Raw genomic sequence first — 288,358 nt, 5'->3', positions numbered from 1 at the left:
TAAAATTCCATTTATCTGAAAAACTTGCAGCAATAACTTCCCAATCAGCTGCAAATGATGCTGTACAAAAAAAAGTTTTCTTATATTAAAGGCTTTTGTATAAGATGTAGTTCTTTATACTGCTTTATATTATTTGTTTTACTAAATATGGTTTCATTGTGTGTCTGATTAGCGCCAATTCACTGTCCTCTATAAATGGTTCTATATTTATTAATTATACTATCTTATTTTTATATTATTTTAATGACGTACAGCACTCAAATATGGAACGACAGGATTTTAGTATACATTTAACTAAACGGAATTGGGGGGGGGGGGGGTGAGCATAAGGAGAGACAAGAATTATTAACTTTAACTAAACAGTTGCTTACGTGAGAACCTGACCAATGGGATGGTATATCCATATCATCCAGTTAGTAGTTGAGGGAGATGCAGACTTAACAAGATAACTATCCAATTCTGATGTCCCTCTTTTGTTGTCCCAATCCCATCCGCACTCCTGTCTGTCACAACATTTCCTCTTCCATCAACTCTGAACCTTCTCCCTGACCCTTCTCCTCCACCACCCCCAGTCCTGTTCAAATATGTGTTGAAGAGAGTGAAAGTGGGGACGGGTGGTGTCAGTGAATTTCTCATTTCCACAGGTGGAGTTCCTTTTTTTTATTTCCTGTAACTGTAAATTAAGGTGTGCAAAATAAATATGTTATTTCTTCCAATTTTCTATCGAAGTTTTTCAGAAAATTTGCTTGAATATCATTTTATTCTATTGTTTTGCTTACCTTACTATCAACCTTATTTTCTAAAAATAATGACATTATCTTACTTGGGGACTTTAATGTCAACTTCGCAATGGAATGCAACAACAAAGTAGAGCTCCAGAATTTGCTGAGTTCCTACAATCTTACATCAGTGGTTGACTTTCCTACTAGGATCACACCTGACTGTCAATCTCTGATAGACAATATATTTTTAGATGTAAATTTATACCAGAACTTCACTGTCACTGCAATAGTAAATGGCATATCAGACCATGATGGACAGCTCCTCACTCTACATGACTACAGACCTGTCAAGAAAGCAGTCCCATCCTGGAAGGCAATCAGACTTATGAACAATGAGACCCTGGAATTTTTTAACCATAAGCTGCAGCATGAAGACTGGAATTCAGTTCGCAGAGTAGATGATGTTGATACAAAGTTCAACATATTCATAAATGAATTCCTATCCCACTTTGAAGAAGCTTTTCCTAAAAAGTTTGTTAGGAACAATATTTCCTCGTCCTTAAAGAAGCCATGGATCACAAAGGGTATTCGAGTGTCATGTAAATATAAGAGAGAACTTTATGTTGCAACCAGAGGGTCAAGGGACAGAGAATTAATCAGCCATTATAACATGTATTGTAAAATCCTAAAGAAAGTTATTCAGACATCAAAAGCACTGTATTATGTAAAAGAAATTGATAACTCCAATAACAAAATGAAGACTGTCTGGCAAATAGTTAACAAGGAGACAGGGAACAATAAAAAAAGAGCTGTAGAAAACTTCATAATCAAACATGAAGGGAATCTTGTGCAAAATCCTGAGATCATAGCTGAAATCTTTAATAAACACTTCCTGTCAGTGTCTGAGCAAATAGGCTGCAAGGGTTCTGTGAATGATGCCCTGACCTTTTTGCGAAATGCTTTCCCTAACAAAATCATCCAAATGCATATTAGACCTGTTACAGTATCAGAAATTGAAAGAACAATTGCCTCCATGAAAACCAAGAACTCCTGTGGAGTAGACAATATTTCTAGCAAATTGTTAAAGCAGTGTTGTACTTCTGTAAGCAATATACTGTGTCATATTTTCAATGCCTCTTTGCAGCAAGGAATTGTTCCTGATAGACTAAAGTATGCTATCGTGAAGCCTCTCTTTAAGAAAGGGGAGAAAACTGATGTTAAAAATTTCAGACCAATATCTCTCCTGACTGTGTTTTCAAAGGTACTAGAAAAGCTCATGTATTCTAGAATTTTAGAACACCTACATAAATTCAATATTCTCAGCAAACATCAGTTTGGTTTCCGGAAAGGTCTGTCAACTGAACAAGCAATATATGCTTTTATAGATAAGGTTTTGGAATCTCTAAATGAGAAAATGGTGACAACAGGGTTATTTTGTGATTTATGTAAAGCCTTTGACACTGTGAACCACCAAATACTGTTACTGAAGGCAGACCATCTAGGAATAAGTGGTGTAGCAAATAACTGGCTTCAGTCATACCTGACAGAGAGGAAACAGAAAGTAGTCTTAGATAAGTCAGACAATTTGTGTGGTGGAATGATTTCATCGGAATGGAGACACATAAATTGTGGAGTTCCACAGGGCTCTATTCTTGGTCCTTTACTGTTCCTGTTATTTATAAATGATTTACCTTATTCTTCAATGATTCAGTGCAATTTTACCACCTTTGCAGATGATACTAACATAATGGTTAATGGTCTTAAATGTGAAAATGTTCAAGAGTCTGTTAATACTATTCTTATAGATTTAATGAAATGGTTCACTGCAAATGGTCTTTCACTTAACCTGAGTAAGACTAATTATATTCAGTTCACCCCAACTGCCAAAACTGAGGAAGAAATGACTGTTAAATATGCCACACAGGTCATAGAAAGAGTGGAAGTAACAAAGTTTCTAGGCGTGAAGATTGACTGTAGAGTAAACTGGTCCCATCACATTTTAGATCTTTACAAGAGACTCAGCTCTTCAGTTTTTGCAATGCGAATCATCTCTGTCAGTGCAAACTTAAGCATTAAAAAAGCTGCATACTATGGTTACTTCCATTCTTTGATGGCATATGAAATTATTTTCTGGGGAAATCAACCTCTTGCAAAGAAAATATTCATTGCTCAGAAGCGTGTTGTAAGAGTGATGTCTGGTGTAGATCCTAGATGCAGCTGCAGAAGCCTATTCCGGAATCTGGGAATTCTTACAACTACTTCTCAATATATATACTCACTTATGTGTTTCATAAGTAAAAACACTGATTTATACAAATGTAACAGTGAATACCATCAGTATAACACAAGGAGGAAACATGATTTCCACACTGAAGGTAAAAATTTGAAGATTGTGCAGAAGGGTGTACAGTCCTCTGGTATAAAGATATTTAATGCTCTTCCTCCAGAAATCAAATGTGAAATTGCCAACAAAACTACATTTAAAGAGCTTCTGAGGCAATTTCTTTTAGCCATGTCATTTTACAGTTTGGAAGAGTTTATGAAACACAGTGAGAAACGGCCTTAAAATAAGATGTATTATCATATAAATTGAACATTAAGCTGAACATTCTTGTCACATATGTAACTCTTTTAGTGTTAACTGCTTATATTTAACAGTCTGGGTTATATGACCTTTTCAGGTTTAATTTACTTTGTTTTATACCTGTAATCTGTAGGTCTAAGGATTCTCATTCCATTATATTGTGTTATGGATCATTGTAGTGGTTAAGTAACTTTATATTCTTTACCTGTAAACATAGTGTACAAGTACTTGTCATTGACAATGTAAAAATTGGCACACACTACATCCATGTGAAATTGTCACAGTTGGATCCATGGTGTAAGAAATAAATAAATAAATAAATAAATTGATGTAGTTCCTCAAACATCTGTAAATCACTTTGTAGTTTTCAAGAATTAATTTCGATAATAGTTGTGGAGATACAATAGCACTAAAATTCAGATCCTCATAATTTCTGCCAGTGGCTAGAAATCGTAATGTGTCTAAAAGCCATTCCTCATAGCTTACAGCACCTCTCATGAAAATATTCTCTTTTGCTAAGCACGGTTTCGTTATATTCAGCGGCTCCAAAAAGCATGCTGCATCGATTCTAAGACTGCGAAATCATTCTTTCCCATCTCTTTCAGTAAAAAGAGCATCGGTGAATTTCGTCCTTTGCATAAGCCACTTCTTTGCCCACAGCTTTTTTTCGTGTTGTAACCTCCTAAACAGTCAAGGAAATTTCCAGTTTTTGCTTCTGCGTAAGAACAGGCGGTATTTCATTGAACCTAAGCTCAGTGATGTTCCTGTGAACAGTCACCACCTCGCAAACGATGGTAAGAACAGGGAGGTGCTGCAATCGCCAAGTGAAGTCAGTGAACTCCATACTATAGAGATCACTAGAGGTGGGCCAAACGGTTATTCTGGAGTAACCGTTATCACAGTTCCAGTTATTCTTTGATAACCGTTTTTGTTAACGGTTACTAATAACTGCCAAGTTATTTTTCGCTAGTGAATACCGAATACTCCGAGGGGCTACAGTTAAATAACGACGGAGTTGGAATCCATCAGTTTTGTTATCAGTATAACTGCGAGTAGTGTGAAATGGCAGGAATGTCATATGAATCGTGTCATAACCTTAGATTATTAACTCAGGGTACATTTTACGTTTTTAAGTATGAAGTAATATGTAAACTGAGTACTGTAGGTTAAATTCGAAGCTTAATTTCTTGTGCTGCTCACATAATAGAATAAAGTGTACAGCCTTGTAATACAACAAAAAATTTACGCAATGTGACAGATTCGTTTACTCCTGTGCTATAAAAGATAGTCCTATTGGGGAAAGTGTGAGTATGCTAATCCAAGTTTTATGTGAGATTTGGAAACTGCTCGATTTCTCCAGCTACAGCATGTTTGTAACATATGAAGACATGCAGATCGAAAAGGTTGGCAGTGTTACATTTCTGGGACTACAACTAGATAATAAATTCAGTTGGGAAGGGCATACCACATTTTTTCACTCTATTATTTAATATGGGAGCATATTCTGTGGTAACTCATCAAACGTAGCACAAGTTTTTCGCTTGTAAAAGCGTGTAATAAAAATCGTTTGTGGTATAAATTCAAGAACATCATGTAGGAACCTGTTCAAGGAACTTTGTATTCTAACCACTGCTTCCTAGTATATTTATTCCTTAATGAAATTTGTTACAAGTATTTCCAACCAATAGCTCAATACATAATATCAGTACTAGAAATAGGAACAGCAATCTACATAAAGACCTAAAATCACTTACCATGGTCCAAAAGGGGTCCAATATTCAGGAACATGCATTTTCAATAAACTGCCAGCAAGTCAGCAACCATTAATAAAACTTGGTTTCAGATAACAAGCTAGTAAAAAAAAAAAAAAAAAAAACACACCATGATCCCAAAACACAAAATGAAGAACAAAAAGAAACAAGTATAGCATTCTGCTACACCAACAAAAATCTGCAGAAATCGGACACTTCCCTTGAATACTATAGTCAAGCATAGGTGACCATACCAAAACACAAATACCCACAACTAAAAGCACGAAAATTGGAATCGGACATTTCCCTTGACCTACATAGGTAAACCTCAGATGACGATACCAAAACGTCAACACGTACAACTATGAAAATGGGAATCGCTCATCTCCGGTAACCTATATAGGTCCACCACAGCTACTGATGCCAAAAAACCAACACCTACAACTGCGAAAAATAAAACCACAATCCCAAAGTCCACAAATCAATCATCCCTACATAAATTAAATCACATTCAATACTCCATAAATACACAAAACATCACAGCTAGAAAAAAAAATTAATTGTTTTGACAGCACTTGGTTGCAACAGTCAAGATCGGGTATTCTGTGTGTGATAAATTTATTAAAAGTGCGTAACTGTGTTTTATTCTGACAGTGTATCAATTCTGTAAATATTAGCAGTTACTGTAATATATTCACATATTTTGACAATCTCCTGGCAAATGATGAGGATAATAATTATTATATTCAACTGTATTAAGTTGTACTTCCTGACATGTTATTTGTCATTCGCGATGGCCAGCGGAATTTCCGAAGAAGTACGTAAATATTTGTTCGCTCCAGTAACTATCGTCTCTGAAATATCACCGGGGTCTAAGACTGGAGTCACTGTGTCAGGAACACAGACACACAGTTATTCCGTTACCAACTTCCAGGTTACCTGTAATGGTAGCCGGATAACTGCCAGAGAGCGAGAACTGTGAGCCAGTAACGATAACTGCCAGAGGAAAATACCGATCTCTGACAGTTATTTCCATAGTCGCTCGAATTCCTTATGGTACCTCTCTTTATACTACCCGTCTAAGTTAAACTGACATATGAGGCGGTGGCTTAAGGGAACGACCGTACTTGTTAATGCCTGTACTGCAGCTCCAATCAGCCACCGCTCGGATATTAACCTTATTTAATTGTTTGTGCTAAAAGTAACGAAGACGCACGATATAGTACACAGTTCTTATCAACAGATGGCGCGCAGTCTCACAGTTATTGCCATAGCCTATAGAACGCCTTCCAAATGGTCTAACCTCTCCTTAGTTCCTAGCCAGATCTCCGATGAGTTGACGGGAAAGCGTAGTACGATCTTCAGTCAACAGATGGCGCTAGGCACTATTGACAGACAGTTATTGAAATAACTGCCTGTATCAGAGGAACGGTTATCGCAGTAACCGTTACTTCTCAGTAATCGGTTATTTCTATCAGTTACGTTATTTTTTGCCACGTCTAAGGAGATCACTCAGTGAAGTTCACTGGGGCATGTGTGGACTGCACATAAATTGGTCGTTCGTTCGTTTGGTTGGTACGTGTGTAGGACACTTTAGACTCGATCTTCGTGAAATATTCGATACATAGTGTATTTTTGACATATACGTCGTTTCTCTTACAGCTGATGTATAATTCAACTATACCTGCACCAGCGAAACATTGCACCTGACAGTTAGCGCTATGTCAAATTAGGTTGGCTATCCTGCAATAGCGATGTTGCAACAGCAGCCTCTATACATATAGCAGGCGATACGGATTTCCGTTCCATATCGTAAATGTAAGCTATTCACCAATAACAGTGCATATAAAAACTCGTTTTTGAGTTGTGATGTTTAAAGTATCAAGTGAGAGTCATCTTTCGTCCTCCTTCCAAAATTTCATCGCTGGTGGGATCCGTTAAAGGCGACCTGGGCCTGCGTAAACCAGGTGTTTACAAAATTCCGTGTGAATGCGCCAAATCATATATAGGGCAAACGACACGAACTGTGCAGGAACGCATTGTGGAACACCAACGGCATACTCGCCTTCTCCAACCCACCAAGTCCGCAATCGCCGAACATTGTATTTCCACAGACCATTCCATGAATTACGACAACACAAAAATTTTGGTCCATACATCAAACTTTTGGAGCTCGATTATCAATGAATCTGTGGAAATAAGATTGTCTGACAACGAGACTCTCATCAATCGAGATAGCGGTTATCAGCTAAACTCTGCTTGGAATCCTGTTATAGAGAAACTTCGTAGTCGACGTAGTTATCTGCATAAAGATGGAAATCGACCTGATACCGATGAATTAGAGTCTTCAAACCCAGCTGACATAATCTGCCTCTCTGAACATCATGTGACCACTGGTATAGAACTTTTAAGTGTTACAGGGTTTAGGTTAGCATCTCACTTTTGTAGATCAGAAATGGAGAAAGGAGGAGTTGCCACATTCATCAGGAACTGTCATAAATTTAAGAACATAGACATACATAAATTTTGCCTAGAACAGCATATGGAAGCATGCGCAACAGAATTAGATTTTCACAAAAAATCTTTCATAATATTAAGTGTATATCGAGCACCTGCAGGTAACTTTAATCTGTTTGTAAACCACCTTGAAGCTGTACTGGCCCATTTAACAACCAAAAACAAAGAAATAGTGGTTGCTGGTGATTTCAATGTAGATTTCCTTAAAGACTCTCCCAATAAGAACCTATTTGAGTTAGTAACACTATCATTCAACTTAATTCCCACAGTAAAGTTCCCCCCTAGGATAACCACTTGCTCACAAACAGCCATTGATAATATCTTTATAGAAAAGTCAAATGAACAAAATTATATTACAAAACCAATAGTCAATGGCCTCTCAGACCATGACATGCAGTTCCTTCTGTTAAATGTTAATACTGAACAGGATATAAAATCTGTTAAATCTGAGCTCAAGAGGGTAATCAGTAAGCCAAAAATTGATTATTTTAGGACACTCCTCAGAGACATTCACTGGACTGATGTTTACAGTGCTCATGGCATGAATGAAAAATATAACATTTTTGCTAATAAAGTGCTTACCTTATTTGAACACTGCTTTCCCCCAAAACTTACCAAGGTTAGAGCAATGTCTACAAAGAAGCCATGGATTACTCGAGGAATAGGGGTATCTTGTAAAACAAAAAGAAAACTGTATCTGTCAATCCGAAACATTTCCAATGTTGATGCTATAGCACATTATAAGAAATACTGCAAAATATTAAAGACTGTAATACAGATGTCAAAGCAAATATATTACAAGGAAAAGATAGTCATATCAGATAACAAAATAAAGACAATATGGGATATAGTGAAGGAGGAGACCGGTAGAACCAGACATGAAGAGGAACAAATAGCATTAAGAGTAAATGATGCATTGGTGACAGATGTGTATAGTGTTGCAGAACTTTTTAACAAACATTTTATAACTGTTACTGAAAAGATGGGGTTGTCAGGTTCGGTAGATGCTGCTATGGATTACCTTAGACCAGACATTTCAAGTAACTTCCATAATATGAATTTGACCCTCACTACCCCAACAGAAATAACGTCCATCATAAAATCTTTAAAATCAAAAACATCTAGTGGGTATGATGAAATATCAACAAAGTTAATTAAAGAATGTGATTCTGAGCTAAGTAACATATTAAGCTATCTGTGTAACCAGTCGTTTATCAGTGGAATATTTCCCGAATGGCTGAAATATGCTGAAGTTAAGCCACTGTTTAAGAAGGGAGATAAAGAAATAGCATCAAATTTCCGTCCAATTTCACTGTTGCCAGCATTCTCAAAAATTTTCGAAAAAGTAATGTACAGTCGTCTTTATAACCATCTTATCTCAAATAACATACTGTCAAAGTCACAGTTTGGATTTCTAAAAGGTTCTGATATTGAGAAGGCTATCTACACTTACAGTGAAAATGTACTTAATTCATTAGACAAAAAATTGCAGGCAACTGGTATATTTTGTGATCTGTCAAAGGCATTTGACTGTGTAAATCACAATATCCTTTTAAGTAAACTAGAATATTATAGTGTAACAGGAAATGCTGCAAAATGGTTCAAATCTTATATCTCTGGCAGGAAACAAAGGGTGTTATTAGGAAAGAGACATGTATCAAGCTATCAGGCATCATCCAACTGGGAACTAATTACATGTGGGGTCCCACAAGGTTCCATTTTGGGGCCCTTACTTTTTCTTGTGTATATCAATGACCTTTCATCAGTAACATTACCAGATGCCAAGTTTGTTTTGTTTGCTGATGATACAAACATTGCAATAAATAGCAAATCAAGTGAAGTCTTAGAAAGATCAGCCAATAAAATATTTGTGGACATTAATCACTGGTTCCTAGCCAATTCTTTGTCACTAAACTTTGAAAAAACACACTACATGCAGTTCAGAACTTGTAAGGGGTGTCCCAAGAGTATATGTCTAACATATGATGACAAGAAGATAGAAGAAGTGGACGGTGTTAAATTCTTGGGATTACAGCTTGATAATAAATTCAACTGGGAGGAGCACACCACAGAACTGCTGAAGCGTCTTAACAAATCTCTGTTTGCAATGCGAATTTTGTCAGACATAGGGGATATAAAAATGAAAAAGCTGGCATACTATGCTTACTTTCATTCCATAATGTCATATGGGATTATTTTCTGGGGTAATTCATCAAGCCAAGCTAAAGTTTTCCGGGCACAAAAACGTGCAGTAAGAATTATATGTGGTGTGAACTCAAGAACATCCTGCAGAAGCCTGTTTAGGGAACTAGGGATACTAACTACAGCTTCCCAATATATTTATTCCTTAATGAAATTTGTCATTAAAAATATATCACTTTTTCAAACCAACAGCTCAATTCATGGAATCAATACTAGAAATAAGAATAATTTTCACAAGGATTTAAAGTCACTTAGTCTTGTACAAAAAGGTGTGCATTATTCAGGAACACACATTTTCAATAACTTGCCAGCAGCCATAAAAAGCTTAACAACCAATGAAATTCAGTTTAAGAGAAGCCTAAAGGATTTATTGGTGGCCAACTCCTTCTACTCCATTGATGAATTTCTTAGGAAAACCAACTGATTTGTATATAAGTACAACATAACTTCTGCACAATTTCAGTGCAGTAATGTGTTCACTGAAAATTTGTGTGTGTGTGTGTGTGTGTGTGTGTGTGTGTGTGTGTGTGTGTGTGTGTGTGTGTGTGTGTGTGTGTGTGTGTGTGTGTGTGTGTGTGTGTGTGTGTGTGTGTGTGTGTTTGTGTAAGTATAATCTAACTTCTGCACCATTTCAGTGCAGTAATGTGTTCATTGTAAATAAGTATTACAGTAGTTGTATTACATGTTTCTTACCTTATAAATAAATAAAAAACTTTTTTATTTTAAATTCAGTGCAATAGTATTTGTAAAATGACTCTTAGTGTTCATTAAAAAATGACGATCATTCCACTTGGGACCTGTGGAATGGTACATTAGCTTATTTGTTTTAGTTGTAAATATTTGTCATGTATTGTTGTTTTTCTGACATGTTCCACATCCTGGAGGACCTCCTCACTACGGATCAATTGGAATGAAAGTAAATCTAATCTCTAATCTAAACGCCAGGCTTTCACAGTGGAGGGCGCGAGGCGCAGCGCACGCAGCCGTTATGAACGCGCACGCTGAGCAGCGCATGCGCAATGTCACCTCAGAAGGCTTTAAATAGCGGAGCTCAGCGCGTACTCGCCAGTACTAGAGATGGGCAAACTGAAACACGTAACTGTTTCGAAACAAATGAAACAGTACAATGTAATGTTTCGATACGCTGTTTCGAAACAGTGAAACAGTTTGTGTTTTGTAATTTAATAAACCTACACATTTTATCATCTTGAATGTCTACTGTATAAGTATGTCCATAGAAACACGAATGAGGTGCGAGAGCGCTAATCATATCGCAGAAAGTATGAAACTATCACTTAGGCGTCTTGGCAGTTTCGTATTTCATGCAACAAATGCGCTGCTTTCGTGTCGTGTAAGTTTCATACTTTTCAGTTGGCTGAGGACAGCCATAGCTGAAGACAGGAGAACCACCACGAACGGAACTGGAGGTGGGAGCAAACTGCAGAAACAACGGATATGCTACTGGGATTCCCACATTCCGTCAGTATAGGTAATATACCCATCCTGCTAATTTCCATGCACACAAAAGGAATCATTGTGGATAATAGGCACAGTGACTATAGCCTTACAAATAATGCCAAATAATTGGAATAAATAACAAAATATAACACAAAAAAATTTTGTCTTTCAAGGTGTTTCGAACCGTTACTATAAATTCACCATGCTTCCTAGCCCTTCCCGTTCACCATTACACTATCAGTGATATGTCAAACAGATTGCTTGCAATTATACCTACATCAAATTTGTATAAGTGTCCAATAACTGTCACTCTACGCCTTTTTTTTTATTCACAATGTTGTAGGCTTACTTGCGTTTCTTAATATGATTACTGTGCATGAACAGAGAAGCGTATATTATAAAAAAAGTGTAATTTAACTGAATGATTTTCACATATTTATTATTTTGAATGTGAATCGTATGCGTTGTTTTATTGTTTGGTTAGTGTTTATAAAGCAGACGTTACGCCATTTCGGGATAGGACAGTGAGCTAGAAACGAAGCTTTATTTTCGGATATCTTAAGCTTCATGCTATTGCTTGTCAAAAAGATTTCGACACTCTTGAAAGTGTTTCACGAAGTGGTATATTGTGTTTCAGTACCTGTGCCGAGCCCGAATCTCTTCCGACACAGAGCGGAATGAAACATCACTGTTTCGATACAATTAGTCCGTTCCAAGCACAGGTGGACTGCAACAGCCTTATTTTGAAACAACGATACAGTTTCTGTGTCTGGCTCGAGATCGAATCTGGTCCGGTTATCCGAGACGGGGGCGGAATGAAACACCACTGTTTCGAAACAGTGAACCACAGCCGTTCCGAAACACTGAAACAGTTCCACGTATCGATACACTGTATCGAAACATAGAAACAGTGGCCAAGTCTAGCCAGTACTACTACTAGTGATGGGCTAAACTGCGATTTTCCGATATCAGTGATTTCTGTGAATGCTACTTTTCAGTATCTGTTATTCTTAACTGTGATTTGTCGCAGTTAAGAGTCGCAGTTAAGGAACCTAAGTCGCGTACCCCTCCGCCACTGCTACTTCTGCTACTTCCGCGATTTCTGCGACTTCTGCTACTTCTGCGACTTCTGCGATTTCTGTGACTTCTGCTACTTCTGCGATTTCTGTGACTTCTGCGATTTCTGTGACTCCTGCGATTGCTGCGACGTACCACCGTATGAAAAAGTTACATCTGTCCACACAGAAAATTGCATCTCAACAAACCTGTCATTGGTAAGTATGTTTTACGTTTATTCTTCCGTTGGCTTTAATTTTGTATTAAAGAAACAACTGTGAAAATATTAATAGTGTAATTAATATGTAAGTAGCCGCACAGTACCGTAATAGTTCGTGTTTAGAAAATGAATTCTAACATATTGTTATGTTCATAGGTACCTGAACTACATTTCAGTCACTCAGTAAAGTGATAATTCAAAATATCATTGTCAACAGATCTGAAGAAATTGCCAGTCTTTAGACCGTTTTCGTCAGACGACAGGTTAGTTTCTAAGCGTTTTGATGGACTTAATTACTTCAGTGAGATCGTTCTTGCGAATGTGATATAGCAAATATTAGCAAATGTGATATAGCAAATATTAGCAATCTACTCTGTCAATTATATTGCTAGTAATTAGTGACAGCAAAAATTGTTTAATAATCCTTGTGTTTTTGCAGACGCAGTTCTGACTGATTACTGGTTGCTGTACATATCTATCCACATCAAGGCTGTTGAGAGAGACTCGTGAAGATTCAAGACAGCTCTTAGAGGATTTGCAGTTTAAAAGTGAAATAATTATGAAATAAGTGTATGACTGATTAAAGTGTTTTATTTTGAAGTTGTTGTGCGATTTTAAAGGAATAATAAATGTTAAATACATTGAGTGAATAATAAAAATCTCATTTTCCACATGTTAAGCCGTCCTATACCCGTAATTTTCCGCCACTTATTTATTGGTAAACACTTGTTGGAGAGTGACATGCCCCCCCCCCCCTTTCTCCACAATCTTGGTGTGACACTGACCTGTAACATATCCCGAAGTCTACAATATGCATTTTGAGGCTGTTGATATGAAAGTGGGAAGTACAGATCTTCCAGTTAAATCAGGAATAGCTCAAGTGCATTACTTGAAAGTGACACAGGAAAAGCTTACTTATGTAGGTGGTAGTAGTGTCGGCAAAAAGTTCTTGTGTGTGAAGTTGCCATGTAGAACACCAGGTGTAAAACTTTTCTCCCGAGTCTTGAACTGTGAGGCATTCATATGACTGTTTTCATTTCTCTACACTTATACAGATGTCTGAGTTCTGCTGTGTTAACATTTCAAAGTCCTGTAGGCATGTGGAGTATTAACCAAAACTGTCATATTGGAAGCAGAATCAAACACATTTGTTACTCGATATTTTCAGGAGAAAAAGGCAATGTCGCTTCTTATTAATATAATACATTCAGAGTCACAGCAGTATTTGACCAAACATAACTGATGCTGAATGTGCATGTCGTCATATAATATGAAGGGCTTATTTCAATAGTGGTACAAGTCCATTACCTACACTTTTCTGTCTATAATGCTTCTGAAATTAGTGATCCAAACAAACATAAATAAAGGCTCATCTCTAGCAAGAAGCCATATGGTGAATATTTCTGGTATCTCAACTGCAGATTTTTCAGCACTCATTTAACTTTACGACTCTATATCTCAAAATTAACAAAAATGGACTTGTACCACTATTGAAACAAGCCCTTCACATGCACACACAGCACATCGATTTCGTGAGGCACAAGGCTCTCATAACGTACATACGTCGGTCAACAGATGACACTAGGAGAAGTATGTTAACTGCGCTTTTTAGTTGCTACTTGCGACTCTTAGTTGCGATTTGTCACAGAAATCGCAGTTTGACTCGGTAGCGAATAGCGTAGTATGAACTTTGCTCAACAGATGGCAGTGCTAACTGCGCTTTTTAGTTGCTACTTGCGACTCTTAATTGCGACTTATCACGGAAATCGCAGTTAGACTCCATAGCGTACCGCAGAGATGGACGTAGTACGAACTTTGACCCACAGATGGCACTGTTAACCGCGCTTTCTAGTTGCTACTTGCGACTCTTAGTTGCGACTTGTCACGGAAATCGCAGTTAGACTCCATAGCGTATCGCAGAGATGGACGTAGTACGAACTTTGACCCACAGATGGCACTGTTAACCGCGCTTTTTAGTTGCTACTTGCGACTCTTAGTTGCGACTTGTCACGGAAATCGCAGTTAGACTCCATAGCGTACCGCAGAGATGGACGTAGTACGAACTTTGACCCACAGATGGCACTGTTAACCGCGCTTTCTAGTTGCTACTTGCGACTCTTAGTTGCGACTTGTCACTGAAATCGCAGAAAGCAGTGCTAAATTCGACCAATAGATGGCTCACGTCTTTCAATGTGAAATGCTACTTGCGACTGCTAACTGTGACTGAAATCGCAGTTAGATTCTGTAAAGTTGCTACTGTGATATCTGTGACTTCTCAGTCACTGTGATTTCTAACAGATACGCGATTTCCTGCCCACCACTAACTACTACAGTGGCATTCACTTGAAGATGGCCAGAAGACTCTGCGCCGAAATATTGTGGCAGAACGTTACTGATATCCGGCAGTTCTCCCGTGTTTTTATGGAACAATCGTTTTTGAGTTGTTAGCACAATGACGACAAATAAATAACTGCATAGTACTACAGATATAAGTAAAAGAAAGCACACGTTTTCGACAACAGAGTAAAGAAATACAGGAAATAAGTATTTGATGATGGCTGATATATTGAAAACAACACGGTACACAACAAAAAATATCGGATACAGTAACTTCTTGCTTTAGGTTTTATTATGACAGTGACGTAACACGACTTTTATTTTAGTGACGTAATAAATAAACGATGTTCGTAGTTATTCATTGGCCAATTTACGGCGACAACGGCGCAATTCCATCCAGTTCCCCAATGTCACTTGTCGGAATCAGCGTCAAAACAATCTTCATAGTCATCTCTAAGACAAAACCATAGCATTGTGCATTACAATGCACAATGCTCCTGAAGCACACAACAAATTGTGTGTGGTCCACGTCTTCTGGTAATCAACTGTCTTTTTCAACTGAAAAACTGATAGTGCATCAGGAACAAAACCACTTGTTCCTCTTCCTGTCGACTGGTGACCATTGTCGCTCGAGGGTGTTACCTGTCCGATATTTACTTACAGCTTCCGGAGCATTAACCCACGTTTTGTCTAGCCATGTTATGGAATGAATGTCCTCGCCTACAATTTTGTGCAAGACTATGCTTCGAGACATTACAATATGCACCTCTTCTCACTGCACTCTGTCTAGCGCTTTGTATCTGAAACCAAAACTTTTCAGAACAACTTTTAGTGACTTTTCCCATACGAGAAAAAGTTCACTCCCTTTCAACGACACTAGCAACGGTAGTATACTGTTTTCTCCTGTAGTAAGCATAAATATGATTGCCAGTTACATCAGCCTGGAAAGAACGTAAGTCAGTAACAGGGTAAGACTGCTTTTTCTTCTTTCCAGGAGTCGCTAAAAATACACTATCTGATCTGGACGCCTTGTAATCATTATGGCACACCTCTATATCTATCAACTTTAGCAGTGACACTCCCTTACTATTGTTCTTGCACCAAGTCCAAGTGTTTTTGATATGCGTTCCCCTGCTTTATTGGCTGTACATGAATTGGCTATTCTTTTTTCTGCTCGTAAAACTCACGAGTTGTCTGTATTAATTTCAGTGCCTGGCTGTTTAGCGGCACACTACGCCGCAAAGGACTGTCACTGCGTGAACGAACTCTTCTCTGTGGCATTTTCCATGTATCAGAACTTTCCTAAAGTACGGAAGAATCTAGTCACACAGTAGAAAGCATTGTTCTCGTACACACAAATGAAAGCCGGTAATGCGGGAGCTTTGAAGTGTCACTACCGGAAGAGAATACCGTGTTGGGATTAGTTCGTGCCGCACGTACAAGTGCAAAGTTTCGGCGGCCTCGATATTTGTTAGAGTTGAATCTAAATTCTTTCTGTATATTTTATATTTATTGTGCGTTGATTTCAGTTTTTATAACATACTGTATGAGGTGGAGCCCCTCCACGCCCACACCGGCATGATGGCCAACACAAAAGGTCTACTGCCATCTCTGCATAAGGGTTAGTATTCACTAAAGTGAGGTGTCGCAGGATGTGGGTACTGCGATGTTTGCGTACGTCTGGTTAGGATTAACCATTAATACGCGCTCATCTGGAGATAGATTGGTCGAAATCTGACGAAGGGTAGCGGTTTGAAGGGCAGAGGAAAAAAAGTGCCAAGGCAAGAGCCAAGGGGAAAAAATCTCTGCGAAAGTTAGGTCGGGCGGCAAGAGCAGTAGCGGTTGTCTTGCTGCCTGCGATAGGTTGTGTAAGGATAGGCTTTGTTAGTAGTGGGTATCATGCATGTCGATACCCTGACGTGCGTTTGTGCTGCTTGGCGGCTGGCGCTGGGTGCTGGTGCAGAGTCCTCGTTCAGCGTCAGCAACCTGCAACAGTTAGGTTTGTTATCGATCTTGTATCCGATAGGTCATATACCGGAGGCACAGTGTGAGGGAATGTTGGCAGATTGTTTGTGCGTCTGTGGGCGAGCTCGTCGGTGTTCCTGCTGTGGCCTGTTGGTCGGCACTAATAGCAGCTGGTAGCTGCCAGTCAGTGTTGCTGATATGCAGGGGCTTGCCGACGTTTGTCGCTGTTTGCGTATGTTAGTTAACCATAGGTGGCTATGCCCTAGCTAGCAGTGTCTTTGGCCGCTTGTGTTTCCACCTGTGGTTGTGATCGTAGTTTCCCAGAGTGAGGATGAAAGGATTGTTCGAGTGTCTCGAGTTCCTGTATAGTCGTGTGGCGTGTTTTTTGAATACTTCCTTGAGGGTATCAAGGCGGTAATCATGGTGAAGATCCACGGTGCGTGTGTAGCGTGGAGCATTGCTAATGATTCGTAGCACCTTGTTCTGTATGATCTGCAGGCGGCGCAGTCGTGTGGGAGCTGCATATTCCCAGACGGGAGCTGCGTATGTCATCAGAGGTCTAATCAGTGTCATGTATAAGGACCTCGACACCCTCCTATTCAGTGTGCTTTCCCTGTTGAGCATTGGGTAGAGCTGTTCGAGCCTCGCGTGCGCTCGGTTGGCAACATATTCGATGTGGTCCCCCCATGTAAGTTTCCGGTCCAGCCAGACATCAAGGTACCTGACTTTCTCTCGGAAACGTATTGGGCGTGTATGTAGTGTTATTGGTCTACAGTGTTGGTGTTTGCGCAGTAGTTTCGGTCTGCGTGTAAACAGAACTGCTTCGCACTTGTCGACGTTTACTTTAATACGCCATCGCTCCAACTAAGGCTCAGCTGTTCTGAGTGCTGTCTGTATTCGTGAATTGATGTTTGACGGTTTCCAGTCTTGCGCGAGGATGGCTGTGTCATCCGCGTAGACGGCTAACGTCGTGTTTTGTGTCACTGGGAAGTCATTAATGTACAGGTTAAACAAGATGGGCCCTAGGATGCTCCTTTGGGGTACTCCAGCTTGGATACCGTGTTGTGTTGATTGTTTATCCCGCACGTTAGTGTTGAAACATCTGTTCGTGAGATATGAGTGTATGAGACGTACGAGTCTGTCTGGGAAACCAGCTTCGCTTAGTTTGCGTATGAGTCCGTTGTGCCAGAGACGATCGAAAGCCTTTTCGATGTCTAGGAACACGGCCCCTGTGGCTTTGTTCATGTTGTAGCCGTGTGTTATATGTTCAACCACGCGGAGGAGTAGTTGTGTTGTCGAGTGGTGATTCCTAAAGCCGAATTGCTCTAGTCTTAGGGTGTCGTTGGCGATGCAATGCCTAGTGATACGTTTCAGTATTACCTTCTCAACAATCTTGCTGAGCGAACACAGCAGACTGATGGGTCGGTAATTTTGTGGGAGGGAGTGGTCTTTCCCCGCCTTCCAAAAGTCAGGGAAGTGTTGGTGTGTCAGGATGGCATTCGTTAAGTGTGTGAGGTATTCTATGGCTTTATCCGTGAACTCCTGGAGGACACGGTTTTGAATGCCATCAGGCCCAGGGGCTTTTCTAGCGTTGGTGTGCTTGATAGCCCATATGATTTCATTTGTGCTAGTACGTCTTATTTTGTTTCGCGAGGGCTGGGCTACAAGTCGTGTAACCTCCTGGTCCGTTTCAAGTGTGAATGCTGGGTCTGAAGGAACCGGATTCAGCATGAAGCATGCTGCAAGTGTTGTGGCCATAAGCTCTGCCTTTTCCGTCGCGGAGTAGGCCGGGCCGTCTGGTCCTTGTAACGTGGGAATGTAATGTTTCTCCCTGGTGAAGTGTCTGGCCAGCTGCCACACGCCAGGACGTGTGGTATCCAACCCAGCGAGTTTCTGTCCCTATTTCTCGTTTCTGAATGTTTGTATTTTATTCCGTATTATGCCCTGGAGTCTGTTGATGTGCAGTTTATAGAACGGGCGCCTGGTACGCTGCCAGTATCTCCTGAGACGGTTCCTCATTGAGATAAGGCCCAGGATTTCCTGGGGCAGGGCCGTCAAGTGTTGTCTTGGTGTTGTAAATGGAATGGCGTCAGTCATTGCGTCTTGGACAGCAGTTGTAAGAGCCTCCACAGCCTCATCGATTTGCTGTGTGTTGTTAATTTCGTGAGTGTCAGGAATGCGACTATCAAGCGTTTCCTTGAACAGTGTCCAATTCGCACGCTTGTAGTTAAGTATCCTGCGTGGTTCGATGTCCTGCAGTGTCTCTTCCATGTGCAGTATTACAGGCATGTGGTCCGAGTCCAGATCGTTTTCAACCGTTAGGTTGAGTGTGCATGTGATGCCCTTTATGAGGGCTATGTCTAACACATCTGGCCTATGTCGAGCCTGTGTAGGCACGAACGTGGGAACGTCCGGCCCAAGTATAATGTAGTTTCGGCCTAGTGCGTGTTCGTACAGTTTCTTGCCGTTGGAGGTTCGTATTCGTGAGTTCCAATCAGGGTGTTTTGCATTGAGGTCTCCAGCGGCTATTACCCGCGGTGCTATGTTGAGTACTGTGCTGATATCACGTGTTACTATGTTTTTAGGAGGGTTGTATAGTAATACCAGTGTGGTGTTGGCCCCGTTGAACTTGACCCTGATGGCCGTAGCCTCTAGTCTTTCAAGTGCTGGGAGCTCGATGTTCGTGTGTTTTATGTCTCTGTGTATGATGATTGCCATGCCGCCCCCCCTCCTGCCATCCGCTCGGTCGGTACGATAGACGCAATACCCTGGGAAGTTTAGTTGTTTGCAAGGCGTAAGCAGTGTTTCGTTCACAAGAGCGATTCGGATACCCTTTCGCTCCATGAACACGGCCATCTCGGCTTTTTTGCTTGCGATCCCATTGGCATTCCAAAAGAGGATCTGTGAGATTGTGTTTAAGTCTGCGTTTCGGGGCTGGTGTGGTGTATTATCCATGTAGTAGTGTATTGTATTCCATTAATGACTGCCTATAAATAGAGGATACACATTGTTTCAATAGCTTTTGATTAAACTTTTAGGAACAGTAAGAGCACGTTGTTGAAATCAAGTATGCAGAAATATGATGTATAATACCTGTGAAATAATTAGTGCTAAATTTGCAGTGGATCTATATTTAAATTATCAAAACGAAAACTAAATTCACAAACCTTACAATAATTCAGTAGTTATTTATGAGCAGTCACGAACAGTTACACGCTTTCAAACATTAAGATTGAAATTCAGTCACATAAAAATACTGCGAAAAGCCTGCAGTGAGGTGTGACATGACATTCGTATGAAAAGACATGCCCGCTTCCAAGCTTCCGTGACGACGAAAGATGTTAATGACGCTTAGTTATAAGTAAGTAAGTAAGTGTCTGGACATCTCACTGTGGGAAATATTGTTACGATGTGTGCAGATGGGAGACTGTTTTCAACCCAGCACGTCTACAAGGCAGGCTGGTGAGTGAGCGTATCCTTATGCTGCGTGGCGTCACTTGTTCCTTGGTGTCATAGTTTGAAGGTGTTTAGAAGCCAAGGATCAAAAGAAAAAGGAGGAAAAAAAAGGGTTATGGTCACGATGGACGCCGCGACAAATGACTGTCGAACTAGCTCATGGAGAGAATACTTCTTGTCTAGATGTTGTCCACGCGACATCAGTTTTGAGAAGATCTATGAACCTGGAATGTACAAGAGATTGTAAGATAAAGTGTCAATATAAAAGGTTTGAAGTTCAGTCGTTCGCATAGTTCAAGTAGCTTGGAAGACAATTAGGTTCTATTTCAGCATTCAGTCACCCACAAGGAGATGAATTCCAATTGTAACATGGTTACGTGGGACTGACTAGCAGGGCCACCTCAGCAAACATCAAGAAGGGCAACATTACTAAATAAATCTACAAACATCAAACACAAAAAGGGTTACAGGTCACACACAAGAGATATAACACTGATACCATTATGGCGGCTGTGACAGGACTAGGATTAACCGTGCTAGAGAAGGGGAAAACAATATGTTACACAAATTTCGTCAAAATAACTTGCAAAAATACACCGATGTGAAGGACTACCGATATCAACAACAAAGAATAAAGAAGAATAGATGTACGTGGTGTATAAGAAGAAAGGTGACATCAAATATTATCTGAAGAAGACTGACTGAAGAAAAGAAGTTCAAGATTTATACTTTGTTGACCATACCAACTTGGGCAATGACAGTAGATGATTACCATATTCAAGTCAAATTAGACACAGAAATACAAGAACATCTCATTAGACTAAGATGATTTCCTGCCGTTGGAAGCTACAATTGTCTCAGCAGTCCACAATGCCACTACAGCAGCCAACAAGCATCACGACAGCAACTCATCTCCACACACTGTCCACAGCGCAACTCTTCAATACGTCACATTGGCTCTGCATATGCTGTTTACCAGCATTGCAGCACAGCAGGCTGCTTCTATCATCAAGTGAGCTTTACCAGCACTGAGATACCAAATAAAAAGAATTATACACGCCAATGTAAAATTAGAGCTGCATGGGAATATAAATGTATAGTGACCATGAAGAGTCGAAATTTTAAGGAGCAACATCTTCATTTATATGAATAAGATGCTTCACATATTGCTGAGTATCTGATGCAGCATACCCGATAGAAGGTGTGTGGTGGAGAGTAAAAGGTAGGCAGATCCATGGAAGGGAGGGCTACGCCTACGTCAGGTGAATCCATAGAAAGAATAACCTCAACCATAATAGAGGAGGTTGATTTGTAAAGGGACACTAGCATCTTAAATTGAAAGATAATTAAGAAGTGTCTGCCTATAGAAGAGGATATAGAAGCAATTATTTGTTCCCATTCATGAAGGGCCCTCCGAACTAGTGCATTGCGAGGAGACTATGTCGAAGGAGGACAGCAGCATTTCCATGGATGCTTGACTTCATAAATGTCTGGGATTTGCAATTAGCAATCATGGATTGAATTGATGTATCAGCATGTAGATACCTGGGTGAATAAGAAGAGGATTGTAACTATATGATATGTAAGCATTTAATCAGTTAGAGTGAAGCAGCAATAGCTACCTGTTTTGCATAAAAGGCGACACAGTGTATGCTCATAAATATAAGTTGACAAGGCGAAAAGAAGCTTGTACAATATATCACAAGTAAATCCTCCAGTTAGCATGATGACATTATATATGATGTAGATATTATCTAAAGTGAAATGAAAGTAATCCACAAATCTTGTATGGGAGTAAATTAATGTCATAAGAACAGGTTTCATACGGAATTTTGACACCTACAATGGAACTGTACAGATGATTGAATAAACCAGCAGAAGACATAAAATTGCTAGTACATTAAGAATGTGATGACTTAACAAGAAAGATAGTCACTTGGCAGAGTGAAATATCATGCATATAAGCAGACGTAAAGATAAAGTAAACGGTAATATTAAGATATAATGGCTGAAGTGAAGAGCAGAGATCTTGTCGATTCTTGACAGGGAAGTTTGTGTATGCGGAAATGGTTACATTTGTGTACACAAAGAAGTGTTACCTGAGGTTGTGATAAATATGAAACTATGCACTCAAAGACAATACACATGATAATTACAAAAAGGGTGTTCTGTAGATCAGACTCTGATTAATAAAAACAGAAGTGAAAGTTCAAATGGCCCTGAGCCCTACAGGACTTAACATCAGAGGTCATCAGTCCCCTAGGACTTAGAACTACTTAAACCTAACTAACATAAGGACATCACATACATCCATGTTCGAGGCCAGATTTGAACCTGTGACAGTAAGATGCTCGGTTCCGAACTGAAGTGCCTAGAACCGCTCTGCCACCACAGCAGGCAGAAGTGAAAGTTATGGAGAGTGGGAGTGAAAGAGTAGATCTAGGCCCTCATCTACTTTCTTAGTTATGTAATAAAAGGCTGGTTAGGTCCCAAGTGATACTAAATGTTAATGATGATCTGATAATTAAATGCACCATGTTCCGAACTGTTGTAATTAGTCATTAAACCAATTTACATGACACATTTCATCTCAGCAGGAAGGTATGACATGTGATGTTACGTTTTTATTAAATGACATGCCCCCACTTCCAAGCTTCTGTGATGATGAAAGATGTTCATGACATTTAATAGTATCAGGACACCACTCTGTGGGAAATATTGTTACAATGTGTGCAGATGAGAGGATGTCTTGAATCTGTCACATCTATGAGGTGGGATGGTGAGTAAACATCTCCACCTGCTGTGGAGGGTGGCTTGATCCTTGGCATCATGGTTTGAAGGAGTTTAGAAGACAAAGAGAAAAAGAAAAGAAAGTTCGTGGCTACAGTGGACGCATGACAAATGACTGTAGGTATGGTTTATGTGGGGAACACTTCTTGTCTTGATATTATCCACGCAACATCAGTTTTTAAAAAGAACTGTCAACCCAATTTGTACCTGAGATTGTATACTGATTGATGACGTTTCACGAGGGTTAACTGAAAAGTAATGCCTCCACCTTTGTAACTCTTCAACAGTTGGTAGCATTGGTATGTGGCGGGCACTGGCTTGATTCATAGCCTCTTCTCTGCAGCTCCAGTTGGCGGGAAGCCTTAGCATTGAACGGTTGTTTTGTTACAGTGTAAAGTAAGGAACCCTGCGCAGTCAGTCAGTCAATGCGATTTAAGCAACATGCAGTCATTGAATTCTTGACAGCAGATGGTGTCACCCCAAAGGAGATTCATCAGAGAATGAAAGCAGTTTATGGTGATTGTGTTGATGTGAGTATTGTGAGCTGTTGGGTGAGTAAGTTTAAAGATGTTGAGGCGGGAACATCTGACCTGCTTGACAGACAAAGAGTTGGACATCCTGTGACAGCAACAACCGAGTTTCACAAGCAAAATGTTGATAGATTGATCCAGCACGATCATCGTATCACTCAGAGGGAAATTGCAAGCACAATCGGCACTTCACAAGAACGTGTGGGTGTCATCATTGCTTTGCTTGGCTATCGGAAAATCTGTGCACAATGGGTACCCCGGATGCTGACTCGTGAAAGTGCACAGACTTCAAATTTGCCAGGAACTCCCCTCACGTTACAAGAATGAAGGTGACGCCTTTCTCCATTCAGTCGTGACAGGAGACAAAATGTGGGTACAGCATTAAGACCCAGAGACAAAACGTCAGTCTATGGAATATCAACACAAAGACACACCCCAGAAAAAGAAATTCAAGACACAGCCCTCAGCTGGAAAATTCATGGCCACAGTGTTCTGGGACGGAGATGGTGTTATCAATGTTGATTTCCTTGATCATGGAACAATAAATTCAGAGTGTTATATCACAACACTGTGAACTCAGAAACGACAGCTAACAAGGGACCAAAAGGAAAAGGGACATGTTTCCCTGCAGCACGACAATGCCAAACCACACACTTCACATGCCACCACAGAAGAACTTAAGAGACTACACTCACCACCATAGGGCATCCTCCATACAATCCAGATTTAGCACCATACAATTGATAATGAAAGAGCATCAGCAGGGAAATCATTATGGTCCTGGTGAATACGTTGAGAGAACTGTGAGACTGTGGTTGCGAAAACAGTGTCAACTTCTTCTGTGACGGCTTCAGAAAACTTATTCATCAGAATGAGATTACTCTGCAGCGGAGTGTGCAAATCTCATTCTGGAAACATCCCCCAGGCTGTGGCTAAGCCATGTCTCCGCAATATCCTTTCTTTCAGGAGTGCTAGTTCTGCAAGGTTCGCAGGAGAGCTTCTGTAAAGTTTGGAAGGTAGGAGACGAGGTACTGGCAGAAGTAAAGCTGTGAGTACCGGGCGTGAGTCGTGCTTCGGTAGCTCAGTTGGTAGAGCACTTGCCCGCGAAAGGCAAAGGTCCCGAGTTCGAGTCTCAGTCGGGCACACAGTTTTAATCTGCCAGGAAGTTTCAACTTATTCATCATTGGTAGGAATGTATCCAATTGGTTGGTGATTATGTGGAAATGTGATTATTGTTAATTAAAGGTCACCTTCTAAGGATTATTTCTGTGTTTGATTTATTAAAATATTCCCATCCAAACCAAATTAACAAAGGTGGAGGCATTACTTTTCATTCAACCCCCATATAAGAGAAAGTGTCAATAAAGCGATGATGTTTTGTAAGACAAAGTGTCAATATTGAAAGTTTTATAGTTCTGTTGTCCATGTCCATGTCCATGTCCATGCCAATGTCCATGTCCATGTAGCTTGCAAGACAATTACTGATTTCTTTCAGTGCCTGCCTACACCCAAGCAGACGAGGTCTTGTGAAGAGTGCTGCAACATAAATAAAAGTAACCAACAGATATTTACTAAAAAGGGTTACACACTGCACGCAGGGAACAACATTGATACCATACTGAAATCTATCCATGTTCCATTCCAGTAGCACACTGTAAATCAATGCTTTAATAGTAACTCGACAATTTTTTAAGTGGATATTAAGGGGTGTTTCAGTCATTGTTTTGCATCATTAGTTATGTACAAAGTTCCCACAATCCAAATAGCTCCCCAACTAAGCTAAGTGCAATATGCTGTTTACGGTGTTTCTAAATTTGTCACTACGCAAATAAATTAAACCAATTTGTTGGCAGTTCTATTAATACAACTAAATGTGCTCAGGTTTGAAATTAATAGTCTGGAAAATGCGTTTAGTAGTGGGCATGTTTTATCGTGATAATGGCATTACAATAGACTGTAAATCTGTGCAGAATGGAAGAGACTTAATCAGCACAGGATTGCAATCGCATAAAGATCTCACTTTCTCTGAAGGGCTCTCCTTGGGTGCCAGGTTGGTAGCTCGTGCTGTGTTTTTCTAACAAGCATACAAATGTGACTGATCCTTAGTGTCGCAGATGGTTAAACATCTGCATGAAAGTAGCGTAGCACATCTGTTACATTTGTCAAGGAAGTGATGGCTTAGTGAAAAGATATATTTTCCTAGCAAAGAAAGCCTGAGCTATCCATAGGCACTGTGATCATGAACTTGTCTGGACAGAGCCTCTCTCTTGTCATACTAAGCTGGTGTTACATAAGTTCTATCAACAACCAGCATTTTATAGAAAAGTCTTTCCAGTGGGAAATAGTAGCCCGAGTAGTTGGTACATCCACCTTGTCCATCATTTACCTTCTGAGGAATGAGTCCTCAGCAAGAAATTATGCTCTCCCTTCTCTATGTAAAGCTGGTGCACTTCAGCTGCCTACTGTCTAAGATTCAGTACATTTTACATAAGGAATAGCTGAATCTATATATTGAGCTTCCTTTCCAGTATATCGAAACAATACATCTACAGAGAGACTACGCAAAAATAAGAAACATTGCATATAGTTAGCACCTGCCACCAATAGATAATACAGAAATGTTTCATGCTTGGTTCCATTAACTAAGAAATATGGTTTTGAAATACACAGTAATACAGGACATGGCATGATTCTTTCTCAGCCTCAGCACAGAGGCTATGGATGGTGCTTGTCCTGACTGCCCCACCCTGTCTTGATAAATTGCATTGAGTCTCTTCAGGACAGTGACTCAGCAAACCTGTACACTGATCACTACAAACAACTGAACGAAAGCTCGATAAAATTGGATTACACATTTTCTGTCTACTTCCTAAGTCTCGTAGGAAACACATTTTAAAACAGGAAATGACAGTGACTTTGCCTAATTATGTGAACAAAACAGTCTAGACATTTTTTTATGTTACTGTGATATCTAGTTTCAGCCTCATTACCCCATTTAGATCCTAACAAAATCACAGGAAGATCCTTTCTACCACCAGCATCAGGTCATGAGCGTCATTGTAACAATACTTACAAGTTGACACTTACTGTAGAAATGGCCGTCCAGCTTTCAGTTTCAATCTGGAGATGGCCTAATTCAACTGAAACTATAATATGAATGGTTAAATAGAACATACATAAAGTTTAACTTTATTTAGGCAAAAATCAAACAATGGAAAATCCAGGACGGAATGTAACAATACCAGAGAAGGAAAGTTGCTACTAACCATATAGCGGAGATGCTGAGTCGCAATAGGCACAACAAAAAGATTCACACAAATACAGCTTTCGGCCATTAAGGCCTTTGTCAGCAACACACACACACACACACACACACACACACACAACTTGCACACACGTCTGCATTTCAGAGAGCTGAAACTACACTGCGAGCAGCAGCACCAGTGCATGATGGGAGTGGTGATTTGGGGGGGGGGTAAGGAGGGGGAGGGGTAAGGAGGGCAGGGGGGTAAGGAGGAGGCTGGGGCAGGGAGGGGGAGGGATAGTATGGTGGGAGTAGCGGGCAGTGAAGTGTTGCAGTTTAGACGGAGGGCAGGAGAGAAGGTGCAGAGGGGGGTAAGTAGTGGAAAGGAGAGAAATAAAAAGAAATTAAAAGACTGCGTGTGGTGGTGAAATGACGGCTGTGTAGTGCTTGAATGGGAACCAGGAGGGAGGGGGGGCGGGGGCTGGATGGGTGAGGACAGCGACTAATGAAAGTTGAGGCCAGGAGGGTTAAGGGAACATAGGATGTATTGCAGGGAAAGTTCCCACCTGTGCAATTCAGAAAAGCTGGTGTTGACAGGAAGGATCCATATGGCACAGGCTGTGAAGCAGTCATTGAGATGAGGGATATCATGTTTGGCAGCGTGTTCAGCAACAGGGTGGTCCACTTGTTTTTGGCCACAGTTTGTCGGTGGCCATTCATGCGGACAGACAGCTTGTTGGTTGTCGTGCCTACATAGAATGCAGCACAGTGGTTGCAGCTTAGCTTGTAAATCACATGACTGGTTTCACAGGTAGCCCTGCCTTTGATGGGATAGGTGATGTTAGTGACTGGACTGGAGTAGGAGGTGGTAGGAGGATGTATGAGACAGGTCTTGCATCTAAGTCTATTACAGGGGTATGAGCCATGAGGTAAGGGATTGGGAGCAGGGGTTGTGTAAGGATGGACGAGTATATTGTGTAGGTTCAGTGGACGGCAGAATACCACGATAGGAGGGGTGGGAAGGATAGAGGGCAGGACATTTCTCATTAGAGGGCACGACGAGAGGTAATCGAAACCCTGGCAGAGAATGTAATTCAGTTACTCCAGTCCCGGATGGTACTGAGTTATGAGGGAAATGCTCCTTTGTGACCAGACTGTGGGACTTTGGGAGGTGGTGGGAGACTGGAAAGATAGGGCACAGGAGATTTGTTTTTGTACAAGGATGGGAGGATAATTACGATCAGTGAAGGCTTCAGTGAGACCCTCGGTATATTTTGAGAGGGACTGCTCGTCACTGCAGATGCGACAATCACAGATGGCTAGGCTGTACGGAAGGGACTTGGTATGAAATGGGTGGCAGCTGTCGAAGTGGAGGTATTACTGGTGGTTAGTAGGTTTGATATGGACGGAGGTACTGATGTAGCCATCTCTGAGGTGAAGGTCAACATCTAGGAAGGTGGCTTGTTCGGTTGAGTAGGACCAGGTGAAGCAAATGGGGGGGAAGTTGTTGAGGTTCTGGAGGAATGTGAATAAGGTGTCCTCACCTTCAACCCAGATAGCAAAGATGTTGTCAATGAATCTGAACCAGGTGAGGGGTTTAGAATACTGGGTTTTTAGGAAGGATTCCTCTAGATGACTCATGAATAGGTTAGCATAGGATGGTGCAATGCAGGTGCCCATAGCCATACTGCGGATTTGTTTGTAGGTAATGCCTTCAAAGGAGAAGTAATTGTGGGTGAGTAGCCGTTTCTTTGGGTCACTTTATGCAAATAAATGTCTTGTTCTATTCACTTCTGATGGTAACGGTAATACTTTGTAGAGGTTAAATGCATCATTCTCTACTGGCTGGACATTTAACACATAACTTAAGATGTTTCCAGTAATGAAAACGTCCAGGTCAACACTTCTGATTAATTGGTATCCTCTGTCTATCGTAAGGTCGACAGGGAACCGCTTATCTTTGATGTCATCTTTTATTAGTTCTATATACTTTACAATCTAAAATGGATTGATCAGCTGCGGCTCCACTATACCTTTCTGAGCTTTGACAGTTGCTGATATTAACATATTGTATTCCCATTCTAGCTCATTGAAAATGCTCTTCAGTTGTATCATCTGTTCGTTAACAGTGATCAAAATTATGGTTCTCTGTAACATTTATCAGTACTGTCTTCGACTGTACTATGTGCCAGCTTAATTGCTTCATTCCATGTGTGATAATTGCTTCATTTTTTTATGGGACTTATCATTTGATTCAAACTAGTCAAGGTTGCTTTAACTATTGTCATTTGGTCTTTCAAAAGTCAGAGCAGCTGTTTCTCTTCCATTCTGACATCTACCTTTGCCTCAAAGTACGTGGGTCATCTTCGTCTAGTGTTCTGAACAGAATCATACTGATGTCACCCTTGAAGTTTAAGATTCCTCGTTTCTTTATACGGGACTCATGCCATGCCAATTGCTCAATCAGACCCAGTGCTTTTTCTGTTTTTCCTATGTGCCAATTTAAATCAAGTTCCACATTGTTGCACTCGTATTCAACAGCACCAACATGTCTTTACAATATCTGATAGCTCGGCTCTGAGTACCTCAGATTTCTCTCTCTGTTCCATTACATTAAAATAACTCACAATTTTCCATGTTAAAGTGTAAATTTTCCCTCGACACTTATTGGCATAATAATGTACAAGTGATGGCTGGAACTACGTTACTTGCATGTATGGTTCTTGTCTGTTGTGTTCAACCACTTTGAGCAGTAAAGTAACACTGATGAAGCAGTATGATGCCAACACCTGGAATTAGAAAAATTCCTTCAGTCTGTTTGCATGAGCTGCAAGATATTTATTTAGTTTCAAACAGATTACAACATGAATACCCTTTGTTTATACCACCGTGTACAGACATTGCCACTGTGTATCTAACTTGGGTGATCTACTTCATCGTATGCTCTCATCAAACAACATAAACTTATTCCTACAATGGAATTCCTTTGGATTCTCGGTCCTATCATAGTAGATCTTAATTTTTATCATACAGTGTGCACTCTATGTTCTTGCATGTGCTATTTTAGAACTGCCAAACAAAAATCATACCTCACTCTAGCCGGATCTTTCTGTGGTATCCCAGGAACGTTACATGTTCTTCCAAAGAACAATTCATTGGCACATTATCTGTCACATGATATAGTGTTGTATTATACACTACTGGCCATTAAAATTGCTACACCATGAAGATGACGTACTACAGACACGAAATTTAACCGACAGGAAGAAGATTCAGCAATATGCTAATGATTAGCTTTTCAGAGCAGTCACACAAGGTTGGCCCCGGTGGTGACACCTACAACGTGCTGACATGAGGAAAGTTTCCAGCCGATTTCTCATACACAAGCAGCAGTTGACTGGCATTGCCTGGTGAAATATTGTTGTGATGCCTCGTGTAAGGAGGAGAAATGCGTACCATCACGTTTCCGACTTTGATAAAGGTCGGATTGTAGCCTATTGCTATTGCGGTTTATCGTACCGCGACATTGCTGCTCGCGTTGTACGAGATCCAATGACTGTTAGCAGAATACGGAATCGGTGGGTTCAGGAGGCTAATACGGAATACTGTGCTGGATCCCAACGGCCTCGTATCACTAGCAGTCGAGATAACAAGCACCTTATCCACAAGGCATAATGGATTGTGCAGCCACATCTCGATCCCTGAGGCAACAGATGGCGACATTTGCAAGACAACAACCATCTGCATGAACAGTTTGACGATGTTTGCAGCAGCATGGACTATCAGCTCAGAGACCACGGCTGCGGTTACCCTTGATGCTGCATCACAAACAGGAGCACCTGCGATGGTGCACTCAATGATGAACCTGGGTGCACAAATGGCAAAACGTCATCTTTTCGGATGAATTCAGGTTCTGTTTACAGCATCATGATGGTCACATCTGTGTTTCGCGACATCACAGTGAACGCACTGCAGTGGCGCAGTTCTTTCTGTCCCTTTACGACGGACCTGCACCTACCCGTGAACATTGTCTCAGCAGATCATCAGTAGGAAAAGCCGAGTGAAACCTACTGTACTTCGACGTGAACCAGGCTGCAATTTAAGTCACTAATCTACGTTTTGGGAGAGTTTTCACATAAATGAAAGGTTGGAAATTTTGTCCTCAATTAATATATTCTGAAACTTAGGTGAACAAGTGTCACTGCCAAGCCTGTGCTAGTCTTAACACAAGTCACTCATAATCCCTTTCACTCAAGTTAGCAAGTTTATGGTGTTGCATTTCCCGAAAACATAATAGCTACAAAAATACTGATTGTTTTTGATTGATAATGCTCGCCAAATATTAAGTCTGTCGGTACCAAATGCAATCACAGTTTTTAAGCCACTGACCTGCTCAACACGCCACGTGGAATGTGTGTCTTTTCTTGTCATAAAATTCATTTAAAAATTCCGAAATTTCTACACACACATTGGAATAATTATGCCGTCACTTTCCAACACTTTTGATGTACGAAACACTGCTAGATCGGGCAACTTATCGTTTCCATCGGAACTACTACTACACGTCTGAACTGTTTCATGATTAGGCTTCCACTCCTCTCTCAAATACTCGTAAACTCAACAGCCAATAACAAAACAACATTCTCCCGCATCAATCCGCAGTTTTCCTCAGTAACCAATCGCAAAATAGTAAACCAAACGACTGCACTTTTTACTGACATAATTATCTAATATGCTGACGTTTTGCTTATGCATAAAGTTATTTACTATTGTTATTTATACCTGAATTAGCTTTTCCTTTACCATAAACTTACTTTACAAATCTATTCTACAAAAATCCCCTTTGTCCACATTCATACTTCTTCGAAACGTTCCCACACTAATTCCCAATACATAACTTGTTAAACAATTATCTTCATGTTAACCTTAAACCACACTCGCGCATCATTCATGCTGCTAAAACACACAACATTTTACATACACAAAAAGACAACAACACTTTATGAAAATACTAGAACAGTTTATGAAAAACATTCTATTACTTACTGCACTCTAGTGGGCACAATCTAAACTAAAATCACAGTCCCCCTATCCAATATTGTCCTCTATAGGCTGATACATAAACTACATGCGTGCCCAGTCTCGTGTCACCATCTATCACTATCCAGCTCTGAGACACATCTCCCACTTAACCACCTCCAAGGCAGGATCAGTATACGGCGCTATGCCTCAGCACATTGGAAACGCGTATTCGTCATTGTCATACTGGCGTATCACCCGACGTGATGGTATGGGGTGCCATTGGTTACACGTCTCGGTCACCTCTTGTCCGCATTGACGGCACTTTGAACAGTGGACGTTACATTTCAGATGTGTTATGACCCGTGGCTCTACCCTTCATTCGATCCCTGCGAAACCCTACATTTCAGCAGGATAATGCACGACCACCTGTTGCAGGTCCTGTATGGGCCTTTCTGGATACAGAAAATGTTCGACTGCTGCCCTGGCCAGCACATTCTCCAGATCTCTCACCAATTGAAGACATCTGGTCAATGATGGTCGAGCAACTGGCTCGTCACAATATGCCAGTCTCTACTCTTGATGAACTGTGGTATCGTGTTGAAGCTGCATGGGCAGTGGTACCTGTACACACCATCCCAGCTGTGTGTGACGCAATGCCCAGGCGTATCAAGGCCGTTATTACGGCCAGAGGTGGTTGTTCTGGATACTGATTTCTCAGGATCTATGCACCCAAATTGTGTGAAAATGTAATCACATGTCAGTTCTAGTGTAATATATTTGTCCAACGAATACCCGTTTATCATCTGCATTTCTTCTTGGTGTAGCAATTTTAATGGCCAGTAGTGTATATAAAAACTGAATGGAACCCAACTGTACCAATTTGTCTGTGCCCTATTTACATAGTATCACAACATCTCATCTCCGTTAAAGTTCCATGTGACCTCTCTAACACACTGTTTGTTTGAGTGTAGTAACTTCTTGTCTGTACCTTCTTGATACGCAGTAGCTTACATACTCTCTTCATATTCTCACTCATGAAATTACTTCCCATGTCTGACAGTATTCCATACCTCAGTACAATGTTCTCAATTAACAGCACCGCAACTGTATCAGCATCTTGCCTTTCAATGAGTTCAGCTGCCATAAACTTCGTCAGTGCATCCTGTAACTTAAGGACGTGTGTGTTCCCTTTGTCCATCTGGTTTAATGGATCTACATATCAGTGTCACTCTTTCATAAACATCATTAGGCATCTTTGTGATCTCTAGAGCTCTCTCTGTGTGTTTCCCAGTGTGCGTATTCTTTTGAAAACTTCTGCTTTTTCCAATATATTATTCTATTTTTCTTCACACCTTTCCATACTCAGTACTACTATATTCACTCATAGTTTCTTCCTATACCCTGGTGTCCTCTAGTGGGAGAGTTGTGAAACTATTTTAATATTGTGGCTTTTTCAGTCGCTTTCATTTTTTCCATCTTTCCCGACTCAGCTGTCTCTTTTTTCTAGATATACTTTTCTATATACTTGATGCAGTTTTTCTGATTCCTTATACTGTTCTTGTCAGCCATGCAGGCTGCCTGCTCGGGCGCGCCAACAGCCCCGCTGTCGATGACTGATGGTTGATCCCTTACACATGCCACAGCTTCTGTTTCCGCCATGTCTCTACCTAAGTTGCTGTCACCTTCAGGTCGCACATCATCCATCATGATCTCGCCGCCGCCCCCCGCCCCCCCTCCTCCTCCTCTCCTCTCTCAACCCTTCTCCAGAGTGGGTTGGAGACTTGTACAGTATTACTACCCTTGTTAGGGGTTTATCTTCCAAACAAATACAGTATAAAATATTTAACTGCCCAACAAATGGCCACCATTGCCCTCTCAATCGTACTATACCCTCTTTCTGCCTTGTTCAGCGTCCTCAAGGTGTATGAGACAGGTAAGTCGCTTCTGATTTTTCTGCAACATAAAACTGCTCAAATACTTGACTGGCTAGTGCTCCTGGTAATTATGAAGGACTTTACAAAGTCTGGCTACTGTAGTACAGGTGGACTGATCAACTTCTCTTTCAAATGCTGAAAAGCATTATCTTGCTCGGCACCCCAGGTGTAAGGCACTTATTTCTTTAACAATTCAGGTAGTGGCTTTGTAATTTTGCTGAAGTTACTTATAAAATGTCAATAGTACCCCACAAGGCCTAAAGATGCCTTTAATTAGTTTGAGGTTTTGGGCTGTGGATACTGTTTATCACCTTGACCTAGGCTGGTAAAACGTGGCCCAAATAGCACGCACCCTTTCGCAAAAATCACTTGTCCACTTCTAGCTTTAAATTGTGGAGTCGAATATTACCATGTCATCCAAATTGATGAACAATTTGTCACCTTGTAGCCCTGTCAAGTGGAGTTCATTAACATCTGAAATGCAAATAGCAGCTGTTTTAAGACCCATGGGTATTTGTTTGCATCTGTAATGCCCATATGGTATACTGAAAGCCGTCCTTGTTTGATCCTGTGCATCTAATAAGACTTGACAATAATCCTTTGCTAAGTCGAGAAGAACTTTGTCTTTCCTAGACCATCAAGATTTTTGTCTATTCTTGGCAATGGATACACTGAATTTAGGGAGATCACATCAAGTCGCCTACAGTCCATGACTATTCGCCAATTTTGCTTACCACCGGCACCCATCTTCTTTTTAAATTAAAACCTAGGGAAAATTCCCACCTATTTTACTTGGTACTATAATGTCAGCCTCTAACAGCTTTTCAATTTATAGCTGAAGCACCTCCTTTTGAGCTTGCGATATTCATTAAGGTTGTGAACATATTTCCCTAGCTTCTGGTAGCAGTTTAATGTAGTGCACGATGCTAAGCGTATAAGATAATGTCTCCCAGCAAATGGAAAATGTCGCTGTATGTGGTGCATAACTCTATGATTGCTGCCTTCTATTCCGCATTCAGATGACTCGTGCAGATATTCTTCTTTAGTACAGTTATTCTTGATTCCAGCTGTGGCTTATTTTTACCAACAGAGTTCACGCTGAACAATTTCCATAACGATGTCTGCTCCAGAGCTGCTTCTGCTACAATCCGTGGACAGTCTACTAACCCACTCTCATCTGTGGTGTTCAGCACACTTGTTAGGCATTCTCCAGATTCTAGTTTTACTAACGCCTCAGGTAAATACAAGCCCTTGGTGATTTCCTGTTTCAGGATGATAGCCCCTCTCATTCCATTCACTTTCTATTTTTATTCAGCATACCAGTTCCTCCCAGGGTCCATTTGTTAACACTGAAACAATTTGTCTGTGCTTCTCTCCAGCATTACCAGTTGCCTGGCTCTGTTGTGTTCTGACAGTTAATGAATTTTTGTCACTATTTGCTCTCACCTTTCCACGTTTCTCGCTCTGTGCTTAAGCGTCTCTCACAAGAGCCTATTTTCTTTCAATGCATTATGCAGAGCTCACCCTGTTACTGTCTTCATTTCCTTACATGCCTTTCACTACGCATCTGAGGTTTCTCTGAAAGAGCTGTCTCTTTCTTGTACCTGCACAACCATAACAGTAAGTTTCCAACTTCTAATACCAATCTGCACCGGGCAGAGCTCACACACTTGCTCCATCTTCACTTCGATACGTTCCCTTTGGATCCAAAGGCTTCTGGTGGCATAATTGATTATGACTCCATGTGCTTTGAAACAATCTCAGCCCACCAAATGGAAGTTCCACATCTTCCCCAATTATGTGGAAAAGAAGCCTCACTTATATTCTGTTTCTCGTTCGTAATTCAGAGGTTACAGCTCCCCCCATCTTTGCAACCATATTAGTGATTCCCTGAATCCTAATACATTTGGCTGGATTATACTTTGTGGTGTTTCTCAAATTACTTCTCCCAAGTAGGATTGTCCGTGAACTGCTATCCACGAGAAATCTCAGGCAATTCCTAATGCCATCCTGAGACTCCACTTGTATAAACTCATTTTTACTTTTGCAGTTGACTGTTAATATTTTTCCAGGTAAGGTGTAAGGTTACTGCTTTATTACACTGTTACTTAGTTTTCCTGGCTTTCACTTCTGTGTGCATGGCAAATGCTTTCTGGGCAGTCCTTCGCAAAATGACTGACTGGTTTGCATTTAAAACACGTTACAGACTTCAGATGCACATATGGGCCTCTATGAGTTGGCAAGTTACATTATGAGCACCTCACTACTCATGATTGGTCAGTTTCCCTGCCTTTCCTTGACACAACTGGCCACACCTTTCTTTTTCTTTTATCTGCATGATACTCTCACACCATATGGCCTGGCTTCCCACACATGAAACATATGGTGGCTTTCTTCTCAGTCCGGGGCACCAGACCACCATCTCAGGTGATTATTTTTTCTCGGGCCGAGGCTAATGCACACTCCTCTGTCAGAGCTATCTCTATGGCCTCTGCTAACATTATCTGTTCCCCTTGTGCACACACTATTGTCTTTATCCTGTCATTGTAAATCCCTCGGATAAACTGCTTGGCTTGATTTCCAAATGAGAGCAAGGCTACCTTCTAGCTCCAATTCTCACGTGGTACCTCTGACTGCTTCTCTGGAATGGTGTCGTATGGTATCCAACCTCGAGTCCCTCTGAGCTATACTTCCCACATGTTCTTGCAGACTCGCAAACATCAGACATGCATGTTCTTTTACTAGCATAGTTTTCGACTAATATGGCATGAACATCTGCCTAAGTGGTGCTTAGATCTCTGACTAAAGTTTTGTTACATGCTGAGCCCACTACTTTAAACAGATTTAAAAAAAGGGTATCATGCTGTTCTGGGTCTATAAGTTCAAATGCAAGATCACAATTGTTAAGGAACTCATTTAGTGTGTTCTTAGTACCACCAAACAGTTGCAGTATTAATCTTAGCCCATCTGACAAACTAATGAACAGCCAAATTTGTGACTCAGACACACCAGAGCCTGCACTGGAAACATTCTCTCTGTCTCGTGACATACCTGCTGGTCTTTTAACTCACTGTTGGGATTCTCAATGCTGTTACTGCTTCTGTGTACCATCTGCTGTGAAGTGTTACTCTTGTGGTAGAGTCCTTTGTCACCGATGTCTGCCTTCCACTGCCCCATGACACCACCTGCGACCTGGGACATCCGTCTGTTCGTGGCTGCCCTCACGACGTGTGTTACCTGTGCAGCTGTCTGTTGTTGCTGATGCCGGTGCACCGCCTCTGTAACCCTGCATTGCTACTGGGGAGCCTCGTGCCATCTGCAGCCTGCACCACTATCTGCAACTGTCGCTGCCACTGCACCACCTCTGCACATCTTCTGACGACCCTATGCTGCCCACTGTGGCTACCGGCTGTCCTAGCACCAACATCCATATCCTCACATTGCCATTGGCCATCCCTGGCTACTCTTTGGGATGTCTTTCTTGCCTACGGAGCAGTTCGTCTGCAACTACTGAGGCTGCACTGTCCCTGGCCACCTTCCGGGGTGTCCTTGTCTCCAGGCACTGTCTGTTGCTGGGCTAGTCCTGGCCGCCTCTTCTCTCTTAAGGCACCTTCTTCTTCTTCTCCTCCTCCTCCTCTTTGAGCACCTTCTTCTCCTCCTCCTCAAAAGAGAGAGAGGAAACCTTTTTCTTTTCTGTCCTGGCTCCTGGTTCTGCTGGTGTCCTGTGTATGAGTTTCTCAATTAATGCAGAAGGGTTCTCAAAGCAATTCTGACATTTTACGTGATTTTGGGCTGAGGTTTGTTATTCCAAAGATAGGTGACCTATTCCTACAACTAGAGGTGTGGTAACTGCACACTAATCCACGACCAAACCCCCTTCTGACAAGAAAAAAGGTCTCTCTGTCACATCCAGGATGCAGTCTAGACACTCAGTGACAATGGAGACTAGAGAAGGTCCGCCCAGTCAGCGAACATGGAGATGGCTAGCTGGAAGTTTGAAAGAGTTATGGAACTGTCAGGAAATAATTGAAGAAAGACAAGACTTGAACAACTGCAATCTTTGATTGCTCATTTGAGCAAGAACTGGACAATGACCTGAATGAGAGTACACCACTCCTGATGGCAACATCCCACAGAGGGAGGTATGCAGCTAAGCATCAGTGTGAGTAGAGCCAGAGCAAATACTACAAGTCCAGGCTCAAGGCATGACTTACACAGACATCCCTCCTGAACTGATGTCTGTACTGAACTCTCCTTCAGACAACAATGCCTCTACCTTTATACTGTGCGGTAGGCCATACCACCCCTTCCACATTGGTGCTTCCAGCCTCCGCCTTGCACAGCTGTACCTCGTGGCTCTCCACATGAGCTCATGTGATACCTCTTGAGTCTAACATCTCTGGCACTGCCCTTCCTGTGACATCTGCTTTGTATTCCAACTACTTTCCAGGAAACTTATTAGTTCTGACTGCTGTTCTGTTGCCTTTCAGGCCTGAATTTCGCAAATATGTTACAGCATTTAAAAGACAAATAAAAACTTTAATATCCCTGTGATACAAGGCAAAAGGAACAGCTTTATATTCAGCCAGTACAGACATGAGATAATGAAACTTCCACTACAAACAGTGCTATCAAATTTACAATAGTATTGCACAAAAGGTAAAAATAATAACATCTTTCTCACATTTTGTAAACCCTAGGGGCATTCATCTGAATCACTGCTTCTCTTCAGCAGCAGAACTTTTAGAACATTTGAAATATGACACACACGAAACAATACAGTGCAGTTAACACAAGTAGTGGAAGCTCTTTTATGGTTAAAACAAAAAATTCATCTATTTGCTGAAACAATACCATTTTCGCACTTTATGTAGGCGTTTGTATGTGTGTGTGTGTGTGTGTGTGTGTGTGTGTGTGTGTGTGTGTGTGTGTTTTTACTGTATCCCACAAACTGGAAAGATTATTTGGATGCATGGATGAATGTAGTGTCAGGCAACCTACAATAAGCTAATTTCTTTCTGAACTCACACTGGAAGTGATGAAGTAGTAGTTTGTATAAACTTCATGTTACTCTCACAGCTCGTGAAGGCAGTATTATGGTAGCTACCTGGACATGTTTGATCCTGTTCGTGCTGTTGTCGGGTGTTCACTCACGTGCATTTGTTTTCGTAACACGATATTTTGACAGCAAATCTTGCTGTCATCTTCAGGTGATATCTGGTGAATGAGTGTCTTTGGTACATCCTACCTCCTTTATACTTTTATCGCCTCCCACCCCTTCCTCCACTGCCGGCCACACGTCGCAACGCATGGAGTGATGGTGGGGACAGGGGGAAGTCACCAGAATTCGGGCATGAATTCTGATTCCTCAGTACACCTGTGGTCTGTTTCAGGCACGGAAGTCACTTTCAGTTGACACTGGTTTTAGTTGGCTCAGTGGCGGGTCCCAAGCTTTGCTGAGAGTGACCCCAGTGTCTCTGTTGATCAGCCTGTCAGCACCTGCTATTTCAAATGCCTCCTTCTCAACGCAGAGCCCAAAATGACAATGTTTGTCTTATTACTTCTGTTTCTTCGTACTTCATCGAGCCCCTGTAGCCACGCAGCTTCCTGCAACCTCAGATTTTGTTGGTTGCTCGAGTTTGGTGTGTCTTCTGTGTTCCTTGCATCTTTCTTCGATTGCCCAAACAGTCCCCCCCCCCCCCCCCCTCCCCCCCAACCGATATTTGCCTTACGACATTTATATGGAATACAGTGAACACCTGGTTTATGGAGCCCCATGTCATCCTTTGCCATACGTAATAGGGCACGCATTTTAGGAGACGGACGGAAAATGCATGTTACATCCAGCCAGGATTCTGCCAGTTTTGTTCGATATTTTGCCAGTGTATGTTAGATGTGCCGTTGTCTTTGCCTCAATGTCATTTCCTGTCTGCTGGGTTTGTATTTTTGGCCTGAAAGCATGTCGGATTTGTCTCTTGTATCTGCACTTCTTAAAAATGTGCTTAAAGTTGTTAAGCTCCCTTGGTAGGCTTTCTTCATTTGATATTGTGGGGTTCCCGTGTACCAGTGTATGTAGCACACCATCACGCTGTGGATGATGATGGCAGCTGGCACTGTGAAGATCTGTATCAGTGTTTGTTGCTTTCCTGTATGCACTGTGTCCTGTAGTGCCGTTCATTCTGCATTTGACTAAGACATCCGAAAAGGGAAGTTCGCGATTCTCTTCCACGTCCATGGTGAATTAGGTACTGGGGTGCCGAGAGTTCAGATGTTGGAGGAACTCCTGAAGTCTTTCACTCCTATGTGGCCACACCGCAAACAAGTCATCAACATATGTGAACAAGCATGTAGGTTCAAGGCAGCTGTTTCCAAAGGCTTCCTTTCGAAGTTCTCCATAAATAAGTTTGCCATATCTGATGACAGATCACACCACATGGTAAAGCCATCCAGTTGTTTGTAATAGTCGCCAATGAAGATAAAGAATGTTGACATGAGGACAAATTATCAATGTCGAGTTGAATTTCTCCCTGACCAACCTAAGGGAACAAGCATGCGGCACTCTGGTGAAGAGGAATACCACATCAAAGCTCACAGTAACGTCGTGGATGTGGAGACATAGTTCTTGCCCCTAGTGAATGAAATGCATACATGTATGGACTTAATACAGCCATTAGAGGTTTGGCCAGCTGGTACTTTGGTGTGCCTATGTTGCTTACATAGGACCCAGGGGAACATCCCATTCATGAACCTTGGGTAAGCCATGAGCCATGACGGCAAGGTATGCTGTCAAAATATCTTGTTGCAAAAACGAATGCCCATGGCTGGACACCTGACTGAAGTACAAACAGTTGATTCACAAGGAAAGCATAAGATTACACGCAAGCTTCCTCTACATGGAGGAGATGCATCAGACACTGAAGAAGCAGGATAAATTTCACGAGAGGAAAGAGCGTCTACTCAGTTCTCTCACCTTCCTGATGAGGTTCCATGACCACAGCATACTATCAACATTCGTGAGGATTGCATATAAAAACCGCAGCCACCCATGGGTTACAAGAAGAGCTAGTCTGGCACTTGTGAGGGAAAGGATCTAGTTCATACATTGGCAACTGGATACAACATCAAAGGAATTTCTAACACTCCACTTAGAAATGGCTTGTTTACTGTCACCTGATTCTTAGGAGTGGGTCAATGTCGTTTCTTGGCCTCATGTGAACTGATCTCAACACAGTGCTACTACCAAACAAGTCTCCAAGTCTGAACATCTGGCAGCCAGGTAAACAACAGCCACAACAAGAAGAACAATGACTAACTGTAATCCACCTCACGGGTGAAAGAGACTGACAATGTGTCAAAATCAGTTCTGGAAAAGGTACTCAACTTTGCAACGACTGCTATACCTGTTACAGATTTCATCTGTCGTACAAAACAAGTGGTTCCCAGCGACAATGAGGAAAAGGTACATCAGTAAACATGCTGTGCACTCACTAGAGCCGTCCCACTAAAAACGAACATCATGAAAGTGGAAAGAGCTGCCATTCAAGAACTACGGAACAGTCCTGAAATAGTCATTCCACCGGAGGACGAAGGAAATGCCGCTGTACTACTACAACTACTACTACTACTGTCAGAGCACAATTGCAAAATGTATGAACTACTTCAGGATCCAGCAAAGAGAAAACTGAAGGGAGGCCAGCCCAACCGAGTGAAGAAAAAGACTATTGAACTTCTGCACCAGTCCCTGCTGAAGGGAATCATCAAGAAGCTTCAACCACAACCTGTTGCACCATCAAGGCTCTATGGTTTACCAAAGGTTGGCGAGCGAGATGTTCCTCAATGTCCTATTGTAAGTAACACGGCATACCTGGCCAAACATCTAACAGCAGTATTATGCACATACACTGATAAATGTCACAACCTTAGGATGAGCTATGACATGGTATCCCTCTTCATCAGGGCGGCACTTTCTGATTCCCTCAGGTTGATCAGGGAAAAATTCAACCCGACAATGGCCATTATCTTCAAATTTCTGCACTATGATACTAAGGGACTGCTCTTTCCTTTAAGAAAAGCCTGACAATTTGAAGTTCACTCTGCTATTGGAGATACACTTCTAGAAACAATATTAAAAAATGTTATAGGTAAGATTAGTAGGAAATGAAAAACAACCAAGTGCATTACATGTAAGAATGTGAGCAAAAGGCAGAGGCTCTCTTTACTTACCATTTTCAATCTTTCTACAGGTTACTTCCTTTGTCACATAGAAATCACCAACTACAAGTCTCATTACTGCTGTCTGGTACTAACAAAGTGCTTTTCTATTTAGAAAACCTGACAATTTGATGCTCATTCTGGTAGTGAGGAGTTCTAGAAGTAGGCATATATCACATATAGTAAGAAATGTTGAACAACCAAGGCCACCTGATGTGTTACTAAACTATTAAGCCTTTCTTTGCCTGACATAGCAATGTACTGAAGTAGCAAAACATTGGATGTCAGAATATGACATCTGTGCACTCTAAACAATGGAGTTTTCTTAGCAATCAGTGACAACAGAAACCAGCAATGTATATTAAAACTGGTATGTCTGTTTCAATATTTTTAAAATCATCATCAGTGACACACATCAAAATGAAGCACCACCAACATACACATTGCTGGATTCTCATCACCACCATTCATTTGTACAATTTTCAGTTTCTTATGTGGGTGCACAAGCTACCAGTATCTGGTGAGTCAGTTTGAAATTTACCTTGCAGGATATATGACAAGTTTAGTTCTCCACAGCAGTAATAATTTATCTTCACTAAGCCATATGTTGTAACCCTAAGTGCTGTATATTTCTCTAGGGGCAATTTACCATTCTGCAATTTTAAACTTCTACATTTGTCCAACCAAGTAATGAACTTATCCAGGAAATTGTACCACATATCCCTTACTTTGTTAGTCAGAAGTTTCTGAATTTTTTACTATGGTTTCAGATGCAGGCTAATGACAGGTAGCAATCAATTCATGCTAAGCAATAAAATAAGTTTCAGTTTTGTTTCTTACAATTTTCAGAAAACTGAAGAGAACTTACATTTGGTTTAACACTTGACAGAGCATAACATCATTCATTTAAAGGGTAAAAGCAGTTTACTTATCTGGAGGTTAGTGACAAGGAGCGAGCAATGTATTTTAAGCAATATTACAAAAATGTTATGGAATTGTGGCCATTAAGAAATAGATTTTTGATTCTTAGTACCTTGAAGACGCTGTACAGCACTTGCATTTGATTTTACTCAAAACACATTTCATCAATGAGTAAAACATTTTGTGTTGGGGACTTCAGGAGTTCAGTAGGAGGTAGCAATAAAATACAGATTAAAGATATTAAATTTTTTTTTAAAAAAAGGTTATTTCGAAATTGTGGCATAGTGTTAGAAGTTTACTCTTCTTAGAACTTTGGAGAGACTGCACAGAAGTTCCATCATTTTTCTTTTTACAAAATTATTTAGTACTATATTTATAGTGGTCCATATAATTTTCTTACACATTTCTGATACAGTGCGCTGAGGACAAGAACTTTCACACAACAGATCAGCAGCCATAATAATTTTCCAAATTAGTTCAGCTGCTACTGCTCTTTGATTCAGCAGCTTCAGGAATGATGATGTTGCCAACAACTTTTGTAGAGTCAAGTAACTGTACAAAACTACTGTGACAGGAAATTCACATGGGAATTTCAAGCTTCCTCTGTCCAACTGTCTAATTAAATTAAACTGTTTCTCAGTTGTCATTGACCTATCCAGTACCAAAAAATCTGTGCAGTCACTGCACTGAAGTTTCCTAATCAATGAGTGGCAACAGAAACCAGCAATATAAGTTAAAACTGGGAGTTCAGATTCAACATTTTTTAAATCATCCTCACTGATATTGTCATTAAAGGTATATTCACTATCATTCACACTGCTCTCAGTACTTTCATCACAACTATGCATATCTACAATTCTCAGCTTCTCTTGTGGGTGAACATTGAGTTCTAAAACAGTCACGAGTCTAAACTTCTTTTCAGTTTCTAACAACTGCCTAAGTGAGATATGATACTGACATCCTGATAACTGTCTATATAGACCAAACCTTTCTTCCAGAGAATCAGTCTGGAACTTACCTGGCAGAATATATGACGTTTAGTTCCTTGCAACAGTATTCAGTTACTTGCATTGAGCCATATGTTGTGAGTCGAAGTGCTGTGTGTGTTTCCATAGACAATTTACCATTCCCTGACCCTAAACTTCTCCATTTATCTAACCAAGTAAGAAAACTGTAACTTATGTCTCCTGCTTTATTGGTCAGAGGCTTTTGCATTTCTTCCTTATGGTGAAGTCCCTTCAGAGGTGCTTTAACATTGACAATCCCCCACCAAGTCCTAATAGGATTTATAAATTTAGCAGTACCTTCCCAGTTTTCTACATTATGAACTGGCCCCAACTCAACCATGCTACTTTCTATATAATCACTGAATATTTAAGTCACCAGTTTAACATTTTGCCTTTCTAAAGATGAAGGCCACAAGGCTTTCACAGACAACCCATAACCATATTTTAACAGTTTTTGGCTTTCTAAGTCACGTAAGTCTCTAACTGCAGCAAAAGATGCATACCTAACAATATCAGAGTTATCAAAATCTGGATAACAAAATGTTTGCCTGTGGTTCTTCAGATTTATCCAGTTGTTTCTTATGCACTTAAAAATATGGACAGTGTCAAGCAGAAAAAACATTGGTCTTTTACCATCTGTAGGAGATGGGTATACAAAACTGGCTTGTGGTGGATTTGCAAAGTATGTAACACATTTTCTGTTAATGGCATTACTATCTGTACCAAGTGAAACAACCTGAAAGCCAGCTGCTTCTATACCTACTACTAAAGTTCTTACTACATTAAACAAGCTCTCTGCATTCAGTTTTTTCACAGGCAATACATGTACAACAGTTTTGAAAGGAGAAAGAATACTCTGAATCATAAATACATGTGCACTGGTTGCTATTTCAGCAATATCCAAAGTCATTCCAGCAAGATCCAAAGTCATTCCAGTAATACACCCCCCCCCCCCCCTCTTTATAATCTACATATGGTCTGATGTGGATCTCATCTAGCATAAAGGTAACAAACAGTTCATGTGGTTCCAAACATGAAACTTCATCTTTCAAATGACTTAAAAAATTTGGATTACTTGGGTTCAGGTTTATATTACAACTAAGCTTCCTTAATGTGTTTGCATGTGGTAGAATGACAAATCCCAGATGATTGCAAAAACTTGTAAGCATGTGGAGAAATTGTAACAACACAGAACAAAGAATAAACATAATGCACATTGTGACCTCAAGAATGAAACAACCTTCCTCTTACCTTCTTTCAATGGTAATGCTTCAACAAGGGAGTGAATAACTGACATGTGTAAATCACTTTCCCTGCCACTAATATAGTCTGTACACAGCTTAATCACATTTTCTACTTCAGTTACACTGCTAACTTTCTCTGGAGGTGTGCTGGCAACAATCTCAACACCATTTACGTACAATTTAACACCGAGGTTTCTACAAACTGTTAAATACACAATATCATGTGGCGTTTTCTCAAAGTTAAGGTAGAGGAACAATATACAGTCTTCTTTCACAACTTTACTCCATTGTTGATTTAATGTAACATTCTCACTATAATCTTCTGTCATTTTCCCTTTGTGCAGAAGCTGTTTCTATACTTTCAGATATAGCTTTACTTAAAGCATCTGCTTCTAGCCGTTGTCTTCTGTGACTTGGGGGCTCTCGTTTAACATCTTGTCTTGAGCTTAAATAACTGGGACAGTTGACTTCATTTTCTTGCAGTCTTGGTTTTTCTAGAGGCAATGTCAAAGTTCTCCCTGTTTTCCAGTCAACTGCTGTGATTTGAAGAATCAGGTCACTCTGAAGTGTTCTTGACAAACCTGGAAAGGAAATGAAAAGAAAATTGTTCCATAATAATTTTGAAATTAATTAATTGTACTTAAGATATAAAGATTTCACATTAGTAAAAGTATGCCGCACATCTTTGACACAATGTGAGATAAGTACTTAACACTACCTTAAAATGTTTTGTTGTTGGATATGTTCAAAGATATAGTAGCAACAACAATTGAGAGATTCATACCTCATAAATTGGTAAGAGATGGAACTGGTCCCCCGTGGTACACAAAACAGGTCCGAACGCTGTTGCAGAGGAAACGGAGAAAGCACGCGAAGTTCAGAAGAACGCGAAATCCCGAAGATTGGCTAACATTTACAGACGCGCGAAATTTGGCACGGACTTCAATGCGAGATGCCTTTACTAGGTTCCACAACGAAACATTGTCTCGAAATTTGGTAGAAAATCTGAAGAAATTCTGGTCGTATGTAAAGTACACAAGCGGCAAGACGCAGTCAATACCATCGCTGCGCAGTGCCGATGGTACTGTTACCGACGACTGTGCCGCTAAAGCGGAGTTATTGAACGCAGTTTTCCAAAATTCCTTCACCAGGGAAGACAAATGGAATATTCCAGAATTTTAAACATGAACAGCTGCTAGCATGAGTTTCTTAGAAGTAGATACCTTAGGGGTTGCAAAGCAACTCAAATCGCTTGATACGGGCAAGTCTTCAGGTCCAGATTGTATACCGATTAGGTTCCTTTCAGATTATGCTGATACAATAGCTCCCTACTTAGCAATCATATACAACCGCTCGCTCACCGATAGATCTGTACCTGCAGATTGGAAAATTGCGCAGGTCGCACCAGTGTTTAAGAAGGGTAGTAGGAGTAATCCATCGAACTACAGACCTATATCATTGACGTCGGTTTGCAGTAGGGTTTTGGAGCATATACTGTATTCAAACATTATGAGTCACCTCGAAGGGAATGATCTATTGATACGTAATCAGCATGGTTTCAGAAAACATCGTTCTTTTGCAACGAAGCTAGCTCTTTATTCGCACGAAGTAATGGCCGCTATCGACAGGGGATCTCAAGTTGATCCCGTATTTCTAGATTTCCAGAAAGCTTTTGACACCATTCCTCACAAGCGACTTCTAATCAAGCTGCGGGCCTATGGGGTATCGTCTCAGTTGTGCGACTGGATTCGTGATTTCCTGTCAGGAAGGTCGCAGTTCGTAGTAATAGACGGCAAATCATCGAGTAAAACTGAAGTGATATCAGGTGTTCCCCAGGGAAGCGTCCTGGGACCTCTGCTGTTCCTGATCTATTTAAATGACCTGGGTGACAATCTGAGCAGTTCTCTTAGGTTGTTCGCAGATGATGCTGTAATTTACCGTCTAGTAAGGTCATCCGAAGACCAGTATCAGTTGCAAAGCGATTTAGAAAAGATCGCTGTATGGTGTGGCGGGTGGCAGTTGACGCTAAATAACAAAAAGTGTGAGCTGATCCACATGGGTTCCAAAAGAAATCCGTTGGAATTCGATTACTCGATAAATAGTACAATTCTCAAGGCTGTCAATTCAACTAAGTACCTAGGTGTAAAAATTACGAACAACTTCAGTTGGAAAGACCACATAGATAATATTGTGGGGAAGGCGAGCCAAAGGTTGCGTTTCATTGACAGGACACTTAGAAGATGCAACAAGTCCACTAAAGAGACAGCTTACACTACACTCGTTCGTCCTCTGTTAGAATATTGCTGCGCGGTGTGGGATCCTTACCAGTTGGGATTGACTGAGGACATCGAAAGGGTGCAAAAAGGGCAGCTCGTTTTGTATTATCACGTAATAGGGGAGAGAGTGTGGCAGATATGATACGTGAATTGGGATGGAAGTCATTAAAGCAAAGACTTTTTCGTCGCGGCGAGATCTATTTACGAAATTTCAGTCACCAACTTTCTCTTCCGAATGCGAAAATATTTTGTTGAGCCCAACCTACATAGGTAGGAATGATCATCAAAATAAAATAAGAGAAATCAGAGCTCGAACAGAAAGGTTTAGGTGCTTGTTTTTCCCGCGCGCTGTTCGGGAGTGGAATGGTAGAGATATAGTATGATTGTGGTTCGATGAACCCTCTGCCAAGCACTTAAATGTGAATTGCAGAGTAGTCAAGTAGATGTAGATGTAGATGTAGTAATGCAAAAATGCTACTCATCAAACAAAAAAACTTTGCATTTGTAACTGCTAGCCTAAACCAAATATACTGCTTACTTTGTTATCTACAGTTAATACATACTGAAGCATTCTAAATCGGAACAATAAAAATCGTTTAAACAATACTTTCAATGAAAGTAAACAGTTGAGTCTTTGTAGTTGTAATTTATTCTTATTAAATTAGCTTCGGTTTTTTGTTAATAATGTAACTTGTTACAACTTACCACTGAATGTTCAGAGGGAGTGAAGTTCTGCCGTCGAATAGAATGTGTCCACTTCTTCCTCAGTTCAGCGTCCTTTGGAAATTTGAACACAGATATCTTTTTCCCAGTCCGGTAGTTGCCAGTACAGCCCAGTACACAGCACTTATTCACTATAGTGTAACGGACAAGTACTTTGCGGTGGTGAAAGAGATGTATCAAAATAACAACAGTTTCAGCAACTCACAGCTCGACACTCGAAAGTAATCCACTCACAGCAATATACTATCGCCATATTGGTTCGCTTGTCGTGACATCGCAATCCCTGTTGGTTGGTCTTGTTTTCTCGGAGGCGTTGCCTGAATCATCTGAGGCTAGCCACTGTCTTACAGCTTTGATGACAGCATCTGAGTGTGGAAAATGTTGGTCATATAGTCCTTATTTCATGTGTCCAATGAGATGGAAGTCCGAAAGTTCTAAATCAGGAATGTAGTGGAACAAACCAGCGAAATCTGGCAATGAGTTCCATGGTCACACAACTGTTGTAGGGCATGGCGTTATCGTGCTGCCAGTGGAAGTTCATCTTCTTTGGCCTGACTGATCATGCTGAATACCCAAAATTTCCAATGTCACCTTGTAGCATTTTTAATTGATTATTGCTTTAGACTCAAAGGCATCCAAAAGAGCCCTGTCTATTCCTGAAGACTGCACACATCCCTTTGCCTGCACATGGAGTCTCAAACTACTGCTTTGTTACAGAATTCATGTTACCACTCCATGGACTGACCCTTGGATTCCGGAGCATAGTGGTGACGCCACATTTCATCTCCAGTGATGGTGGAGGTGCAGGTGGGGGTGGTGATCAGAAAATTGTGACATTCAGCCTTGTATTGGTCCAGACGGGTGCAACAGATTTCCATTTGATGATTTTTTTAGTCTTCTATCAGCATCCATGGAACTCATCTCTTACACAATTTGCGTAACAACTCATGTAACATATTACAGCCAACATTCAGCTATGTGAACAATTTGCTGTTCATAATCTGCCAACCATCATGAATGAGATAATGAAGATGCTGTTCATTAGGAGGGATGGCATATGAGCAAGATCGACCAGTAGGTGTCTTGTCGTGCACATCTGTTTCACCACTACTGAAACGCAGTACCTGCACCCCACACTACTCACTCCTACTGTATTGCCTCCACACACCTTTAGCAAGTGTTGATGGATTTAAGTTGGCACAGTTCGTCGAAGAATAAAAAATTAAATATAAGTTTGCTTATACTGTTTTCCAGTACCATATCTTTCATTAGATGTGGTGTATTTGTGTCCCTCACAAATGTCAAAATCGTTTTGTTGTGATATTCAGTCTAGTCTACTCTGTGCAAGCCTCTTCATCTGTTACCTACATCCCTTTCAACCAGCTTACAGTGGTCAAGTCTGGATCATTCTCTACCATTTTTAACAACCTCACTTTCCTCCTTTACCAATGCTCCAGTAACTTGATGCTTTAGGATTTGTCCTACCAACCAGTCCCTTCTTTTCATCAAGTTGTGCCAAGAATTCTGTTTTTCCCTAATTTGATTCAGTACCTCTTCAATAATTATTCGCTCAATCGACCTAATCTTGAGCATTCTGTAGCCCTCATTTTCAAATGTATCTATTCTCTTTTTGTCTCAACTGTTTACCAATCATGTCACAGTTCCGTACAAGGCTACACCCCCAGACAAATACCTTTAGGAAAGGAAGACGTTTATATTCAATGTCATCAAATTTCTCTTTTTTTTAGAAATAATTTTCTTGCTATTATCCATCTGAATTTTACAACCTCTGTACTTCAACCATCATCAGTTACTTTGCTGCTCAACAAAAAAACTCTTCTACTACTTTTTGCACCTCATTTCCTCATATAATTCCCTCACAATTGCCCAATTTAATTTTTACCACATTCAATTACTCTTGTTGATGTTCATCCTATAACTTTTCTTCAAGACATTATCCATTGTGTCCACCCATTCTTCCAAGTCTTTGGTGCCTTTGACCAAATTAAAATGTCATCGGTAAATCTAAAAGGTTTTATTTCTTCTCTTTAACTTCAATTTTCTTTCCCAATTTCTCCATGGCTTCTTTTAACAGTTGTTCAATGTACAGACTGAATGATATCAGGGATAGGTTATGATCCTATCTTCTCCTTTCTCAGCTGTTGCTTACCTTTCATGTTTTATGGCTCTTAACTTGTACGTGACCCATGATCACTTGCTCAACATTATTACTTGTTTACTAGCACAGGTCATGAGTGAGTTTTGATATCAAGGTTGAAGCACTGAGCATACAATGTCAGTGAAGTTAGCTTAGCAGCAGTTGTGGAGTATTCTTGTCCATTGGCAATAACTGTAATGCAAGCAGTCTACAATCTGTAAAATGAAAGCTACACCATACTCACCACTGACACTGCCACTTCTTTCTGGTGCTGGATAGTAAAAAACTTCCACAACGAAGCAGGTACAATAAATACCCTAAAGAATTTATTAAGTCCGATACACTGGACATTTAAGACATACAGAAAATGTCAGTTAATGTGGTTTATGTTGAAAACAGTGACCACAGGGCAATCTGCCGACTTTCAACCAGTCTGCCACCTGAGAGAAAGCTGTTTGGCGTAAAAATAAAGAATCAGATGCTGATCTGACACCCACTGAAGACGCCTTGCAACTAAGGTGAAACGCGTCTCAGTGCACAAGGTAAATAAAAACGCTTAATGTGCAGCATGCAAATTTTTGTTCTGAACTACTGTAATTTAAGACAGAAACTTCTTATTGGTACTTTACCTGAATATGTTTCAATTCAACATGTTAACTTATACACTTTTACTACCAAATTCAATTTTACATTGAAATTCAGATACGTGTGAAAAATTAGTTCTTTCTTCACTTACCAAAAACTTCAATGAAGAAATATGTCTCATCAGTTGTGTCGTAAACACTGTTCTTAATAGATTCTGTGATCAATATTCTTGGATACGAGATTATGACTTTGCCACAGTGGTCTGTATTTGCACTTGGGAGTTTTGCAGATATAGTAATAAGCATATGATGATGATCAAGAGTTTAATCCAAAGATACTAATTCTTTACACACCAGACAAAGAATTGTGCAACAAAGAGAACACTGAGTGTGTTTACATCTCAAATGTTGGTTGGACAAAGCTTACAGTTGCCCCTAAATTTGAAGCATCAAACTTCAAGTCAATTGGACGAATTAAATATACATTACATCTTGTGATAAACATTCTGTGTACTGTGTATGGATATTCTGCATAAGAAAAAGAGAATACTCTTTTATGCAAAGAAAAATTTAATAAAAAGAAACATAGAAAAGTTCAGTCCATTCTCGCAAAAAAAACAAATGATCTATCATCAGTGCAAATAATGGAAAAAAAAGATAAATTCTTACAAAATTATTTACAGCTGTTCAAACAAAATGCAGTCTCTGTAAGTATAAATAACGAAAAAAACTAATAAAAAAAGACATACAGATTATGGTAACTGATGTTATAAAAAGCTTTCCTAGTATTAAATAACTTCCATTTCTTCAGAATGATGTAGTACTTATTCAAGAATTTTACTGTGATTGTTCACAACACAAAAATTGTGAGAATAAAGACACTAAGAATTTGACATTGCTAAAAGACAATTCCAAAACATTCATATCACATTTCACCCTTTAGTGGAAGCTATAAGACTGTTCTTTGGCGTATAAGCAGTAGCATTCGGATCTAAATTAGAGACATTGCAAGTAACACACGAGCTCTGAGTCTCTATTACACACAGTTTTGATGTTCCAGGGCAACTAGGCTGCTCTGGACCAAATGAATCAGTGGGCATTATTGCTAAAACCTGTGCAATCTTGCATTTCAGCTGTTCGATTTCTTTTTCTTGAGCTCGAATGACATCTGAAAAAAAAATTTCGACGGTATTATATGAGGCTTCATTGTTAAGATACCAATTATGTAAGCCTAACCACAATAATTATACACATTTGATCGAATATCTATAACTACTGACAGAAGATTGATATTGATGAAAAGTGAGAAGAAAAAAGTTCGGAAGATAAAAACATGCTTCTGTTTCATAAATAGAGCCATAGTGCGACCTCCACCAAGTGATCAGATGAGAGGAAACGCAGATGCCAAACAAAAATGCAAAGAACTGTAAGTAATCACTTATTTGCATAAAAAATGAGACATGAACTATACATAATGAAATAGAACTCTATCATTCTAGATCCTACTGATGACGTCAAAGTGAAAAAGATGAAACACATTTGGGAGAAATAAAATACAGTGCAGCAAGAAAAGGCTTTTTCTTTTTTTATATATAAAACAAATATTTCTGTCCTTTTTGTGGTTTTAGGGCGCACAACTTCAACGGTCATTAGCGTCCAGACTACGTTAGGAATGCACCGCGAGTCACAAGTTTAAAACAGCAACGAAACTGAAAACACGATAAAAGACAGACTGACAGGCATAGGATTAAAAAAAACAGCATAATCAAATGTCCTTAGAGGGGGTTGTCAAGTTGATAAAATGAAGAACACGAGCAGCTGCTCGTGGGTCATCCGCTAAAATGGCATCTAGAGTACATGGCAGGCCAAGATCAAGACACAGTGTGTTAAAATCCGGACAGGACGTTAAAATGTGGCGAACCGTCAGCAATTACCCACATGGGCAGAACGGCGCCGGCGCAGCCGTCAGCAGATGGCGATGGCTGAACCGGCAGTGTCCAATTCGTAACCGGGCCAAAACTACCTCCTCTCGCCGAGAAGGGCGTGAGGAGGACGTCCAAGCGGCGGGAAGAGGTTTCAAGGCCCGAAGCTTGTTGTCTGTTAGTGCATCCCATTCAGCATGCCACAGCGATAAAATGCGCCGACAAATGACCCTGCTACAGTCTGACGAAGGGACACAACAAGAAGCTGTCCGAGGCTGGAGGACCGCAGCCCTGGCCGCGGCATCTGCAGCTTCGTTCCCAGGGATACCGACATGGCCAGGAACCCACATAAAGCTAACCGGAGAACCGTCATCCACCAGCTGCTGAAGAGAGCGTTGGATCCGGTGCACGAAAGGGTGAACCGGGTACGTATCACTGAGGCTCTGGATGGCGCTCAGGTAATTGGAGCAGATGACATAAGCAGAATGTCGGTGGCGGCAGATGTAAAGAAGAGCCTGGTAGAGGGCAAAGAGCTCAGCTGTGAAGACCGAACAATGGCCACGGAGCCGGTATTTGAAACTTTGTGCCCCGACAATAAAAGAACACCCGACCCCGTCATTGGTCTTAGAACCATCTGTATAAATGAAGGTCATATTAATGAACTTCGAACGAAGTTCGACAAAACGGGAGTGGTGGACCGAACCGGGGGGTAACCTCCTTTGGGAGCAAGCTGAGGTCAAGGTGAACACGAACCTGAGCCTGGAGCCAAGGTGGCGTGTGGCTCTCGCCCACTCGAAAGGTTGCAGGGAGTGAAAAATTAAGGTGTTGAAGGAGGCGACGAAAGCGAACTCCAGGGGGTAGCAGGGCAGAGACATACAACCCGTATTGATGATCGAGAGAGTCGTCAAAAAAAGAACGATAAGACGGGTGGTCGGGCATTGCCAGTAGCCGACAGGCATACCAACAAAGCAGTATATCGCGCCGATAGGTGAGTGGCAATTCACCAGCATCAGCATGAAGACTCAACGGGACTAGTATAAAACGCTCCGATCGCAAGTCGTAAACCCCGATGTTGTATGGAGTTGAGGCGGCGTAAGATGGATGGCCGTGCAGAGGAGTATACAAAGCTCCCATAATCCAGCTTGGAGCGGACGATTAACCGATATAGGCGAAGTAGGACGGTTCGATCCGCTCCCCACGACATACCACTGCGAACACGGAGGACATTTAGAGAACGGGTACAACGAGCAGCGAAATATGACACATGTGGAGACCAGCTAAGTTTCCTGTCAAATGTAAGACCTAAAAATTTTGTTGTCTCCACGAATGGGAGAGCAACGGGACCGAGTCGTAAGGATGGTGGGAGAAACTCTTTGTAGCGCCAGAAGTTAATACAGACCGTCTTCTCGGCAGAAAAACGGAAGCCATTGGCGACACTCCAGGAGTAAAGACGGTCAAGAGAACGCTGAAGACAGCGCTCCAGGAAACATGTACGCTGCGCGCTGCAGTAGATGGTAAAATCATCCACGAAAAGGGAGCCTGATACATCAGCTGGGAGGCAATCCATTATTGGATTGATCGCTATGGCGAAGAGAGCGACGCTCAAAACTGAGCCCTGTGGCACCCCATTCTCCTGGCGAAAGGTGTCTGACAGGACAAAACCCACACGTACCCTGAACTGTCGATCCATTAAAAAGGAACGAATAAAAAGAGGGAGGCGACCGCGAAGGCCTCATGTATGCATGGTGCGGAGAATGCCCGCCCTCCAACAGGTGTCATAAGCCTTCTCCAAATCAAAGAAGACAGCCGCAGTCGGGCGCTTCCGCAAGAAGTTATTCATAATGAAGGTCGACAAGGTAACCAGATGGTCAACAGCAGAGCGGTGCCTACGAAATCCACATTGTACATTGGAAAGTAGGCGCCGAGACTCGAGCAGCCAAACCAAACGAGAGTTAACCATTCGCTCCATCACTTTACAGACACAGCTGATAAGCGAGATGGGTCGATAACTGGAAGGCAAGTGCTTGTCCTTCCCCGGCTTAGGTATCGGGACAACAATAGACTCGCGCCAGCATGCGGGAACATGTCCCTCAATCCAGATGCGATTGGAAGTACGAAGAAGAAAACCTTTACCCGTAGGATAAAGGTTCTTCAGCATCTGAATATGAATAGAATCAGGCCCTGGAGCGGAGGACCGTGACCGGCCAAGTGCGTTTTCGAGTTCCCGCATGGTGAATGGGGCATTATAACTTTCACGATTCGAGGAGCGGAAGTTAGGTGGCCTAGCCTCCTCTGCCTGTTTGCGGGGGAGGAAGGCAGGGCGGTAATGAGCGGAGCTCGAAACCTCTGCGAAAAAGCGGCCGAAGGCATTGGAGACATCCTCAGGGGCCACAAGGACGTCATTCGCGACCATCAAGCCAGAAACTGGTGAGTGGACCTTAGTGCCAGATAGCCGGCGCAGGCTACCCCAGACAACAGAAGGAGTAAAACTGTTGAAGGTGCTTGTGAAAGCAGCCCAGCTGGCTTTCTTGCTTTCTTTAATAATACGACGACACTGTGCACGTAATCGTTTATAATTGATACAATTCGCCACTGTAGGGTGGCATTTAAAGGTGCGTAAAGCACGTCGACGAGCACGTAAAGCATCTCTACATGCTGCGGTCCACCAGGTGACCGGTACGCGACGTGGAGAAGAAGTAGGGTGAGGGATGGAATATTCAGCAGCAGTGAGAATGACTTCCGTGAGGTGTGCGACCTGACGATCGCAGCTTGTGAAGGTTTGACCCTGAAAGGTCGCCCTGGAAGAGAAGAGCCCCCAGTCTGCTTTGGAGATGGTCCAACTAGAGGAGCATGGAGAGGGGGTATGCTGCAGGAGATGGATAACACACGGGAAGTGGTCGCTCGAATATGTATCAGAAAGTGCATACCACTCAAACCGGCGTGCAAGTTGGGTAGTACATATAGAGAGGTCTAAATGGGAATAGGTGTGAGATGCGTCTGAAAGAAAAGTAGGGTCGCCAGTATTGAGGCAGACAAGATTGACCTGGTTGAAAAGGTCTGCTAACAGGGAGCCCCTCGGGCAGGATGTTGGAGAGCCCCAAAGGGGATGGTGGGCATTGAAGTCTCCAGTTAACAAAAATGGTGCAGGTAGCTGAGCAATAATTTGCATCATGTCTGCCCTGGTAACGGCAGACGACAATGGAGTGTAAACGGTACACATGGAAAATGTAAAAGTGGGGAGAGTAATTCGGATGGCAACTGCCTGCAGGCCGGTGTGCAACGTGATGGGATCGTAGTAAATATCATCCCGGACCAGCAACATAACCCCTCCATGAGCCGGGATACCTACCACAGAGGGTAGGTCAAAACGCACAGAGGTGTAGTGTGCCATGGCAATTTGATCGCATGGGCGTAGCATCGTTTCCTGGAGGGCTACGACGAGCGGATGGTGCAAGCGGAGCAGCAACTTCAAGTCCTCTCGGTTAGAGCGAATGCTGCGAATATTCCAGTGAATAAGTGCCATCGTAAGAAGAAAAGGAAGATGAAAGAAGGGGTCACCTCGAAGGCCGCTGAGGGCCTGGCTTCGAGCGAGCACTGCCGCCGCTATCAGTAGGCGGACAATCATCCATTGGTTCTATAGGTTCATGGGCCATCTTGGTAAGATGGCCGGGAGGGGGAGCTTCCTCCGCCGGTGAACGGCCAGATGTTCGGCTACCAGCGGTGCGGCCAGGCGAAACGGATGACGGCCTGGGGCGGCAACCGCTAGGTGGCGCAGGAGAAGAAATGCACCGTGGCGGAGAAGGAGAACTGTGCTTCCTATAAGCCTTCTTGGAAGGTCGTTTGGTGGAAGTACCGGTCGATGGCTGGGAGGTCGAGGTACGTAGGAAGTCTGCACAGGACGGTTCCTTCTTGAAGGCCCGTGCATCTGACTTCTGGGTCTTCGTCTTAGCAGAAGCTGATGAAGGGGCTGGTGTCTGGGGGGTGATGGGAGGAAGAGGAGACGTCGACCGCGCGATCTTAGCACTGGCCAAACGGACGACAGTGGTGCTGAAGGTCAGATCGCATGTCTGGGTTGCCACCTCCCTGGTAGTCCGAGGAGAGGCGAGGCCAGTACTGTATTTCCCCGCTGGGAGCAGCGCGGGCTTCCTACTAGCCAATAGCTTGCGAGCAGCCGAGGTGGACACTTTCTCTTTGACCCAAATTTCTTGGATACAGCATTCTTCCTTATAGACGGGACAGTCGCGGGAGGATGCTACATGGTCACCCTGACAGTTCACACAACGAGGAGACGGAGGTGGACAGTCACCCTCATGGGCATCCCTGCCACAAGTGACACATTTAGCCGCATTGGAACAAGACTGTCGAGTGTGACTGAAACGCTGAAACTGGTAGCAGCGCGTAGGTGTCGGGACATAGGGGCGAACAGAAATAACCTCGTAGCCCGCTTTGATGCGCGATGGCAGATTAACACTATCAAAGGTCAAGAAAAGTGTCCGGGTCGGTACAAGGTCATTGTTGACCTTTTTCATGACCCTATGGACAGCCGTCACACCCTGCTCAGCGAGGAAAGACTGAATCTCCTCGTCAGTCTATCCATCGAGGGATCTAGTATAGACCACACCACGAGACGAATTCAAAGTTCAGTGAGCCTCCACCCGGACAGGGAACGTGTACAGGAGTGTGGCTCGAAGCAGTTTCTGTGCCTGAAAGGCGCTCTCAGTTTCGAGTAACAAGGTACCATTACGCAACCTCGTACAAGACTTAACAGTACCGGCTATGGCATCTACGCCCTTCTGGATAACGAAAGGGTTGACAGAGGAAAAATCCTTTCCGTCCTCAGATCGAGAAATGACTAGGAACTGTGGGGTAGGCGGTAGTACTTTTGTCACTGGGGGCTGGTCATGTTTCCGTTTGTGGGCAGAAGTCGAGAGAGAAGAAGAGAAATCCATTGCGGAGGAATCCCCTGTGATTGCCAGCGTCTCCAATGGCGCGCTCCTTCCTTATGGGGACCCTCTCAGAGGGCACTCCCGCCTTAGGTGAATGTTTACACCTCAGGTCACACCTCCCGAGAAACAGACGGAGGGACCAATCGGCATGGTCAGAAGGTATCAGCTCAGGCAATCACCCCTCCCTGGGCCTGGTCTTTACCAGGGGGTATGTGCATGCCTTACTTGTCTACCCAGGGCGGGGAATTACGCGTTACCCCGTCACCGGCTACGCGTGCGAACGCGTGGGTCGGCCTTCAGGCGCGCACAGGGAGGAAGGAAGAAGAGGAAAATGAAGAGAGGGAGGACAGACTGACTCAAACGCTGAAGCGGAGACCAGAGAAGGCAAGGAGAAGAAGTCAAGGAGAAGGAGGCAAGGAGAAGGAGGCAAGGAGAAGGAGGCAAGGAGAAGGAGGCAAGGAGAAGGAGGCAAGGAGAAGGAGGCAAGGAGAAGGAGGCAAGGAGAAGGAGGCAAGGAGAAGGAGGCAAGGAGAAGGAGGCAAGGAGAAGGAGGCAAGGAGAAGGAGGCAAGGAGAAGGAGGCAAGGAGAAGGAGGCAAGGAGAAGGAGGCAAGGAGAAGGAGGCAAGGAGAAGGAGGCAAGGGAAAGAGTAAGGAAGACAGTGAGATGGAGAAGAACAAAGAAAGGAACCAACCAAAGAAGGAAGAAACGAGAAGTAAAAAACCAAAAAGACCACAAATATAGGTCGTGGGACAGTCCGTCTCCGGACCCAGGCGCTAACTACCCCCTTGAGGGGGATGGACTCCTTTTAGTCGCTTCTTATGACGGGCAGGAAGACCTCGGGCCTATTCTAACCCCCGGACCCGCAGGGGGGATTTCTGTCCTTGCTGCAGAGGATAGCCGTGCAAACATTTGTTAAGTATGCTTGTCAGAATAGCTTCCTCAGGCTGGAGCTCTGTTCTTCTACAGTTTGACAGTTCGTGATGCCTGCAAGAAATTTCACCCTAGAGCAATATGACTGGATTCTGCTGAAATGGCAAATTTGAAGGTATGTTTGTTCTGTTGATTGATAGTTATTCTTGCAACACCTGTTACTATCAGCTGGATGTATTTCCCGTTTGTAATCTTCAGCACAACTGCTTATCATGAAACATACATACAAGCAGTCTTCTTTAGGTGGCAATGGGGGGGGGGGGGGGGGGGATGCGTCGACTAGACCCTGGAATGGTTGGCCAAGAGAGAGTTCCTGTCATCTTGGTAACTGCCATTCGTGGAGGATTTTCATCTGTGGCATCCTCATCTCCATAGATATGGCGATACGGAACAGCTGTATGAGTTCAGGAGTGATCTTGTTCAGAGTACGGTGATGAGGTTTGCCGCACAGATCAATTAGAATGGTATGCAGTTGATTGGCATGAAATGATCTTTGATGATGGTTATGACCTGTGACATAGCAAACATTGAACATACATCATCTCTCTCTGCATGTCCAGGGCATGCACAAAACAGTGGAAACATATCTGTGTGAAGTCCTCTAACTGACTTTTCTGCCACAAGGCATTATACTTGGCAGAGGGGTTAGTTGTACCTGTGTTAGTCAGATACTGGTTTACCGTTTGATGACTGTGGCCAAAATCCAAGTCGCCCAAGTCCATCCTTCTTAGCACATTCGAGTGGTGGCAGAGATTGGTGATAAAGATCAACACACTTCTTCTTCAACATTCTCTATTACCTCCTGACACAGGTGCTCACAATTCATGGCTCCTATCTCTTGTTTACTTGGTCAGACAGTTCTGCCTTCCACAAACTGCTGCATTTCCTTTCTTATTACTTGATGTGTGAGATAGCTGATGTGGTCATGGTCCACCACAACTGCCCTTAAGGACCACTGTCAGTAATACTTCATTTGTCCGACTCTTTTCTGTTGAATTTCCTCAATGTGCTTGCCACCTGATGAATTCACTGATTGTTGTGACATCCTTTACCAGAAGGGCTTGGTACTTGTCTTCTACAACTCTTTTCATCTAATGTACAGGGACAAAACAACCTGTAAGTAAGAGTTGGGTTGGGTTGATTTCAGGGGAAGAGACCAAACTGCAAGGTCATCGGTCTCATCAGATTAGGGAAGGATGGGGAAGGAAGTCGGCCATGCCCTTTCAAAGGAACCAACCCAGCATTTGCCTGAAGCGATTCAGGGAAATCACGGAAAACCTAAATCAGGATGGCCAGACGCGGGATTGAACCGTCGTCCTCCTGAATGCGAGTCCATTGTGCTAACCACTGTGCCACCTCGCTCGGTTGTAAGAAAGACCTTGTCATTTCCCCATGATGATGTTCTTCCACTAAGCGGTTTTGTTGCTGTTCATCACCAATTTTTTTCTTCAGTCTGGCCAGCAATTTAAGGAGCTTCTCTTAATGTTCTCACATACTACTGGGCCATGTTGTCCAAATCAAAGTACATACTTACCAAACAAATCACATCATCCCACCTATTCTACCTGGAAACTCGGTTAAACCCTTACAGCATTTCGTTGGATCTGACCAGCCGTGGTGATATAAATGTTTTTAAGTACCCAGCATCTCCAATGAAAAATGTCAAACTGTAACTACAAATTGAAGCCAAAATCTGAAGTTGGGTTAGTAATGAAGTACGACACTTAGCACTAAAAGCATGTTTATTATGAACACCAACATATAGACAGTACAGAACTGAGCTCCTTGATGGAAAGGTTACTATTTATATAAACACTGAATAGTTCAGAGTATACTAACACTGAAATGATAAACACAAAATAAAACGTAATGACTGATTGTTCTAATTCCATGGAAAAAATGGTGGGTGCACACCCCAACAATTATTCCATCATCTAATTGTTCCAGCTATTCATTACATGCTTCAGGCCTTTTGTTCTACAGCCTTTCTATTAAAATTTTCAAATTTTTTACATCTTAAATTTCTGAAAAAGTCAAATGAAGTTTTCCTTTTGGTGCAATAAACTGTGACAAAAGTATTCTACCTTAAGAGATCACAGCCAATGAGTTACTCATATATGAGGAGGCTTAAAAGTGTAAGTTACACAAATGTACAACACAATCATCAAGTCTCCGTAAAAATGGTTGAAATGATCTACCAATCACCAAGTTCCTTGCTGACAGAAATCCGTTCCTAGCTCACATAGCCATTTGAGAATTGCTGTGTGAAAGGCCTCATCTTTGGGAAATCTGTTCCCCCTCAGCTTGATGAAGAGATAGAACTCTATTGTGAAAGATTTGTACTGTATGGTGAATCCTCTAAACCTCCTATCAAAAACTGTGAAGCAAAGCTTGAGCTGGGTGTGCCACGTGCGGTGTTTCACTGTTCTGTAGGAGGAGAATGTCTTTCCAAGCCTCTTGTTCTTTATGGATCTAAGCAGCAATTTCTGTACTGCACAATAAGAATGAGCATTAATGGCCAAGCTCTTTGCCGTAAACTCTGTGGACACAACTCTTTTACAATTGGGAGGGGGGGGGGGGAATTGCCATGACCACCTCTGCTGACAGCACAACTTTGCCTTCTTCCGCAGATGCAACAAGTTGTGGATCAAATTCTAAAAACACTCACTTTGTTGCAGGTGTGAAGTGATGGACCCGTGTGTAGTTGTCCATTATGTTGTGGCCTAGGAAATCATTGTCTTATATGGAGTAATGCTCAAGCAAGATCAGAGATTTCATAAACCTTGTGCCTTTGTGAGCAGGTGACAGTGATCACAGAATGCAGCATGAGCACTATTTACGATTCTGTAGACGAGCTCTGCCAATGGAATGAGTACTGCCAATGAGATGCAATCTGCAGCGCAATACCCATGATAACGTCACTCTGTGATTGCTGAGAATTAGTTCCTCCATCACCTGGACACTTATCTGTGGTCAATGTCATTCCTTCATAATCAGTATCACACTAATCTGTGAGGCCTTGGTCAAATTGTAGGAACCATTTCAGTACAGCTGGATGGAGCACTGCATTTGGTCCATACATCATTAGAATTTTGATGTGAATCTGTGTGCTGCTAACAAGACTCTTACTGTCCTATATACTACAACTCTAAAGTAATTTCCACTTTTTATGCTATTTCGCTTGCAAAATGTGATGCATGTGTTATCTGAACTGCAGTAGAACTGTGTCTACACGCAACTCTGTGTCTTCTGACAATGCTCTTGTTGAATTTTCTCAGCAAAGATTTCTAAACAATTCCCTATTGTTTAAAAGCAGAGCTAAGGAAGGAATAATCTAAGACTTCCTGTGCTCAATACATGACACAAGCATTGTTTCTAGTAGCAACAATTACTTCTACTGCTAATTACTTAATTTTTCATTTTTATTTATGTTTCACACTTAAATCACAAAAGAAGCCTGAAACTATGGCAGTATCAACTCTGCCTTCTTCTTATAGAAACGTACTGCATTTCTATAAATGGACAGTATATCTGACACTTATATTTCATTCCCTCAAAATAGTTACTCTCGGTGTAAACTATGTTTCTTCTCAAAGTACAAAAATATTTTCAGAACCCAGTCAAATGCTTTTAACAACCAGCAATATTATGTGGTATTCCCAAAGTAACACTTATCAAGAAAGCCTAATGGGATGAGAAGACACATATAGTAAAGTAGCAAAATGTTTTCACATTCTATATAAACCACCCTTTACTTACTTTCTCGAATCTCCAGCTGTCGTTTCGCTTCTCCTAATGCTGAGAAGAGATCTAACTTTATTCGAGTTTCTGCACTCAGGCTGTTTTCCAGATGTGCATTTTTATCTTGCATTGCAGAAAGGGCAGACATAAGTATTTCAGACTCATTGTGTGTCTCTTTGTACTGCCGCAATGTCTGCAACAAAAGAATAGTACACCAACATATTACTCACAAGGAATCAATAAGAGTGAAAATCAGTTTGTATACCACTTTCTCTGCTGTGCAATAAGACCCTTGCTGTTTGTGTTATATATGAGTGACCTGACAGATAATTATAACAGTAACATCAAACATTTTCGGATGATGCATTTATTTATAATCAAGTGCTATCTGAAAAAAGCTGTACACATATTTAGCCACATTTTGATGGAATTTCAAAGTGGTGCAACAATTAGCAACTTGTTTCAAATATTCAGGGATGTAAAATTGTGCAAATCACAATAGCACTATCAGCAGATACTGAACATATACACAGAAAGGAAGCACTTATGTCACAGGTTGTTTGATTTGTTGGTGAGTGTCATGAAAATGCTGAAAAACCTGAACCTGAAGAGAGGTGCCAAGCCTACTTATATAGTTTCAAGAAGACTTGCTGACAAACACTTCAACTTTAGTTCTACAGTAATCTCTTTACATGTACTTTTCAGGACAAGACGAACACAAATTATAATTGAAGTGACTAACAGTTTACAAAGAGAGTCAATCAATCACACTCAAAGTGAAGTTCTGATATGCTCATATCTACACACAATAGCATTATCAGCAGGTACTGAACACATAGGACAGGGTACCCAAAAGAAACCAAACTGTTTTTTTCACATTTTAAGCACAACCTCCAATACCCTCCAAATTACTGTCCACTTGCAATAATACACTTGTCTGATCTTTTATTCCATTTTCAAAAAATTGTTTAAATTCATTTTTTGTGATGCTTGGCAGAGCGTTCGTCTTGTTTTCTTCAAATTTCCTTTCATGCCTCTTTTTGTTCTAGAAAGAAGAAAATAAATAAATGAATAAAATGTCGCATGGGAAAAGGTCGAGTGAGTATAGGGGCTGGGGAACAGGAATCATACCATTTTAGAATTGTCATGCAGACAGCGGTGTGTGTCAGCAGAGGCATTATCATGATGGAAAAGCCTGTCATCCAACTGCCACAAACCAGGCCACTTCTGCTGCACACTGTTGCACAATCTTTTCAAAACTTCCAAGCAGAAAGCCTGTCTACTCCTGTAGAATATGCTCTGAATGGATGACTCCTCTCACATCAGAAACCGGGGGGGGGGGGGGGGGGGGGGGGGGGGGGGGGGGGGGGGGGCGTGTGTCAGTATTGTTTGATTTCATCTGATGAGCTTCCTTGGGGAGAGGCAAACTTGAAGTCTTCTACTGCCTTGATTTTTGCTTTGATTCAGGATCAAAAGCATAGCACAAAGTTTTGTCACCTGTGATAATTTTTTACAAAAAGCTTGGATCATTTCAGGGCTCTTCTTTCCAAGCACAGCATGCTTCCATGCAACCTTGTTTTTGTTCAGCAGTCAGCAGTTGTGGCACGAATTTGGCAGTCACCTTTTTTGTTTCCAAATCTTCTGCCACAAATTGCTGCATTTAACTCCAGGTCACTATCGACAGCTCCACAATTTCTTCAATGGCATGTTGTCGAACTTTGTTGGTGATTGCATGAATGTTTTCATTTTCATGCATTCAGGCCATGGAAGGGCAACCAGAATGAGGTCTGCTATCAACTGACATTCCACCATTTTTGAAATGAGAAAATTACTCAAAAACTTCAGCTTTCCCCATAGCATTGTATTGTATTCTGTTTTTAACATTTCAAGGGCTTCTATCCTCCCTTTTTCTGAGCAAAAAGCATAATTTCATCACTCCAAACTGTCCAATATTGCAAAAACAGCTATCACACTAAGTAGTTATCACTATAAGCGCTGCCTAAACTAATCCTGTCTTCCTTCAGCTATGGCACTTGGCTTCATAACTCTGGAATGTACACTTTAAGTGCTCCTAGTGGCAAAATGCAATACTACAAAAGCTCTGACCACCAAAAAATTAGTTTAGTTCTTTTGGGTGCCTCTCGTACACAGAAAAGAAGCTTTAATGGCCACAAGTTGTTTGATTTGTCAATGAGTGTAGTGTCACAGATATGCTGAAAACCAGAAATGGCAGCTGCTTGAAGATGGATGCAAAAGCCTACTCTCAAAGCTTCAAGACGACTTGCTGCCCAGCACTTCACCTTTAGTTCTATACTAATTTCATTACGCATACTTTTCAGGACATGGCAAACACAAATTACAATTGAAGTGACTAACAGTTTACAAAGAGAGACAATGAAGTGAAGTTCCGATAGGACTGTATCTACTACTTTCATGTATATTTTATTATTCGGCATTTCAGCCACAAGGTCAGTGTTGGTCTGCTCTTATAATAATCAAATTTCTGCGGAGGAGTTTCATTTCATGTTATTATTTATGACTTCTATCATACTTGTGTGATTAATTTCATGAGAACTGTGAGTTGTGAGATCTGCAGTAATCTTCAAAATTATTTTAACTCTGATATACAAACATATGTTTTCATTAAAATATTGAAAGTTTAACTACCTTCTCCCAACATGTGTGACTAATAATTGTTCTCTGGCTGTCGAATTTCAACAAAACAACTATCTTGCATTGTATAACTGAGCATTGTGAGTGTTAGTTTTTACACTCAACAATTTTTTCAAAATGTTCCCAGTGTTTCACTGAACATAGATGCTTAATGCAGTATTTTCTTTAATAATTAGCATTATATACTTTATCTTTTGTGATGAAGGCAAATCTTCAGACATCCGTAGAAGAACAATCTGACCCAGAAAAACAACTACGCAAAGCTGCCTGGTGTGTTCCAGTCAAAGTAATTGTCTGTCAAAAAGCTGGTCAGGGTTACAGAAATTTATTTTCAGTGACATGAATGACGCAACACTGTATGGTCTAGAGGTTAAGATATGTTCTCCCACACAACCAGACAGGGGAATATTCTGCAACAGTGTCAGAAATGTTTTTTGAATGTCACCTCACACACACACACACACACACACACACACACACACACACAGAAACAGAGAGAGAGAGAGAGAGAGTCAAGATTATTTTATTTTGATACCACCATCTCTGCTTGTCTTTTCCATTGTTTCGGCGGAAGTTGGATGCTCCATAACAATTTTGTTCCAAAAAATCAAACTAGAAGTCAGTACTTTTCTGTGATTGACCTGCTTCTTTATTACAGGATGGTTATAATTAAACTTTCACTACTTGAAAAAGCCCCCATGAACAGTGGAAGAAAAATAATGACTAAACTACTGAAAGCAACACGTTTCAATTTCCCCAAGAGAAGACATTATTTGTTGACTGTGTGTCATATTTATGTTCCAGGTTATGAATATTGCCCAGAGTGATGACCATCTGCATCCATAACAGCCTGGAACCACACTAAAGATTGCTCACTTGCAGCCTGAAACATTTCAGGTGGGATGCTGGCTACCTTCCTTGCTATGCTCACCCTCAACCTTCAACATTTGTTAGTGTCCTGTGGATTAACCCTGATCTTCAGGCAAAACCACAGCCAAAATTACACGGGCTCGAATCAGGTGATCTTAGTGGTCACACAATCTGGAGGTATCAGCCAATGATTCAGTTTTCTCCAAATGTATTAACGAGTGAGCAAGTGACCTCAGCAATGCTTCGATATTCATGAAGAGCAGCAGCACTATTACTGTTGTTTCGGTAAAACAGCTCCATGAGTAAAGCCTTGTTAACCTTGTCTAGACTTACGTTTACTGCAATTGTAATGCATATTGATTCTTGTGATTGAACCCTACATCAACATACCAGCACCAGCACCAGCACCAGCGCCTAACAGCAAATCGGACACTAACAACGCAAATCCTGCAGCGCACAGTGTGAACACGCACAGTGTGAACATCATTGCTATAACGTTGGGTGCAGTAAATAGTTTACCATATACACTGGCTCAAGTAATGAAAGTTTAATTATAACCACCATGTATGCCAAATATTTAAGCATATTATTGGACATCTACAGATAACTTCTCTTAAAAGCCAATTTCAGTAACTATAAAGTTAAATACACTCCACTGAAAAGGAAGAATAGCAGTAGAAATGCTAAACACCTAAGAAGAATAATGTCTCCCAGCTTTCATATACAACTAGAATCACTGACAGCGTGTGGTCTAAGCCACATTGTGCAAATCCTTCCGTTTACTCTCTGTATGGTCCCTGCTGATAACTACCACTTGTACAAAATTGCTGAGATACGCAGGTGATCTCTCTTGTAAACCATTCACTTTTACACAGTTACAAATAATTACCAACTGCATTCTGCATCACCAGTTTCATACAGTCATTTTATGTTAACCAGTTCATTGATCAACATACATTGTTTTACAGTGCTATGGTGCTCACAGCTGTGCTTTTCTGTGCTAGATTGGAGCACAATTAACAAGGATTCATGAACATATACACAAGAACAAAATTTATAACAACTTTGTAAAAGTTAAGCATACCAGTCACTCTAGCTGGGCATGCTTAAAATTTGTCAGACTGGAGAAAATTAATTCACAACAACCAGCAGCACAGATCAGTGTCTCAGTTAATCCAAGTTGGAGCAGCTGGAGATAGAGGTCATGTGCGCATGAACTGTGCTTGCTTGCATGAATGTGTATGTGTTTTCTTTTCTGAATACAGCTTTGGGCGAAAGCTCAAATGTGTAACAGTCTTTTTGTTGTGCCTGTCTGCAATTCAACGTGTCATGTTTACAGTGAGTAGCAATCTATCCTTCTCATAACTTTGATAATACAAGCTTGATTGCATTTGTGTAACCCATTTAAAAGTGCTTCAAGACAAGGATGACAGAGAGAACTGCAGTTTATACAAGAATTGTACCTGAACAATAATCTTTCAAAGTTGATTACAACAAAAAATGATGCTTTCAATTTGGATATGATCTTGCAGAAACCACAAAACAACTCTGATGACATGGTTTGTGGTATTAATCAGTGCGTACAATAGCGTAAGTTCTGCAGAGATGTCGCAAGTTCAGCAGAGATGTACAGGCTTCTGGAACAATTTGCAATTTCAAGCTCATGACTAAAATGGTTACAACATGTATAATTATATTTCTGATGATTTTGCTATATGCACTTTTTATAATACCCTGAAATGACTCCCGTACACTATTTTCTTCAGACATACCAAATGGATCCTCTCTCTTCCACACTCCTGAACAAAATCTCACTACGCTAATGTCACCATGTATCAAATCTCCAACTCTTGCCTTCAGTACTACAATGTCTCTAAGAATATGTCACACAATGATACCATCTTTAATTGTGACTGTTATACAGAGGATATTCATTTAAGGTGTTACATGTTATTACTAAACAGGCATTTATATTATCAATTTAAATTAAAGCTACAATGATTTTTTATTAGTTTTTCAGCCTTGAGTAACACAAATGGTATCATAAACAGTTCCAGTTTTTATAGTAAGCCATCATCAGATGATGTGATTAAACAGAAAGAAGGGGCAGTAAAAGACTAGGAAACTAAATTACAAAATAAAACTAATGTCTTTGCACAACTACTATCAGCAACGTAGAAGAATGCGCATGATGGGAATGTAGCAGGGAGTCTGGTGTGATATAAACAACAAAACTCACAATTTTATAATAATTTTTCATTAATATAATTACATCAACATTGTAACTGTAACTGGCTTGAAAAGCAACGTAATATATTTACTTCTCTCACTACTTCAATTCTTCTGAAATAAAATGGATTAAATTCTTTATCTGTGTGTACGTGGTATCAGTAGTTGCTACATCAATAATTTATTAATACTAGTACTCATGTGTAACTAGTTAAATGCTTTTTTGTCATTTTTGTTTTGCAGTTATAACATCACCTATTTCTCACTTACAATGTGGACATAATGTCTGCATGTGTTTCACTAGAATTCTCCTCTTTCAGACTGATGCTGTGCATGAAAATTATATGAAACAGTAATGCCATGAAAGCGAACAATGAAACGAAATGACAATGACAATGAAGTCCACTAGAACAGTAAAACTTTTCAATTAGTAACAGACCACAGGCAGGTGTGGGGCAGAAGAGAGTGGGGGAAAGACTGCTTGCCCACTCCCCACCTCATGCCTGACAGACATTCTTCTCAGCTGCCTACTGCAGAAGAAAATTACTACATTGTTAAAGTACAACTGAACAGGCCAACAGAGGCACTCAGAACATATCCATGCTTTGGTTGTAGAATTGAAGACTATATTACCTATGTAATATTATGTAACTGGTTAATTTTTTGCAAATGTATGATTACATGTCAAAAGCCTGAATAACACCTTTTGCAGTCCAGGTGTACAGAAAGAGTGTCAATGAGGTTTTGGAAGTAGTGACAGGGATGTGGAGCCATGCTGACTCCAGTGCCATGGCCAGCTACATTAGATTTCTCATTTGAGGATCTGATCCCAGATGTTCACAGGTTCTTGATTGGGTTTAAATCTGGGGAGTTTAGTGGCCTGGGGAATGCAGTGAACTTATTATGAAGCTCTTCGAACCATGCATGCACACTGCAAACTGTGTGAAATGCTGCATTGTCCTACTGGTAGATGTTATCGTGTTGAGGAAAAAACAAACTGCATGTCGGGGTGGACATGGTCCTCAAGGATAGATGCATATTTGTGTTGATCGACTGTGCCTTCCAGAATTACGAGATCACCCAGGGAATGTCATGAAAATATTTCCCAGAGTACAACGTTCCCTCCTCCAGCATGGAGCCATTTGACGATTGTTGCAGGGCTGTACACACACCAACAGCCATCTGATGGGGCATAAAACACGATTCATCTGAGAAGACCACCTCTTGCTACTCAGTGGATATTCAGTTTCAGTACAGGCGTGCAAATTCCAGCCTTTTTAGTCAATGAACGGCAGTCAGCACGATCCGGGAGCCTGCTGTGGAGGCCCATAAACACCAATGTTTGCTGAACGGTCATCGAGGAGACAGTTAATGGCTGCTTTTTAATTTGGGTGGTCATTTTCTCAACAGTTGCATGAGGATTTGCCTGTACACACAGCTGCCTCAGAGCCAATTTCGGATAGCACCATTTTGCCATGCATGGTATATTTTAATTACAGCAGCATGCAATGTTAACAGTTTACAAACTTCGCTATTTCAGAAATGCTTTCACCTTTGGCGCAAAAGCCAATGATCATACCCTTCTCCATGTCAAATGAATCTGCATTACGACAACAGCTGCACTATTTTATACATTCCCCCTGACATGCTTTATATACCCTCCGCAGCTATTGCTGCCACCTGCTGTCTGTGAGCGGTTACCGCACATTTACATCAGACATAAGCAGTGGTCACATTAATGTGACTGGAGTGTGCACAAGAAAAAATTATTCACAAATAAAATTGGAAACGAGATATACCCTTAACAAAAAATTACTGGCAGAAGTAAACAAACACAATTTAAAAAGCATTTATAAGATTGTCACTGTGTAGCAGTACGGCAGCATGCCTGGTCTGTGTAATGCTGTGAGGATCATTTTAAAATTAATGCCTCCAAATTTTGTGCATCGACTTTGAAGTGTCCGAACCGGATTATGTTGATGCAGTGTAATTTTTGAATATTTGCACTCTTTTCCTGTTGGTTAATTATGTGGTCCCAGGTTAAGTTGTCAATTCCATTTTTATGCTCAATATTTCAATGACCAATTCAATCTTCTTCAGGCACTGCTAGCAGGTGGTGTTATGTGTACTCACTATCTGAGCTCCAATGAGACTGTAAAGTGGTGTTAGTGTTATGCCAATAGTTACAACTGAGTTCAACTTCTCGTGCCCACAATGCTGTTTGATGTTCATTTCTTTTTCAGAGCCCACACTTCTATTCTCTGAAACACATATTCTCTCTCTCTTTTCCAGTTGTAGTAGATAAGCTGGCTAGCAATGTGTTAGCGAAAGGAGTGTTGGACCCTAAGACTTGGTTAAACTGAAACCTCCACAGAGGTTTGTTAGATTTTCCTGCATCTGTAGTTCGGTAGATTCCTTAGTTACACTGTCACAGAAACCTAATTACACTGTAAAAGAAACCAGGCATTTGCACCATGATACTCGTCTTCTCAAAATTCATTTCATGATTATATCCAAAAGGCAGTGCTTAGTGACAGCCGACTGTTTTAGTCCCCTGTGTCACTAACATTCCTTGCACGACTCCTCAACTGTTCTCACAGTTTGTACCACATGTCATGTCACATTCATATAGAATGCTGGACTTAAATCATCTTTAAGATTATAAAAAAGGCTAACAGCAGCAAAATACAACTGTTTCACTGCACTTTTTAGGAATTTTCTCATGTCAGCTTATTTCCTGTTTGATATAAAATATTAGAAAATCGCCAATGGTGTGGTGTGGGGTAGTCCATTACCACCTGTTGTGGCCATCTTATACCTGTCACTTTTCGAACTACACACATAGGGAAGCATAGGGAAATGATACAGCAGACATGAGTAATGTGAGGCAGTGGTTCATGTGTTTCAATGGAGGTGAAACGGATGTTCATAACAAGCTGAATGTTTGCTATTATGCCTCAGAGAAGTTCCACAACCTTCGCTATTGCGAAGAGTGTGTGAACACTAATCAATGGAAATTTTTCAGGACCTGCTGGACCAATATGAGGCTGAAGATGTCAACTTTCTGATCACATACATCACCACCACCACCACTGGAGATGAAATGTGTTATTACACTATGAGGTGGAATCCAAGTCCACGGAGTAGTGATGTAAACCTTGCAACAATGAAGTAGTTCATTGAGCTCTTCCTCCTCCTTTTTCTTTCTGAAGGAGGCTTCTGCCGCAAGCTCAATACGTAACAGTTTCTTTGTTGTGCCTGTCTGCAATTTTATGGGTCATCTTTATGGTGAGTAGCCATTTATCCTTTTCATAATATTGTTGAAGTAGTTCAAGACATAGCCATACAGGCCAATTTATGCGCAGTCTCATGGAATAAGCAGAATAAGGTTCTTTTGGATTTTTGGAGATTAAAGCAACTGGAAATTCCGAAAGCTACAAGACTAGAGGCGCACAGAAATCCTTCTCATGTGATGTGCACTTACGCGTGAGCAGGTAACTGTGATGGGCATGGATGCAGGGGCTGGCCTGCCATCTGTTTCCCTTATCCTCTACACTCTTCCCTACCATTTCTGCACTTTCTTCTTCTGTAACAAATCTGTTTCCTAGCCTGCGTTACCAAATAAGTGAGCAGTATTTAATGCGACAGCAGAAAAGATGTCATGGTTTTGAAAAGTATTACATAAGATCCATTTTCCGAATTTACAATGAGACTAATGCCTGGAACACAATTTCCACATGAAGACAAACACTAAAGGTTACAAAAATTTCCATCACTGATGTTTGCTTTTAATTGTGCCCTGACAAAACTCTACCATCTGGTGAGCAAGATGTATGGGACAGGCGAAATACCCTCAAACTTCAAGAAGACTATAAGAATTCTAATTCCAAAGGAAACAGGCGTTGACAGGGTGAAAATTACCGAGCTATCAGTTTAATAAGTCACGGCTACAAAATGCTAACACAAATTTTTTGCACATGAATGGAAAAACTGGTAGAAGCCTACCTCAGGGAAGATCAGTTTGGATTCCGTAGAAATGTTGGAACATGTGAGGCAATACTGACCCTACGACTTATCTTAGAAGGTAGGTTAAGGAAAGGCAAACATACGTTTCTAGCATTTGTAGACTTGAAGGAAGCTTTTGACAATGTTGACTGGAATACTCTCTTTAAAATTCTGAAGGTGGGAGGGGTAAATACAGGGAGCAAATAACTATTTACAATTTGACAGAAACCAGACAGCAGTTATACGAGTCAAGGGGCATGAAAGGGAAGCAGTAGTTGGGAAGGGAGTGAGACAGGGTTGTAGCCTATCCCCGATGTTATTCAATCTGTATATTGAGCAAGCAGTAAAGGAAACAAAAGAAAAATTTGGAGTAGGAATTAAAATCTATGGAGAAGAAATAAAAACTTTGAGGTTCGCCGATGACATTGCAATTCTGTCAGAGACAGCAAGTGACCTGGAACAGCAGTTGAACGGAATGGGCAGTGTCTTGAAAGGAGGATATAAGATGAACATCAACAAAAGCAAAACAAGGATAATGGAATGTAATCAAATTAAGTCGGGTGATGGTGAGGGAATTAGATTAGGAAATGAGACGCTTAAAGTAGTCAATGAGTTTTGCTATTTGGGGAGCAAAATAACTGATGATGGTCAAAGTAGAGTTGATATAAAACGTAGACTGGCAATGGCAAGAAAAGCGTTTCTGAAGAAGAGAAATTTGTTAACAATAAGTATAGATTTAAGTGTCAGGAAAACCTTTCTGATAGTTGTACGGAGTGTAGCCAGTACAGCAGTGAAACATGGACAGTAAATAGTTTAGACAAAAGGAGAATAGAAGCTTTCAAAATGTGGTGCTACAGAAGAATGCTGAAGATTGGATGGGTAGGTCATGTAACTAATGAGGATGTGCTGAATAGAATAGGGGAGAAGAGGAATCTTTGGCATAACTTGACTAGAAGAAGGGATCGGTTGGTAGAACACGTTCTGAGGCATCAAGGGATCATCAATTTAGTACTGAAGGGAAGTGCAAAGGGTAAAAATCGTAGAGGGAGACCAAAGCACGAATACACTAAATGCATTCAGAAGGGTGTAGGTGGCAGTAGTTACTCGGAGATGAAGCTTCAGCGGGATAGAGTAGCATGGAGAGCTGCATCAAACCGGTCTCTGGACTGCAGACAACAACAACAACAACAACAACAACAATAATGTAGTAAATGCTGTTCAATGATTATTCTATGCACCGCAGGTCCTTTCTTAGAAATCCAACACATCCCATTTGCTATTCTTTCATAGTAGGTGCTCCATCTGTTGTCACTGGCACCAAACATTCCCAGAGTAAACCAATGGAATCAACAACTTCTTCAGGGGTTTTTAAGATATCCACATCAGTGGGAGGTCTCTCTGAGATCTCATGTCAAAAATCATCAGCTGCTTGCAAATCAGCATAAACACCAAGAATCACTAACTGTGCAGTACCTGAAATGTCCACAGACTCGTAAAATGCAATGAAGCCCTTAACTTTAATATTCAATGCCAATAAAAGTACCAGTCATAGTAATTATTCAGCAGTGTAGAGTTCACTTAGAACGACTGATTGCTTGAAACTGATTTGCATTCAAGGGGCACAGAAGATTTGCAGCATCATTGATGTACTCTTTTATGAACTCTTTGTCAGCAAACAGTTTTCCTGTTCTTGTTATCTTAGATGGAATATTATAAATTGCAAGTACCATTGGGCTGTCATTGTTGTTGTCCTGACAGGTAAATAGTTCTGCATAAACTCCATCACTTACATGAGACAGATGCTGAAAGAAAACTGTAGACCTCTTGTGACAAAAGCAGCTTCCATCAGATTCATATGGAGTAATCTCACCAATGTTTTTAAGTTCAGCTATAATCATGCTTGTGAAATTGATTGTAATGGTTTTCTATACAAAACTTCATCTGAGCTATCAATATATTGCCAAACATTAACAGTGGAGAATGCAGGGGGAAATGCAACAATATTATGAAAAAGATAGTTGCTACTCACCATATAGCATAGAAGTTGAGTTGCAGATAGGCATAACAAAAAGACTGTCAGAAAATGAGCTTATGGCCAACAAGGCCTTCATCAGAGATAGAACGTGCACGCGCACTCCTGCACGCAACCAGTCTCTGACTGCTGAGGCCACACTACAAGCAGCAGCACATGATGGGAGATTCACGCAGGTGGTAAGGTGGAGGCTGAGGCATGGAAGGGTGAGGGGGAGATAGCACGGTAGGGGTGGGGGACGGAGGAGTTCAGATTGGGGGAGCATACAGGGATGAGATAGAGAGGGGGTAGGACAACTAGGCTGAATCACATTCTCCACCAGTGTTTTGATTGCCTATCGTTTGTGCCCTGAAATGAGGAATGTCCTACCTATTATCCTTCCTACTCCTCCTACAGCGGTATTCTGCTGCCCACTGAACCTACACACTGTCCTCATCGATCTCTACACAACTCTGGCTCCCAAACCCTCGCCTCATGGCTCATTTCCCTACAAGATGTAGATGTGACACCTGTCTCATGCACCCTCCCACCACCACCTACTCCAGTCTGGTCAAAAGCATCACCTATCCCATTAAAGGCAGAGCTACCTGTGAAACCAGCCAGCTGCTGCAACCACTATGCTGCACTCGATGTGGGCATGACGACCAAAAAGCTGTCTATATGCATGAACAGTCACCAACAAACTGTGGCCAAGGAACAGCTGGACCACACCATTGCTGAGCATACCACCCAACACAACATTCTTCAATACAAACTTCTGTTGACACCAAGACGCTGCTGGGTCACACAGCAGTTTAACAACCGTGGAACTCACTGCCTAATATGGCTGGGCTGTCCTACGACATCCGCCATACACTCCTCATTTAACACCTTCATACTTTCATCTATTTGGGAACATGAAATAAGGACTACGTGGTCAACTTATTTCAGACTCAAATACTGTCATCAGATGCGTAAGACAGTGGCTAGCCTCAGTTGGTTCAGGCATTTATGGGTGCAGCATGCAGGTGCCTGTTCATCATTTGCAAAACTGCATAATGAATGGTGGTGGCTTAAGACAGAAAATTATAGTATGTAGCTGAAATCTTGCTCTATTTAACTGTGTTATAGTGTTATCTGTATCTCTTGTAGTTTCCATTAAAATAAATGGGGAGCATTAGTTTTGGAGTGATCCTCACACAATATTGAGAGCTTCCTTAACCTCTTTTTATCTTAATTTTATTATTAATAAAATGGGATGCATGACATAGGTAACCAAGGAAAGAGTAATCTATGTACTGAGTATGGGTTTTACAGGTGCCTGGAACATTCAAAAGAAACATCTGGCTGTCAGTCTGTAAGACATAACTTTTCTACCATTATCGAATAGAAACAAAAGATATACTGCTGCAATTAAACTTAACCAAAGTTGTTTAGTTACAAAAGTAAAGAGTTACTTTTACAGTAATAAATCTAGTTCACTCAGAGACATTGAAAACACAGAATTTATCAGATGAAACGAAAAGATATGGACCTAACACTCTCACCTTGCTCAAAGAGTCAATATTGGCTTCTTGAGCAAGCAAGGAGAGTTAATACATTAAGACATAAAAAGCACACGCAGTGTCTGCCAGCGAGTTAAGAGGTGTCTTGTTAGCAAAACAGTATGAAAAAGTACAATAATAAGCTTTGCTGTATTTAATCAGTTACATTCTGTATTACCCAATGAACCTCAGGTAATATGAGTACCTCAAGAAACCATGATCTACACGGAGAAATAGCAATTTTATTCCTCTTTTTGTCAGGGACCTTAATCACCATCTCCATCAATAAACAACATTCTGGATAAAAAATTTTCTATGCAGCGGAATGTGTTCTCATATGAAACTTCCTGGCACATCAAAGCTACGTGCTAGACCGGGACTCGAAACCAGAACCTTTGCCTTTTGAGGGCAAATGCTCTACTGGGCTACCCAAACTCTTGAGTTGTGCTTGAGTAACTCAATTGCTGGACAACTTTCCCACTAAAGGCAAAGGTCCCTAATTCGAGCCCCAGTTTGGCATACAGTTTTAATCTGCCAGGCAGTTTCAATAAACAATATTAATTGTAGAGCAACGAATGCTATTGGACCCCGGTACCATTTATCTCAAACTGAGATAAATGAGACTCTGAGATAGCTTGATCATAAATATGGTAAATATTGTCTTCAAAATATTTCACAATTTTTTCAATGTAGTTTTGGTGATCAACAACAAACAGCTGGCTGAACAGCTTCAGTGTGTCTCGTGTCACTTAAAGCCATTAGATGAGTGATGTGTCTTCCATCATAACTCTCTACAGTCCCAAGTGTGTTACAAAATGTTCTTAATTTGAGATCAAGATAACTTAATCCTATGTGGTGTACATGCTGTTCCATTTTGTGTGAGAATTTTTTAAAAGTGCATTTATGTCTATCTTTCTTTTGTCCACTCAATTAAAAAAAAAGGGCACACTGAAAGGGTAAAAACAACAACAACCTTTTCACAACAATTCCATATTTACAAACCACATTCTTCTACACAGCATTCAAAGGCAACTTCACTTTATGAAAGAAACCATAATAAATCATTTCCAGTTTTTAACTACTCCCAGGCAAGATCTTTGGACAGTTTAAGGTTGTCACGTACTTAATTCAATATGAAATGTACCTGCATTTCCCTTTCCGCAGCAAGGAACCGCTCATCTTTCAGCTTCAGCTCCCGCCTCAATTGTTTCCCTTCAGCCTCGAGGTCTCTTCTCCTTGCACGACAGCTTTCTGTGCATTCATTTCTAGAACAAAGTTAAGACAACATTGAAATTTCAACAAAATTTTTTATGAAACACTGTTATGTTCACAGAGGAACAACTTTAAAAAACCACACTCTCTTAAATCTAACAATACAGCTAAAGCAATTATGTTGTGCACAATAACTTTTTCTTATTGTTATTTGTAGGTGGCTAAATACTAATGGCTGAAACCAAAGATGTTTTACTAAGATCTGTGTAAAAACTCCAAAATATGTAAATTTTTGACAGCAAAAGGTAATGGCTGTGACTGAAATAAAAATGTTGATTATTTATATTTAGCTGGCCATATTTCACAGTCCACAAACCAAATATAGAGAACAATTTCACAAATTATTTATATCATAAAACCAAAATAAACAGGGCACAAATGAGATTCTTACACTCCTTGAGCAACATAATATTGAGCGCCAGAGTGAGGAGTGAATACATAAGAAAACAGTAACATGTGGAAGGAATGATGGGTGAAATGGTGAGAGCATTCCCAAAGAGTGTTAAAATTAAAACATATTGGAAACCCTCAGAAACAGTGGATCAGCAGCCTATCCTATCCTTCCACTCCCAAAACACCAACAAAATAATGAATTCAATAAAATAATTATTTTTTGAAACTACTTTATGTATTATAACCAGAAATACTGAAATCACTAAAAAGCCAAAGAACAACTGCTAAATAATTTCTTTCACAGTAACAAATCTGATATCTTGTGTAATTAAGAAACACACAGAGATGCTGCCAAAGATGTCCAAAAATTACCAATTGATGACAGGGGCTGAAACATCACATACAGTTCCAGAATGTTGATCGTAGCTGGAAGATCATATATGCAATAAAGAAGTGTAATCTTTATAAAGTCACACCTGAAAGAATGCAGTGTCTACGGGGGGGGGGGGGGGGGGGGGGGGGGGGACACCTGACATTATCTCTGCAGAGTTCAGTAGCATTATAGTCACGCGCATTTATAAATCGCCACATGAAAAGATCGGCTCCACGCCTGTAAATCTATTGTGATGGACAACTTTAAATACCACATAACTGTATGCGGCAACACTGTTGATGAAATAAATGGGGAGAGACTGTTGACATGGTGTGAAACATAAAACACATCAATCATGCACAATAGAAAGCTCCCTCCTTTATGTAAGATAAGAAGGTAAAAGAGAGATTATGATTCAGATTTACTCTTTGCAAGTGAAAGCACAGGGAACTAGAGATATTAACTATTGCTTCCCAATGTATTTGAAATTTTTCATTAAAAATAATTCTCTTCTTAAAACAACAGAAAGCTCATATTCGAGTATCACCATTTATGAAAAAGACACATTGCTTATCACATTAAGGATGACATATGCAGACAGGCACAACGAAAATACAGTTACACATTAAGCTTTTGACCAAAGCCTTCTCCAAAAAAGGGAAAAACACACACACACACACACACACACACACACACACACACACACACACACACACACACACACACAACCGAAACTTGTTGAATGGGAACAAACATATGGAGAGGGGAGGGGGGGGATAGCAGGGTACAGGTGAGAGAAGAGGAACCGGTACCACCTGATGGAGCATGCAGGAACTAGCAGTAGCAGGACAAGGCTGCCTGGTGAAGTTTCGGGAGACTGTGGCAGATGGAAGGGGAGGGGGGTGAAAAAGGAGAGTGGAAAGAAGAGGACCAGAGAAAGGAAAGAAACCGGATATTGCACTGGCAGAGAGCAGTGGACAATTAGAATGAGAGGCAGTGAACTGAGAGGAGGTAATAGGACAGAGGGGACGGAAACAGTTGGGGGGAAAGTGTTGGGGCAGTGGGTTACTGTAGCTTGAGGCCGAGATGGTTTCAGAAGCAGAGAATGTGTTTTAAGGATAACTTCCATCTGTGAAGTTCATAAAAGCTAGTGGTGAGAGGAGGACCCAGATGATTTGAGTTGTGATGCACCCACTGAAATCAAGCATGTTATTTTCAGTTGCACTGTGCCTCTGTTGGTCCAAATCGCTCTTGGCAACAGTTTTTTGGCGGCCGTTCATCATGGTGGACAGCTGGTTGGTCATCATACCAATATAGAAAGCTGAGCAACGATTACAGCAGAGCTGGTATATGATATGGCTGTTTCTTCCATAGGTGGCCTGGCCTCTGAAGGGGTAGGATAAGCCTGAGACAGGAATGGAATAGTTGGAGCAGCATGGGTGCATTGGGCAGGTCTTGATGCACCCACTGAAATCAAGCATGTTTTTTTCAGTTGCACTGTGCCTCTGTTGGTCCAAATCGCTCTTGGCAACAGTTTTTTGGCGGCCGTTCATCATGGTGGACAGCTGGTTGGTCATCATACCAATATAGAAAGCTGAGCAACGATTACAGCAGAGCTGGTATATGATATGGCTGTTTCTTCCATAGGTGGCCTGGCCTCTGAAAGGGTAGGATAAGCCTGAGACAGGAATGGAATAGTTGGAGCAGCATGGGTGCATTGGGCAGGTCTTGAGCTTGGTCTTCCACAAAGATAAGATTCCTGTGGCAAGGTGCTGGAATAGGTAGTTGCATTGGAATGGACTAGGATGTTGCAGAGGAGGTTGAATAGGCAACGGAACACCACTTTAGGAGGGATGGGAAGGGTCCTAAGTAGAAGTCCCTCATTTCAAGGCATTATGATACACAATCAAAGCAATGACAAAGGATGTCGATTAGTTGTTATGAGTTCCACCAACTTTTGTTGCTTTTATCATACTAGAATAGCATTCCTGAGGCAGAGCTACAATTACAGCACTTTTTCAATTCCAATCTCCTGCTTCCACCCCATTAGGAGGTAATATGACATGAACCTGATGAAGTATACAAACGCGTTGCTAGAGGAACACAGTTTACTGTAAACTAATGCAAACTGACTGATACACAGCTGAAGGAATGACACCTATTTGAATGGAACTGTCTAAGGTAAAGGCATGTCATTGATTTCGTGGACACTCTTCTATGAGAACAATCAATCAAATACACAACAGAGGCATTCAGTATTTACATGCTACACTTGTTTTATGATCAGAATAGGGATATGATAGGATATTCAGAAAAAACTTACTGTTCTAACCATAAATCTACAATTGTGATGGGCAACTGAAAACTTTTGACCTACGAAAGGAACCATCTCAAACCCGAAGTCACTGAGAAACATGTTTCTCATCCAAGAAACAGAAAGACAAAAAGACATTTAAACCTCTCCTGAGAAGATAACAGGCTGGAACATTGTGAAACTCCTGATCTCTTAGAGATTACATTGGCCCACACCTCGTTGTTTAAGCAGCAATGTCTGGATACCAAGCTGAATGTGGCTGCCAGAAATTATGGTACCCACAAACTGAAAAAAAAGTTGTAGAGCACAAACAGAAACAGTGGTGACTTCTGCACTACCTTTGTGCCCTGTATGGTATGGATCTCTTCATACCAGAGCAGTAGCTACGGCTACCATCAGTCACATTGTTACACAGTGTATATGACACACTCCTCTGTGGAAGTTGTCTTGTCTCATTGTCTCACTGGGACTGCACTTGCTGACATTCGACAAAAAGTAGCAGCCTGAAAAGTGAAGACCAAAGCAACAGAATTGGACACTTATCTTCTATTTAATTACCAGCTAGCACTTCTACAATTGAAGCAGATGATATTGTTTCGTTTTTGGTTCATAACACCAAGGTATTAACTGCCTGCAGCTGAGGAGAATGTGTGTGGCAGGAATGTGGTTGTGAATGAGGTAAAGTGGTATAGACAGGAGAGTATGTGCTACCCAAAAAGAGAGAGAGAGAGGGGGGGAGAGGGGGGAGAGGAGGAGGAGGAGGAGGAGGAGGAGGAGAAGAAGAAGAAGAAGAAATTCAGTTATACAACTATGAGAGAACTGTTTCTGCATCGGAGTTGAAGAGGTTCAAGCAACATAAATTGTCTCAAATCTCTTTCTGTGTACACTGTATTTTTTTAATACATGTTTTGTTTTACACAGTTAGAATGTCATAATAATAGCATTTTGTCATCTGTTTCTTGCCTTTTAATGTGGATTTGATGTGTGCACTCAAATTTCACTTGAATTTTTTCCTTTGGCAATTACGGAGTGGTGAGGAGGAGAGGGGGTGGGAGGAGGAGGAGGAGGAGGAGGAGGAGGAGGAGGAGGGATGGGGAGGGAGGAGGGGCTGTGAACTGAACCTCTGAACAATGACAAACAACAAGGCTGAAAATCAAGTCTACTGGTAAGTCAAAAAAAGGCTGAAAATCAAATCTACTGGTAAGCCAATGTTGCTTGGATGGCTAGTAATGCAGTTCCGGGATGGGGCGGAAGGAAGTGAGGAAAAGGACTACAGTTCAAGGGTGGGGCAGAAGGAAGTGAGAAGAAAGGTCTGTTTCCCCACCTCAACCCTCACTGGCTTTCTTCTCAACTGCCTACTCTGGTATTGTACAAAAATAGCTCGAGACTAGTGTCTTATAAAATTGGCAGAATCAACTACAATTAAATTATAAAAATGACCTACTGACCTACACACACACACACACACACACACACACACACACACACACACACACACACACACACGTAACAGATAGTTGTGGCTAGCTGATCGCTGGATTAAAAAGGATGAGCCAGCCATTCTGTAACACAATGAAATTTCCAGCCTAAAAGCTTTGGCTTGAGTCCAGACACTAAACATAATTTTAGAATCTTTATTACACTCGCCTCATCATTTGCTAAAATAGAGGGCAGATTGCTACCTAAATTTCCTTTTGCCTCCCCATCACAATATAAAAAGCATTCTGTTAAACAGTGGCATATAGTGATGCGTATGCCACAGGCATCACAGACTGGGCATTCCTCTCGCCAGAGTAAAAAGCCATGTATTAAGGAACAGTGTTTTATTCAGAGACAGGTCAGGGTTACAACATCCCATTGGAGTAAACTGTACAGGGCACATCATGGCTGGATATTTGTCTATACCACTGATAGCTTCTTGTCACTCATGGCCAACCCACTCTTCCTCCCACAGCTGGTTGGCTTCTGTAACACAACAGTGGCATGACAGCCAGCAGGTGACTCCCAAAGGAGTCCCCTTGCTATTTTAAAACTGTGATACTTATTTAAAATTTCATAAAACAGTTCTGGGGTTCTTTACGAGTCAAGGTGAAAATTGCGCCAACCCATACAGCCTCACTTGCTGTCAATTATTAAAAAATCTTCCTCTGCAGGTGAGCAACAGTATGGTACATAGGTGTCCATAGCATGGATATTAGTTTATTGACCTGTCACACAATGAGCAGTCAGTGCCAGATGTCAAATGATGGTTTGACAGGGTACGGGACTGGTTCTAAAGGACCCAATGGCCAGCCTAATTCCTTCATGGCGTGTCACATCCAAATTTAAATAAACCTTGCAGACCTATATACTGTGCACCCATAATTAGCCAATTTCACACAAAGACCCTGTAAAGCTGTTCAGTCTGCTCGCCATAACAAATGGCTCATACATTTTAAAATATTTAGTGATTTCAGGGATCATGCTTTTAGGTTCCTGAAGTGTGGCAACCAGTTAAGCTTAAAATCAAACGTGAGGTCCCAAAAGCTCACTGTTTCCTTAAAACATTCCAGTCAGTGCCTATAGAAGTTATGGGTGCATTGTGATTTCCTTCACATTCAGCACTCATGGATCTGCGAGTGCAGCTTTCCTGATTGTTATTTCAAGACGCATCTGAACAGCGGTGGCTTGCAGTAAACTATTCACTCTTTTAGTACTTCGGAGTTGCGCTACATGGAGTTTCTGCTTCCAAAAAGTGCTACGCGACTTGAAAAACATATTACAAGCGTGATCTGTTCCTCCACATTTGTTGTTGCAGTGTGCTTCCATAGTCTTCTTGATTACAAAACTCTGTCATAAAATGGGGGACATTTTGACTGATTATGAAATATTGGGTCTGCTTGAAGAATCTGGTTCCAAGAGTGATGCTGGCAGTTTTGAAACCAATGACAATATTTCTGAAATGGACGGTAATCTGCTTTTCTCTTTCATCTTATAAGCAGGAACTACAGAAAGAAGTCGAAAAAGTTTACGACCTCTGGGGGACTAAAGCAGTCATGGTGGCCCGGGTGGAATGTATTATAATTATTAACAATAGGCTCTCCCTCATCCTCAATTTTTTTTTTTTTTTTTTTTTGGGGTGGGGGGTGGGGGGTGGAGTCGAAACTGTGTGTTAATGGTTAGAAAGGATACTCATACTCACAGACTTTTTGGTTGACAACAACAAATTAAAACCTTTCTTCTCTGCCAATTTCTCCAACTTTTTAATAGTCAGCTGCAACTGACGGGTTGTTGTTGATAGGCTGGAGGAGGAAAAAAAGACAGAGGAGTTGTCCATAAAGAATACTGTACAGGACTACTGCTAGTCAACATTGAGCTATTAACATTTACAGCAAAGACAGTCACACTAAAAACACAATCTTGAGGGACAACATTCTCTTGTTCAAAGTTGTTAGAGAGGACATCACTGAGTTGATATTTAAAGTAGCATAGGGAGAGGAATGATTGTATAAAGATGGGAAGATGTTGTCTAAAGCTTGATTTATGACATTGTTTGGGGATATTACGTGAGGTGCTACCCAAAAGTTCGCAGAATACATCAATAAATAAAATTACACTTCACCTGGGTCTTATTAATCACCATCAGCTTCAAAGAAATCACTTCGGGTTGTATACATCACTCCCAACAGTTTTTCCATGAAGTGAAAGCTCCTTGGAATGCATTTTTTATGAGTCTGTTTAGTACCATGATTCTGTTTGAATCTCAGCTGTGTGAAATCTTTGGCTTTTTAACTTGAGTTTCATACTGGGAGGGGGAGAGACTCATTCGGTGCCAGATTGGGTGAATATCACAGATGTGGAACAATTGTCATTTTGTTTTTTGTCAGAAACTCTTCGGTGACCAATGCAATGTGTGACCTTGAACTGTCATGATGGAGGAACCAATAGCCTGTGCACAACTTTCATAGTACAAAATCTGCTGACACATCCCACAAGACTGCCCCGTGACGTTTCCATATGTCCAGGATGGTCCGCCTACGATCTTCCAGCTCCATATTCTGAACAGCAGCAACATTTTCAGGAGTAATGCCAGTTGACGGCAGTAGTGAATGGGGATCATAAAATGAAGTTCTGTCATTTTGAAACCGTTTAAAACAGTCTTGAGTCAGACTGTGACCTAAGGTGTCTTTCTCAAATGCTTGCTTCAACCTTACGTGTTTATGTAATGGTTTTTCAAAGTCTGAAACAAAAATTTGTGCGCACATGTTATCAGACACCCACTATCATCAACTTCGCATGACATGCTCGTCCTATTAGCTAGACTTCACCAGCTACACATACATTCCAGGAACTTTTGGGTAGCACCACATAACTCCAAGTAGTATTGTAAGCCTTCCCATTGTCAGAAAATATACCTATTAAGTGGTTACTAAAACTGAAAAGACGGTTGTATAGCCACTTCCAAAAGGGCAAGGTTGTCAAAGGTGGAGCAATGTCTGCTGAACCCACAATGAAAGCAACCATGGAGCTACTTGGATTCTAAGATCCAGACAAGGCAGCAGTTTATCATTTGCTGCAACGTCTTCCTCACACAGCTGCCAAGGTGTAACACTATGATAACTGATATGGCATGTTCAGTCCTTCCAAGGTTATAAAACTGCAATCACACAGCTTCTCTCCGGGAGTCTGGAAAAGTGTCCTGATGCCCAAATGAAGTTAAAAAGTCTAGGAGGATCTCTTTTCTCTGGCCTCTGAAATGCCTTAATATGCTGTACTGGACTCTGTCATGACCAGTTGGTGTGTCATTAGCACATAAAATGTAGAATCCCACATCTACATGGAAATGGGGCAGATGTATTCTTCACCATTGGTAGAACTTAAGTCCTAACTGCCCATCTCTCAGCAACCACTCTGCAGCATCAAAATTCTGCATCCCACCTAGCAGTGGCAATAACACTGCAAAAATATTCCTGTCATTTTCTAGCAAATTGCTCTGGAGACATTCATTCCACATTAGAGGACCTACTGGGTATCTTTCACCTCTCCTGTAAATTCTCTTCATGGTCTTTCATACAACTGTACCTTTAATAAACAGTTTTTGTTCAGGAACAGTTGCCATGATTTCTTCTCGCTCTCTAATAATTCAGTGACATTTTGCCCTCATTAGCTGAAAGGCAATAGGCCTTACACAGAGTCACCCTACAGAACGATTGTGGAGCGGCAACCAGTCCACCAGGGGGCAAGCTGCAATTTTACTTGGCCTGAGGACTGTGGAGAGGATGCACAGTGGACACTGCAGGTAAAATCAGCTATCTATTCCTCGATATTATCATGGTGTTCAAACACAGCAGTTTCTAAACACCCATTGTTGTGGGTTTTTTTTTTTTTTCAGGCATCCCAATGGCATGTGAATCCAGATCAAAAAGGGATCATTTTGGTACAAGTCATCAACCACGTTTCACTGAGTATGTGTGCACAAAATGGAGATTATGCAGATAGACTGATAGCAGTGAACAACATTGTTGCAGTGCTGGAAAGTATGCTCTCACTGACCAACCTTGGTGCAAGTGGTTGCTAAGACCCAAAACATATTGTGAGTATTAAAATCTCCACATAGGAGGAAGTGTTGGAGGAGTTGGGTAACAAATTCAGTGAAGGCCTCTTAATCTAGAAGTAAGACAGGCCAAAGGAACATATTGTTTACACCACTTGTCCAACACATATGTGTGGTGACAATAGGAGGCTTTCAGTGATTCTAAAACTTACTCATGGAGCAGGTGGTTGCGGAGCCACCAATCATATTGCGTGAATTAATCTCCAGACAAGAGGAAGGATTGTGGGAGCTGTATAACGACTTCAGTGAGAGCCTCATTGCCTAGAACCTCATGTGGGGTTCAGGTAAATTGAGCAAACTGTCAATTGCACAGCAATTTGTAGGCTGGTGGTGAGGCGAAGAGGCAAGGAATGATATGCCCTGCTTACAAAAATAGTCTTTCTCCACAAAGATTGTCCTTACTCTAGAGGATGTAGCTACATAGCTCAGGGGAATCAGGTGGTTTAAAATGTCTCCCCCTGAGACGTGTAGACATTGGTCCTCCCTATGCTATAACAGTTTTAAAGGCCTCCTCCACCTCCAAGTATGAGATATATTATATAACATTTATCTCTTGAATTCTCTTCCCTTATTGGAATATTGGACCTTATTTGCTCCAAACTATGTGGTTTTGGCAGCATTTTATATACACATGTGGAGCAGTGTTTTTGAGTACCTGCTGTACGAGCAGCTGAACTGCACTTCCACAGCTGTCTTTGCAAACCACAGTGGTGTGACTGAGCATTAACATTCGAAGCAGCACATGAGATTAGATGTGAGTGGAAAGTCATAAAAAGAGATGTCATTTTCCTGAGCTCACCATGCACTCTTTTTGTCAATCAAATCTTTAATGACATCTTCGCATTCCCATTCCGTTGCAGTTCTCTGGCATCTACATCCATGATATTCCAACAGGTTACACTCCCTCACAACCCTAACTGTCAAGGGAGTGGTCTAATTTGACAGGTCAAAACCTATCCTGATTTTCTCTCTCTTTTTTTCCCCAGAGTGAAAACACTGAATGAAATTCACTGTCAAAATTTTAGCTTGCATTTTTTTAATGGTGAAATTACTACTCATTTTTGCCACATGAAGAACCTCTCGTAACAGTGGTTTGTACAGCCCTTCCTGCAAAACACCTGAATTAGTGAATAAGCAGAAGCAGCCACGACAAGAGAGTGTAAAACAAAAATCCAGGCTGCAGAAGTGCAAATTTTAAGCACGTGTACCAAACCAACCATTTCACATATAATTAATTTTTTGAATAACTTGGTTGCCATTAATTATTAAATTTGACCTTCAATCTTTCCGCTTCAGTGCTCAGAATAAATGTACTTCATCATCATTGCAGACTTCTTTACCTCTGCATCTTCTTCTGGCTCACAACTGAAATGTTTTCTTAGTTCTAGTGCTCTACTAGATTATCTAGAGTACTTCTCCAGAAACACTCATATAATGACTTTTGTTTACAATTAGGAAACACTTTGTAACACACTGTGCTGATATCTCTGTATAGCACGACTCTGTACTCTGTATGACATGACACAAACGACAGATCTCGCAAATCTTAAAAGACACTTTGCCTCTTCCCCCCCCCCCCCCCCCCCCCCCCCCCCCTCAAAGCATGATGCCAACTGTTATGGTATGCGTTGTTCTATGGCAGGGGGTTATCTTTAAACTGGGACAAGACAGCACACAATAAACTGCCCACAAGTACTACAAAGCGTTATACAGACGCTACTGCCGTCCTGCCTTGCAGAAACACTGTGTTCGTCTGCACCAGATTTCACCCACAAACTAGATGAAAATTCCAAAGAGTAGACTAGTCTAAACCTACTATTTAAACTAAGAATATTTTCATTGTGGCAATCCTCAATCGTCGGTACTTCAGTGATATGTTACACAGCACAGTGTTCGATGTCACGTTAAGATGATTTCCATCAATCAGGAAATTTTTAATTTAATTTATTGAAACGGAATATTTCTCACAAATACACCATTTTATTATTATATTATTATAATTATTTATTTATTGTGTGCCTATGGCAACTGAATGCTTCTGCTTTTTGGTGAATGGTCTCCTTTATTTTTAAAGTACTTGCATTCTACAGGAACTGGTAACTCAGTTCTTATGGTAATTTTTGAATGTTGCACGTTTTACCAACGTTGAAATAGTTATTGAGAGTATTTTGATTCCATCTTTCAACTATAAGAAGATGAGTGTTTTTGTCACTGAATATATTTTGTTTTATTGAAATAAAACCCTATCAGTCATGGTATTTCATGTCTGATTTCTCACTCATATCAGGAGATGCCATCTGCTTGCAATCTTTTGGGTTATTTCTCCATTTGGCACAGTTGACTGGCCTAATCCTACATTGCTGTGTATAACTATGCAGTTTTTTATGTTAAACACCAGCAGCACTATTACTATTTATATTTGTGCAAACAGGTATAAAATGTGGGATTAAGCCACACTCAACAGCACCAAAAGAAAAAAAACCACCCAAAACATGCAAACAGGCAATGTTTCCTGATGTAAGACACCAGGCGTGAAAAAAGACCAGTCATGACGTTTTATTCCAACAAAATGAAACATGTTTGTTGACAAAAATATGCATTTTCTTGTAGTTGTAACAACAATCTTTTATTCGACGTATCAAAATCTGGGAACATGGGATAGAATAATTTTCAGCATTGTATTTGAAGCATCTTCTTACCACTCACAGAAAGTACTTCATTGCTTTTGTTCGGCTTTTGGCCAGGACATAACACCATCTCTGTCTTTGATAACAGTAACTAAAAGACTGTTGATGTAATGCAGATTCTATCCAGAACAACAAATGTGATTCAACCTCTGAATAAATAACTTTTTTGACAATGGAAAGCATTTTTCAGGGAGTTGGACAATATAATGTCTTACAGCTCTTTGTCATTTCAGATTTATCATTTTTGCTTTATCAGTTTGCGCCGCCATGTTTTACAAATTTGGTCAAGTATGCTGGGTATGCTGCACAAAATGCAGAACAACAGCCAGGACAATTTCTTACTCCATCCCAATTCTGTCTAAATGAATGTAATAATTGTTGTGAAGTGCCTAAATGTATTGCTTTTCTCTAGTCTGATATGGCTGGTGTAAGTAAAATTGTTTTCTTCATTCAGTAGCTACTTTGCAATTTTATGAAGACTACAGGAAAGAAACAAGCAACAGTTTCATCAAATTCTCCATCTGTATGGCCGTATTGTCTTAGTTGCTGTACAACTATAGAGGGTATTTTAATTCTATCTTTACAACTACAACTACAAATTGTTCTATAGTATTACCTACTACAGGTATCTCCCTACACCTTGACCTGTAGTAAACTTCGTAATTTTACACATGCCCCTTCTGTATGAATCCTTGAGTCTGCTTAACCAGGTCACAGAAGTCTAGAAATCCGCAATGTCCGTCTCATGTTTGATTCTGAGGGGTCAATTGAGAGATCACCATAGGTGCACACACTCTCATTGGCAGTTCTGAACTTTTCTAGTAGTTTTTCTTTCGTACTTTTGTGAGTTTCATTTTGGCCCATATTTTTTACTTTGTGTTATTGTTTGTTCCATTTATAAAATTCACCTACAGATGTATGAAACGAAACTGGTTTTGCACACTGCGGTATATTTTCTAAGGGTTTTGGAAGCATTCTTGTTCCAGACACCTATTGGCACAACTGTCATCGTTGGAACCACAAACCACAGAATCACTGGAGTTATCTTATTATTTCTTCAAGTATTTCGATAGATTGTAACAAAATGTTGTCGACATTAAAATGAATATCAATCAAATGCACTAGTAAATAACAAATAAAGTAGCTCTTCCAGAGAAGTAGATGATTTTGATTCCATAATAAATTCTTTTTATTTCGTCTCTAACAATGTTATGAAAAGGATAGCTGCTACCCACCATATGCTGAGTTGCAGATAGGCAAGACAAAAAGACTGTGACAAAATAAGCTTTTAGGCAACAAGGCCTTTGTCAAAAGTAGATATGACAGACACAGGTGAGCGCCCCCCCTCCCCCCCCCCCCCCCCACACACACACACACACACACACAGTGTGTGTGTGTGTGTGTGTGTGTGTGTGTGTGTGAGAGAGAGAGAGAGAGAGAGAGAGAGAGAGAGAGAGAGAGAGAGATCTACTTTTGACAAAGGCCTTGTTGCCAGAAAGCTTATTTTGTGAGCGTGTTTTTGTTGTGCCTATCTGCGAAGCAGCATTTCCACTATATGGTGAGTAGTGACTATCCTTTTCGTAATATTATTACATTTCATTCTGGATTTTCCATTATTTGATTTTATTTCATCTCTGTAAGATTGAGAACATTAATTGGATTCCACATTAGTGTGAAACACTGTAACCTGCACAAAGACTGATGTTACCAGGAGGAATGTATGAAGAAGACTCAATGAATATTTTTTCAAAAATTGGGAAGTCCAGGATGGAATAACAGCAATATAAAACTGACAGATTGCTACTCACCACATAGAGAAGGCATTGAGTCACAGATAGGCACAATGAAAAAGAATACTAAAAATATTTTAAGCTTTCAAACAAAATCCTTCCTCAGAAGGATTCACACAACTCACATACCTGTGGCTACTGTCGACAGGCACTAAGGCTCGACTCCGGCTGCACCTGGCGTGAGCAGCAATCTACTGGTGTGGGTGGTGGGTGTGAGGAGGCAGCATGCAGCAGGGAGAGGGAGGGCAGCAGAGTAGGGGTAAGAGAAGATGATGATAATGCCTGTGGGAGTGTGCAGCGATGTAGTAGAGACAGGATAGGCCTGCTAGGTGCAACATTAGAGCTGCGTGGAGGCTGGGGAGGGGAAGGGTTAAAGGAGAGGCGAAAAGGGATGTAAGAGAAGTAGAGAAGAGGAAAGGACTTTTAGGTGCGTTGGCAGGATAGAATGTGTGTGTTTACTGTAGTGGGAACAGGGAAGGGGGTAGGCAAATGGAGGACAGGGACAAGTGAAGGTTGAGGCCAAAGGGGGTTAAAGGAAAGAAGGGTATGTAGTAGAGAGAGTTCTCACTTGCTAAATTCAGGAAACTGATTTCGGTGGTAAGAATCCAGATGACACAGGCTGTGTAACAGTCATTAAAAGTGAAACACATTGTGTTTCATTAAATGTTCAGCAACTAGGTGGTCAATGATCTTTTGGCAACAGTTTAATGGAGGCTAACAACACCCATGTAGAGTGATGCACAGTGGTTCCAGCTAAGTTTATAGATAATATGTCTTCAATCACACATTTTAAAGGGGTAGGAAATACCAGTGACAGGGTCGGAGTAGGTGATAAAATGGGAGGATGTATAGGGCAGGTCTTGCAACTAGGTCTATTGACAGATATAAGACATGAGGTAAGGTGTTGGCAGCAAGTACGAACTACTGACAAAATTTCTACATGCACAAAAGACCATCAAGAAACTATAGCCAAGGGACAGCTAGACTACCCAGTTACTGAACATGTCAGCTAACACAATGTGCTTCACTTTAATAACTGCTTCACAACCTGTGCCGTCTGGAATCCTCCCTCCAATACTAGCTTTACTGAACTGTACAGATGTGACATATCCTTTGCTCCTGCAAAGCCCTGCCCTCAAATTTTGCCATTAGTCTCCCACCTACCTATACCCTTCTCTTCTCCCACTCCAGCATTATACATTTTCTGTCCCACCAATGCATCTACAAGTCCTTTCAACTTTCTACCTCTCTCCTCTCCATCTCGCACCCCCCACGGCCTCCTGCTGACCCTGCCCACTCTGACAGGCAACACTAGCATCTTCTATCACCCTACCCTGCTATGCCTCCCCTTCCCCACCACATGCCACCTCCTTATCCCAACCTCCTATCCTAGCAGAGTGCTGTTAAGTCACAGACGGCCGAAGTCACCTGCCTTAGAGCCTGTAGACAGTAGTCGTGTGAGTGAGTTGTTGTGTGTATGTGAGAGGTCTACTTCTGAGGAAAGACTTTGTCCAAAAGCTTAAATATTTCTAGTACTCTTTTTTGATATGCCTGTCTGCAACTCAATGGAATATGAACAGCAATCTGTCATTTTCAAATTGTTGTGAATATTATTTCAATTTTATCTCCAATGTGAACACTTTCTGATACTGCAAAAGCTACTGCTAATGATTAAGAATATTAAATGAGTTGTACATTTCAGCAAGTAGTAATTGTGAATAACTGTCAGGAAATCCATCAACATAAACTGAAATTCACGATCATACTGTGTCGTGTTTAAAAAAGAGAGAGAGACCAAACAGAACTGTCTCTCTTCAGATTTCAGAGAGGTAAACAATAAAATATTTTCAGAAAAAATCTCTCAAAACTTTGTTGATACAGAGCTGTTACTACAGTGTGAATGATTTCATGTGCACTACAGTTCAAGATAAACAATTACTGCATCAAAAAGAGAGATAACTACATATTAAAGCACACAAGGCATAAATGATGTAAACAAAATTATAATTTAATGTAAAAATAGGTCCAGAAAATTATTGTACAAAATCATAATCTGCTAAATGCTTAGTAAAGAATGTCTACTTGGCAGCTTGTGTAACTATCGGTATTTTTAATGGAATGTTGTCTACTTCCGGGGCCCTGTTTCGACTAGGTCTTTACATGCTAGGTCAAATTCTTCACGCAGTACCGTATCTCCCGTATTTTCATCCAAGTCCTCTTCCATTTCCATAATACTGTCCTCAAGTACATCGCCCTTGTATAGACCCTCTATATACTCCTTCCACCTTTCTGCTTTCCCTTCTTTGCTCAGAACTGGGTTTCCATCTGAGCTCTTGATATTCATACAAGTGGTTCTCTTTTCTCCAAAGGTCTCTTTAATTTTCCTGTAGGCAGTATCTATCTTACCTCTAGTGAGATACGCCACTACATCCTTACATTTGTCCTCTAGCCATCCCTACTTAGCCATTTGGCAGTTCCTGTCGATCTCATTTTTGAGATGTTTGTATTCCTTTTTGCCTGCTTCATTTACTGCATCTTTATATTTTCTCCTTTCATCAATTAAGTTCAATATCTCTTATATTACCCAAGGATTTTTACTAGTCCTCATCTTTTTACATACTTGATCCTCTGCTGCCTTCACTATTACATCTCTCAAAGCTACCCAGTCTTCGTCTACTGTATTCCTTTCCCTTGTTCTTGTCAATTGTTCCCTAATGCTCTCTGAAACTCTCTACAACCTCTGGTTCTTTCAGTTTATCCAGGTCCCATCTTCTTAAATTCCCACTTTTTTGCAGTTTCTTCAGTTTTAATCTATAGTTCATAACGAGTAAATTGTTGTCAAGAGTCCACATCTAATCTTGGAAATATCTTATAATTTAAAACCTGATTTCTAAATCTTTGTCTTACCATTATAAAATCTATCTGAAACCCTCCAATTGTCTCCAGGTCTCTTCCACGTAACAACCTACTTTCATGATTCTTAAACCAAGTGTTTGCAATGATTAAGTTATGTTCCGTGCAAAATTCTTCCTGGCAGCTTCCTCTTTCATTCCTTACCCCTATTCCATATTCATCTACTACTTTTCCTTCTCTTCCTTTTCCTACTATTGAATTCCAATCCTCAAGACTATTAAATTTTCATCTCCCTTCACTATTTAAATAATTTATTTTACCTCATCTTACATTTATTCAATCTCTTCACATCTGCAGAGCTAGCTGGCATATAAACTTGTACTAGTGTGGTAGGCATGGGGCTTCACGTCTATTTTTGCTGCAATAATGTGTTCACTATGCTGTTCGCAGTAGCTTACCCGTGCTGCTATTTTTTTTTTTTTTATTCATTATTAAACCTACTCCTGCATTATCCATATTTTGATTTTGTATTTATAACCCTCACCAAAAGTCTTGTTCCTCGTGCCACCAAACTTCGCTAATTCCCACTATATTTAGTTTTAACCCAGTTGCCACTCCCATCATGCACTGGTGCTGCTGCTCGCAGTGTGGTTTCAGTTGCGTGACACTGCAGTCGTGTGTGTGTGTGTGTGTGTGTGTGTGTGTGTGTGTGTGTGTGTGTATTGTTGACGAAGGCCAATGGCCGAAAGCTTTAATTTTGAAGGTCTTTTTGTTGTACCTACCTTGAGACTCAGCATCTCTGCTATATGGTGAGAAGCAACTTTCCTTCTCATAATATTGTTACATTCCATCCTGGATTTTCCATTGTCTGATTCACTTCCCTTTTTAAATTTTCTAACTTACCTGCCCTATTAAGCGATCTTGATGGTCTACACTCTGATCTGTAGAATGCCAGCTTTCTTTCTCCTGATAACGACATCCTCCTGAGTAGTCCCCGGCCATAGATCTGAATGAGGGACTATTTTTCCTTCGGAATACTTCACCCAAGAGGACGTCATCATCATTTAACCATACAGTAAAACTGCATGCCCTCGTGAAAAATTACGACTGCAAGGCCGTCTTGGTTAATGTTACGGGGCCAGATCAGTGAATCATCCAGACTGTTGCTCCTGCAACTACTGAAGAGACTGCTGCCTGTCTCAGGAATCACACGTTTGTCTTGCATCTCAACAGATACCCCTCGTTTGTGGTTGCACCTATGGTACGGTTATCTGTATCGCTGAGGCACGCAAGCCTCCCCACCAACGGCAAGGTCCATGGTTCATGGGAGGAGTCTATGCTCAGACTCAGATGCTTTGTAACTTTACAAAGCACAATTTAGAAAATCATGATGCAGTGTGTTACTGGTTCGATGAAACACAAGGTGAATAGCTGTTTCAAGTATTGCTTTCTGTGTCATGGACACCATGTCCAAAACGATTAAGGAAAATCCTGTCCAAGTAATTTTGTATTCTGACAGATGCATATATCAGAACAGTAGCTTGATATTATCTAATTCTCTTTTAAGACTAGCAACTAATATAGGAGTATTTATTATGCAAATGTTTTTTGAGGAGATCATACTCAGATGGAATGTGACTCAGTTCACTGTTCCATTGAGTGCAACATTAGAGGACGTGAAGTTACTACCTAGTATGCCTCTACATCTCGAGAAACGAGAAAAAAGCCACAACCTTACAAAGCCCATTACCTAGATTACTCTTTTTTCATCAACTACACTGAGAAAGGTGGCTGTATGACTCAATTAGGCCTGAAAGAACTGTAAAAAATGAGCCTACAGCTAAAAACCTGAGGACTATACTGAACCGTCCAAACGGCGAGCAAGACGAATATGTGAGCCACAGCACCTAACACGCAAAATATAAAACTTGGAAAGTGTTCTGGGGAGCAATGGGCACTCCATAAGTTACCTTAGAAGTATAACAGGGCCAAGCACTCGCCAAAGTGACAAATCAGAAAAAGAAATGTCAGGTACAGCCTTTCTGCCGTACATTCCCAAAGTGATGGACAGAATCGGCCATATGTTGTACAAATGTGGCCTCAAAATTATTTACAAACCGACAAAGATCAAAGAGTGTCTCAGATAGTCAAAAGAGAAAAGGGACCCAACCATACCTCATACCATGCACATGTAGAAAAGTTTATGTTGGAATGACTGACGATCAATCAACACCAGAATCACAAAAAATAAGGGACACTGCAGGTTAGGGCAGTGGGGAAATCAGCCATGGCAGAGCACTTGCTATGTGAGGCCTATCACGTAGTAAAATTTGCTGACATGGAAGTTCTGGCTGTAGAGAAGAACTATCACACCCACTCATTCAGAGAAGCTATAGAAATACATGAACACGAGAATAGCTTCAACAGGAAAGAACAAAGCCTCAAGATAAATGGATCCTGGCTTCCCATGCTACAGCGAATGACCATTGCCTGTAGCAAGAGACCTGCAACAGAAGTGACCACGGAGAATCCCTTGGACATTGACATGTCAGGTATAGCCTGAGGCCACGAGCTCGGCTCCAGTCCATTGCCATGGACGGCGAAAGTTTGACAATGGCAGCCATTTGTGCTGGGGAAACATCAGGAAAATCAGACGAACATAGGCTGAAGAACCTGAGACACAAGCCAACAGGCAGTTCATCAACAAGTGGCCACAGAAGCCTTAACAGTTCTGCAATAGTTAAAATACTTCGAATGTCTATGGACTGACAATGAAGAAAAACCAGAAATAAACACCAATACCAGCAATTTTGTAGATCTGATAATAATGGACAAGCTACAAAATGTGATCACGCAAACAAAAAATAAAAAGCTGCCTCACACTGATAATATAAACATGGAGCCAATTAAATATGCATCTGATCAACTGAAGCATAGACTCTTATTTTTTTGAATGTTGATGGCTGAGTAGACTTGTACCAGACAAATAGAATGAAGCTTTGTATGCCCTATTTACAAGAAAGGCTATACATTACAATGCATAAATTATCGAGGAATAAGTCTACTAAATTCTTGTTGTCAATTGTATGCTAAAATTATAATCAACAGACTAGTACCAACAGCAGAACCACATACGTTAGAGGTGTAACTTGGTTTTAGAAATGGAAGATCACATTCTGATTGTCTTTTCACTATGGCACAAGTAACTGAGGAAAGAAGGAATTTACACTACCAGTTTACTAAGTCTTTACTGACTGTGAAAAGCTGTTTGATAAGTCAAAGTGGAAAATGCTATGTGAATCACTTAAGGAATTGGGCGTTCCAGCACATCTGATTACATCAATTCAATCATTATACAAAAATAATAAAATAGGATCTGTACTGTGAGTAATGGCACAGAATCGGCTGATATCAATCAAGGAGTCAGAAGAGGCTGCCAAAGTCCCCAACTATTTTTAATGTTTACATTGATTATATCATTCGTAAAGGGCTGATTTTATTAAATGACACATTAAGAGGAGATAATTTTAATTTTATGAAGACGCCACTTACTGATAATCAGATTTTAATAGGAGAATCAGAAGAAAAGGTGCAAATTTCAGTACATAAATTGAGTCAAATCGCCGCTAAATAAAGAATGAGAATATCAACAGAAAACACAAAAGTGATTGCATTTTAAGATCTGGAACCCATAAGAGCCAAATTTGTTAGAGATGGACAAATAATTGAATAAATTTTTAGGGTGCAATTTTAAATTTATCAATTTCTGAAATTGGTTAGATTCAGACATTACTGTGGACCTATACAATGAACAGTGAAACATAACATATGGAAAGAAACGTTAATTAAACTCTATGAGTAAGTGCACTTTTGCTGCTGTATGGTAGTGAATGCCAGAACTTAATATCTAACAATGGAAACTCCAGATAGGAGTATCAACAATGTTGGGAAAGACAGACTGCTTCTTCCAGTAAAGAAGGCACGTCAAGTTGCAGACAGGCACAATTAAAAAATACTTAATAAAGATCTCGGCTACAGCTTTCATCAATATAGAGACGTACGAACACGTGCACATGCGCTCGCGCCCACACACACACGCACACATTCCGGCCTGAGATGATGGGGTCGGCAGTCACGTTTGTAAGAGGTGTGCCTCCTTTTGTGTGTGTGTGTGTGTGTGTGTGTGTGTGTGTGTGTGTGTGTACTAATGAAGGCTGTGCCTGAAAGATTTTATGTGAGTGCCTGCCTGCAATTTGACACATTTTCTTTAGTAAGTAAGAATCTGTGAATCTTAATATTTGATCAATTATGAAGAATCAACTCATCAGAGATGAAGTTCCTCCACTTGACAGTACGATATTCATTGTTAGACCATAAAAGAAATACTAATATTAGACAAACACTAAATGTTGAACCTATTACAAACGTAACTGAAAAATACAAATCAAACTGAAAAGACCACGTCCAACATATGTCAAATGCTAGAATAACTAAAACAACTATTGATAATTAAATGGACATCCTAGCTGCAAACAGGCATTGATGTACTTCATTGGGGACATGTTGAAAATGTGTGCCCCGACCGGGACTCGAACCCGGGATCTCCTGCTTACATGGCAGACGCTCCATCCATCTGAGCCACCGAGGGCACAGAGGATAGTGCATGCTCCCCGTGATACCCACATTCCCAACATGTCCACACCACTACATTTGTAGTGCGCCTAATAGATGTTTGCCCATCATACTCATTACTCGTGGCAGATTAATCCACCAAGTCCCGTACGAGTTTGGGCATAGCGTGTGCGTTCGCACAAGAAGGTCAATGGCCAGGAAGCCATATTTTAACTATAAATGACGGTAAGCAGGAGATCCCAGGTTCGAGTCCTGGTTGGGGCACACATTTTCAACATGTCCCCAATGAAGTACACAACGCCTGTTTGCAGCTAGGGTGTCCATTTAATTATCATTTCATTTCTAGCAAAGCTGCATGGTCATCAACGGTAACTGTTCTTTCAGGAATATATATTACCATCATATATAGTTAAAACAACTACGGAATATAACCCAACCAGCAAGCGGAATGTTTGACGTCTCTTAAAGAGATGGCATGAACAATTCTGAGGCGGAATAGGCAAAAGGCCTAATCCTCGAAGACAGTGCTGCCATCAATAATGATGATGATGATGATCAAAAAGCTAGGATCAAAAGCAGTATATTATTGCAGAGAACTCTAAATAATAGTTGAGATTAAATAAATCTTACTAACTACACAAAGGCCCATAATATTAACTACAATAAAAATATTAACGGTATTATCCTCAAGTATATGACTACAGATGAGGACGTTAACTATATTCTGATATGTATCCCTGTATGGATACTTATCTTCAGCATGATACCTCGCACTGGAATACCATAAAACATAAAGTCATATTTTTAAAGAGGGTATTTCACCAAGGTCTCATATTCCCTTTGTCCGATAGTAATCTCATTTCCTTTGGCACTGATTAACACAAGATAATTTTATAATCTTAAAATTTATGTGTTAAGCATACAGTACAATAAAAGCTGTGACTCACTTGTTAGAAACTGCTGCCATAGCAACAGCCCGTGCTGCCACTGCCTCCTCAGCCTTCTTTGCTTTTCTTTCTGCTGTCAGCTGCGCTTCAAACGAGCCCCGTAATCGCCTTTCCTCTTGTAATCGACGTTCTAGTTGAGAAATTGTCTGCTTGTCAGACTGTCTAGCAGTGACTAAACCATGGAGCCTGCAAACTTTGTTCTATGAGTGTACATTTATTACATATTTAAAACTAGTGAAAATGTTATGAAAAAGTCTATCCACTAAAATGACAGGCTGCAGCAAGAGAAACTACCCATTTCTAAAAGCTACTTCTTCTGCTCTACCTTCTGTGCATTGCTGCCTCTTTTCCATGTCATATTATTCTGCATACGTTGAGGTTTAACAAAGCAAATGAGGAGTCAGTTAAAGGGCCCAATTCCCTTTGTTAAAATACAGTAAGTTGCGAATTTATCCTATACGTCCCATAGGATATTCGTTTTTATGAGAAAGAGCCTTTTAGTTCACTGAAACTGTGTTTTATTTTCAACAGCTACTGCCATAACAGTAATACCATTGTTTGCTGATTTCTGATACAGCTTTAATCACTTCCATTATTTTTTACCATGAGACCTGATATTACAGGGCTGCAAAAACAATTCTGGATAATGGCGCACAATTTTCTACTTGGTTGTTTCAGGAATTATGCTGAGGAATGGAGTACAGCAGCACCTTACAGTACCAATCAGACCTTACCAGTGAATGAAGAAAGCCCAATGGAGATCTTGCATGGCAAATAACCCTGCACCATCAGCATGTGGTAGAAGTGCAATATGCAAGATAGTATCAAGCAGCCAATTCATGTCAGTGTTAACACACATGTAAAGCAATTTGGGCTCAAATGTTTGAAAAATACATGGTTTGGAGCAAGTAAAAGTAACAAATAAGAAACAGGCCTCCTTCCTCTCTACAGTGGGTGTGACTACCAAGATACCATATCCACTGTTTAGTGAAAAATCAACTATTGGTGAGAATTCTCCTGAACAATTTTTGAAAGAATAAAACAGACCAACATCTACACTTTCCCAATGAATTAACTTTATGGAATTACATATTTCATCTTCAGATGTGTGTACACCCACATGTAAGAAGTGTTGAATAATTTCATTCACGCAAACTATTCATGGTTCATGGCGTGGGTTCCTGTTATGTCCTAGTTCATGAACCACGGGCAACGTATGAGTGGCCAAGTAAGTGGTCCTGACAGTCGGGATACCAGTTACTTTGGAATAAGGCTGGGCGTCTCGGACATATTCTGAGTCGTGGTCACCTTAGTGCTCAGACGGCAAAGACTACCAAATCCAACGGTTAGTCCCTCAACCGTTATGGGTAAAACTCAGTGGGATCCGGGGAAAGTAAGGCTAGCAACCTGCTTCCCTGGTACTGTAAATATGATGCTGGCAACAATCAGAGCAAAATGCCTCAGACCTCTGGAGGTGACGGAGTCCCACCTCTAACTGACAAACCAGGGACTCCTAAGACACGACTCGGCAAACGAATGGTAATGAGATGGGGAGCTATTAATATCAATGGGGGCTACACTGGGAAGAAGGCAGAGCTAGCAGAGGCTGCAAGTAAGATGGGGTTGGTCGTTTTAGCTGTTAGTGACATTCGAGTAAGGGGTGAGAAAGAAGAGGAAGTGGGAGAATACAAGGTCTACCTGTCAGGAGTCAAAGCAGGAATAGCACAATGGGGTGTAGGGCTTTACATCAGGAAAGAAATGGAACCCAGCATAGTTGCAATAAGGTATGTAAACGAATGACTGATGTGGATAGATTTGACAGTGTCGAGCAAGAAAATTAGGATCGTGTCAGTACATTCGCATTGTGAAGGGACAGATCATGATAAGATGGATAGTTTTTTGATGCACTCAGTGATGTAGTTGTTAGAGTAAAGGACAAGGACAGTGTTCTGCTCATGGGTGATTTTAATGCCAGGATTGGAAATCGAACAGAAGGGTATGAAACACTTATGGGTAAATTTGGAGAGGATATGGAGGCCAACAGGAACGGGAAACAACTCTTGGATTTCTGTGCAAGTATGGACTTAGTAATCACAAACTCCTTTTTTAAACGTAAGAACATTCACCGGTATACTTGGGAAGGGTGGGGAACCATATCTGTCATTGACTATATAATATCAGATCAGGAATTCAGGAAGGCTCTGAGGGACACACATGTATTTAGGGGATTCTTTGATGACACTGATCACTATTTAATCTGCAGTGAAATTGTTATTGTGAGGCCGAAAGTGCGGGAGGTCAGGTCCATATGTAGGAGGATAAGAGTGGAGAAACTTCAGGATAGGGAAATCAGGCACAAGTACATAACAGTGATCTCAGAAAGGTACCAGTTAGTTGGATGTAGTCAATTACAGTCATTGGAAAAAGAATGGACAAGGTACAGGGACACAGTACTAGAAGTGGCTAAAGAATGTCTTGAACAGTAGTGTGTAAAGGTAGGATGAAGCAAACAGCTTGGTGGAATGACAGTCAAGGCAGCCTGTAAAAGGAAAAAGAAGGCGTATCAAAAATGGCTACATACTAGAACTCAGGTAGACAGAGAAAGTTATGTTGAGGAAAGAAACAAAGCCAAACAGATAATTGCAGCATCCAAGAAGAAATCTTGGGAAGACTTTGGAAACAGGTTGGAGACTTTGGGTCAAGCTGTTGGAAAACCATTCTGGAGTGTAATAAGCAGTCTTCGAAAGGGAGGTAAGAAGGAAATGACAAGTATTTTGGACAGGTCAGGAAAACTGCTGGTGAATCCTGTTAATGCCTTGGGTAGATGGAGGGAATATTTTGAAAAGTTGCTCAATGTAGGTGAAAATACGATCAGTAATGTTTCAGATTTTGATGTTCAATGGGATAGGAATGATGATGGAAATAGGATCACATTTGAGGAAGTGGAGAAAATGGTCAATAGATGGCAGTGCAATAAAGCGGCTGGGGTGGATGAAATTAAGTCGGAACTCAGCAAATACAGTGGAATGTCAGGTCTTAAATGGCTACACAGGATAATTGAAATGGCGTGGGAGTCAGGACAGGTTCCATCAGACTGGACGAAAGCAGTAATCACACCAATCTTTAAACATGGAAACAGAAAAGATTGTAACAACTACAAAGGTATCTCTTTAATCAGCATTGTGGGTAAAATCTTCTCAGGTATTGTTGAAAGGAAAGTGCGAGTATTAGTTGAGAACAAACTGGATGAAAATCTGTGTGGGTTTAGGCCTCTTAGAGGTTGTCAGGGCCAGATCTTTAGCTTATGGCAAATAATGGAGGAGTGTTATAAGTGGAACAGGGAATTGTATCTATGCTTTGTAGATCTAGAAAAGGCATATGACCACGTTCCTAGGAGGAAGTTATTGTCTGTTCTACGAGATTATGGAATAGGAGGCAAACTTTTGCAAGCAATTAAAGGTATTTACATAGATAGTCAGGCAGCAGTTAGAGTTGACGGCAAATTGAGTTCATGGTTCAGAAAAGACAAGGCTGCAACTTGTCTCCACTGTTGTTCATATTATTTATGGATCATATGTTGATAACAATAGACTGGCTGGGTGAGATTAAGATATGTGAACACAAAAGAGGCAGTCTCGTATATGCGGATGACTTAGTTGTGATGGCAGATTCGATTGAAAGTTTGCAAAGTAATATTTCAGAGCTAGATCAGAAATGTAAGGACTATGGTATGAAGATTAGCATCTCCAAAACGAAAGTAATGTCAGTGGGAAAGAGATATAAATGGATTGAGTGCCAAATAGGAGGAACAAAGTTAGAACAGGTGGACAGTTTCAAGTACTTAGGATGCATATTCTCACAGGATGGCAACATAGTGAAAGAAATGGAAGCGAGGTGTAGCGCAGCTAATGCAGTGAGCGCTCAGCTACAATCTACTCTTTTCTGCAAGAAGGAAGTCAGTACCAAGACTAAGTTACCTGTGCACTGTTCAGTCTTTCGACCAATTTTGTTGTATGGGAGCGAAAGCTGGGTGGATTCAGGTTACCTTATCAATAAGGTTGAGGTTAAGGATATGAAAGTAGCTAGGATGATTGCAGGTACTGGTAGATGAGAACAATGGTAGGAGGGTGTCTACAATGAGGAAATCAAAGAAAAGCTGGGAATAAAAAACACTATAGACGTAGCAGTCAGGGCGAAAAGGGTTAGATGGTGGGGTCATGTTACACGTATGGGAGAAGCAAGGCCCCAAGAGACTCGTGGGTTCAGCAGTAGAGGGTAGGAGGAGTCAGGGTAGACCAAGGAGAAGGTACCTGGATTCAGTTAAGAATGATTTTGAAGTAGTAGGCTTAACATCAGAATAGGCATCAATGTTAGCACTGAATAGGGGATCATGGAGGAATTTTATAAGGGGGACTATGCTCCAGACTGAACACTGAAAGGCATAATCAGTCTTAAATGATGATGATGACGCAAACTATTTGTGGTTGCGGACCCTTCCTTCTCGTCAGTCATACAAATGGAGAGGCTGATATCCTGAAAACTAATTTATTCTAGTAGTCTACACTAAGGAATATATTTTCTATGTCAGCCAACATGAATCTTAAGATAATATGGCACAGGTACTGAGATAACTGCTGTAGTCATTAACGATGTGGTGTGTTACTGGGTGCTTCTACACCCCCGCACTTTATGGTTACTACAAAACAGCTGGTAGACAACATGGAAAGAACATCTACTGGTGACCTTAATCCAATTCCGAGTTTATCCTTCTTCCCACTGACAAGGGTTCAGTACTGTAATCATCAACAGCAATGACTATTTCTCTCTGTACATTTTTCAACACTTCTGCTTATGAATTTCTCACTACTATGACCCCATTCCAAAAAACCAAAGCAGCCTCCAGTAGTTTGTCAAAGCATTAAGTCCATACCAGAACCTGTCACTCTAACCCACTCTCACCTCACACCAGTAATGTCACCCACCACCTTGTATACCAATCTTTTACATGCTTCCAAAAGACCATAAATCCAGCTCCACTGATCTTCTTATAGGTCACCCCACAGTACCTGATTACAAAGCTCTCACAAAAGACTCTCTTTCCCAGTTTACTTTCTTCTCCACTGGGGAGATACCACGAAGAAGGACAAGAAGGAATGTAATGTGAAAGAAAGGGTAATGTGAAGACAAGATTTAGACGAGCCATTACAACCACAACCAAGTTTGCAGTAAACATAATGAACACACACTACATCATTTGTTCATCACTGGAAAATTGTAAAAACTAAGTTTCAAAATCTATTATACAAGGTAACACACTTACTTTGACTGAAGGTTATCATTATCCTGCTGAAGCTGAGAAAGCTCGTTTTTAACACTCTGCTCGCCAGATACAAGTGTGCTTATCTGGCTACGCAGTTCCTGTTCTACTTGTCTGCTCAGCTGCAGATCAACTTTGAACCTTCTTACATCAGCTTCTAACCTGTAAAATATGAAATAAATTTGTGCAGGTTGAATTATATATGTTCAGCAACTGTTCTATGTGACAAAATCTGAAACATGAAGTTGTACACTTAACAACACAGAAACTGGCTGTTGACAATCACAAACAGAGATCAAATCCTATACACCACTGACTTAAATGAAATCCAACATGTCAGCTTTTTCATTCATATTGTGAATATGCAAAATAGGATATACTATTTCAAAAGTTACACACAATTGATTCAATCTGTATCCTAAACCTATTCCAAAAAGATAGAAACTCTTTTCTTCAAATTTAATACACTGTTGTTATCTACTGTGTAACTAAACTGAAAACTTTCTGTTGGTGGTTACTTTTAATCATAATTTCTCACAACACAGAAATGAAGGAAATGACAAAAAGTGATATGAAATGTTTCTTCAGAGTAACTGTCATAAGAATGTTACTGTCTATGCAGTATTTCTACGTAACAGCTGTGTGAACAGAATGCAAAAAGTGGGAGCTAAGCCTGCATGGAGAAAACAAAAGAAACCATAGTTAGATGTTACAGACCATGCTTTTTTAAAAAGAAAAAGAAAAAAAAGCAGTAAGGAGCAACAAATAATTGTTGCAGACAGAAAGAGTTTTGGATTATAAGTGAAATATGTATTAAATATTTATTCTATGTCCAACAAGCAATGAAGACCTAAGAGGTAGTACCGTTGTTCCGAGTGACGATTTTGTACCATCGAAGAATTTCCCCAAGATTTGCAGGCTTTTCCTACTGGAAATCTTACTTTACTACTTTTAGTATTATACACGTGATGCATACATGCGACGGTATCGATCTCTGGCGTCAGCATGCCTTTATGCAAAGAAAAATTGTTCTGTGGTCAGAGATGCCAGGCATGGATAACAGTTTTAAGCATGTGCAAGTGCGAGAAGTGCTATGGTGTCATCTGCATGATGGGTCGCTGTTTAGATGGCGGATAGAGAGGAGTGCATCATTTCGGAACTAGTGCCTTGCAATTCTACTGATTTTGGGAGTGTCGGCATCCTGTTTTGAATCTGAACTGGGCCATTCACCTTCGCTCGAACAGTATTCCTCTGGGATACTTCACACTGGATGTTGTGCTGAAGAGCGAGTTGAGTTTATTGTTGACCGTAGTGTCACAAAATTGTACGCTCGTAATGTTCTGCAAATTTCTATGTATATGTGGGTAATCGGATGCATTTCTGTTGTAGACCTTCGGGGTTTTGTAAATCGTGTTGAATTGTGTGCGTAACATTCAAGAGGTTGATTTGTGTGTGCTCACATTAGTGCATGTTACATTTCAGTGAATTGTAATAAATTTTGTTAGTAGTTCTTCTGTAACTGCTCCAATGCTGATTTTCTCACGACTGGATTGGGTGAACTGGCGTTAAGTCATTCACATGTCAGCATCTCCATGGCCAGTTACAGTGCACTAACATTAAAGAGTTTCTGAACTTAGGCTTACTTGGTTTAGAAAGAATACCAAGGATGATTTTAAATTTAAGTTATTTGTTTTAATGTTTAAAGAAAAAGGAAACTTGGGAAATCCAGAACTTCTTTGATTACTCTAAATACCTGGGAGTGTACTATTTTTTAAAGGTTGTAATTCCTAGGGTTAAAGAGAAAGGAAATTTTGGGTAATTTAGAATTTCAGTAACTACCTTTAAATATTTTGAAAGATTTTGTGTTAAAAACTGCATGATATTAATGTTTCAATGATTATTGCTTTCAATGTTTTAAGAAAAAATATGAATTTTCTGTATACCTTACAGAGGACACATTGAGTACAGAAAAGCACGACGAAAAAAACTGTTACACACATAGCTTTCAGCCAAAGCCTCCTTCAGAGGAGAGAAAAAAAGCTAAGCAAGCACACACTCACACAAACAAGCACATCTTATGCATAAATGACCACTCTCTCTGGCTGCAGCAGCCAGAGGGACAGCCATGTATACATGACGTGTGCTTGCTTGTGTGTGTGTGTTTGTGTGTGTGTGTGTGTGTGTGTGTGTGTGTGTGTTTTTCTTTTGTGAAGAAGGCTTTGGCCAAAAGCTACGCGTGTAACAGTCTTTTCGTTCTGTTGTCTGCATCTCATGTGTCATCTTTAAAGCAGTTAGCATTTACCCTTTCTAATATTGTCATCAATTACTTATTTGTTGTTCAGAAAGTCATGTTCAATCATTCAGTACTTGGTAACACAGTTACACAAGTGATGTAATCCTCTCAACTACAAACTAAGTACACTAGATTAGAAACATCTATGCCCACAACCAGATTCCAAATGGTCCATTGTGGTGCTTTAAACAAAGCAGCCTGAAGACAATGGATTTTAAACTAGCACTGCCATTCACACCAGTAACTAACATATTCTGTATACAATATGATTTTTTTCCCCAACACTAAGAGAAGCTAAGGTAAAACTGATGATAAATTTACCAGTGAATAACTCTGCTCATTCTGCAGTAGAAGAAAATAAAAATCAATACTGACACTGACAGCAAACCAACCCTCCCCTTTTCTTTTTACAAATGCAGATGAAGTGCCATATGCAATTTGCAAAGAAAATACATGTTACACCTGAAATAATGGAGTAAGCACTTGGAAAAATGCAGCAACTATGGAAAACACTAGATACATCTGTCAAGACAACATAGTGGCTGCTCCTAATTCTGCTGTAGGATTTTGGTAGTCTGGTTGATAAAAGTAGTAACATCACAAAAAAGAGCAGAACATCCTACAACTTCAATTTTCTGAGTATACTGATGGAGATGTTAGTGGTTAAACCAATACACAAAACAACAGTTTATTTACAGTTTTATCAATAAGTCTGTAGGTTATAGGCTCTGGCCACCTTTAGAATTTTCATCATTATCACTGCACATCACCATTCCACACCGTGGTGTCCCATCGTGAGGAATCCTAATGTATATGAAAAACCTTTGCAGCAACATGCTTCAAACCATTGTTACTGTAAAGTAATATCAATAGACCTTGATAGCAATGACATGGCACATAATGTTTCAAACCAGACATTTTTCATAGTAGTGCTGTTGTTTATGGCAAATGATCCAAAGGTATTGAGACAATACCTGGATAGGCTTACTGAGGAACTTGTCGGATTGAAGACAATTCATGCAACATTCACTAGTTAAAAATGGGATGATTTGGGCAACCAACAGAAACAGTTTCATAGTCGCAACATTGAAATACTAAATGACTTTAAGTAAACAACTTTAAACAAATATTATACTGAGCATACTATGATCGAATACTCAGGTATTCATCAGGAATGTGGGTAATGTATAAAAGGCAATTCAGCAGGATACAAGCTTGTGAAATGAAACATCTAAGAAGCAGGTTAGGACTGTAGTAGTGAAAGAGAGACCTATGCAAGAGACCACAGTAAAGAAAGACAATACATACTAAAGAAGAACCAGTGCCTAAAAATTCAGTGCTGATCTACAAAATAATTGTGCACACATATGGATCTGAGTACATAAATTATCTTTTAAAAAAGAAACAAACATTTGCTGTGTGTGAATGCTAAATTCAAGTTGCGTGATATATTCTCAAGTGTGAGTTACACACAGTAGCATTGACAATTATGTAACGCGAAATGCAGCTGCAGCCCGGGAGGCCACAGATAATAACGGAGGTTCCTGAGGCTGACAAGTGCACCACACATGGCTGTAATCAAGTAATAAATGTAAACAATTCAATGTACTACTTCACCTTTACTTATATGACTATGACTCCCAGTTTATGAAGCAAACTCTTAGAGTGATTTGTAACAATATGACAGCATATTTCTTTTTGTCAACAAACAGTTAAACTCCCTTCAGATTATATCAGAAATCCCTAAGATTTATCCAACTTTTCCAGTAAGTTCAATTTCCCTGAGATTTCCTGATTTTACAGGTTTTCCAGATAATTCACCACCTTGTTGTTTGTATTCTTCAACTGTAAACAGTTGTCACCAGAAATTAGCTTGACATAACATGTGAATATTCTCTGTATTTGCTTGAAGGACCAAGTAAAACCATAAAATTAGGGTATATACACGATAAACATGACAAATACCATCCTACGACACCAATACTTCTCTGCCTTTTGGAAGGCGTCCGAGGTTGTTTTATCAGGAAGCCAGGGAAACACCACTCCATCCCACAGAATTACTGACCCATCAGTCTCTGAAGTTGCTCAATAAGACAGGTGAGAATGTGATTCTAAACCAACCGCATCAATTATGACACCCTGAGACTGGGGAAATTTGGCTTCAGTAATTGCCATTCTACAATGCAACAACTCCTCCGCATAGTATACAAGATAACAGACAGCCAAAATTCCGCAAAGCAACAATGGCTGTGTTCCCAGGCATTGAAAAAGCCTTTGATTGTCTCTGGCAAAATGGCCTCATCAGCAAACTCAGCAACGCTGGTTTCCCTGACAGACATTTAAGTTTCTTACATTCATATCTCACAAACAGAAGTTTCAACAACAACACTGAGGGCAAACGATCAACACAACATGGCAGTCAAGCCAGAGTACACGAAGGCAGCATCTTGGGGGCCCTGCTGTTTAAGCTCTACATTAATGATATTCCAGTAACACATAACATGATCTACATTGTGAACAAATTATTCTGTACACACATTCAATGTAATTCCATGAGAAAGTCAGACCTCTGGCTGATTGGATCTTACATTCACAGAAGAGGAACACATACAACACCAATGAAGCACATGCTTGGCTTAAACAACTGTGCCCTATGATTAACAGACAAAGCACATTGAATATGAGGGTGCTGAGATCCGTGTGTGTGACACTTACGAAACCACTGGTGACATAAACAGCTCTAGTCGGGAAGTATAGCTGTTCATACATTTTTCCTTAGGGAAAGTTAACCATCTTTGGTATGCCTAAATCAAGCACACAAACAAAGCAATTCTGGAGAACCCCTAAACTACATGCGAAATAGGTTATTTCAGGAAATTTTCGGATGTAGCATTAAGCATGTTCATACAGAAATATCAAATAATTTTCACATAAAATAAGGCTTAAAATTAGATAAGATATGGCGGTCGACTTTGTACCAACAATGTGACAATCAATTACCTTTGATAGAGAGTAATGATGTTAGTCAGAGATAGTTTTACTGTCGACAGCATGTGATGAGTGCTGGTGCCCTCTATACAAACAGGACCTCCACGGCCGAATAGCCAGTCGTTGACTCACCTTGGAACATGTTGCTCGCAGTTGGCAACGAAGTATCAGGAGGAAGAATTTCTAATGTTTGACTACGGCCTCTTAGCCTGGCACTTTTCATTAATGAAGCTGCTGGCTGTGAAAGCCTACACGTTATGGTCTATTAATCATTGGGAGTTAAATGTACAGTGAATAATGATACACCTTATAGAAATGGCAGCAAGGCACAGGAAAGAACACAAGATGCACTCAGTGTGTATGCCTGGGGGTCGTATTTAACATGCTGAAGAGTCTATTCCGGCAGCCACTGGCCAGTGAATGGCTGAATGACAGAAGGTTGAGAAGACCACCCTTGGGCATTGAGTTTCAACGAAGCTCACAATTTGCAGGTTTTTTGTATTCAAACTTTCATTGCTTCTTACATTGTTGTCTTAAAGAAAAACTACGTTTTGTTGAAGACTTACCTTGCATAATACTCGTCTTTACATGATACACTGCCTTCTGCATTTTCACGATTAACATCACGGTTAACTTTATTTTTTCTTTCACGCTGAGCATTTTCACGGGATTGATTACTGCTCCATCTACTTGAAGAATTAGTCTTCAAGGACTGAACAGATATTTTTGCACTTTTGTCTTTTTCAACCTCATTTACATCAAAATCATTCACCGACCTGGAAATAAATGAACACTTAAGTTACAACAATAGACCTATTTTCTAGAAAAAAGTGTTTTTTTGCCACTATCAATGTTCAAATTCATAAAATACACATTGCATACATAATCAGTTCTGAAAATATTAACTCATGCAACCAGTAATTCTATACCGTTATAATCAAAGGAAAGAAGTACTGTTGCCACACATTTCAGTTGTCAATGGTTCAAGCGAGTCAGGAAATATTTAAAACAAAGGTCCTGCAAACTCTCATCCTGTAGATCAATTGAAATATCAATATAATAGAACGGGTCCAGCAGAATAAAGTGCTAATTCTCAATTTTGTTAGTCTCAGGCCGGTCACTTTATCTGCTCCATTTTTGAAAGCATCATCTGCTGGTAACGTCGAGTTTCGTATGTATTGCTAAAAAGTGCTTTCTACTGCATAAACTGTTTTAACTTGTCTTGAAATTTAGCCAATGATATGACATGCAATACCTTGAAATATGCTCTCTTGTGTTAGCACTTTCTTCTGCTGACCCCTTCAATTTTTTTTTATGTAGTACACTTTTAGGTTGATGCAGTTAGTCCGATGTTTTTTTAGTTGGTTGATTCCATTCCTGAGGAGCGAGTCCATAAGATCTGCAAAATAACCACTGCAGATGGCAAACTTCTTTACTGGACGGTAATGTTTTCCAGTTCCAAAGTTCTTTGTACTGTGTGTGGTAACTAGTGGAAATAAAATGTCGCAAAATACTGTGCAGAGTGATAGCTGTGTCCAACTACTGTTATTTTCCAACAGTTTTCTACTGCAAAAGTATCTTTGTGGTAGATAAAACATTCATACTTTTCATTTTTGCTCTTCAATAATCGCCACTTACTGCTAAACAATAATTCACAGATATTTTTAATCCATATATAGTAAGAAGAAACAAGAGGAATGGAATACTGCTACTATGTAGTTTCTGTGGAGGACGTGGCAGCTCGCAACCAAAGCGTGTATCAAGAGCAATAACCAGTTCTTCTCTATCTTCAAACCTGGTGTAGCATTCAGTATCATACTGGAGATCTTATGTGACATTTTTCAAATGCAATACACAGCAATATTGGGCCAACTGAGGAACTCCCTTATGCACCCAGTCACAAACGTTAGTGCACTAATAGCGTAGAAAAATGCAAGGGGGCAACATCAGAAAGTACTTACAAAGACGCAGATAAACAAAATAAAAGAGTTAGATCTTTTTGGACAAGTCCGTCAGTGTAATAAAACTAAGGACATGACAGCTGCTCGAGCATCATCAGCTAGAAGTTCCTGTAAGGTAGACGGCAGACACAGGACAACACGAGAGTGAATAAAATGGGGACAGGACAATAAAACATGGCACACCGTCAATTGATGACCACAGGGGCACTGTGGAGCAGGGTCACCGGACAACAGGTAGCGATGGCTAAATCGGCAATGCCCAATCTGCAACCTGGCCAAAATGACCTCCTCTCGCCGGGGAGGGCATGAGGAGGTCGTCCAAGCCGTCGGGATCGGTTTGATGGCCCTAAGCTTATTTTCATGGAGAAAGGACCAAACCTCATGCCACAATGATGAAACGGGCTCACAAAGAACCCCACTAACTTCAGTTTATGGGACACAAAAGGAAACTGTCCGAGGCAGGAGGACAGCAGCCTTGGCTGCAGCATCAGCAGCTTCGTTCCCAGGCACACCAACGTGGTCAGGAATCCACAAAAAAAAAAAAAAAGCACACGAGCGCCGGTATCAGCTAGCGACTGAAGGGACCGTTGAATTCGTTGCACGAGAGGGTGGTCCGAATATGGGTCACGGAGACTCTGAATGGAGCTCAGAGAATCAGAGGAGATGGCATAGGGAGAATGAAGATGATGGCGGATATACTGAACAGCCTGTTAGAGAGCAAAAAGCTCAGCTGTAAAGCTTGAACACTGGTCAAGGAGCCGGTATTGAAAGGTATCATCTCCAACGACAAAGGCACATCTGACGCCAGCAGTAGTCTTGGAGCCATCTGTGCCAATAAAGACGTTATTAGTGAGCCCCGAATGAAGTTCGACAAACCCCGAGCAGTAGATCAAACCCGCGGTCCTCTCCTTTGGGAATGAGCTGAGTTCAAAGTGAACACGAACCTGAGCCTGGAGCCAAGGTGGCGTCGGGCTCTCACCCACTCGAAAAGTTGTAGGAAGGATAAAATCAAGTTGCTGAAGCAAGCGACAAAAGCGAACTCCAGGAGGTAACAGGGCAGAGACATACAGCCCATATTGACGGTCGAGAGAGTCATTAAAGAAGGAGAAATATGATGGGTGGTCGGTCATTGACATCAGGTGGCAAGCGTACTGACAAAGCAACATATCGCACCAGTAGTTTAGCGGTAATTCGGCAGCTTCAGAATAAAGAGTCTCAACAGGGCTGATGTAGAATGCTCCAGTCGCCAGATGTAACCCCTGAAGGTGGATAGAGTTTAGATGGCGTAAGATAGACGGCCAGGCAGAAGAGAAGACAAAGATCCCGTAATCAAGCTATGATCGGACAATGGACCAATATAAAGCAAAGCAGGACCATTCGATCTGCTCCCCGTGACGTACCGCTGAGAACACGGAGGACATTTAGGGAACGGGTACAACGAGCAGCCAAGAAAGACACATGTGGAGACCAGCAAAGTTTCCTGTCAAATGTAAGACCTAGAAATTTTGTTGTCTCCACGAATGGGAGAGCAACGGGACTGAGATGAAAGGACGGTGGAAGAAACTGTCTGTAACGCCAGAAGTTCATACAGACCGATTTCTCACCAGAATAATGGAAGCCGTTAGCGACACTCCAGGAATATACACAGTCTAGATAACGCTATGCACAAAGCATAACTTAATCATAGCTAACACTTGTTTCAAGAATCATAAAAGAAGGTTGTATACATGGAAGAATCCTGGAGATACTAGAAGGTATCAGACAGATTATGTAATGGTAAGACAGAGATTTACGAACCAGGTTTTAAACTGTAAGGCATTTCGAGTGGCAGATGTGGACTCTGACCACAATCTATTGCTTATGAACTGTAGATTAAAACTGAAGAAACTGCAAAAAGATGGGAATTTAAAGAGATGGGACCTGGATAAACTGAAAGAACAAGAGGTTGTACAGAGTTTCAGGGAGAGCATAAGGGAACAATTGACACAAATGGGGGAAAGAAATACAGTAGAAGAAGAATGGGTAGCTCTGAGGGATGAAGTAGTGAAGGCAGCAGAGGATCAAGTAGGTCAAAAGACAAGAGCTAGTAGAAATCCTTGGGTAACAAAAGAAATATTGAATTTAATTGATGAAAGGAGAAAATATAAAAATGCAGTAAATGAAGCAGGCAAAAAGGAATACAAACACCTCAAAAATGAGATCGACAGGAAGTGCAAAATGGCTAAGCAGGGATGGCTAGAGGACAAATGTAAGGATGTACAGGCTTATCTCACTAGGGGTAAGACAGATAGTGCCTACAGGAAAATTAAAGAGACCTTTGGAGGAAAGAGAGCCACTTGTATGAATATCAAGAGCTCAGATGGAAACCCAGTTCTAAGCAAAGAAGGGAAAGCAGTAAGGTGGAAGGAGTATATAGAGGGTCTATACAAGGGCGATGTACTTGAGGACAATATTATGGAAATGGAAGAGGGTGTAGATGAAGATGAAATAGGAGATATGATACTGCGTGAAGAGTTTGACAGAGCACTGAAAGACCTGAGTCGAAACAAGGCCCCGGGAGCAGACAACATTCCATTAGAACTACTGACGGCCTTGGGAGAGCCAGTCATGATAAAACTCTACCATCTGGTGAGCAAGATGTATGAGACAGGCGAAATACCCTCAGACTTCAAGAATAATATAATAATTCCAATCCCAAAGAAAGCAGGTGTTGACAGATGTGAAAATTACCGATCTATAAGTATAATAAATCATGGCTGCAAAATACTAACGCGAATTCTTTACAGACGAATGGAAAAACTGGTAGAAGCTGACCTCGGGTAAGATCAGTTTGGATTCCGTAGGAATGTAGGAACACGTGAGGCAATACTGACCCTACGACTTATATTAGAAAATAGATTAACGAAAGGCAAATCTACGTTTCTAGCATTTGTACACTGAGAGAAATCTTTTGACAATGTTGACTGGAATACTCTCTTTCAAATTCTAAAGGTGGCAGGGGTAAAATACAGAGAGCGAAAGGCTATTTACAATTTGTACAGAAAGCAGATGGCAGTTATAAGAGTCGAGGGGCATGAAAGGGATGCAGTGGATGGGAAGGGAGTGAGACAGGATTGTAGCCTATCCCCGATGTTATTCAATCCGTATATTGAGCAAGCAGTAAAGGGAACAAAAGAAAAATTTGGAGTAGGAATTAAAATCTATGGAGAAGAAATAAAAACTTTGAGGTTCGCCGATGACATTGCAATTATGTCAGAGACAGCAAGTGACCTGGAACAGCAGTTGAACGGAATGGACAGTGTCTTGAAAGGAGGATATAAGATGAACATCAACAAAAGCAAAACAAGGATAATGGAATGCAGTCGAATTAAATCAGGCGATGCTGGGGGAATTAGATTAGGAAATGAGACGCTTAAAAGTAGTATATGAGTTTTGCCAGTTGGGGAGCAAAATAACTGATGATGGTCGAAGTAGAGAAGATATAAAATGTAGAATGGCAATGGCAAGGAAAGTGTTTCTGACGAAGAGAAATTTGTTAACATCGAGTATAAATTTGTCAGGAAGTCGTATCTGAAAGTATCTGTATGGAGTGTAGCCATGTATGGAAGTGAAACGTGGATGATGAATAGTTTAGACAAGAAGAGAATAGAAGCTTTCAAAATGTGGTGCTACAGAAGAATGCTCAAGATAGATGGGTAGATCACATAACTAATGAGGAGGTATTGAACAGAATTGGAGAGAAGCAAAATTTGTGGCGCAACTTGACTAGAAGAAGGGATCGGTTGGTAGGGCATATTCTAAGCCATCAGTATTGGAGGGCAGCGTAGAGGGTAAAAATCGTTGAGGGAGACCAAGAGATGAATACACTGAACAAATTCAGAAGGATGTAGGTTGCACTAGGTACTGGGAGATGAAGAAGCTTGCACAGGATAGAGTAGCATGGAGAGCTGCATCAAACCAGTCTCTGAACTGAAGATAACAACAACAATTATTGTGAGTTGCAACACTGAGCCCCTTCTAGGAGCACCAAATACTTTACAGTTGCTTGTAATTCAGATGTCGCCGCCACCACCACCACCACCACTTTCTTCTTCTTCCTCTTCTTCTTCTAAAATGGCAATACCTTGATGTTTCAGAATGTGTCCAATCAACAAATTCCTTCTTTTAGTCAGGTTGTGCCACAAATCAGTCTTCAATTCCGTTCCACACCACCTCATTAGTTATGTGATCTACCCGTCTAATATTCAGCATTCTTCTGTAGCACCACTTTTCAACAGCTTCTATTCTCTTCCTGCTAAACTGTTTTTGTTCATGTTTCACTTCCAAACATGGCATACGAATACATTCAGAAAAAATGATGGTGAAGGTGATGATGATGGTACTTTGTTTGTGGGGCGTTCCACTGCTTGGTTATACTAGTCAACAGCCAGTTTCCATCTGGGATGTGATACATCAATTAGTAAGTATTTTGGTGTGTAGAATCCAAATATACCTTTCAAAATGTTCTAGCACGTACTATTTTTGAGTTTTTAAAGTTTTTTGGGGGGTATTTCGCTTTTTGCTGTTCTTCTGTTTTGATGTTTAATTGTTTGTTTTTGATTTGCAGAGGATCTATAAGTTATCAGTAAATGGTTGGTGTGGTAATCTAGTGGTGCAAAAGAGATCCTCAGTGAGTGTTTCCTGTGAAAGATAGTACACTCTTTTTGTGTTTAAAACTTACACTAAGAAAAATGGCAACTAGTAAATGTTGTTGCTGTCTAAACAACGCCGACAACTTTTGTTATGTGTGTGGGAAATTCACTCCAAAAGCCCAAAGACAACCAATCACCGATTTGGTTAAGAAGGCATATAAATTGTATTTTGGTTGTCCTGTTGGTGACCAAGATAAAAATATTCCAGCTCACACTGTCCGCATAACCTGTACTACAATTTTAACTGAATCGTCGAAAGGAAAATGCAGAGCCATGCCATCTGCTGTTCAGATGGTGTGGTGTGAGCCTAATGATCATTATTCAGACTGTTACTTCTGTCTTACAAATATTTCAGGACATTCAAGCAAAACTAGACATAAAATAAAGTATCTAAATGGATCTTCAGTGCATTTGCCTGTGTCCCATGATGAGGGGTTGCCTGTTCCTGTCTGTAACTAGAAAGCCATGGAACCAGTCACCATGTCAAGTGAATCAGAAAGTACTGAACATATAGAAGAGTACTGCCCTTAATATCATTACACTTCGCCTCAGCTCTTTAACCAAAAGGAACTGAATGATTTTGTTCGTGATCTAAAACTTTCAAATCAGCAAGCTGAACTCTTGGGGGTCAAGACTGCAACAACAGATCCTTCTAGCTAAAGGGACAAAAATTTCCTGTTTCAGATGAAGATGTGCTTCCTTTGTTCAATATTTCGATATGCATAATCCAATGTGTGTATGTAGATATGTCAATGGTTTGATGATGCAGCTAGGTGTACAACAGAATCCACAGGAGTGGCGACTATTTATTGACACCAGTAAAACCAGCTTGGAAGCAGTACTACTGCATAATGGCAATGCATTTTCATCAGTACCTTTGGCTTACGCAGTAGACATGAAAGAAACTTATGAAACCATGGCTTTGCTGCTAGAGGCAATCAGATATAAGGATCACGAATGGCAGCTTTGCTGTGATTTAAAAGTTGTTGCACTCCTTACAGAGCTTTGCTTGAGCCCGATAAAATCATTTTGCCTCCCCTTCCTATCAAGTTGGGTCTTAAGAACTTGGTAAAAGCTCTGGATAAAGAAGGTGTGGCCTCCAATCATTTAAAAGAAAAGTTTCCCAAATTAAATGAAGCAAAGTTGAAAGAGGGTATATTTGTTGGACCACAAATAAAAAAATTGCTGAAAGATCCAACCTTTGATACCAAACTCATAGATATCCAATTAGCTATTTGGTCTTCTTTTAAAGCAATTGCGAAGGGCTTTTTGGGTAACAGAAAAGACAAAAACTAAGTTACCACTGTGAACGATCTTTTGGACAGTATGAGAACATGGGGTGTAGAATGTCGCTTACAATTCACTTTTTACATTCTCACCTTGATTTCTTCCCAGAAAATTTGGGAGCCGTAAGTGACGAGCATGGTGAACGTTTTCACTAAGACATTCTTACCATGGAACACTGTTATCAAGGCCATTGGAACCCTTCGATTATGGGTGACTACTGCTGGGGTCTTATTATGAAGAGTGATGGAACAGCAAACGAAAGAGCTCCGTCATTGCATTTTTCAAAAACCAAAATAATACGATTAAAGGAGAAAATATCTTCTGAACTAATTCGGACCTTCTATTGGCATCATGCCCATATATACATAAAAAATAGCATTGATTTCAAACATTCTGAATGTATATTTTTTTTACTTAATTGTGTCAGTTTTTCCTATTACTATTTTTTATTCTGTTGTGTATCTAGGAAATGTGACGTGATAGCAAAAACTGATTTTACCAGTGTATTCAGCACCCTAATATTAGGTAAATCCACCCATTTACAAACCAGATGCAGAAAAATATCTAAAATTGTTAACTAGTGTTATCAGCATCCATACAAATTTTCAATCCTTTGTGCCCAGGTTCGCCATTTTAAGGAAAGACTTCCTGAAACTTAAATCTATACTAGATGTTAACAAACTTCTTTTTCAAAAATGCTTTTCTGCTATGCCAGGCTACATTTTACATCCTTCTTCTTCAGCCATCATCAGTTATTTTGCTACCCAAATATCAAAACACATCTCTTAATTTACGTGCCTCATTTCTTAACCTAATTCCCTCAGCATCACCTTAGTTCATTTGACTACATTCTATTATCTTTTTTTGCTTTTGTTGATGTTCATCTTATATCCTCCTTTCAATAAATAGTCCATTCTGTTCAATTGCTCTTCTGAGTCCTTTGCTGTCTCTAAGAAAATTATAACATAATTAGCATACCTCAAAGTTTTTAATTCTTCTCCCTGAACTTTCTGCTTGCTCAATGTAGAGATCGAGTAACATTGGCGATAAGCTTCAACTCTTGTCTCATTCCCTTCGAACTGTTGCTTCCCTTTCATGCCCTCTGACTCTTGTAACTGCCATCTGGTTTCTGTACAAGTTGTAAATAGCCTTTTACCCCCTGTATTTTATCCCTGCTATCTTCAGAATTTAAAAGAGAGTATTCTAATCAACACTGTCAAAAGGTTTCACCACCTCTACCAATGCTATAAACATACATTTGCTTTTTCTTAACATCTCTTCTAAAAGAAGTCATAGCCTCAATACTGCCCTGTGTGTTCCTTCATTTCTCTGGAATCCGAACTGATCTTCCTCGAGGTCAGCTTCTAACAGTCTTTCCATTCTTCTGTAAAGAATTCGTGTTAGTATTTTGCAACCACAACTTATTAAACTCATAGTCCAGTAATATTCACACCTGTCACCAGCTGCTTTCTTCGGAATTGGAATTATTACATTATTCTTGAAGTTTGAAGGTATTTTGCCTTTCTCAGACCTCTTGCACACCAGATGGAAGTTTTTTGTCATGGCTGGCTCTCCCAAGGTCTGACAGAATGTTGTCTACTGGAAGGATCTTATTTCAAATAAGGTTTTTCAGCGCTCTGTCAAATTCTTCTCGCATTTTCACATCTTACATCTCATCTTCATCTACATCCTCTCCCATTTCTATTACATTGCTCTACATCTCCATTGTAAGGACCCTCTATATACTCCTTCCACCTCTGGGCTTTCCCTTCTTTGCTTACGACTGGTTTCACATCTGAGCCCTTGATATTCATACAGCTGCTTCTCTTTTCTCCAATAGTCTCTTGAATTTTCTTGTAGGTAGTATCCATCTGCCCCCAGTGATGGGTGTTTCTGAATCCTTACATTTGTCCTCCAGCCATTTCTGCTCAGCCATTTTGCACTTCCTGTCAATATCATTTTTTAGAAGTTTGTATATCCTTTTGCCTGCTTCATTACTGCATTTTTATATTTTCCCCTTTCATCAATTAAATTCAGTATCTTCTGTGTTATCCAAGGATTTCAACTAGGTCTTATCTTTTTATCTATTTGATCCTCTGCTGCTTTCGCTATTTCATTTCTCAAAGCTACCCATTCGTCATCTACTGTATTCCTTTCCCTCTTCTTGTCAATCGTTGCCTAATGCTCCCTATGATACTTTCAGCAATCTCTGGTTCTTTCAGTTTATCCTGATCCCATCATCTTAATTTCCTGCCTTTCTGCAATTTCTTCAGTTTTAAGCTATACTTCATGGCCAATAAACCATGTTCATAGTCCACATCTGCCCCTGGAAATCTCTTACAATTTAAAATGATTGCAAAATCCCTGTTTACATACATTACATAATCATTCTGAAACCTTCCGGTGTCTTCAGGTCTTTTTCACATGTACAATCTTCTTACACAATTGTTAAACCTTGTGTAAACAATGATTAAATTATGTTCTGTGCAAACCTCAACCAGGTGGCTTCCTCTTTCATTTCTCCCCCCAGTCCATATTCACCTACTGTTTTTCCTTCTATTCCTTTTCTTATTGAATTCCAATTCCCCACCACTATTAAATTTTTATCTCCTTTAACTACCTGATGAATAATTTCCTTTATCTCTACTTAACAAAATAGGATTCTGAAATATACCTTTTAAATATAAAATTGGAGCCTCCGGACTTCCGAGTTGCTCCAGGGCTTCGATCAAGTGATTTAACCCTGCAATCAAATGAAAATTCATGTTTACCAGTATATCTGACACAAAAGTGTAAATGCGTAAGTTAGAATAAAAGGTCAATTATGAAACACCACACAACAAAACATGCATAGCCTCCATACCAAAGCACTTAAATTTAAACATGCTTTTCTCTATCACCATAGCAAAGCAGTTGGCTTCAAAATTGATACAAGTCACAAAAAAGAAAGTTATTCATGTATACATTCAGTTAAACAGTTGTTATGATTCTGTTAGTATAAGCTGCAGCAGTCATGCAAATTTCCATGCTATATATCTTCACCTGTTATGGACAACAGAAATTAGACAAAAGGGACTACCTAATATTTTCAGCTGTTTATAAAAGCACTGAAGCTACTTAACTGATCAACTAGTTCAATCTGAAAACCAACACATATAAAAGAGGCATTTAGTTGGATCCATAGTTACATACCCTACTCTTTCTATGTAGTCCAGATCTGTTGGAATACCTCCATGACCGCATGAGTACTTATGACCTTTTTCTGCTGTAAGTTTGCTATCTTGTTCCATAGACTTATCTCTCTCCCCTTTGTCTAAAGACTTTCTGTGGTTATTTTTTGCAGAAGATGTGTGAGAGTGTGATGTACCATTGTGAACAATTCCATTAGACATTGCAGAATCATTCTGTGATGTATGACCTACAGAAGGATTGAAAAGAAATGTAGACCTTAAATAACCAGACTATAGACTGATATAAAAAGCATGACAGCTTCCCATGAAAATGATGAGGTGAATAAATGCACACATTATTTGGCCTGACACAGTACAATGCATATTCAGAAATACTGTTTATCCACAGACCCATTAAAAAGTAATACTACAGTTACACAGATATATTAACACTGAAATAGCTTCTCTAAGTGTTAAAACCCATTAGCTATATCCCAACGTAGGATGCTGTTACGGAACAGAATATGAAAGTATCCAGCTGAAATGACATAGCCACAATAACACAGAAATTTTAACACAGCATCTGACATGGAAGTAAGCCAACAGTACAATTTAAATTTATAACATTTAAATAACTATTACACTCATGAACAGTTTGTGGTCAAAATAGCAGCAAACCACCCTGAGAACCATTTGATTAAAACATGAAATTAAAGCCCAAATAATAGGCCATCAATCACCATAACATCTTGGATGTAGATGCTACAAAATTACATCACGTCACACACAAAAGGATGAATAGAAAGCATTCCAGAGACTTCTCAGTGAAATAGGGAAGTTTGTGTAAAGTGTGTAATTAGTCTGGTGGTGGTACAGTTTCATTGTTTACACCCACTTCCTTAACTTCTAAGCAAAGGTTTCTATTATTATGTACTCATTAGCCTGCCTTCTTTGTGTTGATTAAGTGAATCAAAGTATAAACTTATTTTCAAACAAATAACCTCATATCACATTAAAAAGTATATTCCCTCTGTGTGTGTGTGTGTGTGTGTGTGTGTGTGTGTGTGTGCGCGTGTGCGTGTGTGTATGATGCACGTGTGAGTGCAGGCTGGTGGACAGAGTACACCTAAATGGATTATTACTCGTTGTTCTCACAGGGATTAATTCACTTTTGTTTGTGTAATTTATTCATCTTTGAATACGCAGTGTCAAAGCTATAGCCAGTGTATAACATTCCAAAGCATCTGGGTAAGCAGTCTGTGCCATAATGCACAGCTACTGCTACATGCACGAAAATGCACAATGGGTACCAATGGCATTCCTTTTGCTGAACACCATACACTGCATCTCCAATGCCTTGCTGTTACAGCTTGAGAGATTTTTGCATTCCCAGTTTTATTCACATGCAACACTTCTATTATTTTTCATATTATATTCATCTGGCTAAAAGGTATTTTAGGATGTTTCACTTCTCTATAACATTTCCTTACACATTAAATAAAGGAAAGGAAACACAAAATAGTAAACAGTATTTATACTAGCTTTCAAGCTCTTGCTCTTTCTCTACTAGAAGTACACACGTTCACTCACACACAACCACACAGAGACCCCAAGCCATCTAACCATGGTACTATGGTGTTTGTAACAATATTATGAAAATATTTCATAATATTGTTACATTCTGTCCTGGATTTTCCATTGTACTACAGTGTTTGGGTGTCTATGTGGTTGTGTGTCAAGATGCGTACTTCTACTAAAGCAACAGTGAGAGCAATAGTGAGAGCAATAGCAAGATCTTGACAGCTAGCATAACTCCTGTTTACTGTTGTATGTATCTATGTGGCACAAATCAGTCAGCTATAGTTAAGTGGTTGCCTTTCCTTTACTTTACTTTACATATTATTCCACCCAGGAATTTCCCTTGGTGTTATACATTTCCTAATGGTAACAAACCACTGCTGTCAGCAGTTAAAGATAAATTTCAATTTATGCTATCTTAGTCATGAATTTTGCTACAACCATTATACTGGCATACTGCTTCACTGGAACATACAAACTCATTGCATCTCTAATAAACAAGTTTTGAAACTTCATTAAGTTCCACAATTCAGTTTTCTTCCCCAGTGATGTTCAAGTGGCAATAGTGTGGATTTTATTTCCACAATCTGTAAATAAGAAAACAACCTACATGGTTTTTAATTCATTCACAGGCAGAAACAGTAAAAGAATAGCAGTGATAAATACTTAAATCTTCCATTTTGACTTTACATATAGCGAGCTCTACAATGACGACCCCCCCCCCCCCCTTTTGGTACCCACTTGAGGTGAATTACATAGTGGCAAACAGTTTCCTCCTTCATTGACAATAAATAACACATCGAGAGACTTCTGAGGATAGAAACCTTTGTTTATATGAAGATTGATGTCAAAAATCTACTGTGTGCAAGTATTGTTTCTAGCTGATACTGGAGAGGTAAGTGTAATTACAGTGAAACCTCTTTATAACGTTCCTCCATATAATGTTTTCCTCTATGTTACATCTGTTTTTTTCGGTCCCGACTAAAAGCCCGTACAAACAATGTTAAACTTTCCTCTTTACTGTGTTTCCTCTATATTACAATTTCCTCCATGTAACACTCATATTTTTGGAACCCTGGTCAATTATTTACCTCTTTATAACGTTTAAGTGACTGGATGTAGACGCATCGTTTTCCATTCTGTGGATTCACAGTTTGCACTGGCTCGGAAAGCTCACGTTCAGCCTATTTCATATGTCAGCGGCAGAACCTGGTCACGTGACGTGTGGCACACATTCTGCTTGCGATCTTTTTGGTGCCATTTACTTTCACCCGTCCACCTACCGGGCCCCATGTTTTAATTACAAAAAACTAATCATTCAAATACATTGATCATTTGCAATGAATATCTTATTACAGTGTTGTGAAAATTTAAAATGTCATCTATGGCACCATTTGTCAAAGCTGATTAGTGGTATCCTGATCTTCAGTAATGCCCTACAATTATTATTTGGAAGCCTTCCTCTTTATAGCGTTTTCCTCTATAGCCTACAGTGTTCAGAATTTGTGGTCCCTTGAAAAATGTTATATAGAGGTTTCACTGTACATCCAAAACAACATGTGTAAGCACAACAAAAATTCTCAAATGTAATAAAATGGGTAACAGTACACAAAACCCCATATGCCACATGAGTCTGAATAACAAAATGCAAATCCCCTGAAAGATTTGTAGATGAGCAATAATGTAAAACATATCAACAAAAAACCAGTTCTTCAAAATATAACTGGACGGATAAAAAATCGATTCACCAAGTGGTGGCAGGAGAACACACACATAAATGGTATTACTTACACAAGCTTTTGGAGCCAGTAGCTCCTTCTGGCTGAAGGGTTGAAGGGGAAGGGAGAGCAGTGAATGAAAAGGACTAGTGAGGTTTAGGAAAAGGGGTAGAATCTGGAAAATTCATCCAGAATTCCAGCTCAGAGGAGACTTACCGGATGGGAAGCACAGACTGTTTCGTTCTCATCCTCTTCGGTAATTCCCCCCTGACCTGGGGTTCTGGGTACGTAATAAGATTTTTATGTGTGTTCTATCGCCGTTGCTTGGTGAGTAGACTTTTTATACATCCAATAATGTAAAACAGTTTTATTAGTAAGAAATAATCACTATAATATATACTTGCACACATTAGCAGAGAAAAAACAATGAAACAGATAAAAAAATACTGGTCTTTTGAAGCCAGGGAAAGACTACAGAAAACAAGCAAATGTTGGAAGGGGGGGTGGGTGGGTGGGTAACAGAGAAAAAGCCAAAATACGAGCATATTAACTGTTTTAATGGTAAAGCGGTATCTCTGGTCTCTGTGATGTTTACTTTCTGTACAGAATCTGGTGAACTCAGTGTCTTAACAGTACATCTTATTCAGTTTTTTTGCTGAGCAGATATCAATACAAGACTGAAGAAGTATAGTGCCAGAATTAACAATATAACCTAGCTCAAAATTGAAATGAGGGTCTGATCAATATCTGAGACAGAAATCAGTCACCATTTGATGGCTGATCAGCACTTATGTTAAGGCCCATTGACTTTTAACCACCACTATTTAACAACAAAAATAATCAAGTTTTGACTATATAATGTAATTGGATAGACAAAAAAATCTACTCACACGTGGCAGCGGGGGAAAACACACACACACACACACACACACACACACACACACACACACAAAATGGTTTTACTCGTGCAAGCTTTCGGAGCCAGTGGCTGCTCCTCCTAGCAGAAGTGTTGAAGGGGAAATTAGAAGGGTGAAGACAAAAGGAGCTTAAGAGGTTTAGGAAAAGGGGTAGCATTTGGATTACTAGAGCCCCAGGTGAGGGGGGCCTTACCGCAGGGGATAAGAAGGAAAGACAAGACTGTTGGGGGCTATACCAGACAAGATTTGAAAATCTGAGAGCTTAAAAGTGGAAGACAGGGTAATGTGCAAGACAGAGATTACTGCTAAAAAATGGTGCAAGAGTTAATAAGAGTGGAAAGTGTTTGTAACAGAGGTAGCAGGGGGACGGTAAAAAATAGGCAGGTCAGAACATGAAAGATGTAGAAAACTGAAACAGTGTGAAGAAAGGAGTTGTTACTGTGAAGAAATGCCAATACAGAAGAAATTATCGGAAATTAAGGCCAGGTGGTTAGCATGAACCAACGAAATGTTATAATGCTAGTTCCCACCTGTGGAGTTGTATAGTTGGGTGTCTGTGGGAAGAATCCATGTGGTGTGTGTGGTGAAATAGGAACTGAGGTCGTGACTGTAATTTGTAGAGCATGGTCTGCAACAGGATATTGTGTGTTGTCTGTATACACCCTCTACCTATGCCCATTTACCCTAACTGATAACTTGGTGATACTCAAGGCAATGTAAAACATTGACAGCAATTATCAGAATCCCTGCTAAGGGGAGACTTACAGGATGGGATGAGAACTCTGGGTCACTATCCCTTTTCCCTTCACCCCTCTTCCTTCCCCTTCACCCCTTTTGCTGGAAGAAGGAGCCACTGGCTTTGAAAGACTGCAAAAGTAAAACCTTCTTTTATACGTGTTTTCTCCTGCTGCTGCTTGGTGAGTGGATTTTTTATCCATCCAATTACATTATGTTATAAAAAACAATGTGTGACAGTAGAAATCATGTTGGCATTAACATCAAACTACTTCCTGGTGAAAAAGGAACAACTGGTTTCAGCAACTGGATAAAAAATTTTCATTATCCACTGTACATTAGTATTTGGCACTAGTGAGAAATGTCAATGTGTGAACTCAGACATTTTTCACTGCCATACATCACAAACATTAAGTGGATAATCAAGTGCTTATCAATTATTTCTTTCACTAATTCAAAATATTCTTAAAATTATAGTTTTTTTTCCAGTAACTACAACAAAACTCCTCAATACATACTCAACTACAATCACGCTTCAGTCCTTAAAAATGCACTTTCAGCTCCACAATAACTACTTTGTACATTATAATGGGAGGAAATAATACTGTACACACCAGTGTTCTCACAGTGGTAAAAACTAATAAAATTTTTACAAGCTTCCATCTCTGTCCAAGTGCATAAATGACTAAAAACTTTTGAATGGGTGCTCCTTGACCACTGTCAAGTGATGAGGTTGCTGCTGCTTTCATCCTTGTGTAGCAATGCTACTGCCAGTGATGGCCCTGGTGTCCAGTCCAATGAAACATATGAAACATAATGTAATGTTTTCATTGTGTGCCTGCCATGCACTCTTTAGAAGATGTAAGTAAGTAGTTGCGAAATGAAACAGAGATGAAGTCACAGGTGATAGTGTTGAATAGAACCAGCAAACAACTGGCAGTCAGCAACAATTTGATGGCCACGGAGCACTTATCTGAGAGCTCAATGATATTTAACAACTTGGCACAGCAGAAGCTCTAGCAAATTTTATAAGAAACAAAGTCCGAAGGCAGAAACCATGTTGGCATTAACATCTTTATGCAACAAGCACGTCACTTAAATGAGGAATATCCTCCCTCAAATGCTTCCAACTTTCCCAAAGTGGTATTCTGGGGCCCATGCCACTCCTGCTGCAAATCACTAGCCATTTATGTCATATTATTGTTAAAGATTCATGGCCAAAACATACAACATGAATTCACTCTATTTATCCTATCCTACATCTGCATTTACATACAAATACATAGTCCACAAGCCACTGAAAAGAGTTAACTGACATGTATTTCACATCAATATTGGCAACCTTCTGCCCCCTTCCCATCATACATTGAGTGTGAGAAGAATTATGCCTACATGCCTTAGTACAAGCAATAATTTTTTTATTTTCTTGATGCCCAAAAGGTAAAGCTGTGCTTGACCCAAATATTGGCTTGACCACCACAGTGCTTAATAGGTGTGATGTTGTTGGACCCGGTATGCCCTTGACATTGTCCGACCTTTGAAGTTATGTACCCAGCAAATTATAAGGGAGACCTACAAACTGACATGTAATTTGCATTTCCAAAATTTAAAAAAATTCTTGCGAGAGGTGAAAGAAGCAATAGGAAGATGAGGGTTTAACATCCAAGATTAGGATTTAACATCCTATCAACAATAAGGTCATCGGAACTAAGCTTGTAATGGGGGAACAGTGGGGAAGGAATCCGGCCATGTGTTTTCAAAGGAACCAGATTGGCATTTGTCTTACGTGATCTTGAGAAAGCAAGGGAAACATTACTCTGGGTCACTGGACCATGATTTGAACTGCCATCTCCTGAATATGAGTCCAGTGCCTTAACCAGTGCACCAAATCGCTCAGCAAAGGAAGCAACAAATGACAGGAAAAAATGTAGGACCAACTGATGATTGAACCACAGATCCACTAAAACACATCAAGACCCCTATTTGAGATGTACAATGGTAGCAACATAATTTCTGTGCACTCTTCCCTGCGTACAAGTGTTCTACATTTACGTAACAGAAGAACAATGTGACTTTTCGACCTAGGATTCCGTTTTAAGTTCCATGAGCATCCCAGCTACATTTTTGTATAGTTTATAACCAAATTATTATAATCCTGCATTTGTTCAATATCTGCTACCATGTCTACTTCATAAGGAATCAAACACTAGAGCAGTACTCTAGAATGTGTTGCACCAGTGTCTTATCAGTTTACTTTACAAATGCACTGCACTTCATCTGGACCCTTTTGGCAAATTGTTGTGACCCGCCGATCTTTCAAAGTGCCGCCGCGCAGTTACGCGCGTCCTCCACATGTTTCCATTGCTAGTTTAGAGCAACTACTGCAAGGTCTCAAAGAACAGCAACCGCTTCTCACAAATGTGATTCGTGATTTTGTCGCAGCATCAAATGCGGGCGTCTCTCGTCATTGTCTCTACCTACTTTTCCTCCTTACGATGAGACGGCGGAAGACTAGTCTGATTACGAAAAAAGTCTTCGACAGCACTTCTTGGCGTTTCATATCGCGGACGTACAAACACGTAAGTCTCTGTTCCTTTCATGGATTTCACCTCAAATGTATTGGTTGTTGTCGCAATTGGCTCCTTCGAAAGATCCTGCGTCTTTGTCCTTTGCTGAAATGTGCTCACTTCTGTCCGTCTATTTTCAAAAGCAAACACATGTGGTAGCCTCTTGTGTTGCCTTTTATCATTGTCAGAAACAACCGAATCAATCCTATCGCGCTTGGGCTGCTGAACTTCACGGCCTCAGTAGAAAGTGTCAATTTGTTACTGAAGTTCACAAAAAATCCTACACCGATTCCATGGTACGGGATGCTCTTATCCGATGGGCGCCCCACAAAGAAGTTAGGCAACATGCCCTTAAGTTGGCAAATCCGACTCTAGATGAAGTCCTATCCATCGTTCAGTCTTTTGAAATTTCTCGCGCCGCTGGAGCGCAAATAGAGGCATGGGGGCGATGTCAGGGAAATACAACCTCTGTGCGATGTTGACTAAGCGTGTAGCATGTCCCTGCCGGCCGACGTGGCCGCAGTACACTCCCAAGTGCAGCCTCAGCCTAACCGTAAACAAACCTCTAAGAAACTGCAGCAAAACCCATGGCAACTTCCTTCATGTCCGCCGTGTTTTACGAAACATTCACGAGAAGATTGTCCACAACGTTGGGCCATGTGTCAAAAACGCAAAAAAAAGTGTCATGTGTCACCCGTTTGCAAATCCGACCGCATACATGATGTTCATGAACATGATGCCGATTCTGATACTGTGTTGTCTGTCAATTGTACATCTTCCCTTTCAGGGAAGTTATTCCTCACTGTCCAAATACTTAGTCGAGATGTTCACATGCAGGTGGATACTGGTTCTGCTGCCACTATCATCAATTCTCAGACGTATCTTCAGTTGGGTTCTCCAACCCTGTCACCTGTCACTAGGCAATTACGGACTTACAATAAACAGAAGTTTTCTCTCTTGGGACAATTTGATGCTGAGGTATCTTACAAATCTGTCATTCGCACTGTTCCCATATTTGTGGTCGACCATAGTAATGCAGAGAATCTTTTTGGTTTCGATGCCTTTCATGTTTTTGGGTTCTCCATAGATGACTATCAATATCGTCTCTGATGCTATTCTTTATGCTCATTTGGATTCCTTATGCACGATATTTTCATCTCTTTTTTTCTCCTGGGTTAGGCCGTGCAAACGACTTTGAAGCTCATATCACGCTCAAACCCACTGGTTGGCCTAAATTTATTCGGGCTTGGCCCATTCCTGTGCCCCTTCGTGATCAGGTCAAACGGGAGCTGGATCGTCTCACCACTTCAGGGGTCTTGCTTCCAGTCACTTCCAGTGAGTGGTCCCTTTCCTGTCGTTGTCAAGCCAAATGGTGATATTCGTCTCTGTGGCGATTTCAAAGCCACTGTAAACGCTCAATGCCTTATCGACACTTACCCTATGCCTCGATCTGAAGAATTGTTCACTAAACTTGCTGGAGGCCAGTATTTTCCTAAACTTGTGCTGTCAGAAGCTTATCATCAACTTCCTCTCGACGCTGCTTCCTGGCACTTTCTGGTCCTTAACACGCCTTTCGGCCTCTATCAATACCAACGATTGTCATTCGGGGTTGCCAGTGCCCTTGCTCTCTTTCAGCGATTCTTGGAACAATTATTGATCACTGTCCCTGGGTGTATAAATTACCAGGACGACATTGTTGTCACTGGCTCCACCACTGATGAACATCTTCAAAATCTCTGCACACTTTTTCATGTCTTACAGACTGCCGGTCTTAAGTGTAATATTCAGAAATCAAAATTTTTTCAGGCATCTATCACGTACTTGGGGTTTCAACTCTCTCGGGATGGTATTCGTCCGCTTCAGCAAACTGTCGCTGTGATCGATGCCCTTCCTTGCCCTACATCTGTTAAGGAACTGCAGGCCTTCTTGGGGAAAATAGCATACTATCACAAGTTTTTTCCGTCTGCTGCTTCAGTGGCTCAGCCGTTGCATCGCATGTTGCATAAAAACGTGCCTTTTCACTGGTCCGCATCATGCGATGCGGCTTTCCAGAAATTGAATACTATGCTGAAACAGGCCCCGTGCCTGGCTACTTATCGACCTGGCCAACATCTTGTTCTTGCCACGGACGCCTCTCAATACGGGGTCAGTGCAGTCCTTGCGCACCGTTTTTCTGGCGGTTCTGAACAACCCATTGCTTATGCCTCGAAAACGCTCACGGATGCCCAACAAAAGTATTCTCAAATTGAAAAAGAAGCTTTGGCCATTATTTATGCCCTTCATAAGTTTGGTGTTTTTCTCTATGGATCCAAATTTCATCTTGTTACGGATCACAAACCACTTGTTTCCTTGTTTCATCCATCAATGTCACTTCCCGACAAGGCTGCACACCACCTCCAGCATTGGGCTCTTTACTTGTCTCGTTTCAATTATGGGATTCATTTTCGGCCGACGGCTCAACATGCGAATGCTGATGCACTGTCTCGCCTTCCCATGGGTTCTGATCTGGCATTCGATAGGGACGAACTTTTGTGTTTCCACCTGGATGTTGCCGAGCAGCAGGTTGTGGATGGGTTCCCCATCACTGGGGACCGGCTGGCAGCTGCTACGGGTTCTGACCCTACCCTCTCCCAGGTTTTACGCTGTATTCAGAAGGGCTGGCCAGATCGTCCATCTGCTAAGACTTCTGATCCGTTGCGGAACTACTACGCTTTGCGTTACCGCCTCATGGCTAGGGATGGTGTTATCCTCCTTTCCACCAAAAATGCTTCGCCACGTGTTGTGGTACCTGCGTCTTTGCATGCTTCGGTCTTGTGCCTGCTTCACCAAGGGTACTGGGGTGTCTCTTGCACAAAATCTCTGGTGCGCCGTCATGTGTACTGGCCCGGCATCGACTCTGAAATTGCACACATGGTCGCTGCCTGCGGCCCTTGTGCGTCACAGGCCGCTGCCCCAAAGTCATCTTTGTCCCCGTGGCCTTTGCCTGAGAAGCCCTGGGAGCGTACTCATGCTGACTTCGCGGGACCTTTTTTAGGTACTTATTGGCTGCTTGTTATTGACGCCTAATCTAACTTTCCTTTCATTGCCCGTTGCACGTTGCCTACCACCGCGGCAACCACCAATGCTCTAGCTTGCATTTTCTCTTTGGAAGGCCTTCCCTCTACTCCTGTTACTGATAATGGTCCGCAATTTGCCTCTTCCGATTTTACGGATTTTTGTGCCCGTCACGGTGTCATGCACGTCACGGCCCCTCCGTTCCATCCACTGTTGAAGGATGAGGCTGAACAACTGGTCTGCACATTGAAGGCTCAGATGAGGAAACTCCTGACATCTTCTGCTGATGAGGCGCTTCTCCAATTTCTGGCTTCTTACCGTTTCACCCCCATGGGCGACCACAGCACGACTGAGTTCTTACAAGGCTGACAGCCCCGCACGCTACTTCATCTTCTGCGGCCTTCCACCTCACGGCCGCGGGTGCCTTCACTTGGGCGGTTCACCACCGACGACCTTGTATGGGTACGGGGATATGGCAGGCGGCCAAAATGGAGTCCTGGCCGCATCTTACGACACCGTGGCCAACGCCTGTATGAAACCCAAATGGACACGGGTGTTACAGTGCATCATTCGAACCAGCTTCAGCCTCGTGTGCCGGCAACGCCTATTCCGGATGCCACTACACCACCTTCGGCTCTACCTGACACTCGGGATACTGGAATCTCTCATTACTCACAATTCAGTCCTCTCACCATCATATCAGTGCCAACACAAGAACTGACGCCACCAGGAGATGTGCCCATGCAGGAACCAGATGACCACCATCTGTCGGAGCAACTCTACTCGCCTCCTCCTCCTCCTCCTCCTCCTCCTACAGACGCGGACACATCGCCCATGTCTCCTGTTATAACAACTGGACTTGCCGCAATGGGCAGATTGGTGCACGGGGCCCCAGCAGATTCGACCCCCACGTCTCCCGTCATCTCGACCCGTTATCATCGGGGACACTTCCGTCCGTACGGGAAGCCTCCTCCTCAAGACTTTATGGCCAGTCAAACAACACCTATGGACGTTAGCAATCTACAGGCCATCTCCATCAAGACCTGTGCAAAAAATTCAAAGGGGGGAAAAGTGTTGTGGCTCGCCGATCTTTCAAAGTGCCGCCGCGCAGTTATGCGCATCTTCTACATGCGGCACTGTCTGCCAGCCACGTAGCAGCAGCGCCACATAAGCGGCCAGCCAGCCAGCGGCCGCTAGACTTGGACTCAGTTATGATTTGACTGTCTTACTCTGTTTACTTGATCTGTGAATTTCATGTATTGCGTCTTCCTTGAAATATATTTGTTCAACTTGAAGTTATTACACAAATCTAACTCTTCATTATCTTTGCTACTACTGATTTTATACATTCATCACATTTCATATTGCTTTTTTGGTATTACCTTCAAATATTTAACTGATATGATCAACACAAGAAGTTTACCATTAATCACTTGTCACTTGCACACACAGTCCTATCAGATACAGAACCACTTGTCAAAGTGGTCATACCAGATACCAACTCCACTGCAACAACTATACAACTTTTTGTTTGGGTATGACCACAAACCTGCTGTCAATGTGCATGAATGGTGACTGCTAAACTGTGGCGAAGGACAAATTGGATCAGCCAGTAGCAGCATATGGGGCTGCTTCACTACCTGTATCGTTTCGATTTCCCTCTTCCCTTCAGCCCCCAACACCACCACCTTTGGATTGAATAATTTGAAACTTACTCTCTCCAGCATAGCCTTGGATTATGCAATCTCCCTTGTCTCGCTGCTAGACCACAGCCTACAGCCACCCCAGATCCTCCATAGCTTTGCCCCTTCCCTCACTCTAGCTTCTTCATAGTTCATCTCATTCACTTCATCCATAATCTTCCACGCCAATCAGATGGCAATACATGACTATGGAGCTGTGTGCCCATGGATTTCCTGAAGATTAAGAGGTTATAACCTGAATTAGTCCTTGTGTGTCCATCAATCACCACTTCATTTCTCCAGCACACAATGACAAGTTCTCACAGTAATTCCATCTTCCACCCCCAAATATCTGGTACATTCAAAACTAGGACAGAGCAGAGAGAGACCTCACAATCTTGCTTGTTTTGTTTCCTTCATTTGGGCTCCACATCTCTTACATAGTAACTTGTGCATTTTTCACTATGCAGGATTCTTTTCAAAAGCTAAACACTATTACCATTGTTAGAATATTTATTTTTTTTTCTTAAAATATTTAGTGCCGCACAACATTAGCAATGATTATAACAGCAGCGAATCTTATCACTTTGCTGCAGTATTAATTTCATTTAGTCTGAGAATAAAACTGACTTACCAACAAAGACACAGTTCAAAGATTGGACAGCAGCTAATGCTGACATCTACTGAAGCATATTTTGATAGTTTCATAAAATTTATAACAACATGCAATTTCATAACATTTGCACACTAACATGAATGAGATATTTTGCCAGTATTTCAAAAGAATGACAGACAATTCAGTTCCAATAGCAATGTTGACTTAAAATGACAAGAATAGGTTGTAAGGAAAACGAAGCACAATCCCCCAAGCAAACATGCGACATATGCATCACTTATCATTAATGCCAAGTCAAGCAATGTTGATACACTTCAAATCCCTCACAGCAGGCATTCCTTTAGTTTCTTGGCGGACATGTCAGTGTAACTCAGAAATATATAGTTTCTTTTTACTACCTACAAAAATAAAGAAACATTTTTTTGTAACACTTGCACTTATCAGAACTCTTTCTGCTACACTGGAGTTGGATGTAGTTATAGCTTTTAAATTAATTCACACATTCACGCACCAAATATTCCATTACAACTGAACTTATAACTAAGTACTTTACTACGATCAGTATCAACAATCAGATAGCTATTACTCTTTGTACCTCAGATACTATGTTGTGTTCATGTACCAACGAGAGTAAAAGAAACAGTATCAGGCAGGCTCTGTCTTAGAGCAATCATCTGAGGTTCCATTCTGCAATAATTCTCTACAACTTAACTTGAAAATCACATTGTCAGAATACGAACATGCTGGTTGGTATAGGTGTTCCAGGAAATAAGCACTAACCCATCAAGGGATTAACAAAAACAAAAAAAAAAGTAAACAAAAATTTAAAATAATCTCCAGTCTACTGAAGAAAATGAATAACTGTGATACATTTTTCTTCCTACTACTGTGGCACCAACTTTTTTTGTTCTGCAGAACACTACAGAAATTTCTTTGTTCTAAAATTGTGTGTTCTTTGCTTTTGGTTTATGCATTATCTATGTGTTTCTTATTGTTTTTCCCGCGTTGTAACATAAAGTGCGCCATTCTTAAAAGTAAAACAAAGCGTAAAGTTTATTTCTGTAGTACACAATATTGGGCTGTTTCCACCTTGAGAACAACATATGAGGTTTATGAGGTGTAACTCCAAAATAAATCTCCAAAGGATCAGATTCAGGAACACACTGTGAAAAGACCTTAATGCGGGTTGTTACAGGAATTCCACGGAATACACGTTATTCCACCACAGACCAGTCAAAATAAACAAAAGCAAATAAAAATTAGAAATACAGTAAACCTGCAACACATCATACTATAAAGAGAGCAGAGGAGACCGATTTTGGTTGTGCGAGTTGTTTGTGTTACGTGTGCAGTAGCACAGAAGCCAGCTGGCACTGCACTGATGGCATGCACATGGGACGTGGTGGGTCCACATGGTGAGGCTAGGAGCACACAAAATATCAAACTTCACTCACTGTCAGGACATGACGTCTTCACTGCAATGCAGCGCTCACAAAGAATTATGTAGCATCGAATATGTTTGGGTACATGCAGCACAAACCATAGTAACTTAACAGTAAAGCACATTGCACATTCTTAAAGAGGAGAAAGAAGCAATTCAGCAGATATATAGATTTTCAGCACATAATTAATAACAATTGTAATTTTATACCGACAAGATAGATCAACTCACCAGTTTGTAGAACTCGTCAATACACATTGATTGAGTGTATACATGTTTGACTGCAGATGTAATTATCCAGCAAGAAGCAATTTATTTTGATACTTAGCTTAATGAATAAACTAAAACAGTTTTACGATCATCAGGCAGTATGTGTTGGCAAACAACCACATACATCCCACCTACAACGTTTAAATAATAACAACTGTATGTTTATTTGTCAATTTTAATTAATTATTCAATATTTTGTGTAGTTTTGTCCACAATTTAAGTATGGTTAGAGATACATGAATTCCAACTGTAGCAGTGAAAATTTCCTCTAAGAATGAGCTGTCATAAATGTGTATACAATGATTATTCAAGGCACAGTGAGCAAAAGCTGAAATTGACCACTGCCATTAAAATAAGTGTTTATTCAACTATGATTTGTGGGCAAATTACTTAACACGAATATGAGGGTTTTTTTTTCCTTCACATCTATTTTTAAGAATACGAACATGCTGGTTGGTATAGGTGCTCCAGGAAATAAGCACTAACCCATCAAGGGATTAACAAAAACAAAAAAAAAAGTAAACAAAAATTTAAAATAATCTCCAGTCTACTGAAGAAAATGAATAACTGTGATACATTTTTCTTCCTACTACTGTGGCACCAACTTTTTTTGTTCTGCAGAACACTACAGAAATTTCTTTGTTCTAAAACTGTGTGTTCTTTGCTTTTGGTTTATGCATTATCTATGTGTTTCTTATTGTTTTTCCCGCGTTGTAACATAAAGTGCGCCATTCTTAAAAGTATAACAAAGCGTAAAGTTTATTTCTGTAGTACACAATATTGGGCTGTTTCCACCTTGAGAACAACATATGAGGTTTATGAGGTGTAACTCCAAAATAAATCTCCAAAGGATCAGATTCAGGAACACACTGTGAAAAGACCTTAATGCGGGTTGTTACAGGAATTCCACGGAATACACGTTATTCCACCACAGACCAGTCAAAATAAACAAAAGCAAATAAAAATTAGAAATACAGTAAACCTGCAACACATCATACTATAAAGAGAGCAGAGGAGACCGATTTTGGTTGTGCGAGTTGTTTGTGTTACGTGTGCAGTAGCACAGAAGCCAGCTGGCACTGCACTGATGGCATGCACATGGGACGTGGTGGGTCCACATGGTGAGGCTAGGAGCACACAAAATATCAAACTCCACTCACTGTCAGGACATGAGGTCTTCACTGCAATGCAGCGCTCACAAAGAATTATGTAGCATCGAATATGTTTGGGTACATGCAGCACAAACCATAGTAACTTAACAGTAAAGCACATTGCACATTCTTAAAGAGGAGAAAGAAGCAATTCAGCAGATATATAGATTTTCAGCACATAATTAATAACAATTGTAATTTTATACCGACAAGATAGATCAACTCACCAGTTTGTAGAACTCGTCAATACACATTGATTGAGTGTATACATGTTTGACTGCAGATGTAATTATCCAGCAAGAAGCAATTTATTTTGATACTTAGCTTAATGAATAAACTAAAACAGTTTTACGATCATCAGGCAGTATGTGTTGGCAAACAACCACATACATCCCACCTACAACGTTTAAATAATAACAACTGTATGTTTATTTGTCAATTTTAATTATTATTCAATATTTTGTGTAGTTTTGTCCACAATTTAAGTATGGTTAGAGATACATGAATTCCAACTGTAGCAGTGAAAATTTCCTCTAAGAATGAGCTGTCATAAATGTGTATACAATGATTATTCAAGGCACAGTGAGCAAAAGCTGAAATTGACCACTGCCATTAAAATAAGTGTTTATTCAACTATGATTTGTGGGCAAATTACTTAACACGAATATGAGGGTTTTTTTTTCCTTCACATCTATTTTTAAGACTGAATTATTGGATAAACAGATTGCAAATGAGCTGTTAAGGGTACTAAATGCTTGGGATTTCCATGACAGGGTGGACTGAACTGATAAAAAGATGACATCCAACTTGCTCATTCACACTTGTTTGGAATGAGGCAAGACCAATGCAGGTCTGAACAGTTAGTGTTACAGGCCTATCAGACTGAACATATGTTATTGGCTGTGAAGAGAGAGCTAAAAATCCATTTATGAACAAGTCTGCTGGTCCATTCCGCAAGAGTAGTTGTTATCCTCAGAGCCAGCATCAGTGACATCACAAGCATATGTGCATTCCACAGTCTAATGAGACATGCCTTAAGAGCAATTTATTGAGATGCTCTCAAGTGTCTTGAGACACGCACACTCTTTTTCCATACCTAGCTGGAATCTTCACACAACTTACTGCTCTAGCACTGGTGTTACAGTGGTCTTGTTGAACACAAGACGTCTGACATTTACATGATTCAGGATGGCATATCACTGGTAACAAAGAACGACAACAGCCAATAGCAATGTGTTGTATGCGCCATCTGACAATTAATTAACTGTTAGCATTCTGAACTGAAGTAATGCCATTATTCTTGAAATTTTGTAATGCTATCAGATGCCTAAGCACACATTTATTCATTTACTGACATTACTCCATTACTTTATCTTTCTCTCCTATCATATTTTCAATATATTCTACTGCAGCACTCTGGCTGACTTTCAATTTAATTCTTCTCCCACATGACAATGCATTATTGTTGCATGTTTGTCATTATCACCAATAATCATTAAACCACTCTAGAACTCCAAGTACTTATTCCTGTTTACAAGTACTACTGGCTTTCCAAAGTTGGTGCAAGGCATCACCTATATGCTGCACTCAAAATAAAAAATTAATTAACCTATGTAAATAAAGGGACACCTTAGAAAATCTCTTACAAGGGGCCTTACAAAATGGCCCTCTTTCATTTCCTTCATACTTTAGAATTTGAAGGTCAATGCCCAGACATCGATTTCCTGAAGTATATATATCAGTGCCCAGGATGATGCCATGTTCTCTGACTTAAGACTTGTTTGATACAGTTTTGTTTCACCTAGGATTGCAGTTAGAATTCAGCACCTTCAGCTAGACACCAAGGGAGTGTTAATAGACTGACGATTTCACGTGTGCATACACTGCACTGTACCAAAAAGCAAGTCTATGATGAACATTAAAAATTAATTAAGTTCTCAGAAAGAGTGTAATGATCACTTGAACCATTAATGCTATTTTAAGCAATTCAATGAAGAGTGTCACATCACCATTACCTTCACTGAAACTCAAGAATTATAACTTGGCAGATAAAATGACAAGAGAATTTATTTATTTCATGTCCGAAAGAGTTTTGTGCAAAATGCTGGTACATTCTGGTCCTGTACAATTCTTTATAGTAACTGAGTAACAGAGTCCTAACATACAATTAAAGCATTTCCAGCTGCATGTTACATAACACATTTTTCAGGGTGGAATGTAACAAAACCAGAGAGGGAAAGTTGTTACTCACCACATAGTGGAGATGCTGAGTCGCGATAGGCACAACAGACAAAGGCCTTAATGGCCAAAAGCTTTAATTGTGTGAATCTTTTTGTTGTGCTTATCGCGACTCAGCATCTACGCTATATGGTGAGTAGCAACTTTCCTTCTCTGGTATTATAACACATTTTTCTTTATGTGTGTGTGAGGAACATTTTCTAAAAGTTTGACTTTACTTCTTTGCTACATGTGGTACAGTAACAATCCATGAGACAGTGTCAGAAGCTCTTGAAGCAGGTTGCAGATCATGCTGTTGTAAACTGGAAGTTGTAAAAAACACATTAAATTTTTGAGAATCCCTCTCATGTTGTACAACTTCACGTGGTTGTTCAATACCCATACTCTCACATTATGATGGTTCATCTTTTCATTTAAATGGAATGTTGCCAACTCACTAAACACTAAGCGTGGAAGAAAACTGCCATCTTCATGTTGCCAAGAACGAAATTGCAGAACTCTGCATGTTGTTGTTTGTCGACTTCACAAAGAGCTTGCAGTAGTTGAATTTTGTATGGTTTCATGGGTAAACATCAACGCAACACACACCAGATGGACATCGGGGGCATGTTGAGCTGCACGCCGAATGGATTTCTGCAGACTCATTGTGAAACTATGGTGGACGCGTTCAACATCTGCATCAGACACTTGGGGAAGGCCTGGCGATGTGCCTTTGCACAAACAATCTGTTTCTCTGAATTGTCCAAGCCACTGTCTCATGCCCTGTGTTGTAGGAGGATCCACACTACACCTAGTAGGAAAATCATGCTGAACAGTTATTAATGACCTGCAATGTGCGAAATGTAGGACACAAAATGCTTTCTGTTGTTCCAACATCATTTTTATGAGAAATGAAGTGGGTGCACACTGCTGCTACCTAGTGGGAACCATGTAAAACTCGAGAGTTCGCTCTTTCCAATGGTACACTGTTCACGCACATATCTCAAAGAACATAATAGTTATGATTTTTTTTAGATAGGATGCTTCTTTTTGATAAACCTTGTATTACTACCTCCAATATAGAGTGTGAGCACCTGATGATGTTACAAACTTCCAGAGAGATGGTGTAATGGAATTATTTGATACACCTCTTTTTTTTGTCAAGTACTGAAGAACCCAGTACATTATAATTCACAATAGGACCCAAAAAGATCAAAATTGCAAATTCTATATTTTCTAAAATTTTAAACTATGGAAAATCTATGATGGAATAATAATAATAATATTATAAAAAGGAGGGACTGCTACTCACCATATAGAGGATATGATGAGTCACAGACAGGCATTTAAAAAAAAGAGACTGCTACCCAGGTGAGTTTTTGGCCAACAGACCTCGTTTTAAAATACCGGTAGAGCTGGAACGCTCGTGGAGTTTCTGAATAATTAACAAGCAGCAGTTTTGAATGTTAGGCTTGATAAGGTTCACTTTCTGTGCAATGACCGTGGAATATAAAATTATAAAGAATGTAGCAATCAGTTGTGGAAACAATTTATTTATATTGTTGCAAATTGATTTCGACTGATATCAGTCATCATCGGTGCTAAAACAAATACAAGAGACAGGGCATAAACAACAACTGCTTTAACAAATGAAAAAAAGCAGTTGTTTATGCCCTGTCTCTTGTATTTGTTTTAGCATCGGTGGTGACATATCAGTTGAAATCGATTTGCAACAAGATAGATAAATTATGTTTCCGCGACTGGTTGCTACATTTTTTATAATTTTAAGGAGCAGTTTGATTTTCAAACTGCTGCTTGCATTGTCACTAAATTGCAGTGTGAGAAGGTCTTTCATTGGCTTGTGACCGAGCAATGCATTCTCCTCTGCTGTTATGAAGGTACGCTTCAGTATCTTTTCCCAGAAGAGACCCGTCTTGTCACAATAAAAAACCTGTTGCGCAGATAACCCTCAGAATCTACAAGCATCCCTAAAATGCTGATGAAGTTCTCTGCTGCCTTTGTATTGGAGCTGGCTGCTTCACTGTGCCTCACAACACCGTGGATGTTGGTTCTTCTCTCAAACTTCTCGAAAGACCCACAGCTTCCCTTAAACACTTCTACAGTCTTCTTAACGGGGTTGGCAAAAATCATTCTCGCCATCTCACAAATGACGTTCTTGTTATTGCAATTGCTTTTCATTTATCCATATAAGGAGCAACCTTTCAACATTGTCCAGAATACAAAACCGTTGTTTCGATACTCTTGTCACTCCCTCTGAAGTATGTGTCCCTGTGAAGTGTGTGTCCTTGTTCTTGAGGCTAGTGCAAATAGTTGATGTAGACTGTTTGTATGTGCGTACTAAATCAGCAATGCCCACACCACGTCCTCATTTTCAATGATTTTATGTTTCATTTTTAAGGTCTTTTTTTTCTCTTATGGTTGTCTTCTTGCAGCTTTATCTTTGGGGGCATTTTTACGAAGGTTATTAAAATTTGGAATAAATAAATAAATAAAACTGCGCTAAGATGGTAACAGAAGCCCAGGCTGTAGTATATCCTGATGACATTGTTTGTATGCAGCTGCGGACAATGAAAGGTGCTTACACTGTTGAACGTTTCCCCCACCACGTGCAAACAGCTGGTCACACAGACTAAATCTTTGTCACTTGTAATGCAAAACATCCGTTTGTTAAATGAGTCATTTTTTACAATTTGTTTTGATCATTATGCAAATTGCGCATTATGGGAGGTGCTCCTTAAGCGAGGTCCCACTGTCTTAGTTTTCTGTAGTAAATCAACATATTTTAAAAATCTATCAGTAACCTCTAGGTAGAAAAAAAAAACATCTTTTATCTACCTCAACAAGTTAAAAAAAATGCCCTTTTTCAACAGTCCCAATCCACATTAAAATATATTATACTCTTTGCGATAAAAAGTATCCAGACACCCCCAAAAACATACGTTTTTCACATTAGGTGCATTGTGCTGCCTTCTGTTGCCAGGTACTTCATATCAGCGACCTCAGTACTCATTAGATGTCATGAGAGAGCAGAATGGGGTGCTCTGCGGAACTCACGGACTTCGAACATGTTCAGGTGGTTGGGTGTCACTTGTGTCATACATCTGTACGCAAGACTTGCACATTCCTAAACATCCCTAGGTCCACTTTTTCTGATGTGATAGTGAAGTGGAAACATGAAGGGACATGTACAGCACAAAAGCCGGCCTTGTCTGTTGACTGACAGAGATTGCCAACAGTTGAAGAGTGTCGTGATGTGTAATAGGCAGACATCTATCCAGACTATCACAAAGGAATCCCAAAATGCATCAGGATCCACTGCAAGTACTCTGACAGTTAGGCAGGAGTTGAGAAAACTTGGATTTCGTGGTCCAGTAGCTGCTCATAAGCCACATATCACGCCGGTAAATGCCAAACGACACGTCACTTGGTGTAAGGAGCGTAAACACTGGACAACTAAACAGTGGAAAAACTGTTGTGTGGAGTGACAAATCACAGTACACAATGTGGCGATCCGATGACAGGGTGTGGGTATGGCAAATGCTGGGTGAAAGTCATCTGCCAACGTGTATAGCGTCAACAGTAAAATTCGGAGGCGGTGGTGTTATGGTGTGATCGAGTTTTTCATGGAGGGGGCTTGCACCCCTTGTTTTGCATGGCACTATCACAGCACAGGCCTACATTGATGTTTCAAGCACCTTCTCGATTCCCACTGTTGAAGAGCAATTCGAGGATGGCTATTGCATCTTTCAACACGATTGAGCACCTGCTCGTAATGCACAGCCTGTGGCGGAACGGTTACACGACAATAACATCCCTGTAATGGACTGGCCTGCACCGAGTCCTGACCCGAATCCTATAGAACACCTTTGGGATGTTTCGGAATGCTGACTTCGTGCCAGGCCTCACAAACCAACATAGATACCTCTCCTCAGTGCAGCACTGTGATGAATGAGCTGCCATTCCCCAAGAAACCTTCCAGCACCTGATTTAACGTATGAGTGCGAGAGTGGAAGCTGTCATCAAGGCTAAGGGTGGGCCAACACCATATTGAATTCCAGCATTACCAATGGAGGGCAGCACGAACTTTTAAGTCTTTTCAGCCAGGTGTCTTGATATGAATTATTATGTTCTACTAAATCAAGCAAAAACTATTTTAAATTACCTGTATCAGTTTTCATTTTATGGCAGTCACAATAAATGAAAATTATCTTTTTGTATGAAAATGACAAAATAAGAGGATGGATGCAGGAATAGTGTTAGATTCAAAACATGTATGTTGATCAGAATGGAAGAGTAGGGTTTGATGTCCCGTCAACAATGTTGCCATTAGAAATTGAGCACAAGCCTGCTTTAGGGAAAAACCGGGAAGGAAATCAGCAATGCCCTTTTGATGAAACCATTCTGGCATTTATCTTAAGCAATTTACGGAAATAACATGAAATCTAAATCTGAGTGGCTGGATGAGGTGCTGGAGAAGCCATTAAATAAACGTTAAAACATTTCAAGCAGATTGCTTCCCTTTCCAGCCACCACATACACTGATCAGCCAAAACATTATGACCATCGACCTACTATCGATATAAACACATCCAGGCGATAGCAGTGTCTCCTGGCAAGGGATGCCTGCTAAGTCACACACACTCGTGGTGCGTGTAGTTAGTAAGCATACTGTCTATGTGTAGAATGAGGATGGCACACAACCTATCAGAGGGCAGATTGTGATGGCCCAAAGGCTCAGCATAAGCATTTTGGAAACTGCTCAACTTGTTAGGTGTTCGAGGAGTGCTGGGGTGAGTGTCTTCATCAAGTGGGAAAACCAAGGTGCAACCACTTACGTAAGTTGCAGACTGTGACAGAACGAACATCAGACTTTAATGATGGGCTGAGTGCAAGTGGGCCTGAACACTTCATGCACTGATCACTCCGAACGAAGAGCCTCCACAGCCGACGACCCACGCATGTGCCAATGTTAACACCATGACATCAGCAACTACGACTGAAGTGGGCATGTGACTATCAGCAATGAACGTTGGTGCAGTGGCAGAGCACTGCATAGCATGATGAATTCCTATAGCTACTTCATGATGCTGATGGGAGGGCACAAATCCGTGTCTTTCACGGAGCACCTCCTTGACACCTGTACTGCAGGACAGAGACAAGCTGGCGGTGGCTACATTATGCTCTGGGGGACATTCATGTGAGCATCTGCAGGTCCAGTAGACCTCGTGCAAGGCACCACAATGGCCAAGTAATATCGTACACTGGTTGCAGACCACATAGACCCCTTCGTGACGATTTTGTTTTCTGACGGCAGTGGCATTTTTCAACAAGATAATGCACCATGTCACAGGTAAGGAGTGTGATGGAGTGGTACGAGGAACACAGTGACGATTTCCAACTGATGTGCCGGCCAGATCTGAACCAAATCAAACACATCTTGGATGTGACTGAATGTGGCGTGAGAGTTGAACGCCCCCTCCCAGGAATTTATGAGAATTAGGTGACTTGCGTGTGCAATGTGGTGCCAACTCCTTCCAACCTGCCAAGGCCTCATTGCTTCCCTGCCACAATGCACTGCTAGTGTTATCCGTGCCAGAGGTGGGCACACCAGCTATTAGGTAGATGGTTATAAAGTTCTGGTTGATCAGTGTGGAGAAAAAAGACCATTCTCGTGAAACAAGCATCAGAAAACTCTTTTTCATTTAAAACAGTACTTCATTCGACAAGTCCAATTCACATGTTATTATTGTACAGTTATCACTGACGTAGTAGCTTTACAATAAAGGCACAGCCGACAAACAAACAAAGTTTTATAAAAGTATTGGGACATCAGCAAATTTCACCACAGAAAGATAGGAACATGTGTGACATCACATTTTTCGTCATTCGTGCAGTATAAAAATAGTTATGTGATGGTGCACAGTTTGAAAAGTTTAAAACTTCGAAGTTGTGCAGTAACTGCTTCACTCAATAACAAAAATCTCTAAAGAAATATTCGCACTGAAGAAACTTTAGGTAGTGTCCTAAAAAAAAGTTTGAAATTTGGAAAAATTGAGTATGCCAAAGCAATGGAAATGATTGAGCTTAACAGGCTCTCTCTCTCTCTCTCTCTCTCTCTCTCTCTCTCTCAAAACTACTTAATACTAAATCAAAAAACATGTCACCAGAAAGATGAACTTGATATAGACTAGACTTTCTACATTCTTTCAGACATTTTTATTAACAAAGTAGAGAATAAATCTTTTTGATACCCATAAATACCTTTGTACAGTAACTCCCCTTACCACAGGTATGTTATTGACATTTTGATTATTTATCTGAGTAATTATGATGAAGTTAAGAATTAGTATAAGCTTTTAATCACATGCAAAAAAAAAAAAAAAAAAAAAAAAAAAAAAAAAAAAAAAAAAAAAAATTAATATCAATTTACCACAGAATTTGAAAACGAGAGTTCATTAAATTTCCTAGATCTGCAGATTTCAAGGGTGGGCTCAAAGCTGATTACAGACATTTATCGTAAGCCACCTGCAACAGGTCTAATTATTGCGGTTGATTACAGTCACCCAGCTGCAACTAAACATGCATACTTTTCTTCAATGATTGAGCTTAACAGGCTCTCTATTGGGTAGTGAAGTTGGGAGTAGAAAAGCACACATTTCTACACCATATTTTTGCGTCTGGTGCAACAAAATTGCCAATGCCTTCAAGGGGACTGAAGAGTATGTTGTATTCCATACAAAGAAAAAACTTCAATTATTTCTACACCATGGTTTGGACGAAAAAATAGATAAATTCTGTCATGCAGGTTTCTATAGAATTAGATATGTGTATTATGACAATACTTACACAGACCAATCAGAGAAGGATTTTAAAACAAGATTCAGGGAGCACAATTATGCAAGTAATAGCAGTGCCTTAAGCTGTTATTTGAGGGACAATGGCAATCAGTTACAATCTACCGAGAGTAGTTTAACTATTCTACAATTTGAACCCTAAGGCAAGGGGTTTGGATATTTTAGAACGCATTGAAATTCATGCTAACATCATCATATTAACCCAGATAGTGCACTCAATGAACAAGTTACAACTAAAAGACAATAGTTCTTCAAGATTCTTGGTGAGCTGCTAGCTCAGTTTCTCTTTTGCAACTCTCACTGGTACAAAAGTAATATCTTCAGTTTTATTTGCAACATACACAAGAGTCAAATAAAACGAGTTACCTGATAATTAGGATTTTACATTTACGTTTAATCTTTTTTATTTTACGTTTTTACCTTTTATTACTTGCCTCAAATATGTTTTAACCTGCCTATATGTTGGCATGAAATATATACTATTTTAAATTTGTATAAATTTCTGTTCTTATTGTAAAACAAATTTTATTAAAAAGTAATGGTTCACTGTCCTGTATTTGAGGGCTGCAGCACGACCTCTAACATGCCACACATCGTGAGTATGTTTACGTATTCAATAATGAGGGCTCCTACATTCAATCGTCTGCTATTTGTCTATAGGTAATATCAGTATTTCTTCTTTATGCGAATATAATAACTTTGTGGCCTTAAACGCAGAAAGAGGGTCATTCCATACCAAGTGGTCTGACTTCGTAAAAGTTCCCGCACAGCCGTCATGGATTTTGCTGAAATTTTGTGTTCCCAGTGAACAATGGTAAAGTTTTACTTTGGACGCTAATACTTGCAGAGATGTAGTCATTTGTTTGAACCCATAGCACGGCTATCAATAGTGCACTCTTGAGTTTTTGGCAAATTTGGGACACAACACTCCGGCAATATTTTCTTGAAAGGAACAAAAGTAGGCCATATTGTACAACTTTGTGTGTTCTTTTAAGTAAAATAATAATTAAAAAAATTTAAAAAAAAGATTTTCTGAGTGATTTGCTTATGGATCATTTGAAACAAAGTTGGCCACAGAAAATGGGACACTAAAATTAAAAAAAAAAAGTTAACTTCAGCTTCTTGTATTTCCGGAAGTAATTACGGGATACACCTGAAACTTCGCACTTAATTACTTGCCAATACAAGTCCTTAGAACATAAAATTTCATTCTCCTATTGCATTCCAATAGTTTAAAAATTGAAGACAAACTTCACAGTTTTTCCAAAAATGCCAATTTTTGGCATACTTTTACAAAGAAAAATCTTCTGAAAACTCTTTTAAACTGTTTTTATTATAAAGATCTTGTCCTAAACCACCTAAAAACTATATTTGGTTCTGCAATTTGAACATATAAGGCCCTTCAACAAGAATAATGAGGTGGAGGTGCAAGGAAAATGGGGCCATATTCAGATGGTATTCAAATTATATCTGACATTGCTTTTTATTTTCCACAATCATTTAGTGCTCACAATGGAAGATATTAAAAGTCCTGGGAAATGAGCTCAAGTTAGAAAAACTGCAAGTAAGTGGTCTATTTGTTGTTTTTAAGACATTTCTACAGCGTTCAGAACAAAATTCTTTTTGTAAATAATACAACTGAATAACGAATACAATAAAAAGAATTATTTCTCTTTTTCATGGCTCTAATAATTATGGTAATCATGTCTGAAAAAGGTAATCTTTTGGGTTATGTCTTATCAAAATTTCTTCCCAGAAACACCACCCATCAGTGATATCATCTAGCCGGCAGTACAGTTTTCCTCAGGACATTCTACAGCAAATTAATGACACCTGTAAAAAAATTCAAGTAGCTTGAAGTAAACATAAGGTCAGGATCCCAAAAGAGAGCTCCTCTAGCTTTGGCCTCTGACACTTACAGAAATATATCATTGGCTTGGGATCCTGTGTAAAGAAATCTTATCAGGTTTGGGAGGCTGTGATAAAGAAACTCACCGGTGGCTGCTGTTGCACAATTATCAGGTGAGGCCCCTATGGCAATGGGAATGCTGGTTTTCTCACTTTAAAAGGAACCAGCAGTGATTAAGCCACCAAAGATGATACCAATATATTGGTACAATTTTTCATGTGTACACTAATGTTCCACATTAACTGCAAACTACACTAACACAAAGTATGCTATACCTTAAAGCAGAATTAAACTACAATTAAACTAGCACGTCAATAGTATTACAGAATAAAAAGACATACTAGCAATTCTACATACCATGAATCCATTCCAAAAAACATCAGTAAGACTGCTGTGAACTTCACCAAAATTTACGTTATGTGACTGCTACATGTATGAAGTGTGTTGCCGCTATTATGAAACAATTTTACATCATGATCTCCACTACCTTGGTAATGCACAGTTAAACTGTGAAGTTTATAACCAGTTTGATTCTGCAGTTATAGAAGAAAAATGGACTGAAATATGTCACGATAATTTGTGAGAAAAGACATCCCCTTTTTGAAGTTTTTTTGAGTTGTTCAGGCTTTGTCACACTTCCTAGTCATCAAGAGTTTTGATACTGCCTTCCCCAGAGAGTACTAAACAATTGCAGAATATAACATGTGTCCGACTTAAGTAGAATATAGAATATTTTACAATGGAGTACAGTTAATCACAATAAACACTTACATACACAGAATTAATTAGCTTATTTAAGAATTGAAAACATTTCTTTATCACTTATTAAAAGCTTATATTATAATGAGCATTTCCTAGGAATTTTTCAATTGTATAGAATTCACTGCATTTTAACTAATTTTGCAATACACTCTTGAATTTATGAAATGGGGCTGTATGAGCTGAGTATGGTAACTTATTGAAAAATTTTATGCCCAAATGTTTATAGTTATTATGGACAACAGAAAGGAAAATCCAACAAGCGACTATTTCTGGTATTGTGTGGGTGTACATCATATCACGTGCTGAATTTGTCTAGATTTTCTTTAGCATACACTAAACAGTTATATATGTACATGCTGGGTACTGTCACTACACTGAGATATTTAAAGTGGTTTCTGCAGGAATCTCTGGGTGCTAATCCTAGTATACATCTGATGGCCTTCTTTTGCCATCTGAAAATACATTTAGCCCCTGAGGAATTACTCCAGAGCAAAATTCTATACTCCAGATGGGAATGGAAGAAAGCAAAATATGAGTGGAGTAACAGCTGTTTGCTCACACTGTTTTTCAATTTGTACAGTAAAAAAAAGTACACGGGCTAGTTTGATGTATAGGTGATGGTGTGTTCTTCCCAGGAGAGTTTTTGGTCTATGTGCAGTCCAAGTAGTTTCAATGCTTTATTTTTACTTCTTGTAGCTTTTACATTAAAAATTATTTCTTCTGTTTTTGTACTGTTTATGCACAGTTGATTGGCCTGACAGCAGTGACTAGTCATTTGCATTATTTCTCTGTTGTTATCCAGCACAGTTTGTAAATTGTCACCTGAGGTTATTAGCGTCATATCATCAGTATACAGTATATTCTTACATGGTATATAATTCGAGAAATTGTTAATATAGACCATGAACAGAAAAGGCCCAAGAACCAAGTCTTGGGGTATTCCTCTTTTTATAGGAAGTGTTGCTGATCTCTGTTTATTTGCAAATACAAGCTGTAACCTGAACCTTCCTGGCAGATTAAAACTGAGTGCTGGACCGAGACTTGACCTCGGGACTTTTGTCTCACGCAGGTAAGTGCTCTACCATCTGAGCTACCAAAGCACGACTCACGCCCCGTCCTCACAGCTTTACTTCTGCCAGTACCTCGTCTCCTACCTTCCAAACTTTAAAGAAGTTCTCCTGCGAACCTTGCAGAACTAGCACTCCTGAAAGAAAGGATATTGCGGAGACATGGCTTAGCCACAGCCTGGGGGATGTTTCCAGAATGAGATTTTCACTCTGCAGCGGAGTGTGCGCTGATATGAAACTTCCTGGCAGATTAAAAGTGTGTGCCCGACAGACTCGAACTCGGGACCTTTGCCTCGGTCCGGCACACAGTTTTAATCTGCCAGGAAGTTTCATATCAGCGCACACTCCGCTGCAGAGTGAAAGTCTCATTCTGGAAAGCTGTAACCTATTGCTTAAATAAGATTTGAATAAGGTGAGTGGTATATCTTCAATGCCATAGCATTCTAACTTTTTAATGATTATGTCACGAGACACTGAATCAAATGCTTTGCTTAAATCAATGAGTGTTCCAGATATATGCAGCCTCTTTTCATATGCTTCATATACATTGTTCACCAAAGCTTCAATTGCTTTTACAGTTGATAGGTGAGACCTGAATCCGAATTGATGTTCATTTAATAGTTTGTTGCTTTCAAAATAGCTGTATAGCTGCATATGCATGCAATTTTCTATTATTTTGGATATGATTGGTGCTACTGATATGGGTCTGTAGTTGTTTGGGAGGTTTTTATCACCTTTTTTATACACAGGTAGTGTAACTGTGAGCTTAAGACATTTTGGATAAATTCCTTCACCTAGTACCCTGTTTGACAGTGAGAGAAGTGGCAGTTTGATTTTCTTTGCTATACGCTTTATGATGAAATTACTGAGTCCATAATAGTCTTCCGTTTTGGAATTGCTTAGTTTATTTATCAATTTGAAAATGTCATTTAGGGTGATAGGGGTCCAAGTAAATTTCTCACTAGTCTGTTTTGTATGGATGAGTAGTGCTTTTGCATCTATGGTAGAATTATTGAGTGGAGTGGTAGTGGCACTATTTACAGAATAACCATTGAGTGTTTCGCAGTCTATAGGGATGTTGCTTTCTTTATTGAGGTTATTAATTTCCTGTTTTATGACATTACAGGCTGCTTTACATTTATTTTCAGAATTCAAAATGTATTGATCGTTTGCAGTGCACTTAGCCCCTTTTATTCCTGATTTGTAAAGTTTTCTCATATTTATGTGATATGCCCTGTCTTTATCACTTTTATTAGACTTATCATTCAGAATTAGAAGTAGTATCCTAAGTTTGTTAAGTTTTGGAGTGTACCACTTGTTAGTAGGACATTGCTTTTGTGTATTATTAGGATGTTGTCTTTTGGTTACAGTGGGGCAAGTCTTTTCTACAATGTGCTTCATTTCTGTGAGGAAAATAGTAAAGCATTTATCAGTTGCCTTATTATTATTATTATTATTAATTTTATGAGACCAATTTTCTGTAACTCATTAACCATGTTCTTTACACTGGATTCTCCTAGAAGTCTATATGTCACTCGTCTTTCTTTAGTGTTGAGTTTTGAATTTTCTATTCGAAGCCATAGTCCTGCATGAACTAATATTCCTAATTCTATTACGTCATATTCAAGAGTATCTTTATATACATTACTAATTATATTATCAAGACATGCATTTTGTCTGGTGGGCTTTTCATTAAGACAATAATAGTTCAAAGACTTAACCATATAGATAACATTTTTCTTCTTTGCCCTTATATCTTTGTTAATATCACCTGCAATTATAATTTTATGTTGTTTATATTTGGACAACTGCAAAATTAGTGTGTTAATTTTTTCTATAAATATTATTTCATCAGATCTTGGAGCTCAATACACTGACACAATTACAATTTTTTGTGTGTGTATTACCGTACCAGCTACTTCAAATATGCCTTCAAGGCACATTTTGCTAAGGTCTACTACTGAATAATCTAAATCTAATTTGCTTTTAACTTAGATTGAGACTCCACCATGTGAAATGCTTCTTCTCCAATAGCTGCAACTAGCAAATATCCCAGAGGAACACACAAGTCTATTTCAGACTCCTTCATCCAGTGTTCATTGATACACAATATACTGCAGTTAATTTTATCAAGCCAGTAATGCAGTTCATTGATTTTACCACGAAGTGATTGTACATTTATATGTAGAAGGAGAACATTGTTATCTGCATAGAAAGGTATTTTGTTGTCACAAGGTCTTGCATGTTCATTTATTTTCACCGTCTGATCTAAAACAACACAGTTATCTGAACTGATTACTTTGCTGCAGTTTTCCCTTAACGTGGTTTCTGCCGTTCCTTCCCTTGTAACGCTGTATTGCCTAAAAAAGGAGGTCCATAAGTGTCCCCAGAAATAGTGTCTCTTAAAACTAGACAGTTGCGTTCTTGAATTTCATTTATAATTTTGCTTATCTCGTGACAGAGAAATTTTTTACCCTGGTAATTCAGATGCTCACCGTGTTCAGCGAGCAGATTTTTCGCCAGTCTGTTAATATCTACTACATTGCATTTTGCGCAAGTAGAGCATAATTGTTTTATTCTAGTGTTGGTTTTGCGGATTTCTTTATTCACACACGCATTATACATAAGGTCATGTCTATGAGGTATCATAACAACAACAGCATTTTTCATCATATTTACGTTTAAAAAATCCCTCAAACTTGTTACGCACTTTCCGGCTTCGTTATGAGCTACGTCGTTGGCACCTGTCACACAAACAACGATGTCACTGTTCTTCAGTGTATTCCCGTGTTCTGAGACACCTTCAATAACGTTTTTGGTCATCGCACCAGGTTTCACAATGCCAGTTGCACAAAAATCCGTATTCACTTCCTGTAAAATAGTAGCTAGCTTTCTCCCGTGATTGTCCGCTAGAAAAAGCACATTGCATTTTTTTGCCTGCTGCCTACAATTGTCGGTGATTTTGATTTTACCGTTTGCCATATTTTAATACCACCTTCACCTAGTCATATTTTAGGGCCTTATATGTTCGCATTGCACAACCAAACATAGTTTCTGAGATGGTTTAGGACCTGGTCTTTCCAAGAAAAACAGTTTAACAGAAATTGCAGAAGATTCTTTTGCAAAAGTGGACCAAAACAACATTTTTTTTTTTTTTTTTTTTTATATATATAAAAACTGTCAAATTATCCTCAATTTGTACACTACTGGAAAGCAGTATGAGAATGAATGCACACGTTTCAGATATTTTCCTCAATTATTCCAGATATATATGAAACTGAAGTTCACTTTTTACCCGGAGCAGATATTGTTTTGGCCGACTTGCTTCAAATTATCCATATGCATATAGCTCAGAAGACTTTTTTTTGTATTATTTTGATTAAGATAGTGCAAGGTGCTGTACAAGATGACCTAGATTTGTATCTTTCAAGAAAATATTACTGGAGATATTATGTCTCAAATTTGCCAAAACTCATGGATGTATTGTTGATAGCTGTGCTTTAGGGTAAAACAAATTACTGCCAATATATGTATCAGGAACTACTGAATTAATGGTTGTGAAACTTTACTAATGTTCACTAGGAGCATGTGCGATTGTTCAAACAAAATTTCATCAAAATCTGTTACGGTCATGCAGGAACTTCCAGACCACATGGCATGGAATGACCTGAGACTTTTTTGTCACAACACTGTAATTATATTGTATGCAGTACATATTCTGTGAAAAAAAAAATTTGATTTTCAAACCTTTATGCCTTATTAATATGTTTCTGTAAACATTCACACTGGTAATATAAAAATGTGTTATTAATTTAGCAGGTGATCTGATGATGGATCACGCCCTAAACGGGTTATGAATATAAAGGAGTTATATTAACTTCTCGTGACTACTTTTTGCGACCCACCAGCTTCTTTAGAATCACACTAAACAAATAAATAAATAAAAAGCAACCACAGTAGGACTGACTGCAGCGGAAGTCATCTGATAATTACAAATATTTCAACTGTTTGGAGGGTCTTCAGCAAACGAATCTTGTGAACAGCAACCTCTCCCAAGTGCTTTTCAACTTCTGAGCCATCTCCCGGTCATCTTAAACAGTTATTGCTGGTAAACTGTTCCATGCATCCAATCAGTTAGAATTAATTGTGGCTATTCCTTCCATATCTAGAATTTTTTTAACAACGGTGTATGAAAGTTTTATGTGCCTCCACAGCACAATAAAATTTGTCATTTATAATGGAAAACATTGGTGCCTTTTTGTCTCGTTATGAGCCCCATTTTTTAGTTGTATCCTTTATTGTACACACTATTTTTTCACACACACACACACACACACACACACACACACACACTCTTACCGAACGAAAGTGCTGGCAGGTCGATAGACACACAAACAAACACAAACATATATATATAATAGAGGGAAACATTCCACGTGGGAAAAATATATCTAAAAACACAGATGATGTGACTTACCGAACAAAAGTGCTGGCAGGTCGATAAACACACAAACACAAACATACACATGAAATTCAAGCTTTCGCAACAAACTGTTGCCTCATCAGGAAAGAGGGAAGGACAGGGAAAGACGAAAGGATGTGGGTTTTAAGGGAGAGGGTAAGGAGTCATTCCAATCCCGGGAGCGGAAAGACTTACCTTAGGGGGAAAAAGGGGAATACACTCGCACACACACACATATCCATCCGCACATACACAGACACAATGTCTGCTTGTGTCTGTGTATGTGCGGATGGATATGTGTGTGTGTGTGTGTGTGTGTGTGGGGGGGGGGGGGGGGGGGGGGGGCGCGCGTGCGAGCGAGAGAGTGAATACCCCTTTTTCCCCCTAAGGTAAGTCTTTCCGCTCCCGGGATTGGAATGACTCCTTACCCTCTCCCTTAAAACCCACATCCTTTCGTCTTTCCCTCTCCTTCCCTCTTTCCTGATGAGGCAACAGTTTGTAGCGAAAGCTTGAATTTCATGTGTACGTTTGTGTTTGTTTGTGTGTCTATCGACCTGCCAGCACTTTCGTTCGGCAAGTCACATCATCTGTGTTTCGGCAAGTCACATCATCTGTGTTTTTAGATCCACACACACACACACACACACACACACACACACACCACAGCAGGAGTATACAGAAAGCTCAAACATTTTCCCTTTAAGTATAATGCACTTCTATATGTTAACAACATCTCGAAAGAAACAAAAATCCGTGCAATGCATAAATATGGTGTTTTGAGTGGGCTTTCTACTTCGTAATAATTTTATCAGAGGCGTCAGAAAGTGTATTTTTTATTTATTTGGCTATTTTTCTCAGGTTATGAGAGCTAATATGAACCAAGCTATTCATTCCTAGAACAAGTCATTTCATGTGATTTCGTCAAGTCATTATATAATTAGCATTACATCCATTAAAAATATTTGTTTATTATTTTCTTTTCCAATTTAGCAATACAAAAACTAGACATGTATGGTAATATATAAAAACACAAATATAATAGAGGGAAACATTCCACGTGGGAAAAATATATCTAAAAACAAGATATAAAATAAATAACACACTACAGAGAAAGGCTCAAAACCTGCATAGAACAAAGTAGCGTACCTCAAAGAAGAAACAGATTTAAAATATTGGTTCATCAATTTTACTTCTCAATTCTGTCAGAAACATACTGAAAAAGCTACCAGCAGAATAGTGCACACCTTTCAATACAATGGTTAAAAAGCCGTTATCCATCTGCGAATTGTTTTCCTGTTTAAAGTTAATTTGGCGAATGCTACATTTGCATTTTTTTAATTAGTTCACATGATTAACTGCTAATCTCATGATGGAGTACATTTACAGAGATGGCGGAGTTAAAATTACAAGACACTAGCAGAGTTGTCCCAAATATGGCAATGTGAGAGAAAATAATGATGTCATTATTCACATAGTGAAGAAAGCAGTGCGACCTTTCTGCATAGTATCCTGAATGTGATATTTCACTATAGCTTTTCATCTACTTTTCAATCGCATAATTTAAAAAGTTCCGATTTCTCTCATTATTTTAACAGCCTGCAATCATAAAATTTAACTTTTTGTAAAAGTTCTGAATGATAAGCTGTACATACTTTGTCTCAACACAGTCAGGCAATGGTTTGTTCCTTGTAAATCATGAATTGGTGTCACTAAAGTCTGATTAAAAGTAAATTTTAGTTGACATGTCAATTTAATTTTTTTTTTTTACAATTGTCAAAACCTTTTACCCAGACTGACAGAGATTCAGATTCATTTATTTTATGATGATTCCTAGTCCTCAGAACCAACGGCATCAACAACAAGTAATATGATTCACCCATATCTCTATTCTAGACAGCTGCGATGTTAACTGTATGATATGCGATGACGTCACGGCTGTTAAAAGTTTCAAGCCCTGCAACTTTATCAATTTTAGGTCCACGGATGAGAACTACGGTTACCCAGCTGTTACCATGCTGCAAGGTATCACTGTTGCTAAGGGTGAAGTTAAGATCTCCACCATAGAATACTGATAGGCCATGCAGGAGGACTTGTGCACCTACATAGTTCTTGGTATTAATAGAAATATGGTCTATTGCTATATAAACTGTAAGGCGGGAACGCCTTCTCCTCCTATAATATCGTGGCATCTTCTATGTGAGTGATCCAATGCTGTTGCTGGAGCAGCTGCACGAAGACTGAAGCCTTCTTACCACATTCATTACTTATATAGACAAAACTCTTGCATCCTTGAGCCCCTGCTTCTCGACGTACATCTACATCACTCTGTGTTTACAAACAGATGCCTGGACGCACATGCTGCTAGAGAGACTACAGCACGCGTACGGGATAACACATCTCTGGACTTAGAAAATTTCTGATCCACAGCGTCAGCTGAGAACCTGTAGATGACACATTTTGTAGCCCTGAATTTAAACTCATTTCCTAACCTAACGTTAACCTCATGATGTGCAATGTACCTGAGAAAAGGGTACTCAATAACATGTGACAGAACTATTAACCATACTTGCTTTGGAAACTGGAAATTTGTGGTAAGTTCCTATAGGACTAAACAGCTCAGGTCATCGGTCCCTAGGCTTACACACTACTTAATCTAACTTAAACTAACTTACGCTAAGGACAACACACACACTGACACCCATGCCAGAGGGAGGACTCGAACCTCTGGCAGGAGAAGACATGCAAACCATGGCAAGGCACCTCAGACCATGCGGGTACCCCATGCGGCATACTTGCTTTGGTCACTGAGATTAAAGCTAAGCTCTACGAGCAAATTCAAGACAAAAAATTTCAGTTTCAAAGCTAAAATGAAACGGTAATTTCTCATTGTCATTTGTTACCTGAAATTATCCTCACACTGGCTACCCAAGCTAATGTTTTAGCAACCAATGAGCAGTCCTGCTTGGCACTTGGTTACAGGTTATAGGCAACAGAGGCATGGTTCTTAGAAATAAAAGTATACTGCTTACAAGTAAGTTAACATTTTCTTTTTACACATCTCCACTGATTGGCAGCTGTAGGTAACTGTGTTGTTCGAAAGAGGGTAGATACCACTCATTTCAGAGTCACTGGAACTTTCCAAATTGGATGAGCAACAGGAAACAATAATAAGTTCTGCAACACTTCGGTAAGACCTCCATTATTCCACACTTTGTCAATCACTCATTTCGGTATGCATCACAACCGCCCTCCACAGACCATTTCAGTGATATTTTCTAGGTCCTGAATTGTTAGTTTCTCAACTTCACTTACAGCAAACTTTTTATTTTCATGAGCAACATATTGTTTAACTTGTACTCAAATAAGTTCAACTGCATTACTGTGGCAGTGATCAGCTAGCATTCTTATAGCTCTATGTCCATACTGAAAAGCTACCTTGTCAATAACGTATATCGTGAATTGTGGCTTAAGGAGTGGCAAGCGTTTTAAGACTTCTACTTTTTTCAGTGTATCATCCACAGTAACTGTGTTGTTGTAACCAATGAATAATGTTTCCCTTTGAACTGGACAGGGTTAAAGCCTTATTCTTTATAGCTGAACAGTATGGAACATTGTTGAGAATGATTAATGATGGAGTTTCTGAACTTGGTAACAAAGTAGTTTCAAACCAATTTAAAAACGTTTCACTATTGATTTCTTTATGGTACTCTACCATTTCTCTAATTTGAAAAACAACTGATAGCTGGTAATAATGCCCTGGTAGGTACCAGGACACGAAAGAATAATTCTACCAAATTTTACAGCAGGGAGCGCCACACCTTCTCCTTTGTTGTCAGTCCAACCTCTCTTAACAGTATGACCAATATTCACCACTGTTTTGTCAATCTAAACAATGTCCTAAAAATTAACATTTTTTAACTTAACGCAAAAATCTGCATTGCTACATGGCTATGTCTGCTGGTTCCACCAACATTTTATGGCATGAAATATTTTTGTCTTTAAAACTGAGGCTCTGCAGAATCATTTGCAACAATGATTTGCTGCCTTTAAAAAGTCCAACCTCGTGCAATGTTGTACGAAGCTTGTCCAATGGAGGCCGATTTCCAGGATGACGGTAACTGTATATGTGACACCTGATCGTGTCGTGTGCAAAAGGATCCAGACTTGTTATGCATTTCTGAAAACTTCTCTTCTTGCCCACAAGAGGGTCGTGCTGTTGTGGCAGTTTGGCAATGGCAAACAATTTGGGCATGGCAATGGGCACTCTGATTGGAGGAAATCAGATCCAGTGCATGAAATGTCAACCAACAAGTAATTTTAATCAGACAGTAACCACCTTACTTGGTAAATATTTAGATTACACTACATGCCTTTCACAATTACATTTATCATGCGCAAATTTCTCAAGATTAATTTGGTAGACCATTATCCTGTTGGAAAAAGTAATCGCTATTCAGGTAGAATTTGTGAATATCTGGTACAAAGCTATTCTGCCATATGAATAACATGTTACTGTTTTCAAGAAGAGGAATGACCTCTAAATTTCTCAAATGCACACAATACTGTTATTCATGATACATTTAACTGCTTATTCAAACCAGCACACAGTTTTTCATCTGCACAGTAAACACAGTTGTGGTATCCAATCATTCTGTTCTATACCAAAATAACCTCAATGGACCAAAACTTAGATTCTTGACAAGGATTGCACATATTCAGTTACCACTCGCAACATTGGGCACAACTAGGCAGATCACCTTCAATCAGAACATGATTTAACATTAAAATGTAAAACCTCTAACTCAGCTTAAAACTTGATAAATTCTCGATATACTGGTACAGTATAGATGAGCTAACCATAAGACAAACTTACAAAAGGAATATATAATCCTGTAACCATGATAATTGGTGTAACTCTGTTCTCTTCCTGCTGCACACCCCTTTCTCCATTTCACACAATTTTACACACTAGTTGCCAAATGTTTTATTTGTTACATGTGATAATGATACATAATCAACTCGGAGCCCTGGTTTTCAATGCACATCAATTATGATTTCATTTCATGTGTTGTTGTTGTGGTCTTCAGTCCTGAGACTGGTTTGATGCAGCTCTCCATGCTACTCTATCCTGTGCAAGCTTTTTCATCTCCCAGTACCTACTGCAACCTACATCCTTCTGAATCTGCTTAGTGTATTCATCTCTTGGTCTCCCCCTATGATTTTTACCCTCCACGCTGCCCTCCAATACTAAATTGGTGATCCCTTCATTTGTTTTATTTGAATCAAATATCAGTTACCTACAATTGTTTGTAATTACAATAATTCTACAACTAGTAGGTGAAACAACTTCATAATGGTTGCATACCTGCATACATAGTGTCCAGTAAGTATTAGGTCTTATTTTTTAGCCACTGAGGAGGAGTACATTGTGGCGGAATCATCAGTAACAGTAAAGATGTCACTTTAGCCATGAGATCCAGCTCAGCTGCCTCCTACCATTTGAACTGTGTTGATCACATTACTAAGCACAGGTCCCTAGTGGAGAATCGACTTTTTGCAACCAGCTGTATGGTGGTGTAGTTTGGAATCACAGTCTCACGCCCTGAAGCCATTCACCCTGGTGGTCCCTCCTTTACAAGTAATTGACAAAAAAGAATCTTGTCTGTTACTCTAGTTATGTTTTACAGTTTCCTTTTGACTGGCACCATAGTGTAATATTTAGTGTACAAGGCTGCTATGTTGAAGATACAGGGTTCTCATCCTGTCAGAGCATTTTTAGATTTTTATTTTTAAATTTTTATCAAAATGACTTAAATCATTATTTTTTCTTCAATTATTTCGTTCATATCTGATTTTTTTTGAGTTTCCAATCCTTTGCCATGTCATTTTAACCATGGTATCAAACATTTTATTTGTTCCCATTTTGTCTTCCCATCATTCTTTTTTCGTTTGGAATCTTTGCCCAGATGGTTTTAATTATTTCTACATAGTAACCCGAATTTAAATCCTTCCATTTTCATTGCCTTATATTTTCATCCATGTTAACGCTGTCACTATTTCTATTCCTCATTTTGCATGAATTTCATTTTATTTGTAATCCCTTCTTTTGTTTCAAACTTCATCTGTATTATTATAATCAAAATAAATATTCCAAAATTACCCTTGGCAGTAAGTTATTTTTTATCAGAGAGAGTATGGGCGAATTATAGTCAATGTTTGACTGCTCCAATGTGCTCAGAATATTGGCTAACTTGCATTTACCAATCACAAACCAGTTTGTTTTTTTGTTTCTAGTTTTGTATTTTCTTCTTTTTTTTATGCATGTGTGGCATTTAAAATGCACAACAAAGCAAATCCATCAGCCAGCAAAAGTCATGACAAAAGAGTGGAGGAATATTATGAAGAAATGAAGTGAGTTTTCATGAAGGCCTTTCACTATGCATAGTCTATTTATGAGGAGAGATATCAATTTTCTGAAAAACCTCCTGATTTTATAAATGCAAATGCCATAGCAATGGGCGAACAAATCACAGAAGGAATGATTCAACTCACGATGGATATTGTTATTGTTCACAATAAGGAACTCATTTTAAACAGCAAGACTGATGAAGAGGGATTGCATGATGAGGTAAGCTTGTTAATTTTCGGATTTTTTCATCGATATTAACATGAAAAAATTGTTCTTTGTGGTGTAACCTCAATGATGAAGAAATTGAAATATGTTATAACCCATCCAATATTCTAGCATCTCCATCAACATACATTCCAGTAAAATACAAAGCAAAAACAGTTGCATTCACTGAAACCCATCCCAATTATTCATCGAAAAGTATCCAACAAAGTGGTTTATCTCGTTTACACAGTAAAGAACACTTGAAAACATTGAAACAAGATGGTAAGCAAAGTGGTGCTAAATTCGAAAAGCTGTGTCTGATATCCAAACATCCAAAAAGTTAAGGATGCTAGAACGTGCAACACACAAGTAACAATACGCACACTCAAACACTCGACAAAGATGTCGCCCTACCATACTTATCAGAAAAATTTCCATTCTTTGCAAGTGGGAAATGGGTGAAGAATTTTGAAATATAAGACAGAATAAGTCAGAGAAAAGTGACTAAATTCGTCAGTGTAATTGATGTTGCAACACTTGAAGAAACTGAGGAAGCAGCTGTATGATTCAGAAAACAAATAGTATAGTAGTGATAATGAGCAATTGAAGACACTGTGGAAGCAGCAGAACAATTCAGAAAACACATAGAATTGATAATGAGCAATTACAGTCCAAAACTTTTAATTAATACTAATCAAATGAGTCACAATTACAAATCAACATATCATCGATCACTGTCGTTATGGGGATCAAGAACAGTTCTGGTACAAAAGAGAAATTTGGCAAACTTGTACATTCATATATAGTCACCAAGCAGCGCAGTACACACACATAAAGGAATGTTGTATGTACTAGTGATTTTTTTCTGCCGCCGCTTGGTGAATAGATTATTTACATACACATTAAATTATTTTATCAAAAATTGATTGTTTTCATTGTTATATTCATATGTAGCGCTATATATATTGATATTCTTCAGTGAATTGCTACCACACTTGTTCTTATGCATGCAGGAAGCCTGAAATAAATTCTGACAGAGTTTCTAAAGAAATTGAGCTTGGAGACAAATGCAGAAATGTATAGACAATATTTGAAATCTGTCGAGAAATCTTATGTCAAAGAAAATGATTTTTTTCTTAGTTGTTGGTTCATGAGGTGGTTGGATGGACAACAAATTATATGAGAAAATATTTGTGAATAATACTGGAAAAGCTATGTGCACTGTAAAAATTATTCCTCCAAAGTTTTCTCCACTGTGTCTGCTATGTGCTGTATATTTTTATGATCTGGTGAAAATTATGACTAAAAAAAACTTCCAAGTGCACCCGAGTTACTTCAAGTTAAATATGAAATTGATAAAAGTGAAGATGTAATTAAAATACATTAAATTGTTTACTGAATTTTGTGTGCACCAGTGTTTAGAAACACAGTAGGATAAGCCAGGTAGGGATTGAAGTTACGTAATGAAATGATAGTATTTCATAATATCGATTAAGTGTGCTTCTTGCCGAATCTGATAAAAAAACAATGTGAATGCAGAAAGGTAGCTTTTACATTTTGTTGATAGTGTGACAACAATTTATGTTCAAAATGTTTAGATGACGACTGCCAACACAAAGAAAGCACATCTCCCAATGAAAAATAAACTTTTCTGACTACTGCATAATCAATATGAAGATTAATAATTGTTTTGTTTTTGTTGTCCAACTGATTGATCAGCATTTTTAAACAATTAAATGTTACGAAATATACACAGAAACAATTAAAACAAGATGGACAGATATTCTAAATTAAAAAAGAATGACAGGAAGACAAAATGGGAACTAATAAAATTAATACAATGGTTACAATATAATAGAGGGAAACATTCCACGCGGGAAAAATATATTTAAAAACAAAGATGATGTGACTTACCATACGAAAGCGCTGGCAGGTCGATAGAAACACAAACAGACACATACATACACACAAAATTCAGCTTTCGCAACAAACTGTTGCCTCATCAGGAAAGAGGGAAGGAGAGGGAAAGACGAAAGGAAGTGGGTTTTAAGGGAGAGGGTAAGGAGTCATTCCAATCCCGGGAGCGGAAAGACTTACCTTAGGGGGAAAAAAAGGATGGGTATACACTCGCACACACACACATATACAGACACAAGCCAGGCGGGATAAAATTGTACAGCAGATTACGGTAAAAAGGAGAAGGTGAATACAAATTAAAACTACTGGCAAAAACAGAAAGAGATAATATAACGACAGAAAAGATTTCGAAATGTAACAGTGACAATAACAAACTTAATTGTTGGGTTCAAATTAATGATATCAATATAATAGAGGGAAACATTCCACGCGGGAAAAATATATTTAAAAACAAAGATGATGTGACTTACCATACGAAAGCGCTGGCAGGTCGATAGAAACACAAACAGACACATACATACACACAAAATTCAAGCTTTCACAACAAACTGTTGCCTCATCAGGAAAAAGGGAAGGAGATGGAAAGACGAAAGGAAGTGGGTTTTAAGGGAGAGGATAAGGAGTCATTCCAATCCCGGGAGCGGAAAGACTTACCTTAGGGGGGAAAAAGGACGGGTATACACTCGCACACACACACATATATCCATCCACACATATACAGACACAAGCTTGTGTCTGTATGTGTGTGGATGGATGTGTGTGTGTGTGTGCGTGCGCGCGAGTGTATACCCGTCCTTTTTTCCCCCTAAGGTAAGTCTTTCCGCTCCCGGGATTGGAATGACTCCTTACCCTCTCCCTTAAAACCCACTTCCTTTCGTCTTTCCATCTCCTTCCCTTTTTCCTGATGAGGCAACAGTTTGTTGCGAAAGCTTGAATTTTGTGTGTATGTATGTGTCTGTTTGTGTTTCTATCGACCTGCCAGCGCTTTCGTATGGTAAGTCACATCATCTTTGTTTTTAAATATAATACAATGGTTAAAATGATGTGGGAAAGGATTAGAAATTTTAAACAAAATTACATTTGAACCAAATAACTGAAGATAAATGATGGTTTACGTAATTTTGATAAACATTTAAAAATAAATATTTACAATGCTCTGACAAGATTTGAACCTTGCATCTTCAGCATACTAATCTTGTATGCTAACCATTCAACTATGGTGCCAGTCGAAAGAAAAGTGTCAAATATCACACTCTACAGTAGCAACTGAAACTCTTTTTCATGAATTACTTATAAACGAGGACCCACCAGGGAGAATATCTTCCGGGTGTGAGTCTTGTTATCCCAACCTACACCACCATGTAGGTGGTTGCAAAAAGCCAGTCAGTCAGTCTCTCTCTCTCTCTCTCTCTCTCTCTCTCTCTCTCTCTCTCTCTCTCCTCCCCCCCCCCCCCCCCCAACCCCTCCTTTCTATCTCTATGCACAAACATTGTACATCCTACAGTGTCCTTATAACTTCAAATGTGCGAATACCAATCCAAACATCCAATGTTGTTAATCTTCTTCAGATAGACACAGAACATTATTCAAGGACAGCCCATGTAAGCACTGCCAAATTATATCTAGAACACAAAACTGTTTGTTCCTCACTTGCTACAGCTCCACTGAAGATATCTCTGGGAAAACTATATTGAGTTAACTCACTATTACACATCCAAATAAAATAATTCTCGTTTACCTTTGTTCTTCTCAAGACAAGTTGCGTGGCAAGTCTGGTGATGTTTCTGCTGTTGCAGGAGGTGCTGTTGTGGTAGTAAATGCTGGTGTGTCTCATGCTGCTCTAATGGGAGAGCTTGTCGAAGCAACTGCATGTAGAATTCGTTTTCTTTTGCTACTTCCTTCTGCTTCCGCTGAAAAATATGTGCAGTAAATTAAAACACTTGTAAACGCTCATCAAGCCAAGATTATATGCCAAGACTGCAAACTCAACTTCAGCATGAGGAAAGGGATTTTTCAAAGGCATAAATGGTCCATTATCACACAGTAAAATGTAAACACTAATATGATGAAAAACTATACTCCAACAAGTAATAGTCTGCAGTGGATCATATAAACGATCTATATGGATAACTAAGCTAACCATAAAGCAAAATCATGAACGAAACAGGACAGTTTTTCTACAAGGATGGACTGCTGAGTCTAGTAGATTTCTACAAAACAGCAGGAAGTTTTGAGACTGTTACTATTTGCAAATCTTCTAAAAATTTGGTTCCAATATCACATATATGTTCTATACTGCTTGTTGAGTTGCCTTTAGTGATTTGCATCACATGTTTATAAAAGACACATTTGTACACTGATGAAACAACTGTACTAGACCCCATGAGCAAACTGAACTGAGAAGTCTGCAGAAATATTATACCAATACTCTAAACCATACATACCTATTATTATTATTGGATAAGTGATTTTAAATGTGGTATAGATATTTCAAGGATTGCAGTGCGTTCCTAATTGAGGTTTTTCTGAAGAAAAAACTGATGAAATTGAGTGTTGTGAGATATCTGAGACACGAGCTGGCACACAACATCCTCAACGACTTTCTGCAAGTAATGGTGCTAAATTTTTAATGTGACTAGGTTAATTTCAATACATCAAAGCACCCTGAAACATAACTGATGTCATAACAGTGACTTAATGAAAGTGAAAATGCACTGAAAAAAAGGAAAAAAATATTTTTCTAATGTGAGAAAATGTTGGTGGCTGTTAACTGGAACCATTAGGATATCGTCATGATACGATATATGAAAAACTGTAAAACACTGTCTCTTTAATATGCAGCATTATTGCGCCATTTGTGTAGTGGGTTAAAGCAAAAGGGTGAAATAGCACTCGTGATGTAGTAGAGTCAGCAGAAGACGATCCCCGACAGCTGGCAGTACTGCTGCCAGCTCTCAACTGAAACGCAAACATCTTCATGCAAAAAGAATAGTCGTCTTACGACACTACAGCAACACTTGCCACAGAGGTGTATACAAAATCACGTATGTGATCAGTCGATGTAGATATGCGAAGCAGTCTGGCCGAGTACATTGCAACTGTTAGGGATCTTCTATCATAGGTCCCACTGTAAGTCAATGTCTGCTCATTCACCGACTGTGGTGACAACAGAAGCAACCTTTCAAATAGTTCCCTACCAACATATTCCTCAAGTCTGGGCCTGACATGAACATTTTCTGTTCTCTGAGCTCAAATCTCTGCTAGCAAGGAAGAAATCTTCGAACAGAGACATTATTGGAGGCATAAATAAGTTGAAAATAATTGTTTTTAATTTCTCTGGAAAAAAAAAGAAAAAAAAAAAAGGTGGAATCTCAAGACCAAATGAGCTGATCTCAGATCGATCAGATTAGTCCAAAACATTTTTCATTCCATCCACGTATATTGCACCTATTTCATACATGCTTTTCTGTTTGAAATGTCTGAGACAATATGACTAGGAAAGAATATTCAGATTATCCTGGTTAAATTAAAAAATGAAAGTATTTTGAGAAGATTACAATAGTAGACACAAAAAATGCGTAACTACAGTCAAATATTTATAAATTTCTATTACTTTTGTAAATAAATAACTGACAAATAAAAAGGGTATTGCTGTAACAAAAAAGAGAAAATGTGCTACTGATCAGATACACAAAACAAAAATGATTCCTAAACAGTGACTCAACATCTGTGCCTAACCCACATCTCGAAGCAAATGAGATGGTTACCTCTGAAATCAAACCTAGTCTCTCTCTCCAACCCTGCTCCCAATCCTGCACCACTGCGGCCATTTTCATGTGGATGAGCCAGGCACAAAACATTTCCTGTATACCCTCCCACCACCTCCAATTACTTACTTCTATCAACAGATCGCTCCTTCACAACATGGTGTCTGAGTGACCTGCCATTCCTTTCCAACATTCCCCAACATACCTCTCTCTCCTTCCTAAGAAAGAAACTAAATTTCCTGAGCATGAGGTATAGTTTTTCCTCCCTACTTTTATGTGTGTATACAGTAGCACTTGAAATTTTGCCTCTTTAAGGTTTGATTACAGCCATTCTGCCTCCAAGTAATTGAACAGTATTTTGCATCATACACTCCAAAAAGAGTCAAACACTACAATAAATCTTCTCACATATACCCCAATAACTCACTAGGGCAATAACATTAGAGAAATTTGGGCTTATGTCAAGGCTTATTATGTAATGCACCATTCATGAATAGAAAATCTGATGAGATGGGGGGGGGGGGGGGGGGGGGAGGATATAATTCTGGTACATAATGCACTATGTACTCTCCATCATACCCCATGAGGTGGTTTGCAGAACACAAATGTTGATAAAGGCATCTTGAATATTATTATCACAAGTCACTGCTGTCATCAACACAAAAAGGATGTTGTATTCTGCTACAGAGATTTAGGAATTTCCACACTGTGTTGGAATTTGTTGGGTACTCAGCTGCAGTCTTTATTGCACAAGGAATTTATTTTATTTTTTGTCTATTAAGGAGTTCCAAAATTAATTTATTTGCATTCTGGTTTTCAAACGCAAATAAATAAATTTTGTTAGTTGCTTGGTACAGAAGAAGACATTTCTTAGACAATACAAGGCAGGTGTATGTACACTACCACCTTGTGGTTATCTTCTTCAGGAAAACAAACTTTAAACACATTTTTACATACTTAATATGCACCTTACGGTAAATATATAAATACCTGCCGCATTCGGTATCCAACGTAGCTCTTAAATCCAAATCCAAGAGTCACGACTGGGTAGCCAATGCTAAAAAATTTTTAAAAATTATAAATGTTGGTTTTCATACATATTGAGTGACACATAAGATGTGATTGTATTCGTTTTATAAATTGTGTATTTATTCTGGTCAAGCACAGCCATGTGAAAGTAACCACAACAGTACACAAATACCCTTAATGTACAACATTTTCCACATGTTCACAATTTTACCTCTTAGATCCTTCAAGTGTCATTTTTATATTGGCGATAGCTCTACAACACAACTAACAGAAATCATTCGCTCTAATGTAAGCTTCAGCAAACCACCAACTGTTACATAGCACATCCTCTTCCTAGCTTGCACAATCTCCACTCTAGTGGGATTGATTTCAGTAGTAAGACTGAATGTACAATAAACTGGCAAGTTCGCAATCCAAATGTTACAGTTGAAATTATCAATATAGACTTATCATCTCTATCTAGTGTTTAGAATCCAATTTTATATTCTGGTGCAATAGTTTATAACGGATTGCACATGTGCATCAGGTAGGATATTGGAAATCCCCCGATATTCAAAAACAAAGTAAAACAGACCCTATTAGAAACTCCTACATTTTATGAGAATATCTGCAAATTCTGATGAACATTAATGTTCATATTACACAAGCTTTTAACCAGTATATAGATAGCTAATGTCTTCTGTGCAGAGTCGCATAAATGCTTAAGAGAAAGTACGCACATAAAAAAAAGTTTTGCATTACCTCGCTTCTGAGAGTTCCGGAACCTGTACAGAAAATTGGAATAGCGGTCAACATAAACATCATTTCCGCCCCTTTTATTGCTCGTGAATACCACACATTGCATGTTGTACTACCATACAGTGAGACCTTCAGAGGTGATGGTCCAGAATGCTGCACACACCAGTACCTTTAATACTCAGTACAATGTCCTCTTGCACTGATGCATGCCTGTATTCGTCGTGGCATGGTCCAGATTGTCCCACTCCTCAACGGCGATTTGGCATAGATCCCTCAGAGTGGTTGGTGGGTCACGTTGTCTATAAACAGCCCTTTTCAATCTATCCCAGGCATGTTCAATAGAGTTCATGTCTGGAGAACTTGCTGGCAACTCTAGTCAGGCAATGTCGTTATCCTGAAGGAAGTCATTCACAAGATGAGCACGTTGGGGTATGATTTGTCGTCCATGAAGACGAGTGCCTCGCCAATATGCTGCCGATATGGTTGCACTATCGGTCGGAGGATGGCATTCACGTATCATAGAGCTATTACAGTGACTTCCATGACCACCAGTGGCATATGTTGGCCCCACATAATGCCATCCCAAAATGTCAGGGATCCTACACCTTGCTGCACTCGCTGGATGGTGTATCTAAGACATTCAGCCTGACCGGGTTGCCTCCAAACACATCTCGAATGATTGCCTTGTTGAAGGCATATGCAACACTCACTCATTGGTGAAGAGAACATGATGCCGATCCTAAGCGGTCCATTTAAGATGAAGTTGGACCCATCTGTACCATGCTGCATGGTATCATGGTTGCAAAGATAGACCTTGCCATGGACATCGGAGGTGAAGTTGCGCATCATGCAGCCTACTGCACACAAATTGTGTTGTAACAAGACATGAAAATCATTATTCAACATGGTGGCACTGCTGTCTGGATTGCTCCGAGTCATAATCCGTAGGTAGCGGTCATCTACTGCAGTAGTAGGCCTGGGGCGGCCTGAGCGAGGCATGTCATCGACAATTCCTGTCTATTTGTATCTCTTCCATGTCCTAACAACACCGTTTTGGTTCACTCCGAGATGCTGGAATCTTCCCTTGTCGAGAGCCCTTCCTGGCACAAAGTAACAACGTTGACGCAATCAAATCGCGGTATTGACCATCTAGGCATGGTTGAACTACAGACAACACGAGTTGTATGCCTCCTTCTTGGTGGAATGACTGGAAACTGATCAGCTGTCAGACCCCCTCCATCTAATACACTCCTGGAAATTGAAATAAGAACACTGTGAATTCATTGTTCCAGGAAGGCGGAAACTTTATTGACACATTCCTGGGGTCAGATACATCACATGATCACACTGATAGAACCACAGGCACATAGACACAGGCAACAGAGCATGCACAATGTCGGCACTAGTACAGTGTATATCCACCTTTCGCAGCAATGCAGGCTGCTATTCTCCCATGGAGCCGATCGTAGAGATGCTGGATGTAGTCCTGTGGAACGGCTTGCCATGCCATTTCCACCTGGCACCTCAGTTGGACCAGCGTTCGTGCTGGACGTGCAGACCGCGTGAGACGACGCTTCATCCAGTCCCAAACATGCTCAATGGGGAACAGATCCGGAGATCTTGCTGGCCAGGGTAGTTGACTTACACCTTCTAGAGCACGTTGGGTGGCACGGGATACATGCGGACTTGCATTGTCCTGTTGGAACAGCAAGTTCCCTTGCCAGTCTAGGAATGGTAGAACGATGGGTTCGATGACGGTTTGGATGTACCGTGCACTATTCAGTGTCCCCTCGACGATCACCAGTGGTGTACGGCCAGTGTAGGAGATCGCTCCCCACACCATGATGCCGGGTGTTGGCCCTGTGTGCCTCGGTCGTATGCAGTCCTGATTGTGGCGCTCACCTGCACGGCGCCAAACACGCATACAACCATCATTGGCACCAAGGCAGAAGCGACTCTCATCGCTGAAGACGACACGTCTTCATTTTTCCCTCCATTCATGCCTGTCGTGACACCACTGGAGGCGGGCTGCACGATGTTGGGGCGTGAGCGGAAGACGGCCTAACGGTGTGCGGGACCGTAGACCAGCTTCATGGAAACGGTTGCGAATGGTCCTCGCCGATACCCCAGGAGCAACAGTGTCCCTAATTTGCTGGGAAGTGGCGGTGCGGTCCCCTACGGCACTGCGTAGGATCCTACGGTCTTGGCGTGAATCCGTGCGTCGCTGCGGTCCGGTCCCAGGTCGACGGGCACGTGCACCTTCCGCCGACCACTGGCGACAACATCGATGTACTGTGGAGACCTCACGCACCACGTGTTGAGCAATTCGGCGGTACGTCCACCCGGCCTCCCACATGGCCACTATACGCCCTCGCTCAAAGTCCGTCAACTGCACATACGGTTCACGTCCACGCTGTCGCGGCATGCTACCAGTGTTAAAGACTGCGATGGAGCTCCGTATGCCACGGCAAACTGGCTGACACTGACGGCGGTGGTGCACAACTGCTGCGCAGCTAGCGCCATTCGACGGCCAACACTGCGGTTCCTGGTGTGTCCGCTGGGCCGTGCGTGTGATCATTGCTTGTACAGCCCTCTCGCAGTGTCCGGAGCAAGTATGGTGGGTCTGACACACCGGTGTCAATGTGTTCTTTTTTCCATTTCCAGGAGTGTAGTTGCTGCTCATGCATGGTTGTTTACATCTCTGGGCAGCTTTAGTGACATCTCTGTACAATCAAAAGGACTGTGTCAGTGATACAATATCCACAGTCAACGTCTATCTTCAGGAGTTCTGGCAACCGGGGTGATGCCAAACTTTTTTCGGTGTGTGTATTACATAAAACAGGATAAGATTACACTCAGAAGAGGAACTGTGGCTTCTTTCAAGTAGCTGTTTTTGTACACATACAGGGTGTTACAAAAAGGTACGGCCAAACTTTCAGGAAACATTCCTCACACACAAATAAAGAAAAGATGTTATGTGGACATGTGTCCGGAAACGCTTAATTTCCATGTTAGAGCTCATTTTAGTTTGTTCTTCCACCTACACTCAATGGAGCATGTTATCATGATTTCATATGGGATACTCTACCTGTGCTGCTAGAACATGTGCCTTTACAAGTGCGACACAACGTGTGGTTCATGCACGATGGAGCTCCTGCACATTTCAGTCGAAGTGTTCGTAAGTTTCTCAACAACAGATTCGGTGACCGATGGATTGGTAGAGGCGGACCAATTCCATGGCCTCCACGCACTCCTGACCTCAACCTTCTTGACTTTCATTTATGGGGGCATTTGAAAGCTCTTGTCTACGCAACCCCAGTACCAAATGTAGAGACTCTTCATGCTCGTATTGTGGACGGCTGTGATACAATACGCCATTCTCCAGGGCTGCATCAGCGCATCAGGGATTCCATGCAACGGAGGGCGGATGCATGTATCATCGCTAACGGAGGACATTTTGAACGTTTCCTGTAACAAAGTGTTTGAAGTCACGCTGGTACGTTCTGTTGCTGTGTGTTTCCATTCCATGATTAATGTGATTTGAAGAGAAGTAATAAAATGAGCTCTAACATGGAAAGTAAGCATTTCCGGACACATGTCCACATAACATATTTTCTTTCTTTGTGTGTGAGGAATGTTTCCTGAAAGTTTGGCCGTACCTTTTTGTAACACCCTGTATATACAATATATCTGTAAGCAATTCTAATAATTATCAGTTTCAATGTATCACCACTAGTGGTAATTTATTGTTAGCATCCTTTACTGAAGTAGCCTGCAGTGGTTGCTTCATGGGTAATACATAACTCTCCTCCTTGATGATATTTGCACAACATAATGATTTAGTTAAGTGTGTCACTGTATTTTATAAGGAAACAAGTCACTCAAATATTAATACATTGCAAATATCAATGTTATTTCACCAACACAGTACTGGATATTCAAGTTTATTTACTCAGACGTTGAGTCAAAGCCATTGGCACGGGAACAAAATAATCTGGTGTTTAAACCCCACCAGGATATACATTGTCGCTTACTTTCTATAACAAACCCATTACATTCACAATGGATTTATAACGTGTGTGTGGTGTGTGAGCAGCGAGCCACTATGCAGTACAGTGAACGCGGAAATATTTCTGACGGTTTAACACTGTTGCCAAAAATAGCAGCAGAATTCTTCACTTTCTATCTGAGAGTAAACCTTTCTTTACTGATCATAACAAACCAACATGGTTTACTGTTTTTAACATTACACACAGAAGTGGAAAGTTGCTAACCTGTCTCAGTATAGCTTTAAGAATAAAATGTGATTATGTAACATTTCATGCCTAACTCAGTATTACACAAAGGCATAAAATGTAAGTTCAACTATTAGCATTAATTCTACTTTTCTGCAATTACTATTAACAGTGAATAAGTTGAAGGAAAAACTCCTACATCCAATGTTTGTACTGGAAATCTGTTGACTTACATTAAACAATTTGCCTTTTTCATCGAATTGCCAGTGGCTTTCCCCCACTACATTCTAACCACTACACAGTGCAAATGTAGGAGTTCTTCATGTATAACTGCCTCCTGAACTTGCAAATCATACTCAAAACATCATATAATCCACAGTTTTGGCACTAATTGTATATGTTGCCAATACTGATGTCACATACTGAAGTATGTACATATATATGGCACATGAATCATATTGAAGTAGAACACAAGTTTAAAAACAACAACATATTGAAACACACACACTGTGAACAGATGCACTCAGAGAATGTGGTACAATACATGCATTAACCTCATTCATTCCCTGATTTCTTAGTTGTCATGGCGTATTCCCTACTTTTCCTCTTACGGGGCATTTCCAGATGCTCACAGTGAAGCATCAGCTGTATCTGCCCATAATCCGAACATCCCATATTCCCTGATATTGGTTGTTCCATGTTCTTGGTATCTTGATGGAATCTTTTACCCTGTTCCTCTCTCATAGCACCTAGTTTGGGAGAAAAAAGTCAATGTGTGAATTTAAAAAATGTAGCTTTAACGTCATTCAGCATTTCAGCATTTTTAATTTTGTCAGCATGTTCTCAACTATGTCAACATACTCTGGGCCATAGTTGTTTCTCATGAAGTTTTGAACCACACAGGCTTCTCACTCCACAGCATTCACTGAATGAAGGAAATCCTCATCTGGTATTAGTTTCAGAATATCATGACCAGTGAACATGCTCTCATTCAACTTAGCATCTGACAGGTTGTGGAACTTGTAACACAGATATTTGAAACTGTTGCCACACTTTGGTAATTTCTTGACCAACTTCTTCACTAAGCACAGTTTGATGTGCAGAGGTGGCAAGAGTATTCTGTCTCTTTTCACTACAGGATCACACTTTATATTTTTGTCTTTTTGCACCATGGAAGCAATTTCAACCTTCAGGATCACTTGTTACAAGTCCAATTGTCCCATTCACAGATGAAATATGGGAACTTGGTATATGCTGATTTTTGTCCTAGAAGCATACCCAACACTTTCAAATCCACTACACATTATCCTATTGTGATCCCCATAATGAATGATAGTAAGAAGCACCTTCACATTACTGTATGTTTCCTTCAGGTGTACAGAACGGCTGACCATTGTGCAGCAGAACTGCCTTCAGGCTTCTTTTAAATGAGTCAATAAACTGTCTCCAGTCATCTGGTGCATATGGAACGTTGAAATAACCCGTCACAACTTGCACATTACTGCAGTACATTAACAAGTTGTTTTGAGCCAGATATTGAGTGAATATCAAGTCTCTTTTTCTATAAAATTTAATGGTCATACAAGCTGTTAATAATTGTCTTTCATGCAGTCTTGCCCCTGACAGCTCTGCTTTGTCCTTTGTCAGTCCCAGATCATGGACTATGTCATTTACATCCAGCTGAGTGAACAGATGAGGGCCTTCATCTGTGCCTACTTCAAAGTCAGTTTCATCCACCTCCTGCACAGTATCTCTGTCATCACTGTCATCCGTATCTGATGTCTGCAGAGGCTGTAGTATAGGTGTATATGGGTCATATGGAACAGAACAAATCGGTGAGTGAATATAGTTCAGATAGTCGATAGTCTTCTTGTTTTTCTTGTTGAAACCATTAAACGAGAGAGGAAGTAGCAGCCATCAGTGTACAGTAATTCTGTTGCTCCTGCCAGACCATAGAGATGCCAAAACATAGTGATTTCTTCTTTCTTGCTGCCCACTGTTGTAAATCATCTACACACCACACACACACACACAAGAAGTGGGTCCCACATCTTATTGATGTTGTCCACTTTTACTCTGAAATAGGCCTGGCAGACCTTTCTCGCGAAAGCAATAATGTTTCTTTGGGCTTTTTTCTGTAACAAAAAGTGTTAGGAGAGTTTACACAGCCTCGGGTGAACATTGTACACTAACACAAACTTACTTCCACAAACACAACTCAGTGACAGACAGGCAGTGCCATTTACAATGAGATAGATTCACCGTGTGCCATTAGTGGTGCACATGTTGAACAGTTGAAAGCAGTGCACTGCTTCTGAGCTTCATATTCATGTTTTTGTGTATATTATTATTGCCAATATATGTAATCTGGGCAAAAACTGTGGCTGATATGATGTTTTTAGTACATTTTCAAATTCAGGAGGTCAAAATACATAAAGAATGTCCACATTAAAAAAAAAGTTTTTGTGACTTAGCAATTTTAATGATGCTCTGCTGAAAATACGGAAGATTTATCTGGTGTTGTATGTCCTTGTTATGATATTATTGCTATAAATAATACAAAAATGGAATTCATAACTATAATGTTAACATGAAGTCGGATTATTACATTGATACCAGTGGACAGTAATGTACTTTTAAAACAGCAACTCCCAGCATTAAAAAAAAATTTGCAACAGAAAGTGGCATTGTAGGGTGCAAATGGAGAGAACAGGCTTATGGCATGAAAGACGAGCTGGTCCCCCCCCCCCCCCCACACACACACACACACACACACACACACACACACACACACACACACACACACAGAGAGAGAGAGAGAGAGAGAGAGAGAGAGAGAGAGAGAGAGAGAGAGAGAGAGAGAGAGAGAGAGAAGGCAAATGGCTTCAAATTAAGGAAATGTATCCTTATCTCTTTTGAGAATACAAACTACAAATACAACAAGTTATTTCAAAATTAAGACTAGCAACTAGATTGTTGACAACCCACTAAGTTTCTAGCAATAAAGCTTTTCCAGCAACATGAACATGCACGTCCTGAGACTTCTCCGCAACAGACAAATACAAACAGTCCAGAGACATCTTGATATTTTTGGTGTGCCAGCAATGAAAGACAGAACAAATAAGATGATAAAGAATGCTCTGTACACTGGTATAAAGAAAGACAAGCACAACTAAAACAGCTTCTTGTTAAATTTTTATTCACAGTGAAAGCTGAAAATATTACTCATAAAAATTAATAATCCTGAAAGTCACAAACAGGAGAATTTATTTTGGCAATCTTAACTTGAAATTAAACACCAATTTAGTTCCTTTTTCCCCAAAATAAATGACCATAGAGATATGTTAACACGCAAGAGTATATATTACCAATGGGCTGCAAATGGCCTGCACAAATCCAAGTGAAATGGAAGATGTTTGATATCTCGAAGTCGCACTGCTGCTTCAACATAGACAAACAGGAACCACAGAATGACAGTAGGCAAACAAATGCCCCTCTCTGAAAAGAAAAATGTAAGGTGTGTAAATCTACTTCTTCTTTTTTCTTAATAATTTAATAGATTTCAGAATGGCTGAATCAGAAGACTACACACACACACACACACACACACACACACACACACACACACACACACACACACACACACACACACTTCATACATATATTCAAAGACAGATCATTGCACCTAGTGATACTGTGAAATTTTTTAGTGCAGAGCACCCGTTAAAACAGTTAAAAATATCCAATTCATCTCTCCTTCGTTGAATACTTTTACTACTGCATTACATTTACAGCATGAATAAAATAACTTTGACTGATAGATTATAGTGGTAAAGGGCAGTGCTGTCAGAATGTGGTCAGCCAGTCTTGACAAGGCTCCTGCATGTGCTTACAAAACAGGCACTCGATAAAGAACTTAAATTGTCAGGTGACTAGATCTTACCATCTGACTTCCTGAAACATCTATCATAAAGTTACTTTAATCAGACTACACATGTCCCATGTTAAGGCAAATTCTGATGTAGGCACGAAACAATGTTTAATATTATACACGTAGGAGAAACAATATTCTAAGTTGCAATGAGCATGTACCATACAACATTATCATGTAAACAGCACAGGAGCATTCCGAGTTATTAAAATTTAAATTTCACAGTACTGTTAAAACTATTCAAATGAAACATTTCAATATACAATACAAGCACATTAATACAATATGAAGACAGATAAGGCAAAGAAATCTGTTACAAGCACAAATAACAATGACTGACTGCAAATGTTGACAGTTGCCATTAATAGGGCATTGCAACATTAAATACCAACCACCAATTGTCCTACAATAAATCCAACCCATAACATAAAATTTTCGGAAGTTAACTTCTAAACCTAACAATGTTATTTTATTTATTCATATGGCTCACAAGCAATTTAAATTTAGAAGTATATGACATTAGTAATACTATACAGAACAGCAATAAGAAAATGGTGGAAAAAATGGCTGGTCCACTTCTCCTCCAACATCCTAGATAGTTGATCACTGCCCAACGAGCTAAAGAGAACAAAAATAGTGGCAATTTGAAACCAGGTAAACAAAGTGACCACCCTGAAAGTTTCAGACCAATTTCCCTTTTGAATTGTACTTATAAACTCTTTTAGAGGCTCTTCTATAGTAGAATTAGCGGCTTCATTCTGGAACACATCCCAGCTGAGTAAGCGGGTTTCAGGCCACAGAGAAATTGCTGCGCCAAGGTACCAGCCCTAACAACTTAGAGGCTGGTTTCCAAGAAAACGTCAAGACATCTGTCACGTTCGTAGACCTGACCACGGCATATGCCACAGTCTGGAGAGAAGGGATGATACACAAATTACTGAAAACAATCCCATGCCGGAAAACTGTAACTCTCATCAATACCATGTTAAACCCTAACAACAAACTAATATCTAATCAGAGACTGTTTCTGTATATTTCAGTTAATGATTCTTCCAGAAGCTAGCAAGTTCGCTTTCTTTTTTGTGTGTGCTTGTCAACGACTTAACACTTCTGCTTTTCCCTGAGTGGTTTCTTTTACTCTTAAAATATTCAGTTAATAACTAATTACAAAGACAAAAAATTATGATCACACTATCTGGGAATACAGTACAGTGGGACTAGCTTTATTTATGGAGAAACCAGGAAAGGTATCACTGTCATCAAACCGTGCACAAGGTATTTAACCGACATTTGTAACATAACACCTTTTGGATCCATGAAATTTCACCTATGAGTTTATTACAGTTAGTATCCAGAAACGCCTCATACAATGCTCCGTGGAAAATTTAACACACTGTCAAGGACCTATGTGACTGAATATCCTTTGATGTTACTTCTGTCCTTTGCTGTATATTCCCAAGCTGTGACTGATATTCTGCTAGGTAGCAATGTATCAAGGTGGCCCTCAGACTTCCCTTACACTCACCAACCAATTTCAATACTTTTTTAACATGTTTTGCAGAGCCTTAACATTTTACAATCTTTCACAAAGTGGATTTCTACTGCTACCATCAAAACTTCTTCCCTCAGCCTTAGTAGCCATCGCTTGCTCCAATACATGAAAAGAAGTAGATTTATGCCTTTTTAGAACATACGAGATTTGTTGCATGGCCTCAGTCATTCTGAAATAGTTTGATCATTTGAGCAAATGAAGAAGTTCTCTTGGAGGGATCACAGTGGTAACACAAGTTAGGTGACAACAGTGTGATGTGTTAAATCAGAGCATATATCATCATTTGAAGTCACAATAATTGCAATACTGAATAGTTAGCTGATGTTTAATAGAAAAAGAGAGACTTACAACATTTTAATCCTGCAAAAATTGGTGAACTCCTATACACGATTACTGTTTAGTCCTCGATAAAGGAGGATTTTTGTTGTTAAGTAATTGTATGCTGTCTTTAATACAATAAACAAGGCACTGTGTATTAATTTAGATAATAGGACGATCATTTACAAAGACTTGTCAGAAGCTTACCTGTGTGCCACACATATTGTACCCATACGTAAGTACTGGCTGCAAAAAAGAGCCAGTGAACTGGGATGAAGAAGAAGCAGAGCATATCTGACGTCACAGCAACACAAATAAAAAATATACAAAATGCCTGCAACAAAGAAAAGTGGTTACAATTGAACTTTGATAACTGGCAAAACATAAAATTTCACACTGATGTAGTAACTGCAATGCTACCAAATGCTTTAAAAGTACATGACATCAAAAACTGCTCTTGAAATGAAAAACTGTATTTGTGTTAACCCTTAGCCACCATGACATTTTACACCTGCAAAACACAGTACTCCACATTAGCTGGGGTTGACCATACGTGGCTGCACGTTTCATGTTTTAATGAAAGGAAATAACCATTTTGCTTAATTTTTTTTTTTTGGCTGACTTTGACCACATAACAAATTCAATCCCTCTTCTTTATTTGTTATTTCCAATTTTTCCAGTGCTCTATCTTCTCCTTATGCCACCTGTTTAATTTTCTGTCCATGTTGTAACTGATTTATGTTTACTATCTTGACAGCCCTCTAAATTTATTACTTTATTCTTAAAACACAGTGAAACTTCGATTTTACGTTATCTGATTTTACATTTTTCACATTTCTAAGCCATAAATTCATAGCCCCTGTGAAAAACCCGTAACACCAATGCTAAAAATTCCCTAATTTTGTATTTCTTCCTAGTAAAGTTTACCTCAATTTTAAGTTCTTACTCGACGCCTTGTTTGACTTCGGCCCATTTTCTTCCTATTGACATTTGATGTGACTGAACAAGTTACACGTGGCTCTTAAGACAGGTGGTTTGTACCATGGGTGGTGGCGGAATTAAGGGAATATTTTAGGACCTTGTGGAGAGAGGAGATGTGAGAGACGAAATGCTGATGTAATCCACGATCGGTGTTGCCAACATAATTTGCAACAGTTAGGTTCACTGCACAATTATGATACGGTACACCTACCACTAGACTGCAGCTGTAATGGAGAAAGCAGACAGCTGACGAAAAGTGTCCCAGACTGAGCCAATATGTTGGTTGGTTGGTTGGTTGGTTGGTTGGTTTAAAGGCGGGAGAAGGGACCAAACTACGAGGTCATTGGTCCCTTGTTCCTACTAAAACAATGCCACAAGTGTGAGAATAAAATGGACGAAACATATAACACAAAATGGAAAGAAAGGAAGAGCCACAAGAATGAATGGAAGGCAACGAACACTAACAGGAACAAAAGAGGATAAGAAAACAACAGAGACGCTAGAAACAGAAGGGAGTTAAACATGAAAGCAAATTACAGTGGCTGGCAAACCACAAGAATAAAAAGGGAAAGCCAGCCACTCTGCAACACATTAAAACCTCCACCCTAAAAGCACTAGGGTGGATGACACAGAGGGACAAAGGACATGCACTAAAACCTACACAGAAGTATAAAACCCACTCTCATGGATAAAACGTAAAACTAAAGCTGCTGTGGAGGCATTGTCGCCCAACACCGAAGGCAGGGAAAGTTAAAAGTCTACCGCAGAGTGGCTAAAAGTGGGCAGTCCAGCAAGAGGTGGAAGACTGTCATTTGGGAGCCACAGGTGGGTCCTCGCGGCAGAGTATGTAACCATGCGGTAGCCACGTATGGCCAAAGTGGAGCCGGCAGAGGACAACTGATTCCCTGCGAGAGGCCTGCATGGAAGACTTCCACACATTCATAGTCTCCTTAATGACACGCAGTTTGTTGTGTGTGCTGTTATGCTGTTCCGTTTCCCAAAGCTGGAAAACCCTGTCGTGTAAGACAGAACACAGGACAGCTTCTGAGATGCCTATCTCCAGAAGCAGTTTCCGCGTCACCTGTTTGGCCAGCCTGTCAGCAAGTTTGTTGCCAGGGATTCCGACATGTCCTGGGGTCCACACAAACACCATGGAATGGCGGGACTGTTCCAGGGCATAGATGGACTCCTGAATGGACGCTACCAGAGTGTGGCGAGGGTAGCACTGGTCGATAGCTTGTAGGCTGCTCAATGAGTCAGTACACAGGAGAAATGACTCGCCAGGGCATGAGTGGATGTACTCAAGAGCATGGGATATGGCTGCCAGCTCTGCTGTGAAAACACTGCAGCCAACTGGCAAGGAGTGCTGCTCAATATGTCCTCCATGAACATATGCGAAGCCTACGTGACCATCAGCCATTGAGCCGTCGGTGTAAGCCACTTCAGAGCCCCGGAACACATCAAGAATCGAGAGGAAGTGACAGGGGAGAGTGGCAGGGTTAACAGAGTCCTCAGGGCCATGCAAAAGGTCCAGATGAAGCTGTGGCCGAGCCATACACCATGGAGGCGTACATGAACGGACCACAAGTAGAGGTGGTAAACGGAAGGACTCCAGTTCGGAGAGAAGGGACCGCACATGAGCTGCAATCGTTAGCCTCGATCAGGGTCGCCGATGCGGGAGATGGGCTGCCGCGGGCGGGAAAAGGAGACGGTAATTCGGTTGCTTAGGGGAACTATGAATGTGTGCTGCGCAACTGGCAAGCAGTTGCGCACATCTGATCTGCAGTGGAGGGACACCAGCCTCCACCAATACGCTGGTCACTGGACTCATCCTAAAAGCTCCTGTCGCTAATCGAACCCCACAGTGGTGCACAGGGTCGAGTAAATGCAATGCTGAAGGCACTGCCGAACCATAAACCACACTCCCATATTCAATTCGGGATTGGACAAGGACTCTGTAGAGCTGCAGCAGTGTAGAGCGATCTGCACCTCAATTGGTGTTGCTCAGGCAATGGAGGGTATTGAGATGCTGCCAACACTTCTGCTTAAGCTGATGAAGATGAGGGAGCCAAGTCAATCGAGTGATGAAAACCAGTCCTAGGAATTGATATGTCTCCACTACAGGGAGTAGATCATCATTAAGGGAAAGTGCGTGTTCCGGATGAATGGTACGACGCTGACTGAAGTGCATGACACACAACTTTGTGGGTGAAAACTGGAAGCCGTGGGCTAGAGCCCATGACTGCGTCTTGTGGATGGCTCCCTGGAGGCGCCACTCAGCAACAACAGTACTGGAGCAGCAGTACGAATTACAGAAGTCATCTGCATACAGAGAAGGTGAGATACACAGCCCTATAGCTGGGCCACTAAGAATTGTGAGACACTCAATACAGAGCCCTGTGGGAATCCACTCTCCTGGATATGGATGGAAGTATGGTTGTACACGTAAAGTAAAGAGCGACAGGAAGTTTTGGATAAAAATCGGGAGCGGTCCCCGGAGACTGCACTCATACAATGTGGCAAGGATATGATGTCGCCAAGTTGTGTCGTACGCTTTACGTAAGTCAAAAAAAGACGGCAATCCGGTGTTGCCGTCTGGAAAAGGCTGTTCGGATTGCAGACTCTATAGACACAAGATTATCACTGGTAGAGCAACCCTGGCGGAAGCTGCCCTGACAGGGAGCCAGCAAGCCATGTGACTCCAGGACCCAAACCAACCACCAACATACCATACGTTCCAGCAGCTTACAAAGAATGTTGGTGAGGCTGATGGGCCAATAGCTATCCACATCAAGCGGGTTTTTACCGGGTTTGAGCACCAGCTGATGGTGCTTTCCCGCCATTGCGATGGAAAGACGCCATCGTAGCAGATCCAGTTGAAGATGACGACAAGATGTCACTTTTAGTCACATGAGAGATGTTTAATCATCTGGCTGTGGGTGCAATGAGGCCGATGAGCTGTGTCAGAGCAATGTGCAAGGGCACTGAGGAGCTCCCATTCTGTAAATGGGGCGTTATAGGATTCACTGCAGCATGTAGTGAATGAGAGGATGTTCCTTTCCGGCCGCCGTTTGAGTGTGCGAAAGGCTGGGGGGTAGTTCTCTGAAGCAGGGGCTCGAGCAAAGTGCTCGGCAATCGTGTTTGCATCAGTACATAACTCACCATTTATGGTAACACTGGGGACAGCTGTTGGGGTCTGGTACCGGAAAAGACATTTGATCTTTGCTCAGACTTGGGAAAGTAACGTGTGGCACCCAATGGTGGATACGTATCTCTCCCAACACTCCTCCTCCCGTTGTTTGATAAGGTAGCAAACGCAGGCATGGAGTTGTTTAAAGGCTATGAGGTGCTCCAGGGAAGGGTGCCGCTTATGCCGCAGTAGAGCTCGCTGACACTCTTTAAATTGCTTTAGCAACTTCCAGCGACCACCAAGGGACTGCCTTATGCCTCGGGCACCCTAAGGAACGAGGGATCGCGTTTTCTGCCACAGAAACAATTGTGCTAGTCACATCCTCAATCATCACATCGATGTTACCGTGTGGGGGAGATTCTGCGGTGACAGCAGAGGTGAAAGTTCCCCAGTCCGCCTTATTCAAAGCCCACCTGGGAAGGCGTCCGTGCATGTGACGCTAGGGCAGTGACAGGGAGACGTCCTGGGCTGCAAATTGATAAATCAATGGCCGAGTAACCACCATGAGCCACACTGAAATGTGTGGCGGCCCCAGTATTTAAGAGGCAGAGGTCAAATTGAGACAGTAAAGTTTCGACATCTCTGCCTCGGCCAGTAAGCATGGTACCACCCCACAAGGGGTTATGGGCATTAAAATCTCCCATAAGTAGGAAAGGTTTGGGGAGTTGATCAATCAGTGCAGCTAATACATTCAGGGGTACTGTACCATCTGAAGGAAAATATACATTGCAGACAGTTATTTCCTGCGTCATCCTTATTCTGACAGCCACAGCTTCAAGAGGGGTTTGAAGGGGCACATGTTCACTACAGACCTAGCATAGGACATAAACGCAAACTCCACTTGACACTCAATTACAGTTGTTATGGTCCCTGTAATATCCCTTATAGCCGTGGAGGGAGGGGTCCGCATTGCTGATAACCAGGATTCCTGGAGGGCAATGCAGATTGCGGGTGTAAAGATTAACAGTTGCCGTAGCTCAGCCAGGCGATGGAAAAAACTGCCACAATTCCACTGGAGAATGACATCGTGAGACTGGGAAGGCACAGAACATTCAATGAGGCAGTTTATGCCTCAGTCACCTGCTGCCACCGATTTATTGCCTGAGCAGTCTATATCCATTGTGTCTGAGGGTCTGGCGAGATCTAGGTCCTGAGGATGAGCGTGAAGCCCTACAACCAGCTGCTTTTGGGCTCTTCAGCCACTGGCGGGTGTCGTCTTTCCCACCAGAAGAAACCTGGGAAGGGAGTGACCCAAGGGACCCCTTCCTAGCAAGAGAAGCTGAAGAAGACTTATGTTTCTCCAGGGGGGGTGGGGGCGGGGGTGGGGGGTGGGGGGTGGGGGGGGGAGGTGTTGCTCCCGAAGCAGGTGGTGCAGAAGCAACAAGAAGGGAAATGCCTCCCACGATCAAGGGGGCAGGTGTAGTTTTCCGTCTTCCGGCTCAGAGGTGAATGGGGCCAGCAGAGCTGATGGTGCCAGAACTGTTGTAGTGGTGGGGTAACACGATGTCGTACACACAGGATGAAGGCGTTCAAATTTTATCTTAGCCTCAGTGTACGTCAGTCAGTCCAGGTTCTTGTACTCCACGATTTTCCTTTCTTTCTGGAGAATCCTGCAGTCAGGTTGACACAGAAGGGAGGCAGGGCACATGGAGTATTGGGATGTGATGGGCGTCCGCAATCTCGGCATGTAACGCTGGAAGTACAGTGGGAAGACATATGGCCGAACTTACAGAGCTTAAAGCACCGCATCGAGGGAGGGATATAGGGCTTTACATCACACCGGTAGACCATCACCTTGACCTTCTCGGGCAATGTATTAACCTCAAAGGCCAAGATGAAGGCACCAGTGGCAACTTGATTATCCTTCGGACTCCTGTGGACACACCGGATGAAATGTACACCTCACCACTCTAAATCGGCGCGCAGCTCACCGTTTGACTGCAAAAGAAGGTCCTTGTGAAATATGATAACCCTGGACCATATTTCAGCTCTTATGGGGCTTGATGGTTACAAAAACATCCCCCAGCTTGTCACAAGCGAGTAACTCCCGTGACTGGGCAGAGGATGCCGTTTTGATCGAGACTGACCCAGATCTCATTTTGGACAAACCCTCCACCTCCCCAAACTTGTCCTCTAAATGCTCAACAAAAAACTGAGGATTCGTCATCATGAAAGATTCCCCATCAACTCTCAAACATACAAGATACTGGAGCGAATAAGATCTGCTGCCATCCTTAGCCTGACATTCCTCCCCTTGTGTGGCCAGGGAGGGGAGCGATTTGGGGTTGTACTTCTGTGCGTTGAATTGAGCTCGTGATCGCTTAGAGACTGCTGGTGTTTCACCACCAGCAAGAAATGATGGACTACGCTTCATCCCGTGTCATCTGCCCTGATGCCACCCACTCCGGCCAGGGGCCATTGCTGGGAGTCCCGATGCCCCAGGGGGATGGGCATCTACCCCTCGGCATACGTGGGGAGTTAACGGCACAGGCATCAGCAGAGCGATCCCTGTGTGGTCTGGGGGCTATAACCAACAGGGTACATGGTGGCCCCACCACAACGGACTGGCTACCGTGCTGGATATCAGGTGCAAAGAAGTCCATGGTCATCGTCGACGCAGTAAACGATACTGCACAGTGCATGGTAGAAAATGCACCCAGGAAGGTGTCATCATCCAAGAGATGGAGAATGGGCAGGACTGCATTGTGACGACGAGAAAGTGGGCTAAAGATCTTGATGCACGATGGACATGATGCACCTTGTAAGGCACCCTTCCGCAATTGGCTCGCTCTTCGGGAAAATTTTGAAGAATGGAGGTCAAACCCTACAGGATACCATCACATAAAGGCCAAAACGTGTGAAACTCCTTTTAGTCGCCTCATACGACATGCAGGAATTCCTCGGGCCTATTCTAACCCCTGGGCCCGCAGGGGGAGAGCCAATACGTGATGAAGAGGCCCAGTCATCACTTTTTGCTGTGCCACATATACCAGAGTCTCATCTTTTTGCATGTATTTCCGATGTACTATATTCAGCAACAATTTAAATTTAAAAGCTGAGTCTCGAAGGATATGCTTAGTCATAATTGAGGAAACATTACCATTTCCATCTAGTGAACTCTTATTGGCTGGCGACTTGTTAAGTCACACAATAGCCAGCGCAGCCATACCACCACACTAACACATGTAAAATGAGCTCACCTATTGGATGTATGGAGAGGGGAGTGACCCTTCAGTGACAGGAGTGCAGGTAGGGGTGAAAGCATTTTGTGAAGTGCTGAAAATATACTTTTTGTGCAGATGACGTGCCATGACAGAGATGTCATAAGGAAATAGAATGAGGATTTTGCAATAGCACATTTTTAAGCCTTTTGTGTCCAAATCTGACATGACACAGTTGCAGCAATTACAATTTTTTTATATGTGATTACACTATAAATGAAAAATTCAAAACAGTTTTTAAAAAAAATTTACATTTCACCTTTATTGAATGGCAGCCATTTTCATTTGTAAGCGCGCGACGATGTTTCAGTTTAGAGACGTTAGCAAAAATATGAATATCTCTGCACTGGTTAAGTTACAACATTACAATTAACATGATTGTTTTTAGAAAAGTGTCCTCTACAACATTGTCTACTACACAAAATACTCTAAATTCAAAAATAACCACACAAAATGACCTCCAAAGTTTGGTATCCAAGCCTCATATAGAGCAAGAACACTTACAAATGTTTCCTTAATTTTTTACGAATTTTTGAAATTTGAAAATTTTCATTTTATGTAATGTGTGGGGGTTAGTTTTCTCAGGTGGGACTGAATATAAAAATATATTCTTGCACAGTTTGTACACCTATAAGGTAGCAATGTACTGTAAAAATTTCAACATTGGTATCTGACTGTGAACAAAGATATGAATTTTTGAAAATGAGGAGATAATTCACATTACTCTACAAAGAGGAGATAATTCACATTACTCTACAATTGATCTTATGGCTGTTGCCTACTCATGTGTGATATGGGCGGGATATAATCAATTATTATTAAAGCAAGATACTGAATTATATACAAAAAGTGGAAACATCACTGAAATTAACATTTGCATTATTTTGACATACTTAAAATAAATATTTTCAATTAACATCCTTCGAGATCCGACTGCTCCTAAATCTGGTGGTGAATGTTAAGAGCACTTATTTCTTCAGACAGCTTCTGTGATATAGAATAAGACCTCCCAGTTGCTGTGTTAAGTTCAACAGGGTGTCTACGTGGACAAGGAAAAAAATTCCCGGATTTCCCAGTTAAAAATACACTTTCTCCCGGGCGAAAATACACTTTTTCCATGTTAAGTGACAGCATACTATTCCTTGGCACTGTAAAACTCATCAATCCTTTGAATGTTTATGGTTTTATATACCGACGTAGAATTTCCCGCCACTTTAGAAAACGAAAATCAGGGGAAAAAGAAAAACATGTTTTGAAACACCTTTGATGTGCAGCAACATATAGGCTGCATATTCTCATATTACGAAGGTATAAATTCCAATTCCACCAAATACAGCATGTTATTTTTCGAAGCATTGAAATCGAGATTGCGATGCGCTTTGGTAAGTCACTCATAACTCACGTCACATGATCTCGCCAGCTGATGACAGCATAGGACACGTGATGTAGTCAGTCAATAGCAAGGTCACTCTTAAGTAATGCAAAAACACAAATAAGAAAAGTTAATGGTTTAAATTAATATACATACCGTTCACATATAATATTGGTCTCTAAGATTAGTAAGCTGGAAGAGAAGCTAAGCTTCCACATATAATGCCGGCCGCGATGGCCGGGCGGTTCTAAGCCCTTCAGTCCGGAACCACGCTGCTACTGTCAGAGGTTCGAATCCTGCCTTGGACATGGATGTGTGTTATGTCATTAGGTTAGTTAGGTTTAAGTAGTTCTAAGTTCTAGGGGACTGATCACCTCAGAAGTTAAGTCCCATAGTGCTCGGAACCATTTGAACCTTCCACATATAATGTTGATATCACACAAATGTGCCAGTAAAATTTTTAATAACGACGTAAATGTGTGATGATCTGAGCTCGAAATTCTTCTAAATGGCCATCCTCAAAGAACTGATTTTTAAATGAGAGTCAAATGCTTTGTTATTTACTAAATTCATCGTACATTCTCGCACATAGTTCACCTCGCGTACAAGGAAATTTGCTTTTAATGTATTTAACGCTTTTCAAACCACCGTTCACAATATTTTCCCGCTACCTGTTAGAAATAGCTTCATTTCAGCAGTTGCAAGAGAGCGCCAGATAACAGTCGTCACCGCGCGATGATGCATAAGGCCATACGTTCGTAGTGTAAAACATTATCTTAATTATGTCATAAAAGAAACAAGACATCAAAGGATACTTCAAGAGCATCGGAATTTCGTGAACCATACTAAAATGCACAATTTGGCTTAAAGCGCACATTCATATGTCCAGATTCGGATGTAAATTTTCTTGGAGTACCAGTATTGTATTATCTCATGTTTGGTTCTTTATTATGGTATAGTGTCATACGTGCACTTGAAATCAGCGAACAGTTGAAACCAGCCAACAGTGTGAAATTAAACAGTTCGTTTCAAATAAACTGACTACCTCAGCAGAAAAGATTAATAAAAGCCAAATCTCTTTAGCAAACAGACAAAGATAACTTCAATGTTCTGCAAGACGATTAACGCTTGACTGTCAGAAAGGTGGAAATAAAATCTGAAACTAATGACATATTTTGGCCATCCGTAATTATACGAATGTATTTTAATTCATCTTATATCTCCCGGTCACGAAAATCCGTCTTGTCATTTAACGTGAGAGCAATAAACGAAGAGGAAACAGCAAAATCACTGAACGTAAACACAGGTCACGTGGAGACGACCCACCACAACTCAAACTGCTCTGTGCATCAGCCCCGGATTTACTATATTTCCGAACCGGGGCAATATTAGGTAGTGGCGCCAAGCCACACTTCTGTAACCAGAAGCGGGAGAAGGTACTACTCATACACGACTCAACTACGCATGCAGAAGAGCCCGCCCGCAACTGCTCAAAGGAATCTAATTTAAACAGTTGTCACGTCACGCTCATCGGAGTCAATTTGTTGCTATGAAGCATTGCATAGTCTTCGAAAAGCCTTTGACACATTTTGCTGTTGGCACACGCTTGTTTGAGCACTGTGTTTTGCTGTTGTATATGGCGCATTTCCTTTACAACTTAAGTTTATTTTACTTTTTTTTTCCTTCTCTCGTTCATGTTTCGTTGCTGCAGTGTTATTCTGCAGTAGCAGGGTACAGTAATATCCTTTGTTAGAGTATTGGTTCTTACCACTTAAAATCACAAAAATTTAACTGAAAACTAAAACAATGAAAAATTCCCGGAATTGTAAACAACTCCCGGGTTTTTCCCGGTTTTCTCCCGGATGAAAAAATTCCCGGGTTTTTCCCGGATCTCCCGGTTGTCCCAGGTTGTATACACTCTGTTCAAGCACTGAAAGTTTCCTTAAAACAATTTTCATTGGTATCCAAACTTTGTCACTAGTAGATTTCTTGAATGGTGTTCTTGGGCCAGCAGGGTGGTATAAATGCACAAAAACATCATTGTTTTCCACACTTATTCCTTTAACCTATGCAAGCCACCACTGTCCATCATACGCACATGCCACTATGCCATTCAACGTTAAAGGCAGAGATGTAATTTTACTGACACAATGACCCTCATAAATTTTGGTTTCTGATGTTACATAGCATCGAACTAAGTTTTCTGCAATGCCAAGGAATTTGTGGAAATGCCTTGTTCCTTTTACTGCTATACAGTGTTCAAATCTCGTTTGAAGCACTGTTTTCATGTGCAGAACCACTTCTTTCTTGATTAGAAAATAGGTAATGCCTTTAATATTATCCTTGCAAAAGACATGCATGTCCTATACTGTGAGAATTTGGTCTGTGGTTGGTCTTTGTAGGCTTACTTACTTCACATTTTGTTGTACCTCCTACTCCATCACATGCATTTTTACCATGGCAACATGCAAAAGTGGGCCATTCAGCCTCCAACCCTAAGTCTACTTTGTGGTTGCACAGATTTGAAAAATTCTTTTTGTTCTTATACTGACTACCACTTCCATCTGTAAAGTATATCAGCTTCTCAACCTTGGAAAATTTTCTTTTATGTAATTTATTACTTACTTCTGAAACACGTGTACAGCCAAAGTGTTGTGCTCCAAGCAGTCGCTTAGAATGCAAATTGAAGAACTGCAACTTCATCTTTCTCATTTTTAAAGTATAGAATAAATGCACCATGAGTACTATCTTGTAAAAATTCCTGAAGGAAATGGGGAAGATGGCCTCGGAAGCTCCACATGTGGAGTGTACAGTCCTCCAGCAAGTGTCGTAGGCTTTGTCAAAAAAAAGTGGCCACTATCTGGTATTTCCACAGAAAACTGTTCCATGACATGGCTTGACAAAGTGATGAAATGGTCAACTGCACAATGGTGCACTCTAAATCCACAATGCGCAGTGGTTAGTAAACTGCGAGACTAGAGCCACCACACCAATCGGGCATGAATCATACATTTCATCACCTTGCAAACACAGCTGGTGAGAGAAATGGGGTGGCAGCTAGAACCAGCCTTAGGTATGGGTATGACAGTGGCTTCACACCAGCATATGGGAAACGTGCCATCCACCCAGATGCGGTTGTACACATGAAGGAGAAAGTTCTCGCCCGCAACACAAATGTGCTGCAATATCTGAATGCGAACATTGTCCACCAGCCCTGGGGCAGGAGATCAGGAGGATGTGAGAGCATGATCTAACTCTCACATGGTAAAGGCGGCATTGTAGCATTCACGATTCTGAGAGGAGAAGGTCATCACCCAACCCTCCTGCACTCTTTTCCAATGGAGGAAGGCACGGTGATAACGGGTGGAGTTCAAAATCCAGACAAAATGGTGCTCAAGGTATTGGCGGCGATAGCAATGGCGTCCACAATGACATCATCTGCTACAGTCAGGCCAGAAACTGGGGCATTGACATTGGTCCCAGAGAGTCATCGGAGGTTGGCCCACCCATTGGAAGAGGGAGTAAAACTGTTAAAAGAACTAGTAGGTTGGTTGGTTGGTTTGTGGGATTGAAGAGACCAGACTACTAGGGCCTTCGATCCCTTTTTCCACAAACTTGAAACACCCACAAAGAATAAGAACAAACAATGGTGATTACAAGAGACGACACATGACAAGAAAGACACAGACAGAGACCAGAAAAAATGAATTAAAATCACACCGAGTGTGACAGTGGTTGGCCGACCATAGAAACAAAAAAGGAAAAGCCAACCACCAAGAAACGCACTAAAAACCACAGTCTAAAATTGTAGGCCAAAGGCCAGACTCAACACAAAAAAAAGGACAAACACTTAGATCAAGCAATAAAAACCCCCCAGCATGAATAAAACTCAAAACTAAATCTGCCATCGCAACGTCATCTGATAAAAGTGCAGGAAGCGTATCAGGCAGTGCAAACGTCTGCCTGAACAGAGTTAAAAGCGGGCAGTCCAACAAGGTGTGGACCACCGTCAAAGCTGACCCGCAGTGACATAAAGGTGGGTCCTCGTGGCGCAATAAATAGCTGTGTGTTATCCAGGTGTGGCCAATGCGCAAATCGGGAGCGGACCCCGAAGACCCCAACCATGAAGCGTAGAGAGGATGTGATGTCACCATGTCATATCGTGTGCCTTCCGCATGTCAAAAAAGATGGCGCCCAGATGCTGACAGTGGGCAAAGGCCATACGGATGGCAGACTCCAGGCACACCAGATTATCAGCGGCAGAGTAGCGCTTATGGAACCCACCCTGAGACGGAGCCAGAAGGCCCCGAGACTCAAGTAGCCAACTCAACCTCCGGCTCACCATGTGTTCGAGCAACTTGCAAAGAACATTGGTGAGGCTAATGGGGCAGTAGCTGTCCACCTCCATTGGGTTCTTGCCAGGTTTCAACATGGGGTTTACGATGCTCTCCCGCCATTAGGACGGGTACTCACCCTCAACCCAGAAACGGTTGAAAAGGTCTAGGAGGCATCGCTGGCAGTCCACCGAGAGGTGTTTGAGCATCTGACAGTGGATGCGATCTGGCCCGGGAGCCGTATTAGGACAAGCGGCTAGGACACTCTGGAATTCCCACTCACTCAACAGAGCATTGTGCGATTCTGGGTGGTGCATGTGAAATGAAAGGCTCCAACATTCCAACCGGTCTTTCAGGGGGCAGAAGGCCAGTGAAGTCACCTAATCTTGGACCAAACTCGCGATGGAGAAGTACGGAGGCCAATGGTGGAGACATACCTTTCCCAGCACTCCTGCTTGTGTTGGCGAATGAGGCGGCGGCTCGCGCACGGAGCCGTTTAAAGGCGATGAGATGTTCCAATGAGGGATGCTGCTTGTGACGCTGGAGTGCTCGCCTCAGTGATCTCAGACAACCACCCAGGCATAGTCCTCCGCTGAAGGGACCCAGAAGAACAGGGAATGGCAGATTCTGCGGCAGTAACAATGCCAGTGGTGACCGAGTGAACCACCACATCAATGGCGTCATTGGAAAGAGGCTCAATAGTGGCAATGGAGGTGAACAAGTCGCAGTCAGCCTTATTCATAGCCCATCGGCAGGAGCGCCCAGAAGAGCGACGCTGTGGCAGTGACAGAAAGATCGGAAAGTGGTCAGTACCACACAAGTTGTCATGCACACTCCATTGGACAGATGGTAATAGGCTAGGGCTGCAGATCAAAAGGTCGATGGCTCAGTATGTGCCATGCACCACACTGAAATGTGTGATGGCACCATTATTTAAAAGGGAAAGGTCGAGCTGTGCCAATACTTGCTCAACGATACTGCCTCTGCCTCCTGTTGCCATTGATCCACCCCACACAGGGTTATGGGCGTTGAAGTCGCCCAGTAACAGAAAAAGTGGCGGCAATTGGGCTATCAGCGCAGCCAGGACATGCTGCGGGACATCACCATCCAGTGGAAGATAGAGACAGCAGACAGTAACAGCCTGAGGTGTCCACACCTGAACAGCTACAGCCTCTAAAGGTGTTTGTAGAGGGACAGACTCGCTGTAAAGCGAGAGAAGGACATAGATGCAGACGCCACCAGATACCCTCCCATAAGCTGCCTGGTTCTTATAATAACCCCGACAGCCACGGAGGGCGGGGGTTCGCGTCGCCGGAAACCACGTTTCCTGAAGAGCAATGCAGAGGAAAGGGTGAAGGCTGAGAAGTTGTTGGAGCTCGGCAATATGGTGGAAAAACCCACTGCAGTTCCACTAGAGGATGACACTGTCCCTGGCCGAGAAAGGCGTGAAGGGACCGAGGAGGCAGATTACACCGCTGGGTCACCTGCTGCCACCGATTGAGTACCAACGGGAGCGACATCCATCATGTCTGAGGGACTGGCGAGATCTAGGTCCTCAGCGGATCCCAGAATTTCCACTGCATCCTCAGACGCAGAGCTTGTAGATAGCAGTGGAGTGCATGCCACCACAGTTCCCTTGGTCTTAAGGGTCTTCGATTTTGATTTCTCACGCTGTTCCTTTGGTTACCATTGCTGGGAGGGCTTCTTTGATCCAGTCTCTGGGACTGAAGAGGACCGCGAAGCCCTCGACCAGCTACCTGGGGCTTCTTCAGCCCCTGGCGGGTGTCCACTTTGCCACTGGTAGAAACCTGGGAAGGAAGTGACGCAAGGGATCCCTTCCTAGCGAGAGAAGCTGAAGAAGACTTACGCTTCTCCAGCTTAGAAGTGGGGATTGGTGTCCCTGATGGTTGGGGGTGGGGAGGGGGTTTGCTGCTGCTCCCGAGGTAGATGGTGCGGGAGCAACAGGGAGGGAAGTGCTCCCCACCTTCAAGGGGGCAGGTGTGGTCCTTCAGCTCAGAGCTGACTGTACGTGGTGCAATGGATGGAGCTGTAACAGGAGTGACAGTGGCTGCATAAGATGACATCATGCGCACGGGATGAAGCCGTTCAAATTTCCGTTTAGTCTCACTGTAGGGCAGTCAGTCCAGGGTCTTGTATTCCATTATTTTCCATTCCTTCTGTAGAATCTTACAGTCCAGCGAGCAAGGGGTATGGTGCTCTCCGCAGTTGACACAGATGGGAGGCGGGGCACATGGAGTATCGGGATGGGGTGGACAACCACAATTGCGACATATGAGGCTGGAATCACAGCGGGAAGACATATGGTGGAACTTTCAGTACTTAAAGCACCGCATTGGGGGAGGGATATAGGGCTTGACATCACATCGGCAGACCATCACTTTGACCTTCTCTGGTAATATATAACCCTCGAAGGCCAAGATGAAGGCACCGGTAGCAATCTGATTATCCTTTGGTCCCCGATGAATGATCGGGACGAAATGAACACCTCAACACTCTAAATTGGCATGCAACTCGTCATCAGACTGCAAAAAAAGGTCCCTATGGAAAATAATACCCTGGACTGTATTTAAACTCTTATGGGGTGTGATGGTAATGGAAACATCCCCCTACTTGTTACAAGCAAGTAACCTTTGTGACTGGGCAGAAAATGCCGTTTGTATCAATACTGAACCAGAGCGCATTTTGGACAAGCCCTCCACCTTCACAAACTTGTCCTCTAAATGCTCTACGAAGAATTGAGGCTTTGTGGACATGAGAGACTCCCCATCAGCTGTCGTACAAACTAGGAACTGGGGCAAATAAGTGTCACTGCCATCCTGAGCCTTACGCTCCTCCCACGGTGTGACCAGGAAGGGAAACGATTTGGGATCGTATTTCTGAGTGTTGAATTGAGCCCGACAATGCTTAAGAGACTGCTGGCGGCTGGCCACCAGCGAGAGATTATGTACCACAGTTCATTGTGGGTCATCCGCCCTGATGCCACCCACTCCGACCAACGTCCCTCCCCATGGGTGCCACCCAGCCTCAGCAAGGACTACCTGGCAGGATGGCCATTACCAGGAGTAGGCATCTACCCCTTGGCATACGTGGGGAGTTAACGGTGCAGGCATCAGCAGAGCAATCCCTGTGTTGTCAGGGAGCTACAACCAACAGGGTACGTGGCTGATCCACCACAACGGACTGGCTACCGTGCTGGATATTAGGTGGAAGGAAGTCCATGGTCTTCGTCTTCGCAAAAAGCAACACTGCACAGTGCATGGTGGACGGTGGAAATCGCACCCAGAAATGTATCCTTGCCCAAGAGATGGAGAACAAGCGGGACGGCAATGCGATGACGAGAAAGCTTGCTAAAGGTCTCAATGCACGAGGGACACAATGCACCGTGTAAGGCGCCCTTCCCCAACTGACTCACTCTTCGGAAGAATTTGGAAATATGGAGGTCAAACCCGAGAGGGGACCATCACATATAGGCCGAAATGTTTGAGACTCCTTTTAGTCGCCTCTTACGACAGGCAGGAATACCGTGGGGAAAAGAACTAGTAAATGAAACCCAGCTAGCTTTTTTTTGCTATCCTGAAGAATGCAACAACCCTGCGCGTGTAACTCTTTATAACGAATGCGGTTCGCCACCACAAACTGAGGGATAAAATGTGGAGAACACATCTCTGCACACAAATTGCGTCGCGGCATGCCTCAGTCCATTAAGGAACTGGGACAGGTGAAGTGCGAAGAATGGAATGTTCTTCAGCGGGAAGGATAACATTTGTAAGGTATTCTACCTCATCATCACACCTGGGGAAGTGTTCATTGAAGGTCACCAGGCAGGAGAAAAGCCTCGTCGGACTTAGAAAGCTGCCAACTGGATTTATACATAGATGGTGTAGGAATGAGCAAATGGACAGCACCTGGGAAATGGTCACTTGAATACGTTTCAGAGAGAACAGACCACTCAAGATGATGGGCAAGCTGGGCAGTGCAGGAAGAGAGGTCCAAATGGGAATAGGTGTGCATGGAGTCTGAAAGGAACATGGATGCTCCAAAATTTCAGGAAGATGAGGTTGAGTTAACTGAAAAGATCAGCCAAGAGGACACCTCTGACACACAGGCTCTGGATGAGCCCCGAAGGGGATAGTGCGCATTAAAGTCACCGAGCAGCAAAAAGGGGTGAGGGAGTTACCCAACAAGCTGGAGAAAGTCTGTCCTAGTGACAGACAACTGGTGGCAGGATGCAGACGGTACAAAGAGAGAAGGTGAAGTGAGGAAGGAAAATGGGGACCACAACATCTTGTAGCTGGGTGCTCAGTGATATGGTTTGACTATGAACATCATCCCAGATGAGCAGAACAACCCCCCATAAGGTGGAATGCTGTCCTCGAGGTTCCAGATTAATGCGGACAGGAAAGATAAGCAAGAGGTCAAGACAAATGTGAGGATGCAATTTTGTTTCCTGGAGGTAGAAACCAAATGGCTGCTGCGATTACAAGAGCAGCCGCAATTCCTCCTTGTTGGATCTAACACTGTGAATGTTCCATTGGAGAAGAGTCATGATGGGGAAAGGGATGGGGAGAAAAAAAATAAGGGTTGTCACCTCAGCAGCTGCAAGGGTCAGTCTTCAAAGACACTCTGCTACAAGGTGCAGAGGCTCGAGGATCCTGCTCGATTAGTTCTACAGAGGTGTCTGCATTCTCTCTCAGTCGGTCTGCAGACTCCAGGACAGTAAAATGGTAGGCGGTGTGCACTGGCAAAACAGAGGTCGGCCAGCTTAGGGTATCATGCAATGACACCGTTGCAGAGGATCTCCAAGTCGGCAAAGAAGAAGACCATTTGTCTTTGATATCTTGGAGCCTTTGTGGTTGGAAGATGAAGATTCAGATGTGATTTGTTGCACAACTGGAGCAGAAGGAGATGGGATGTTACTGTGACACTGGGCGATTTTACAAGCAAGGTAATGAATTTGAGGTCGTGAGTTTGCATGGCCGTGATCTTTGTGGAGCGAGGTGTAGCAAGAATGGTACTTTAAATGCCAGATGGCAAAACGCAGCACTGTCGACCAGCCAACAACTTGTGAGTGACAGGGTAAGGCACTTTTTCCTTCACTCAGACCTCCTGGATGGACTACTCATCAAGATACACGGGACATTCTTGGGATTAGGATGCATGGTCGCCATTGCAATTTGTACAGCGGGGAGAAGGAGATGGACAATCAACCTCACGAGCAACCCTACCACAAGTAACACATTTGGTGGAGTTTCAACAGGACTTTCGAGTAGGGTTGTAATGTTGACACTGGTAGCAGCACATTGTGTTCAGTAAGCACTGATCTTTAATGGAGGCACTACTCTATCGAACATGAGTGGGGGGGGGGGGGGGAGGGGGGGGGGAGGGGGGGGGGGGGAAGAGTGCATATAGGCACTAAGGAGGCATAAATCTTTTTCATCACCCAATGGACTGCAGTGACGCCCTGATCAGAGGGATAAGTTTGGATTTCTCCTTAAGTCAGACCACCGAGCAGCCCAGCACAAAAATAACACCACACAAAGAATTCAGTGTTCGATGGGCCTAGACACAAACAGGATAGCCATGGAGGAGCAAAGCTGCAAGAAGTTTTTGTGTTTGATAATCACAATTGGTCTCCAAAAGCAAAGTGCTATTATGTAAATAAGAGCAGGATGTCACAGGGCCTGCAATTGCATCAACACCTTTCCGAATATTAACAGATTAACCGTAGCGAAGGACTGACCATCTTCAGTACATGAAACCACAAGGAACCGAGATGCAGCTGGGAGAGTCTTTGAATCTTGAGCCTCATTTCGTTTATGTTTAGCAGACATAGACTGAGAAGGTGATTGGCTCACTGCGAGAAAATCTCCCATGATTGTCAGTATCTCCGATGGCATGCTCCTTCCCACTGGGGGGGGCCCCTCAGAGGTGGGGGGAGGGAGGGGGGGGCTCACCTGCCTTTGGTGATTCTTCACACCACTTCTGATGGAGGGATCAATTGGCAATTTGGGAAGGTCACAGCTCAGACAATCACTCATACCTGGCCTAGCCTGTACCAGGGGAAGCGTGCAAACCCTACCTGTTGACCCAGGGCTGAGAATTACACGTTACCCAGTCACCTGTTACAAGCCAGACACGTAGGCTGGCCTTTCTGTGCACATGCAGGGAGAAGAAATAAAACGGAACCTCTAACACCGAGGCAGAGGAAGGATAGGAGATGTAAAATGAAGAAAAAAGATTTTAAAAAGGTCTGTTTTGATGTTAGACTACTGAAAATTCAGAACACACTCCCAGAAATATTGCAGAGGGAGGAGAAAAAGAATAGCAGGAGGATAGACACGCAACACAGAAGGGACAATGTGCTGCAAAGCCTGGAGCCCTGTAGTAGCCAAGTATGAATTCACCAAAGAGTAGTGAGTCTTCTGGGGGACCACAAGAGAGTTGTGAACCCCCTGAGGGGTTAAAAAATTAATCAAACTTTATTTTGGTGCATGAAATATACTATTGATTTGAACACTTGGTGGATTCGGCGAGTAAGAAGATTCATTAAAGTGTACTTTTGGTAAATTGGATGCTTCAGGTTGTCATTTATTGATGTACAATTCCAGTATAAGGCTGCTATATGCTGGAGAAAATGCACTGACATTGAGTCAGTATGATCGTAGACTCCGTGATGGATGCACAACTGATCTTCATCACAATACCTATTTGCTGATAATGCTAGAATCTCTGCAAATATCATACTGTGAACCTTTTTCAAAGAAGATTCATAACAACCAGAAAAATTTGAGACAAATCAATGAAACTCTGGCAAATCACCTTAAAAATTTCAGCAAATATTGTATAATTGGGCAAAATTTGTGTTTAAACACTCAATATGGTACCCCGTTAACAAACTGGCATGTGTTGTAGCTGCAGCTTCAGCTTCATCTGATGTGCAGATGGAGGCAGATGATGAGTTTGATAGCAATTTTAGTCTTCTTGCAGCTTATCCTCTTAAAATCCAGAGGGTCAGTGCATGTGATTTAAAGGGCTATCTCAAACACAAAGTTAAACAGGTACGAAGTACAGTAAGTACCCACGCTGCATCAGCTAGTAGCTTCTATCCTGGAGAGCATGTCCAGGTAAATGGGAGTGCAATCAAAACAATTGCAATCAGCTGCTGTCAGATTTCAAAGAAAAAGATGCACACTTCTACCCCTTCATATTCTCACACTGGTAACAACATAAAAAATCTCAAGCAACATTTTGTGGATCTGACAGAATGGATAAAACAGAACGCTGAAAAGTGATGAGAGTGTTTAAGTACCACCAGAAAGCAGGCTGCAGTTCTTTTTGATAGAGCAGAGACTCAAGTGTTTAACTTTTTGACTATGATGAGTTCAGTAGGCTCTACCCTGGCTGAAGGATTGTGTCTGACAGAACATACGTATGTCCAGGATTTTCATCCAAACCCTGGATCGATTTCAACCAAATTGGTCACACAAATAGCAAAATTCCCATGTATCAGCTCCAACAAAACTAGAGATATAGGCAAAAATGTGTTTTCTGAGCCCCTGCTGTAGAAGCTACCTTCACAGCAGATGTTTTCCATGGTAGTGGTATCGGCTCGCCTTATTGACTCGCTTTACAGGGCAGCCTACGTGCCAGGGGCAAGGAACAGTTTTCCAGCTCCCAACGTGTAGGTTGCCCTGCCCATCACATGTGTTGTGTTGGTGTAGTGTGTCTTAACAACCTGCTATGCAACGCAGCCTACTAGTCACTCAAAAAACTGTTTTAAGCCCCTGATGTGTAAGCTACTATGCACAATACGCCCATTCCATTGCAAGAGTAGTTTCAACCTGCTTTATTAGCCTGTTTTGCAGGTGCTACATGTGTGGATGACCATGGCGGACAGAGGAGAAGATTGATGAGGGGACAGCAGGGTATGAGCGGATGGACAGGGGGAGAGGAGTGCAGGAGGGGATGGATAAGGGAAGAGGAGGGGACGGATAGGGGGAGAGCATGCCAAGAGAGGACCAACAGGGAAAGAGTAGGGCAGGAGGGGACAGAACGAGACATGTAAGGAGAGAAGGGGCAGGAGGAGATGGTTGGTTGGTTGGTTGGGATTGAGGACCGATCAGTGAGGTCATCAGCCCTATGATCTAAGGTGGCAGAAACAAAGGGAACAACAACATTGTCCAGTCAAGGTGAAGGGAAAACTAGCAAACAAAGAAATAAAGGAACGTTGGGGCAGCAGGAGGAGGAAAGAACAGGAGGGGAGTGGGGGAAGGGAGAACCAACAAGAGGACGAGTGCCCCAGAAAAGCTACGCACATTGAAGCACCAGCATCGACACCGATCCATACCAACCCCCACACCATTTCACGATCATGACACAATGGGGAATACATCGGGAAGAAGACACAAGGAAGGGAACAAAATTGCACAACAGACCAGACAAAACATATAGGAAAAGGCAAAAGGCAGGAAGAACCTGGCTGATGTACAGGCCAGGCCAAAGCCTCAGTAACCAATGCCAATGCTAACTGTGGGACTCCAATATCGGAGGGATATTCAAGGACTTAAACCTGGAACAACAAACCTCTTTCACAAAGAAAATGTAGGACAGACGTAACTATGCAAGTGTGATCCATTAACACCTGGGACGATAAAGAAGACAGAGCATATCTAGTTTGAATGCCCAAAAAATGAAGCACTCCAGCAAATTATGTATCACAAGAGGGGACAGGAGAGAACTGACTGTGGAGTAAAAACCCATCAACCTAGAATGGCCAATACGAAGATGGCAGAGGGTGGGAGATTCCCACCAGGAGAGACAGGGGGAAGAATGCCACATGGCGAGTCTCTTTGTTTGCATGAAGTTTATTAGGCAAAGGGGTAGTCTCCCAAGAGCCGACTGAGGACATCAGTGTCAAAAAACAATGGCATCCTGAACTCCTGTAAGTGTGTTCTGAACAAACAACAGAATGCCGAAGGAGTGATGGACGCTTCCGCATCCCAGAAGAAATCCATCCGAATCTGCAGCCAAGAAAATAACCAAAGAGGGATGATGAGGAGAGAACATTGGAATGAGGACAATGACGAGAGATGGAAATTGCAGTGGAGAGAAGCAAGGCGGAACCCAACCTGTAAACCCTCCCGATGGCAGGTAGCAGTTGGGAGACATCACGAAGCCACAACATGAATAAAATGTGACCGGTAAGCAGGTGAAAAGCAGATACTGGTGGCTTAGGAAACCAGGAGCTCGGACCACAACTGAAAGGAGAGGGGTCCCAGCATCAACCAGAAGACTATTGACAGGGCTAGTGCAAAAGGCACCAGTGGCTAAACAGATACGACTGTGTACTGGGTCCAAGGGAACCAGCATGGTGGGATAGCAAGTCATAAAATTGACAACCATTGTGCAGATGAGACAGAACAAACACCCAGTAAAGGCAGATAAGGGTCAAACAACCCAAGTCCCAAGAGGTGTGGGCAAGGAAGCAAAAACACTGAGTTTACGAAAACAGCCAGCCATCGGATATAGGACAACCAAGTACAATTGTTGTCAAAAAGAAGACCCAAGGAACGGAACTGGGGGACCACGGTCAGGAGTTGGGCATTGAGGTAGAACTCCAGATCAGGGTGTACATAGTACAGCGACATAAATGCAACACCCTCGACTTACGCAGAGAGAACTGAAAACCTTGCGAGTGTGTCCACATGGAGGTGCATCAGATGGCACCCTGGAGCTGACGTTCCACAGAGGCCACCAAGTGGGAGCTAACCCAAATACAGAAATCATCCACAGACAGAGCACAGCTGACCAACAGTCCGGTGGCAGCTACAAGTCCATTAATAGCAACGAGTAAAACAAGGACACATAATACAGAGCCCCATGGAACTCCATTCTCCGGGGTCTGCAGCGAGCTGAAAACAGTGTCAACCCAGACTCCGAATGACTGGTGGGATAGGAACTGGTAAATAAAAATCGGGAGGGGGCCCTGAAGACCCCACACATAGAATGTAAGGAGAATATGACGGTACCAAGACATGTCGTAGGTCTTATGAAGATTGAAGGAAACTCCTATGTGATGGCAGCAGTGAGTAAAGGCCTGCTGAACTTGGTTTCCAATCGAAAATTGTCCCTCCAGAAAGCCACATTGGTAAGGGGACAAAAGGTCCCGAGATTCGCTGTCCCATTGAGTGGGGAAAATTTCTTGGAGTCAAATACGGTTAAACACCTGGAAGACATATGGTCATTGTGGATGACTGAGGTGTTGAAGCAATTGGTTATGGATAGAATTAGGGCCAGTGGCTGAATCATGGGAAGAAGAAAGGGTCAGTAGAAGCTCCCATTTCGTGAAAGATTCATTGTAGGATTCCACCTGACAAGCGGTAAAACATAAGTAGAAAGCTTCAGCCTGCTGTTTCTGGAGGAGGGAGGCAACAGGATAGGAGGCTGTCACCAAAGCCATTGCAAGATGGATGGCGAGGTGTTCTATGAGATCACATGGAAATATCATTAAGAAGGCACATTCTTCGTCTGCAAGAAATTGATCAATAAAAAGCCCTCGACTAGATGAATAAACACTACCCCACAAAAGGTGATGGGCATTAAAATCCCCAAGGAGGAGAAAGGGAGGATTGGGTTGTTGAAGGGGGCAGTTAGGGCAGCAGGTGTAGGTGGCCTGTCTGAGGGGAGATAGAGATTGCAAACCATAACCAATGAGAGCAAGTGGATCGGATGGCAACTACTTCCAATGCGGTACACAGAGGGATCCTTGTACTAACAACACCCGTATGGACCAACATGCAAACTGCACTGGAAGCCATCAAAGGGCTAACCTGGTTCTGACAGAAAGCTTGGAACCCATGGACGGTAAGTGAGTGAACATCAGTAAAATCAGATTCCTGGAGAATGAAATAAGTTGCTGAGTAAAAGAAAGTAAGGGACTGCAACTCCAAGAAGTGACAGTAGTGTCCACTACAGTCTCGTCAAATACGCACAAAATAGGAATCTAAATAGGAGGTGAATGAGCTGGAGCCAATCACACTGGCTGGACACCACCCATTACCAACGTGGACCAGGTGCCATCCATAAGTAAAAGGTCAGGCTAAGGTTGTGAGGGAGGAGAGGTCGTCTGTTTCCCTTTCTACTCTTTCATAGGATACAGAGGGCAGGACACAGACGAAGAGCACCCTTCTGCAAGATCCAGAACTGAGAGGGAGCGAGCGACCTCGGAGTAGACAGACTGCGGGTCCAGCAGCCGAGGGGTGGCAGCAGGCCTTCAGCCTGGGAGAGGCCATGAAGGGTAGGAGGGGTGGGGGAAGGGGCCGAAGAAGTGGGACTTTTCTCCAGCCAGGGAGAGGGAGGTGCACACAGAGAAAAGGGATGCAAACCATAGGGGGAGGGGGGTGGGGAGAGGAGAGGGCAGTGGGACAGGGATATGGAGGTGGGAAGGGGGGTAAAGAACATAACAGAGGCATGCCATTCACATGGGCTAGAGTCAGTTATATTTGTAACAAGCCTCATCCTAAGATAAATGATTCAGGGACTTGTACTCCTTTACCTCCTTTTGCTTCCTATAAACTGGACAAACTGGCAAGCATGGAGAGTGATGGTTGAGACAATCAAAACAAATGGGTTGTGAAACACAAGGGGCCCCTCACCGACACATTCATCACATAGAAGGTCTGCTGTATACTGGAAAGACACGTGCCCCAAAAGCAAGCAAGCACTGAAAACACTTCATGTTACACCAATAACACATAACATGACCTTCTCTGGGAGGGTATCAAACTGCAAATGCCACAGTAAGGGTGCCAATATCAGTGTGATTGTACTTATGACTTCTCTGAACACACCAAACAAAATGAACACCCAGTCGTTCCAGATTGGCCTGGAGTTACAGTTTGAAGAATGAGGTCCCTATGAAAAATGCCTCCCTGAACCATATTCAAAGGCTGATGGAGAGTAATGGACACTGATATGTCACCAAGATGGTCACAAGCACAAAGAGCTGCAGACTGGGCAGCAGAAGTAGTTTTGATCAACAGCGAACCCAACCGCATCTTACTGAGAGACTCCACTTCGACAAACTTTGTCTTCAATATATACCACAAAACATAATGGCTTGGTGGCAGTGAAAGTGTCCCTGTTAGTCTTAGTGCAGACCAGGTAGCAGGGAAAGTGTTTCACTCCAAGCTGGTGAGCCTTGCCCGCACCCAGGTGTGGTCTGGAAATGGAAAGCCACCAGGTCATACAAAGCAGCATTAAATGATCCCTTACTAACCAAAGAGACAGCCATAGAAGAATAGCCAACTTTTTTGAACTTGATACGTCTGATACGCAAAGCATCCGCCACTTTCCAGGAGTTACAATGCTCCACATTGACAAGCAACCACTCCTGGGCATACATGGAGAGGTGATAGCTCAGGCATCGGAAGTGTGATCCCTGTGTTGACAGGGGACTCAGCCAGGTGGGTACATAATAACCCCACCATACGGACTGGCTACAAGTGCTGGTTACCTAGTGAGGCAGGATAGGGTGACTATGATGGGGAAGGATGGGAAGTGTGGGGGAGGAATCCACACCAAATATGTTATACTCCATTCATCATAAGAATAAACCTCATGTAAACACTACACTGTGTATGCTTCCACGTTTTCTGGAACCTCATTGGATTTCGTTTCACGTGGAGTAGAAGCCAATCTGTCTTGAGTACAATCAAGTACGATAATGAGGATATGTTTTATGCTGTGTGTTAGGCGTACATCAACTCGGCAATAACACGGAACAACAGTCTTACTGGGTGCATTTAACTTTGAAAGCACTGGCCAGCCACCTGGTCCAACTAAACTGCAATGATGTGAACAGTTGTAGTAAAGAGGAGCAGAGAACAATATAGTCTTGAATGTCATTCAATTTTTGACCTGAAGGAAATAATGGTAAAACACAGGTGATAAGCTTCTTTGGTAATCTGAAGGAAAACATGCTCTAGATCTCAGCTAACATAATACTATAATTAAGAACAAGAGTGATGAAAATTCCTGACTTTAACAAAGGTGTATAGTGTATTTTAATATGACACTATGCCATCTTAGGCAATTTATAACACTTAAAACACTTGATAATGGCACTTTGAAGCCGAAATTATGATTTTGTAAGTGTAAATGTAACACTGTAAATAAACAACAGCCTAATGGCAGTACTGACTTCAAAAAAATATATTATGAATGTGGCCCCACATTATTAACAAATGTATTTTTTCTGCATGAGCTATGTGCGGCGTAAAAGCACACTGCTGGGATTTCGCTATGTAGTTAAATGTTGAAGCCACTGTAGGTATTACAGTCAGTTAGTTGTCTGGTAATCTCTGAACTCCTTCCATATTGGACTCCAAGGAAAGTGGTACATTTCAATACTACTACTGATAACCCTCCCCCCATGAACCATGGACCTTGCCGTTGGTGGGGAGGCTTGCGTGCCTCAACGATACAGATAGCCGTACCATAGGTGCAACCACAACGGAGGGGTATCTGTTGAGAGGCCAGACAAACGTGTGGTTCCTGAAGAGGGGCAGCAGCCCTTTCAGTAGTTGCACGGGCAACAGTCTGGATGATTGACTGATCTGGCCTTGTAACACTAACCAAAATGGCCTTGCTGTTGTGGTACTGTGAACAGCTGAAAGCAAGGGGAAACTACAGCCGTAATTTTTCACGAGGGCATGCAGCTTTAATGTATGGTTAAATGATGATGGCGTCCTCTTGTGTAAAATATTCCGGAGGTAAAATAGTCCCCCATTCGGATCTCCGGGTGGGGACTACTCAGGAGGACGTCATTATCAGGAGAAAGAAAACTGGCATTCTACGGATCGGAGCGTGGAATGTCAGATCCCTTAATCGGGCAGGTAGGTTAGAAAATTTAAAAAGGGAAATGGATAGGTTAAAGTTAGATATAGTGGGAATTAGCGAAGTTCGGTGGCAGGAGGAACAAGACTTCTGGTCAGGTGAATACAGGGTTATAAATACAAAATCAAATAGGGGAATGCAGGAGTAGGTTTAATAATGAATAAAAAAAAATAGGAGTGCGGGTAAGCTACTACAAACAGCATAGTGAACGTACTATAGTGGCCAAGATAGACACAAAGCCCATGCCTACTACAGTAGTACAAGTTTATATGCCAACTAGCTCTGCAGATGATGAAGAAATTGAAGAAATGTATGATGAGATAGAAGAAATTATTCAGGTAGTGAAGGGAGACCGAAATTTAATAGTCATGGGTGACTGGAATTCGACAGTACGAAAAGGGAGAGAAGGAAACATAGTAGGTAAATATGGATTGGGGCTAAAAAATGAAAGAGGAAGCCGTCTGGTAGAATTTTGCACAGAGCATAAATTAATCATAGCCAACACTTGGTTCAAGAATCATAAAAGAAGGTTGTATACATGGAAGAATCCTGGAGATACTAAAAGGTATCAGATAGATTATATAATGGTAAGACAGAGATTTAGGAACCAGGTTTTAAATTGTAGGACATTTCCAGGGGCAGATGTGGACTCTGACCACAATCTATTGGTTATGAACTGTAGATTAAAACTGAAGAAATTGCAAAGAAGTGGGAATTTAAGGAGATGGGACCTGGATAAACTGACTAAACCAGAGGTTGTACAGAGTTTCAGGGACAGCATAAGGGAACAATTGACAGGAATGGGGGAAAGAAATAGTGAAGGCAGCAGAGGATCAAGTAGGTAAAAAGATGAGGGCTAGTAGAAATCCTTGGGTAACAGAAGAAATATTGAATTTAATTAATGAAAGGAGAAAATATAAAAATGCAGTAAATGAAGCAGCCAAAAAGGAATACAAACGTCTCAAAAATGAGATCGACAGGAAGTGCAAAATGGCTAAGCAGGCATGGCTAGAGGACAAATGTAAGGATGTAGAGGCTTATCTCACTAGGGCTAAGATAGATACAGCCTACAGGAAAATTAAAGAGACCTTTGGAAAAAAGAGAGCCACTTGTATGAATATCAAGAGCTCAGATGGAAACCCAGTTCTAAGCAAAGAGGGGAAAGCAGAAAGGTGGAAGCAGTATACAGAGGGTCTATACAAGGGCGATGTTCTTGAGGACAATATTATGGAAATGGAAGAGGATGTAGATGAAGATGAAATGGAAGATATGATACTGCGTGAAGAGTTTGACAGAGCACTGAAAGACCTGAGTCAAAACAAGGCCTCGGGAGTAGACAACATTCCATTAGAACTACTGACGGCCTTGGGAGAGCCAGTCCTGACAAAACTCTACCATCTGGTGAGCAAGATGTACGAGACACGCGAAATACCCTCAGACTTCAAGAAGAATATAATAATTCCAATCTCAAAGAAAGCAGGTGTTGACAGATGTGAAAATTACCGAACTATCAGTTTAATAAGCCACAGCTGCAAAATACTAACGCGAATTATTTACAGACGAATGGAAAAACTGGTAGAAGCCGACCTCGGGGAAGATCAGTTTGGATTCCGTAGAAATGTTGGAACACGTGAGGCAATACTGACCTTACGACTTATCTTAGAAGACGAATTAAGGAAAGGCAAACCTACGTTTCTAGCATTTGAAGACTTAGAGAAAGTTTTTGACAATGTTGACTGGAATACTCTCTTTCAAATTCTAAAGGTGGCAGGGGTAAAATACAGGGAGCGAAGGGCTATTTACAATTTGTACAGAAACCAGATGGCAGTTATAAGAGTCGAGGGGCATGAAAGGGAAGCAGTGGTTGGGAAGGGAGTAATACAGGGTTGTAGCCTCTCCCCGATGTTATTCAATCTGTATATTGAGCAAGCAGTAAAGGAAACAAAAGAAAAATTTGTAGTAGGTATTAAAATCCAGGGAGAAGAAATAAAAACTTTGAGGTTCGCCGATGACATTGTAATTCTGTCAGAGACAGCAAAGGACTCGGAAGAGCAGCTGAACAGAATGGACAGTGTCTTGAAAGTAGGATATAAGATGAACATCAACAAAAGCAAAACGAGGATAATGGAATGTAGTCGAATTAAGTCTGGTGATGCTGAGGGAATTAGATTAGGAAATGAGATACTTAAAGTAGTAAAGGAGTTTTGCTATTTGGGGAGTAAAATAACTGATGATGGTCGAAGTAGAGAGGATATAAAAGGTAGACTGGCAATGGCAAGGAAAGCGTTTCTGAAGAAGAGAAATTTGTTAACATCGAGTATAGATTTAAGTGTCAGGAAGTCGTTTCTGAAAGTATTTGTATGGAGTGTAGCCATGTATGGAAGTGAAACATGGACGATAAATAGTTTAGACAAGAAGAGAATAGAAGCTTTTGAAATGTGGTGCTACAGAAGAATGTTGAATATTAGGTGGGTAGATCACGTAACTAATGAGAAGGTATTGAATAGGATTGGGGAGAAGAGAAGTTTGTGGCACAACTTGACTAGAAGAAGGGATCGGTTGGTAGGACATGTCCTGAGGCATCAAGGGATCACAAATTTAGCATTGGAGGGCAGTGTGAAGGGTAAAAATCGTAGAGGGAGACCAAGAGATGAATACACTAAGCAGATTCAGAAGGGTGTAGGTTGCAGTAGGTACTGGGAGACGAAGGAGCTTGCACAGGATAGATTAGCATGGAGAGCTGCATCAAACCAGTCTCAGGACTGAAGACCACAACAACAACACGCTGATAACGAGGCGATAAACAGAATCCCAATCCATGAAAAATTTCACGTTCTCCTCCTCCTCATGATGTGCTGTTCTGCATTTCACCTTTGTTCGGCAATGACATGTCACAAAGCTTCGTGCATTAGTTCCAGTATGTTTGGCAGCTTGAATATCTTGTTATTTTGCGCGACAAATCCCTTAACTTGGCTCCAGATCAATTCTATTGGGTACAGGTAGTAGTGTGCAGTGGCAACTGTAAAAATGCAGTATTTGTACAGTGTGTTCGACATCATGTTTCTACAATGCTTACCACTCTGGCTCGTGCAGGACCACATCTGTCCTATAAAGCAGTGGACATATTCAAACAAAGGCTTTTGATTTTTCATATTGCTCCAAAAAATTTAATTGTGTAATGTTTTCTTAACTTCAAAATCTGTAGCAATCGTTTGTAATATATCGATAATTAAGAATGTGCATTTCAATGAAAGCCAGAATTCTGTGTGTGATATCTAATTAGAAACCGGAATACTTGCATTTTTCTTGAAAAAATGATGGTTAAGTATGAGTTAATTACCATATACCGTTAAATTTCAAATTTAAAAGATTTAGGTATTCAAATAGGGAAAAAAATTGTTGATCACAACAAGTTTCATACCAATGCCCACTGGCCCACTCAATTATCTGATCATGTTTCTCAACAAACACAAAAGCTCATTTTTCCCTGTAATGTTGTGGAAAATACTAACAACAACTTGTTCCTAGCCATTAATGGTTTCCATGCATGTGTTTCACTACGAATCAGGAAGCAGTGTCAACCATTTGCATGATATATATGGACAGTGAGACAATTAGCGCACAAGTAACACTTACAGAGACTGTGACTGTAGACGATTTTTTAAAATAAAAATGACATGGCTAAAGTATGACTAAGAAAAACATTGATGGCTGTTAATACATCAGAATGTCTTAAAGTTTCACTTACAGTAACACAGTAATAAAATATCTAAAACATAAGGTGGACCTACTTCCAAGAGCGGAACAACACCAGTGTACAAGAGCTACAGCTGCTAACCAATCATCGTGTCTCTTTGTTGAAATCAGGTTTATTCTTATGATGAAGTATCAGAAGGGAGTTCTTCCACAAATGGCTCACACTATGGGAGAAAATTTAGGAGTTGAGGTCCAACCACAAAGTGGGGTCAACAATGCCAAAATGGAAGGCCAAAAAGGAAAAAGCAAGGGTAACAATAACCAGAAGGAAACAAAAAACCAGGTGATTAGCCAGATCGACATAAGCAAGTACACCAAAAAGGGGAAGGAGAATGGACAAAAAGGGATGAACACGGGGTAGGAAATGCAGCCAGGGACGGAAGAGTGGGCAGCAACAGCTTGGGGTCCTGTGTGCACCATGCACAAACTCACGAAAGAACAAAGCTCCCCAAGTTGACTTTTGTAGTCATTATCACAAATCTATCACTGCCTCTAAACCAACAATACGTTGGCAATACAATTATCCAAAACCAGCCTTTCCGAAAGTTGTTGATGAATTTAAATAACTGCAGCTCTAATGCTATAAAAGCCAGTATTTTGGCTTGCAAACCAAATAAAGATATCCAAACATGAGGCTTGGGAAAAACTGTTAAATTCTTGAAAGGCTTCATGATGCACTTAAGAAACCCACACGTCACTTGGGAAACTTTACTGAGCAATTCACTAGCAACCAGCTGGCTTGGGAATATGGGAAAAGCCACAACCCACTGTGGGACCTTCCTAGCTGTTGGGTGCAGCCCCTTGGTGATGGGGACGTCAGCTTTTTACTAACCGGCAAAAACCACCAAGGAGCAACACAAGCTCTTAGTTACACTGTGACTGACAACTACTTTAAAACCCTAGGTTTTCTGGTGCACTAGACAGCTAGAGTGTGATATTAGGTACTAATTAAAAGTCGACTGTGATGGCTGGCAGATCCATAGCACAGCCCGAGGCCTAGGTTAGGCTGACAGTCGCAGCTCAGCTGCGAACTGCCAAAACTAACAAATGTGGAAACCAGATAAAGACTGTGGTAACAGTTTCATCTGTAGTATAGCCTAAAGTTTACATTTGTACCATATTTAACAGCTTCTAGTCACAAAAGATTAGAACTGCAAAATTCAGAAATCTTATATTACAACAATACGAGAGAAGGAAAGTTGCTACTCACCATATAGCGGAGATGCTGAGCCACAATAGGCACAATAAAAAGATTCTGTGTGTGAATCTTTTTACTGTGCCTATCGCGGCTCAGCATCTCCGCTATATGGCGAGTAGCAACTTGCCTTCTCTCGTATTGTTACATTCCATTCTGGATTTTTCATTGTTTGAAATCTTATATAAGATACTGGACAAGTCCTTCACAAGTATTTTGACCCATATATAGTACATAAAATACAAAATGCAAGGGGATGCATAAGTGATACCCTGAAGCCTATTGATTTGTATGAAAAATTAATTGTAGACCTTCGAAGAGAAGAGCATTCATGAAAACTTGATATTTTGTAGCGAAAATAATGCTTTTCAAACAATAGTTAAAGCAAGTACATATCAGGTGTGTCTTCTGACATACAAGAGTTACGTTAAAAAACTGTTTTTTTTTCATCAAATTTCCTTTTGGGCAACTTCACTTGGTCTACCTCAAAAACTATGAACCCAGAAGTGATTAAACTTACAGGTTTTATGAACAAGTTACTAGACAATATGGTCACAAAAGTAGAAGTTCGTAAAACAAATCAATAAAGAGATCAAGATACTTTGGTAACAGTGCACTTAATGATATAAAAAGGAATATTCAATACTAGTTGTCGGCTACAAACATGAGACATGCGCCAAACATTGTAAGCAATATGGTGACTACATGGTTGTATCGGGGTAAATTTTTGAAATGGGCTTAACTACAGATCAATCTGTCACAACAAGCATGTTTTTTGCTTTCACATTCACTGCCTTTGCCAACTCTCAACGAAACTGCCATATCCCAAATTAAACTAGGGCTCAGGCAACCTTACTGGTCATTCTGTCAGCACATCTTTGTTTCTGCAACCACTAAGTAAGTACTAGAATAAGTAAGTAACCTTAAAAAATCATAACAACAAAATCAGTAAAAGTTATTCTGATGCTCTACATACCAAAAACCAAATGTAATCAAATTGTACCCTCTGACAAAAGAAATCATTAGATTTGGTGATTCTCATATGCTACTGTATATTAACACACAACTGGTTGCAGCCAATATTCAGAGATGCCAAGTTTGGAAATAAGCTACTGGTAATAGGGACAAGAGAAATGGGGAGGGAGCCTCCTCCAGATTTTTTTTTTTTTTTTTTTTTTTAACTGACACGAAAAATCACGATTTGTAGCCTAATTATAATGTTTGAGGGAAAAAAGTTTAGACCTTTAACATTTGGTAAGAAAGACAACAAAGGGTGCTGGAAATTTAAAAATTACGTCTCAGGGTTACATTTTTCAAAATATAAAATGCAAGTGTTATTTTAAAGCGAAATGTTAGCAGAGTGTGAAATAAGATCAATCGGTAATCAGAGTGAAAGGAATTTTCAAAGAAGAAAAAATGACTTGAAATTCATTATTTACACACAAATAACTACATATGCTTTGTAAAAGATAAAAAATGTAATGATCTGCAAACACAGAGCAGAGCAATTAGTACATCGCTAGCCGCTTGAGAGCTGCAATTGCAGTTGCTAATGATGCGTTCAAAAACTTGTGACATAGGCCCAACTGTGAAGACACGAGAGAGACATCTAATAAAAAAATAATCTGGCAGTGGAATGATTATATGAAACTTTACATTTGTTTACCTATGCCTGAAAGAGATTAACAAAGCATGAGAATTAATATAAATGGTACTCAATTGTTTTATACTTGACAGTGATGTTACATCATGAACATCAGTATGTGAAATCACAAGACAACTATAAGTTTACGCACCCATATTAGTGAATTTAACAAGGCATCACTGTAGCAGGGAAGGGGATTACAAAAGGGTCAGATTACACCCGTCTTCTTTGACCCATTACGTCACCAATATGGCAGAAACGACCATTCTCAACATCTCCAATATGGTGTCTATGACGTCATCACATAAACACAACAACAAACTCGAAAATACATAAAAAAAACAACAAACACATCTCCCTCCAACAATATAATCAAACTGATGGGATCAGCACCAGAAATTGGGGGTTTTTGGGTGGGTACAAACTAAGTATAAACATAAAAAACCACACACCATGATCCCAAACCACACAAAATGACGACAGAAAAACAACACAAAATTCCCACATTCCGCTACACTCACAGTATTCACCAGAATCAGTCACTTCCCTTCACCTACATAGCTCCACCGCGATTGTTGATACCGCAAAATAAAAACCAATAACACCCAAAAATTATAGTCAGACCGCAACTATTGATACCACAAAACCAACAACAAAAATTGAAATCTGTCACTTCCCTTGACCTATATAGGTCAATTACAACTGACGATACCAACACACACCTACGATGACATGCAATGGAATCGAACACTTCCCTTGACCTATAGAGATCAACTACAACTGACGATACCAAAACACACAGAGCTATAATGACACATTGGACTCTGACAATTCCCTTGACCTATACAGGTCAACAACAGCTCATGATACTAAAACCCATCTACAACTACAAAAATTGGAATGGGATACTTCCCTCAAGTTAAGATTTTAAACATGGCTGAAACAGCAACTGTTGAAATTCTTCATGGTAAATGATAACAGCCAAACCGTTGCAGGATAAGGATTTGTTAAAATTCTTGACCACGATTTCGGTATACCTAAATATACCTCCTTCAGAAGTAAAATACACTAAAATCACATCCTGCAGTGGAGAAACATAAAACAATTGTTTTAACTACTGACAACGCCTTTGGCACAATTGCTTCATGTATCTCCACTGCAGGATGTGATTTTCGTGTATTTTACTTCAGATGAAGGTATATTTAGATATACCGAAACCGGGGTCAAGAATTTTGATAAATCCCGTAAGTCACATAAATCAACCACAAGTGACGATACCAAAACATCAAACACCTACACTGCAATAAATAAGACCGTACCAACAACACATGAAAAACCCCAAAAAACATCACTACTCACAAACAAAAAACTCAAGAAAACGCCTACTTACCACGAAAAATTCGGGCGCTACACATTAGGTCAGCAACCCCAATCAAACACAGCCACTGCCTCAAACACAGCCCCCCCCCCCCCCCCACGTGCAAGTGCGCGCGCTCGCACACACACAAATTAAAAGAAAAAAAAAAAAAAAAAAAACCAAAAAATTCACAACCCACCCACAACCCATCAGCCCCTCAAACTTCACTCACCACACAAAACAAAAATATGCTAACAAATAAAACCCAGAAAATAAATGAAACTCAATCACACACTACAGCTCAAAAAAAGGCTGGAACAAAAGAGATCCTCCACAACATAATCATAAAACAGTTCCCCCACCCAAGCCACCTGAATCCATAATCATTACCAACAACCCGCCTCGCCTTCCACATACAAAACCCTTCTCCTATACATTTTACTACCAGCCCTCAAAAAAGAGATTGCAGGTTAGAAGAACACCTCTTCCCCCTCCCTACGACTGATTTAACCACCCCCCCCCCCCAAAAAAAAATCCCTCTATTGTATTAGTACATGCCCCAGTTTCATAATTCTTGAACCCTAAACTAAGCTTTACAACTACATGATCGTAGCCCCTCTTCTTCAACCCCCTCTACGAAGAAAAAGCATCTGACAGCACCGTACTCCCCTCCTCTATATACTCTTCAATTAACCCCACCAATTCCCTGCATACCCCCCCCCCCACACACACACACCTGAAATAACAGCCTTCTACACCCATAAACCAACCAGAGACTTACCCCTCCCATATTTTCTCTTCCCAAACTGTGATTCATCATCTTGACCACAACCCCCAGCCCACCCAACTTATCTTATCCCTATAATTCACATATTCTGAACACACTTCTCTTAAAAAAAAGGCCAGCCTAGATGTCTCGAACCAGGTGCCGTGTCTAATGGAGTTCCATAGTTTATCCCTCTGGTACTCCCATATGTAATAGTCCCTGGTCTCAGATGCTGGAACTCTCGCCAATCGCATGTTCTCTTTATAGAGACTGCACTTGACTACTTCAGCCAGCAGTCCAAACATTTGCAAAAATTTTATGAGGGATCATGTCTTCCCCCATCTCAGCATGCAACCGCAAACTGTTAAATTACCCTGTCATATCCATACCTAAAAAAAGCAGCAAAAAAATAAATAAATAAATAAATAAATTGAACACCTTACCGCACAACAAACAGCAAACCAATAACACCAATCGACACCGAAATCACATAAACAAATGGTTCAAATGTCTCTAAGCACTATGGGACAAAACATCTGAGGTCATCGGTCCCCTAGACTTAGTACTAGCGCCATTCCATGCCAAGTGGTCTAATATCAAGAAATGTTCCCACATGACCATCATGGATTTTGATTAGATTTTGTATGAACATTCACACATGTTCTCAATGAACACTGGTACAGCTTCAGTTTCAGAAATTCAATACTTGCAGAGATATAGTCACTTGTTTTAAACCATAGCACAGCTTCCAATAGTGCATCCTTGAATTTTCAGCAACTTTGAGATGAGATATCTCTGTAATTATTTGCACGAAAGAAACAAAACTTGGCCATCTTATACAACTTTTAGAGCTCTTTAAAGTAAAATATTAAGAAAAGGATTTCTGAGCAATTTTCATATAGATAATTTGAAGCAAAGTTGGGCGAAAAAAGAGCTGTTTAAAAAATAAAATGCGAACTTTAGTTTTTTATATCTCCAAAAGTAATTGTGAGATGTACATGAAACTTTGCACACCATAACTCACCAACACAAGGTATTAGAATATAAAATTTCATTTTCCTATTGCTTTCCATTATTTCACAAATCTAGGGTAAAGTTGACGATTTTTCTAAAAGCACTAAAAATGGGTATTTTTAGTCAAATATTTGAAGGAAATGTTTTCTCCAAACTCTTCTAAACTATGGTCATTAGAAAGAGCATATTCTAAACTATCTAGAAAAGTGAATTTGGTTTTGCAATGCAAGCATATAAGGCCCTAAAAAGTAGCATCATCAAAGAGGCGCACTGGAAGTTTGAACATATTTTTCTGGCACTCAAATTATACCTGAAACCTTTTATTATGCCCAATAAATGTTTATTAGATCCTTGAATAATTGAAATAAAAAGATCTGGTAAATAGGCAATGATATATATATATATATATATATATCATTATAATAGAAGTAAACATTCCACGTGGGAAAAATTATATATAAAAACAAAGACGAGGTGACTTACCGAACGAAAGCGCTGGCAGGTCGACAGACACACAAACAAACACAAACATACACACAAAATTTAAGCTTTCGCAACAAACTGTTGCCTTATCAGGAAAGAGGGAAGGAGAGGGGAAGACGAAAGGAAGTGGGTTTTAAGGGAGAGGGTAAGGAGTCATTCCAATCCCGGGAGCGGAAAGACTTACCTTAGGGGGAAAAAAGGACAGGTATACACTCGCACACACGCACATATCCATCCACACATGCAGACACAAGCAGACATATTTAATGTGTCTGCTTGTGTCTGTATGTGTGGATGGATATGTGCGTGTGTGCGAGTGTATATTCATATCATTAATTTGAAGCCAACAATCACGTTTGTTATTGTTATCGTTATTGTTATTGTCACTGTTACATTTCGAAGTCTTTTCTGTCGTCTTATTTCCTCCTCCTGTTTTTGCCAGCAGTTTCACTTTCTATTCACCTTCTCCTTTTTTACCGTAATCCAGTATACAATTTTATCCCGTCGATATACACTCAATAATACGTAAATCACTTCGAAACCATTACAAAATATATATATATATATATATATATATATATATATATATATATATATATATATATATATATATATATATATATATATATATATATATATATATATATATATATATATATATATATATATATATATATATATTATTTTATTTTATTTATTTAATTTTTTCCCCGCTTTGCTGCTATAAAATCCACCGTTTCCAGTCCACAAACAGTTCCTTTTAGCTATTAAACAACCCTTTCGGCAGTTTTAATAACTTTTGCTTTATTTCCATTTCCGTTTTTCTCACATCACCGATCATTTTTAGCCGCTTCCCACAGGTTTTAACGTCATTATTTCTTCATCAAACAATTGTTAGCTTCATTTCCATAATCTGCCACCACCAAACCACTCCTTTTAATACATCCTCACGTAGTTTTTTCGAAATTTTCCCGAATTTCTCCACCCTTTAACGTGTTTTGGCGGCAACACAACCACCTAACCTTTATGCACATCATTATCTACCTACACAAGTTCACCACAGGATCAACATAGCCCAGCCCTAACCAACCCTTTTTCGCCTTTTTTCACACCAGATCTCCATTTGCTTTCTAATTTTACCTTTATCTCTCCCCATATATTTTTTCATATTTATTTTCATTTTCATTTCAGCCTCGTGTTCCACTTTCCACCTTCTAGTACCATGTCACCCTCACAACACCTTCACAACGACCCCATTAAGTTTTATTTACATTCCCTAACAAGAAATGTCTGCTTGTGTCTGTGTATGTGTGGATGGATATGTGTGTGTGTGTGTGCGCGAGTGTATACCTGTCCTTTTTTCCCCCTAAGGTAAGTCTTTCCGCTCCCGGGATTGGAATGACTCCTTACCCTCTCCCTTAAAACCCATATCCTTTTGTCTTTCCTTCTCCTTCCCTCTTTCCTGACGAGGCAACCATTGGTTGCGAAAGCTAGAATTTTGTGTGTATGTTTGTGTATGTTTGTGTGTCTATCGACCTGCCAGCGCTTTTGTTTGGTAAGTTTCATCATCTTTCTTTTTATATATATATATATATATATATATATATATATATATATATATATATATATATATAAAAATCAGTTTGCTTGAATCATGCATCAAGTGATGTAAATTTTCCAATCAATATGGCAGAGATTTTAATACCTAGGTGTTGTAACCTATGAATTTTTGTCTTAAAGTTATTAGGGAAACATGTAAAATTGGTTGGTTGAACATCTGAGAGTTTTAATTTTGTATTTAATCACACTTAAATGTAGCCTACTACCTTGGTAAATACGTAACCACTAGTTTCACAGAGAAAATTCACAAGGTTCACTGTTTATAGAAAATATAATGGCAACAATTACTTTAACATTCAGATTGTTTCATTATTGTGAGCCTTGTTTGAACAATCAGTATTTCAGTGGTGTGTTTGCAGCGTAGTGAGTGGGTTCTCTTGACTGAGTGTGGCTTGTTAAGTGATTCGTAAGACCATCAAAGTTTGTAATCTAATTTACAAAAAAATTGTTTTGATTGTGTCTTTTATAGCATATATCTCTTATTAGATTCAGCAGCAATTTGTCTGAAATTTAAGCAGATTATAATTTGCACTTAGAGGCCAAATACATTATTTAGTTACTGATTAGAGATGTATGCAGAAGGGAACAGCATACCTTCCTGCTCAATTGGGCAAGGACATCGCGGAATATGAGGAAAAAGAGTTGTTGGTCCGACGTTCTGAAGCAAAGCTGGACAATACCTCTCAAGTTTGCCTACACCATGAAGCCCTGTTATTGACACAATAAAAGAGGTTACAAAAAAAAAAATGCTTCAATCCCTTTGGGAAGGTGAATCATAATATTAAGGCAGGAATTCACACTCTTGATACTGAAACAGCTAATAAGGCTTCTGATATGTTGAAGAAGCAGCTTGTTAATAACATAAAGCCAGGTCAGAAAATTTGTCCTGCTTGCAGGACTACCTTAAATAAACACTTGGACGAACCTTTATCAGCCTCATCATCACATTCTGTTGAGGACTTTACACCAAAAGAAGGATTAAATAGTAACTTATTGTCTATCGGTATTTCACCCCTGAAGATAACAGTAAGCTACAGATAAGCCCCAATATGTGAAGAAGAAAATTCAAAAGGCTCAAAACGTGATTAAAAACAGAATTGTAAATGCAATGGGAGTAAACCGACAAATTGAAGATGCTAGTGCAATTAAGGAATGTGGAAACTGTGCCGACTATGCACATTTGCTGACTGAACTGAAAGCCAAGATGCAGAATGCAGTTCATAAAGAACAGATGCAAATTTTAACCTTGGCACCTGTAAGTTGGACAGTCAGACAAACAGCAGCTCAGTTTGGCGTGTCCAAAAGAATGGTGAAGAATGCTCGGAAGCTTAAGGCAGAGAAGGGCATTCTGGCACTTCCCGAAAATAGGCAAAGCAGGAAATTACCAGCAGAAGTTGCTAGTAGAGTGCGAAATTTTTTCGAAGATGATGAGTATAGCAGTGTGTGCCCTGGAAAAAAAGATAGTATTTCAGTTAGACTTTTAGATAGAAAGCCATACATGCAGAAAAGATTGTTACTTTGCAATTTACGGGAAATGTATGTTATCTATAAGAATATAAATGGTCTAGAAATAGGATTCTCAAAGTTTTGTGAACTTAGACCCAAATGGTGTGTAACAGTAGGATCAGCTGGAATGCATGCAGTTTGCATCTGTGCAATTCACCAAAATGTTAAGCTTATGCTTAGTGGAGCTGGTACACGTGAAAATTATAAGGAGATTCTCAGCAAGGCAGTTTGCAGTTTGAACTCTAAACAGTGCATGCTACATCGCTGTGTGGTGGATTGGGATATCTGTGAGACCTCCACAGAGCAAAGGGATGCATTAATAAACTTTATGCACCCACATGGTCCAGCAAATTCATTTTATTGGCCACCAAGAAGTGACAAGTGCTGGGTTTCGGAACACCACATTATTGCAGTTATTCCAGCTCCATCAGTAAATTCGTCTGGCCGGCAATACACCATTCCACTTGATATTCATCAGAAAATTAATGTAGCATACAAAAAAATAAAATAGGTTATAAGAAACAATCTAAGGAACCCATGAGTGCCTTCTAATTTTACACAGGGCACTTAAATAATTTTACTATTAGGCTTGGGCACCTGTGTAAAGAAACCCTTATCAGGCTTGGAATCCTGTGGTAAAGAAACCCACCCGTGGCTGTTGTTGCTAAGCTATCGGGCATGGCCCCTATGGCAATGGGAACGCTGGTTTTCTGAGGCGAAATGAAACTAGCAGTGGTTACGCCACCATGGACCATACCAACTCATTTATATACTTCTTTTCCATCAGTAAGCTGGTGTTGTTCATTAAACAGGAAACTAATAATTAGATTATTATGCTAATAAATTTTACGGTTTACATTCATTCTTAAAAATAATTTTTGTGTGTGTGTGTGTGTGTGTGTGTGTGTGTGTGTGTGTGTGTGTGTGTGAGAGAGAGAGAGAGAGAGAGAGAGAGAGAGAGAGAGAGAGCGCGTGTGTGTGTGTGTGTGTGTGGGGGGGGGGGGTGACAATTAAGAAATAACATTGTTTCTATTTTTATTCTTTTGCTATTCAGACTTAAGCTAGGTCCTATTCATCAGGACTTCTTATTTCACTTATCCCAGACATTAATAAACATGTATAAGGCAAAATAAAAGATTTCAGGTATAATTTTAGTGCCAGAAAAATGTGTTTGAACTTCCAGTGCGCCTCTTTGATGATGCTACTTTTTAGGGCCTTATATGCTTGCACTGCAAAACCAAATCCACTTTTCTAGATAGATAGTAGAATATGCTCTTTCTAATGACCATAGTTTAAAAGAGTTTGGAGAAAACACTTTTTTGAAAAATTTGACTAAAAATACCCATTTTTAGCACTTTTTGAAAAATCGTGAACTTTACCCTAGATTTGTGAAATAATGGAAAGCAATAGGAGAGTGAAATTTTATATTCTAAGACCTTGTGTTGGTGAGTTATGGTGGGCAAAGTTTCATGTACATCTCACAATTACTTTTGGAGATATAAAAAAACTAAAGTTCGCATTTTTTTTAAACAGCTATTTTTTCGTCAAACTTTGCTTCAAATTATCTATACGAAAATTGCTCAGAAATCCTTTTCTTAATATTTTACTTTAAAGAGCTCTAAAAGTTGTATAAGATGGCCAAGTTTTGTTTCTTTCATGCAAATACTTACAGAGATAGCTCATCTCAAAGTTGCTGAAAATTCAAGGACGCACTATAGAAAGCTATGCTATGGTCTTAAACAAGTGACTGTATCTCTGAAAGTATTGAATTTCTGAAACTCAAACTTTACCAGTGTTCATTGAGAACATGCGTGACTGTTCATACAAAATTTCATCAAAATCCATGAGGGTCATGTGGGAGCCCCTAGACCACTTGGCATGGAATGACCCACTACTTAAACCTAACTAACCTAAGGACACCACACACATCCATGCCTGAGGCAGGATTCGAACTTGCAACCATAGCAGCAGTGCGGTTCCGGACTGAAGCACCCAGAACCGCTCGGCCACAGTGGCTGGCTCACATAAACAAAAGACAAATTAACTGATAACTCACTTAAACCAATTTCCGTTCTTCAATCACAGGCAATGCAAATTACTTCACACTACAACCAACAATACTCAAATGATCCCAATGCACCAGATAACACTCGGACCATGGCCACATCACCAGAGGACACCACCAAGCGCACCAAGACAACATCTACAACACAATCGACTCATAAACTAAACTCCACGCTGTCGTAACATCACACACCACAACACCCTAACATCACAGGTCAAAGCCGACGGGTGGGATCAGATGTCTCCATTAATCCCAGAGAAGTGTCTGTGTGTATATTATATAGTCTACATTACTTCTGAAACAATCACAAAAAGATGCAACGAAAAACTTCATGCTGACAAACTACTAAAATAAATCAAATAGTGAATTCCATAATTTAAGAATGGGTTTCCGTAATACTGCAATTTGATCCAAGAAATCATGATAAATACAGACAAACCGTAAAATGTAGCATGTCTGCAAACATCACCGAACAGCCAATATCGACACACAATGCAAAAGCCGCAGACACCATTAAGTGCACTTTAGCCATTTACTTCTACTTGGGAGAAATTTTGCTGCGTCAAATTTTACCAACAAATTTGAATAGCATTTGGAGAAAAAATAGTGAGCCAAATGACAAAACCAGAATGTTAACAGTGTAATTATCTCGCCAAATTTTGCAGTTTTATGACAATTATACAATAACTAAATCAAACAATATGGTTCCAGGGACCTCAAACAATTATGTTTACATATACATACAAACGACAAATGAAAATTCGTACCGGAATGCAAATCTCTGTGTACTGCTCTCTAAGCAGATACACTAACCACTATGCTACTCTGGCACAGTGGCTGAGGCATTAATGGGAATTTGGACTGCGGAAAGAGGCGTGCTAGGGTAGTCCATGCATTTGTGCAAAGCCACTGTGTCAGGGTGGCATGATGGTTAGTGCATTTGCATAGTGAGCAAGTGACTCAGGTTAGAATACAGGTCTCGGTACAAATTTTCATTTGTTACTTCAGTCTGCATATATATATAATTAGCACTTCAAACATGGCTAAAATTTCTGAAATGCTGCCAAAATATTTGAGTATCCGTAAGATCCCCACACAAAGTGCTACAATTTAAATCTGATTGTGTTGAGTGGGGAACAATTACAAAACTAGACCACCTGACAGAAAACCATCCATACTTGACTGGTAGGATATGGATTTGAGCCTCATGCCTCTCAAATGAGAATCCAGCACCCTAACCACAGTCATCTCACAACCCGTCAGAATGCTTTCAGTAATTCCATTAACAATTAGCCATATCACACAATGTATCAATTGGGTGCGAACTGAAAGGGCAGTCCTCACATAGCTAGGAATAATGCACGATGGTAGAATGCCAGAGATAATGTGTTATGTCAGCACATTTCCAATTACAATATTTGATGAAATCCACAGCCCCTTCATCATACACCCTTAAAAACTGTAGTATATTTCTTTCCTAACAGTAGACTGGTAGTTAACCTTAATTTTGGCAGCACCACACAATTTATCATAAGTGAAGGCACTGGAAATATAATGTGGAGTACTGCAGCATGTCACAGTGACATTTAATATTATTGACATTACATTATCGTAAATGAGATTAATATTTACAGGGGACATTATAAAATGTGGTTTAATGATGGGATTCCCACTTAATAATACTTAGTTTCTTCGCTATCGATTCCCTAATGGTCTTCAATTACACTACGGAACAAGACACCACAATGTTAAGTCAATGGCCTAATATACCAGAGGACAGCATTTCTAACTCCCACCCACTCATGAAAGTGTTTGGTTTGAGATTTAGACTTACCATAATTCACAGCAAGTATACTCCCCCAATCTGGGAACATACTCTGTCTAATGACCTTCCTTCTTCAGTATCCATTAATCACATGAAGTACCACATAAATATTATGAGAGACACTAGATACCAATATTTGTTCCTTATCAGACACTACGAAAGATTAAATTATTTACTTCATGTAGGCTATTATCAGGAAATCCTTCATACGATAGGTATACTTGAAAAAAAAAATAGCTTCTCCACAATTAAAAAAACAGACATGATACAGGCAATGTCCGCTTGTAGTTGCAGGCAATAAAGGGGTATTTTTGTCAGTGAAATTACTATTCTTTGACATTGTATCCCGTCGCCAATCACAAGACAGTAAACTACAATGATTTGGCAATGAACATCTCGCTAAATATCCACCATATCTATTAAAGCAACTTCATACAAAACATGGAACTTACCAAGCCTTGGAACTTGAACGAGTCGTAAACACTTCGAAGAAGTAGCCAAAACGGCAAGAGGAATTCAAATCTGAACTCCAAAATAAAATCAGCTAGCAGCACTACACCCCATACCACGAGGAACTTTAAATATAGCAACGTACTGAAAAGAAACAGATATTAGGAAAGGTTAACTCCGATATCACCACTATATTACAAATACTCTGTCACAAGTACTATGATCAATTTCCTACCACTATTTAACTATCAAAACAGAAAGAAACATCTGTATCCACGAAATAACCCTACAGAATTTAAACACTAAAGATCTTGTAAACGGCAATAGTATGCACAAACAAATCAAGATTCGATTTTCTCACACAACGAATGTTCAATAATCAGTAAAAAAGAAACGCATTGTTGAATAATTTTAGCTGCTTCGTTGATATGACAAATATACTACAGTGCTCTCACCTTCCATAAATACCCTCCGTTATTTTATTTCGTTTGACAGGTCTACGAAGTTTGCCACATTCGGCATTTCTTCTCTTCATATTCCTTACAACTAACACAAGCTTTTCGAAATTTCACACACGCAGCTGTCAAATTGTGGATAATAACGTTCGTGACACTTGAAAATAAACATAGAAGCTTTTTGTTATCAAGTACATAACCATATGTACTGTGGACTCGAAATTATGCACAGCAACATATACACTGAACAGTCAAACTCAACATTTACTAATCTACGTGATGGCTACTGACAACAAACTCCTCCACAGGTTTTCGCGTACTGGATAAACAAATGAAATACTGGCGCGTCCAATGACTCGACCTAGCCGTTCAGTGAAACACTCTGGAAATCTCCTATGCTACAGAATTGTTGCGTTTCTACTTCTTTTGTTAAAATTTATGATAATGATGAAAAATCAATTGAAGCAGTGTGGCAGCAGTCTGAACTTTATGACAGGAGTGTAATAAATTACTTGCTCTCTACTACATTTATAAAGCTACAACCCGACACATTTGGTGCATATGTATATATTATCATTTCGGCCTGTATAAAAACCGTTTGTTCGGTCTGTAGAGAGACAATCTTGTAGTAGACTTTACTGTGCTTCATCCTGTTTGTTATTTCAAGATTTATGGACTTTTTAAAATACTTATCGTCACGTCACGTCAAAACGTTCCACAATGCATTTCAGATGGCTGCATCTGCATTCGTTGTCAACAGCCCGTCACCTCATGTCACATCACCGTCAAGGGAACAAAGTTTTAATTGTGTCGTCGCCTGCTTACATTGAAAATTAACCTCATTTCGCCGAGCTCACGTATTCATTTATAGCTGTTTTCGTGCTTTTATTTCTCTTCAACGTTATTTTATTATTTTACTTTGCTTTTGTGGCAAGTTGCACATGTTCCATTACGACTTGGCTATTTTTCCATTGAATTTAATTCCATAAGGAAGATCAGATATCGCCAAAAGTGAATTAGGTTTTTACAATCACAGAATAAAGTTGACATCTACACAGTATACAGTTAAGAACAGAAGTCAATGAAACACCTTTCAGTAAATAAAATTTTTAAGTGAAATGTCACCTCAGTAAAGGAGAAAATTTCAGTAGTTTACCACGTTGTTAGCTACGAAAGCAAAAGAAACATAATGGATAAGGTAAGTAGGCTCTTTTTATACCCTTATTAATAATGTTTGATGTATATATATATATATATATATATATATATATATATATATATATATATATATATATTCTGCAAGGATCTTCAAATGCCGGCATCCACATTAATGTCATCCCTCCATTGTTGATTACATGACCCCCAAGCTCATTTCCGCCTGGTACACGCCCCTGTGCAGATCGCCATATTTCGTTTCGGTTTTAGTGGTTAGCATCAGTTGTTTTTTGTTTGTTATACGCTACAGAATTGTTGCGTTTCTACTTCTTTTGTTAAAATTTATGATAATGATGAAAGATCAATTGAAGCAGTGTGGCAGCAGTCTGAACTTTATGACAGGAGTGTAATAAATTACTTGCTCTCTACTACATTTATAAAGTAGGGTGAGATAAAATAACAACAGCCTTTATTCTAAGACATAAATAAACCAGCAAGCTAGCCAGTAACACCTCTGAGAATTTTCGGTCAAATCAAACTCCATAATGTCTGTGTTGTCAGTTTGTTAGAGAGACTGAAAAGATCAACTATTTCACAAAGCAGACTGCATTTCACAATTTTTCTAGATTATTTGCCTACTTATAATGCATCATCTACCATATAGCTGCATTTGATGCAGTACTACCATGTCTAGAAATGTAGCATTTGAATCAAACTGACTGTGGTGTTGTTCTGTTCACAATTTTATTAAATCGCATATTTCATTGTATACAATTTGTAACTTGGATGGCACCAGTCTGTAGCCTCTCCTGCCTTTTCTGGATGTAATACTTACATAATTGTTTCTATAAAAAAATAACCATATGTCTGTTGCAGCTGCCCTGTCAGTCTATGTGAAGTTGTTCTTGAGTGGGGACTGTTGCACATTTTTTCCCATACTTTATTCGAAAATCTAGAAAGATCTATCACTAATCAAAGAACAAATACCTGATTGTTTAACTAATTTCAAGGCTGATCATTATATGGTTATACAAATAAGTATCCAACCAATTTATTAAAATTTTGTGAACTAATATTTTCACTTAATGAGACTGCAGCAGTTTTTGAGATTTCTATTACGCTCTTGAACTCATTTTCCATATCTATCAGCCTCTAATAGTAGTTGGGCAAGGCCAGCACCAACCCACTTTCCATTGTTGCCAAATTTATTTAATATGGCGGATCCAAGATGACAGCCATAGATGCGAAATGTCACACTGGCATCGTGGTGGGAAGTTAAAATTTGGTGGAAAAATAGGTCAACTGGGTATCTCCACTAAACTAACTGCGCCCACCTCCCCTCCCTCTCCCCTCCCCTCTTGTCCCCCACCTGAAAGTTGGTGGGAAAAGTACTGAGTCTGTGCTGGGCTAGATAGTAGCTCCATCCAGTGTGTTCAACTTGAGGGGCGGCGTCCAACTTACCTAGTTAACAACACCACAACTAGATGGAGCTGTTAGCCCTCCCCTCCTGTGACATAATCCAAGATGGCGGTTCAGGGAAAAAAGGTGGAAAATTCGCTCAGTCTGTGCTGAACTTCCCAAGAGGATGGACATAATTGTTTACTGTGTACTATGTGTTCAATGGATGGGATGTTAGTGCTGGAGAAGGAGGAGTTTAACGGGCATATTAGCTGTAATCATGCTGTCCATAGCCACCTGCACAATACTTGGAAAGCTATGATATTTGTTGAATGTGTGAACAAGAGAAATATGCTTCATCAAATAAGGAAGATGCAGCAGCATGGGGCTAAGTTATACTTCCTGATTCATGCTGATAAATGCGTGTGGTGTAACCGTAGATAATTCTATAAAAGTATAGTTAGTCTTCTGAAGCGCAAGACACAGGACATTCACCCACTTGGGTGCAAGTGCTCATGGCACTGGCACGTGGTGGTTGCAGGGCAGCCATGTGCTAAGCATTTCCTATCATGGTGGGAATACCCTCAGTCTTTCTCCTTCTCATCATTCATGCATGGATGACCCTTGTTGTTGAACACTAATTGCTTCATGGTTATTAAATCTGTTGTTTAACAATGTGCGGCATATTGTCACATACATGTCTAGTAGATGTTACAGGAACTAAATGTAACACTGCACAAAGAGAGAGAGTGTGCTGCAGGTGACACAAGAATATTTAAGCAATTTGCGATGTAATTACACGTTTTATTCCGAGAAATATCACATCCGACACCACTCTTGAACATGGACTCTAAAAAACGATCGTGGCACATTTGTGAAACCATTCCTGAGACACTTCACTTTTGTGGGAAATACCACATCCTTCCCCTGTCCTTTAGCACTAGCTGCTTCAGGAGTTATTAAATCCAATTGAATATGTCTCTAAATACACTTTTAAAAAGATCACTGCACAATAGTTTGATTCAATTTTACGATCAATATCGCCACACTTGAATACAGACTCTAAAAAGATTGTGTCACACTTGTGAAACCTCCCAGCCTTCCCCTTGAGGCACTTCATGCGCTTTTTTGGGGAATACCACATCCTTACCCTGTCTTTGAAAATGGGCTGATTCAGGTGTTATTAAATCCAATTGAATATGTCTATAAATACGCTTTGAAAAAGATCGCTGCACAGTATTTTGCTTCGAGATGTGTCATAAATAAATTTTTATGCTATCTGCTGGAACGGTTTTCACAAACTGAATATACACTTGCACAGTAGGAAATGTTAATTAAAACTACAGATCGACAATGTTCTGGAATATTGTGTGCTTTAATAAATTAGGCTAAGTCTTGAACGTCTCAATACAATTGCAAAGCTGCTTTGAGTAATTTGTTTCAAAGACACTCACATGCAAGACACTATGCTGTCTTCCCAGGTTCACGTGGAACGGAAGTACATTATGTAAAAAAAAAAAACTTAATGCAAATACACTCGAAAATACATTGTGCAGCAATGTTGTTTATGAACTGAAACTAAAATGAATGAGCGCAAATACACCAGGTCGCAGCTCTTTACATCAAGCAAAAAAATATTGTTAAATACACTAACACAGTTGTTTGCTACACGAGGTTCGGTCGTAACTCGGGACCCGCGAAACGGCGCGTCGCTTAGCCGCCGCAGCTCGACACAGAGTGAACTGGCGACCTGGTGGCTGGGAGCACTCTGGCGCAAAGAACGGATCAGCGGAACAAGTTGATATTTCCAGAATCCGACAAGCAAAAGCGAGCGAAATCCGTGACCGGCAGACCAGCACCAACTTGTCCTGCACGCTCAGACCAGCATTCATCGTCACGTGGGGTGGAGTGCTGCACTCCTATTTGATCCTGAAAATACTGTTCAGGACTTTCCACCAAACGCCCCTCCAGATTGGTTCCTGCCAAATCAGTGTGTCTATATAAACTCTATCCCTTCCAACCCCAGTCTCATTCCGCCAGCGTCAATCTGCCAGTATGGTTGTTCTTTTACTTGTGTGTGCTTCCATTTGTTGTTGAAAATGAAGGGTTCAGCGACATCAAGCACAATCAGCGTTAGCAGCAAACGACGAAGACTTGTAGAAGAAGAATAATATGAGCTGATACGCAAGTAAATAATTTGTTTTAATAAATATGTGGTTATGGTGTTGAAATGTGGAAAAAATTAGTGAGTTAAAAAATATTCTCGTCGGTAATTCAGTCTCTTTTCCTTGTTTTACAGTGTAACTCCAGGATTTCATCATGTATCGCAAGGACAAATGGGAGGAGAAGGAGGCTGGAGGCTGGACCAAAGCAACCTCTCCCTGTCGAGGTCCAGCCTCCTGTGGAAAGCCTGCAACTAGAACTACCACGTGAGTATAAAAAAATTTCATGGTAGTAGTAGTGTAATTTGCTTTTGTACCGTTAGTTTATTTCTTATTTTATAATTGTTCTTGCTATAGTTTACATGGTTAAAATGCAACTTGAGCGGGAGGCAATTCTGGAGGCTGAAAAAATACAACAGCCACAAGCTGTGGAACAGCCTCCAGCAGCGAATACACACTGTCAACAGTCACGTAAGTATAGTAAAAAAGAAACATCTATGTAGTAAAAGCACTCCGTCCTCAGGCCACAAGTGGCCTACCGGGACCATCCGAACGTCGTGTCATCCTCAGCTGAGGATGCGGTTTGAAGGGGCGTGTGGTCAGCACACTGCTCTCCCAGTCGTTACGATGGTATTCTTGACTGAAGCCGCTACTAATCAGTCGGGTAGCTCCTCAATTGGCATCACGAGGCTGAGTGCACCCCGAAAAATGACAACAGTGCATGGCTGCCTAGATGGTCACCCATCCAAGTGCCAGCCAAGGCCGACAGCGCTTAACTTCGGTGATCTTACGGGAACCGGTGTATCCACTGCGGCAAGGCCGTTGCCATCTATGTAGCAGCAGCTATGTAATTCAAAAAATATTACATTTCTTCTCATTACAGCAGCAATTCTAGAGAGGTTGGACCTCCTGGACAGGCAGCTGGAGGATATTCACCAACTGCAGCAGCAGTCTCTGGCTTACTGGACAGCAGATAAGTCCTGTAAGTGGAAAAAAGAATTCTAATTTTTATTGTTTGTTTGTGTCTTTAGTATAGAATGTCTAACAAATCGGTTTATATATATTTCTGTCGTTCTAGACGAGATGGTTCAGTGGCAGCATATCGATTCTGATGAGTATGAGACCCTAGATAAAAAGCTGCAAGGCAGTGTGAGCTGGCCCTTTTAGAGGATGAGTTTCTTGAAGGGATGGTAGAGGTACCTGGAAATTTTGATGAAATATTCACGCCATGGACGCAGAATGTAAAATTTATTCACTTACAGAGAATCAGTGTTCTTTTTTTTCTTGCAGCAGCAGCAGCAGACGATATCTAGAACATTGTACTTAATTGTGTTCATTATTCTTTCCCTCTTCTACAGTGGCTACATATCCTCATCTGCAGCACACTGTGATGCAGGTACCAGTGGTGGCAAAGCCTGTAACATTGAGGCGGGGTCCTGTGCGGAACGCTTCACCAGCAAGGGCGTCGCTAGTCGCCATGCGAGAGACTGCAGCAGCACCGCAGCCGCCACAGCCATCCCAGCGCCACGTCTCTGGATTGAACGAGGAGCTACCCCCCCTCAGGCTAGCAGGTCAGGCCTACTGCAGTAGAAGCAGCAGCATCGGGAGCTGTCGCCATGGTCAGCTGATTCCACTGGCCTGACCAGGCAGTGCCACCTCATCCTACTTCGCAGCCTCATCAGAATCATTGCCGGCAACAAAAGGTATGTCTCATCACATACCCTCTGCACATCGCCGACTCCATCATCAACAACGTGGACCTCATTGCTCTCAGTAGTAGTAATTATTAGTAATAGAGATGATCCTGTGGCTAGTGACAGTCTCATCTCCCACCCTTTTAGTGAAGGATAGCTGATCAGTGACACCATACTGCAGTTAGAACACTCGGTGACTGCAGATGGCTTTGAGGAGCGAATCTCATTCAAGAGGATCGAGAAATCAGCAGAAGGGTACAGCAACCCTGTCGAGTTTCCAGGAGTGTGCATTCCTGTCGTGGAAAGTGATCTCAAAGTAGTACATGATCCGCAGTAGCCCGCCATTAAATACAATGCAGTGTTTTGTGTCAAACTATCACACCCCTCCCCCTCCCCCCTAAAGTTGCCTCTGGCATTGAAGAGACAAGTCTTCATTATCTTTGTAGGGAAAATGGCGTGATAACACACAGCATGTCAATCACCGAGTGGTTTCATGAATCCACCTTGAGTGCTATAATGGATTGTTTTCTGAGAAGGAAGTGAGAGGGTCAGCTAAAGCACTCAGCTGAATACTACATAATTATGGACATCCATATGCATGTCTATAATCTGGCAAATGGAGGGTTCACCTAGATCAGCCTCTCTAAGGATACAGCTAATAAGAGAGCATGCATTCATGTCGAAAATATGAAGGAGCGGGCTTGTTTTCATTGTCAGTCCTGGCTTGTGAGAGAAATAACGATCAAAGAAATCATCCTGAGAGTTCCAGTACGTACCATGTAGGTGATAATATCCGTGGGTGTTATAACTTTGATGGTATCGAGTTGCCCATCAAGACCGAGGATGTACTTAAATTTGAGGCACAGAATACCGGAATATCAGTTTATGTTTATGGGCTGGAGAAGAAAAGTAAACCAGATGAGCAGATCAAGCTTATAATCGTCGGCCCCCTCCATTTCTCAAAATTTGCCAGTGAGTGTAAGATGCAAGTAAACAGGCTACTCTTCTCTGAAGGTGATAATTATCATTATATTTGGATCAAAGACATGTCCCGCCTTCTTATCTCCCAGATGAGCAAACATGAACATAAATAGCTTGTTTGCTTAAGGTGCCTCAGTTATTTTTCCTCAGACAAGCTATTAGCAGAGCATCTAGTAGACTGCACTTCCAAGGACCCGTTAAATGTCATTGTGCCTACTGAGGAAAACAAATTCTTAAAGTTTAAATATGCTCACGACCAGGAGTGATGCCTGTTTGTAGTGTGCACCGACTGTGAATGCCTCCTCACTCCTGTGACCCACTGTGAATGTGACCATACCACCTTTATGGAAAAACACATACTATATGCGGCAGCATACCAAATTGTATCATCCTATATTTCGAGACTTAATCACTATAAACCTTGTGCCAGGTATAATTCTGAGAGGGCGAGAATGAGTGAGAGAGAGAGAGAGAGAGAGAGAGAGAGATAGTCTGCAATGTAGCAGTATGACCCTTTCATCATGGTGTAAGTAATTTTGTGTATATATATATATATATATATATATATATATATATATATATATATATCATTGTGTCTTGTAAATAGAAGAGTTTTTAAGTTTTTCACCTGCTTCAAGCCATCCAAGTCAGATTAGTTTTTAAGTGTACATAGCTATACAGCTCATAGTCCATCAGAAATATTGTAAAAACCTTTGCTATTGGGGCTGTCGAAATTAGTTTCTAAGTGCACACAGTCCATAAGAATTACTGTAAAACTATACTACCTGAACTGTGGAATTTAGTTGTGGTAGTAAAAAAAGTATCTCTGCATTACTTTTTAGTGTAGATTTATATATTTGGAAAAATTTTTTAAATCCTCATCCAGTGCTACTACAATAAAAATTGTGAATATTCTCAACCAGTGTTACTGTTGTAGCATGTAAGTTAAAAGTATTTCTGCATTGGAATAATAGAGTCAAATTGTACCTCAAGAACTATATCGTATCTCAAGAAATATATATTGTACAGCAAGAACTGGACTATATCTCAAGAACTATATTGCATTTTAATGCACTGAATAAACGAAAAATTATTTACCATACGTCTTTGTTGTTATTATTTACAAAACAATTGTCCCCTGCTGCATTGTGTGTACGTGTATGATACAAATGACATTAGTTTTTCTGAAGGTGAGTGCTATCAGTGAGGTAAAGTTTAAGATGATAGATAACAAAATATGTAAATTAATCTTATCATGCAGCACAAATGGGCTTATGGGAGCAGGAGGCACTTGGCCACGTCCACTTCCAAAGCCATATGGCAAACATGTCTAAAATTATATCTCCTGTGCTTGAAGAAAACCGCAGACATGTTATCTGGAGTAAACTGTATACCATCAAAGTGGGAACAGACTGGAGAGAAATCATACACGTACTATGAGGTAAAAATTCATTTATTTCTCATCCATGCATAAAAGTAATTTTACATTTTCATAAGCAGAATAAGCAAGACTATTTTCACACATCTTCTTCTTGAGCCAATAGAGAGCAGGAGACCCATAGAATTGCAGGTCTTGAATAGCAGCAGACTTGAAGGTACGACACATCCGTAAGACCTTCTCCTTTCCCTTCATGTATATGATGGTATCTATGTGGTTGAATAATCGAAGCGACATCATCCTTTCTTTATAGGGTATGCCAGGATCATCCCAGTAAATCCCATGGCGGAAACGTGTTAATCACCTTGCACTCTTCTGTGTTTCAGCTCACTTCACATCCTTGAGAGACCTCAGTGATGCAATGTTTGTTGAGAATGTCTCTATTGTTGAGTCATATTCTGTGTATGTTACAAATGCAACATCTTTACATATGAGCTATCTACACCCATTATCATTGACACTTTGAGCTTCTGCAGTGATGTTCACACCTTGAAGAGCCATTGTGGAATGCTCTAGGTATAGTGCAGCACATGTTCATTTACTCATCTCGTTGCTCAACAGTCTCTGAGAGGGCAGTAGATAAGCATATGGTTATGTAGAACTAAAACATACACTGCAGTGTGTTCTGGGAAATTTACCGAAGATTCAAATTTAATTCCTACATCTATAGCTCCAGATTTAATTATCTCGTTCTGTTTTGAGCAGTCTGTTACGTTGATCGGTGATAGCTCCTTCAATTTCCATGGAGTGAGTGGACACCCTTCTCCGCCTTCCTCAGCGCTTTCATAGTAAGAAGCACAAAACCTTGCATACATGTCATATGTTAGACTGTATACATTCCACTGCTGGTGTAAATTGTCATATGGGTAGAATTCTGAATTCAGGTAGACTCTGCCATTAGTTAACTTGCAGTTGTCGAATACAGTGGAATCGTTTGATATATTTCCTCTTCAATAAATCTGAAACTCAAATATGATGAGTCCAGGTGTCTCTAGTTGAGAAGAGGTTTTAATAGCCCATGTTTCTCTGCTTGTAGTCGGTAGCACTAGGTACTCGGAAACCTCCCTAGAGTGGAATGTTAGTGGTAGATATGTACCAGAATTCAAAACTTTTAAAAGCTTCAAACGCTTCTCATCTGATACACTGATGTAAGACATTTTCTATATTACCTTGCTGTCTGTGATCACATTCTCCCCTTGAACTCCTTGAATGTATGAGTTATTATCCATCACACTCTGTACCAGAATGAATTCCTGTTCAGCATTCATAATAATCTTCTTCATGTTCTCAAAGTAGCCCATAAGGATTTTTAGACGTACGCATGAGGTAATTCGTTTGTACTCTGCATTCTTCTATCCATTAGATCGTCTACGAACCATCCTGCATTTTCTAAATCATTCAGATCTGTGGCTGATGCACAGATCTATGTTTTAAGGGTTGATGTTATGCTAACATTGCACGTATGGTGAATATTATGCCCACTGAGTTCATAGCATATCCCTTAAACAGGATCACTAAAGCATCAAGTGTAAGATAGGATCCCATTGTAGTGCTGCTGTAGATTTTCTTGAATGATCCTTCCAAATGTATTAAAATCTCGCGTGGAAGAGTCAGTGCATCTTGCTGCTGAATGAAAATCCTTATTTCATCATTCTTGTTAAATGTGGTTAACCATAAGGTTTATGCAAGAAGTATTCCTGGTGTATAACTCGTTCATCATACTCTACTGGAATTGTTATACTGAGTGAGATATCACTGCAAGGTTTCAGTCCAACTGATTTAAGAAACTCGTATTTCACATGTGTTATCATTTTGCGGTTCGGCTGCAAAGTGACATGTTGTGGATTGTGCGCACTGGTTTCATACCGTAAGCCCATCCTGCCTTAGGTATAATCGTACAATGATTTCCTTACTGCAAAAGTCAACAAGTTGCTTATTCTGGTCCACAATACGCAATTCCAAATAGTTCAGTGTTGGACCTGTCACTGGAAAGTATTATCTTGTAAACTGTAAATATCTCTGCTGACCAGTTTGGCAAGTATGATTTCCCAAATGCTATGTTGTGTTTTGAGATATGTACCAAATCACCTCTGTTAAATTTCTATTTGCGTGAGTCCAACATTTTAATGCAATAGTATACCACATTCATGAGTCCATTATTATGAACATCGATTGGTCTCATTTTTACTGTGCTATGTCTGATTCATTATATTGAGCAATTATTTCTGGGAGGATATTTGTCCATTTGTATGAACCATGAAGATTAAAAAATGTCCTCATTTGACCTTTTATTGTTTTGTTCAGACATTCCACGATTCTCGCCTTTAGGTGGCTGAATTTTGAGTAGTGATGTATTGCATACCGCTGCATCACTGTCTTCAAATACTGTAAGTAGGCTGTTTAGGTTTTTTTATTGGTAACGCCACCTCTGTATGAAAATCACTGGCTGTGCTGTGTGCAGTCTGTGGCTAGTTTGCGTTGTTGTCTGCCATTGTAGTGTTGGGCAGGTGGCTGTTAACAGCGCGTAGCGTTGCGCAGTTGGAGGTGAGCCGCCAGCAGTGGTGGATGTGGGGAGAGAGATGGCGGAGTTTTGTAATTTGTCATGAACTGCTATATATATCATTACGATCAAGGTAAATACATTCTTTGTTCTCTATTAATATCTTTCATTTGCTAACTATCCCTATCAGTAGTTAGTGCCTTCTGTAGTTTGAATCTTTTATTTATCTGGCAGTAGTGACGCTCGCTGTACTGCAGTAGTTCGAGTAATGAAGATTTTTGTGAGGTAAGTGATTTCTGAAAGGTATAGTTTAATGTTACTCAGTGCCATTCTTTTGCAGGGATTTTTGAAAGTCAGATTGCGTTGCGCTAAAAATATTGTATGTCAGTTTAAGCACAGTCTTGTATAAATTGTTCTAAGGGGACATTTCATTTGTCGACCCTTAGCCGAGGATACCTCACTGGAATCTTCTGATTTTTTTCTTGTAGTTTGTGTAATTAGTGTAGCTATTGTTTAATGCTAGCGCGTAATTGTAGAGAGAATCTCCTTTATAGTTGCAGCCTTTCATTGTTGTACAGTAAAATAGTTGTGGCATGCATGTAGATTTGCACCAAGTATTTCGCTGATGCGCTTGCAATTAACTACATATTATTTTCAGTGCTATGTTAATGTGTTCTCTTATTTTTGCTCTTCAAATTGTGCTTTTCTGTGTTATCGTGTGAAATATTGTGACAATAATGGCGTGTGAAAAACGTAACACTAGGCTCCAAAGTAAACTGAGAAATAATAGTGACGACGAGTGTAGCTTACCAGCACCGCTGTGTAATGAATTAACAGACATTCAAAGTAGTAATTTGGTAACTGTGCATAGGGAAATGGAGCGGGCGTCAAATAATGGTGTAGACAGTGAAATAGGTAGTGAACAGGGAAGCATTATCGATCGATCGGTCGGCAACAGCTCGCCTCAGGAATCGGGAATGACAGAACACAATATTGCAAATACTGTAGACTCAGGTTTTGGGTTCTCACCGTTTTCTCAAATGAGTCAAGAAACATTTTCTGCTTGTCAAAATGTGAATGTTGCCGGTGCAACTTCTCTGCCGAAAAGCACTGAGGAACATGTTTCAGACACCAGTGCATTGTTATTACAGTTAATGCAACAAATGGGACAAAGGCTACAAAAGTTAGACACAATGGAACAAAATCTTCAAAAGTTAGACACAATGGAACAAAATCAGAGACAAACACAGCAACAGCTAGACACAATGGAACAAAATCTTCAAAAGTTAGACACGATGGAACAAAATCAGAGACAAACACAGCAACAGCTTCAAAAGTTAGATTTATTGGAACAAACTCTTGAACAAACACGTGAAGATTTAACTACTGAGTTACATAACATTGAATCGAAATGTCAAAAAGTCTGTAATGACGTAAAAACTCAAATTTGTGAGCATTTTCAACCTATTTTTTCGCGGCATGAAAATGCATTACAGAATCACGAAGCAGCCATAAAAGAACTGCAAACTATTGTTCATGAAAATCATGAGACCTTGAAAGCTAAATTTGACTCAGTTGCATCTACCGATTCGGTTACGCAACTTGCAAAAACTCAGGAAAACTTAAAGGACACAGTAGATACTCTGAAACTTGGTTCAGAAAAACACACTGAGGAAATAAGTACACTATCGGAGAAAGTAGCCGAACTTTCGGATCAATTCACTAATTTATCTACGAAGGTAGATGATAATCTGAATGACACAAAACCGGTAGCCTTTAATGACACAGAAGAGTGCGAACAAATTAGGAAATTCAATCAAAATCAAATCAATATACAGTACAAAAGAGAAATCCGGGAAGTACAAGATCAGTTGGCACAAGTAATACAAAAATTACAAATTTCAGAGGACACTCGCGCTCCAACACGGGAAGAGGGACTTAGAAATACGGAGAAGCCGCAAAATAATAACACAGGGCATTTCGGAAGTTATGAAAGAAATTGGCAATGTGCACCGAATTTTGAGATGGAACGGCCGACACGACCTAACAATGACCGATATGCGACTCGCCGACAAGATGATTTTGACTATAAGCTGTTCATTACTACACGTAAATTCAAAACATTTAAGAATTCTGGCAACGACATTCATCCACAAGCATGGCTCCATCAAGTCTCTCATTGTTTTCCTCCCAACTGGTCGTTAGAACACAGATTAGAATTTATGTGTGGCTACTTAGAGAATGAACCAGCTGTAAGAATGCGATCGGTCATTCACGATTGCCACAGTGAAGGAGAATTTTACCATGCCTTCCTCTCAGCATATTGGTCTCAAGCCACACAAGACCGAGTAAAACATGGCATCATAATGATGAAACATTTCGAACAATCTGAATTCTCCAGTCTTGTGAAATATTTTGAAGACATGTTGCACAAGAATCAGAGCCTGTCAAACCCATACAGCCCCTCAGAACTCATCCGCATTTGCTTAATCAAATTACCTGAACATTTACGACATATTATTTTAGCAGGACGTTGCAAAGAAGACACTGAGGCTTTTCAGGGACTGTTACAAGAACTGGAAATTGACACTGACAATCGGGGAACGCGGAAACAGGAGCACAACAATTACAGGTCACATCTGTCACAATTCTGCGATGAAAGAAATAATAACTGGACACGACAAGGCTATTCTCACAACACATATCGTGACCAAAACAGACACCACCCGTATGACAACCGTTGGCAGAGTAGTAATAATTACAGGGAAAGATCACCTCTCCGCGGTAGTGACTATCACAGAGACAATCAGAGAAACAGACAATTTGGGAACCAAAATAATTATTATCAAGGGAGGCAGAATAACTTTAGACGCAACGGTCCAGCGCGCAGTTACGATTCAGGGAGAAATTCTCCACCACTTAATCGACAAGAAAGAAACTACAGGAACTACCGACATGACGACAGACGATGTGATCGTAACGACAGACCTGAATTGCCTCAGAACTGGCGGGGTTCAAACAGAGCAGGGCCCTCTCGAGGAGGTGAATTTGTAGAAGTTAGGTCTCCAAATCCCAATAACGACGCGCGCCAACAAAGAGACAATAGGCAATGACTCACACCGCTGGCAGCCACAAAACGTAATTATGAAACTGACGACGCAACTGCCGTAGCTAGTAATTACGTAAAAATGGAAGACATTAGGGACATCTTACTCCAGGAACACGGCGTAAAACATAACAACATTGCATATCCTGTGATTCACATTACTGTAAATGACGTAAAATTTACGGCAGTACTTGACTCTGGCAGTCCCATTTCAGTAATTAGTGAAACAGCTTTTAGCAAATGCAACAAATCGAACGATTGCCCCACACTTCCGTTACGTAAGATTAAATTACAAGGTGCAATCTTCGGAAAAAGTGTAGATATATGCCAACAAACCAATTTAGAATTCTTTTGCTAAAGCCACAGCTTCTCTATGAACTTTCTTATTGTTCCATTATTGTCGACGGAAATTATATTGGGAGTAGGCTTTTTGAATGAATACAAAGCAATCTTAAACTTTCACGATGCTGAAATAAGTTTAGAGAAGGAAGGTAAGTCAATAGCTTTGAAATTTGAAGATTGGCTCTCAAACCATGACGAAGAAATTAATCGGCTTTACTTTCTGTTGGACAACAGTTCGGAATTTTCTACGGAACTAGACACTAACAATCACTCTGCAAGTACTGACAGGGATGATATCGATGGCATATTTGAAATTAATGAGTTAATTCAGAATAAAATTCAAACAATTGAGAATTGTAATGACACTGATAGGCAGGACCTTTTTGAGATTTTACAAGAACATTCCGCAGTTTTTACTCACAAAACAGGAACAATCAAGGGATTTCAATACCAATTTCGTGTTCGTGAGCATACTAAATTTTGTGTTAGACCATACGTAATTCCAGCACATTATAGGGACCGTGTTAGAACAGAAATACAATCTATGCTTGACGAGGGCATTATTGAGCCTGCAGTAAGCTCATACAACAATCCATTACATGTTGTTGAGAAGAAGAATGGATCGATCAGGCTTGTCTTAGATTCGAGACAAATCAATACTATCAATATTCCTGAAACAGACAGGCCGCAAACGTTGGAAGAACTTCTTCAAAATTTTAATGGTGTAAAAGTGTTGTCTTCCATTGATCTCAGATCCAGCTTTTATCAGATCGAACTTCATCCAGAATGTAGAAAATACGCAGCTTTCCCTTGTTTCGACGTTTGTTATCAGTTTCGGAAACTTCCTTTTGGTTTGAACATTCCTTCGGCAGCATTCATTCGTGGGCTAAATTCCATATTACCTGAGTTCTTAAAACGTCACATCACCCTATATATGGACGATATTCTAATAGCAGAAGCTTCATGGGAACAACATAATCGCATCCTCAACAGTTTGTTACGTATTTTTGCAGAATCTGGAATTACAGTTAACTTGGAAAAGTCTGAATTCGGTAGGTCAAAGGTGAGGTTTTTGGGACATATTATTTCTTCTGAAGGTATTCAGCCGGATCCTGAAAAGTTAGAAGCAATCAGAGCCATTCCAGTTCCATTCACAAAACGACAAGTCCGCAGTTTTCTAGGTCTCGTAAATTTTTACCGTCGTTTTCTGAACATGCAAATTCTTGTTACACCAAAACTTTGTTCTCTCACTGGAAAAAATACTATTTGGAACTGGGACGAACAAGCACAGTTGGAATTCAATTCTTTGGAAGAATCGCTACTTAACGCGCCAATACTAGCTGATCCAGATCTGTCACAAGATTTCTGCCTTAGCACGGATTCTTCTAAAGTCGGTCTTGGTGCCCATTTATTTCAAGAAGCCATAGAAAATGACACTACCGTTCAGAAAACCATTGCTTTTGCTAGTCGAGTGCTAACAAAATCTGAAAAAAATTATTCCGTTACTGAATTAGAAGCTTTAGCTATCGTTTGGGCATTTAACAAATTCCGTTTCTTTCTTTCTGGTAAGCACGTAAAAGTATACAGTGATCATCGTGCATTACAATTTCTTGTCTTCAAAATTAAATCATGACAGGTTAAAACGTTGGGCATTGTTTCTGCAAGGATTCCGCTTCACAATAGTCTACAATCCCGGCAAGGAGAACATTGTTGCGGACGCACTGTCACGCGCACCGGCTGGGCTTGAGAAAAGTAACACAGAAGGCAACCTCGAAAAAAATTTCAGTATTCTTTACATTCAGAAAGTCGCCTTTGAAAACTTCATCACCACATCTTTAATGGACATTGCTCATGGACAAGATAAAGATCCGATTTGGAAAGACATCAAGAGCAAATGGCATGGAAAGACACACACACAGATTCGGCATTATTATCTGGTTAGAAACAACATACTGTTCAAACGCTGCACTGTTGATGACAAGCTATGGGTACTTTGCATTCCTGACGATTTTGTTAATAAGCTCATTTGGTACATTCATTTCAGCTATGCACATTTTGGCCCACGAAAATGTTATCATATTCTTCGAACGACTTGTTATTTTAACAATATGGAAAAGAGAATTCGAAGAGTTTTGTCTATTTGTAAACTTTGTCAAAAGGCGAAACCATCTACTATCTCCCATCGTGCTCCGCTGTTTCCGATCATTCCTTCTAAATTAAAAGAATTTGCTGCTGTTGATCTCTTGGGACCGCTTGTCAGAACATCCAATGGATTTTCGTACGTTCTAGTCGCTGTTGAACTTACTTCAAAATTTGTTTCTTTCACACCGTTACGTAAAGCCACTGGACGGTCTGTATCCAACGCCTTTGTTAAAAATTTCTTACGTGAAGTTGGACACGTTAGCAAAGTCATTTCAGATAACGGACCTCAATTCAGATCTGCTGTTTGGTCACGCATGCTTCGGAATCATAAAATCAAACCTGTTTTTATTTCATTGTACTCACCACATTGTAACCCATCTGAACGGATTATGAAAGAAATCAATAAGCTTTGCAGACTTTATTGTCACAGAAAGCATCAGCATTGGGATAGATATTTACACTTATTTCAAAATGTGCTGAATGAAATGCCTCATGATTCCACTGCTTTACCACCCACTCTTGTACTAAAGAATGAAGAACCACCAAACAGAATCAGAGAGCTTGTACCTTTCCCGAATACACGTAAACTTCGACACAAAGACATAATTGATTTGGCTCTTAAAAATATAAAATCTGCAGCAGACAAAAGGAGAAAACTACACGGTAAAGCAAATGCAAAGAAATTGTATATTGGTCAGAAAGTTCTCATTAAAGCTCATTCATTGTCACATAAGAAGAAACACTTGATTCACAAATTCTTTCTAGTTTACAATGGACCTTATAGAATCCGACGTATACCACATGATAATTGCGTTGAAGTTGAAACTCTGCGTACTAGGAAGAGTAAAGGTTTACACCACATTTCACATGTAAAACCGTTTATTGAAAGATAATCTGCTTTTTAACTTTGTCTTTGCCATATAACTTTTCACTTTACATTGCTAGTATGCTTTGTCAGACTTAGAATCTGTTAACATACAACAATGTTTGAAGCTAAATATCCAATCAAGAACCAAGAGAACTTATTTAAACAGAAATTACGAATGCATTGTTATAGTTAACAGACGACGGAATGTTGTTATTTGTACATTCTTGCTTGTTAGTTGTACGATTACGTAACGACTATAAGGCTTACATACTTAGAACATTTACCAGTACTGCTAATGAGATTTTAATGCAACATTTTGGTTTACTTGAAATTTGGTGTATCATGAGGTAAGTAAATTGGCTTCTGCAGAACTTAGCTTTCGGAGGACGATAACTACGACACTTCCACAGAGATTATCTTACAGCAAGACGCACATTTAGCGCTACAGGACACGTATTTGAGTGATTAATTTTGCACTTAAATCATTTATTTTTAAAGATATTTGAAGCACAATGATACAAAGGTTTTCCGTGACACATTTCATTCCATTGCTGTAATCTGTAACACCTGAGGGTATAATTACATTAATCCTTAGGGGGGTACACGCCTACTTTGTGTACCATGTGTTTGGCAAGCACAAGGGGCCCTAGCTAATATGGTATTTGCTTATACAACTTTACACATTGGTACCATATTTCTCTAACACAGAATTACACAGCTATCTGATTATTTACCTGAGAGAGACAAACATTTATTTTACTACATCAGTGACAGACGTTTACGTAATTACACCGTTGGATAACTTCACACTTACAAAATTGTATGTTGTTTGTACTTTGTGAACTGTTCATATTTTTTCAGAACCATTGTGATACTATGAGAGCTTTGAATGATGTATTTGGTGTGGGATCATGATTTTTAAAGTGCGTTTGAGGCAGATGACACTTTTGACATGAGCAGAGATTTTTTTAGGTTGTGAAATTAGTGGAGGAAGCTACGACGATTTTGAGAGTTGACTGAGGTGTTTTGATGTTATTTTTACGACGACGAATTTGTATATGTGTAATAAGGTAAGGAGTAATGAATAGTGGTTAGGGACTCTGACTTGTGAAAAAGGTTGTTGGAAACCAAGAATCGTACTTTAAGAGTTATGAAATGTATGTAAATGCATGAATGTATTACAATGCCGATAAAAATTTTTTGGACACTGTTATATCAATAGGATTTTGTTTCTACAGATTTGTAACCCAAATTCTTGACCTGTGAAATATTTTTATATGAGACTGTCACTGTAGCGGAAACTGCTGTCGTAAATACAGTATTTCAGTAAGAAAGGTAAGTGACCGTGACGTAATTCGTTGTGAGCGGCCAGGTGTGCCAGCCGCCTTGAGAAAAAGCCATTAGGTGGTAGAAAAAAAAGGGGAGGCCATTATCCTCGCTATCGACATTCCTTTGTAGAAAGCATTGTAAATACGACACCCTCAAACTTGAAAACATGATTATACTGTGGAGCTCTTAATTTATGATATTTACTAAAATGCCTAATGAAACGATGAGAAACATTTCACGGCTATTGTCTTGCTAATTGAGAGAAATGCCATATGGCTTGCCTTTATGTATTTATTTATTCATTTTGTTTAATATCTAGTTTCTAGCTGCACTGCAGCATTGGTTAAAATAAAATTTTATAGATGTAGTAATATAAATATTTTCTGTCTACAGATCGAGTAAATAATAATTTTTTCAAAAAAAATGAGGGAGCACAAAAAGACATTTACCTTCACAGGAACTGCATTCATAATTTTCTTTTCAAGTACTTGGTAACTTTTTTGGTAGAATAGCTTCTGGTGGTGCACCACTTTAATTACATAGACATTAAGATGTGCATAGACATTTCCCTTATCTGCATTCTTATCTTTAGTGTAAAATTTTTTCTGCTTGAGCTTTGTCATGTTTAGGTACTAGTTATATCATTTGCTTCTGCTGTTTGCCAGGCATAGTGCTACTGCATTTTAATTTGTGTTACTCTGCTAAGCCAGTTTACTACTGATTTATTTTTCTTGTTTGCTGCTCATTGCCTTATATTAGTTGTAATTTATGCTGCTTGCTTCGCCATTTGTATTTTTGATCATTGCTGTTTGTGTTAATTGTTTTGTGCTGCTGCATTGCCTCGTCCCTTAGTTTAGCATCTGAGCTCAGTAAAATTTAAGTTAGCTTAAGAGGGGGTAGACTACATAAGAAACTGACTATAGACAATAGGAAAAAAATGCATTGAGAAGTTATACGAAAAAAAAGTACAGAAATCAGGTATAGATAGGACCTTTGGGAATAATGATGAACCAAGGGAGATCTCCATGCAAAATACTGCAGTAAAACAAACCCTGTCCTTTCCTTTTGTATTATTTTGCTATGTGTGTATGTACCATTGTGTATTTGTCTTTTTCCTGTCTTTAAGTGTTTAGCTAATAAGATTTATGTTGTAGAATTTTTCTAAAACTATGTCATTTACTTTGTAAAGATGTTTAGACATTACTTGTTCTGTTTTGTTTCAATGCTCATGTGTGAAATTGATGTTTCGAAAGTTATTCTGATCTTTTATGTATGTACTTATGTCATAATTCCTGTAACACTGATGTATATGTTATTTCGATTCTTTTGTAAAGCCCATGTTACTACAAACGTTATCTGTACTATTATGTTCTTTAATGATGTATTTTGTACCTTTGTAATTGTATTTTCATGTTAAAAATTTATAATGGTATAGACACCAGTTCTTCAAATTAAGTTACATTTCACTGCACACGTTTCTGTTGGTCATAGTATATGGACAATATGTGAGAAGTAGGGACTTTTAGTGTTTGCACGTGTGTTAATAATTCAGCAAGGGACTGGATAACAGCATTGCTGGTTCTAAGGACAATTCCAAACACTTTGTGAGTGCAAAAGTGGTGGTTATGGACTTGCTATACTCTCCGCAAGACTCTTCGATGGTGATTGTGCACCTGCACATTTGCAACAGATGGCTGCTGGCCGTCTCTACAAGGACTACAGTGGGTCTGCGTCTTTGCTGACTCACCAGTACCATTATTTCTACAAGGACTGCAGTGGGTCTGCGCCTCTGGTGGCCCACCAATATCGTAATCTCTACCAGGACTACAGCGGGTCTGCTCTGTGATGACCTACCAATACTCTTCAAAACTTCGATTGACTCTGCTGTGGGTTTGCTCTGTTGTAGCCCATTACTTGTCTGCATGTCAAGAGTCAGCACTGTCTTTCCATTGGAAGGACAACACTACTTCTTCAAGACTGCATGGAAATCCACTACTTCCGTGTGCATTTTATTTTACTGCTCAGACTTTGAGAAAAACACTGGAATTTTACTGTGATGAACAATCCAGACTGTCTTTATGGACTGTGAGAAAATTTTAGCTTTTGACCAACATTGTATCAATAAGTGTGTGCAATTGATATCTTTGTTATTGTAATTATGAAAAATTTTATCAAATCATTATTGGCCACTGCCCAAAACAATTCGTAAAATTTTTGTGGGGAGCATGGGGGCTATGTAAGTAGGCTGTTTAGGTTTTTTATTGGTAACGCCACCTCTGTATGAAAATCACTGGCTGTGCTGTGTGCAGTCTGTGGCTAGTTTGCATTGTTGTCTGCCATTGTAGTGTTGGGCCGGTGGCTGTTAACAGCGCGTAGCGTTGCGCAGTTGGAGGTGAGCTGCCAGCAGTGGTGGATGTGGGGAGAGAGATGGCGGAGTTTTGTAATTTGTCATGAACTGCTATATATATTATTACTATCAAGGTAAATACATTGTTTGTTCTCTATTAATATCTTTCATTTGCTAACTATCCCTATCAGTAGTTAGTGCCTTCTGTAGTTTGAATCTTTTATTTAGCTGGCAGTAGCGGCGCTCGCTGTACTGCAGTAGTTCGAGTAATGAAGATTTTTGTGAGGTAAGTGATTTCTGAAAGGTATAGTTTAATGTTACTCAGGGCCATTCTTTTGCAGGGATTTTTGAAAGTCAGATTGCGTTGCGCTAAAAATATTGTATGTCAGTTTAAGCACAGTCTTGTATAAATTGTTCTAAGGGGACGTTTCATAATACCTATTGTAAAACTCTCCATCATGATCGATTTGGAGGTTGTCCAGGCATTAATTCATTCCTGTCTGCAACAAACGCTCAAACATATCCGCAACATTTCTCCACGTTTCTGTTTTAATAGACAATGCCCAGTAAAATTCAGAGTATGTATCATAACCATTAAAATATAGATAAATACATTATTATCGCGTGAATATTCCCTCATATCTGCAAAATCAGCCTGCTGTAAGCCATATAAACCTTTAATCATAACATACCTATGAAGGTATATTTTGCGTGCTGGTTTGTGCAGTTCTCAAACTACTGTCTTCATACTTATTCGATGATATCCCTCTCTCTAAGCTCGCAAAGTATTGAAAATATATCTTTGGAAAGAGCTGTGTTACCTGCAGCAGCTGATTCCATGAGCAGATGTAGTCATTCTATTAGCTCGTTGGGATCGTCATAAGATATATATTGGAGGATTTGATTGTCCACTGCTTTATGGTCAATGTCAATTCTTCTGCTGTTGTTGTTTTCACCATTGGTTTTATAATGGTTTTATATCTCTTGTTGCTCAGGCTTTTTGTGATTTTATGTACATTACTCAAATGGAGTGTTTCAAGGTATGTTTCCGTATCATTAACTGAATAATTTATGTTTTTTGTGGATTTTAGGAAAATAAGGTTCATTAAGCTAGGTGTTTTCTCAAACTGTCTATCACCAGTCTGTATTTTGTCATCAGTTACATTTAAAGGCTGCATAACCACAGTCTTCCCCTGCTGTCGCCGAATATTCTATCTATCTGGCCAGGGCTGTGACAGATAATGAATTCATCAATGGCAACACCATTGTTCTCGTGTGGTTTTGGTATCTCAGAGAGCTGCCTGAGAGATTCAGTTACTGGCTTAAAGATCTCTCTTAGTGTCTGCTATCGATCCATATGTCCTAATCTTAGCAATCGCAATATCTCTCGAACTGCTTTCCGTAGCTGAATGACTTTCTGGTACTTGCTGTCTCAATGTATACTAATCAGAAACTTCTCTGCAGCATGAAGCTTTACATATCCTATCTTCTTCCTCTTATTATGTGACTGCTCCCTTTTCTCAATAACAAGGAGCTCTACATCTATTTTTCCCTAAATAGCCTCACCCTTTTCAGTTAAGTCGGTTACTTTCTCACCAATTTCATTAATTAACTCATTTAACGCCTTGATCTGTCTCAGAAGAGTCCAGTAATATGCATCTAGCTCCTTGCACATACCTCTAACTTATACACATAAAAATCTGAATTATTGCATCCATGTACAAGTGAATGTTCTATTCAGGTTGAGAGCCAGACATCCGCACATATTGTCCATGGTGCAGTGCATACTGACGTACTCATCCTTCTTACTGGGCTATTCAGTTTTCTGGTTTTATCAACAATGAGAAACCCATACTGTGATATACCGCATGAAAAATAACTTCCTCTTCAATTTTGACAATGACTGGTGAGTAGGTGTTTGAGGTAGTTGTCTGCTGCAGTACGATTATAGGTGAGGAATTGAAAGAAATTATATTAAAAAGTGTAATACTTGGTCTATAATGAGAGAAGTGTGAAATAAAACACAAGCACAATTTGAAATTATACACTCCTGGAAATGGAAAAAAGAACACATTGACACCGGTGTGTCAGACCCACCATACTTGCTCCGGACACTGCGAGAGGGCTGTACAAGCAATGATCACACGCACGGCACAGCGGACACACCAGGAACCGCGGTGTTGGCCGTCGAATGGCGCTAGCTGCGCAGCATTTGTGCAACGCCGCCGTCAGTGTCAGCCAGTTTGCCGTGGCATACGGAGCTCCATCGCAGTCTTTAACACTGGTAGCATGCCGCGACAGCGTGGATGTGAACCGTATGTGCAGTTGACGGACTTTGAGCGAGGGCGTATAGTGGGCATGCGGGAGGCCGGGTGGACGTACCGCCGAATTGCTCAACACGTGGGGCGTGAGGTCTCCACAGTACATCGATGTTGTCGCCAGTGGTCGGCGGAAGGTGCACGTGCCCGTCGACCTGGGACCGGACCGCAGCGACGCACGGATGCACGCCAAGACCGTAGGATCCTACGCAGTGCCGTAGGGGACCGCACCGCCACTTCCCAGCAAATTAGGGACACTGTTGCTCCTGGGGTATCGGCGAGGACCATTCGCAACCGTCTCCATGAAGCTGGGCTACGGTCCCGCACACCGTTAGGCCGTCTTCCGCTCACGCCCCAACATCGTGCAGCCCGCCTCCAGTGGTGTCGCGACAGGCGTGAATGGAGGGACGAATGGAGACGTGTCGTCTTCAGCGATGAGAGTCGCTTCTGCCTTGGTGCCAATGATGGTCGTATGCGTGTTTGGCGCCGTGCAGGTGAGCGCCACAATCAGGACTGCATACGACCGAGGCACACAGGGCCAACACCCGGCATCATGGTGTGGGGAGCGATCTCCTACACTGGCCGTACACCATTGGTGATCGTCGAGGGGACACTGAATAGTGCACGGTACATCCAAACCGTCATCGAACCCATCGTTCTACCATTCCTAGACCGGCAAGGGAACTTGCTGTTCCAACAGGACAATGCACGTCCGCATGTATCCCGTGCCACCCAACGTGCTCTAGAAGGTGTAAGTCAACTACCCTGGCCAGCAAGATCTCCGGATCTGTCCCCCATTGAGCATGTTTGGGACTGGATGAAGCGTCGTCTCACGCGGTCTGCACGTCCAGCACGAACGCTGGTCCAACTGAGGCGCCAGGTGGAAATGGCATGGCAAGCCGTTCCACAGGACTACATCCAGCATCTCTACGATCGTCTCCATGGGAGAATAGCAGCCTGCATTGCTGCGAAAGGTGGATATACACTGTACTAGTGCCGACATTGTGCATGCTCTGTTGCCTGTGTCTATGTGCCTGTGGTTCTGCCAGTGTGATCATGTGATGTATCTGACCCCAGGAATGTGTCAATAAAGTTTCCCCTTCCTGGGACAATGAATTCACGGTGTTCTTATTTCAATTTCCAGGAGTGTATATATACACATTATTTATTTAAATATCGTACATCAGATGTAGTATGTCAAAAAAATCGTCAGAATTTTTCTTTCTCTTCATTGCACCTGTACACTATTTCCCAAATAAAACTTCTTGATATGCAACAAATTCCCTGCATATCTCCTTGAAATTGATGGGTACCTTGCAGTACTCCAGTTTTTCACATGTACATTTAACTTGCTTCTCTTTTGGCTCTGCGTTCATGTGCATGCAAAGGTCTTGCTCCAAATCATCAACATGTACACTATGCACAAATAGAAAGTTTTCAATTTCATTGTATGCAGATTCCATGCTTGGCAACCAATGACTCAGTCTCTCCAACGGAAGTTGTAGTGCTGTATCTACATTGTATAAGTTTATAACCGAGGTGTGCTGTACATAAGCACCCTTTTCACCTGGCTTCATACATAGTGCATCATCATACACTGTTTTAATAGATAGTTTCACACCAGTAAGGAGAATGTCCTGGGAGAGGGGGGCGAGGGGTGGGGCTGTACGAGTTGGATAATACTTTGTGGTCATCTGCTGATTGATGTAGCACTCTGCAGGACATATTTAATCCCAGTCGAACTCAGAAATAGGCACTTTAACACCATTCAATGCATTTTCAATTTCTATCCTCCCATCAAGGCCCAGTCATGATGTGCTTCTACACCTCCATTTACACTCTTTGTTCCATTCATGTAGAACATAAAAGCATGGCACATTTGATATCTTCTTATCCACAGCACCTGCACTCTTCTTATCCACAGCACCTGCACTCTGTCCCTACACTAGCACAGGGATGTTCGGCTGGGACAAGTTGTACCTCAGTGACCAGTACTGTCTTCCATCTTTCTGTTGTTTAGGACCACCAACAGCATTCGGGAGTCTGGGAACATAATGTGCATCCTTATCACACAAATCGATGAGTGGGACAGATAATAGCAGCTCTGTGCCCTGCTCCAGCAAGTGAGCTATGTGTGGAACCGTCTTATCCACAGCTTCTGCACCCTGCCCCTGCACTACCACAGGTATGTTCTGGTGGGACAGGTCACACGTCCGTGACCAGTAGTGACCTCCAGCTTGCTGTTGTTTAAGACCACCAGCAGCATTCAAGACTTTGGGGACAAGCAGAGCGTCCTCATCACCTAAATCAATGAGTGGGACAAACAATAACAGCTTCTTGTCCTGCTCCAGTATGTGGGCAATGTGAGCTACGGGATCTCATGTCACTAAATCATGTAGCTGCTGCAGGTCCAGAAGTCAGTGCAGGTCTCAACAAGATGATGGCTGAGGTTGCTGCTGGTCTGGATGTGGCAGAGGTCAACATGTTAGTGCTCATCACTGCAGACCTTGATATGTTAAAGGCTACTGCTGAACAACGAGGAGGAAGCATTACATATAGATTAAGACGCAAAAACAATGAATAATAATGTTAACTACAGACAAAGATGTGATATGGGATACTTACTTTTCCATTTCTGCCTGTTCTGCTGTGTTGTGCTGGGTCTCGACTACTGCTACTCATGCTTCATGGTTCTTCTTCTGCTACTGGGTGACTGAGTGAGACTGAGGCTCTGAAGCTGCAGAGCATGCCCTATATCTCTTCTGATGTCACCAACTACTGCCATCCTATTGGTCGAAGCCTATCATGACACCAGATTCAGCTTTCCTATTGGTTCCCGCCCTTTTTTTCCTGGACTGCCACCTTGCATTATGTCACAGGAGGGGAATGGGGGAAGGCTACAGTGCACTTTGGCGGCGCTGTTATAAACTAGGCCAGCTGCTCTCCGAACATCAAGGTGAACATCTACAGTTCATTGTGGAATAGGGCAAAGTTGATGTGGGGTGTTAGGCAGTTTCACAAAAGGTAGACAGTTCTAGCACAACCATCTACCTGTGTGAGTTCATGTATCTTCATACTATGCTTCTACATTACTATTATTAGTCAAAAATTTTTCAGCACAAGCTCATCCATTATTTTTTCTTTCCACTTGTTATGCAGGAGATTATAGGTATAGTGCTCAGCTGTGTGCTTGCATGTAGTACACTTATTAAATTCATCCCTGCTCATCACCAGCAGTTTCTCAATTGAACACATAGATGCCTGCACTGGAGTGGGTGAACGTCTTCCCTCTTTTGCTTCGGAAGACTGACTGGATTTTTATCGAATGATCTGTAGTTACACTTCATGTATTTATTAGCATGAGTTGTGAAGTATAACTTTGCCCTATTCTGTTGCATCTTCATTATTTAATGAAGAGCATTCGCCTTTTTCATACATTCACCAAATATCATAGCTTTCCAAGAATCATGCAGGTGGCTATGGACGCAGTCCTCAGCTGCATAATTACAACTAATATGCCCATTACACTCCTCCTTCTCCAACACAGACATCTCTTCCATTGAACACAAAGTAAGCGGTAAACAATTACATCTGTCCTCTTGGGAAGCTCAGCACAGATTGAGCAAATTTCTTGCCATTTTTTCCATGGGGAGGGCCAACAGTGGTGATATTGTGAACTAGGTCAGTTGTACTCCAGACCTCAAGGTGAACACTCTGGACGGAGGTAATTACTAGTGCTCAGTCAATGACATCTCAAATTGTTTAAATAAATAATATATTGCAACACATGCAAAATAAAGACTTACAACTATCCCATGCAGCAGCCCAGCCCGGACTGAGTCCTTTTCCCTCCAATTTCCAGATGGGTAGGAGAAGCTTGTATGCTTGTTGCCCTAACAGAACCTGTTTACGAAAATAGCGCAGAATAATCTCGAATGCAGTCTTCCTTGTGGACCTAACATGATATCCCGTCCATCACATGTTACCTTTCCTGCTATCAACACACACAAACGCTCCCTCCGCTACGTAGAGGCACATATCACAGCACAAAGGATGTGAATGAATCGAGCATCATGATTGGCTCTTATCGAATTTACCGGCCGAATTACTGATGCCGCTGGTATCGAAGCACCATCCGCCCTATCTTTCTTTCTGGAGACGAGACTTTCAGTGGTTATTTTACACAGATCCCCGTATTGCACTGGCAATTAAATCTTACAAACTACTATACATGTCGTCAAATATGGAAAGATTCTTACTTGTTTACACTGCTCTCCCACCGAGGGCAGAAGCTTGAATATTAGAATGTGAAGCCGACCTGCAACCCATCAATATATCACTGCGTGCTCTATGTAATATCAAATACGGAAAGACTTCTACTCAGTTACACAGCTCTCCCACCAAAGACAGGAGCTTGAATATTAGTGTGCGAAACCGATCTCCAACCCAGCAATATATCACCGGGTAGCATGTTGATGTAGTAAACATACAATTCGTATCCTGCACCAAACAGAATCATCCCTTTTACTTCATTTGTACATATACCGCGAAGACGGGCAGTACCATATATATGTTCCTCGCAGCACTAGATATTTTCCTGTAGCTGACGATCGCAGGTCTTTCACCACCAATGCACGATGAGAACACCCTCAGAAGACCGAAGTCGCTCTCAGAACTGTTCTACAAATTCGCTATCGTTTCCCCTCGGCACATACACGTTAATGTTTCTGCTCCAAACCCGCTTCCTTGCTTGCTCGCTTTTCTACACACATCTCCAGACTCGGGGATTACAAAAACACACGTATTTTCGCATGGTTCGCCATAATATTATACGATTTTCTCGGTACTTCTCGGTATCAAGCACTGGGTAGCATCCTACCGATCGCTCACGCAACATAATTCCAACGGTATAGACTGGGAATTATTTCTTTACAAACCCGCCCTCGACACAAACACGTTAATGTTTCTGCTTCGACCTGCTTCCTTGTTTGCTCGCTTTTCTGCACACATCTCCAGACTTGGGGATTACAAGAACACACGTATTTTCGTATGGTTCGCCATAATATTATAAGATTTTCGCGGTACTTCTCGATATCAAGCATTAGGCAGCATCCTGCCGATCGCTCACGCAACATAATTCCGAAGATATAGCCTGGGAATTATTTCTATACAAAGCCAAAGCTTTAGCTAGGTGGAGTGTACACCAGACCGCTGAGTAACTAGAAACAAACAGACGAAAAATGCTATTTCCACCCGTGAATACTGAACTCGGCTATGTAACAGATTCGAAATCATCCCTATAATTTACAAGGTCAATTAAGGTGTTTCTCATGTCTAGAGAACCACCAAACGTGTCTTCCATATGCTAGATGCAAACCCGCAATCGATCTTCTCTCAACTAAAAAAAGGCGCGAAATGTGCAGAAGCAGTCAACCGAACAGTTTACATGGGAGGGAATAACGGTCCAGCACATATGCACCTCCATACACAATCTTCTCAAATTTCCACTTCATCACGAAAGCCACCCAATACAAAGAAAGTATTAGTTCGCTATTCATTCGTCTAGAGGAAGGCAAAGTAAATACAGATACATTCCTACATTCCAACAGGCTTCTTCATTCGGACGGCTGCTGCCGTTAACGGGAGACGTGAATCATTCCTGCACAGGTCACCGGCGCTGCAGACCGAGCACACGCAGGTAGAATCAATCATCCTAAGAAATCGGTCACATATATATTTTATACCTGTACTTAAAAAAATGTTACGATCGCAGTCTCAATTGAAAGGCATTCGACAATGAGCGGAGTATCGAAAATACACCCTGCTGAAGACTGTGGCTCTGGAAATGGAAATATCTGTACCTTCCTTACGATTGGACATAGTCATTTCCTTTACATATGTCGAAACACAAACACATACATTATAAGCCTGATGCTCAAATTCAAACATATCACACACACACCACTACTACTGAATATATTACTTGACCAATAAATGATTCCACACGATGCAAAATAATACTGACCGAAAATCAATTATGGGTGGGCATGTCTCTTAGGTTTTTCTTGCGAGTGCTACCACTGTGTCGTAGAAAGAGATATATAATCGGCCAGATGTTAAAAAAAAAAAAACAGATCGCAACAACTACTGTATGTTACTGTCACAAGCGGTCTTGGTTCTACAGGTACACACAAGTATCCATTTTAAAAGCTATACCCGTTTTACAAATCGAAGTACGACATTACCTCTGAATGAGGTGTTTTTCTGGACAAACACAGTGACAGTGATCGTAGAAATGTGTATTATCAGACCAACATGTAGCCCACGATGCAACCTCGTGATAAAATTACTGCATTTTGAAAGTGATTCGGCTAACGAACGTGGTATGTAAGCGGTATTTGCGACTCCCTCACACCGCCCAAGCCAGATAATTCTATAGTATTTGTAGCGTATTCTGTCTCGATACCGTATCAGAGGTTCCGCAATATATCCACGGAGTTATAGGCGATGACTGATTGAGAAGGAATACAAACAGTAGTAGTACATGATGTGCTGATTGAGGTCGTAAGAAAATGTACACTAGCTTCTCAGATCTCTTGTGTTACACTATCCGCTAGAAATGATGTCTGGGATTTGGAAACAGGTCTTTCCATTCAAGCACATACTTGCGTTGGATCCTATTGACAATTCCTTTAATGATTACAACCACTACTCAATCATATTTCTGGCACTCTCATATCTCGCAACGAGTGACCTTCCTCGAACTTGTCTGCTGCAGTAAAATTACAACCTGGTTTTAGTCAGTCCCTACGCATCTTGCAACTGCCCCCATTTCCACAGCTTTCCACATGTGATCGTTCCAATTTAAGTCGGAACTGATCAGAACTCGGAGAAAACCATATCCACCACCTTCTGCAACCCATGTAGAAACAGAATGACCTGAGTTAGTGCAACAGGACGGTGTTTTGACCATTCGGCGGAAATGCGCACAATGTGGTACGTATCCAAACTAGATACAGATACTACAGTCCGAAGCAGATCTGCATCCATTCAAATCTATCAGCTCAACATCCTATCATCGTTATTCTCTACCCCCAAACAGAAAATAATTACGAACTATAAAAGGTCCACTAACTTCATCCGATGTAGAAGTCACCTAGGCACTGATGCTGGAGCAATGACGCAAAGCTGCGCTGTGGTCCAGTGTGGAGAAAAAGATTTCGCAATGCTCCCAAGAATAGCGCAGCGTGCAGCCCTCCAAGCATTCGTAACGGTATACCCCGTCCCTTACCGAATTTACACCTCAAACTGCTGCTGCTACAGCTGCCTGTGTAGCACGATCGTATTAAATATACAGGCACTGCAGAGGTCACTTTAAAGTTTGATCAGCTGCTCTTGGCGCATGATCGTATCCCACAGACTATTGTAAGTCGCAAAAGACGCTCCTTCTGGTCCTATATGCTTGTTTGAAACAACGTTTTCTAACACACTTTTGTACAATACTAAACATTTCGTTTTTCTGCAAAGACTTTGAGGCCTGTGCCAGGTTCTAAACTGACATTAAGAAGTTCTGATCCACGGCCTTTTGCAAGAAACTAGACGTTGCACTGTGTAAATCATGTTCTTACGGTGGATAGCGTAACACGCCACACATTGGCTGATTTTAAATAAAAGGCAGTTACAACATAAGCACACTGGAAGAGTTTTACAGCGTTGGCGTAGGTCTCCAAACTACAGTCCGAAGGTGATTCACAAGCTCTACATTTAGACTCATCTCTCACACTGACAGAATAGCTGATGGCTCTGCAGTCCCTTTCGACTGATTCTTCATATTGCACTCATGTACGCGATCAGTGTTTCGGTGCTATCCACCCCAGAAGGTGCTGTCCATCCACCAAAACTCTTTCCCCCAACTCAAACAAGCGATATCAGTCAGTCATTATGCGGTAACCAACAGTATGCCAGTGCACGGATGGGATGGAAAAGACACCATCGTTGTACTCTAATAATAAGCATCACAGTTGATAGTGTGAACAATTTTAGCAATTTTACACTAACTTCAACACCGATCAATGATGTGACAACATGTTCCCCCATCATAGCTAAACCACCCCTTCTCCAATTAGCGAGTATCATTGCGGACATGGATAGATGACTGTGCAGTACATCCATGTTAATTCTCGAACACATAAATCATCAAAGTATACCAGACAGCGCTCCACATATTTCTATCACCTCGGGCATAGTGTTTAATTTACAATCTATCTCTCCACACATGGGAGTCACAGAGCATTCTTGCTGACTTAGGGTAAAATTAGAGAGTGGAAGACCCTCCACACACTGTCATTGATCAACCTGCCCTGCAGTACAGTTAGCGAATTAATCTGCAACCGACCAGAAGAAAACCGCTACACTCCACATCTCGTGAATGAATGGAGCTTTCCGCGTCCTCACCCATCTCGAGATGCGCCTATGTCAAGGAGCTTAGCACTCCTTATCGATGTGTGGTAACAAAGTGCCATGATGTAATAGCAGAGAATTAAGAAGACCAAGAAACGAATGATTTTTATGTGCGATGGAGCTCCAGACGGATGGAGTTCGACGCATTTTTACGTAAATCAACCAAGCTATCAACTCTAAAGTAATGTTCTAGAATCTAGAGTCTAGGATCGGTACCTGGAAGGTACTGTTAAGGGAGAACATAAACACATGCACTCTTAAGGTTACTACCTTCTGCACTTAAAACGGGCTATAATGTTAGATCGCCTGCGTTTCCGATCTATCAGTCGTGTGGCATGTAGCGTTGTTAATATCCCACTGTGAGAAATATATTTCAAACGCGTGACATACATCCTTCTTCCATATTTCTCTACGATAAACTACGTTATCAAACCATAAAACGAAAAAACTACTTCCATAAAACATTTGCTCTGCATGATACGAGCATAATATAGCTTTTTGGAAACATATAGTGTCCACTGTTCACATCCGATCATGCTTCAGAAATTATACGATGACTACATCAGGCCTATATAAAATGATCGTTAGTAGCGGGGAATACCTACTACAAGGAAACAGATAGACGCATAGCAGCAGCATCTGACATCTGAAAATTATGTCATTCCGTCACTAACTCTGCAAACAGCACATCCGTCGGGCAAATGTGTACTCAGGGATTGCAGCGCCTCACAAGCTCCTATCGCTAACTTTATTATGACGCTGAGGTGTCGGTTTTACACCCAAGATGCGACAGAGGGGATGAAGTACATCACATAAATCAAAGTTCGCTTAAAGGAATGTGTCAAGTTTCATCACACATGAGATGGAAGTCCTCTGATCGCCGACAGCTTCACCGTTAACAATCGCAAGTAGACTGTGCTTTAAACCACAACAGAACACTTGGCTGTATGCGAGTAGAATGCAAGCTATGTCACGCGACTGATGCATGCAGACAGAACACTTGAAAAATTGACCTACAGCAACTTCCACTTCTCTAGAATGCACCAGTCAACCATTAAATCGTACCTGTTACAGCTCCATCTCAATCGATCACCCCGTACAATCGCTGTTATCCTTTAATGCAGATGCAGGTAAGTTTAGAGGTGCAGGTAAGTTTAGAGGTGAATGGTTCTCTGTCCTCCTGAAAAGCATCAAATACAGTAGTCAACTCGCATGTATCACTGGTGCCTCAATAGACATACAGTATAAAGCTGCCTCGACGGAAAAAATTGACCAACTCCCTGATTCCCTTCATTTCGATGTCGCGATTGTCTCAGATTCCTCTTGTTGCCGTGTACTTGTTCCCATGTACAAATTGTTTGGCTCGAACCAGAAGATACGCAAGTATGTTCTCAATTTCCTGGCGTTTCGGTATATATTCTGTTAATTTATACCTATTCCCTCGTCAGTTTTTCGCAGTTCTGTCTATTTTATGTCAGATCTATCCATGTAATCATGACATAACCTCTCGTTCTGTGTTCTAAAATTGCCTGTAAATGTAGCACAGCTGCCAACACCCAGCCCAAATGTACTAATCGGGAGGGGTAATATAGCACTGTACTCGACTGTATCCAGTCACCTCCACATTCAGAGAGCGTTTGCTCTGTTTTCTGATTGTCTGTGTATATGAATCCCGTGCGGAAGGCTCCCAGGACCCGCCATTGTGGCCGAGCGGTTCTAGGCGGTTTAGTCTGGAACCGCACGACTGCTATGGTCGCAGGTTCGAATCCTGCCTCGGGCATGGATGTGTGATGTCCTTAGGTTAGTTAGGTTTAAGTAGTTCTGAGTTCTAGGGGACTTCCTGAATTCGTGCTGGCAAAAACTGTTGCAAATGCAAATGCTTTTGTGTATATAACATTGATTTGTGTTTTGTTTTCCTTCCTTGTTTTGAAATGAATGAACAGACTAATACTGGATCATGATAGAATTCGAGGAAGACCCTCCCAAACAGCAGAAGGGACCAGTGATCTCTCTGATCATTATGTCAATTCTGCTGTTGCAGGAGCACAGAACACAGCTGTAGACTGCTAGCCATGCTAGAAGATGTTGCCTCATTCCACTTTCCCCCCTGCAGGCAGTCTAAGTTCTCATTTGTTTGAGCACGCAACCAGTTGTCATATTATAGTGTCTGCACTGTATTTGCACTTGTTATGGTAGCTGCTGTTGTCAAATATGCACAACAAATGGACCAAAACTGTAATTGTGTCTGTCATACCTCATAAGCGCTGCAAATATTCTGAAGGGGTTTTATCGCCCCTTTTTTCTTGTTAAAGCACTTCTCTGAGCCTTTGATCTGTCAAATTGGTGCAGCAGACATTTAATTCAGCTTTGAGAGCAAGGTAAGTTTGATGATGTACTGAGTGAACAATAATATCTGACACCAGTGCTGTCGACCTTTGGTCGAAATTGCTGATCACTAGCATAAATCGTTTATGATCATCAGAAACCTATTGGTGCATGAAAATAATTTTCGTGAACGCAAACCAAATTTGTGGTTGGTCGAGCATACATGGTGGGTCCCATAACTGGCATAGAAGACCCACTTTAGCCTATGGATCAGCACTGTATTGTTCCTGGGTGTAATCATGATGCAGAAGAAATCACCCCAGTTAAGAGTTTCATATCTGGTGTAATATCACCTCCAGGTGTAATGTAAAGACCAAATGCACAGAAGTGTGTAGTTGGCATCATTGTCAGCATTTGTTGAACTGACATGGGGCTATGCACTCTTGCAGTGTTCGGTTCTTATCACTGCACTTTGTCCACTTCTTGCATTTCAGGAAGTGGAAGCTCTAAAACCTGAATTTCATTGCAAATTTCTGTAATTCCATCACTGATACTGCGCAACTGCTAGTTTAAGTGTGAGTGTATTGGGGGTATTGTTCTGGCAACTATTCAATCTTATCTTGAAATCTGAAAGCAGGTAGTGTCCATGGAGCAATCTTCACTGAACAAAAAATTGCATCATGACGTACCCAAGTGATCTGTTATAGAACCTCCCCTGTTTTTATCTGTGTCAATAATAAGGTTTTAACAACCTGATGTTACAATTGGCTGATGGTACCACATTTTTGCCAAAGCACAAACTGCTGCACAAGCTCTACTAGAAATTGATGTGCTCTTTGAAAGCATCCAAGTGTGGTTCATCAAAAATAGAATGAAAATAAATTATTCAAAAAATACACTATTTCAGATGCAACCTGAGCAGCGTTTGATGCTAGGATAATAAGGAAGCTGTTAAGCTCTACTATGTGGATTAAATCGTATATTAACGGACCAGTTTATTTGACAATATGCTGTTTCTTAGCCACATTAATTATGGCCTGCAGTTTTGGGAACACTCTGGAAGTTGGAAAGAGGTGTTCTTCTTGTAAACATTTTTCTTCAAATATGATAAAAAGTATTGTAAATAACTTTCTTTATATTTAATATGATAAATAACGTAATTTCGATCCAGTCTACCCAGTCATCACATTTCTTTACAAAGTATTTTCACTCTGTATATTATGTGTTTCTTCCATATGCTGTTTTCTGCTTGAGTTGCCACCCAATGACATCCCACTGTGGAGAAAGGGATTTAATTCTTTATTTAAAGAAAGAGTGTCAGACATACCTACTGTGCATTTAAAATTCGTGGCAACTTTTGACATATGGCTCATTGGAGGGCACATGACACTGTTGCCCATTTAACACCAATGGTGAGCTGGCTTTCCCTGCCATGCTGCCAGCAGTTCGATTGGTAAAGCGCCCCTGTTTCCATGTCATGGATAAAAACTACCATGTCGTGCCGCACATTAGATGCACCTACATACATAAGTTCTCGTTGTAAAGTGATATTTTCTGGTGGTTAAGTGTTTTGCAGTAATCATGTATTGAACTAGTGTTTTGTGTTGGCTCCGCATTAATAAAAACAGTGCAGCACTTCTGAACAAGAGATTTGCAATAAAAGTGGTCATCCAAGAACACGTTCACCAGGTGTGAAGATAATGTTGTGCTGCATAATATTCCTCCGAATTCGACAATAGCATTGGACAATGCACCATACAACTCTGATGTGATGGATAAGGCCTCAACGATGCGTGGAGGAAAGCAAATATTTTGCTCATAGTACAAAGAAATATTCCGTTGGATAAAGGTGAACATAAGTTGTGTAAGAACTTTTGTACAAGCCAAAAACGCTATGCTGCCAGGACAATGAACTGGCTGACGGCAAAGGGCATAGTTTAATCAGGATTCCTCCATATCGTGCTCATTTAAATCCGACTGAGAATACTGGGCCCAGATGAAAAGTTATGCAGCTAAGGAGACATATACTCATGATGGATTATGACAGGTTTTGAGTAATATGTAATTCTCTTGTGCCTTGTCTAAACACAGCAGATTTACAAATATTCACCTCACTACCATTCTAATGCAGTTTAAATTGTGACATAATCCTAAAACAGTGTGTTATTAAACTAACAACTGTGGGTAAGACAGTTCAATAGTTACGAGAAAGCCCTTCTCAGTATTAAAATAAACTTGTAACTTCTTCACTTATATTGTTGCAACACCGCCGGCACCAGATATTGATGGTCCTTAAATGTTCCATTATTTCATCTAAAAAATTATAGTTGCTTGGACATCGCATTAGATATGGAAGTTTCGCATAACATTCATATGGCAAAATAGTCTCCTCTTTGCGTGGTTTTAGCTGCCAAAAACATGTTTCAGTATCACAGACTATTTATGAGATATGAGGGATTTATTAATATTTTATTCTGGCTTTTTCTCTGGTGCTTGTATTCATGACAGAGCCCTTTACATACATTCCATTTTCTCGAAATTGGAGACAGACAGAGATATCCTTCCAAGTTTAGAGAAAATTCCATATGTTATCTAAATTTCACACGCAGCTACATATGATCTAACATGCACCAAACGCAGATTCTGGTTACCCATATTTTTCACTATAAACTCTAAGAATTTCGCCCAGTAGTTTCCCTAATATCGAAATATCACGTTAACTATGACCATTAACGAAATGATAGGCAGCTCATCATGAAGTTGACGAATAAAACTATAAGACGTGCGAGAATCAGAATTTATTACTGAATAGTTTCTTTAAAATCGTTAGAGAAAGACTGCAGATAGGCTGGCTTGCACAACTTGCTGTTTAGGCAGTCAAGCGAGCTTTCGCATTCAGCACATGCTGGCAACTATGCTACCCACCATTCGCTGTGTGCTGAACCGTCAAAATTCGCAACTAATTTTAAACGCTCCATATAATGAGTACTGTCGAGTTTGTTACCTCCTTTGTTATTTGATGTTGGTGTTGTTCAGCGGCGATTGCTCCTTGCTTCTCCCTTAATTCTTCATTCTGCTCCAGTGTACGTTTTGCCGCCGAACGCATCAGGCCTGAATCCCATTAGGGGCTGCCATGTAGCAAAAGCCAGTGACAACTAGAGGTTGCCATGAAAACACCTTCGGTGGCACAGCATAATATGCTCAGCGTCACGGCTTGTTGCTTTTGAACCGCAGTCGCTGTCACGCACTGCATCACATGTCCGCGCCGCCAGTCACAGAATACACTGAGGATGATGTCAACTATAGAACCACAGATCACCCTAAATATCCCCTTTGCGCTGGTGCGGATGCGGCAGCTACTGTGAAATACTTATCATCCTATTACAAGGGAACTATTTGGTGTGAAAATTTTATTTTTTCGCATCTTACAGCTTGATGTCTTCACTCGATAAAGGGCTGTATCGGTTTTAAGTAAACCACTACATCGAAATTTTATTGAAATTGCAAAGCTAAAAACGCATTGCTTAGACTTTGCGTGTGGTTCATTGTTGCTCATATATTATTGCTTATCAAATTTTGCCAAGATATCGAAATTGTATTTAATTTTGAAAATAGAATGATAGCTATCACCATTCTCAATAATGAGGGCAGATCACATGCAATGCGACAAGTTCCTTCCCCGTTTGTCGGCAATAGTGCATAGGGCTAGAGCCATCTCCGATCAGGACAGCTTATCGGCAGAGCTTAGCCATCTCCGCTCTGTGTTTGCCCAGAACGGGTACTCTGAGAAGCATATCCGGAACGCATTTCGACCAGCACGCTCCAAACTTCAAGAAGAGCCTGAAGAAGCAGAGAACACCACGGGGTTGGTGTTTCTACCGTATGTCGGTGGCGTGTCTTTTAAGATTGGCAGAATTTTCAAGAAATACCGGATTAAAAGTGTTTTCTGGCCTCCAGCACGAGTGCAATCAATGCTGGGCTCTGTTAAAGACAACCTCGGCCTGAGGAGACCAGGAATATACAAAATCCCATGCCAATGTGGGAAATCTTATATTGGCCAGACGTGTCGTACGTTCAAAGACAGATGCGACGAACATAAACGTCACACGAGGTTGGGTCAGCCAGGGAAATTTGAGGTTACTGAACACTGCCTTGACATGGGACACGGCATGAATTATGAAGAAACCAAGATCCTCTCACATGCTTCCACATACTGAGACTCCATCATCAGAGAGGCGGTCGAAATACGTGTAAGCAGTGACTTAATAAACAGAGACACGGGGTTTCACCTGAACAAAGCCTGGGAGCCAGCCTTGGTGGCACTTAGGAATCGTCAGCCACAGTTTAGAAACCGCACCGAGTCAACACAGATGGGAAGCCTTAGCGCAGATGCTTAAATCGCGCGCCAAAACCTCGCGCGCGCGAACGGGGTCCGTCGCTTCCGGCCGCATTTTCCCGCGCCGCGGCGCGCTTCCGCAGACCGCGACCCGTTTCTCCAGCAGAGGGCTCTGGTATTCGACGCTGTCTACAATTGGTCTTCGATGACATTATGCCCCGCTGGCGCCTGCGCTGTTCTAGAAAGCCAGCATATAAATTGGCGAACTTCTCAGTGACGCGACAGTAGCACCTGAAGATGGCGGGCAATTGTCTCGCTGAAATTTTGTGCGGTTTCTACAATATTATCCGGCGTAATTCCCGGGAAGCTATCAAGAAGATAAAAATACCTTGTAAACAGAAAAGAAAAAATGTATCTTATAGCTACAAGGAGTAATGATCCAGAAACAATTAAACATAAAAACTAAAGCACTGTATTAAGAAAAGTTATTAAGAAGTCCAGAAGTATGTGGATTACATCTGAGATTAGCATCTCTGACAATAAAATCTAAACAATTTGGAATATTGTTAAAAGGGAAATGGGGCGACCAAGACCATATAAAGACTGCATTTCTATCAAACTCAGTGAAAAGTTTGCTAACAAAAAGTCAGAAGCAGAAAATATTTTTGATAATCATTTTTAAGTGTTGTAGATAAAAAAGGATCCAGCTGTTTGTTAGAAACTGCAAGGCTGTATATGGAAGAGGCAATACCTTTGCAATTTGGTAAAACTGAAATTCAACCTATCTCTCCCACTGAAATTTCGAAAATAATAAATTCACTCAAAAATAGAAGCTCGCATCGAATTGATGGCATTGCCAACAGAGTACTAAAAGCTTGTTCCCAACAGATAAGTAGGATTCTCAGCTGCATATGTAGTAGCTCACTGAAACATGACATTTTCCAGATAGACAGAAATATGCTATTGTTAAACCACTGCATAAAAAAGGGGATATATCTGATGCTAACAGCTACCGCCCAGTCTCACTTCTGACGGCTCTATCCAAAATTTTTGAAAAAGTAATTTATTCTAGAGTAACTTCACATATTTGCAAAAATGAAATACTAACAAAATATCAATTTGATTTTCAGAAAAGCTTTTCAACAGAAAATGCTATACGAGGTGCGACAATAAAGTAATGAGACTGATTTTCTTTGCAAGATGTGGTAAACCAGCAGGCTTGCATAGGCACAATATCTTTGACCTTGGTCTATAAGCTACTTCTAGTCCAAGTGGCACATCGATGAAACTGCTCAGTCGTGAGTTGTGCTGTAATAAGTTAACACGTGTTTGTGTCTCTCGTCACGGAAATGGAGTCGCATAATATTGCGCAATGATATGCCATTTCTTTTAGCGTTAATGAGTGAAAACGCGACAACAACCTACGGTAAGCTTCAGAAGGCTTTTGGAGAGGAGGTTATTTCAAGAGCTCAAATTTTTCGTTGGCATAAAATGTTTAGTGAAGGCAGAAGAATATTGAAGATGAAGACCGCAGTGGTCGACCTTCAATTTTACAGGTAGATGTCAACTTGGCCAGGGTGCATGAACTTGTACGATCTGATCGAAGATTATCTATGAAAATGATTGCAGAAGAACTGAACATCAATTGAGAAACGGTTTGTCTAATAATTACTGAAGATCTTGGTATGAGAAAGATTTGAGCAAAAATGGTCCCCAAAAATCTCACACCACAACAGTGAGAAACACCGAGAAATTTGGCAGCCGATCTGTTAGAGCAAACGGAAAGCAATCCAGATTTGTTGAGCCATGTTATCACTGGTGATGAAAGTTGGTTTTTTCAGTACGATCCAGAGACAAAACACCAAAGTTCGCAATGGTGCTCAAAGGGGTCACCCAGACCAAAAACAGCTCACATGTCAAAGTCAAAAGTGAAATGCATGCTTGTATGCTTCTTTGATTTCAAGGGAATTCATAAAGAGCGGGTGCCTCGTGGACAAACAGTTAACCAATATTACTACAAAGAAATTTTAGAAAGACTTCGTAAAAGAGTTCTTTGTGCCCATGGCAACATTGCTGATAATTGGATTCTGCATCACGATAATGTGCCATCCCATACTGCTCTGTCAGTACAGCAATTTTTAACCTCAAAACAAATTTCAGTACTACCACAGCCACCTTATTCCCCAGATACCGCTCTGTGCGACTTTTTTCCATTTCCAAGAGTCAAAACAGCAGTCAAGGGACTCCATTTTCAAACAACACAAGATGTCCAAAAAGCTGTGACGAGGGTCTTGGAGGATATTACAGAACATGAGTTCCAGAAATGTTACCATCACTGGCAGAAGCGCTGGAAAAAGTGTGTGCATGTAATCAGAATAATAGCTGGAGCTCAACCAAAACCACCTTGCAGTCATTTATTCAAGGAGCTTGGGATATTCACAGCACCTTCGCAATACCTATATTCACTTATGAAACTTGCTATTAATAAGCCATTCCAATTCAAAAATAACAGCAAAGTGCAAAGCTAAAGCATTAGAAGAAACTACGATCTTCACTATTCCGGCTTACATCCGAGTTTGGCACAGATGGCGGTAAATTTTGCTGCAACAGAAATCTTTGGTCATTTGCCAAACAGCATTAAACGTCTGACAGATAGCCAACCAACATTTAAAAACCGTTATGGCCAGTAATCCTGTCCTTTGGTTCGTGCAAGCAGATGCAAGTTTCTGCTGCACAGGAGTAACAGCCGACGTGACTAAATTTGCCCTTATCATAAGTCAATTAGACGACAGTTTTGCAGCCAGAGTAAAAGACATTACTACCACCCCACCCAAAATGGACTCGTATATTAAGCTCAGCATGATACGATGAGTGGCTGCCTCCAAGGAATATCGCATTAGACCAGTGCTGACACATGAAGAGATCGGCGATAGGAAGCCATCACAGTACCTGCGTCATTTGTGCAGTAAAGTTGACAGGGGACTGTGCCAGATAATTTGCTATACACATTATGGAGTAGCCGCTAGTCACCACAGATCAAGCTAGTCGTCGCCTCGCAGACAGATAAGCTGCTGGACGTCGTTGAATAAGTAGCTGATCACATTCAAGATGCAACTGCACATATGCAGGCCAATGCAGCTCTGGCGCTGAATATGTGAGCAACAACCATGTCAACGACAGCGCAAGCAGACCTTAACTCACTTGTGACAAAAGCTGAAATGTTGTGTGGCCATGTCACTGCACTGTTATCACACGACGGCTCCAGAAACAGCAGAAGACGATACCGACGACGTTCAAGGAATAAGTCTGCCAGCCACACCACAACTCGATCGAGTGACGCACAGATTTGTTGGTACCACCGCCAGTTCAGAGATCAGGTGAGAAGTGAAATAAATGTACTCTCACCCAAATGCAACCGACAGTCGGCAGACTCCTTCAAGCGAATGTTTGTCAATGATAGAGATCTTGGCGCGAAATTCTTAATAGATACTTTGTCAGATCTAAGGATCCCGCCCCGAACGTCCATGCATCATTACCAGCCATCAACCGCCTTCCGTCTGCCAGTCACTAACAACTCTTCAACGCAACGTATTGCACTCAATGGTTTAGAGCTTAACCTTGACTGTGTCACATGTGCGTGGGGGATTTCACTGTCATGGAAATCGCAGAGGCCATCATTGGAGCAGACCTCATGGCACACTACCAGCTACTACCGAACTTGGCGAATGGCTGTTTGGTGGACAGCATCACTGGTCTTACCGTCACCAGCTTTCACTGCAGTTTAGCAGTCTACAGCGCCAAGTTGATGGAGGTTGCCGGTGCTGAGTACCCTGCATTGCTGAGTGACTACACGAATCTGACCAGACCACCCAGTGCTCCAACATGCATACAACATGATACAGTGCTTCATATCAAAACAGCGGATAGACCCCCTGTAGTATGCAGGCTTAGATGTTTGGCAGCAGTGGATGGTCAACGCTTGGCAGCCACTAGCTGATTACTCCCAAAGGAGTACATACGACCATGAGCTCCTGGCTGTGTACCATGCAGTCAGATATTTTCGTCCGCTAGCCGATGAGTGAATCCTTATAATTTATACAGATCACAAGCCCTTGAAATCTGGATTCAGGCAGAATAGTGCCAACTGCTCACCTGGGAAATTTAATCATCTCGTATTTGTACCCCAGTTAACGACAGATATTATACACATATCTGGAATTAACAGTCATTGGGAACTGTCTGACACAAGTGTCTCGAGTCCAGTATATTTTTTTCGCATTTACACAAGCGCAACAGGAAGACAAAGAGCTCAGTATCTATGTGAGTAACCCAGCATCAGCACTGAAGATGCAGTTCGTGGACGTACCAGGAGAAGATACATGTCTGTTCTGTAATCTCTCCTGTGCTCCACTTCATCCTTTACCGCCACCAGCATTCAGACGGCAAGCTTACAACATAAAACATGAGTTGTGGCATCATGGTGTGCGACTAACCTTCCATCTGGCGTCTCAGAACTAAATATGGCCAGACACGCAGAAAGACTCCCACGAGTGGTCAGATCCTGTCTCAAATGCCAATGATGCATGATTTCTCGACATGTACGCACCACAGCTGGCGATTTTCTAGATACAGTCACATGTTTTCCCCATGTGTGTTTTAATGTGGGTGGTCCACTTTCCCCATCCCACAGACAGCGGCGTTTGTTGACCATGAGTGCTTGTTATACCTGTTGGCCTGAAACAGTACCTGTGGGCAATATCACTACCGAGATATTAGGTTTTGCTTTCACATCGACATGGTTGGTGAGATTTTGCTGCCTACTGTATTTCATTATTGACTGAGGGTGCCAGTTTGAGTCAGATCTGTTCATCCACCTGGCCAAGTTTTATGGATACACCCATCACAAGACCACAAGCTACCACCTGGCCAGCAACAGGATGATCGAGCGCTGGCATTGTTGTCTGAAGGCAGAGTTAAAGTACCATAATGAGTCTTGTGTGTCAGCACTCCCCGTGGTATTATTTGTCTTACAGACAACTTTCAAGTTGGACATCAACTTGTCACCAGCAGAATTTGTTCATGGCGAAACACTGAGCCTGCCTGGTGATTTTTTCGACACAGAAACAATCAAGACGATCGTGCAGGACCAACCAGATTTTTTGCGGCATTTAAGACAGCATATGTTATAAAGCTGGCCGCTGCAGGCTTCAGGACATTGTCCACTGCACTCTCTTATGCACCAAGACTCAAGTACAGTAATCATGTAATGCTCTGTGCAGGGAGTGTTAAAGCTCCGCTTCAAGTCCCGTATTCTGGCCCATACAAGATTCTTCAGGAACATGCACAAACAATAGGCATTCTTGTGAACTGCAAGACGACAACTGTCTCATTGAACCGAGTAAAGTCAGCATATGTCTTACATGAGACACCACTGAAGTGACTGAGTGTAGACGACGACAAACCTCCCTTCAGGACTCCATGAAGCGTCCACCGCCTCATGCAGTGTAGCATCCGCCGAACATCGTGTTACCTCCTCCAGCACAGACGACCCACTTCACCAAGTTCACTTCCTGGTAAGGCTCCTTGACAGTGACGCTCCGCTTCCTCTAGGGGTGCCAAGCGAGGTGGCGCAGTGGTTAGCACACTAGACTCATATTTAGGAGGAAAACCGTTAAAAACTCGTGTCTGGCCATCCTGATTTAGGTTTCCCATTTTTTCCATAAATATCTTCAAACAAATGCAGGGATGATTCCTTTGAAAGGGCACAGCTAGCTTCCTTCCCCAACCTTCCCTAATCTGATGGGACCCATGACCTCACTGTTTGCCCCCCCCCTCCTCCCCAAATCAACCAACTAACCAATCAACCTCTAGCAGGGGGGGGGGGGGAGGTCTGATGTAGTGTCAGAAGCGTCAACCTTCACGTACTCGCACAAAGCGCAGTGTTGTGCAGTGATGGTGCAGTGTCATGTGTGAATACGAAATGAATTGCTATCAAATAGTTCTGTGTCTGGCCACCAGGAGCGCTGCATTGCATGTGTGATTCGTTTCTCCATGTACATGTTTATTCTTAGATTTAAATTTATTTTCTGTTGTTGTACTGTTCTTCTACTCTCTGACACCATGCTACAAAGTTTTCCTGCGTCCTTTTTGATTTAAAATTGTTATTCTGTAAGGAGGCTAACGCTCCAATTGACCTATTTTTGAGTTACATGTGGAGTGTAGCCTTACGTGATGCAATTAAAAATATCTATTCCTCAGTTCCTGAGTTAATTGCTTTCACATATAGAACATGTCAAAAAAGAGTCAGGCAGCATTTCTCTTGCAAGAACTAACAACATTACTTTGCCTCCAGACATTTTGCTTATTTGCGGCGTGTAGAATACTTCATAACTGTATATAATAACACCAGCATTCCAGTTATTCTTTCCAGGGTCGCACAAAATAGTCTTCACAGCCAGGATGTGTAGCCTCTGATAAGTCAGTTTCTGTTACAGAAAGATTCTACATATCCGATCACATCCATGAGAAACACCTTGGTGTGAAGAACCAAATACAATACCCCGTGGAGTGACTTCATTATCCCCAAGCTCCTCAATGCAAGCGCACAGGTGGCGGATACATCGTTGACAAGCTGGTTCTGACCCAACAAGTAAGTGAATGGATTGTCAGTCTTGCGTATAATAAGTGTCAAGTCGTGTGTGCAAAAAGTTTATGATACGCGTGAGATTGTATGAGCGCATGTTGACGCGAAGTAGGGCGCGTGAATTGCTTTTAAAACAGAAAGTGAGGGATTCGGAAAGATTAGCAATGGCAGATTGAGACCTTGACCGAATTGAGGTAGAGACCCAGCATGAAAATGGACAGAGAATAGAGGACTGTACAACAGACGATGCAGTATCGCGAGAAATAGGACATATAGCGCACCATAACGAGGATAATGTACGTCAAGGCATAGAAAACGTAAGTCAGCATACGACAGAGGAGCAGGAAAGTAGAGAGACAGTCGATGAGGATTCTAACTTGCGTCTTGAGTACGTAGAACCCATAGTACAAGTAATCAGAGCTCCCTCACCACAGAGTACAAGGAATGCGAGCAGAAACGTGTCACAGCACAGTTCAATGCAATCGGTTGCGAACTAACACTTGGGCGAAAACACAGTGCGTAGGGCGTCGGAAGAAAACGCAATAGGACCCACCAATCTGGCAGAATTATTACAACAAATTACGGAAACCATGACAAGGCAAAATAATGACATAGCGAACCAAATTCAAATTCAGAATGCAGAAACCACGAGACAAATGCGTGAGATTAAAGAACAAAACAAAAAAATTCAGTTACACCTAAGTCATATTGAAGATGAGGCAAAAGAATCTCGAGAAGTGATAGGAAACTTAATAACAGGTCACAATCAATTGAGAACAGACATTGACAAGGTACAAGTGGACGTACAAACATTGCGTAATGACATTCAGGACGAGATCAAAACATTACGTAACAACACCCAGGGAGAAGTCAAGAAACTAGAGAAACAGATAAACGAAATTACTAGACAAGCAGCAGGTACAGCGCATGAAATTGTTGAAAACAGTGTGTTACACAAACGTATCACAAAAGCAGCGCTGAAAAGATATGATAACCGCATAGCCAAAATGAAGCGCAAACGAAGCAACAATTTCAGAAATTGCGAACAGAGTTGTTGCAAACCATTGAAGAGCGTAGTGAACAAGATCGAACAAGCACTGTGTCTGCAACCACATGCGTATCTGTAACAGCACCGGAAAAACAAGCAATTAACGAAGATATCATGCATTTTCGATTCCAATTACAGGCGGAAAGCAACACACGTGAAATCAGACAGCCTGCACCACGGGTACGCGAAAGTTACAGTGGACAATATCCGATGGATCTACCACAACCGGAAAGAAAGACGGGAGAAATGATCAGAAACAAAAGGGGCGAAGAATCGCGAATTTCATATGGAACTATGACGAAGTACGACAACGATCATATCCTCACAGTCAGAAAATTTCAACACTTTCCACGAACTTTTATTGATCAATTCCGAGTAGGATTACCAAAACACTGGACGCTAGCACACAAATTAGACTTTATATGTGCACACATGTCAGAAACAGTCGCAGAAACCATGCAGAATGTTGCAGCGACATGCCGATCGTACGAAGATTTCAGAGAGAAGTTTCTCTCACGATATTAGTCCAGCGAAGCACAGAACAGACTGAAGTACGAATTATTACAGAACCCGTATTTTGAAAATTCAGGAGAGAAGCGTCCCGTGAAAATTTTCGAATTAATGGCAAAGAAAAATCAATGCTTAGATGTACTATACAGTGACGGAGAGTTGATTAAATTATGCGCGATGAAGTTACCATTGAAATACCAGCTATCATTAGTAAGTCGCGGAGGCAATGACGTCGAAGCATTTAAAGGTATTCTAAGGGAACTAGAGTTCATATTTTCGGAAGATGACGCAAGAAAAAGACGAAGCGCACGTGAAAACGAAAGCAAAAAGCAGTGGAATCCACAAGACACAGTACGAAGAAACAATAATTACGAACTACGTGATAACTTCGCACCAAGAAACGACAATAGATTGCAACAAAGAACCGGTTATGGATTTAGAAGAGAATATGGCAATAACTATAATTCACCCAGGAACGGCAACAACTATTACAGAGGGAATAACGACAACCGGAACAGGTACTGGAGAACCAATAGACCGACAAATTATCAACAAAGAAACCAATATCAACAAGCGGAGTAAGAAAAGAGAATACAGATAGAAGAGGTGGAGGTAAGACCACCAAACCCCGAAAAACGTTCGAATTGACAGCTAAGCGCCCATGCCAAAGGGAATGACGCACTGACTCAGGACAATTGCAGCACCTTGAACAGAGAAGTAAATACCTTATCACGAGAAGAGAAGAAGGAACAAACAAATCCGCAGGGACCAGATGAAAACGAAGACAGAAAAATAACAATATCGTGTTGGGACGAAATTAATTGGGAGAATACTGACGAGGACGATGAATTACCAGAGGCATGCACAACGAATGTAGGAGGAAAGGACGAAGTAATGAGTATTGCAGAGCTATTTGAGATGGAAACCAGGGAAAGCGAATTCAATGAGGATAATGCACAGTCGACAGAAGTTGAAAATAAGTTACTAGTGGGCACACAACCCAACGTATGTAATGAAGGAAATTATGAAGCGATAATTAGAGCATTTAGATGCTATTACGTGGAAGAAGCGACGAAGAAGGAGAAGATAGACGAGGATGAGGAAAAAGTAGGTGATGTTGAAGAGAGCGTAAATGATGGAAGAAATAGAGAAGAGGAAATAAAAGAGAGAGAAGTAGCAGTCGAAGCTTATCTTACAGAAAGTTCGAATTCACAAGGCAAATTCCTGAAAAGACTCATGTATGATTCAGTGGAGGATTCGTTGATGCAAGAAGAAGAAGAACAGAACCAACCCTTTCAAATTCAACCAATTGTGAAGGCCATGGTAAAGCATATCCCAGTCAATATTGTAATTGATAGCGGAAGTGAACTGACTGCGATCTCAGAAAATTTATTCATGCAGTGTAATGCCAATCAGGAATTGCAATTCGGAAAACATGTAAGATTAAAGTAAGAGGTCCTATTAGAAACAATGCTGCGGAAGTTACGAGACAAACAAGGTTAACTCTTTCGTGTCAAGGTCAAAAGATCGAAGCCAACTTCGTGATTATACCTAAACTAACTGTAGATTTCATTATAGGTGCAGATTTTTTAAATGAGAGACGAGTGATAATAGATATGGGGAAAGGTAACGTAACATTTGGGAATGTAACACTTCTCTTTGAGCAAAAGCTAAAATTAGAAGAAATACCAGTTATAAACAAACAATTAAGAATGATGCGAGATAAAGGGGATGAAGAATTAGAGTGGTATGCACAAAAGGGGGAACCGCCTCAACTCATGTTAGAAGTCCATAAAGAAATCGACGAAAAAATTGCAAGAAGTTCAAGGTATTTCGGAACACAGTAAAAGAGAATTAGAGGGTATTTTACGAGGTAAAGCAGAGGTATTTTTACCTAAGACTGGCAGTATTAAACACTTTCAGTACAAGTTTGAAGATTAATTTTATTGCTGGTAAATAATTAGCACAATATTTCAAGATTATGTTGCAGATAAGATCGTCAGGAGAAAGAAGAATGAAGAGAGAGGAAGGCGGGAAAAAGAAAGTAATTTCAATAAAATAAAAAACAAAAATAACACCAATAGTAGTATAGATTAAGGTGAAGGGATAAAGCATAGATAGTCTAACAGCATGAAATACTAAAATGCTATACACCACGACACTACACAAAAATAAAAAACGAATTTGAGGATTCATGTAGAAGTTAAGACTCAAAATATCTTAGAATTGTAACATGGAAAGGGTGCCGATATTTGTAAAGCTTTTTAAGAAGGCGTAAAACAATGTAGGTACTAGACATATGTTAGATGATTATAAGAAAAACTTTTTGTAAGAACCATTGTAAAAACTTCAGCAAATACCAGATGCAACGACCCACAAGTTGCAACGTGAGAAGTATCAAGAAAGAAAAGGACATAATTAGCAAGACACGATTCCTACAAGGCAGAATCGTCGAGAGAAGGGAAAGGACAGCGACCAGTGGAGGGACAGACAAGCAAACACCGGACTTTCACCGCTCGTAAACCCCGGGACGCCCCCACTCAGCGGAGCGAGCAAAAAAACGGCCCGACTAGAAGACCGCTTGGGCAAGCCACCACTGGCAAAAAAATATATGTAAAAGTCACACTACTGCTATTAAACAGCACGCTGATGCACGAAACTGAAGAAAACTTCCACAAAGTAAAAATGACACACCCAAACAATTTATCAAACTGTTACTAAGAGGAGAACTTCAAAGCGACTAGTTATCAATAAATATTTCCATATCCTGCCCAGGGAAGAACCAAGAAGCAAGTAAGAAGCAGAGAAAAAGCAGGAAGAACAGAAGTTGAAAATTCGCAAGATTGAGACCAAGAAAGAAGATGGGTGAAGAATAGACGACATACCTTCCCAAATCCCTATCCTACTGTAAACTAGTCGTCTCCGAAGTATTACAACGAAAAACGACCGCTTTCAGCGACACATAACGATGACTTTCACGCATACAAAGCCAGTAAACCACGAGATTCTGCACTCACAGCTCCATTCCATTATGGGACCTCTACAACAGCAACACACTGTTACAAAGCCAACAAGGAAAGACAAACGAAGCTGTACATCAAATACTTGCCCACATCCATCTCACTCAAGTCCATCACCTTCGTGCAAAAACATTCGCCAACCTCATGCTTAAACATTCATAAGATTGTGTGAATGTGTGAAATCAAATTATGTGATGTAGGAATTGTGCAAAAGAAATGTGTGAAAAACTAAATAAGTTAAGCACACCAGACAGTTAATAAACTTCAAAATAACAGTCATCGACTATGGACTTAAGTAAAAAATAGACTGTCGATAAAAATAAGTCATTAGTTCTGAAATGGACAGTATATAAAGAACAAAAGTAAGGCACAATAAACACTAAAACTATATGCCACTTATTTTCTCCTCATAAAAACAAAAGAATAACTACATTTTACTTATTTTCTCCTTATAAAAACAAAAAATAAAAAATTATCTTGTTGGATGTTTTCCCTTTTTTTAACATTTGTACCATTTGCTAGGATAATATCTCAATACTTGTGTATGTATATTTCTTTGTCAAAGCAATTCTTGGAAATAATTCTTATTTGTTAATGTAACAATGTTGAAATGATGGTCTGGAAACAAAAACATTTTACTTGTACATGATATTTAGAAAATGTGTTAGGAATAGATTTTACCTAATTACTACATTTATAAAAAAAATATTTATAAGAAAATAGATGTGAAAGACTCCTCATTTTCGATAACAAACTTCTTACAAAACAAACTTCACACTTAAATAAAGAAAGAAAATAATTAAAAACTAATAATAATAATAATAATAATAATAATAATAATAATAATATAAAAATATTCTTTTCTTGTCAATATAAACATATTTTTGAGAATAATGTGGAAGAATATAAAAATATAAATTAGTAATACAAACTAGCATAGAACCAAAATAACGTGCCTGAGCAGTATGCAACAAAATTTAGATAAAGGAATAATTTTTGACTGACTTAGACAACGATTCAATCACTGCCTAACTTCAGTGCAAAAATTAAGTTCGAAGGGTGGTGATATGCAAGGTGTCAGGCAAATCCAACACCTTCCATGAAAACCCTGACATGACAAGCAAATCCAGTATTATGTCACATAGCTCCGAATAAATCGTGACATTAAATTAACCAGAGTAATACGAGTAACGAGTGAGCAAATGGAATACCACAGACTAACACAAGAATGCCTAAATGCATGTTATACCTTCCCACAGACGCAGTTCCGAGGGGAGAAACGAGAACAGAAGCCGAGAGCAGAACCGTGTTAAGATAGAAGGCCCTACGATAAGGGACGGACACCCACGTCGCCAGCTAACCGACAGGACCACCCCCCAGCCACGTTAAAAGCTCGAGTCCTCCAGAAGAACAGTACAGATGTTACGATAACACAAAAAGGGCCACACCAGCGGCAAGTTTTAACATGATACTTTTTCCCGTCTCTGTTATGTTGCAAACGTTAAAAACATTGCCCAACCACTAAAAGTAACCGACAGGACCACCCCCCAGCCCATGTTAAAAGATAGAGCCCTCCAGAAGAACAGTATAGATCTTTTGATAACACTGAAAGGGCCACACCAGCTGCAAGTTTTAGCGTGAGACTTTTTCGCGTCTCTGTTACATTGCAAACTTTAAAAACATTGCCCCACCACGAAAAGTATAACGTTTCTCATTGGATTGACAGAATTTTTGTAGGCGGAGCTTAAGGTTAACATTGAGACCCTGATTGGTCAGATGAAAACACAGCCAGATAGTTTTTTTTCAACCAACTTCGGTAAATTGTAGTAAGGAGAAGTTAAGAAGGAGTTGCTTGGGAGACGGCGAGCTGTATGGAACTGCGCCGGCCGCCACCCCCTGATGAACATCGGCAAGGTAATGAACGCACGCGATGCCGCATTTTTGAGCGCATAAGGCTTCACTCAGAACTGCAGAAGTCTCATCTGTTACATCCCCCTTTTACGTAATACTAGTGTCGATCGTCAATTGAAGCTCATGGTATTCACATTTGCTATGTAAGTTAAGATCTGAAACGTGATGATTTTTCTGTTATATAATTATTGAGAAGCCACATCAGCCACTGTAATTTACGACAAGTTAGATAAGTAATTAAAGATAATTGAGGGTCACTGTAGACCATTTTGATAGTCTTCTCTTTTGTGAAACTTAATTTAAACCTAGATTATAGATGTGATATGGCATAGGTCATCCTTCAATCCACTGTAGAACTTGGAAACCCATTCAGGGAATATTCGTTCACATTTTTGTTGAATGCAGTTGGTTTTTATCGTCATTTTGATAATGGAGGTAAATTTTTGAGGAAGACCAAGACTTAACAATGGTAAGCAGATTCGAATGGAAGTAGGATAGAGCAGTTGTGTTGAGATGCAGAAGCAAGTTCTACAGTGGATTGAAGGATGACCTATGCCATATCACATCTATAATCTGTATTAAAACATTTCCTTTTATCAATAGTGCAATTTATAAACAATGTTTTGTGAGTAGAATGAAATTTCCAACGGTAATCTTAACTGTTTTTTCGACGTTATTTTACCAGCTAACTAAAAATAGGAAAGCCTTCAACTTCTTCCACTACATTTAGATAGTATTAAGATTCTTTTACAGGGAGTGCAGTGGAGCTGACACTGAAATCATTAAGTATTTGGTTATATCATCGCTAGTCTCACTGAACTCTTCTGAACTCTACATGTCATGTGTGGTCTGGCGTCTCCTTACCGGCAACGGGTCCCAGGTTCAAACTAGTCAATTCCCTAAAAAACATGCTCAGAGTGTCGTTGCGCGAAAGTGGTAGGGAGACACGACTTAGAACAAGAGACACCACGCAGAATGTTAGCAGTGCCGTGTTTATTTTTTGATGAACCTGCTTCCTCAAGCCAAACAGTAATTACAAGTAGTTTCACTTTAATGCATCCTTTAATAGCCCTGAGAATGGGCACATGATATTTGCAGGCAGTGGAAAAGCCTCCCCTGCACCGGATATGTATGTTAGTATTTGTGGAACTTCATTTTGATATATTAGACATCGACGACCCCTGCACAGTGTAAGAACTGTCACCACATTCGACAGTCAAGGATAATATGTGACCAGTCATTGGTTGTTGCTTCATGAAGAACTTGATGTCTTACAGAAAACGCCACATATTGTAAAGGGACCATCAAGGTTATTCAACATTATCGTTTGCTGACAGTCACCATAAGAAAAACGCCTTATGAGTTATAACTTGTTCCTAATACAAGACTGCTTGCAGTTGGCAATAGAGATATATAAACATCTACATCACAAGTGATATGTTCTAGAAGCTATATTAAATAAATATTCTGGCAATAAATACGCAACTGACTTAGCTAATTAACGGTATTGCTACTTGTTGTTGGGTTGCATTAACAAGAAATACAATTTGTCTCATTGTTTGTTTGCTGCAGTCTTCAGGCTGAAGCCTGAGTTGATACAGTGCTCCACGCTAGTCTATCCTGTGTAAGCTTCTGCATCTCAACACAACTGCTCTATCCTACTTCCATTCGAATCTGCTTACCATTGTTAAGTCTTGGTCTTCCTCAAAAATTTACCTCCATTATCAAAATGACGATTTCTTTATGTCTCACAATATTTCCTGCCAACCAATCCCTCCATTTAGAAAAGTTGTCCCGTAATTTCCTTTTTCTCTTCAGTTTAATTCAGCACCTCCTCATTAGTTATACGACCTACATATCTAATCTTCAGCATTCTTCTTCAGCATTACCTTCCGAAAACATCCATTGTCTTCTTGACAAAAGTGTTTATCGTCTGCATTTCACTTATACACAAAGCTACACTCCACACAAATAGTTTCATAAAATATTTCCCAACATTTAAATTTATATGCAATATCAACAATTTTTTCTTTTTCAGAAACGCTTTTCGTGCTACTTCCAGTTTGCATCTTATATTTTCTCCACTTCTGCCTTCTCAGTTACTGTTTCCCTTTCAAATTTTTGAAACTTTCAACTGCAGTCTAGTTTCTGTTTAAGTTGTATATAATCTTGTGTCCCTGTTTTCTATCTGTAATACCTACATATCTTCAAAGAATGTATTTCAATCAAGATTGTCATAGACTTATTCTAAACCTATATATGTTATGAACACAGGTTTCTCTTTCTTCAGTCTATCTACTAAGATAAGTGGTAGGAGCAGGGATCTAACATCACATTCATGTTAGTCTGTATAGCCCCTCCCCTCCTTCCCCACAATATTCTTCTTCCACCTTCCATCATGCTCTTCTTCGTTTAGTTCTGGCTTACCAACTGAGCTCCTGCTAGTACAGTTGTTTCTCTTTGCCCCAAAGGTATGTTTTAATTTAATTTTCCTATATGTGGTATCTAACTTTTGCATGTGCGAAATCGTAAAGCAAGAAAGGCTATGGGGAAAATTCAAGGCTGTTGAAACAACCTTGAATTTTCCTACTAGACACATTTAATTTGCGAATTTGTACTTTCTGTCAACGTTATTTTTTACACATCTGTAATCATTATTGCCTACTTGATTTGCTGCTTTTTTATATTTACCCCTGTTGTCAATAAACTTAAAAATGTTGCATGTCATCGAGTGATTTCTACTGTATGTGATTATGTAGGCTTTCCCGGCGTAATAAGTCATGAAAGTCTCTTCGGGTTTGCTACCAGATCCTAAAATCAACTTGACTCGATATTCTGGCGATCCAACTGGCCGCCATTTTCAGGAAAATGCTGCTTCTGCTGATGAGTCCCACTGATAACTGACGCCAGGTTGCAAATCGACGTCCTATATAGGCCACCGTTCAGTACACAGCGCATGCGCCGCCCATCACGCTTTCTGCCTTCCAAAACAGGGAGGTGGCGCCGCCCTTAGTGAAACACTGCTGGCAACGATATATCGCAATCAAGGCCGCACCGAAGAACGTTCAATTTTGATGCGAGATAATACAGGATTCCACGTTTTGCTAAAAGGAAACCCATTGTCTCTGTTGATTAAATTATCAGCCAACCTAATTTCAATCGCGTCTTTATCGACACTGTTCCAAAAACCGGAAATGTTGGCAACCACAACAGTTTCCTCAAATTTCGTTTTGTGTCCCTCATTTATGCAGTGTTCTGTCTCCCAAGAGACTTCCTGTCACAGAGTTCATATGCTCTGTAGAACAAGCAGTACACAGCCTACCCGTGGGATGATTATGTCCTAAAAATGGATTTACTTCTCAACGACCCGGCGTACAGAAGACTATCTAATGACCCCACAGAAAGGATCAAACGTAAGACACTTTCACTGTTGAAAAAGAGTACGTTGTCAGATGATTTACGTAAGAAACTTCATCCTGGTGCTGCCGTTCCGCCTAGGTTGTATGGTCTGCCTAAGTTGCATAAGGAAGGGGTTCCTCTACGCCCTATTGTTAGTAATTTGGGTGCACCCACTTATAACCTGGCAAAGTATTTATCATCTGCTCTCAGTAAATTTGTTGGCAAGTGTGAACACCATATATCCAATTCAGTGGATTTTATTCGACGATTGGGATCTTTGAAGTTGAGTCCTTCAGATCTGTTAGTGAGTTTCGATGTGGTATCCCTATTTACACGAGTTCCTCTGGAAGAGTCCCTTAGTTTGATCAGTGAAAAACTGGATGAAGAGCTGGTGGAGCTTTGTCGCCATGTGCTGACTTGCACGTATTTTTTATTTAACGGTAACATTTTTGAACAGAATGACAGAGTGGCTATGGGTAGTCCTCTGTCACCCAAAGTCGCCAATTTATTTAAGGAGGACTTCGAGGACATGGCACTGAGGACTTCAGCTTTGCAACCAACGTGCTTCTGGAGATATGTGGATGATACCTTCTTCGTCTGGCCGCATGGACGTGATGCTCTTAACAGATTTTTGGACCACTTCAACTGTCTTCATCCCCATATCAAATTTACTATGGAGGTTGAAAATGATGTGATGCTTCCATTTTTAGATGTAATGGTTTATAATAACCAGGTGGAACGTTGGGACACAGTGTTCACCGAGAGTCGACACACACAGATTGGTATCTGCAACCTAAGAGTTGTCATCCACCACACCAGCGTAGTGGCGTCCTTAGGACTTTAGTAAGGAGAACATATGCCATTTCCGATGCAGACAGCTTAACCCAAGAACTTGAGCATTTGATGACTATTTTTAGGGAAAACGGATACACTGAGAAGCAGATTCGTCGGGCTATGGAGTTTGGACCATCTCCGGAGGTGTACGAAGAGGAACATAGATCTGTGGGGCTTTCTTCCTTATGTTGGAGGCTTATCGTTTAAGATTGGACGAATTTTAAGGAACTTTAACATTAAGAGTGTGTTTCGTCCACCTTCTAAGATTAGGGCTCTGCTCGGCTCTGTGAAGGATGATATGTGGAAGCTTATGTTGGCCGTTCTATTCGCACAGTGCATGACAGGTGCGTGGAACATCGCCGGCATACGAGGCTACAACAGCCGGAAAAATCGGCGGTAGCAGAACACTACCTAAATGAAGGACACAAAATGAAATTTGAGGAAACTGTTGTGGTTGCCAACATTTCCGGTTTTTGGAACAGTGTCTATAAAGACGCGATTGAAATTAGGTTGGCTGATAATTTAATCAACAGAGACAATGGGTTTCCTCTTAGCAAAACGTGGAATCCTGTATTATCTCGCATCAAAACTGAACGTTCTTCGGTGCGGCCTTGATTGCGATATATCGTTGCCAGCAGTGTTTCACTAAGGGCGGCGCCACCTCCCTGTTTTGGAAGGCAGAAAGCGTGATGGGCGGCGCATGCGCCGTGTACTGAACGGCGGGCTATACAGAGTGTTACAAAAAGGTACTGCCAAACTTTCAGCAAACATTCCTCTCACTCAAACAATGAAAATATGTTATGTGGACATGTGTCCGGAAACGCTTACTTTCCATGTTAGAGCTCATTTTATTACTTCTCTTCAAATCACATTAATCATGGAATGGAAACATACAGCAACAGAACGTACCAGCGTGACTTCAAACACTTTGTTACAGGAAATGTTCAAAATGTCCTCCGTTTAGCGAGGATACATGCATCCACTCTCCGTCGCATTGAATCCCTGATGCGCTGATGCAGCCCTGGAGAATGGCGTATTGTATCACAGCCGTCCACAATACGAGCACGAAGAGTCTCTACATTTGGTACTGGGGTTGCGTAGACAAGAGCTTTCAAATGTCCCCATAAATGAAAGTCAAGAGGGTTGAGGTCAGGAGAGCGTGGAGACCATGGAATTGGTCCGCCTCTACCAATCCATTGGTCACCGAATCTGTTGTTGAGAAGCGTACGAACACTTCGACTGAAATGTGCAGGAGCTCCATCGTGCATGAACCACATGTTGTGTCGTACTTGTAAAGGCACATGTTCTAGCAGCACAGGTAGAGTATCCTGTATGAAATCATGACAACGTGCTCCATTGAGCGTAGGTGGAAGAACATGGGGCCCAATCAAGACATCACCAACAATGCCTGCCCAAACGTTCACAGAAAATCTGTGTTTATGACGTGATTGCACAATTGCGTGCGGATTCTCGTCAGCCCACACATGTTGATTGTGAAAATTTACAATTTGATCATGTTGGAATGAAACCTCATCCCTAAAGAGAACATTTGCACTGAAATGAGGATTGACACATTGTTGGATGAATCATTCGCAGAAGTGTACCCGTGGAGGCCAATCAGCTGCTGATAGTGCCTGCACACGCTGTACATGGTACGGAAATAACTGGTTCTCCCGTAGCACTCTCCATACAGTGACGTGGTCAACGTTACCTTGTACAGCAGCAACTTCTCTGACGCTGACATTAGGGTTATTGTCAACTGCACGAAGAGTTGCCTCGTTCATTGCAGGTGTCCTCGTCGTTCTAGGTCTTCCCCAGTTGCGAGTGATAGGCTGGAATGTTCCGTGCTCTCTAAGACGCCGATCAATTGCTTCGAACGTCTTCCTGTCGGAACACCTTCGTTCTGGAAATCTGTCTCGATACAAACGTACCGCGCCACGGCTATTGCCCCGTGCTAAGCCATACATCAAATGGGCATCTGCCAACTCCGAATTTGTAAACATTGCACTAACTGCAAAACCACGTTCGTGATGAACACTAACCTGTTGATGCTATGTACTGATGTGCTTGTTGCTAGTACTGTAGAGCAATGAGTCGCATGTCAACACAAGCACTGAAGTCAACATTACCTTCCTTCAATTGGGCCGACTGGCGGTGATTCGAAGAAGTACAGTACATACTGATGAAACTAAAATGAGCTCTAACATGGAAATTAAGCGTTTCTGGACACATGTCCACATAACACCTTTTCTTTATTTGTGTGTGAGGAATGTTTCCTGAAAGTTTGGCCGTACCTTTTTGTAACACCCTGTATAGGACGTCGATTTGCAACCTGGCGTCAGTTCTCAGCGGGACTCATCAGCAGAAGCAGCATTTTCCTGAAGATGGCGACCAGTTGGATCGCCGAAATATCGAGTCAAGTTGATTTTAGGATCCGGCAGCAAACCCGAAGAGATTTTCACGATTTCTACTGTACCTTTTCCCCATTTTCATCTTCTGCTGCCTTCCTACATCTTCTCTAAAAGGTACCCATTCGTTTTGTGATAGATTCCTTCCTCTGTTTCAGTTAGTCGTTGCTTAATGATACCTTGAGATTACTAACAAACTCTGGCTGTTACGTTATTCAGGCTCCATCTCCTTAATTTCCTACTTTAGGTATCTCTTTAGTTGTAATCATCAGTTCACAACCAATAAATTATCATGTCTGCATCTGCGCCTGGAAATGTCTTACAGTTTAAAATTTGGTTTCGAAAACTCTATTTTACATATGAAGGGTCAGAGGAAAGAACCAAGTAAGTCCATTTTTATGATACTCGGTGAAAAGCGATTTGAACTGTGATTACATCATTGTATAAGGACACACAATACTTTTTATTTTATAAATTGAACATCTTAAATCCATCTAATGTGAAACTAGCGTTATTGGCATATGGAGTGTTCCCTGAATGAAGCTGCTGTGTCGTCGAACAAGACACAGCCATGGTAAAAGCACCACAGGCCCAAAGATGCGAGCTGGTGCCAGTACCATAGAGACTCGCCACTTGCGCGAGTTCCACCAGCGCCACGGGCGGCGCTGAAGATGAAGATATCGACTACGCCTCGGCCAACAGCAGGCTGAGTACAATCCACCAATGACTGCATGATAACGGACAGCAGCCAGCTCGGAAGACAGAAGAGCAGGACTCGCTCACTTAGCTACAGATCATCGCCCAGGGCTGACTTAGACAGGGAATGTTGTTTATTGAACTCTTAGAAGTAAACAAACAGTTGTTGTAATTGCATTTTCTATGCACTTTGATGTTTACCTATGGTTATTTGCAGTTGAGAGCCTTCTCATGTTACATTACAAGCAGTGCTGCAGATTTCGTTGTTAGGCTGGTTACAAAGAAAAGCAAACCTTTTTAACTCACTCGTGTGACTTTGTTACTGATTTGTTGGAGTGTTGTAGAACCTTTGTTCTCCTATCCTGTTACGTGATCCTGAGGCACAGCTGTGTAACAGTGGCAGGGAGAAATTGTCTTAGTGGTGTACTGCACCAGAAGCTGTTTCACGAACTCATAAACTCGACCTACCGTAACGACAGTGGAAAGTCGACCTCCACAGCAGTAGTGATGAGGCATTTACAAAACTGACGACGAGGGTTTCCAAATCCACTGAAACCTTCCTTTGTAAGGGGAAGTAAACGGTTAAGCCAAACGAAAAAAGATGCAATAATGCCATAATAATCACGATTAAATAAATTTATCGTTTTGATCATACAGCAAGAGTACTCATATCAGGTATACTTAGCCATGGGGCAGCTGGCTAAAGGACAGCACCATGATGGAAAAACTTAATCAGCCTTTGCAGGTTTTTATGTTTTTATATTTTGCCCTTGAACTGTAAACAAAGAATCAGTTGTTCGCATTACAGCAAAGAGTAGAAAATTGCAAAGCTATAGTGCACCAAACAAGCAAAGTAATTTTGAAGTTAAGCATACTGTTATTAGCAGACATGAGCAGTTTAAACAGCCTATCCACTGGTTGACATTGCCATGGTATCCTTGTAGTGCCAGTTTGCATTCCTCTGAGATAAGTCGTTTGATAATCCAGAATAATGTAGTGGATGCATTCAGATTATATTGATGCACTCAGATGCTACTATCTTAACAGGCTCAGATTTGAAAGGGTATCTGCATTATACTTTGAGTCAAGTGGTGTTCTCCAGTTCTTAATTAACACTGGCCACAGTCAGAGGAGATTGCTTACATCTCTATGCTTCGATTATTTCCTTGAAATGTTCAGGTGTTTCCATCAGTGTCTTTACATTCCATAATCCAACATTTTTATCGCATTCTAATTATGAATAGCTAAGGACAAGCAATGTAACTTTTATCTTCTTAATGCCACTAATTTGGCTGAGAGTTACATAATGAATAAATATTCAGGACTATTACAAGAATCATTCGAAGCAAAAGGGTCTAGTACATATGGGCTTTAAAATGCGTACCTTAAAAGCTATGTGCACTTCATTCACCATCTTGTGAAACAAAACTCTTCTATCACAAGCTTTTTGATTTCCGTGTTTTGAGCTGTGATGGTCTGAACCAGAAACAGTCTGTCCTCTTGAACGAACTAAAGCAGAATGAGATGATATACACTTAGCTGCAGTTTCTGAAGGCCCTGGATGGTTGTGGGTGAAATAATAGAGAGTTTTCTAGGTTGGAAGACTCTCCATCCAGACCAGATTACGCAAACTGTAAGAGACTCAGAGGTATAAGTGTAAGGTCCAAAAGAATGCCCCTTACAGGCGAGAGTATTAAAATACTGCTAGCTAACTTCAGAAGCATTCGCAACGAAGTACCAGACTTTGATGCACACCTGAAAAGCAGTAAAGCTCACATAATATTAGGTACAGAAAGCTGGTTGAAACCTGGAAGTGGTAGAAGTGAGAATTTAGGGGAAAACTGAAGTGTATAGCGAAAGGACACACTAACGGAAAATGGTGGTAGTCCATTTGTTGCAATAGAGAAGAAACTCAAATCCACTAGACAGAAACTGAAGGTGCATGCGAGATTGTTCAGATAATACTTACTATAAGCGGTGGGCATAAAATGGAAAATGTATCCTTCTATCACCCACCGTATTCGATTCCTGCTGTCACCGAAAACTTTAGAGAAGAGTTCAGTTTACCTGTACATAAGTTCCCCAATCATAGCGTAATCATTGGTGGAAACTTTCATCATCCAACAATCAGCTGAAGAAATTACAGTTTTGTTAGTGTTGAGCATGACAAGACACCCTGTGAAATGGTGCTAAATGCGTTCTCTGAAAACTACCTAGAACGAATAGTTCAGAACCCTGCTCATGATGGAACTAAATTAGATCCAATGATAACAAATAGACCTGACATCCTTGGTGATGTCTACATCGAAACTGGTATCAGTGATTATGAGATGGTTGTGGCGACAATGATTAACGAAGTGTAAAGAACATCTAAAACAAGTAGAAAGTTACATTTGTTCGGCAAATTAGATTAAAAAAAGCAGTAGTGCCATATCTCATTGAGGAACCTGGAAGTTTCAACACAGGCAGGAGCATGCAGAGTAACTGAGGCTTAAGTTTAAGAGAATAGTTGATCATGTATTGAACAGATATGTATCCAGTAGAATAGTTCATAATGGGAGGGACTTTACATGGCATACAATCACTGTAAAGAAACTTCTAAAGAAACGGAGACTATTACATAACAGGTGTAAAACAAAGTGTAGAGCTATAGAGAGAGAGAGAGATGCTGAATGAAACACGTCTGGCTGTCAAGAGAGCAATGCATAAAGCCTTCAATGACTACTATAATAGAAAATTATCAAATGATCTTTCACAAAACCCAAAGAAGTTCTGGTCATATGTAAAGGCTGTTAACTTCACCAAAGTTAATGTCTACTCACTTGTGAATGAGACAGGAAGTGCAATTGAGGGTAGCAAGGCAAAAGCTGAAATCCTTAATTCCATTGTCAAATTTTCCTTTACAAAGGAAAACCAAGATGAATTGCTCCAATTTAATCCTTATGCCATTGAAGATATGAGTGAAATAAATGACAGTGATGTTGACGAACAGCTGAAATCGTTAAAACTGAACAAAACTCTGGGATCCCATGCAATCTCTATTATATTGTATACTGAATTTGTGGCAGAGTTAGCTCCTCTGTTAACTAGTCTCTGTTTCGATCTCTCAGACAAAAAACCATGCCCAGAAGTTGGAAGAAAGCACATGTCACCCCTGTTTACAAGAAGGGTAGCAGAAGTGATCCTTAAAACTATCGACCAATATCCTTGACATCGACTTGTGGTAGAATCTTATAACGTATTCTGAGCTCAAACATAATGATGTATCTCGACCAGAATGATCTTCTCCATGCCAACCAGCTTGGATTCCGGAAACGTCGATCGCAGAGAACCCAACTCACAATTTTCTCACGTGAAATACTAAAAGTTTTGCACCAAGGTAGTCAGGTATATGCAGTATCAGGTATATGCAGTATTTCTTGATTTCCGAAAATTTTAGACTGAGTAGCACATCTATGCTTATTCTCAAAAGTACGATCATATGGCGTATCAAGCGATATTTTTGACTGAATTGAGAATATTTTGGTAGGAAGGACGAAGAATGTTGTCTTGGATGGAGAGTGGCAACTTGCTTTAAATGTTTAGAAAAGTAAAATTTTGCACTTCACAAAATGCAAAAACTTAGTTTCCCTATAATATCAACGAGCCACTGCTGGAATCGGCTAACTCGTACAAGTACCTGGGTCTAACACTTTGTAGGGCTATGAAATGGAATGGTCATATAGGCTCAGTTGTGCTGATAAACTTCGATTTCTTGATGTAATATTGGAAGAATAGAATCAGTTTGCACAGGAGGTTACATACAAATCACTTGTGTGACCGATACTGGCATGTTGCACACCCACGAGAATCATCTCATTTTTATGACTATGGAATCAAAGCTGAATCTAGTCTACTATTGCTCACGTGTCGGACTCAGTACCACATCTGCATATACTGTCAGGTCTACACTCTTTCTTGCACGTGACATGTCACTCCATCAGAATTTCTAAGCCAGGTGAGGTGGAATCACATTCTGAGCAAAATCCAAGCTTTGCTACGATAGGACTAACAGGGGATACTGAACACATGCAGAGAAGAGCAGCACGAATGGTCACAGGCATGTTTGACCCATGGAAGTGTGTCATAGAGATGCTGAAAAAACTGAGCTGGCAGACTCATGAAGATAGACGTAAACTCTTCCGAGAAAGACTTCGTACAGGATTTCAAGAACCAGCTTCGGATGATTATTCAAAGAATATACTACAACACCCCACTTATCGCTCACATAGGAATCGTGAGGACAATGTTAGATTAATTATAGCACAAACAGTCATTCTTCTCACGCTTAGTATGTGGATGGAACGGGAAGAAACCCTAATAACTGGTACACTCTGCCATGCACTTCACAGTGGGTCGCAGTTTAGATGTAGTAAGTTTTTGAATTTTTTTACTGTTCTAGCAGCTGCCATGCCAGTGAGCTAGTAAGACGTTCCCACTTTCCAGTTGCAAAATTATGCCAGTTCGCTGGCACGTGTGGAGTTTCGGATTTGCTTACGCATGTTTTCATTGCCCGTGGTACTCAAACTCGAAATGAGTGATGTCTTTTGAGTGAAACTATTGTGTGCATTGCACAATTGTAAACATATAGAAGTGTGTGTTACGGTAGTTACTGGAACGCATAACCTATCAGAAGAATGAATTTCGTAGCAGAACCCGGATTTTGCTCAGAATGTGGTTCCATTTTACCTGACTTAGGAAGTTCTGGTGGAGTAACGTGTTACACGTGCAAAAAAGAGTATGGACCTGAAGGTAAAAATTTACATAGGCCTCCTCCATATAGCAGAACTTTGTTAAGTTTAGCTTTTCGTTGTCATAAGTTAAAAAAACTAATTATGGCGCGTTATAAAGGTGACACTTCTGTGTTAAGAACACGGAGATAACAGATAACATAGAAATTCAAATGTATACATTAAAAGTACGTTACAAATGGGAAAACTCACTTCTGTATTATGAAGTTTAGAGCATGGACAGAAAATATAACAATTTAAACAGGCATATACTTTTTATATAAGAAGAATGCATAGACCATGGACCGGAAAAAATAACTATTTCAACAGACTAACGATGTATATATAAGAAGACGAGCTTTGGGGAGACATCAGAATTTTGTGTCAAGAAATGCAGTAACAGAGTAAAAGCAGTGATTTAATAAAATTTGTTTTAATGTTGTTCTTATTTCCTTCAGATTTTTAATTGTCTTGGTCTCTGAAATTGACGTGTGTAGGATATTTTTGTGCTCTTATATACATTCATCATCAAGTAAAAATCAGTTTTCAACCCTTTTTTCTCCAGATCATACAATTTACTGAAGATATCCATACTTGAGATTTTTGATTTGATATTCTCGATAAAATGCTGTGTACATAGTATAAAATAACATGAGTAATTTGTAATATATGGCTTTGGCATAACTAAAGTGAAATAAATGAACAATGCAAATACATCTTGAAATCTGTGGTTTTATTGAAACTTTCTGGCAGATTAAAACTGTGTGCCAGACTAACACTTAAACATGGGGCCCTTGCTTTTTACAGGCAAGTGCTCTACCAATTGAGCTACCCAAGCATTCGTAACCTGACCTCACAGCTTTACTACCGCCAGTAACTTTCTTCTACTTTTTGAATGATGATGTGTGAATACAACACTAGAATTATCGATATTATATACAGGAACTGGTTTTACTAAAAAATTAATCAGTAGAGTTGGAGTCGGTTGTCAGTAAATTCTTCAGGCTTCTTTTAAACTGAAGTTTATTAGTATCAGAACTTTTATGACTAGACATACTGGCAAGTTATTGAAAATGTGGGAAATACAGAAGCGTCCGATTCCATCCGCCTTCCCATGACGTCACAAATATGGCAGAAATGACCATACGCTACGACTCGAATATGGCACCTATGAGGTAATTACGTAAACATGACCACAAACACGCAAATACATTGAAAAAACCAAAACACACACGCGTTTTACAAAAAACCTAATGAAACTAACACGACAGGCTTGGGAAATTGGGGTTTTTGGGTGGCGACAAAGTAAACAAATCTACACACACACACACACCCATACCAAACCACACAAAACGACGAAAAATATCGACAACACAAAACTCCCCAAAGTCCACTAAACAAAATATCCACTGGAATCGGACACTTCCCTTGACGTATATAGCTCAACAGCAGCTCCTGATCTCACAAATTGAAATCGAACACTTCCCTTGACCTATATAGGTCAACAGAAACTACCGATACCAAATCATAAAACCCAAAATTACAACCACGTCCACAATCATTACCTCAAAAAACAACAAACCAACAAAATTGGAATCGA

The 288,358-nt window shown here is 40.7% G+C and overlaps 2 protein-coding genes, 1 non-coding gene and 1 pseudogene across 3 annotated transcripts in view; 1 reads left to right on the top strand and 3 right to left on the bottom strand.

Annotated features, from left to right (window-relative positions):
• Window positions 1-51,222: 51,222 nt before the first annotated feature.
• On the bottom strand, window positions 51,223-222,961 carry LOC124798088 (macoilin-1). Its single transcript, XM_047261330.1, has 14 exons — window positions 222,620-222,961; window positions 222,167-222,308; window positions 177,675-177,801; window positions 175,035-175,164; window positions 166,655-166,721; window positions 163,636-163,807; window positions 120,369-120,594; window positions 119,851-119,919; window positions 109,804-110,013; window positions 103,960-104,118; window positions 98,640-98,825; window positions 76,930-77,050; window positions 62,472-62,646; window positions 51,223-52,080 (listed from the first exon to the last, which is right to left on the bottom strand). The coding sequence occupies exons 1-14, from the start codon at window positions 222,697-222,699 to the stop codon at window positions 51,845-51,847; spliced, it is 2,100 nt and encodes a 699-aa protein (XP_047117286.1). The 5' UTR covers window positions 222,700-222,961; the 3' UTR covers window positions 51,223-51,844.
• On the bottom strand, window positions 97,635-97,709 carry Trnat-ugu. Its single transcript has one exon. It is a non-coding gene; the product is annotated as a tRNA-Thr (tRNA).
• A 5,082-nt stretch (window positions 222,962-228,043) lies between the features above and the next one.
• Window positions 228,044-228,161, bottom strand: LOC124799546 (annotated as a pseudogene).
• A 58,333-nt stretch (window positions 228,162-286,494) lies between these two features.
• LOC124798383 (DNA-directed RNA polymerase I subunit RPA12) overlaps window positions 286,495-288,358 on the top strand; it is an 18,062-nt gene continuing 16,198 nt past the window's right edge. The window contains exon 1 of the mRNA XM_047261756.1: window positions 286,495-286,780. Coding sequence (XP_047117712.1) covers window positions 286,666-286,780 — 115 coding nt within the window. The 5' untranslated portion in view covers window positions 286,495-286,665. The remainder of the gene's footprint in view (window positions 286,781-288,358) is intronic.

This window comes from Schistocerca piceifrons, chromosome 5 (genome assembly GCF_021461385.2).
Source record: "Schistocerca piceifrons isolate TAMUIC-IGC-003096 chromosome 5, iqSchPice1.1, whole genome shotgun sequence".
NCBI classification, from domain to species: Eukaryota; Metazoa; Arthropoda; class Insecta; order Orthoptera; family Acrididae; genus Schistocerca; species Schistocerca piceifrons.
This window is presented reverse-complemented; position numbering and strand designations above follow the sequence as displayed.

What these genes read in the sequence shown, in the direction of transcription:
- LOC124798088 (XM_047261330.1), bottom strand. Translation starts at nt 222,699, where the DNA reads ATGAAGAGAAGAAATGCCGAATGTGGCAAACTTCGTAGACCTGTCAAA. An exon ending in CGTTCAAGTTCCAAGGCTTG is followed by an intron (nt 177,802 to 222,166) that starts GTAAGTTCCATG and finishes TCTTTGTTGCAG; the next exon opens with GCATTTTGTATATTTTTTAT. An exon ending in ATGGCAGCAGTTTCTAACAA is followed by an intron (nt 77,051 to 98,639) that starts GTGAGTCACAGC and finishes ACTTTGTTCTAG; the next exon opens with AAATGAATGCACAGAAAGCT.